The 264,337-nt window shown below is 49.9% G+C and overlaps 1 protein-coding gene across 2 annotated transcripts; it reads left to right on the top strand.

Moving 5' to 3' along the window:
• Positions 1-20,856: 20,856 nt before the first annotated feature.
• On the top strand, positions 20,857-172,405 carry PJVK (pejvakin). Of its 2 annotated transcripts, none has more exons than XM_085645213.1 (6): positions 20,857-21,067; positions 71,077-71,272; positions 131,364-131,505; positions 135,507-135,624; positions 161,781-161,846; positions 172,025-172,405. In XM_085645213.1, the coding sequence occupies exons 1-6, from the start codon at positions 20,857-20,859 to the stop codon at positions 172,363-172,365; spliced, it is 1,074 nt and encodes a 357-aa protein (XP_085501339.1). In that variant the 3' UTR covers positions 172,366-172,405. The 2 variants fall into 2 exon arrangements, with proteins under 2 accessions (XP_085501339.1, XP_085501338.1); XM_085645212.1 differs by having other exon boundaries at positions 161,781-161,891; positions 172,064-172,405.
• Positions 172,406-264,337: the final 91,932 nt, after the last annotated feature.

The following is a 264,337-nucleotide window of genomic DNA, read 5'->3' as shown; positions in this document are numbered from 1 at the left end:
TTCTCACGGACCCCAGCGTCCCAGAAACATGGGTGACGGGAGGTGAACAGTGAGGGCTGGGTACAGTTTGCCGATGCTCTGTCTCCTCCTCCCTCTGTTCTTTTGACTCTCCCTCCCCTTCTCCCTTCCACCCGCTCACTCTCTGTCCCACTCTCACTTTCTTCCTTTCATTCTGACTACCTTTCTTTTTCTCTTAGACATGACACACATACTTATGTTTCTTTTTTGTCTTGCAGGTTTTGTACGCTGCTTCCGGAGGAGTCCCACCCACTTATTTCATGTTATACTGTTTGCTCGAATAAAGTTGCGCTTCCATTTATTTGTGTTGTTTTAATAAAGGTTATTTTTTTACCAATAAATAAGTGAGTGTATGGGTCTTCTTTTTCTGACTGCTTCAAAAAGGAAGGAACCAAGAGCTTTTGTACTGAGGTCCTGCACAGTGCTCCAAGGTATAGTGAACAAAACAGGAGTGCAGTTCCTCTGGGAGAGGGGGGGATAAAGGAAGGAGGAGAGCGATTAGTCTCTATAGAATGCCCTCACACACCTAGCAAGGTGTCATGCTTCATCATAGGGCTGTGCTCCTCGTCGGGCCGGCGCTGCAATGCCCGACGGGCTCCCGCAGAGGGGCTCTTTATCGGAGGTCTTTTTAGAGACAGCCGTATGGGTGCGTGGGGGTAGGTGCAACAAGTGTAGTAAGTGGTAGTGAGGTGAGTTAAAATAGGTATGGTATTGCCAATCAATGAACAATTTTATTCTGGTGGTATACTAGCCTAATTAAAATCGGTGACCCCCGAGGGATTATAATGCTCCCCAGGGATGTAGAAAGGTCGACATGTTTCTTGCCCTATGCCCAGTACGGGTCGGTGGCAATTCTTCAGGACCAAGTGAGAAAGTGCTCCAAAAATATATACTCTACTACATAATGGGTGATTGAAAAATTAGTACATCACCACGCGAGTCCATTGGGTCCCTAAGGGAAGTGGACCCACTGTTGCGGTACCTAAAAGAAAGAAAGAGAGAGGACAACAATACACAACAATTTCAGCATTTGAATTGGGTGCTGTCTGGCTCCCATGGGTAACCGTGCACCTAGTGTGATACATATTAGCATGTTTAAATAAGTGCTCACACAACTGTCCATTTAAAAGACTAATCAGGTGGAGTTCGTGCTGAATCGCATAAGTGTTACCAACTACATAATACTGTGAAACCACCATATGTGCCAAATTCTATGAATTGCTTCACGAAGTGCTATATGGCATGGGATCAGGCAAGATTTAGCTACAGTGCACTGTCGTCCCCAGGTCTATAAGCTCATTTGTAAGCGTGGTAAACGAGGGGGGAAGGCCGAAATACGTGTAACATCGCTGCCCTCAAATGTCGAGTAGCGGGTGATTTTGAAAGGGATAAACGAAGGTGTTTAAAATAAAGTATAAGTGCCGATGGCTACGGGACCAAAGCGGGGAGACTCACCCCCTGGGGAACAGAAATTGCTGTACGGGTTCGCCTGCAGGCCGTAGAGGGCTCGTCCTGAAAAAATTAAGGAAAGCGGTGAGTAACCTGCAGACTGCCGTACACAATTACCGACATAGAAACGCACTGTACGTACAAGCTTGCTAGGTGTGTGAGGGCATTCTATAGAGACTAATCGCTCTCCTCCTTCCTTTATCCCCCCCTCTCCCAGAGGAACTGCACTCCTGTTTTGTTGTCTTCTTTTTCTGACAACACTTGTGTGTAGTTTATTGTGAAAATCGGCGGTTGATAGAAGGTTATGAGGGAAACATTTGTAATTTTGTGGTGCACCTAACAAATATAAACCAACAGACTATTACATAAATGAAGCCTGGGTAATTCTACAGCTGCAAGGGTTCTATGAGTGTATCACTTTATAACACCATGAGTACTGCCCGTGTGATTACAGAACCAAAACGGCACTGCCTAGGGCCACCGAGGCTTCAGGGACTGGCTAGGCCCACCCTGCATATTTAAGTAAAGCCCCGGAGGGTGGCGATCCCCGGACTTCAGTTGGCCTCAAAGCCCCCCGAACAATTAGTAAACAATACCCGGGGAGGTGGCGATCCCCAAGGCTGCGAAAAGTCTCTCTGCCCTCCCGCGCCTAATTTACATGTGAGATTAAGGTCCCCAGTGCTGCAGAGACCCCACAATATAATAATAGGATTGACCCGGGAACATTACCCACCAGGGGGCTCATTTAAATGAACGGGTGAGACCCCGCTTCATTTTTTTTTTCATTTTTACCATCTGGATCCACTTTATTGAAGCGATACGAGGTTTTCCTCCTCTCGCTCCAACGAGGCAAACAAGGATTTGCTATCACAGGGTGGAAGCCAGGCTCCCGCCCTGTAATAGCAAACATAAATGTCCCGCGGATGCACACCCCGGGACATTGTATGAGCTGCGCCTGGGAGGTGGCGCGCCATAGGGCCATGATGCATTGGTTACTGCATAACTACAGAATTAGTATAAACGCATACTAACACTACTTGCACACGTGTAGTACAGCGACCAGAGTGTAGTGAAGAGGCAGAGGAAGCCCAAAATCAAAAAATATAAATCCTACCAGAGGTCAGATGACATAGTTCGATGAGCCGACGACCCTGGGATGAGTAGAAACAGCATCACGAAGAAAACGGGTCTTCAGCAGAACGCAAGGAAGCTCGAAATATTGGTGAGTGCTGCCTTCTTTTTACCTTCTCCCGCTCGTCTCCAAATTCATGTAGTGAAGAGGCAGACAGCAGTGGATCCGATAAGTAGAATTATTGCAGGAAAAGAAGACAGCTTAAAATACCACCAACAGGAGCAGACTGCAAGGCAACCGTCTTCTCCAGCACCGTGTGCAAACTCCCCAAGATTCCCCTCATGACAGCCCTACATTTTAACATTACATACTTACATTCTAGTAGCATTACATACTAATATTCTACTATGACTTACATTGGAATACTACACAGAGCACATGACTTTACAGCAATGAGCTCATGGTTTTATCCACGAGTCTTGAGACCGGTAGGGGTGAGTAGTTCGCTTCCCACTCCCTGTATTGTATAAACGCAAACTAACACTACTTCCACAGGTATGCCACAGCGCCCAGAGCACATCACTTTACAGCAATGAGCTCACGGTTTAGGCTCACGGTTTAATCCCAGAGTCTTCAGACCAGTAGGGGTGAGTAGTTTGCTTCCCGCTCCCTGTATAGTATAAATGCATACTAACACTACTTACACAGTTATACTACAGCGGCCAGTATGCTACAGCACCCAGAGCCCATCACTTTACAGCAATCAGCTTGGTTTGATCCCCGAGTCTTCACACCGGTAGGCGTGAGTACTTTGCTTCTTACTTCTGGATTAGTATAAATGCACGGTAGGGGTCAGTAGTTCGCTTCCCACTCCCTGTATGGTATAAACGTCTACTAACACTACTTGCACACGTATGCTACAAAGACCAGAGCACATCACTTTACAGCAATGAGCTCATGGTTTAGGCTCTCGGTTTCATACCCGAGTGTAGCAGCATCTCATCTCAGCACCAACTCACTCTGAGCAACACCGCACTTTCAGACCAGACCAGACAGGAGTGACTACTTCACTTCGCACTCCCCCCCAGAGGTTACAGTGCTCCTATCCTTCTGTTTCCTACTCTTTTTGCCCTTTTTTCCCCTTACTCGTTTCAACGGAATCACAAAATGGCTGCCAACACTTCCTAGTTGCAACAGCTCGCAGCCAATAAGCAGCAAGCTCGAACTCATAACGCCTCAGCCAATCAGATGGCAGAATTCCCAAATATCGATATCTGTAAAATTCGATACTCCTCCAAAACTACTGAACGAATTTACACCAAATAAACAAAAGCGTGCTTTCTAGACCAAGACCCTTCTCCCTGTCAAATTTGGGGTAATTCTGTTTACCCGTTCGACCTGTTGCCTTGTCTAAAGTTTCCTATGGAAATTAACATGGAGAAAACATGTTTTGGGACCCCCCCTTTTGTCTCAGCCACCCCTTGACGAATCACCCCCAAACTTTCAACATAGGGGCTGATATGAACAAAGCATTAGTTTGGAAAATTTCATGAAGATTCATCAAACGACGCCAAAGTTACAAGCAACACAAAAAATGCTCTTCCTTTTTATTTATTTTTTTATATCCTCATCTCACCAATAAGCATTAACAGAAAAGGCCGTCATCTTGATCTATACGCCCTGCGGCCACTGTTTGCGCTTAGGTCTAACCAGACCAGCCCCATTGATGTAGGCTTGGTGTAATCATAGGACAGAGAGGGGGTTGCATGGAGGGTGGGGGGCGGAGGCAACAAGCACCATTTATGTCAATCTCAATTTCAAGCCCCAGGACCATAGGGGTTGCCATATGTTCAACTCACTTTCTCTACCCCTTCCCTGATCTAGTCGAGCCATAGCAAATGCCGCCTTATACCAGTCCTCACCCCTAGGAGGACCCTGATCTTTCCACTTCATACATATCTCACGTCGAGCTAATAACACTAGGTTTAGCAGGAGACCCCGCTGTGACTGTGATAGATTATTCTCGGATATTCCAACGTCTCCAAAAATTATCAGAGAGATATTTATCCTGATACTAGAATTAAAAATGTCACAGAGGGCGTCCCCCACTTCTTTCCACTATCTACTCAAAACAGGGCACTCAAAGATGATATGTATGTCATTGGCACTCAGGGCATTGCATCTTGGGCACTTGGGGGATGATGAGGGAGCAAACCTGGCAATTTTAGCAGGGGTATAATAGAGTCTATTTACCACAAAAAAGTGATTCTTTTTTAAACTAGCCGGTTTAACATATTTATACAGAAGTTTCACAGAAGGTTCAAAGAGGTCTTCCGCTAACACCTCGAGGGGGGACTGGTTCCAAACTGCATGTTGCGAAGGCAGTTCTTTATCATCAGAATCCGTAAGTTTTCCATACCATAAGGAGATTTCTTTTTTTTTACGGTTAGGATTCTGCAGGAGATGTTCTGTTTCCCAGTCACCACTTATATCCCCTTTTTCCGAGTTGAACCAAGAACTCAGTTGCATATATTTAAACCTGGAGAAATCACTTCCAACCCGTGACCTTAATACCTCCCAGGGATAGACCCCTTCCTCTGAAATCAGGTCTGACCAGATTATAATACCTGCACTTCTGATAGGAACTGCAAGGCTATCCTTCAAGCAGATTGGAGCAAAAAATGCTCTTCCTATGGAAACTTGGTCCTAACTATAACTACCAACTGGCGACCACCAGTAGGTAAGTAGGTAATATATATTTTTTTATATATATATATATTATATATATATATATATATACCCGTTTTGTCAAGATTCAAAGAGGAAGCTAAAACTTTTCCTAATGGGTTAATTTCTCCCATAAAACTCCCTCAGTGCACACACAGTTCAGCGGCCTAGTGATATGTTTTTGCTCCATACTTGAACTCCACCTGTGTTAACTGGTCTTGATATCTGTGCCTTAAATCCTGCACCTCTGGTATCATGGTTGTCTGCTCATCATTGTGTATCTTTTTGTTTTTCACCATCACTTCTCCTTTCTCCCTCTGGGGTACTCTTTTCGCCCATTCCTACTTCTGTAAATAGCTGGCTATCTCTGCAAAGTATTCTCATGATCACCTGTTACAAATATTTTTAAATGGCCTGTTATTCCCCCATGTGTAAAAGCTGGGTATCTCTACAAAGTGCTCTCATGATCGCCATCCTGAATATTGTAAATTATCTGTTATTCCCCAAGTGTATGCATGTTCACCTATCCCCACCTACATAATTGTCTATTCCGAACTTGTATACAACTTGTTATCCCTGTGAAGCGCTCTGATTCCCTAACGGGTCATGTTCGCGCTCTATAAAACACTAAAGGAATAAATAAATGTGTTTTTCTTACTTACACTTACTTTGTTCTTTACTTCTCCAAAGACCTTGGAAGCAGAGATGGGCACCCACATGGGAGACCAAACAGTCATCAAAAGAAGTCCTATAAGTGAAAAGAAAAACATTATTATATCTATCTCCAGCCGGAATCTAGGGGACCAAAGAGAAACACTAGAATTATTTGTGTTGCTATTATTTGGAATAAGCAGCTGGAATCTAAAAATAAAGTACATTTTGATTAAGAACCCTGGCTATTTAATAGAGTTACTAGCCATCACAAACGTCTTGTTCTAGTCCAGGACTGTCATTTAACAACCCAGTGAATTCAGCTAATTTAATATTTGTTCACTATATTAAATTCAGTTGGACTAAAAAATTACAATTCTATGTGAAAGGAACTGTTGTACAGGAATATGATGTCACCGACCTGGACTCATCTGGTAGCCACACTACTTACACGGCCACCTTGTATGACAAGTATTGTTGAACCTGCTTCCATAACCTGTTACTCCATGACATTTGCAATATTCATATCTACAGAAAGCACTCTGCAAAACACCCACAGATTGGGGTCCTTGTGATGGTGAAAGGCTCACAGACAGATGCTGGAGACCAGGATGCTGCACATGTTTCACACAGCAGGGTTGGAGGAATAATGATAATTTTTGCACCAGGAGTGTCCATGAATTAGGCAATCAACCTCAGGCCACGATGGGAGTACTTTGCCCAATGAGTCAAACCACTTGGGGCCTGACTCACTTCTGTCAAATCTCACACATATGGAGTTGCACGAGCGCATAACACAAGATGGCTGCCTCGTGCTTATGTTCTGAATAGGCCGTGTGATGGCGAGTAATTTTGACAACAGAGGCTGGTTGTTTACCCAATTTATTTTTGTGCGGCAGCTTGAAACCCCAGCTCTTCATTTTGGTGCGCAATGAAATGCCTTCCAGCAGATTTTGAGGCTGTTTCTTCTTCAGCTGCTCTTCCTAGTCTTTCAGTTCTAGCTCAGCTGCAGTCCCTGTCAGGAAGGCGAGGTTAGCGTCAGATAATGGTGCAATTGAGGCCTAAAACCACTCCCACAACTGGTTTTACCTGCTATCCATTCTTCTTAAGTGTTGAATATAATCTACTTTACTTTTAGATTTCTAATTCAAACTCGGCTTTGATATAAACATAATTAATTAAGCCAGAATGGAAGGAAAAAAATGGTCATGGTGGAAATATTAAGCATAAACAGACTATATTTCCTGCTCCAGTAAAGTTAAAAAATGTTGATTCAAATGAGCCTTCATTTTCTACATTGTTGGAAGAATTATAGGCTGTGTGTTTAAATACAGAGTCTATTGTGTAATAAATTAAAAATATTCCCAAAGACTTGGCTAGTCTTTCTATGAAATTTTCTGATAACGCAATTAAAATTCAAGATAGTGAATCAATAAATGACTGTCAAACAACTATGGCAGCAAAAAGTTTGCAGATGAGCAAGTTACTATTGGATTTAGTACATCGCAATTGACAATATAACCTTTGTAAATTTAATTTACCATATGAGGTAAAAGGAAATGACTGCAGACAGTATTTAGAGATGTTAATGCCTGGTCTTTTACATTTTAAGGTTTTCAGAAAAATTCAAAATTGACAAGGCTCATAGAATTCCTTCTCGTTATAATCCTTGTGATTTTTAAAGTTTTAGAATTTAAAGTTTTGCGCCATCATCATTTATTAATGATCAGGAAAACAGCAAGGCTAATTCCATCTTTAATGATGAATGGTAATAAAATCTTTATTCACCAAGACTTTCCTAAAGAAACTGCTAAAATACGCAAAGAATTTACTGAGCTCAGACCATGACTAAGATGTTCCGTTTTAAATATGGTCATTTTGACCTGTCTATGATGCAAATCTGGAAAGATGGCTTCTCTAAGTCATTTCCAAGCCCATAAGATCTTCCTGCTTCCTTAGAACAACAATCTCAATTTTCCATGGAAACCAATGAACCTGTTACTTGAACCCCTACCATAATTTTTCCTTATAACTTGCCTTTCTTCTAATGCTTACCTATGAGGGCATTTTCTAGACAGGTTGTTCTTGCTTATCTGCATGTAATTCAGCAATATTATTTATGTTTTTATGTTGTCTTATTTATGTTTGTCCTTCTCTTCCTTTTTCTTCTGTCATTCATGTGTAGAGCTACTTTTTATTCTTCTACAACTTCAACTTTATTCTTTCCTCAATACTTTCATCTTTAAATATAGCTAAAAGTAAATAATATTAACATTGTTTCTTTGAATTCTAAAGGTTTAACCCCTTCGCCGCGGCACGAATTCCGCCGTGGCGCTGGGGGGTTGGGGGTCAGCGCGGCGCCGCCATGCTCGTGACGGAACCACTCCGTCATGAGCCACGGGCGCGCTGTGCTCATGACAGAGTGGTTCCGTCATGAGTCCGCCCGCTCGCATTATTCGCCCGCACAGGCGGGGAATCAGCGCCGCGTGGGCGGAGCGGCCGCAACGGCCGCAGCATGACGGAACCACTCCGTCATGAGCACACAGCGCCCGTGGCTCATGACGGAGTGGTTCCGTCATGAGCACGCAAGGGGTTAAGGCATCCTGTCAAGCGTATTTTAGATTACTTAGCTAGATGAAAAGCAGAAATGTATTTACTCTAGGAGACTCATATTTATGACATAGTCTTGGCTTACAGCAACAAAAGTGTGTTGGTAATGTTATTTCTTCCCCTACAGCTTATACAAAAAAATTGTCGCTATTCTTCTTGCGAAAAGATTACATTTTCAAATACTAAACAAATGTTCTGATGCAGAAGGTCGTTATATTATAGTGAAGATTAAAATTGATAACACAGTTCTTCATTTACTTAATGTATATGGTCTGACAATTGATGATCCAAGTTTTTGGTCCTTTTATACTTCCGAAGTGCTCAATCAGGTAATGTTCCACTTATCATGGAACATATGTGATCCATTATTGGATAGAACATCACAAACTAAATATCATTCACATAAAGCCTTTTTAACTTTAAAGTATTTTTTTAAAACAACGAAATTGGTGGATATTTGACGGTTATATTACCGAACAAAGAAATATATTACTTTTCTTTCAAATCCTCATAATTCTTATTCAGATTAAAAAATATAAGAGACTCTTTATAACATCTAATGATCTCAAACCTAAAATACAATTACAAAAATGTTGTTATGAATTAAATTCAGTATTAAGCAGAAGGGCTAGTATACAACTCACTAATAACAAAACCAAATTCTGTTCGAACGCTAATAGATGTGGAAGATTTTTGGCAAATTAATGCAATTTATGGTTTGAATGGAAAGATTGAATTAACCCCTAAAAATATAGTTAATAAACCTTTACATTATTATTCAACCTTATACAATAATCCCCTCCTCGAGATTTGTCACTGATTGATGGATTCTTGCACAGTTGTGGTCTACCAAACATATCAAAAACAGCTAAAGATGTTTTAGATTCACCTATCACAGTAGATGAGATTGAATTGGCAATAAAGTTCCTTAAATAGTATAAGTCTCCAGGCCCAGATGGCATTTCAACTGAATTTTACAAGGAATTTTCTTTACAACTCATACCTCATTTATTTAAGCTTTGTTCCTATTTTAGTTCCTAAGTAACAACTTTGGATTTTATACTGAAGCATTGATTATAGTTCTTCCAAAACCTAATAAAGATCCTACTATTGTTTCAAGTTATCATCCTATCTCCTTAATAAATCAAGATTGTAAACTCTATGCTAACATTCTTGCAACCAGTTTGACCTCTGTGTTGGACTCCCTTGTACATACTGATCAATCTGGTTTCATGAAACATAGATGCATTGTAAACAATACTAGAGTGTTATTACATGATATTGAAAGGGTCTTCGTTATCCTCACCTTCTGGAGTATTGGCATTAGATGTTGCCAATATTTATTTTGAACCTTGTTTGCGTTTAACTTTGGGGATTCATTTATACGAATGATATCAGCACTTTATTCAAGCCCATCTGCTCGACTTTTCATTAATGGTTAAATCTCTAATAAATGTTTCCTTTTAGGGGTATTAGACAGGGTTGTCCCATGTCTCCTTTACTTTTTCTTTTTGTTATTGAACCTTTACTTACTGCTATCAGAAACTGTACAAACATTAAGGGTATTAGTATTAACAATGTTGTTATACAATCTTTAGCCTATGCTGATGACGTGCTTTTATTTATAAGTAATCCTGAATCTTCCCTTCCTCCTTTATTTGCTCTAATTTCTTTATTTATAAAGATTTCAGGTTATACGTTAAATACAAACAAAACAGAATTTTTCCCTTTAAATGTTTATTTCACCCGATATGTTACCCTTAAAGAAAATACTTTGGCAAAAGGAAAAACTTAAGTATCTTGGTATATTATTTTCACATTCCATAAGAAATCTATATGATTAAATTGTGATAGTATTATGAATTATATTAAAGGTAAAGTTTGCAAATGGTCTGCACCGCATCTCTCATGGTGGGGGAAATTGGATTAAATGAAAATGGTATTAGACCCAAAAATATTCTACCTCCTTACTATGATTCCTATTCAATTCCCTATTCAGTTTTATAAGAATGCTGATAAACTCTTTTCTAAGTTTATTTAGATTAACAAAACTCCTCGTATAAATTATAAAAAAATTAAAATTGCTAAATACTCTGGAGGATTGGGTTTACCAGATGTTTGAACTTATCATAAGGCATTTATATTAAAACAAAGTTCCATTTTGTTTAATCATACTCACCTTAATAATCCTCCTACATGGCTTCCCATATCCTTTACTTGCTTTATTAACTATGTCTACTGATACTCAACGTTACTTAACAAATCTATTATTTTGAAATCTACAAAGTTAATATTACATGATTTAGATTTTTTTGTGTGTTTTATTTCAAATTCTTTAAATATATCGTTATGACATAATCCTCTGTTAAAACGTTCCCAAATTGCAACATTCTGGCAATATTGGATTAAAGCTGATATTTTTTACTTTAAAGATATATATCATAATAACACTTTTTTACCATTTGATGTTCTACAACTACAAAATAGTTTACCTCCTTCTGATTGTACCAAATGTGAACTTTTATGTAATTCTATCCTAGATTCTTTTCCTAATAATGTCCCTTCAAATATTACTTCTGATTTAGAAATTGATATTCAAATGGTAGATACTTCATCTCATGCTGTATCATTAGTTAATAAACAAAATGAATCGTTTTCAAGGGAGCAATATTATTATTATATCTACATTTTGGAATAATGAATTATCCCTATAATTATCCTATCAAATGTGGAAGAAAGTATGGCTAAATATTATTTCAGGATGATTACCTGTATCCTTGAATAAAACAGATGTGTTCATTCTATTTGATGAACTATGGACTCCCTTGAAGTTATTTTGTGCTAAACTTGTATCTTCTTCTAATTGTTAGCATTGTAAACTAAATACAGGTTCGTAAAATGATATGCCTTACGATTGTAATTTCTTCTCTAAGTTTTGGAGGGAGATTTGAGATGGCATTTAAAAAATATTCAATATCTCTGATACTCTTTCGTATAGCATGTTGATTTGTAAATCGGTTGCTCTTTCCACAAATATGTCAGATTTGAAATGTAAACTTTTTGTATTTTTTAATATCAGCAGACATATATTCTATTACTGCAAGTTGGAAAGATACTTCTCTATTATAATTTCTTACAATTCTTAGGTTTGGTTCATAACGATTCTAATTATCATTTATTTTGAAATCCAATGGATCATTATATAGCTCTATATTTATAAATGAGTCATTTTTATGAGTTATGTATGCTTGTAAGAATAAAGTAATTAATATTTCTGTAAGTAGCTCTGACTTTTCATATTTATATTGATGATAATTGGTATTTTTTACTCTCCTTTTTATTTATTTTCCTGTTACATATCATATAATTTTATAATTATGGCACAGTTCCCAATTTAATGCTTAGGCTAAAGATTCTTCTTGAGTACCTCGTTCAATGCTATTTTTGTATTGTCTTTGTTTTATTATAAAATTCAATCAAATTTTTTGTACACAAATGTCACACATATGCCATTCCACAAACACACATGTAGCATCAGCATACATGTTGTCATTAAATCTGTTTACATGTGAATGTCTACAAACACAACAACATCCTGTTCTCTGTCTGGTTCTCTCCCTGTACTGGACATTCGTGCTCATCTCAAAAGCACTGTAACCATTGGCCCAAGGTTAGACACTGCACGCGCTGTTGATTATTCACTGTGACAGATAAGTAGCAGTGGACCAAAGAGTGGTGGGAAGGCTTTCATGAAGAAACAGCAATGGCAGAAAAAAATAATTGTATGCTTCATGTTGAAAATTATATTAAACAATGACAAAAGCAATAACTGTTGTGATCCACAGTGCAACCAGAATGTCATAGCTACAAATATGACTTAAATCACATGAAGCCGCAAGTTGAAAGTACAATCTAGTAGTTTCCATTCTTTTATGAACTACCTGTTAAAAGCAAATAAAAATCTCTTGCTTATTTCATTTAATGTGAGGATGTGGCTAAATTGGTGTTTTGCTATAATGTTGAAAAAAATGCATTGCAGAATTTGATTTGGACCACAAAGAAGATTTGTTCACAGTTCAAAGTGATGGAGCTGTTAACAGTGAATGTGAAACTCAGTTAAAAGCAAGCATTCTCGCCAGAATTATTTTACCAAAAAGAGGTGTGAAATTAAGTAGATGAAGCCAAATGAGGTAGCCAATAAAAGCTTTATCCCATCAGTAACTGCAAACCGTAGAATACACAGCAAGAATAGCAGTTCCCAAACTATTACCATCATGAGAAAGATTCCATCAATCAGTACAACAAGAGGCAAGACTGCACAGATATAAACGTCACACATTTTCCCCACAAAAAAAAGAAAGCCAACACAGAACATCCCAGACACAAACCCCAAAACAAATAATTACAACTTCCCCACAAAACATATGTCCCAAAAAGCAGGCCTCCCCTATCACAACTAACATAGAAACCTGCAATATGAAATCTTTACTATATGTCAGCACTCTGGTTGGACGAACAACATCAAAATGATCCATATTTTCATGCAGTCATCCTTTTTACACCCACCAACACTCACACCTCCTTTACACCTATAATTGTCCTTTACACCTTGATTCTTTGATATTTTGTCCTGGTGCACCATTCTGCTCAAATTCCACATTTTCCTGTCATCTGGCGTCACCACATAGTTGAGCAATTTCACAAGCTTTCTTGGTTCTGTGAACTTAGACCAAGCCTTTGCCCCAACCGCTGCTCCGATTTTAACCATATCGTCCACTCTTACCTCAGCATTTTCATCAGTTGTCCTTATACAAATACTTCTTCCTCTTATTGATCTATCTCTTCTCAACTTTCCTCCATTTATCATCCACCAAAACTTTAACTTAGCCTGTGTCCCACAATCCAACCTACGACCAACTTTGAATTGGGTTTTCAACTGCTAAACAATTCAAATGGCATTTTGCCAGGTGCAGCAAAAGATGGTAGGCAACAAGACGGTTGGTTCTGTACCACCTTTTTTCCAATCTTTCCTGAAGCCCTTCTTTGATAGGTTTGTTGAACCGCTCAATCATTCTGCTCCTCTCTGCATGGTATAATGAGCACTTCTTCTGTTCTATTCCATGCCTTTCCAGAAAATGTTCCACTTGCCTAGAGCAAAACTGAACCCATTGTCGTTCAACACTGCTTTCACTAGATATTTCCTTTTAAACATGCCCTTACAGAGCCTGCAAGAACTCCTAATGTATCCCCTACACCAGATAATTCTGGTCATCAAGAAAACAGATCCAAAGCTCTAAGCAAAAACACTGTAGGCCCTTCCCTTTTGAATGGCACTACTCCATCTACTGTCACTGCTTTCTAAGGGCTGCTCAGCAGCTCCCTACAAGCCGCTGAGCACACCCTTGTATTAAAATCCTTGTCACCTTCTGAGAACCCAAAGCAATTTCTCACACATCTCTCCACTTCTAGATCTAAAACTGGCCACCAAATGACTTCCTCTTACACACTGCTTCATTTTCACTACTCCTACGTGGGCCTCATGAGATAAAGCCATCATCCTGTTCCTTAGTCTACTCAGTGAAACCAACATCATTCCCCTGAATGGAAGACCTTCTCTAATCAACAATTCTCCTTTTTAGACCATTATGGCTTTAGTCCACCCTCCCCAATTATGGATTATGATATATGCGTTCCCCTCTAACAAAATGTCATTCTCTGTACACACCCCATCTTCATCATCATAGGAGACTAACTTAAGATAATCAGCAGTGTTATTCTTGACTTGGGGAATGTATTCCACCTTGAATATATATTGCTGGAATTCCACAGCCCACTTTCTGATCCTAGCTGATGCAGAATCTAAATATTTTTATTTGTTACATTTTCATGTAAAGAGTAGTGCTCAGCCCTAATTGTGAAGGTTCTGTCCCACAAAAAAATGAAATTTCTTCATCGCTCAACTGACAGCTAATATTTTTCTTTCAATGACAGCATAGTTGAAATTGGCGCCCTTCATAGCCCTAGAAGAGCACAATAATAGTTTGTTCTTCACCGCTCTCCACCTCACTCAACACTACACTCAGACCATTGCTACTTGCATCAGTAATGACAATAATCTATGTGCCAGGCATAAAGGCATGTAAATTCTGAGCATTCCTTAACTGCCCTTTAACCAAATCGAATTCTTTGATACACCTATCGTTCCTGAGAAAATCACAACCATTGTTGCATAAGCTTCCCAGTGCTCTTGATTTTTCTGACAACTTGTGAATAAATTGGTTGTAAGATTGTCCCAAGGAAGAAAATAATTCTTTCCTTACTCTTGAGACCTCCCAGATTACAAATGGCATAAGCAAAGTCAGTCTCTGGCTTCACTTAATTATTGCATATAGAACATCCTCTTTTGCTAAAATTACATTTATTAACATTGAGCATTAATCCCTGAGAGTCTGGGCGTAGTCTAATCTGATGTTAAGCAGACACCAAGACAAGGGCCACTAAGTGCCCTTACCAGAAGGGACATCGTTTCTACAGAGTGGAAACTCGTCTACCACAAACCTGCATGTGTGGTATCCATGTGCTGTAATTCTCACAGCCTCTCACGCAAACCAGTGCGGTGCATTCACACATGCACACGATGTCCGTAGGTATGGTAGCACTCAAGCTAACGCACTTACCAGTGCGGTGCACTCACACATGCAGAAGCAAAACATCCATGAGTAGCCCCCACTCCCATTACACAGGTTAGAAGGCCTGGTCATAATACTTGATCACTCTCTATTAAAACAATATGTTGCCACCACCGTGCTCATACAACTCAGCTCCCGATGAGGACGGTAGCCCTCCACCACTATGAGGGTAGCATGTGGTCGTCCCTCCTGGTCTAACTACTGTGAGACAGGCCTAGGTCATGGTGCACACACATGATCCATGTTCGCTCATGACCAGAAATTGTTACCAGGGATCCAGATATCACTGCAGTTCAGGGACTCTGGACTGGGGTTCAGGCCTACTATCATGTGAGGGACTTTTCCATCCCAACATATTGAATATACAAAAAGTGAATAAATGTGATTCCATGTAGCGCACATTTCTACCATATTACTCTGTTCGGCAATTGTGTCATGAAGTGGAGATAATCAAGGTTATGCAAAATGCATACATAACAGTTAAATATCTGTGCAATTGCTTAGGTCAGAAATGTTTAACAAGTAGCTGCAAGAACACTTCGATGCACTATGTTTATTGTTTAGGAGTTATTCTGGGGATGTTGTTAAAACACTATGACTGTTCCCTTTCAGAGTCTACTGTTTCCATCGGTGGTCTCTCCAGACCAGGGGTCTCCAACCTTTTCAACAATGAGAGCTACTTCTGATCAATTAAACCAACGCTGAGCTACTATCTAGTAATTATGTAAGGATACATAAAGGCCTAGTAACTTAAACGCTGCTCCTTGAATCCCCTGTCCTGTAGCAGTGAGCGCAAACATTAAAGGTATACCTTTGCTGTCTGACTCCTCTAGGGTCCTCCATGAGCTCTCTAATCCTTTTAATTTGTATGAATCACATCTGAGAGGCCAGTATCACTTTTTGTCGTGAAATAGATGGGATGATACTATGCTCATTATGTGAGCTAATGCCTGAAATATCTCTATTATCTTGCTTATTACCCTAAAGTCTCTTGGTTGCTGTCCAGAGATCCAGAAACTGGCACTGCCTTAAAGATTCAAGATAAAGAATAATGTTTAATTCTGATTGGAATGTTACAAACATTATTGCAAGCTGGACAATTAGCAAAATGTACATGCAGACTTCATAGGGCTCTACCAGTACACATATTTCTGCTGCCATACCCATGTTCATGGGTACACATTTGAGACAAACGCAAAACACAAATTGATGAAAAAAGAGATTAATTTAAGACTTAAAGCACTCCTAAAGAAAGGAAGGAGAGTAAGAAAGAACAGAGATGAAGAAAGAAAGAATAACGAGAAAGGTGGGAGAACGAAAGAAATGGTAGAAAAAAAGAAAATGAGAATATGAGAAAGGAAAAGGAAAAGGAAAGAAGGAACAAAGGAGAGAAAGGCAGAAAGTTTCCCCTCCCCGAACCTATTTTGGCAGCTGGGACCCCATCCTCCAGGGACACTATTAAAATTAGAGGAGAGACTTGTAAGGCCCTGGGAACCCCATCCATTATGGCTGTTTATAAAAATAAAGGGGGGTGGGGCCCCTCCTCCCCAAGCTTTGCTAGGCCCTGGGGAACCCAAGCCCCAGGGCCACTAATTAAAACTGGAAGGATGAATGTGGCCCCCATCCTGGGTCACTTTTGGCTCCAGGGACCCCATCCCCCGGGCCCGGGGCATTTTTGAAGGGGAGTGCACATGGCCCTCCTCCCCAGGCCGCTTTAGGCCCCGAGGACCCCATCCACCAGGGCCTGGTGCATTCTTTTAGGAGAGGGGAGGACATAGCCCCCCTCCCTGGGCCAATTTCCCCACGGGGACCCCTTCCCCTGGGGCCCAACACTATATTTACGTGGGAGGGGGGCATGCGCCACACTCCTCAGGCCACATTCAACCCAGAGGCCCAATCCCCGGGTCCCGGTGCGTTAATTAGGGGGTGGGTGGCACATGGCCCTACTCCCTGAGCCAAGTTTGGTCCCAGGGACCTCATCCTCCGGAGCCCAGCAGTATATTTATGGGGGAGGGAGGTAAGCGGCCCCCCTTCTGGGACTGATTTCTGTCCCCATCCCCAGGGCCTGTCCAGCAAAGGGTGGGTGCACCAACCGTTTCCTCGCATCCAGCAGGAGCCGGCATTGCTCCCACCCACAAGGAGCAGCTAAAACATGCTGCTCACTGCAGGTGGTAGCAATATTTAGATCTGTTTCCACTCTGGATTCTGAAGTCCGCTCCCAGCGGGCGGGAGCATTTCTCATGCTCCCGCCCGCTGGGAGCGGACTTCGTGTTTGCTCACACTTGGCGGGTGATTTAAATTGCTCCCACCAAGAGAGAGCAGACACATGTTTCCCTGACCTCGCAAGTGTGGGCAGGGATATGGCTATTCCCTAGGAGTGGGCTCCTGGCATATGTGCTGGTCCTGTGAAATGGGGTCCCCAGGGCCATTTATGGCTCTGGAGGGCGGCCACCCTCTCCATTGCACATATGCGGCCAGGCCCTGGGGGATGGAATCCTGGCTCAGCGAGGGGGGGGGATTCATTTCACGGCCGGAGCCTAGGGGATGGGGTCCTCTGGGCTGAAATCGACACTGGGAGGGGTACCACGTGCCCCCTTCACCTATACAATATGACTAGGCCCGGGGGATGGGGTCACCGGGGCCGAAAACAGACCAGGGATGGGGACCATGCGCGCGCTCCTCCCCCAAAATATATACATTTGTGCCCCCCTGAACCTGGCCCACCCGGTAGGCTTTAAAAAAACAAGCACAGGAGAATGCACTTGTTTTTTTCTTTTTTAATTTTGCCACGGATTCACTGATCCTCCACGAATTTTCAGCAAAAGTTTTGAAAGATAGATTTTGAATCCAGGCAAGGTCTCTCTGGGACCCTACCACCAGGCCTAGGGAATCAGGGTATTCCTCTTAAATAAAAAAAATTTACGACTTGGGACCGAGTCCTAATATGGCTGCCACCACTTTCTGGTTGAGGTGGTGGCAGCCAATCAGATCTCAGTTTGAGATCAGAAGGGATCCGCAGAGTCTCCACGTCCCTAGATATACGATATACAATTTCTTTTCATTCATTGCTTAAGAACTACTGAACAAACTTACACCAAAATGCACTTTTGCTGGACCTAGGTCTAGCTTTCTGCCAAGTTTGATGCAAATTGTAACTGTGTTTCCTATTAGGCCTGTGATTCCACTTTAGCTCAAAGAAACTCTGCCAAATGTTGCGCTCTACAAGTATTAGGCTATAGGCCATAAACCATCGACCATGCTGGCCTAGAAACTTGTTAGGCTCTGGCTACTCTAGTGGCCCAAGTACCAGAACAACTCCATCTATCATGTTCTCCGCCTGATCCAGTTTTCCCAGCACCAGCAGTAAACAGCACTTCAGATGAGCCAACTAAAAGAACTACTGGGAAAGAGGACAGGGCACGTGGGCAGTTTCCTTCTGTATTGGTCTCTGGCATGACCCCTTCTAATTAACCTAGTAGTGGCTTGAAGCTGTGCCTTCCATGTACTCCTCTTGTCCCTCACAAAGCTATATGACCTGGGACTCCTACTGCTCACTCAAAGTACCAAGACACAGGAGAGTCACTTCCGTTTAATTTGGGGCTTACATTATTTCTTCGAAAAGACCTAGATTAATTAATGCAATAAAGCACTTAAATATGACCATCAATGTCTATATTGCTCCCTAAGAGACCGATAGTTCCTAGGAGTGGACGTCGCAGTTGTGAGCCTCAATTAATGAATGTGGATTCTCCCAACACCAAGCCTAGCAGGACTGGGTGTGGGCCTCCCCCTATGCACTCCCTACTGTGATTAGAACTGGGTGGAAATATTAACTGGGAACAGACTTACTGGGCTGTGGGGTAAGTTTGGCTCTCTTCTGCACTCCGCGCTGGGTTTAAGGCTGGTAGTATGTTTCCTGGCTCATTGGCTCTAGTTCACAGTTGTGCGCCTTCGCGTCCGTGCGCTGCTTGTTGTGGTGTTCTTATGATGTTTAGCCTTATCTTCACTGGCTCTTTGCAGACTTGTTGTGTTTGCTGTGCCTGAAAATGCAGTGGACCTCTCCAAATGAGAAGGACTCTCCAGGGTTGGGGAGTTAGGTATTCATGTTCCCTTTAGAGTAACTAACTGTCAAGTGAGGGCCCATTTTATCCTCCTCAGCAACCTGGATCAATGCAGAGGGCTATACGAATTATCACCCTACAACCTCATGAAACCCTTGGTGGGTCTTGTCTGAACCTCCCTAATCCTGCCTCACACTACCTGTAACATCCTGGGCCAACCTGCAGTGCTAGTTTAGCATGTCCAACACATGTTAAGGGATGGCCATGCCACAGGCTGGCACCATCACTCAAGGCTTAAGATGGAGCAAGAGGATTAGACTAGATGGTCTGTCGATAGTTTGTAGATAATTCATTGTTCTTTCTGACCTAGTTATGAAGGCTGGTGTGCATAACTCAACCACCTTGTTTTAGCTGCTGTGTTAATTCAATTTACTTTTTATTATCTTAGATTCTCATGGATCAGATTTAAGCACATTAGGAAATCCATTCTTTGCCACTCTGCAATGTTTCATCAATCCTAAATAACAGGGTGGGTGCACATCTATAACACTGCTTATTTTAGAGAGCTGCTACAGGGTCTGAAGTCAATGCATTTAAGGAACTTTTGATGGGGACAAGGGTGAAAGTTCTCCTATTTGTACCTTCATCACAAGGCAGCTCTGTATCATCCTAGCACCTTGTGCTGCATCAGCAAGTCAAAAGGAGGCAACAAAACATGGTTCTTCAATCTTTGGAGACACAAGGTCTGTGGATCAGTTACCACGGCACTAAGGGTGCTGCAGTTCCATAGGACTAGAATGTAACAGTCTTTTTGGAGTATTTTCAATATTTTCCTGCTGCCGTCGATGAGGGTCTTAAGGGTGAGCTTGTTTGTCACAAATAATGATGCAGCATTCTTGCAAGCAAACTGTAGATAATATTCCATTACTGTTTGCAACTTTTTACGAGTTAAATAAAAAAAAAAATATCTATCTGCATCAGCATAAACTACAACATTCTGTCCTAATGATAAAGTTCATCACATCAGGGTGATATTTTAATTTCCATGTATTATTACTTTTCTGCGAATTGTCAGTTTATTTTAAGTAGCTCTAAGAAGCCACATGTGATTAAAACGTCCTCCTGTGCTTTTGACCTGTTTTTCTTGTTCATTTTTATCAGCTTTCCTGCGATGAGTCTTAATTATTTTAGAAAAAATCAATTTTCTTTTAAAACGAAAATATACAGTGTTTTGTCACTTGAAAAGTTTTACTTACGTTAATTGCCTCGTCAAATGATGCATACATAACACAAGGAAACTCTTACAACTAACCGGTTCCTCCCAACAACCTATCACTTTACACTCACTATGTATAATTCATTGCTACGGATCACCCAACTGGCAGAAGGAACGCGGTCAGCATTGTCTAGTACCCTTCAGGACACTAACAATTACTACTGCAGAATTATTATTTTTTTACATTTTATTGTGGATTTTACGCTGTCCGCCATTTACTGGAAATAGTGGAAGGATTTGGTGTTTTCCATCGTGCGAACTACGAAAGAAAATTGCTCGGCTTTGTGGGGTTCCCAAAGGGAAATGTTTGCTGCTGCCACGAAAAATTTTGTTAAACAGGTTGGCGATGGCGGAAAATTAATCCCTGTGCCCTGCCTCAGTGAAGCCGACAAATATCAACCTCTGAGCCTGGTGATCAAAAAAAAGAGACGCTTTCTCTCCAAAAAATCGAAATTTATCTCCACACCTTTTACGCTTAAGGATATCCTACAAGGGGAAAAGGAAATTTCTGCTGGTAAGGTGGACTTTTTATTCTATAAATAATTGGTCACATACGTTTGGGATAAAAGCTAAATCGCGTTGTGTGATGATATTTACTTTATTATGATGTAGATTCAGAATGTATTTTCTAGTTTACATTATTTATTTATTAGTGTGGTTTTGTCAAGCACAAACTAGGCTTCGACTAGCTTTTTAGCTCCGCATTGAGAGGTGGGATATGGGCTGTCAAAAGGCACAATTAAAACGTGATAGGTTACATGCCAGGCCACTGGAATTATGCGATTCTACAGTTGTGGCGTTTTCCACGTAATTATGGATTCTGCCGCATTTGCCACATAGTGCACCTGCTGCATAACTTGCAGATTTTAACAACACAAATTTGATACTAGCTCAAACAGATCAAAGGTTACTAACATCGCGGGAACCTGTGTAACAGAGCAGTGAAAGACCGTATGCAAAGGTTGACTTATCAACTCTGAGTTGCTTATTACTGTATGTGGTTGTTGAACTGGTACTAATAAGGTGAAACCTTTGCCAAGACAGTGTTAACATGTAACAAAATGACAAATATTATGAGGGAATACTATGATAAGATATGCCTCATTAGGTTGCAGAATTTGCCTTTTCGTAAAATTTAGTCACCCTGCCACAAAATTTGATTCACTCCTGCTACATAACTCCATTGGCCCTGGTTACATGCCTATAGATAGGTACATTGTTCATTATTGTTTAATGATCTTAGTATCTTACCATGTTGACTGAGCCTCTTTCTTAACCGGATTTTAACCGTCTCTTATCATCAGAAAAATTAAAACTGTCAACCCTCTGTATTCCTACTGAAGCTATTTTGTTTAAAGCTTCAAAATGCGCATGTGGTAACAAAAATGGTAGACTGGCAGTATGCCTTCGAGGAATAATCCAGGCTGTTCCTCCTCTTACTGAGACCATCAACATGATTAAATGACGCCAAAGAAAAACAAACATTGGCATAGCCAATTGATCTCACCTTTGGGACCTTATAAGTATTTAGCCATGCAGCACATTCTCCTGGGTGCTACTGCATCTACTTTTCTTTAAATTGGAAGCTTTGACACTAATAGGTACAATATAGCACTGCAATGAGAAGTATTTATTTAGAGTGGTTTTTTTTACAACTGGTAGTCTGAACTCACATATCTGGAAGTGTTTTGATAGGCGATAATAATGAAAAAAAGAGTTTTAGTGAAATAAATAATTTGCCTGATAAACAATTTAAGCAAAGAAGCCACAATGCATCCAGGTTTTCTGGTTTCACTCTGTTCAACTCAACCAATAAATGGGTATCAATGTGTCTTTTCTTATACTAAGGTTTGCTTTTATCTTAGTGCACTTTTCAAAATATATTGCAATCTCGACCTGAAGGTTACTGGAGCCCTTTACAGGAGCACCAGTTCCATTACACAAGGTCACATGCAATTCTTTATAGGGATTGGGAGATTAAGTGATTTGCCCAGAATCACAGAATGTTGAGCCAATGCCGGGACTCAGACCTAGTTCCCCAGTTAGCAGCTCTGAATGTAACGCCACATCCTGGGTAGAAAAAAGGCAGGCAGAAGCCAAATGAAAGATCAGCTCATTATGGGCTTGATGTTCCATCAGGACCTCGAGCTGAGCCTCAGCCAGGCTTCAAGCTTTCAGTGGCTCGCCCAACTCTGAGCTTGTGCTGAACAAACATTGGCTATGCAGCGAGGGCGCTGGATGCCGTGTGTGAGCAGTGGTTGCAGGAGCTCCAACCATAGTGTGGTGGAAAGATAAGCCGCCATAAACCTTAAAGTAATGAACACCAACTACCTTGCTTTTCTGCTCTGCAGAAACAAACATTGTCAATGCCAATAGGTCTCGCATTTGTGAGAGATAGAGTTATTGGCGTTGTAAATGACAAAGTCTTTTACCCATGTGTTTTGGAGTGGAGTGAAATTATGTGGATTGGATTGGAATTGTTAGTTGTGGAATTGTGTAGTGTGGAGTGGATGTGTGTGGTGGAATTATATGGCATGGTGTGCAGTGGAATTATGTGGATAGTAATTATGTGGTTGTGAGAAGTTGGCCTGGTATATGATGCTCACTAGTTAAAGTGATCACCTTGTACCATGCCAAGCAACCCTTATGGTGTGGTTGTAAGTCAACCTTTTCGGACTAGCTGCCCTAGTGGTAGCGTAGGCTAAGCAGTCTTTGAGGCTAAACTCGTGAAGCGTGTTAAGCCAGCTGTTTTACCAAATGTAACCCCCTTTTATACCACTGAAAGGACACCACACAGATATATATTCAAAATATATATGTATTTATTTCTCAAAGTAACCCCTAGTCTCTTTATGAGCACAGGAGCACAAATCGTCAAACAAGATTACAGTAGAATACACAGAAGTTGCACTTTATATGGATAGGCCCTGGTGGCCACTCGAACCATATACTAAAATAGTGGTATAAGTACCACGAACAGAAAAGGGAAAAGGCCTAGGGCCTCTAGAATCGCTGGGCCTACAAGGAGCTAACGTCAGTTAGTGACCAGGAGGTCCACGGGTGGCGTGTGCAGAGCAAATAGTCACACGCGTGCTCCCATAGGTTTCAATGGGTGCGTAAAAAGTACAAAGTTACTGCAAAGAGGATCTTCCGGATGGACTAGGAACTCAAGATTTGGAACACAGGCACTAGAGATGTAATACTACACTTGGGCACAGGTGTGCCAGCTTTACCTCACCCACAGGAAGCGGGTGCATAGGCCTCGAAGTGCGTCAGGTTTCTTCTATCTGTTTCGTGGAGCTTGAAGACAAAGATGCTGCAGGCGGTCGGTCCGGGAGAGATGCAGTGGATCCAAGAGTGGATCGGAGATGTTGAAGACCTGTAAGCAGAGGGGACAGTGTTCACAGTCACTAGCCAGTGACCGGCGTGGCACCAGGTGGGTACCAGGCAATGTCGGGTGCAAACAGGAAGGAAGGTGTAGCTTGTCTCTGCAGCCACGTGGTCCCTGGAGGTCGACGATGTCCAGGAGTCGGTTCACGAGCTGTCCCACGCAGGCTCTCGCTGTCGGCGGTGTCGGCGACTTGATCGAAGCAACCAAGCCTTGGCAAAAGCAATTGTTGTAGGAGATGAAATAAGCTGATGTTCTGACCAGCAAGGTCAGAAGGACTGCTCCTTTGGAGGGGAGCAAGGGCCAGTCTGGAGCAATCAGACCAGCGGTGTATTTCGTGAAGTTCGTCGCCAAGATGGCTACTAGCCAGCGGGCCAGCAACCGGTTAGGCGCGTCGAGTGGCAAAATGCAGAAGGGCCCCACGCAGATCGTGGAGATGCTGGAGGGCTCACCTTTGGTGCAGATGCTGCTCGGGTGTTGGGCTTCTCAGATCCCAAAGCACAACTTGGAGGGAGCCTCGGTTGTTGCACTTGTCAGCTTGTCGTAGTCGGTCCAAGATGGCTGGCTCCACGTGTCTCGGTGCCTCCACGGGTCTCCTCTTTTCAGGGACTGTGGATCGGGCGGTGAGAGGTCTGGAGGTCCAGGTCTTGTCAGTCTCTGGGCTCGGGCTCCGGCGGGAGGCGGCGGCAAAGCAGACGTTGACTCGCTGGATGGTGCTTGCGTTAGCAAGGTGGTCACTCCCTGACCACAGGGGAGATTTCCTTCAGTCTTCTGTGCAGCAGAATGTCGAAGTTCCCGTCTTCTTCTTAGTGTTAAGTTGATTCCAGGATGTCTGAAGTCTTAGGACACAGCTCCTACCTTTAAGTGGATTCTAGGGGCCGGACTACCTGCTAGGTCCCTCCCTATGGGTGGGACCAGGAAGGGGGGTGGTTACACCCCCAATCCTTTGTCCAGCTCGCCCCAGGCCCGGGACTGGTGTGCCCCAGGACCGGTTTGAACTGGCATATGCACCGAGGCTCCTTGTGAGCCACAGGCATGTCTGGTTTCTTTCAAGCCCTACCTGACCAATACACAAAATCCTGTCTGGGGTGGTGCACGCACCTCCCCTGGCAGGAAACCCTTTGTCCACACCTCCCAAGCTGGAAGGACTCCCAGCAGCAGGAGGGCAGACTTGTGTCTGTGGTGGCAGCATCCATTTTGTGGAGCTGAGGCTATGTCTGATTTTACCCGGGTTTCAGGTACTGTACATGTCGTGTCCCTCTAGAAGGGTGGAATGCTAACCCCGTCGCCAGAATTGGCGAGGGGTTAGTATTCCAATTCGTATGACACCTTACTCGACATGTTTTGATAAAGCCAAACCAAAGATAGCATTTAACCGCGAGGTTCATAATGCACTTAAGAGTATATGGTATGACGATATCTGGAAACAGTAGAAGGAAGTTGTTCCGACCACTGCAGACAGGCTCAGCTCATGCCAGAGCACCATCTCACATGGAGCCAAGCACTCTGCCTTCAGGATTGTTAAGGCCTGCCATAGGAGTGACTTATAGGTTACCATGTGTCCCATTTAAGGTTAGGTATAGGTATACTACACCTAAGTAAGAGGTGGTTACACCAACTTACCCCAGCCGAGTGATCAGCCAGTTGTGTCAAATTGTTAGGCCAAGCCTGGGGTGACATAATACATGCTTCAGCCCCTGGCAGGCCTTGGGTACACCAATGCCCTGGGTACCTAGTGTACACTGGTACAGGGGCTGACAGGGTGATCCAACCAATTGGGTATGTACCTAGGGTACATGGAGTCCATTTTAAAGAGAGAACAGCCAGGCTGAGATCCTGAATAGCAGGATCTCAGGCCAACTAAGTCGAAAAACCAGCTAGACACTAGGCAAAAATTTGGGGGTAACCATAGTCAGATATCCACCTTCCTACACAACCCCCCCCCCAAACGAAGGGAGATAAGGCTGACCTTGACCAGGTAAGCCTATATTGCCCAAGTGGCCATATAAGGAGGAACCAGCACTGGCATGGTTACCCCCTGTCTCATGGTCCACTAAGCAATCCCTCACCCTAAGGGTATCAGAGGGTCTCCACCATAGGGAATCTCTACCTTTGGTGTGTCTTGGCAAAGTAAAAGGCTGGTGTTGAGATGGAGTACTGAAGTGAGTGTCCTCAAAGTGAGGCCTCACCTTCCTCCAATCCCCCTCCACCATGGATGCCTTTCTTTCCTTAACTGAGTTGCACTGTGCTCTCAGGGTCAGCCTCTGGCTACCTAAAGCTGGAGGCTGGGTCCCTTTTGTGGGCTTACTGGAGGGACAGGTCAGGTCTGGGGCCCTAAGGTCCCATGTTTGCCTGTACCCAACAGAATCCCTCTGGGGGAGGTCCCTAACTACCTGTAAAGGAGATCCCTCAGGAATGTTTTTACCCATCACCTGACTAGGGCTACTAGCCAGGCAATCCTCATTCTTTTGATGGGGGGGTTCTTGTGGACAGGGGCCCTCTTGGGGTCCACTGGCCTCCCTGACCTCTGCAGCCCTGGGCTGACTGAGGCAGGGTAGAGAGAGGCAGGCTACCTGCACCAGACTGGGTCCCACCTTGGAAGGGGCCACTGACATCAGAGGCTCTGCCAGGCCAGGCCTGGCTACCTCTGGGGCAGTTCCTTCACAAGGGGTGAGGTCAGCTCCCTGAGGAGGCTGACTTTTTCCTAATGTCTGGGGAGAGGGAGACTTTTCTCCCTCCCCACTACTCTCTGTTTGTGTGGAGTGATCCATAGTTTCAGGCTTCACTACACCTATGTCAGTCTGAGTATAGGCTGAGACCATTACAGCCTTGCCAACCTTTTCAGGGGGGCACTCAGTTTGTGTTTGAGCTGTGACTGTCACAGCTCTGCCAGTCTCTACAGGGAAGTCTGTCTGTGCCTGGGCTGTGGCTACCACTGCCCTTCCAACCTTTCCAGGGAGGAAATCTATTTGGACAGGGGTTGTGAATGGCACAACCCCACTACCCTTTTGTGAAAGGCCTACCATTTTAGAATGGGTGTCTTGTTCAACTCCAGCCCAAGCTGAGAGTTCTAAGTCATTCCCCAGTAAGCAGTCTACAGGCAAGGTTGGGGACACTGCCACCCTTTTAGGGCCAGTGACACCTCCCCAGCTGAGACATACCTCTGCCATGGGATGACTGTTCTGTTTTCCATCAATGTTGGTCACCTGGTAGGAGAAACCAGGCAAAAGCTGCTCAGAGGGAACTAGCCAATGGGCCACCATTGTGATGCTAGCTCCAGTGTCTCTGTAGGCCTCAGCTTTTGTACCATTGATGTAGGGCTCCTGTCTGTACCTACCCAAAGTGTTGGGACAGGCAGTGAAGTTGGCAAACCCCATGCCACCATCACAGACAAGAGTATCTGCTGCAGGGGAATTGGCTAAGCCAGGGTCCCCCTGTGTTCCCCAAGTAAACCCACCCAAATTTTTGGGGGCACTCCCACCACCTGGGGGATTACTGCTGACAGTAATAGGTGGTGTGACAGGAGTAATTGGAGGAACAGTTTTGTTTGTAGCCCTTGGGCAACTGCTGTCAGTTTTCCAATGCCCAGGAGTTTTACACTCATGGCAGTAAGGCTTTTTACCTGTGGTAGAGGAGGGAGCTTGGGACCCACCACCCTGTGTGGAGTTTTGGGGCCCTGAGGAAGATTTCTCTTTTGCCTTATCCCCTCCCTTCTCTTGAGGTTTGGTGGTATCTTTCTTTTGGTCACCACCCTGATTCTTAGGCCTGATCCTGGTCCTGACCCATTTATCTGCCCTCTTTCCCAATTCTTGGGGAGAGGTCAAATCTGAGTCTACCAGGTGTTGATGGAGGAGCTGGTTTTGACAGTTACTTAAAATCTGTTCTCTCATCATCAAATTGTACAATCCTGTATAATCAGATACCTTACTTCCCAGCAACCAACCCTCCAAAGCCTTAGTGGCACATTCAACATATTCAGACCAGTCCTGAGTCTGTGTCTTTTGGGTGTCTCTGAACATTAACCTGTACTGTTCAGTGGTTAAGCCTAACCCATCAACCAGAACACTCTTCAGGACTCTGTAGTTTCTGACATCCTCTTCTCTAACAGTGAGGAGTCTGTCTCTGCCTCTTCCTTCAAAGGAGAGCCAGAGGATTGCTGCCCACTGGTCTTCAGGAACCTGCTGTACTTTGCAGGCTCTCTCAAGAGCAGTTATCCATTTGTGGATGTCATCCCCACTTTTGTAGGGGGGCACAACCTTAGACAGGTTCCTATTATCAAACACCCTATCTTTGTCCTTAGGGACAATGCTGCCACCAGTGGGTATAGACCCACTCTCTCTAGGTTGCCTAGCCTTCCTCAGTTTTTCTTCCATCAGGGCTACTTCTAGCTCCTGCTTCCTGATCCTCAGCTGGGCTTCCTGCATTCTGGCCTCGTGCTCCCTCCTCTGAGGGGTGGTCATCCTTTTCCTGGAGTGACCTTGAGAGCCTCTAGAGCCATGAGAAGCATTGGAGTCACCTGAGCGATTCCTTTGTCTCCCAAGCCCTGTGTTAAGTCCACTGGGGAGATCCAATGGGGTAAACCCACTGTCAATCCCCAGTAGCCTTAGTTTAGCTGGGCCAAGTATAACACTTGGCACTGGGCTAGTTCTCCCTTCATCATCACTACTTTCTGTATCCTCACCACTTTCCTCCCCTGTAGTATGATTCTCATCTAAGGGATGGCTATTGGAACTGGGTACCTCTGTAGCATCTTCAGAAGGGGGGCCTCCTGTTCCTGACCCTAAGGGGGCTAACTGGGAAGCTTTTCTGAGTTCTCTCTGATTCTCATCATTTTGTAAGAGTTCTCTGAGCTCAGCAGAGGTAGGGTTCTTGGGCTGTTTAAGGCCTCTAAGAGTTGCCAAATGCCTGAGCTCATTCTGGTTAAGGGTAGCAAAGCTGGATGGTGCCCTCTGGGGGTCACTCTCAACAGAGATGGGTACAGTGGACCCCTCTGCCCCGGCCATTGCTCTTAAGTGTGGGTGGATGTGTTGCAATCTACCTACACTTGTGTTTACCTACTAAACCTATCTAGTAGTTGTAGTCAGGGTGTGCTACTCCCTTTGCTCTACAACAACTAAGTTCAGTAGAACTTATGTATATCTAATCTTGTTTTATATGTACCTACAGGTACCTATGTGATCTTTCAATTGGTAACCAAGAGATTACAATGGTAAAACACAGCAAGCTCAAATCCAACCGCTGCTCACCAATGTGAGAAGTTGGCCTGGTATATGATGCTCACTAGTTAAAGTGATCACCTTGTACCATGCCAAGCAACCCTTATGGTGTGGTTGTAAGTCAACCTTTTCGGACTAGCTGCCCTAGTGGTAGCGTAGGCTAAGCAGTCTTTGAGGCTAAACTCGTGAAGCGTGTTAAGCCAGCTGTTTTACCAAATGTAACCCCCTTTTATACCACTGAAAGGACACCACACAGATATATATTCAAAATATATATGTATTTATTTCTCAAAGTAACCCCTAGTCTCTTTATGAGCACAGGAGCACAAATCGTCAAACAAGATTACAGTAGAATACACAGAAGTTGCACTTTATATGGATAGGCCCTGGTGGCCACTCGAACCATATACTAAAATAGTGGTATAAGTACCACGAACAGAAAAGGGAAAAGGCCTAGGGCCTCTAGAATCGCTGGGCCTACAAGGAGCTAACGTCAGTTAGTGACCAGGAGGTCCACGGGTGGCGTGTGCAGAGCAAATAGTCACACGCGTGCTCCCATAGGTTTCAATGGGTGCGTAAAAAGTACAAAGTTACTGCAAAGAGGATCTTCCGGATGGACTAGGAACTCAAGATTTGGAACACAGGCACTAGAGATGTAATACTACACTTGGGCACAGGTGTGCCAGCTTTACCTCACCCACAGGAAGCGGGTGCATAGGCCTCGAAGTGCGTCGGGTTTCTTCTATCTGTTCCGTGGAGCTTGAAGACAAAGATGCTGCAGGCGGTCGGTCCGGGAGAGATGCAGTGGATCCAAGAGTGGATCGGAGATGTTGAAGACCTGTAAGCAGAGAGGACAGTGTTCACAGTCACTAGCCAGTGACCGGCGTGGCACCAGGTGGGTACCAGGCAATGTCGGGTGCAAACAGGAAGGAAGGTGTAGCTTGTCTCTGCAGCCACGTGGTCCCTGGAGGTCGACAACGTCCAGGAGTCGGTTCACGAGCTGTCCCACGCAGGCTCTCGCTGTCGGCGGTGTCGGCGACTTGATCGAAGCAACCAAGCCTTGGCAAAAGCAATTGTTGTAGGAGATGAAATAAGCTGATGGTTCTGACCAGCAAGGTCAAAAGGACTGCTCCTTTGGAGGGGAGCAAGGGCCAGTCTGGAGCAACCAGACCAGTGGTGTATTTCTTGAAGTTCATCGCCAAGATGGCTACTAGCCAGCGGGCCAGCAACCGGTTAGGCGCGTCGAGTGGCAAAATGCAGAAGGGCCCCACGCAGATCGTGGAGATGCTGGAGGGCTCACCTTTGGTGCAGATGCTGCTCGGGTGTTGGGCTTCTCAGATCCCAAAGCACAACTTGGAGGGAGCCTCGGTTGTTGCACTTGTCAGCTTGTCGTAGTCGGTCCAAGATGGCTGGCTCCACGTGTCTCGGTGCCTCCACGGGTCTCCTCTTTTCAGGGACTGTGGATCGGGCGGTGAGAGGTCTGGAGGTCCAGGTCTTGTCAGTCTCTGGGCTCGGGCTCCGGCGGGAGGCGGCGGCAAAGCAGACGTTGACTCACTGGATGGTGCTTGCGTTAGCAAGGTGGTCACTCCCTGACCACAGGGGAGATTTCCTTCAGTCTTCTGTGCAGCAGAATGTCGAAGTTCCCGTCTTCTTCTTAGTGTTAAGTTGATTCCAGGATGTCTGAAGTCTTAGGACACAGCTCCTACCTTTAAGCGGATTCTAGGGGCCGGACTACCTGCTAGGTCCCTCCCTATGGGTGGGACCAGGAAGGGGGGTGGTTACACCCCCAATCCTTTGTCCAGCTCGCCCCAGGCCCGGGACTGGTGTGCCCCAGGACCGGTTTGAACTGGCATATGCACCGAGGCTCCTTGTGAGCCACAGGCATGTCTGGTTTCTTTCAAGCCCTACCTGACCAATACACAAAATCCTGTCTGGGGTGGTGCACGCACCTCCCCTGGCAGGAAACCCTTTGTCCACACCTCCCAAGCTGGAAGGACTCCCAGCAGCAGGAGGGCAGACTTGTGTCTGTGGTGGCAGCATCCATTTTGTGGAGCTGAGGCTATGTCTGATTTTACCCGGGTTTCAGGTACTGTACATGTCGTGTCCCTCTAGAAGGGTGGAATGCTAACCCCGTCGCCAGAATTGGCGAGGGGTTAGTATTCCAATTCGTATGACACCTTACTCGACACGTTTTGATAAAGCCAAACCAAAGATAGCATTTAACCGCGAGGTTCATAATGCACTTAAGAGTATATGGTATGACGATATCTGGAAACAGTAGAAGGAAGTTGTTCCGACCACTGCAGACAGGCTCAGCTCATGCCAGAGCACCATCTCACATGGAGCCAAGCACTCTGCCTTCAGGATTGTTAAGGCCTGCCATAGGAGTGACTTATAGGTTACCATGTGTCCCATTTAAGGTTAGGTATAGGTATACTACACCTAAGTAAGAGGTGGTTACACCAACTTACCCCAGCCGAGTGATCAGCCAGTTGTGTCAAATTGTTAGGCCAAGCCTGGGGTGGCATAATACATGCTTCAGCCCCTGGCAGGCCTTGGGTACACCAATGCCCTGGGAACCTAGTGTACACTGGTACAGGGGCTGACAGGGTGATCCAACCAATTGGGTATGTACCTAGGGTACATGGAGTCCATTTTAAAGAGAGAACAGCCAGGCTGAGATCCTGAATAGCAGGATCTCAGGCCAACTAAGTCGAAAAACCAGCTAGACACTAGGCAAAAATTTGGGGGTAACCATAGTCAGATATCCACCTTCCTACAGTGGTTTTGAGTGTACTGCAATTATGTGAAATGGGATTGTGTGCCCTATATTTATATATAACAGAAAACTATGCATAGCATCCCTTGTATTTAGGTTGTAGGGTACAAATACATTTGAAAGTTAAAAAGATTATATATATGCAATGCATTGGGCATGTTTCTGTACACTTACCTTATAGTTTTTTTTAAAAACTATAAAGCTCATAACGGCTAGGAAGTTCGAACGGAACAATGACCAAGATTACAACCGCTACTGGCAGCAATAACATTATGGTGTGAGCAGTGGTGGCTGCTCCGGGGCAGTAGTGGTGAGGCGGGTAGAGAGGGGAGGGTTAAAAAAAGGAAATAAAATATTATTTACCTGCCGACCGGACGGCCGCCACCTCTTCTCCGTCCTCTTCTGTTCCTTGTAGCATGGAAGCACACAGGCTCCCAGACTCCCCTTGCCAATCACGACGCTGCTGTCACCAGCTTGACAGCAGCGTTGTGATTGTTCTGAATGGCCTGATTCGGTGCTCAGACAAGGAGTAGGAACCTGTGCATGTTCTCCACCCAGACTGTGCAATATAGCCAGGTGGAGAACATGCTAAGTGCGCATGACTGTTTGGCTGGCCCAAGATGGCCGGCCTAACCGTCATGCACACTTAAGTGCACCAAACACTCATCTCCCTGCTGGCTGTGACAACAGCCAAGCCCCGCCGCCCTAAAACTGCTTCAGCACAGAAAAATAAAATAATAACATTGTGTTATTATCACTTTATTTTATTTTTCCTGTTTTGCAGTGCTTAAAAGCAGTGGGGCGACCTTCCTCCTTAGCAGAAGAGCTGCAGCTGGGTGTGAGGTGTGCTTGTGGGTTTTAAAATAATACAAGGAGCGTCCCAAAAAAATACAGGAGCGTAAGTTAGCAATCAGGGACCTGTACGCAGCAGTATATTTATGCATGAATTCTTTCAAATAATTGGTCACAATAGCATAAAACGACGTAAGTGAACCTTGCATATTGTAAACTTCACAAAAGCAGGATGTTTAAAGCACAGGTGAGACACTTGCTTATAGAACTGCAGAGTATATTCTATGTAGCATCATTTTATTAGTATATAATAAGTGTACGAGTGTAACATATTCCTGCAAACGTTGCAATTTTCATCTTTGTTAAAAGTGAAAAATGATCTGTCTACCGGAAGCCAAGGTAGTGGAATGTGTTTTAACAATAAGAAAGAGACAAGGCTGCAATAGGACAGGTGATTTAAGGGGCAGGAGTGATAGGGCTTCAAACCACGATGAAGGTAAAGATACCGACATATTGTGTCACCCCCAGAGAGCTCGATATGAGCAAGTCATGGTTTCTGCACGTGCCTTACTAAAACCTTCCAACGCAGAGTTGGATTAAGTCAAACACAGGCTAGCCCTTGGAGCCTTGCTCTATACTGCTGTGGTACATTCTTCTGTAACCTTCGAGTGACATTCCATCGAAAATTCCAGTGACAAATGGGCAGTGCTTTATCCAGCATCTACTTATGGGTTGTTGCATCCATAGGAATACGTAGGACAAGCAGAAAAAACATGGGAATTTGTAATGGCTATCCAAAGAAAAGAATTATGGAACCAGTAAACACGAATAGGCAATATAATGAGCTCTAAGAGACACCTCACAAGTTATATGTCCAAACCCTTTTGTGCTAATATATCAGTCCAGCAGATGCCATGTGTAACAGGTGAGATAGACTTTCCACAAGGCGCAGTTGCATTCAATAAGGTATTAATAACAGCCACTGGCTGTATACTGGAAGCCCCTAAAATGTAAATTTACCCTACCTGCTTACCATAGAGATCTGGAGCGCATTCGGCCCTCGTGAATCTATTTTCTACAAAACTTCTGTAGACAGCAGTGGTCCTTGCAGGTAACCATGGTGGGGCTGTGTAAGGGGGGATTTCGAGGGACGATGCCGAGGGAAAATTAATTATTTATTTAGTTTTTTCTCTGCATCGTGCCTCGAAATCCCCCCTTACACGGCCCCACCGCCTCACCGCGGTTACCTGCACGGTCTGCGGCTGTGACTGTAAGCCATACATTGCTGTTTGTACAGAATATTTGTGCCTCTGCAAGAGCACAATTGGGGTGCCAGAGCCAAATCCCAGGAACCTCAGCAGAGAGGCCTGGAATAATTACGTTGGCGCCCCGTTAGTCCTTCGGGCGGTTGGGTGCCTGAACAACCGGGGGCTTGCCTTGCTACGCTCCGCCCTGAAAGGGGCGTGAGTAATAAGGGACCAATGTGTCACATGATCCAGAAAGGGGATCACCCCCAAAAGGGTAGCGCTGATTGGATTCTCCACAGTGCTTGGCTCATCAGGCGGGCAGGGCAGCATAGGTTAGTACAGCTGCCTGCCCTTGGATCGCCCGTAAGATAACCCACCATATTGCATACTTTTGTATGGAATAAACCTGCAGCAATATTTTTCCCAAACAAAAGTTGTGTTGTGTATTTATTTATGCATGCATATTCTGTTGTGGTGTGGGTGGGGTGTGTTGCCAATAATGGGAGTATAGGCCATACATTGCTGTTTGTACAGAATATTTTTGCGTGCTGTGCTGTAGTTTGTGACTTGTCTGCTCAAGTAATCGAAGCATTGAACACTATTGTGGTGCAATTGCCTACATGCTCTTCATTACACAATTACTGGGTGCTTTGGGATATATTTCATTTGTCACTAATTCAAAGTGTGCACTCTTTTGCAATGTGTTGTTTCATATAGCGATTACACCCTGAGTTATCCAAAAGTTGAATGTATTTGGTGAGAAGTAATCTATATATTAAAACCAAAACTCTCAAGTTTCCCAGGTCAATGTGTGAATAGTTGATCTAGTCCATGCTTTGGCTTTGCATTTTGATTCTCGTAGATAGGTGCGGTGCATTATAAAAACGTGACTACAAGTCCCGGAATGCAAAGCAAAAACCACACCTGGGCCAGCTAATCGCACATGCCCTTGGTTGGCCTAAGAATTCTAACTAAAACATTAATGAATGAACTCCAATACACGGTGAAACACAAACTAACAACCATTGGCATAGCCAATAGGTCGCGCCTTTGGGACCTTATTAGGTCTCGCCTTTAGGACCTTATAAGCGTTGAGCTATGCAGTTTGTATATACATGGCATGGCCATTCGCAGACCAAAGAAAGGACAGGCGTTCACGCTGATGGATGGTGAATTGTCCATTTATATTTTAAAGTTATGGAAAAATGTGGGAGTCACAGAGGCGCTCAAGACAACCGATTCTTGTTTAACTGTACAGGTTACAAAGCTAGCAAAAAATAGTCCGACAGCACATACGGATTTCCTGTTTTTTCCTACCTCTGTGACTCAGGTGGAAATCTTCCTGTAGTAATGAGGACTGAACAAAATAACCTTTTAGTTGCTGCAAATAGTCGGGATCCTCCCAACCCCCCTCCCACTAGCTAAACGAGAGGTGGAGCGCAGTCCATCGACCTAAGAAGGGTCAAATGCTCCGTCAGCCCCCACAGCATTGCAAACCCTGAGCTTCACGCAGCATGCTGAGCTCTGTAGTATGTGCATTAACCTAGTGCTCTGTATTACTGGATGCAGAAGGATTGAAGTCAATAGGTCAGACGGTCTTTCACCCTTTATGAGACCGCATCCGTCACGCGCGCTCTCTTTCTCTGATTTCAGCAGTAGGCACTGATAACGGTGATGAAAAAAAGTATTTCCCCGTTTCTTAATTTATCTCCAAACTTCCCCCAATACCCCGCATTCTCCCTGCAAACAATATAGTTAATTTATGGCGTCACTCCCCTTTGACTTGTGAGACAAAGAAAAACGTACTGGCAATGGTCACAATTGTGGAGAGAGACGGCCCAGGCTTAAACCACTTTGCAGCAGTGAAAAACAAGTATTGGCATAGCCAATAGGTCTCGCTTTTGGGACCTTATAAGTGTTTAGCCATGCAACAGTTGAATTTGTTGTATCAAGGATATTGGGCTGCATAACTAAATACTTATAAGGTCCCAAAAGCGAGACCTATTGGCTATGTCAATGCTCGTTGCTTTTTCCATGTGTGCTGCCTTGTGCAGCACACATGGAAAAAGCAAAATGCCATGGTTTGTTTATGTACAGGAAGGTGTCCCTTCCTGTACATAAACAAACCTTTAAAAACAAATGCCATTTTGTAACTTCGATGTGTGCTGCATGAAGCAGCACACATGAAAGTTTCAAAAGGGCACTTTAGGATTGTTTATGTGCAGGAAGGATGCAGCCTGGTAAACAAAGTGCTCCAGGGCTGGGCAGAACTGGTTCTGGCTGGGCTCAGAGACTTGTGACTCCTAAGAACAAAGACTTTGGGGGTATAAATATTTGTGCCCAAACCCCTACAATTTGTATCAATCCTGGACAACAAGAAGAACCTCTGTCTGTGTAACTACAGGAATCTGCAGGAGAAGGACTGCCCTTGTGCTTGTGTACTGTTTCTTGGACTGGCCTGCAGTAGTTACTACTGGACTTGGAAGAAGAGGAAAAGGACTTTGAAGGAACTTTTATTTTTGGCTACAGCAATCACCCAAGGGCTAGAAGAGAGCTAGCCTCCTGCAGGAGTCTCAGGCACATCAGACTCCACCACCAGCCTCCTGTTTCCTCCCAGCGAGGATTTCTATCTGCAGGTGAGGCGCCTGTGAGTTCCAGGGCCTCTAGTTCTACTGTTGAGAAAAGAGTGCTGAAAATCGTCGCTAACCCCCGTTAGCGAGCCGCTGCAGCTAGAAAACATGAGGAAAATCGTCGCTCTGCTACCGCCGAGCGCTCGCTACTGGAGATCGTCGCCTCACCTGTCGGCGGGCCTGAAAACGCTCGCTAATCCCAAAGATTATCGCATTACCTGTCAGCGGGCCCCAAAACGCCCGCTAACCCAAGTGCATCGCATCATCTGTCTGCGGGCCTAAGAGTGCTCGTTATCCCGAAGATTACCGCATTGCCTGTCAACGGACCCCAAAGCGCCCGCTAACCCAAGTACGTCGCATCACCTGTCTGCGGGCCTGAAAACGCCCGCTATCCCGAAGATCATCGCAGAGCCTGTCAGCGGGTTCCAAAACGCTCGCTAACCCAAGTTATTGTATCGCCGGACTGCTGGCCTGAAAACGCTCGCTAACCCGAAGATTGTCGCATTGTTTGTTAGTTGGACAGTGGCCAGCCATTGCCAACTAGAGACCCCCATTTCTAACACTGAGTTAAACAAGGAACCTTCCTGGTTAACAAAATGTCCTTGGTTGCCTTTCCCCAAATACATTACTAGTAGACCTGAATCTTTTTGAATTTTGGAAGACTGCAATATTGCATTTCTTGTTTAATAAGCAAAGTTCCTTTAGTATCAATTAAAAATCAAAAGCGATTAACCAGTGTAGTTTTGAATCTAAATGAACAGTATCTCGGCACTTGAATTTAATTACAAGACCCCAATTGCGGCCTTGGGCAGTTTAGTTCCTTGACATAAAAATGTAGGATAAGTATGCCTTAGGTGTTTTTTGATTCTGGTGACATTCGACCATATTGGAAAAACAGAGTAGCAATCCGTGGATACTGCTCCTGTATTGATCCCAAGGAGACCACTGCCCATATTTTGTGTTGTTGTCCAGTACTAACCCCAGAAAGACATCAATATTTAGTTACCAGCATTTCGAAGTTCGAAATTCACACCTGTTAAGAAATGTTTTAATTGTACAAGAGACTACAGTAAACTATTGCATAAAAGACTGCAGCATCCCACATGCCAAATAGTCTGCTTGTCGCATTGTTTGTTAGTGTGCCCCAAAACGCTCGCTAACCAAAAATCATCGAACCAAGTTCATCGCAGCGCGGACGCCGTGCGTTCGCCATTTTCCCCGCATCGCATCAGGATCGCCGCTCCCTTGCGTAGCGCCATTTTCTTTTATCGCAGCAAGATCGCACACGCAACAGGCTCGGCGCATCATCCTCCCTTAGCGGCAAGGATTTTATCGCATCGCCGGCTTAGCGTGCATAAGTTTGTCGCTTTGTCTTGCCCGCAACCCAGCGCATCATCCTCCCTTGTGGTAAAGATTCAACGCATCGCTGGTTAGCGTGAGGAAGTTTATCGATACAACTCCTTAGCGACTTTTTTGTTGCTTTGCTACAGAATCCAGATACCTTGTGAGTAAAAGGGTCGCAGAGACCACTGCATTGAACTGAACATCATTTTGTGCACCTTGAACTATATTTGCAGCATTTTTAAAGTAACCCTATGGTCTTAGGGCCTCATGTAGGTAGCCAAATACCGGTCGGTAACGGCCGATTTTCGGTAAATATGCCGTTACCGACCGGTATACAGACAAGTGAGATGTAGGAGTCCAAAAACGACTTTTCGGTAAATATGAGGCGGTAAATACCGAATCATATTTACCGAATTCTAAAATACCAAATCAGATTTACCGAATACATACTTAACGAATCGGTAAATATGAAGTGGTAAATATGAAGTGGTAAAAATTAAAATGACATGTAGGAGCACTCGGTAATTAAGAAATCCAAGAAAATCGGTAAATAAGAGTCGGTAATTAACACGGATTGAAAGCAGGTGGTAACCATCAACAGTGCATATAAGCAATCCCAAAATGCAACAGCGTGGACAACATGGCCGCTATGTATGTCATTGCAAGGCGCCTACGTCTACAGGCAGCAGGACTGAGGGTTTGGCGACGGGAGGAACGCATCTACAGACAGCGCATCACACTATTCCACCTGACTGATGCAGAGATACATGAGAGGTACAGGCTACACCCCGAAACCATCATGGACTTAATCAGGGACCTTCACCCACTCCTGGACCAGCCAATAAGAAGGGCGCACGCCATACCCCCACATGTGCAGGTGCTCTGCAGCCTACATCTGCTGGCATCCGGCAGTTATCAGGTGGTGATAGCTGCGGTGGGTGGTGTATCCCAGAGTTGCCTGTCACGTTTCTTCAGGAAGTTCCTGGATGCCATGATGCAGAGAATGCACCACTACATCAGCTTCCCCAACACACAGGCTGCACTGCAGAAAACAAAAACAGACTTTTATCACATGGCACAGTTCCCCCATGTCATCGGCTGTATTGATGGTACACACATCCCAATCTGTCCACCAGCTGACACAGAGCACATCTACAGGAACAGGAAGTCCACCCACTCCATCAATGTGCAGGTGATCTGTGATGCAGGGAACATCATCACAGATATCGTTGCAAAGTTTCCTGGGAGCACCCACGACTCGTACATCTTCCAGAATAGTGGGATCTACACACGACTGAGTGCCGGAGAATTTGGAGAGGGATACCTGCTAGGTGAGTAACAGTGACGCCCCTTGCAACCTGCAAATCATAGTGTAAAGAAGCATGTGACTGATGTTTCCCTTTAACTCATCTAGGCGACAGTGCATATGCATGCTGGTCATTCATCCTCACTCCCTACCTACACCCAGCAACCCAGAGTGAGAGACGATACAACGTGGCACACAAAACAACACGCAATGTGGTGGAGCGCACGTTTGGACTACTGAAGAGCAGGTTCCGCTGCCTCCACAAGAGCGGAGGCGCACGCCAGTACACACCCATCACCTGCTGCAAGATTATTGCCACTTGTGCAATGCTGCACAACCTTGCCACGAAAAAAGGTACAGATGTGGAACTAACATATTTTGAGGACAACGAGGATGAGTCAGGCCAGCCACAGGGCAACGCAGCTAGAGTGCCAACTGCAATCGATGGGAGAGAGAGACGGACAGAGATCACATGCAACTATTTCTGAGTAAGTAAGGGGACACAGCCAGTTGTGATTAGTCATGACGTAGTTTTAATGTGGCACCACGCCATGAACACATGAACAAGCCAATCTGGCAATATACCATCTATACAAGGAGTATGTCCAGGGTTACGTCACCCATTGGGAAGTGGCTAAGCAGGGCCACATCAATGTTTGCGCATACGCGCTGCAGTGGTGGATGGCACGGCCTGTGCATCCTCACTAGAGCCAACCCCAAGCCGCCTGCTGCTCCTGCGTCCTTCTGGGACGGGGGGTGTGATGCTGCTCCTGCTGCTGGTGTCGATGCTCTCCGCAGCATCCCCTGCAGCAGTTGTCGACGCCTGACTAGTAAATAGCACCCCTAGTGCACTTGTCACCTGCACCATCCCCCGAGACAGGTCGCTGCCGCAGTGTGTTAGGCCCTCCTGCATCGTCACAGAGCGCCGGCACAGTAGAGAAGTCGCAGTTGCCAGACGGTTGAGTGCCCTGTTGGTAGTGTCCCTTCTCTGCCGTTCCCGGCGCCGTGCCTCGATGTCAGCATCTAATTTGCTGCACAACTGCTGGATTGACTGGGACATGTCCCGAATGCCCGCAGCCATGCCGCTGATGTTATTGTCCATGTTGACTAATGTAGTTTTCATCACCCGCATGTGCCTCTGGACTGTCATGACTGCCTTTGTTTGCAGGCGCTGTTGTTTCAACATTTGGCCCTCGAGACCCAAGAAGACACCATGGCCGTCAATGGGTGCTGGTGGACTCTGGACACGCGACCTGCGGCGCCCTCTTGCTCCCGTCTGTGCTGCCTGTGAGGTGTGGGGCACAGTGGCATGGCTCCCTTCCTGGGGCCTGGTGAGTTCTTCAGGGCCCATGCTGTCGTCTGACGAGGTGTCTAAGGCTCGTAGCCTGGCTGCTGGACGCCTCCTCATTCCCACACCTGCAAGCGGAGATGTGGCCGGTGATTCAAACATGAGTGGCGATGCTGGCTCTGGGCGAGGTGATGCTGGCTCTGGGTGAGGTGATGCTGGCTCTGGGTGAGGTGATGCTGGCTCTGGCTGCGGCGAGGCTGCCTGTGTTGGTGGTGCGGCTGCCAGTGGGCCTGCTCCCTGGTCTGAACTTGTGCTGGCTGGAGGTGATATTTGTGGCCGGCGTGCCGTCTCTCCTGCAGCATGCCCTGTCCTGCATGATGTCACATCTGTGGACAGAAATACAACATTGGCTCAGTGTCCCCGAAGGGCTGCATTGAAAGCGTCACAATAAATAATTTCACATTCCAAAATGTCCTCTGTCTCCTTGTGCCTCGAGTGCGTGACATGCCTTGTTGCCCTGTAACATTTACGTCATGGTTGGTGTTTCCCTGACTACATCTCCCGGAATGCATTGCCTGTCTGCACTGACACGTGTGGACTGCAGTGTGATTCTCGTTTCACAATGGGGGATGTGGGATAGGGATAGGGGGTGCTACATTGCTGTGCTTTCGTCTTACCTTGTTGTGTGGCGGCTCTGGCAGAGCTGTCGGCGTCCCCAAGACCCACGACGCTCTCTTGCTCGATTGTGGCCCCCACCAGCTCCTCCAGTTCGGTGAGGGCAGGTGCCCTGTTGGTTCCACCTCCAGTCTGGCTGGCCTCCTTCTGGATGTCGCCCATCTTCCTCTTGGTTACAATCCTCAGGTCATACCAGCGCTTCTTTAGGACCTCTATGTCCCTGTGGGTCACTCCCACAGCATTCACATGGGCCTGGATGGCCAGCCATATGTTGCGCTTTTCATCCTCAGGCACTTGCAGGGATTGCCTTCCAAACAGCTTCTGGTGCTGCTTCACCACCTCCTCCACCAGCACCTGGAGTTCCTTGGGGCTAAATTTCAGCTTCCTCCTCCTTTCCCCTCCGTCTCTCTGTGTTCTCTGGCTGGACATGATGTTCGTTTTCCCGCTCGCACAGGCACCGGCTCCCTGCCTCTCCTCTGCACTCCAAGCCTCTCCAGGGTCGGCTAATTATGTACACCTGCCTGGGTGTGGCAACTTCCTGGTTGGGTGGGCTGTGGTTGCACAGGATTAGCTGTTTCGTCAAGTCATGTGATTTTATTTGCCGATTCCGTACATACCGATTCGGTATTTTCCGATTCGGTAAATACCACCTCGGTATTTTCCGATTCGGTAAATACCACCTCGGTATTTTCCGATTCGGTAAATACCACCTCGGTATTTACCGATTCGGTAAATACCACCTCGGTATTTACCGATTCGGTGAATTCCGATTCGTGATTACCGAATGTTACCGAATCGGTAACTGTTACCGAATTTTTACCTACATATAACTTACCGATTCTAATTTACCGATTCGGTACGGCTCGGTATTTAAGAAACGGTAAAATTTATTTACCTACATGAGGCCCTTAGTATTGTCGATTTTTACTGTTATTGGTCTTGTGTTAAGTCTATATAAATATACCTATTTTTTATAATTACTTGAGTGGTGTCCATTTGTAGTGTTCCACATTTTGTTACTGTGTATGGTCATAAATGTTTCACACACTGCCTCTGAGATAAGCCTAGCTGCTCGTGCTACGTTACCACAGGGTTGAGCAGGGGTTATCAAAGGGTGTAGGCTGCTTACTCTGACTTAGGAAGAAGGGTCCCTACTTGGACAGTGGCCAGCCATTGCCAACTAGAGACCCCCATTTCTAACACTGAGTTAAACAAGGAATCTTCCTGGTTAACAAAATGTCCTTGGTTGCCTTTCCCCAAATACATTACTAGTAGACCTGAATCTTTTTGAATTTTGGAAGACTGCAATATTGCATTTCTTGTTTAATAAGCAAAGTTCCTTTTGTATCAATTAAAAATCAAAAGCGATTAACCAGTGTAGTTTTGAATCTAAATGAACAGTATCTCGGCACTTGAATTTAATTACAAGACCCCAATTGCGGCCTTGGGCAGTTTAGTTCCTTGACATAAAAATGTAGGATAAGTATGCCTTAGGTGTTTTTTGATTCTGGTGACATTCGACCATATTGGAAAACCAGAGTAGCAATCCGTGGATACTGCTCCTGTATTGATCCCAAGGAGACCACTGCCCATATTTTGTGTTGTTGTCCAGTACTAACCCCAGAAAGACGTCAATATTTAGTTACCAGCATTTCGAAGTTCGAAATTCACACCTGTTAAGAAATGTTTTAATTGTACAAGAGACTACAGTAAACTATTGCATAAATGACTGCAGCATCCCACATGCCAAATAGTCTGCTTGTCAAGTACAGCATCCCAGTGAGTTCAAAATACAGGTGTCCAGGTGGGTTCAGGTTTAGGGAGAAGGGAACATGACACCCAAGTAAAGCACTCATTACAAATGGATGCCGGTCTGGAATAAAGATTACTCCAAATGTCACTGCTCATGTTTATGGGTAGTGCCAATGAAGACTCTAGCCAATTAGAGAATAAAAATCACTTCATATATTAAGCAAGAAACCTGAGGAATTATCGATATTGGCTCTAGGTCATTACAAGTGTTAAGTGCAAATCGCACCGTTATGGGACTACTAGACTCATAATAAAAGCATCAAACGCTTGTAAGAGAGCTCTTATGATATTCCTACTATAGGTGACTAGATGACCAGTGTCAAGCGATCTACGGATAGAGTGTGATTTATAAGCATCAATATTGATTAGTTGATTGAAAGATCGCCCATGAGTCCTCCGTGGAACCAAGCAGAATGATTGGGACACATCGGATGGAGTTCATCAAGTTTTAATGTAGGATGGTACTGCATTGTCTTCAGTGGAAAACAAGGCCCACAAAACAGCACATCCAGCAGTCATGTGACCCCCTGAACCAATCATGAGGCTGATGGTAAGTTTGCCAGATGCAAACTCACATATAAACAAGCATTGGCCGCGCGGCAGTAAATGTAACGCCGCGCGGCCGTAAAAGTGAAAGTCATCGCGATCGCTCTGAAAGCGAAATTGATCGCGATGACGCACTAAAGCACACGTTTTCTAAGTGCTGCTGAAGGCTAGCGGTTTGTGTGTGCATGCTCGCGTGAACACAAGCGCTAGGCCAGCCAGCAGCACTTTGAAAACTCACCTCCAAATGTATCTCCAAACCAGCGCATGCGCTGGGCTCAGCGAGACCTAACAAGCGTCCATTGTGAAGGCACTTGTGAACAGGAATGAGGGGCTGGCTGTATGCCATGAGTGTGGCGTACTGCAAGGAATGCTGCTGAACCGGTGTTTATGGATTAAACAGAGCTGCAGAATTATTTATACAACGAAAATTAACACAAGTCCAGTCTCTATCTTCTTATGAAAGCATAAAACCCAAACCCAAGAAAAGCGTGATCTGTATTATTTTCTTCACTTCTTTTGAATTTACAGTTCTGAAGAAGCATCAGAGAGTGGGTGGCATGAATGCTCGTTTCACTGATAAGACACTGTCGCCTTCCACTGTTATTAACTAGTCACGACTGCTGCAGGGGACAATGCAAGACCAGTTGCCTAAGTGGTATGATAAACACCATTTCCAGAAAACGCATTATTAAGGATGTACATCGTTTCAAAGTGGGACAACGAAAAGATCCGTAAAATAAAAAATAAAACAATTCAAACATGAAAAATCCGCTGGTAAACGAGCCCATGTTTTCTTCCACATTAAATGTTGGGAGTTAAGCGTAGGAGGTCGGGGTGGGAAAGGAAAAGACACAGGAAAAACTAGTAAATCAGCCAGTGACTGGTGTATGCTTAATCACACAAACATGACGAGGTGGGGGCTTGAGGGGAGACTTCTCATCAATATGTACATTGACATCATGGGATGGGGCCAGTCACAGAAAAAAAAAGCTGATGCAGCGCACGTCGTGCCTGCATGAAGAAAAACTAATTAAAGAAAAGAGTGCTCACACACTTAAGAACATGTTCCCTGTAACAACGGAAGTAAAGGGGCCAATCACCATGGGAGATTACAATTGAAGACAAGGCCGTACAAAAGAGGGACTAACAAGCCTACTAAGTAATCAGAAGCTAGCATTTACGAAGGACAATGACACAAGCCAATGACAAATATGGGCAGGGAGTGGGCGGGGCTTCTCTTTCATACTCCAAAATAACAAGTCTCGCAGAGCAGCGCATGTGCGCTGACTCAGGCTCCACCTAAAAATGTTCCAATGGGTTTAATAAGAGAACATTTCATATGTATAGTATGTAAGTCGCAGGTGCCTTTGTTGGGCCTCCAGAATGTGGCAGCTATGGTAACGCAGGAGCTTTGAAGCTGTACAGCTCCTTTTTTTGTATGATAAAGAGGCTCTTACTTAAGCTCTGCTCCTTCAGTGTCATGAGAGAATTAACAAAACAGCTTGGAGCGTGGAAGTGATTAATGCTTTTGCAAATCACCTCTTTCTGTCAAGAAGCCCCCTTGAAATACATTTGCAGATGATGCAGAAGCTCATATGTACACAAAGGGGTTGCAGCCCTGCCAAGTACCATGCATCATGGGTTATACTAACCAGGGGTACAACTAGACCCGAACTTCTGGGGCGGGCAAACACTCCCAGCCAGGGCTATCACTAGCATTGGTCGCACACTGTGCAACAGTCTTTATTAACCAACAATGCACCTCATCTCTCTATAGCACCTTTCTGACAAAAATTTCACTTTTTTATAGCGCTACTCATAGGTTACTCACACTCAGTTCTGTGATTTGCATGGTGCACGTTCTTTGTAGCAGGCACATTAACCCTCTACACTGTGTGGGTGGCAGGAGTGCCCATGTGAGTGCATGGTGAGCAATGCGACAGTGTGAGAGTAGGGTTAGAGGAGTGACTGCAGGGTGAGTGAGGTGACCATATGAATTTGGGTGCGGATGTAAGTGCAAAGTGGGACGAATTAATGCATGGTTAGTGATGGGCATGTTTGAGTTAAATTGCAGTTTGAGCAGTGAGGGGGACAGGCGAGTGAAGTGTCACATGAATGGGTAGTGAGTAGTGTGCTCATGTGACTGCAGGGTGAGGTACAGGGCGAACAGTGCAAGTGCATTGTGAGTGCAGAGTGATCACTGTTAGTGTAGGGTGAGTGGGTGAATGGTGTGAGTGCATGGTGATCAGTGTGAGTGCATTGTGATCGCTGTGAGTGCAGGGTGAGCGTGAAAGTGAAGGGCGAGAATGAGGAGTGAGCTGTCTGAATGCAGGGTTCATTCCCAGACACTTGAAGTAACTCAGCATGTTATTGACGGCGGCGTAGGGTTTCAGATATAAGTTAAACTATTGCTATTATGGCATTAATCAAGGATAGAGGGTGGAGAAAATAAATAATGTGCTGATCCTGCAACAAACTTCCAGTCTTATGATTAGGGTTGCCAGTTCATTATTTTGATGTACCAGACGGTATAAAAATAAGCAGTTGCCTAAAGTCGTATTTTCAGTACTTATCTGTGTGTACTTTGAATAGCAAATATAAATAGAAAGCACTTTTAATTGTGTTCCAGGGCTGCATTAATGATTCATGACTAATATTTAAAGAAAATAAAGACAGAAAAGTCATGTTACATATGAATACGTACTTTTTTATTTATAACCCTATTTAGTCTCAAGAAGAGGTCTTTGCAGGCTCTTTAAACATCACATGGTTGGTATTTTTCTTTTGGCAAACCTACTTTATATTACTTTTCATGAAATTAATTCTCACACTACAGCAGTACATGTAACTTACAAATGTAAGAAATAGGCAGAGTGGGGGCTCAGGGGGTACTGGAACCAGAAAAAAATGAGCCTCGGTAACCCGCTTACAATGGTGTGTAAATGTGCAAATGGTCTTTAAAGACCTGTGAAAATCTTGGGCGTGCCGGAGATAAGACTCTAAACACTGCCCAGCTGAGCCCACAGCAGCATGAGCTGCAGCAGCTAACAGGGCTGAGACACACGACGGGGGGCTGAAGCCCTTTTAGCCCTATGGGCGTTATGCGCCTGATAGTAACACATTTTAGTGCTGGTGTCTGCATCACTACAATAAAATGCATTAGCCACACTTATTACAGCTCGCATGCTTTAGATCTCATGCCATTACAAGGCGGTCATTACAAAGCCTGCTCTGTTACAACACGAACCATTATATTTACAAGTCGTTACAATGACTTGCTGAAGGGCGCAGAAAGTGTTGGATTTGCAATCCAACACCTTCCCTGCTGTTACACAAACTGGAGTAGGAATAGTAAGTTATATTATTCCTAAATCCAGTGCGCCCCCCACAGCAAGTCGTTGTAATGACTTGCGATGTAATGGTTCGCGTTGTAACAACACAGTCGTTGTAATAGCATGCGATCTAAAGCATGCGTTGTAAAGAGATATATTCGAGGCCCACGTGTGCACTGAGGTGCTGTATTTCTATAAACAGTCAGAGCGCTTTGGGTTGCTTTGTGTTTCTGACTGTATGAGGCAGCTGCAATATTATCATGAGCAGGGCTGGGAGGGTGAGCATTTGGTGGACTACTAAACCTTATCAGCTCAATTTGAGAAACATTAGCCCCGGGCCACATGGATCCGACGTTGCCCTGAGTCGATGAAACAGCATTAAACAGCAAAGTGCTGTTTCATTCCGGATTGGTATTGATTGGTCCAGGCAGGCAGTCTGTGTGTGTGTTTTTTAAGGTAGGGCCATGCAACCCTGTTCTTTGTGTGTCCTCAGCAGCAGGAGGACGTGCTATTTGCGGACTTCACAGTGGGAGCAGGCTATTTTCTCTGATGTAGCTAGATGTGATGATTGACTTTCTCTGCTGCCAGCCCTCCCCCAGCCTGGAAATGAGCGCTCACTTAAAATTGTCGAACAATCACAGGAGTAATACCCGTAGACCCAACTGAGATTGGGTAAATACTGTGTAAATTCGACAATATCTCAGCAGGATATATTGGAATTATTTAAAATGGTATGTACAAGACATTACAAAAAGCAAAAACAGAAGAGAGGAGACTTTAGGGTTGTTTTTTCAAAGCGCCAATAGGCGTCATATATTTAGAAGATCAAAGGAATTTCAAAAAGTAGTAGTAGTAGTAGTAGTAGCTGGCCAAACATCTTTGGCGCATACAAACTTGGTTCATGGAAATAATGAAAAATACCAATTATACCATTGAGAAAATTGTTATATGAACCTTTTTATTGTATATATTGCTTCTTCTGTGCCGCTTGCTGTGGGTTTTTTTCACGTTGTCACTTGCGCCGTTGTTTCACTAGCACAAGCACTTTGTACACCTTCTCCACTAGGGTTGCCTGAGTATTCATACCCTGTTGTGCTCTTACTACTACTTTTTGAAATTCCTTTGATCTTCTAAATATATGACGCCTATTGGCGCTTTGAAAAAACAACCCTAAAGTCTCCTCTCTTCTGTTTTTGCTTTTTGTAATGTCTTGTACATACCATTTTAAATAATTCCAATATATCCTGCTGAGATATTGTCGAATTTACACACTTAAAATTGTCAGCACAAGCCGGCCTGCCTTCAATTGCTATGAATTAACTCCTCCGAACGGTGCAAGTGTGACCGTGACAAAACAGCCACAGTGAATGAGATACTGCCCACTGCAAGGAAAAACGGCGTGCTTCAGTTAGTTTTACAAACCGGCAGAACCCAGCAAGGCCCTAATTTGAAGGTGCTCTCCAGTAATCTCTGGTTGCCATAGGTGAATCTGACAGCAGAGTGCAGTGTGGGCAGTGTTACAAGTATGGAGTGCAAGCTTTCTCAATTTACAGATATGGATTAATAGATCAAAAAATTCTGTCACTATTTTTGTTGGTCTTTTGGTACAGCATATAAAATAACAGCACACACAGCTTAAATTCAGGCCATCTGCCACTCCATCTTCCCACATGCCAGCCCGCGCTCGTGGAACTGCAACAATCGGGCAGTCCCTCTGGTAGCTGAGCCACCCACACAGCAACGTTGCTTCCCCCTAGTTTTCCTGGGCCTGCCCGCCCAACTGGATGTACCTCCCACCACGTGGGCCAGGCAACCAGGCCCCCGTAGTGTTGCCCTGGGGTACACCTTGCCATGGCGGATACGCCTCATGCCCCTTCGGCTCTCGCCCATGCCCCAGTGCTGATGCCTGTAGTTCGCATTGATAGTGGCGGTGCCTCTCTCTCATCATTGTGACCAAACTCAGCCGCGATACCCCATGCTGCCCGACTGGCCACTACCCTGCGCGTCTCCTCGGCCTACCTATCCTGTAGTTACAGCCGCAACTCAGACCCGGGACCAACCTCAGCGGGCTATCACCGTTCCTTTGCTCCCACCGCCCAGCAGCCTGAGCCCCCAGGTGGCGCTTGCGGTGAGCCACATAACCCCAGCCCAGCCTTCGAATAGCTTGTCAGTCGGGGCTCGGGGACCCGACACAGGCCACGAGCCACACCCGACTGTAATGTCGTGACTATGACACGATACGCCTCAAGCGTACGCGTAAGTCACGAGACAATGTTAAATAAAAGCCGGTCGCGCACGTACGTACGCCACTAGGGCTACGACGGCGGACCCATTCAAACTACAGAGAGTCTCCTGTTTTTGCATTAAGGCCATATTCTCTAGTCGGGACTCCCCGGCAGTCCCAGGCCCGCTACTACGACTGCGGGAGCCGGAGAACACCACATAATTGGCAACGAGGGTGGGCGTGCCCTCGCCGACGTGCGGAACGCTGGTGTGGCGGCCGCGAGCGCTGCCTTTGGCTCGCGGCGCTCGTGCCCCAGCATGTGGCGCGAGGTGCTTTCCTTTGTGCACCACGTGGAAGCGCCTGAAGAGCGGTGCGGTAGCACTGCCCAGCGGGAGTGCTGCCGAGCAAAGCACGAGACGCAACGTGCGTTGACCCGCCGGCCACATGGTCCGACCTTCACTGGTGCTGGCTGGGGCGCTCCATGCAACTGAGCCCTGCTGTTGGCTGCTGGTCTAGCCGTAGAGCTGAAACTGCTCCTGAACATCCTGTGAGTACCACTCCTTCCCTGACTGTCAGCAAGAAGGGGGAAGATCGAATTTATAGTGCGGAGGAAGGGCCCTGAGTGACATTACACCAGAGGGAGGCCTAGTGGTCAAGAGCAGGCCCATCGCGCTGTGGGGAGCCCTAAGCGACTGTGCACCGGAGTGGGGGGCGTAGGGTGAGGGGGAGCCCGCCTACACCACCCTGCAACAACCATCCCCAGTGTAAAAGGGGACCATCGTGACGCCGCAAGCAGTGAGAGCCCCAGAGAGGGGGAAGACCCACACAGACTGGGGCACCACAGACGGCCTAAAGACACTGGGAGGTCAGGAAGGACCAGAACATAAGGCTAGGCAATGGAGATGGCCACGATACCGCCAATGGAACCGTTCGTAGTAGAGGGGTCACCTTCTTCGCTGGCGGCCAAATGGAAGGACTGGGAAGACCGCCTGCATATCTTCTTCGAGGCCACCAAGATCCATAGGGACCAGAAAAGGGCAATGATCATACACTTGGGTGGAAAAGACATTCACAACATCGTCAAAACGCTAGTGGAGGCCACTCCCAAGACCCACCACACACTGATAACTGCCCTCAATGAACACTTCGAACCGATGGCCAACCAAGACTACGAGAGGTTCATCTTCCGGCAGCTTCCAGAAGAGTCGCTAGAGACGTATCACGCCCGCCTGAAGAACCCAGCGGCCACGTGCGGGTTCCGTGATGAGACCGAAGAAATCCGGGGACAGATCATCCAGGGCTATGCGTCGGCCAAGTTGCGAGAGCGCATACTAGAAGAGTCCGGGAAGCCACTGGCGGAAATCCTGACCATGGGTCGGACCAAAGAGTTGTCAAAAGCGCGCGCGGCACACATGGAAGCAGCTCTCCAAGCACCGGTGAAAACCGAACTGGTAAATGCGATATCGACCAAACCCCCACAGAGGTGGGGCAAGAAAGGAACGGGAACACCCTCCCAAGGACAAGCCAAATCGTGGGGGTACTGCGGAGGATCGCCACACCCAGCAGCCGAGTGTCCTGCGAAAGGCAAAAGGTGTTCGGGGTGCGGAAGGTTCAATCATTTTGAAAAAGTGTGCCGGTCAAAGAAGTATCGCAAGACCCGACAAGTGGCGAACACTCTCAAGTAAGAGGATCCAGGACCCAGCGACATGGACAACGATGAGGAGGAAGAGAGAGTAGTGCACAATATCCACATGATTGGCACCACCACCCGCAAGGCAAGATGCCTACCACAATGCAGCATTCGAGTAGGATCCCAGGAGGTAACCGCACTTGTAGACACGGGGGCCACCATCAACATCATGGCCTCCGCCCTACAAAGCACCATAAACCCGAGGCCGGCACTGCACCCGTTGACCATAACTGTGTTTGCATATGGCCAAGACGCTCCTTTGAAGATACGAGGACGATTCCGGACGGTCCTATCCCATGGCACACAGTCTGTCACCACCAACGTCTACGTCACTGAAGATGGCCAGGGGATACTTCTAGGGTGCCGAGCGGCTGAGGACTTGGGAGTCGTAATATTTGCCTTTGTTACCAGGAATCCCTTCAGCACCTCCTGGCCGAATTTGCGGAAGTCTTCCAAGGGATCGGGAGGTTCAGAGGAAAAGAGATCTACCTCCACATTGACCCTACGGTCCAGCCAGTCGCGCTACGACACCGGCGGATAGCATTCCACCTGAGACCGTTGGTAGAAGAGGAACTTAAGAAATTGGAGGCCGGCGTATTAATCGAGAAGGTGTCCGGTCCCACCCCGTGGGTGTCCCCGATAGTTTTCACTCGGAAGCCCAAACAGCCAGGCGCAGTGAGGATTTGTGTTGACATGAGGCTGCCCAACGTCGCGATCAAGCGGGAACGTCACATTACCCCCACGATAGACGACCTCATTGGGGAAATGGCAGGAGCCTGCTGGTTCTCCAAATTGGATCTGAGGTCTGGATTCCATCAGCTGGTGTTGGATGAGGCGTCCCGCAACATCACCACATTTTCAACGCACGTAGGGCTCCGGAGGTACACAAGGCTGAGTTTCGGGGTATCCAGTGCTGCGGAGGTATTCCAGAATGTGATACAGGAATTGATTGCGGACATCCCAGGTGTCATCAATGTCAGGGATGACATTATGATACATACCAAAACCTGGGCTTTGGGGTTACTCTAATGTTGGTTGTCTACAGACAGAAGAAAATATCTTCCTTAAAAAACTAATGTGCCTACCTGCTTCTGCCCCAACAGAGTTGATCCATAAAGAGGTTGGGGCCGCATATTTGAGCGACCTTGTCCCATTTAGGCCTCTGTCACTTTATAAAGCAATTTGGCACAAGGAAGAGACAGAGTTTAATCAGCTCATTATTAAGGACTGTCTTAAATTAGATAATTGCATGAAAATCCCATGGCTTAAGTTTGTTGTTGAGAGTTTCCAGATGATTTTTGGGCTGAACCTGGTGTCAGATCCTAGCTCCCCTCGAGTTCTTGTCAAACAAGATATGAAATACATCTTCATGTTATTCAGAACTCATAAACGTTCAGTGGGGTTTGGTCTTCTCACTACTGTTCAAACTTACAATAAATATATTGATAATGAGGGATTTCAGCAATATCTGAATTTGGTAACCCGTCCAGCCCACAGATTCGTCTTGACGAGATTAAGGCTAGGTATGGCACATGTCTTAGTGGCTTTCCCCCAACAAAAAAGGCATCCTGTCGGCCCTTGCCCGTGTGATGGACACTCTAAACAAAATAGTATGCACTTTATGCTTATTTGTACTCTTTTCTTGGACGTAAGGATTGCATTTTTAAAACCCTTGTTTTTAAAATATGGCATTTTTAATACGGAAGATGCAATGAGGTTGCTTTTTAACATGAATTCCCCAGATATATGTTTTTATACTGCTAGTTTTATCTGTAAATCTATTTATTATCGGAAAAGCATGATTTTTTAAATATTGTTGTTTATATTTCTGTATTTTTGTGTTTTGCTGTGTGCTTTTATGGTCATTATATGGTCATTATATGATATGAACCGAATAAAGCTTCATGAACTGAAATGAACTGACATTATGATACTTACCAAAACCGTCCAAGAACACAATGAACGCCTCCTTCAAGTGCTACGCCGCCTGAGGGATGCAGGCCTCACCCTTCACAGAGAGAAATGTGAATTCCTACGCCAAAAATTGCAATTCTTCAGCTATACGTTTTCCACGGAGGGGGTCAACCCAAACCCGTAAAAAGTTCGGGACATCAAGGAGGCTGTTGCCCCAACCAACATAACCGAAGTCAGCAGCTTCCTCGGCATGGTGAACTACTGCGGGAGGTTCATCCGAGACCTGGCCAACCTAACGCTACCGTTGAGGGAACTCACCAAAGAATCCACCAACTGGAAGTGGGGCCCGAGCTAGTCCAGGCTTTTGAAAACATCAAGGAGGCCCTCTCGGAAGCCACCACGCTGGCGTTCTTTGACCCCAGGAAGCTAACCCTAGTTGCCGTGGATGCTGGCCCGGTAGGGTTGGGGGCGGTGCTCCTACAAAGACGGAACCCGAATGAAGACTGGGCTCCCATGGCGTTCGCCAGCAGATCCCTCACCGAAACAGAACAAAGATACTCCCAAATCGAAAAGGAAGCCATCGCCATTCACTGGGGGTGTCGCCACTTTCACCTGTATGTCTACGGGAAACCATTCATAGTGGCAACGGACCATAAGCCCTCTTCTCTGGAACCTCGACCAAACCACCACCAAGGATCGAGAAGTGGATGCTACAGCTCCAGAACTACAATTGCAAAGTAGAGTACCAACCCGGTTCCAGGAATCCGGCTGACTACCTATCCCGCAGATGCCACAGAGCAGGAAAAGGAAGATGCGGCAGACACAGAAGAATATGTCCGGTGCGTCACCGCGCGGTCCTGCCCTATACCAATCTCCATGGAGAGCCTACGGGGAGCAACCAGCCAAGATGAATGTCTGCAACGGGCGAAGGAAGCATTACGGAATGGCAACTGGCACCGGGCCAAGGAGGAATGGAGGAGCCTGACGGTCACTGCACAACGGATCATGGACAGCCTGCACCATGTCCGAGAGGAGCTCATGGAGGATGACACGGGGTGCCTACTGAGGGGACACCGGCTGGTGATCCCAACATCCTTAACACAACGAGTGGTGGACCTTGCCCACGTGGGGCATCAGGGTATGGTCAAAACAAAGTTGCGGCTTCGTACCAAGGTGTGGTTCATACTGATGGACCACCTCGTAGAGGCCGCGGTCCGGGCCTGCCTGGCGTGCCAGGTCACAGGGGAGACACCTCGACCTGCCCCTGTCATTGTGGAAGCTCGGCCGAGAGTTCCATGGTCCCGAGTGAGTTTAGACTTTGGCAGTCTCCCAGATGGACGCCATACCCTGGTAGCCATCGATGACCACTCCAAATATCCCGAAATTGAGATACTATCAGCACTCAGTGCCACCGAGGTCATACCAAAACCTGAGAAAATCATGGCCGCCCATGGACTCATGCAAGAACTAAGAACTGATAATGGACCCCCTTTCCAAAGCCAAGAGTTCGCCTCATATCTGCAGGCTTTAGGTATTCACCATCGCAGAGTCACCCCACAGTGGCCTCAGGCGAACGGGGAGGCTGAAAGATTTATGCGAACACTTAATAAAGTAATCCGAATCGCACATGATAAGGCTCAGTCCTTAGAGCTGGCTATATTCACCTTTATCCGCAGCTATCGTCAAACACCCCACATGACTATGGGTGTGGCTCCTGCTCATTTGCTGATGGGACGGGTAGTCACTGACTCAATCCCTCATCACCCAGAGTGGCAACCGGAAACCCCCAAGGATAGCCTCATTGATGCCCGGCGACGGAAGGCACATGCTCACGTCAGTCTCCGGCGGAGTGCCGCAACGCCACACATCCACCGAGGGGATGTTGTACTGCTCAAAAACTGAGTCAACAGAGGCAAATTTCGTCTGAATTTCGAAAAGGAACCATGGACGGTGGTGTCCGTTAGAAGAACCTGCGTTGTTGCCACTCGAGGGAGAGAGAGGATAACCAGGAATGTATCATACTTCAAGAAATATTACCCTGAGAGAACGGGGCCGCCCCCAACCAAGTGGAGGACAACCTCACCACGAAACGGGTGGAAGACATCAGGCCGGGCGGAGGAGAGATGGAGCTGGTCATGGCGGACACCGGAGAGTCCGAGATCCCGAGGTCACCTCCGCAGAGAGGACCAGCCAGTGCAGCGGTGAGCCCTGGCTCCCAGTCTCGAGAGACTCTGACCCCCGCTGATCTTCTGGATGGCAAGAGCGGAGACTCACAAGGCCGTGGTATGTCGCAGTACAGCCTGAGGGGCAACCCTGAGCCATCCTGTCGATTGAAAGACTACCTCACGTAAGACTGTTTCATTTTACATTGTTTGGAGGTTCGAACTTTCCGCTATTGGCGGATGCTGGGCGGGGAGTCAACCCCGAGAGGTTAGTAGCAATGTTTTGTTTTTCATGTTTGTTGGGGAGGAATGTAATGTCGTGACTATGACGCGATACGCCTCGAGCGTACGCGTAAGTCACGTGACAATGTTAAATAAATGCTGGTCGCTCACGTACGTACGCCACTAGGGCTACGATGGCGGACCCATTCAAACTACAGTGAGTCTCCTGTGTTTGCATTAAGGCCATAGTCTCTAGTCGGGACTCCCCGGCAGTCCCAGGCCCGCTACTACGACTGCGGGAGCCGGAGAACACCACACCCGACCTGTAGCTCGCTGCCCCACCAGGTATTCTCACGATTGACGGGGCAATCCGTTGGGGAGGGGGAGGGTGGATGGCAGTCGGAGACACCCGGAGTACTTAGCAGGGCATACGGTACCCAAAGCAAGAGAAGCTGCGGTGCGAGCATGTACTGTGTCTGAACCTGCAATGAGACAGAGGTGAGAGGGAGCGCATAACCCGGAGAATTTAGCAGTGCATAACCTCTGCCCCCCATCAGATACCTTGTCAGTTGGGGCCTGAGCACCCAAGACCATCGCCGTGCCCCACCCATAGATCGCCCCCGCCATGCATAGTATACCAAGACGACAGAGGCGGAGGAGTGGATGTATGGAAATCGGGTTGCATTGCCACGCCGACCAGTGCACTCATGGCACTCATGACTATGTGGCATATTACGGGGTGTCGTGGGTCCCACTCCCAGGCCGGCACTCACAGCAAATACTGATGCCTGCAGTACCTTTGGACCCAGGGGACGAGACGTGACACACTGACAGCGTGTCCAGCGGGGAACAAAGAGGATGGTCAGTGGGTGGGGCATTTATGGCCCCAGCCCACTGCATGCCAAAGATGATGCCGTGAAGGCCCAGACATTGGGGACTCCTGTGGGAAGAGGTCCCAGTGAATGGTGGGAGGAGATGTGCCTGAATGCAGCACTAAGGTGGCCGCCCTCTTACAGGGGCACACTGCGTGCACCGCGGGCAGCTACAGTGTAGGCAGTGTTACAAGTAGAAAGTGCAAGCATGGTCAATTTACAGATATGGATTAATAGATCAAAAAATTCTGTCACTATTTTTGTTGGTCTTCAAATTTTGGTACAACATATAAAATAGCACACAAAGCTTAAATTCAAGTATAGTTATGAGTGGGAAATGCACTTTTTATGTTATAAAGCCTCATTTGGAAATACTATCACTGCAGATGTCTGGGTGCGGTAACCAGAGACAAACAGAATTGAATCCTGATTGGTGCAGCGGGGACTACGGACTTGTATGTTTATAGTGCTACAAAGCCCCATCCTGCAGCTGTAAACACAGTGCATATGCAAGTTGTAATTTCAAAATTGTATTACAGACAGTATAAGATCAGCTAAATCAAAATGTTTAAAGAAATTAAGCAGTTAATACAATTAAATAATTTCAAAACATATTTATAATATGCAAAGGTGATTGCATATAAAATAAAATTGATGGAAAATGCACTAGTTTTCTTTAAAAAACCTCAATTAGTTAATGCAATCACTGCAGGTGTGTGTGTGTGTGTGTGTGCGTGTGTATAATCAGAGAGAAACAGAACTGAATCCTGTTTGGTACAGGTGTTAGAGTGCTACGAGGTCCTAGCCTGCAACCAAAGCACTGTAAAAATGCAAGTCATTATGGTTAAATAAGTGACCTTCCATTTCAGGGGGATTACAACAGTTTCAAGATCTTTTTAGAGCTTCTCTATTCTTAAAAGGGTGTAATTTCTGTTTTCATGGATTTCGTTGCTTGGTTTTACTCGCAAGAAAGTGTCACTTTGGGTGTCACATATTTGGCAGCTGAATGACGCTCATAAGTACATTGAAACCATATACATGTCACACATAAGCAACCTGAAAATTTCGCAGCTATGTACAGTGCCCTGGCTGGCTGTAACCTATGTGTGTCCCAGCCTCACTCTCCTGAGGCTTGCCTGATGCTGAGTGTCTGTGATCACTGTGTGATCAGGTTACAAGGGCACTAGGTAAGTGCCCTTCCATTTCTGGTGCTTTGCAGCTGTTATAAGATCTTCTTAGAGTTTCTCATTGCTCAAATGGGTGTCATTTATGATAATTATATGTTTCCCTTGTCTCCATTGCTTGATCTGGCTCGTAAAAAAGTGTCCCTCATAGTCGTTTAAATGTCACTCATAATTACACTGAAATTATGAAAATATCTCACATCGCAATCTGAAACCTTGGCAGGTATGGGGCTGGGAAGTGGCAGGAGCGGCATATGCTTGCCGCCCTCTCCACATCCTCTCTCCTCAGGGTCAGAGAGGTGAGCTGGATGACACACGGAGTTGGGAAATCCGCAGGTCTGATAAACAGCCTCTCTTACTCAAGATGTAAATAAACGGCCTGTGCTACACAGAGTGTTAAGAAGGAGTTTGCAAGAGACAGAGGAGAGGTTTAAGTAGACACACAGACAGGACATTTGTGAGACAAGTGACTGCTTTGCTTACTCAATGGGGCAGGGACTGCCTGTGTTACACTGAGTATAAAGAAGGAGAGAGACAGAGGAGAGTGGGGTTAAGCAGACATATAGACAGGATATTTGTGAGAAAATAGACAGCCTCTCTACTCAAGGAGGCAGAGACTGCCTGTGTTACACTGGATATTAACAAGGCTCATATACAGAGGCAGAGGGCAAGCTCAAAGGGGAGGGGCTGTGCGAGACTGAACCAGGCTGTGTTACACAGGAGAGAGGAGGACCTGTGTAAGACACAAAGCCAGTCTAGACTGCACACACCAACGGAGGTGAACTATGAGCCACAGAGCTAAGTCACCCTGTGAAAGCTAAACAAGTTTAGCGACTTGAGATGGTGTAGAAAACCAACAGAGCTGCCGACTTTGGGTCTGGTGAACCGGGTTCAAGTCTCATCGTCAACTCTCCCCATGCCTAGAAAAATATGCCGATCAGAACAAATAAAATTAAATAAACAATGGCATGCCTACAAAAATATGCCAATCGGAATCAATAAAATGAAATAAACAATGGCGAATTGAAACAGAAACAAAATTACAAATGCCGATCCTTAGAAGGAAAAGGCCACATCAAAGAAAAATGTCGATCTGTACTGGCAATGGTTGAACTCTCTTCCGGTAAACGCATACAGGAAGAACAGCCCCCATCAAAAAACAATTCTAAAAAAAAAAGAGTATGCCGTAAAAAAAAATAAAAGGAGTAAGGGGACATGTAACAGAGGCAGCAGTCATGATGTGAAAAACACACCCAAAGGTGGGACAAATAAAGCCAATGCCCCTTTAAAAATGCAAGGATTTCCAAATGGCAGAAAAAGAACCAATGACAATGATTGGCATGTTTGAAGCCTATAGATGAGATACAGCATGTCTTGGAAGAGACAGCACATGTGCCTATGCAACACCTAAAAAAAAAAACTTGTGACGTCTAGATTCTGAAGAAAAGCAGAGGAGACAGCTGATTTGTAGGGGTGGCCTCTCGCCTCTGGAACAACTAGTGCTCAGTTATCCACAACTGGCATTGTAAGTAAGGGAGCAGAGGTTCGGGGAACCTACCAACGCAGCAACGAATTGTAAATAATAACAAAACACGCCAAACAATAACATTTTATAAACCTTACCTTGGGTGAGGTCGCATAGGATACAGTGATTGCATGCTGTAGTAAGAGTTAACTTCATATTGTAATAAATGTAGGAGGATGTTTTTAAAAAAAGGAAATTATAAAGAAGTATACAAACATGACACTGCTGTATTCCCAATTCTATTTTGGCAAATGCGTGTGGGAAAAACGAAAACAGCAACGTATGTGTAAGTGTAAGTGCACGTCTTTTTAAATGTACTTGTTGTTAGAGTTTAGTTCATCTTGATTTTTTTATAAAGTGCAATCCCTTGGCAGATTTGTGGTATAAATCAAATGATCTTTTTTTTAAAAAGCATAACACATATCATACTAAAAAACACAGACTCGACATAAGCACAGACTCACATCAGAAATCTAGTAATTTAGAAAATTCATGTTAACTCTGCGTTTTTTTGGGCACAATACAATCAAATACATTTTTAGAAATAGCCATATGGTTAGTGTTTTCTTTTAAGAATGAAAGAAATGTGTTATTTAAAAAATATATTCCATACAGACGTGAGCATAAACTCACTTCTAATTGAAAACAACAATTGTTATTCGTTCACACCTGTTTGTTTAAAAAATAGAGCTGCTGCAGGATGTAGACAAGCCTGCTGTGCTAAGCTAGAGGATTTGAAACCTGTGTCTGGCTTGCATGCTGCTTTGTAAACAAACCAGTAATTAGGCTTGTATCCAATGTTAAGTTGTAAAAGGTGCCAGCAAGTAAGATAAGCATCACTGCAGTAAACAAGTTGTGTTTGAGATGTAAAACATTTGTCTTCCTTTGAAATGCCTGGGAACTACTGGGATGTATGTGCTTTATAAAAAAAAAAACAACAACCCTGCGCCAACAGTGTTTGTATTAAACCTAGGCGCACATGTTTATTTAAAAGAGATATCAGGTACATTACAATTACTTTTAAATTTAGGGTACCAACATTGCATGCTGTTCAAAAAGGAGCCAGTGATTTGAGGCAAAAAAACAAAATGTTAAAGTATACAAACATGAACGCTAATGTTTTCCGCAAAATGTTTTTTTAAATGCTTGTGAAAAGATGAAAAGAAAGAACCAGTAACATGGTATTATGTGCACGTGTGTTTTCCACGGAGATATTAGTTTCAGTTGTATGTCTATGCATTTTAGAAAATTTAAATCCCAGATTACTACTGTAATAAAGGAAGTGGTAGGGTTGGGTAAAGTGAACCATTTGCTGTTTTCATGTATATTCTGTAGTTTTTTTTTACAAACAATATTAAAAGAAGCTTACGGCGAGTGTTACCAGGAAGCTAGTGAAAAAAAACAACACTAACAAAGTGTAAAAACACATACGTTTGTGTATGTTTACAAGAAAAACCGGCATTGTAACAAAAATAACAGAGGCTCAGGGAACAAACCAATACAGCAACAAAGTGTAAATAGAAAGGAAACACAAAATGAAAACATTTTGTAAAGCTCACATCAAGTGAGGTCCTCTAGGATACAGTGATTACATACTGTTCCACAAGGAGACAGTGGTTTTGGAAAAAGGAAATAGCATCGAAGTATACGAACAGGAGTGCAGCCGTATTTCTCAAAAAGTTTTTTAAAAAGAGTGTGGGAACAAAGCAAACAGCACTGTAGTATTATGCGCATGTGTGTTTTAAAAAAAGATATTTGTTACAGTTTAGATCATTTTAAAGTTTGTAAAATAAAAACTCCCTTTGCAGAGTATGCACTGTGATGAAGGGCGGCGAATGCTTGAGTTGAATAAACCATTTTCTGGTTTCACGCTGAATATGTAGTTTTATTTGCAAACAAGCTCACCCCGACTGTTACCAGGAGGCTGATGGAAAAAGCCAACACCACCATAGTGCAAAATCACAAACGTTTGTGTGGTTTTAAAACATGCTCCATTTTTAAATAAAGAAACAGTTTCAAACCGAAATCAATACATAAATTACAAAACCACGCGGTGAAGTCGGACATTCATTGTGCACACATTCACAAAATAAAACTCATTGCTTCAACAAAAATATGTCATGTTGGATATGCACAAATATCTCTTCCATTTCAGACCCAAGCAAGGAGGAGCTTCAAATAAAACATAGACGTACGTTCAACATGAGCAGGAAAAAAAGAAAATAGTTCTAAAACAAACACTTCAATACACCAGTGGAAACTTACCAGTAGTTAGGAGCTGTGCTGTGGGCGTTAACAAGCAACAAAAAGAAGACAGATTAGCCAATAGAAAGGAATACTTTTTACATGACAACAGCATGTCTCGGAGAGACATCACTTGCGCTGCCTAGGCTCGACCTAAAAAGGTATGCATGACCTAGAAATGATTAATCACACTATTCATAGATAATCTCTTCCTGTTATATTGTGATCTTCAATTGTGTCAACATTCTTCAACGACCAATGGTCTCACTAAAAATATAATGGCCCACTGCACTGATATTAATTCGACACATGCTATGCTCACCCTCCACCATCTACTGGAGTTTCCAATTTTTTATTGACCTTCATTGTGTTTTACAAGTTCCATAGCTAGGCTTTTGTTCTCTGGCTGATCAGACCACAGGTCACCAGGGTGATAAGAAGATACTTTGTATGGCTGATCTCCTACTGCTTACTTCCACAGGATCTCCTAGAGTCTTGAGTCCTCATGTAGTGAACCCTGTCTATTTAGTTAACACTGCCCGCCCAAGACCCAGGCCTATCCTTCTGCCCTACTTCTGCTGCACCTTCTCCACTGTGACATACAATCTTATCACCTCACCGATGAGTGGTCACCATTAGACTGCATACCACACCAATCCAAGAGCCTAACGTGTGACATCTCTAGCACTAATTGTCTTCTCCACTCTTGGAATTCCTGCATACTCCTGCAGGAACCCATTTTGACTGCCACCTGAAGCTGCCACATGTTCACAATCACCCAGTCAAAGCTGTAGTCCCCTGATGGACCAAGCCACTTTCCTTTCTTCACTGCAGCCTTACCTTTACAAGTCTTTGGATCCTCATTGGGTTAGCATGGAAAAACTATTTTCTACCATAAGGGTCTCCCCCCTGCCTACTTTACCAATTAAATAAAAACAGGGCTGAACCAGATAGCATTTTCTCTTATCTGGGCTCTCTGCAACTACCAACTCCCTTACAACTGAAACAAACACTTCAGGTGCCATCTTTAGAAGGTTACAACAAATAACATGAAGCTGTAACCTGTCCTAGGTGTTGGTCATTTTGAAGTTGCACATTGCAGCCTGTCTATAGGCATACATTCATGAATTTGAGAGATTTGGGGTGCACTGCTTAGCCCTTACTATAACTTTATATTCATTGTGTCTACTGTTTTGAGAACATACCTCTCATGAGAACTTAGGGGGTGATTACGGTGAAACAGCCACAGCAGCCTGCCAGTGGCGGTTTCACTGCCATCTCGAAGCACTTCTCTGCCCGCCATATTACGGTGACAGGCGATAGGCTGGTGGATGCAAAGTCCGTCCGCCACGGGTCCGCCTCAGGCAATCGTGACCCACCAAGCATCTCTAAAATGGTGGCGGTGCCTAGTAGGCACCGCCAGCCAGATTAGGATGCTGCATCCCCACCAGCCTGTGTATGGCGGTTCAACCGCCAATCACAGGCTGGCGGGGATGTACTTTGGGGGCACTTAGTGGCCCCCCCTTCAGCAGGGGTACTCAAATTTTGTACTTGGGGGCACCTATGGTGCCCCCCAACATTTCCCTACACCATGTGGCAGGCACCGAGTGGTGCCTGCCACATAATGCACGGAAATGCAAAACTTGCATTATTACCATTGTGGCGGGTGCTGCAGCTAGCAGCACCCTCCGTAATGGTAAAGATGCACAATGGTGGTCGCATTGTAATCCCACGTGTGGGACCACCGCCATATAGGCGGACGGTCCAAAGCCCCGGGACGATGGCGGACTGACTAAAGTCCATCCCCCATTGTAATCAGCCTCTTAATTTTCGCAACTATATGCTATTGTGTTATTGACAGAGACTTCTGCAGGTCAAAGATTAATCTACTTAATTGAAACCTATTAGACGTAGCTTTATGCAGTGGTAAAAAGTGGTGTAGGAATAGTGTAAGAACCCTATTTCAAACATTGAAAATAGTGTTTCATGTCCCCACTTAGGTGGTGCTATATAGCCACAGTTGACGTGCTGAGGACAACTCAAGCCGAAGGGCTCAGGTGCCATTGCAACTGCTGCACTAGTGATGACTACGTCCATGGTGGAAAAGAGAAGCTCCTAGTTAAATGCTTACAGAAACATGACAACTATATATATTGATGCTGAAGAAACTCAACTAATACATAATATATCCCCCTGAAGTCTTTGTCGGGATAGCAGACATTATGGTGACCCCAAGGAATCCTTAGTCTTATGAATCACATTTACATCTTTAGGATTGGCTCCATTTGAATGCCCAAGACCCTAATTACATTTTAAAAACTGAGCACTACCTAATAACACTCTATACCCAAGTCAACTAGTCATTTATGAGGCAAGGAGGTGCAGGAGAGAGTGGAAGTGTTCAGCACTACTCAGGCGGTGCCTTTATTATTGGTGTTTTCAATGTTAATTTACTCCTTATTCAGACGTTTTTGTCCAGGAAATGAACACATCATAAAATGAATATAAGCGAAAAGGACAAGGAATACAGATACTATGCATAATATGTAAGTGACACTATAAAAAGGTGGATTTGCCTACTTGCGAACATAGAAACACTGTAAAAAGTCGGATGTGCCTAGTCTTGTGCATAGAAACACACAGCAACGTCGTCAGTTTGGAAGGCTTATCAATACGGATGTTTCATTCATTTCAGTACCTCTACGCCTCAAGGCAATAATAAATGCAAGGAAAATGTACTGAGTAAGAAATACTCAGTGCTTACTTTACAGGGTGCCAGTTCAGGCTCTCGAACAATGTAATCAGCCACCCTCGTATTGACTGAGATTTGTTTGGCAAAATATTGGGAGAGCATACCACAGTGTCTACCTCTCCTTGGTCACAGATACAGCACCCAAGGTGCATAGATTTCACACAGGAGCACATGCAAGGTCCCAGGTGAGAAATTATATTCTAAACATTAGGAAGAGTGAGCTCATCCTTGCATTATTGCCCTACCTTGATTTGCAGAGATGAGAAATACTGGACTGATTGCTCACAAAGACAAGCCCTGCAGTGTATACTGTCTCGCTCCCCTTCACCCAGATATTCTTGAGGGTATCTCCTGCTGTTCAAGTGAAGCCTCACATCTTGGAATCCTACTTCCTAGTCTCCACAAAAGACACATTTATTCATGAGCGAGACCCTCTTAGTTCTCCTCCTTCACACCTAACCATATGGTTTGGATACAAGTCCTACTTTAGCACAAAAACGTGTCAGTGAGCCCCCACTGGTTGTGTATTTATGAACTGGTTTGTACTTTTACAATGGGAACCTAGCTTGACCTCACAGATAATTCAAAATTGGGTACCTCAAGGCCTCATTTAATTGTGAATTACACAATAAATTTAATTTGACTTATTTTCACATTTTTAAAATTGTATAACATTTCGTAAATATTTTCAGAATTCAGCACGCTGTGATTAAGTCCCTCATTTATGTTCTGACTGATGCGGGAAAGGTCTGTGAGGATTTGACCAAACAAGCATTTAAGACTAAACACTCCAGCTTACATTATTTTGTCCTTGGGAAATTCTAATAGTTTCCCTTCAAGTCAATGGACCTTTGCCACCATTTTCTAAAGGAGCAATAACCAAAATAGAACACACAAGTTATGTATCATCAACTGTAAATTACTTTATGTTGAGTCAATGATGAGATGATATGAGTAATTCTTATTTTATAATTAAAGATAGAGGTTTCTTAAAGTCTTTATTCATTATTCAAATATCAATCAGGTTACAGAATTGATAGTAGAAAAATATAATTAGTGCAGATCATGTTATAATATGCATACAGCGTGGTTCATTAAGGAAAGAATCCCTATTCTATGAATTGGGGCAGAAATTATGTCAGAACCCATAAAGAGTTTAAAAAGAAAGGCAAGAATGATATTAGCATGAAGCTAATAAATCAATAATTATTAATTGCAGAGTTTCCCATAAAGAGAAAATAAAGCATAGAACAAATAAGCCTTGCTGAAGCCAATTATTCAAAGCATAAAGCTTGGGGTTTTAATAAATGTCAAAGGAAACACAGCATGTCTCTCAGCTGAACTGCCTCCCCCCTCTCTTATGTACTAAATCCTTCCTGTCATCTGTTCTACTGCACACAAATCTCTCCAGATCCTTATGTTCTGTCTGCTCCGAATCAACGTCGGCCGTCTCCTCCTCTGCATCTGTTCTTTGCTCTTGCCTCTCTGCTCCCCGTCTAGGTCTGTTCTGATCTGCTCTCATCTAAGGCAGTTTTCTCCCCTCTAGTTCTGGTTCCTGATAATCCTAAACTAGGAACACATTTATAAATGGTAAAATGTTACAAAACATGTGGTCTGTTCTTGTCTTATCCAATTAAAATCCAGCGTGTCCACAAATTAATTCATCAGGCGCTGGCTATGGCTTTGTCCTCACAGCACATTTGAAACCTATTTATTTCCTAACCATGCTATTCTGACTAAACACATTACATTAGTTGCAAGAGAATATTATTATTTAAACAGGAAACATTAGAACAGATTGTGGCAATGCATTTTGAAATGCGTGTGCGTTATATTATTATACGTCAGTTCGTGAACAGAGCTCTTGTTTAAAATAACATTCTACCAGCAACTAACACGATATGTCTGAGGTCATTCTGAGCGTCTCTATTTCACAGCACATTTCTACTGTGATCTGCAAGGTCAAATGAAGTTTCTTTTGAGCCACCTGAAAGGCAATAATTCTGTTTAGCTGTCACTGCTCTTGTGCAATTTTTTAAAGGTGGAGTTAAGTAAATACAAACTATACACTACCACTGCACATATGTTTAATAATTATTGTAAGTTAGGAAAATAATTCTATAATTAAACCAAAATCTAAACTGGTTAACATAACTATGAATTTTACTTGCACATGTTTTAAACAATTTTAAGAGCATGATTTATTACAGGAGAAAGCCACTGATTAAAGACCTTCAAAGTCTCATGTTTTCATTTTGTGCACCAAATGTCTGCGTGTAATTTTTTAAAAGTCCAAACCAGATTGTAATTTTAATTAGTTTTGGTAGTCGAAATCTTATTTTTGAAAGTCTTCCATTCACTGGCCAGCTGCTAAACAGTTGGGAGGCTCTCCTCCATTGGCCTGGTGGTGACCGGCCTCATCAACAAAAGGCTCCAGAGTGTCATCCATAAAGGTATCAGTCATTGCCATGTTTCTCACAAGTTCTTAGTAAATAAAATGACAAGTAGTGCCATGCTGATTGCCGTTGATCTTTTTATTTTTTTAAAGTATTAAAAAAGTGTAAGTGCTGATGTGCAATTTAGAGTGGAAAAAGTTAGTGATGGCAACCACTCACAAGCCAATGTTTCACCCACTGCTGCCAGCTGTCTCAAAGAAAGAATGTAACATCATTATTGGCCTACCTAAGAACGACATGGCCTAATTGTTTGCAAGTGCAATCAATTTAAAAGCATGAATGGGATGCATTAATCACTGAAACAACAGGGTGCATGCTGGGAAATGGAATCCTTCTATAACACCTTAGTGCCAAGATGATTATTCAGCATTGACAATATAAAAAGTGCAATCACATCAATAAATTAACTAAGTATAAGAAACCTAGACTTAGATCATCCCCAAAGTTTAGTGGGAATCTTCACAGAAAGTGCTCCCACAAGAGCATTCTCAGTGAATCTTCTAATGCAGGCAGGGACATCATGTCAACCCACCTGGTCAGCATTTCTTTTTCGTTGAGCAAACCCCAAAAGTGGGTCTGAAAACATGAAAACGACTTGAAATTCTAAAGTGACGCTAACGCCTCAAACTTATCTCCTATCCCAGTTTACTCTCATATCCTTAACTCGTACCCCTACTTTACACACATAATCAACGTAAAATTATTTTTTGCAAACCAAAAAACACAATATCTAATATAAAATATGTAACATACAATAATTACACAGAAATGGAATCAAAATAGAAACTTGATGATACAGTAGCCAATACATTGTTACAGGCTGCAGTGTAAGGAATATGTGAAACGCACCAATATACATTGTAAAAAAACACCATATACAAAATATTTATCACAAAATATAAAATTTACTTTATAATGATTTAATGACTTATGCATGGCAATCAAGTTAAAAACACAAAACTACAAAAACTCAATAACTATCATACACTTACGTGTGTGGAATGTATTATAACTAAAAATAAAACTTCATCACCCTAATAACACAGTATTCATACCACAAGCTCTAAGTGTTTCCACAATAATATACATTTTAACAAAGTACAAAATGGCCACCAAATAGAAAGATTCTACAAGTCCCAAATATCTTCGGGATCTCTCCAGACATTTAATCACACAAAGAAACTTTAGCACACTCATATACTTACTCACTCAGACTTTACCAGACCCTGTTCAGGGGCTACAGGGCAGCCAGGGCAAACTGGACCACTACTATGGTGTTTGGAGTCATTTGCCTCTGGTGTCCTAGAATTTTGTCCCATTTAGGCCCTGCAAACTGTGCCTAGACTTTCAGGCAAGTGAGGGCAAGCAGTCAAAGGCTTCTCATAAAAAAGCACTTTATTAGCACAGCAAAATGAAGAACTACACACAGTAATGGGGGTTCAAAGACAGACGTCCACAACATCTAATGGGCTATAACCAATTCCTATAGTTCCAATCACGTTTTTTTAGTGAAATTGCTTCAGTTCCCTGCCTACTCCAGTGTTGTAGCGTGATGGCTGCAGTTCTAACACTACTATAATGACCTAGCAATAAGGAAAAATTAATGAGCGAGAATGGGAACGGGTGTAAGTTCACTTACTGTTGTAGGTGAACAATTACCGGGGCCCCTATGTCAAGTCTATATATTGCAAAGATGTTCTACAGTCATCCTTTTAACAGGCAGCTTTATCTCTTAGTGCAAGACATAGTCCTTAAATATGACTATGTCTTCACCAGTCCATGAGAACCTGACTCAGTGCTGCAGTTGTTGTAGTGCACCCTTTACAGTCATAAGAGCAGCATCAAGTCAGTGGTTGGTGGGTAAACTTGGTGACTCGCCTCTTGGATCTTGTCGCTGAAGGTATAGCACAACAGTGCTTGGCGATGGTCGCTCGTCTTCAGCGGTTGTGGCCTCTAGCCCATTAGGCGACCCTCCAGTATGGCGGTGCTGACATCTCCATCCACAACATGTTGGAGCAGTAGCAGAATAGGTCCTTAAGTCACAGTCAGAATGCCATATGGAACACTGCCACTGTCACTCAGGGGGTTGTTTCTTCAGCCGGTTTGCCTCAGGAACCTCGTAAGGAGGCCGGCCGGCGGCCAGCCTCTTAGCTCGGGCTGGCACTGGTGACACTCCCAATCATAAGATGGCACTTCTTGGTGCTCCACTCACTGGTAACATAGCTGGGCTTTTCTTCCTGAGCAGTCACTTCTTCTTTCTGGTTAGACACTGTCTTTCCCCCTCAGAGCAGGCAGGCACAATTCTAAGCACTAAGTGGGTCCTCAGCTCTCCAGCAAGTGCACATGTGATGTCTCCCTCACCTATGGGAGACGGGCTGTCAGACTGATACCAGACATGAATCACAGCAGCTCTATGAACACTCTGCAGAGCACTCCCTTTCTTGGTCACAAGGGCTTCGCAACTGAAAAGGAGGTGGTTTGGATCCGACTTGTATACTGGTTTTCCAAATGGGGGTTGTTAATCAACTTTCTACAGTCCAAGAACCATTATGTTGTGGTTTCTTTTCAAATTTAATTTTCTAGGTGCATTGCAGACACAGCCTTCGAGCAATGTGATGGCTATCATAGCAGGTAATGACAATGCTGGCTCCAAGTGGGAGTATCCACAACATGGGCACGATGAAGTATGAAGATCTTGCACCTGGCTGTCTTTAGCCTCTCTGAATTACTAATCAGGAAAGACAAGAAGGCAGGACCACTGTAGGAATCTCCTCTCCCCTAACAACAGGATCTGCTGACTAAACCCAATGTATCTACCATCCACCAAACGGAAGTGGTCAGGAAGGACTAATCAGCAATGGCATGATAGAAGGTCCTCATACAATTTCTAGGGATAGCCCTGTCTCCTTCCTCTCACACTTCAGTGTCTAAATAACCTCTCATGCTCCAGGAATGCAGATAATCCACAAACCTCCCTCCATCTTGAGCCATTTCAAACCAAGGGCAATCCTTAATGGATCTTGCTGTTTCCAGCAGACATACTGTCAGCATAACATGGATTTATTCCAACATCTATACCTCACATACACACTGTATAACAATAGTGTACAAAAAAATCATAATTAGTCTATTAAAGTGTTGCAAAGGATAATGTTGACTTTGTTTCAATAAATAACGTAACCCTCTATTTATTTCCCTTAGTGGTAAACTGAAATTGAAGCAAATGTAACTTAAAAAACAGAATACCAAATCAGAATGGAAAATAAATGTGAATAAAAATGATTGCTTAGTACTGAAAACCTGATAAATTGTTTAAAAAATAGGTTTACTTAAACTGCCAATGAAGCTTAGTTATTATTCTAGATATGTGCTGTGTGATAGTCATTATTTAAATGATTATTCTGCCATGGGAGAGAAGGCATTTAGGGTGTTAGTTTTCATTGTTGGAATTTGCGCTTCTGGTTCCTGGTGCTTGTCTCATGGTTCCTGGGGCACAGGAGAGTAGGTAGTACTTCGGCTTTTTACATGAAGTGAAAGGCCAGGGCATCAGAAAAGGTTCGGGTTGGGGCCATTTCATCAATGTAGGCTTGTGGGTTTTTAATTTCAGCAGTATTTCTGAAAACCTCCTGTACTAGATATAGTGTCAGCTGGCATCATGAGTATATATCTCAGATGTTGATTTTCTAAGGGACAAAGGCTGGGTGAGGGGAAAGGAAGACTTGCAAAGGTTTGAACTGAGGAGAGATTTGTAGTGGAAGTTACTGTTTTGGGGTAGAGCAGAGTGGAGTGGACAATGGTTGGATATTTGGTATTAGGTAAGTTTTATGATTCAATTGTGTTATGTTTGAGCCAAGATCCACTGGTGTTTCTTGGGGCATATGCAAGGAGGTTGAGGCATGTTGCCTAGGTTGTTTTGCACCAAAAACAGAAGGTTTAAGTATGAGGCCATGAAGAAAGTTGTTCTGGAAGAAAGTTTGGTCAGATGAAAAATTAGTATGTAGAAGGAGAAAGTATTGGTTTACAGTGTTGGGAGTAGATTTAGGACTGAAGTGGTTAGGACAGTCAAAAAAGGGTAGGAGTCATGTGGATGCAAGTCTACTAATTAGGCTGTACTAGGGTGAGGTGACCTGATACACCTGACTGTGGTGGGGCATATTTAGCACCTTATCACTGCAGAGGCAATATGGCGCCTATTTTTCAGTGAATTGCTGTGTTTTAATATACTCCTTCCAAATGTAGTCAAATTTCAATGCAGACTGTCTGCCTGCCAACTCCTCACAGTTGCCCAACCACCACTGCCCATTATGGCATCCCATGAAACAGAGGCGCAGACCACTTCTCATCCAGATAGCCCAGATGCCCCCACCCGCAGCTATTGTTCGTGCTCAGAACACAAGATAAACTGTGCCTATAATTAGCAATTGATTTCCAGTTTCTGTTAAATAGACATCTTCATGTGTTACCGGAATAAAAATTCTATTTTTTTCAAACGTATGTAAGAATCACAGGTTCTGCCCACTGATTTTTTTAGCAGAAATCTAGTAGCCGAGTTCTAATCTACCAGTCTTATCTATGGTTTAAGAATGCTGTAGTTTTCAGTACATCAATGTTTCTCTGCTTTTTTAACAATGCTGTTTAGACAATGAAACAAGAACGGGAGAGGTGACTTCGTCATATTATCCAGGTATCAAATTTCTTGACTCATCTACTGTAGGAAAATCGTGTTCTGCTTACACTGTGACAAGGTAAAATTACATGTGCATTTCATTACCCGCAATTATGTTTTTCTCGATTGGATTTTTTGAAAATTATGCATTTGGTACCACTTGTGTTTTTAAACAGTAGTCCTTGTTCTAGAATGTGCACAATCATGGAGCTTTTCTTTAAATTAATGGTACTCCATTTTCTTTCATGTGCATGCAGGTGTTTCCTCATACCAGTTGCTAAACTATGAAGATAAATCAGACGTTTCTTTAAATGGTAGGCGTGGCAACCAAATTATGAATGACGTCGGAGTTAATATTTCTGGATCGGATTCGCTTGCAGTTAAAGCTTCATTTGGTATTGTGACTAAACACGAAGTTGAAGTTCCAACATTGCTAAAAGAAGTTATTTCTAGGTAAGAAGTGCGTTTGCTTAGGCTGTTCACAGTATTGAGTATGTTATACATTTCTTCTTTTTATATTTATTTGTTTAGTATGTATAAGCGCCAGTGTAAAATCCATATTTTGTTTCTATTTACTAAAGAATGGAATTTGAGTGTCTTTTTTGCATGAGGTTAGATGTATACTAGATGTTAGTGCTTGGTGAGGACTAAATGAAAGTCAGATATGTCCTAACATGTAAAACCATAAAATTCATATAGATATAAGACATTAGTGCTCGGCACAGTGCAGTTATGGTTCACATTCACTTTATATTGTAAAGGCAGTATTGATTTGCCTATATTTTTGGGCTCCATAAATGAATTTGCACCTGAATTGGCAACTGTTTGGCATATTCAACTAAGGTCAGGCATGCCAATTTTCGAACAGACCTGTTCAGTAGGTCTTGCCTTTGGGACCTTATAAGTGTTTCGCTGTGCAGCAAATTATCCTGGGAGCTGTGCCTTCAGGGATTGAAAAGCTATGCAACTACTACACACTGGATCATGCAGAATGATTCAGGAATACATGCTTTCGTCAGGAAACATTTATGGACACATTCCAAGGCTTTTTAAGGCACAGACAAAAAGACAAGTGCCTCAATGCAAGCCAACAGCACTATAACATTTTGTGTGCAAATGCATCACTAGAGTATTGAACAGCCTATGTAAAAAAGCAGTGTAGTACTTTACAATATCAGAGACGTCACATCCCTCCTTCCCCAGGCCTCAATTCACCAGGTACCCTTCTCCAGAGTTTTCTATTGAAAACACTGCTCTCACCATCTATGTAAGCCCACATAGTAAATACAGCATGTTTCGAAAAGACAGCATATCAGCTGCCTAAGCTCAACCTAAAGAGTTAAGTGGGTGAAAACAATGTGTTTTCACATTTTAGCTCCCATAGAAAATTTGCACATGCCTACAGCTCGTACGGCTGGATGGGTTTACAATAAATTTCTAAATGACTAAATGTGACCCGCTTTTTGCGGGTCTGTGGGTTGCACAGCTTTATACACACGGTAGTTCAAATTAATCCACCTTAACCATAAGTTATTCAAGTTTATCCATATTTATTCCACAGTTTTCCATTTCGTGTCACGTCAAAGGGTACAAAATTCATCATTCTTATGCATGTTGCTTGCTTCATGATTGCCAATCCAGGCCTATCAATGAGCCGTTACAGAATTTAAATGTTCCCGTCAAGTCAATACATCACAACCCAATGCATTTCAGCTGGTTAGCCTTCGTCAGGGGTATCTACGATTTAAAAAGTGCATGTCAGCCACACTGTTTTACAATAAATTTGCCATCAATGTAGAACTTTACTCTACTTTGTTTTGCCATTTCAACATTCAGGGGCCGATTCCGATCCGGGTCCGAAGGGCACCAAACACGATCCGGCTGGAAAAACTACAAGCCGTACGCGTGTTTTCCGCCCGACTCGTACAGCTGTACGAGCGAGCAAGTACGATGCGAGCTACGTGAAATTCACCAACCGAGTCTTTACCGGGTCCGAACTGCTCCGTACGTCTCGGCCGTAAGCTAACCGTGGCGTGCAATGGATGCGATTTACGAACGATCCAGTACGATGCACGCGTTGGACAGCCGGTGCGAGCCAGAGTGTCCGGCTCGCAAAACGTCCAGGAAGTTGCCTTTGGGGGTCCGCGTCGGACCCCCTGTCGCCCGCAGCCCTACGATTTGGACACAGGGGGAGAGCCAAGGGTCTCCCCAACACAGGCATGTACGGTGCGGATGGCACTGACGCGTGCCCACTGTAGGGGGCGCCCTTGTGCGAGACGTACCCCTTCAGTCAATGGGAGCCCATTTACGCGTCGTACGACCGGCTCCCATTGACTTCTATGGGAGTCCGACCGAACCGAGTCCAGCAGCATACGGCCGCATCGTACTCGCTCGGTCGGACTACAGGTCTTCGGCTCGGTCAGAAAACACTCCGAATCCGGCTCGGTCGGAGAGCTTTCCGACCCGGATCGGAATTGACCCCTCAGTAGTTTTTTTTAGATATAAGCGTTTAAAAAGTTGCTGAGTGGGCTTTAAAAGGTTAACATGATTGTATAATCTCTGCTATTTAAAATCAATCTCATTTTGGTTGTTATGCAGGTCAGGCCCAGTGGCCAACCCCTGCTTCCCAGGGCCAAAGACCCTGTGCAGCAAGAGTTAGCTTCCTGTGTCGAGTAAGAACAAGGACTTGCCGCAGGTCAGTCTCTGAGGCCAAATCTTGGTACACACACCTGAAGGCTGAGGGCAGTGAGGGTTAAAAATTAAGTACATCGTGAAAAATGACATTCACTAAGGAAAACTACACTTATGAACTGAGTTATGATTCCAATTAAATTCACAATGATTTCCAACACACACAGCAGACACCTTAACTTGTGTTGCCAGCCAAGCTCAAAACATTGATTTGAAATGATACAGAAAAAAAGGGAAGAGTTACCAAGAGAATAGCATGGTGGAGGTGCGAGTTAGATATATCAGAAATGTTTTTATTTCACTTCCTTTTAAAACTTAATAATATAACATTTTGGAAAATATGGATCGATGCAGGAGTTTGTTTTTTGCTTACTATGAATTTGTACAATTTATTGAATTGTAGGATTAGTTTAATTAATCTTTTTCTGTGATTGATAAAAATAAACTTTTACATAGTTATATTCTAATGCTTTTTCCGGTGTTTGGACAAAATAAAAAATATTGTGCTGCAGAAATATTGCGTCAAGAATATTGGGACTTCACATATATTGTGGAAAGTAATAGTGCAGTTATGTATTTTTATTAAATATGGAAAACATTTTTAGTAGCAGAATATTGGGTTAATAGGGGCTAAGAGTGGGGAGATTTAAAAAAAAAATTATATTACATTTTTTATTTTTTATTTAATAATGTCTCAAATAGGCAAATACATTTTTTGTAAAATGTATTTCATTAAATTTGTATTTATATGTATATTTTATGTGAAATAAGATATATTTCATTGTTTTTAAATATATATACAAAGTATTATATTTGGATGTATTTAAATATTTTAGTTAAAAATAGGCAATTTTTCAATGAAATTGCTATAATTGTATACATTAAAAATTAGGAAAACATTTTGAAATATTTTTATAAAACATTTAAAAAAAATGATTTAATGTAAAATTTTAAGAAAGTCTTTATACAATTTATTTAGCAAATTTGCTCATTTGAAATAATTATGATTTTATTTTTATGAAGTTTATGAATGGTAGATGATATTATTTACAAACTAGAAAAATGTATTATTAAATAAAATATAACTTTTTTTTCTTTAAATTTGTATATGAATGTTAGTAGTTTATGATATTAAAATTGTTTAAATTTAAACATTTACTAAAAAATGGATAATTAGTACTATTAATAGTGTATTGTACATTTTGTAAATATAATATTCTAGGTAAAAAGTTGTATTTAGAATTGGATAAAAAAAATTGCAGCTTTTTTATAGCTTCATTAAGTTGGTTTAGATTGGAGTGGGAATAGTAAATATCACCCCTTTAGTGTCTCACACCTTCCCCAAGTTGGTTTAGATTGGAGTGGAAATAGTAAATTTCACCCCTTTAAGGTCCAACACCTTCCCCAGTATGGTTAGATTGAAGTGGGAATAGTAAATGTCACCCCATTAGTGTCCAACATCTTCTCCAATATAGTTTGACTGGAGTTGGAAGAGTAAATGTTGGTTGTATGACAGACGCACGCATGGCAAAACCAAGCGTGCCTCTACAACGCAGCCCGAACAGTGAATGCATCTGACCAAGGCCTTCCTTTACCAGGCATGCCTTTACTATGCAATTTCGTGGTGAAGGGATGTGTGGTAAAGATCACACCCCAACCCGTCCGCTCTGAGCTATAAAACCCTGGCCCCTGCACTATAAACAACCCAACCCTACAAGCCTTAAAAACGAACCCCACCCCTGAAACCTAAAACTGCCCTGACCCCCCCACACTGAGCCCTAAAACCATGGCCCCTGCCCTATAAACAAACCAACCCCCCAAGCCCTAAAAGCTACCCCCACCCGTAAAACCTAAAACAACCCCAACCCCCCATCTGCCCTGAGCCCTAAAATCCTGGACCCTGCACTATAAACAACCGACCCCCCCTGAGCACTAAAAGCGACCCCTATCCCTACAACCTAAAACTACCCCGACCTCCCCTGTCCTGAGTCCTAAACCCCGGCCACTTGCCCTATACACAACCCTGACCTCCATGCCCTAAAAACTACCCCACCCCTAAAACTACCTCCACCCTCCCAAACCTGGCCCCAGCCCATTGTACCTGCCCACATCGAGCTTTTTGTCCCGACGTTTCCTGTCTCTGTTCTTGCCCATCAGGACATCTAGACCGTGCACTGCCTTAAACCCACATATGCATGGTTAAGGCATATGCGTGGTTAAGGCAAGTGTGGTTGCACATACAGGGAAACGGCACGCGTGGTACACCCGGGTTGTAAAGTCCATTTCCCGTAAATTTCACCCCTTTAGCGTCCAATACTTCACCAAGTTGGTTTAGATTGGAGTAGGAGTAGTAAATGTCCCACCTTTTCTATCTAACACCTTCTGTGAGTTGGTTTAGATTGGAGTAGGAATAGTGCATATCAACCCTTTATTGTCCAACACCTTCACCAATATGGTTAGATTAGAGTGGGAATAGTAATTGTCACCCCTTTAGTGTCCAACACCTTCCCCGATATGATTGGATTGGAGTGGGAATAGTAAATGAGTAAACGTCTCCCCTTTAGTGTCCAACACCTTCCCCAACATGGTTAGACTAGAGCGGTGATAGTAAATGTCACACCTTTAGTGTCTAACACCATCACCAAATTGGTTTAGATTAGAGTGGGAATAGTAAATGTCACCCCTTTGGTGTCCAACACCTTCTATAAGTTGGTTTAGATTGAAGTGGGAATTGTAAATGTCACCCCTTTAGTGTCCAACACCTTACCCAAGTTGGTTTGGATTGGAGTGGAAATAGTAAATGTCACCTCTTTAGTGTCCAGCACCTTCTATGAGTTGGTTTAGATTGGAGTCATGGTTAGGTGCTGCTGTTCGTCAGAACAGGTAAGTCCTTTTAAGGATTTTTTTAGTTTTTTAAGGGTAGAAGGGATCTAGGATGGATGTTTAAAAGTTGGGTATGATATCGTTTGTGAGTTATAAGTTTATTTAGATGTGTTTTTATTAGTGTGTTGCACTATTTTGTTATATGATGTCCTGTTAAAATATGTAATGTTACTTAAGTTTTGATGATTAAGTGTAATGTCTGTGTATATTTGGGAATGTAATTTATTGTACAGGTGGGCATTGAGTGTTTTTGATTTACAGGTTTTGTTATACCTGGTGTACTTGGCATGGTTTCCCCTATTTTTGTGCCTTTACCTCCTGTATTTTTGATGTTATGCTGGACTTCGTTTTTGCTGGTTTATGTACTCTGGGCACTTTACCACTGCTGAACAGTGCTAAAGTGCAATTACTCCCTGTGTAAATTGTTATTCTGACTAGTTCTCCATGAATGGCATATTTGATTTACTGGTAAGTCCCTAGTAAAGTGCCCAGGGCCTGTAATTTTACCAGTGGCCTACTAGTGGGCCTGCAGCACTTCTTGTGCCACCCACGAATAGCCCTGTAAACTTGTCTCAGGCCTGCCATTGCAGTGTCTGTGGTTGTAGTTTTAAACTGCCATATTGATCTGACAAGTGTACCCACTTGCCAGGCCCCAACCTTCCCTTTTACTACATCTAAGCCTCCCCTAAGTTAGGTGTGAGGTACCCCCATGGGCAGGGTGCAGTGTATGTGAAAGGTAGGACTTGTACTGGTGTGTTTTACATGTCCTGATAGTGAAAAAGTGCCAATTTCGTTTTTCACTATTGCAAGGACTAGCTTTTCCATAGGCTATCATTGGAGCTGCCTTGAAACCTTTTACAAGTGTAACTTTCAATTGGGAACAGCTAGAGATTTGTTGTTTAGGTTCTCTGAGCTCATAATTTAAAAGCACATCTTTTAGTGAAGGTGGTTTTTAAATTGTGTGTTTGAAAATGCCTCTTTTAGGAAGTGGACATTTTCTTGTTTTACCATCCTGTGCCTCTGCCTGCCTATGAAATCAACATCTGTTTTAAACTGACAGGGGCCTGTTTGTGCATTCACTCTAGACAGTCGCACAAAGGCAATTGAGTTGTGCCCAGCATATCCTGATAACCCCTCACCAGGCTGATGTGCCTTCCTGAGCTAGAGTGGTGAGAAGAGTTGTCATTGACACCTGAATAGGGCTGTGCCTGGCCTCTCACAATGCCGTCTTCGCCCCCCTGGAAAATGTCTGGAGCCAAGACAGGGCAAGGGAAGAACTTGTGCATTTCAAAGACTATTCTTTGAAGAATGCCTACTTCAAAGGCCAAAAGAGGTATAAGTATTGGACCTAAAATCCCAGACTTTTACAAGACTTATGGCTCAAGACGAGACTCTGCCAAGGAGAAAAGCTGAAGAGCTGCAAGGCGGAGTACTGCCCCTTTGCTGTGTGTTGCTTTGCTGGATTGCCTGTAGTTGCTGCTCCTGCTTTGGGGTGGCAAAGGACTGGATTTTACTGTGTATCCTGTTTGTGAAGCTTCTCCATGTGCTTATGTGTGCTTGCCTCCTGTTAAGAAGTCTCAGGGCCATCAAAGTCTTCGTACCACAAAAAGATGATGGACGGAATATTGAATATTGTAAAACATTCACACACACTCACAGATCTGGGTTTAATCCATCGTTTTTTTGTGTGTCATGGCATTCCAGTTTGGAACCAGCCATATACAAATCAGCCTTGAGCCTGTTCCCCATGGGAACAGTCCAGCCCAAACTGCCAGGCCGGGACCTCCCTAGACCGGAAGACAAGCATCCTGGGACTGGATTCGGGGCATCACCCCTCATCAGCCAGGCTAGCTTTAAACCGGTGGCGTAGCGAGCACCGAACCCACATCCCTAAACTCCAATGCTGGGAGTTCTGATCTTCCAAGTGGTGCCAATTCCAGTTCTGGAGGTTGTTCCTGCTATGAAAAGCTACAAAAGTCTTCAAAATCGACGCTTCACCCTTCCAGTGTCTGTTTTTCCAATGCAAGAGAAGTTTTCATGTACCGCCGCTGTGTGGCCAAAGAAATCGACGCATCGCCTGCCTGCGGCCAAAGAAACCAGCACAACCTGATTCAGTGGTTCTGGTCTCCGAGGTCTGAAACACTGGTTCTGACTCCAACACAGGCCCGGCGGTGCGACTGAAAGAATCAATGCATCGTGGGACCGCAACTGAAGAAATCAATGCAACTCCTGTTTGCTGGCGGCACCTGTGCGCCAAGTTTTCCACCGCATCACCCGCAGACCAGAAATCTCTTGTATTTTAAAGCATTGCTTCCCCTTACAGTCCCGATTCGACGCAACACTTCTTCTTCGTGCAGCAGAACTGATGCATTGCCTCCCACACGACTTAGGAATTGGCTCATCGCTGTGTTTTCCAAAGCTTTCCTCCTCTCAGCAGCTGTTTTTCTTTGTGGATTTTGACACATCCAAGGCACTTTGTGTAAAATCACTGCATCCATAGAGTCCTACGGACAGAATTGCTTGAAATCTTTAAAAAGTCATATTTTGAGATCTGTATATTGTTTTTTTGTTGTTTTGGTCGTGTTTAGTTTAGATATAGAAACTTTTTTTCTGAACTGATATGGTGTCCATTTGTAGTATTTTCACTGTGTTACTGTGTGTGTTTTGTACAAACACTTTACAAATTGCTTCTGAGATAGCCCTGACTGCTTGTGCCAAGCTCCCATTGGAGTGATCAGGGTTTATCTTGGGTGTGTTACTTCCTTGCCCTGACTAGGAGGAATTTATTTATTTTTATTTGAAACGTTTTATAAAGCGCGAACAAGACGCGGCAGGGTATCAGAGCGCTGTACATCAAAGACGGTCTGTTGAGCTGTTACAGGAAGGTTCTCTACTTGGACAGGGTGTATACCACTGCCAACAACTAGAGACCCTAATTTCTAACAATGGTGGTCAGCGGTTTGGATAGGACTTGTGTTTGTACTTTGACATACAGTGATTGGTGTATACTACTACTGAAAGCAGAGCATTACGCGTCCACATACTGCTTATTGATTTTCCCTGGTTTGTGATAATCCTTGAAGTATCCACAAATCATGTCTCAGCATGGTGACCCAGCAAGTGAGATTGTAGATTTGGTGTTTGAGATTGAGACGTTGCAGTCTTAAATAGTGGCTCAGCTTAAACAGTTCTGAAAGGATTTTGAATGCCCAATTAGAAGCTCTGCTAGGAAGGAGGAGTTGGAAAAGGTTCTGAGGGCATGGTGGGCAGCAAAAAAAGACTGGGGAGGCTGAGGATGAGAATGTGGATCTGGAGGTACAGAGCCAGCAAGGGGATTATGGAGCGCAGGATCTGTCTGTGGGAGCATTTTCCAGGGGTAGCAGCAGTGTGTCATCCAGGAGTCTGTCCCCAGAGGAGCTGGCGGTGAGGCGACAGGTCAGAAAGCGTGAGCGGGAGCTTGAAAAGCTCACGGTGGAAAGTAAAAAGTTTAGATTGGAGCATAAGCAACAGGAGAAGGAGACATCCCTTGCTTCAGAGGATACAAAATTGCTTCCAAAACATGATTTAAGTTTGAAGGAGCTGGACTGGACCTCAAGGCCATGCAGGAACAGTCCAGTTCAAATGGTGGCAGCATGCAGCCAGTGTAGTCTGGGTGGAAGGTGCACATTCCAAAGGATCTGGTAAATGATTGAATGAGGGAGGATGACATACATGCTTGGCTTTGGCATATGAGGCAGCATTCCATGTGAAACAGGTCCCTGACACACATTGGGCGACGGGTCTGTGGAAGCACTTTGACATAGAGGGGAGAGACACTTTGACAGCCCTAGGGCCAGCAGAGACTCTCACCTACTCTATCATGAAGGATGTCCTGGTCACCCGTTATGGTCTCACCCCAAAGCAAGATAAGAAAAAGTTTAGATCTGATTCTCATACTTGGTTGGACTGTGTTGATCATTTTTTCAGAACACTGGATGGTTGGATAAAGGACAGCCAGGTAACTGACTATCAGGGGTTGCATAATTTTGATTGCATGGGAACACTTATATAGTCTTTGTTTTCCAGAGCTGCGCCAGCATCTGATTGACAGCAAGCTGACTGACCCCAGGAAGCTTGCTCAGGAGGTGGACCACTGGATGAGTACCAGGGTCCACAAGGAGTATGTGGGCGACTCCGCCAAGGGTGGGCAGGGTCCCCAGTATGGATGTAATTTCGCCAAAATGCCAGAGGTAGCAGAAGTGACTTCACATTCCCTTTGACCTTCACTTTCACTCACACATACATATGCATATACATACACACGAATTCACACATAAACACACACACACATACACAAACACTCTGCAGACACATGCACACACATTCACATATACGCACTCTTTCTTACATAAATACACTCAAGTTTCAAGTTTATTTTATTTGATATAGACCTCGACTGAGGTCAACAAACATACAAACACGATTATAAAACATTTTAAAACATTTAGCAGAAAACTCATATCATCAACTTTAAACATTTATGATGCAGAATCCATTCATCATAGCTTTTTAAACGATTTTAGCTCAAGTCTGTTTAAGAGTTTATGCCACTTTAAAACATTGTATTCGTCTATTGGTTATTTTTCAAAATTTACATAGATCTTGAGAAAACATAAAATTGGGTCTGTAATGAATTGGTCATAAAATCGGCTTTTGATGTTTAGGAGTTTAACAGCTTTAAGAAAATCTTAAGAAATGTATGCAGTTGGCAACAAACAAATTCATCCGGTGCTAATTTACAGAGAGTAATTAAGCCTTGTGCAGAAGGAACATTGTATTGAATTCTAATAGGCCTTATATACCACCACCTTGCTTCTACTAGAGTAGGATTTGGGCAGAGCACTAAAATAATGAGTTAGATCTTGCAATCCTTCCTTACCATAAATCACAAAGCCCTGTTGCGTTTTTACAATTATTCCAATTTGCTGTATGTGCATTCAGGGGGAAGATTTCCAACCTCAGTAAGAGTATACAGCGATGAATCCTATGATCTAATAAAAAGTATTTCTCGGGGGATTTATATGCTATAGTTTTTGCATATTCTGTATAATGTTTTAGTTGGAGACAGTGCTCTACGTCCAGGTCAAAACTTAATTTAGAAGTCATATTCTTTAAGAAGAGCTTCAAGAGTGCTGGAGTCCAAGTTTCTAAAAGTGCTACTGTGCAATGGGATAGGCTAAAAGCTGTATTAAGATTCTTGTTAAAAGTGTAACGCGACGACTCTTCTCTAAAGGTTTACAATTTTAAGATGTGTCTTAAAGTACCAGAGTCGGTGTGTAAAAGCTGGTAAGCCCATTTTATTAGATTAGAGATGGCCCTTGCATAAATGCTAAATAAGGAAAATTCCAAACGTAATGCTTGGGCCGGTACAGCTTAATTGACTCTTATTAGGTGCCGATCACAATCCGGTAAAAAATTCCCCCGTGCGACTCGTATCGGGTCTTTTTACCGTACGAATCGTACAAGTGCCGTACGAACTGGCAATCACGATTCGCATGGTAAAAAGTCCATACGAACCGCACTGGGAATCATTCCCCACACGTCCTCGGGTCGGAAAATGTGTCCGACACGTCCTCGGACGATTTACCTTACAAACGTGAAAAGCCAAGTCCGACCGAGGAATCACGATCCATCCCGTGCGTCCGAGCGTACAACCGTATGGAAAAAACACCGTCCGCACCGAACACCCATAGCAACCATGGAGACATGTGCCCGCATACGCGCCCAACACTCCCCCCAGCCCCCGTACGTCCGACACGTACCCCCCGTGTATGTATACCCCCACCCGTCTAGGTACACCCCAGTACGTTCCAGTCGAACCCCCACCCCAGTACGTGTCATACCCCCGTCAATGTACACCCCCCCACCCCTGTACGTGTCGTACCCCCGTGTACCCCCACCCCAGTACGTTCCAGTCGTACCCCCACCCCTGGACGTGTCGTACCCCCCGTGTACCTACACCCAAGTACGTTCCAGTCGTACCCCCACCCCAGGACGTGTCGTACCACCGTCAATGTACACCCCCCCACCCCTGTACGTGTCGTACCACCGTCTATGTACACCCCAGTACATTCCAGTCGTACCTCCACCCCAGGACGTGTCGTACCACCGTCAATGTACACCCCCCACCCCTGTACGTGTCGTACCCCCCGTGTACCTACACCCCAGTACGTTCCAGTCGTACCCCCACCCCTGGACGTGTCGTACCCCCCGTGTACCTACACCCAAGTACGTTCCAGTCGTACCCCCACCCCAGGACGTGTCGTACCACCGTCAATGTACACCCCCCCACCCCAGTACGTGTCGTACCACCGTCAATGTACACCCCCCCACCCCAGTACGTGTCGTACCACCGTCTAGGTACACCCCAGTACGTTCCAGTCGAACCCCCACCCCAGTACGTGTCATACCCCCGTCAATGTACACCCCCCCACCCCTGTACGTGTCGTACCCCCGTGTACCCCCACCCCAGTACGTTCCAGTCGTACCCCCACCCCTGGACGTGTCGTACCCCCCGTGTACCTACACCCAAGTACGTTCGAGTCGTACCCCCACCCCAGGACGTGTCGTACCCCCCGTGTACCTACACCCCAGTACGTTCCAGTCGTACCCCCACCCCAGTACGTGTCGTACCACCGTCAATGTACACCCCCCACCCCTGTACGTGTCGTACCCCCCGTGTACCTACACCCCAGTACGTTCCAGTCGTACCCCCACCCCTGGACGTGTCGTACCCCCCGTGTACCTACACCCAAGTACGTTCCAGTCGTACCCCCACCCCAGGACGTGTCGTACCACCGTCAATGTACACCCCCCCACCCCAGTACGTGTCGTACCACCGTCAATGTACACCCCCCCACCCCAGTACGTGTCGTACCACCGTCTAGGTACACCCCAGTACGTTCCAGTCGAACCCCCACCCCAGTACGTGTCATACCCCCGTCAATGTACACCCCCCCACCCCTGTACGTGTCGTACCCCCGTGTACCCCCACCCCAGTACATTCCAGTCGTACCCCCACCCCTGGACGTGTCGTACCCCCCGTGTACCTACACCCAAGTACGTTCGAGTCGTACCCCCACCCCAGGACGTGTCGTACCCCCCGTGTACCTACACCCCAGTACGTTCCAGTCGTACCCCCACCCCAGTACGTGTCGTACCACCGTCAATGTACACCCCCCACCCCTGTACGTGTCGTACCCCCCGTGTACCTACACCCCAGTACGTTCCAGTCGTACCCCCACCCCTGGACGTGTCGTACCCCCCGTGTACCTACACCCAAGTACGTTCCAGTCGTACCCCCACCCCAGGACGTGTCGTACCACCGTCAATGTACACCCCCCCACCCCAGTACGTGTCGTACCACCGTCAATGTACACCCCCCCACCCCAGTACGTGTCGTACCCCCCGTGTACCTACACCCAAGTACGTTCGAGTCGTACCCCCACCCCAGGACGTGTCGTACCCCCCCGTGTACCTACACCCAAGTACGTTCCAGTCGTACCCCCACCCCTGTACGTGTCGTACCCCCCGTGTACCTACACCCAAGTACGTTCGAGTCGTACCCCCACCCCAGGACGTGTCGTACCCCCCGTGTACCTACACCCCAGTACGTTCCAGTCGTACCCCCACCCCAGTACGTGTCGTACCACCGTCAATGTACACCCCCCACCCCTGTACGTGTCGTACCCCCCGTGTACCTACACCCAAGTACGTTCCAGTCGTACCCCCACCCCAGTACGTTCCTGGCGCACCCCCAACACAACCTCCTAAGTACGGAGCGCACCCCATGCCCCAACATCACAACCGCATGTACGAGTCTTACAAAGCCACACACAAGGACAAAATCGTACAACCAAATGGCCCATGTACACACCGTACACACGCTCAAAACGCACGTACACAACCAGGACAAAATAAAACAACACAAGAATACACCAGTCGAAAGGCACACAGCCACTAAACATGGCCAACAACCACTTAAATAACACAATCACTGACCTGCAACTGCCAAAAACAAACAGAGGCCCAATACACCACCACTCCTTATAACACACCCACCCAAAATTCAAAAACTGCCACACCCACCCATGGACCAATAAAAAGGGCCCACACACACAAACCATGAGCCTTTCCAACAGACTCACTGCTGCCAGACACCACAGAACCAGACTACAAGCTACACCACACCTTACACTTGCACACCTTCAAACGACCACCCTCACAAACACCCTCTCATCACATTCACACACACACACAACCATCCACACCCCCCCCCCCAACATCCACACCCCCCCCCACACCCACACCATCCCCACCCACACCCCTCACCATGCCCACTACCAAGAATCCAAAGTTCAGTCACCGAGAGTTGGAGGTCCTTGTTGATCAAATCCTCAGAGTCGAGCCACAGATCTTTGGAACATTGGTCAGAAGCACCAGCCAGGCAGCCAAAACAGCCATGTGGCAGACCATCGTCGATGCTGTGAATGCTGTTGCGGACACCAGGAGGACCAAGCAGGATTGCCAGAACAGGTGGTACGATCTGCGGAGGAGGGTCAGAGCCAAGAGGCAGGAGGAACACGACCAGGCCAACGCCACCGGAGGAGGGCCCTCCCGCAGAGCCGTACAGTACCATCCCTGGGAGGAGAGGGTGATGGCCATACTGCCGGTGGAGGCAGTTGAAGGAGTAGAAGGACTCCGAGACCCGGGTGAGTACACAAACAACGCACCTCACATGGGGGGAACTGCAACCACAACCAAAATCAATAACAGGCACGCAACCACCACAAGCCATCGCATTACTCAACCACACTCCATGAGCAGGCACATGCCACTGCTGCCACCATGCCCCATGCACCCAGCTGGACAATGTCAAGTCACAGGCCACAGAAGACAACAACACATGACACGGTAACCCGGATGGCGGGAGGCTGGGCACCAAGAATCACATAGTGCGACTCCAAAGCAGACAACAATGCCCTCTGCCCATATGGCCTAGGTCACAGCCAGACAAACACTGTGTCCCAACACAGGAATGACTTGCCAGCAAATGGCGGACGCCTTGCATCAACACATGGGGGTGAAGGCACTGTTTTGCACATGCCAGCAGCTAATGAACAGCCAACAGTGTGAAAGAGTGGCAGCACACACCACCACAGCAGCAGCGCACAGACACACAGCAGACAAAATGGGTGCCTGGAGATCAGAAACAAACTCACATCAACAGGCCAAGGGCCACTCAAAGATCTGCTAACAGTGTGTGCCCAGGAAGCTGGGCCAAGGTGACAGAGGGTGACACACGGAGGGAGGGAGAGGGGGACACAGAGGGAGGGAGAGGGGGACAGAGAGGGAGGGAGAGACGGACAGAGGGAGGAGGCTGACACACGGAGGGAGGGAGAGGGGGACACAGAGGGTGGGAGAGGGGGACAGGGAGGGAGGGAGAGGGGGACTGAGAGGGAGGGAGACGGATAGAGGGAGGAGGCTGACACACGGAGGGAGGGAGAGGGGGACACAGAGGGAGGGAGAGGGGGACAGAGAGGGAGGGAGAGGGGGACTGAGAGGGAGGGAGACGGACAGAGGGAGGAGGCTGACACACGGAGGGAGGGAGAGGGGGACACAGAGGGTGGGAGAGGGGGACAGGGAGGGAGGGAGAGGGGGACTGAGAGGGAGGGAGACGGACAGAGGGAGGAGGCTGACACACGGAGGGAGGGAGAGGGGGACAGAGAGGGAGGGAGAGGGGGACAGAGAGGGAGGGAGAGGGGGACTGAGAGGGAGGGAGACGGACAGAGGGAGGAGGCTGACACACGGAGGGAGGGAGAGGGGGACACAGAGGGTGGGAGAGGGGGACAGGGAGGGAGGGAGAGGGGGACTGAGAGGGAGGGAGACGGACAGAGGGAGGAGGCTGACACACGGAGGGAGGGAGAGGGGGACACAGAGGGTGGGAGAGGGGGACAGGGAGGGAGGGAGAGGGGGACTGAGAGGGAGGGAGACGGACAGAGGGAGGAGGCTGACACACGGAGGGAGGGAGAGGGGGACACAGAGGGTGGGAGAGGGGGACAGAGAGGGAGGGAGAGGGGGACTGAGAGGGAGGGAGACGGACAGAGGGAGGAGGCTGACACACGGAGGGAGGGAGAGGGGGACACAGAGGGAGGGAGAGGGGGACAGAGAGGGAGGGAGAGGGGGACAGAGAGGGAGGGAGAGGGGGACAGAGAGGGAGGGAGAGGGGGACACAGAGGGAGGGAGAGGGGGACAGAGAGGGAGGGAGAGGGGGACAGAGAGGGAGGGAGAGGGGGACTGAGAGGGAGGGAGACGGACAGAGGGAGGAGGCTGACACACGGAGGGAGGGAGAGGGGGACAGAGAGGGAGGGAGAGGGGGACAGAGAAGGAGGGAGACACAGGGAGAGCAAATCAGTCCTTTGGTGTGTGGGAATGTCTGCTCGTCAGCAGGTGGACTGCGTGCATGTAGACAAGGGTGCCCAGTGCCAGAACCCCCCCTCTTCATCATGGCAAAACGCAGGGCCATGTTACAACCTGTACACGAGCACAAGGACAGCCACCTGCATCATATGAGTGTGTGGATCCACTCCATGTGCACATGTACAGTGCTACAAGGAAGGCGCAAACGCATAGCTCGGCACACATGCACACTCCACTGCTGACTGCAGTCACACTTGACGCAGCAAGGAAGACTGTGCCACACATAGTTAAAGGGGCCAAATTGGTGCCCAAGGGACACACACATGCACAAGTGCACTGTGAGTGGAATGCAAGACAGATCCTAATTCCAAGAGGAAATGTGCCAAATTTGTAACGGATGAAACATGGATGTTGCATGGATCAAAATTAACATTGTCTCTCTCACACACAGGTCAACGTCGTGCTGCACCCCCCAACACTGGGGGGGAACACTCACAGGACCCGGATCTGCAGGAGACCGATCCCACCGGCAGCGACCACTCTCACCACTCTGCGGACGACCCCGACCGACCTGGCCCCTCTGGTGTCCAACCACCTGCAGCACCTGCGTCAGGTACAACCGTGCCAACCACCACCCCCACTCCTGCCACATCCCAGGAGACACCCAGGATCCCTGCCCCAACACCACAATGCAGCCAGGCTCGCCAGGAGGGACACGGTGTCCCGGGCACCCAGGAGGAGGCAGGCGACAACGCCAATGCCACCCCTCAGGGGTCCCGGAGACCCCATGTGCCCACAAGTGCAGGCCAGACGCAAGTGGGCAGGGGTGGTGGGAGTGGAGAGCGGCGGAGGCGCGAGCCTGACCAGTTGGCTGGGGATCCGGTATTTTCCCATGTCCGTAACATCCTGGACTCATACCGGCAGGACACCACGGGCATGGCCCAGGTTGTGTCCGTCCTCGAGGGGATCAAGGTCCAGCAGGCCCAGCAACATGCGGAGCTAATAGCCTGTCTACAGCTACACCAACGGAGGATGGAGGACAGACAGGCTCAGCAAGTGACGGCGTCCCAGGGGATTCACGCTGAACTCCGTCGGATGGCCGACACCATGGCCGACCCTCCCTGTGCCAGAAGGCGGAGAACATCACCACCCACAGGGAGGGATCATGAGGAGGAGGAGGAAACATCCGACGGAGCATCCCAGACGTCGTCACGGCCTGCTGCTGAGGTTCCCCGCAGGAAGCCGGGTCGTCCACGGAAAGGACCGTGAGGGTGGCTGCTACATCACCATCTCCCAGGACACCTGGCCTGGCACCTGGCCCACTGGAGCAACAGCATCACAGCATCAAGAGACATTCTCTGCCACATGGCCCTGCTGGTCACTGGCTGACCAATGTTGACAAAGACTGTGGCATGGACTCTGAGGATTTCCAATGGCAAGGACACCAACTCCCCTACTGAACTTTGGATTCCCTAATCCCGGAAAGGCCCTCACTTGGCCCCCCCCCCCCCCAATAATAAATCACACTATTAAGAGTAGATGCCTGCTGGTAGCATTATTACCTAACATGTGTCTTGTACAGTCTAAACATGCCTGAGTCATCTGTTCACTTCAACCATCCACACCCTGGGGCCTGAGTCTGGCACAGGACACATGGGTCACAGTTTTCTAGGCAAGACAGACATGGAGCACCATACACACCCGTGATGGTCAGAACCAGCTGAGGGGGTGGCCGAACAACCGTGCTGACAGACACATTGAGTACAGCAACAGTCATGCGCAGAGGTCAGGGATCCTGGCCCGTGTCCTGGGGGGCACCCAGGTACGTGTAGACAGGTGGCAGAACCATGTCCTGCAAGCTTGAGTCCGGTGGATGCAGAGAATGGGGTCATGGACAACGTTGGATGCATGGGGATGGCACATGTCACAATACCCACACAGTCATGGACATCATGCCCATTACACAGTCTCAGCACACACACACAGCTTGCATCTTGCCACTCGACACATTGACACATGGCCACAATCAGGGAATACCATGCCAGACATGCAGGATGCACCGTGCCAACACACCAGCATTGACTGAGAAGAGGCACCTTGGAGGCATAGGGACACCTTTAATAGTCATGTGTTTGGGATTGCAGAGGCAACTTGAAGTACACATGAACACATCATGTGGAGTAACATGTGGCTCCAACACTGGCACCCCCCTTCTGCAGCACAAATGCGTGATAGCCATGGAACTGGCACACAAGTGTCGGATAATAGCTAAATACCCACAGCTGCTCACGGAGAGACTGCCATACACCATACATCCGCTGATGTGGAAGTCCCACGCCATGTCAAGACAATGTTAACCGTATGTGTCCGAGGGCAGTGTCACACACATTGATGCCTTCATCACAATCCACCATCCCATCACTGATGACTGACAACCAGGCAGCCCATCTATTCAGGTGTACCCAGCTGCATGTCGTGTCCCATGGGGATGCCACATGTCTGCAGAGGACCCAAACCCCGACCGGGGCAGTGTGCACACATCGTGAACAACTGCCACACCCAATACACCCCAGATGCATCCCTTACCCCATGGAGACTTCCAAACGTGTCCGTGCCTGTAACGCTGAGTCAGCCCACGATGCCATGTCCATGAGGAATAGCAGTGCCACAACAATGCAACCAGCAAACGGCATGCGCAGGTACCTGGGGAAGAGAGACACACAAGAAGTCAGCCACAAGAAGCACAGCCACTTGCATGTGCATTTACTCGACACATGTATGTATGACAACATGCTAGGTCACAATTATGCCTGGGGAAATACTACCATCACTGCCACCATCACTCCAGTGACACACCCACACACACCTCTGACCCACGTGCCATACATGCAGGTGGAGACACACATCACAACGCATGCCACACGGGGACCAATGCGTGCACACTCAGACCCTGGTACTCACCACTAAGCAAAGAAGTCGCGTATGAGCCGAGTCCGGATGTCCTCTTGCGGCTCCACATCCTCCACATCACTAGCCCCATTGCCAAGCCCTTCGTCCTCCACGGGTGGATGGTCCTCGTCATCTTGATCCAGGATGAGGGGCACAGCTCTTTCAACTGCCATGTTGTGCAGCATGCAGCAGACCATGAAGATCTTGCAGACCTTCGCCGGGGCATATGGGAGTGCGCCGCCGGTCTTGTGGAGGCACCGGAATCGGCTCTTCAGCATGCCAAACGTCCTCTCTATCACTCGCCTTGTCCGGCCATGGGCGGTGTTGTAGTGGAGCTGGGCCGGCGTGATGGGGTTGCGGAGAGGTGTCAGCAGCCAAGGCATGTTGGGATAGCCAGCGTCCCCTAAATGGAAAGCACATGGATATCGTTAGAACTGGCGAAGCGGTAGTGCTGCTCGGCCAAACAGAATACAGGACAGACAGACTGTACCCACCAACAACACATGCACGTTCGTTGCGCAGCTGCATCATCATATCAGGCATCCCGCTATGCCTCATGATGTAGGCATCGTGTGCTGATCCTGGAAAACGAGCACAGACATGTGAAATCACCATGTTGGACAGACACACCACAAGGGCATTGATGGAGTGGTAGTGCTTCCGATTGCGGTACGCCACCTCCCGTGCGTGTGGTGGTACCAAACCTACATGTGTCCCATCTATGGACCCAATGACATGGGGCATCCCTCCCAGGGCATAGAAACCACGCTTGACCTCAGTCATCTGTTCAGGGGTTGGGAACTTGATGAAGTCATCCAGGTGAATCAACATGGCCTCCAAGAAATCATGCAGCACACCGCTGAACATGCTCTGGGACATGCCACCAACATGAGCTATGGTATATTGGAAGGTACCCGTGGCAAGGAAATGTAGGGCAGCCATTACCTTCAGCTGGGGTGTCAGTGCCGTAGGATACCTGTGCTGCGGTTGCAGGTGTGGTGCCAGTCTCGCCGTCAGCTCCAGAATCAACGGTTGGGTGAAGCGGTAGAGCCGGATCCTGTCATTCTCCTGCATGGTGGCCAAGTCTGGAATTCTTCGGGCAACAGGAGGCGCTCTGCAGTAATTTGGAAGTGACAAGGAAGAGTGAGTGCACTACGAGAACAACTCATGTCTACTGAGCACATGTAAATCTGCCAATACACACATGCCACATAGGGAGTCAGGCATGTGCTACATGCCCAGGACACGTATGGATGCAAGGTGACACTCCTTCCAAGACCCAGCTACACACGGTGATTGAGAACCTCCCCATGCCACGCCATGGGAATAGCTGTGTCCCAGTGCAAGTGCACTGCCCGACGCAAGACAGGAGTGACATACACCCACACATCAGCAGAAGTGTGATGCTGATTGCAGAGACTGGCAGCGGAACACTTGAGCCACAGGTCACATGACATTACACTAGTCCAGCCCACACACCTTGCCATGAAGGTGCACATGTCATGACTCCCCACACATTCCTTGTGAGTTTGCTGACATGGCCTTGTCACGCTACTCCGTGTCCCTTGCATACATGTGCACCTCACATCCGGTAACACATGTGGCATGGTGTTGGGAACAGTGTGCAATGACAATCTACACACAGCCACATGTTGGTTGCTGCAACGGCTGCAGCTTTTGAGGGTGCAACAACATCAACCCGATGTAAATCCCGGACACATATATGGCATAGTCACATTGTGCACTGTGGGTAGTGATGAGTCATGTGTCATGACCCCTGTACCGGGCATCATGGGACACTTCCGTGTGTTGGTGTCCGTGCCATGCCAGTGACGCTCACCCCAAGTGCGCAGTCCCACATGCACACATGTCAAAGGAGTCAAGGGCATGCCTGGCACACATTGCACCCTCACACAGTACACATGTACACATCTCATCATACATCTGGTGCCTTCTCCACTCAGGAGGCATGTTCCACATCACAGCCTGTGACACCTGTGCCCAACACATGTGGTAATGCACAGACGATGCCTTGGTGTCCATTCCTGGACAAGTATGTCCATCCATGGACAAGTATGTCCGCCCTATTCCGACATGTGTGTCGCCTATCACCACAGTGATGTGTAAAATCCGCCGTACTGCTGCTGAGAGGGCCTGTGCATGTTCCCAAATCACTGTGGGAGTGCTGCCGTATGTGTACCCATCGTGATGGCGAGCGTAGATGCGAGTGTACGGTCCGTACCACTACGGGTACGCATACGCGTGCAGACCCATAGTGATAGTGAGCGTAGATGCGAGTGTACGGTCCGTACCACTACGGGTACGCATACGCGTGCAGACCCATAGTGATAGTGAGCGTAGATGCGAGTGTACGGTCCGTACCACTACGGGTACGCATACGCGTGCAGACCCATAGTGATAGTGAGCGTAGATGCGAGTGTACGGTCCGTACCACTATGGGTCTGCACGCGTATGCGTACCCGTAGTGGTACGGACCGTACACTCGCATCTACGCTCACTATCACTATGGGTCTGCACGCGTATGCGTACCCGTAGTGGTACGGACCGTACACTCGCATCTACGCTCACTATCACTATGGGTCTGCACGCGTATGCGTACCCGTAGTGGTACGGACCGTACACTCGCATCTACGCTCACTATCACTATGGGTCTGCACGCGTATGCGTACCCGTAGTGGTACGGACCGTACACTCGCATCTACGCTCACTATCACTATGGGTCTGCACGCGTATGCGTACCCGTAGTGGTACGGACCGTACACTCGCATCTACGCTCACTATCACTATGGGTCTGCACGCGTATGCGTACCCGTAGTGATAGTGAGCGTAGATGCGAGTGTTCGGTCCGTACCACTACGAGTACGCATACGCGTGCAGACCAAAAGTGATGGAGAGCGTAGGCATGCATGTACGGGCCGTTGCCATGCATTTGGGGTGCCCTAGGGCCCCCACATGCACCGTACCTGTGTGTGATGCTCCAAATTACATGGGGGACAAGTATTAAGGCCTACATGCATGCTGGTTGTCATGGAGACCAAGTTCAAAATTGGAAATTGTTCTGGAAGGTGCACAGCAGAAGTCAGTTGGGATTTGTCTACTTTGTTGCAATGTGTTTGTGGGGCTGACATCATGCAGGAGAATGAAACCGATAGAGAACCCACAGACTGCTAGGTTTGAAGGGATTGGTGGAAACATAGGATGCAAATGTGAGTGACCAATCTCTCTGTACTCCTGTGCATGAGACTGGGCAGAAGGGCACATATAAGGCAGCCAGGTCCCATGAGGGAGCACTTGCCTGCACATCTTTGCATTCGTCGACCCAGCTGCTGCTACTGATTCCCTGGAACCATGTCAAGGGCTGTGGAGAGGACACAGCCATTCACCCTGGAGGAGAACATGGCTCTGCTGGATGTGATCCTCCCACAGTACTCCATGCTGTATGGGCGACCAGGTTATCAGGTGAGTGCATAGGCCACTGCCACAGACTGTCCCTATGTGGTGACTGTGACTTCTGCCATTGCGTCCAGGTGTAACACACATGCCATGTACTGTCGGGGGGGTCCCAGGGGGGGGGGTGCCTGATGTCTCCCAGCAGTGCCCTGAGACAGGAGGGGTGGGGGCCTATCACTCACAGCAGTGCCCTGAGACAGGAGGGGTGTGTGCAGAGTCCTCCCAGCAGTGCCCTGAGACAGGAGGGGTGGGTGCAGAGTCCTCCCAGCAGTGCCCTGAGACAGGAGGGGTGGGTGTGGAGTCCTCACAGCAGTGCCCTGAGACAGGAGGGGTGGGTGTGGAGTCCTCACAGCAGTGCCCTGAGACAGGAGGGGTGGGGGCCTATCACTCACAGCAGTGCCCTGAGACAGGAGGGGTGTGTGCAGAGTCCTCCCAGCAGTGCCCTGAGACAGGAGGGGTGGGTGCAGAGTCCTCCCAGCAGTGCCCTGAGACAGGAGGGGTGAGTGTGGAGTCCTCACAGCAGTGCCCTGAGCCAGGAGGGGTGGGTGTGATGCACAGTGTGAGCCTAGATCATTGATTGTGACATTGCCATCATTCCACCTGTGTACCCACTGTGGCACGTACTGCTTTTTCCCTCACCAGGGGATGATGTCCCTATGACAAAGGTGCAATGCGTTGGCTGCATGACATGCCTTGTTGTTACCAGCTAATTTGTACCCATATGTCTCTCTGTGACATGTGGCTGGTGTATTGATGTGGTGTCACTTGTTCCTCCTCACAGGTAGGCGCCACTGCCAAGGAGCAGATCTGGCTGACCGCCGTCAGTGCCGTGAGGGGTGTGGATGGTCGGAGGCGGCGCCTGGCCCAGGTGAGGAAACGCTGGCAGGATATCCGGTGCTGGACGCGGAGGATTGCACGGCTCCTGCTGGGGGACTCACCTGAGAGCCACAAGAACCGCGGCCGCCGCCGTCTGAGCCACCTCCACAGGCGTGTGCTGCCGGTGGTCTTTCCAGACCTGGAGAGGCGCTTACAGGCGATGCAGCAGCCGGAAGGGGGTAGGTACATGTGTGTTTGTTGTGTGTCACCGGCATTTGTAAGGGCACAGTAGCATGAATCCACTGGCAGGGTTTAAAGGTGCTGTGCAGATCCTGTTTGGCCCAGTATAGCGCTGTGCCCCTGCCACCCTTCCCCTCCTTGCAATGTGTTCCCTGGTCTGTGTGTAGTCACTCCTTCCCAGGGTAATGTAGGCTGGCGCTTTGTCCACGGGAACAATGTCTGTAGCATCATGTGTGGGGGTGGTGTGTAACAGGTTGTGGGACCTTGCCTGTGCACTGTCAAGTTCACTGCATGTGGGTTCCATGTCAGTTGGCACTGATGCTGACTCCAGACATGGGAGTTGGTCTCTCATGTGTCATGCCTTACAGCGCGCATGTCCTATGTAGTGGCCTGTGACATGATGTGCATGACTGTGCGATACACATAGTGCAGGGATGGTGACGTGTGTTGCTGTCATTACCATTCAGTAGCATGTAGTTGCGTGCCCACTACTGTCCCCTGGGGCACCTTTTCCTCAGTGGTGTATGTGTCATCATGAACGTGGCCACTGTCAGTGTCTACAGCGTAAGTTGTGCTCTGTGCCATTGTCCCCTGTCACCATGTATATAGACGTGCTAATTTGTACAGGTGTCCACTGTGCAGCCTGACCTGATTGTCCTTCTTCATACTCACAGTTGCCAGTGCCTGTGTGTCTTGTTATACTCATCTGAGGATGGGCACTGGTACCTCATTATTTGTACAGGCGCACCTTGGCTGTTTGGCGTCCAATCTTGCTTTTTGCCTGCCCCTGTGTGTATCACCCAGACCATGAGATGTTGGTGCCACCTGTGTCTCCACAATTTGCCTCGTGTAGGGTCTTGTTGGGGCGGGCAATGCCTATGTGTTAAATCCTGATTACCACTTGCTGGGTCTGGGCAGTGTGTGATGTGCCTGGACACACACGCAATGTGCAGTGACCGAGTCATGTTGTGCATGTTTTCAGCATTACCTATGCAGCATGTGTCTCAAGTTCATGGATATGGTCCCTGGTCATCGGTATTTTCGCAAACGCTGTGTGGTGCAGATGCAGTGCTGGATTGTCCCCAGGACCTGGGTGCTATGTCAGACTCCTTTTCCTGTGTTTTGCTATTGTCTCATGCTCTCCATGGTATTTCAGTGGCATGGTGGCTCAACCAACTGTGTGTTGCATGCCCTACATCGGTACCCTGTTCAGTAGATGTTAGGGATCTTCCTTTTCAGGCCATGCAATGTTACCTATGTAGATTGGACTCATGTGACAGATGTGTACAGGTGTCTGAATAATTTCTGTCTCTCCACCCTGCCCACAGCATCGTCGGGGGACACAGAGGGAGACATGGACACAGACCAGGCGGAGGGACCGAGCACCAGTGCCAGCCGTGACATCGGGGCTGGCACATCGAGTGGGACAGAGGCGGAGGAGAGTGTGGCCGAGGACCTGTCGACTGGCACATCAGACTACGAAGCTGACAGGTCCGGGGACGATGTCTCCGAGTGGGCGGAGGCTGCACCAGCAGCTGACAGCGGAACAACACCTCGCACCGCCCCCTCAGTTTCCACCAGCCGCCTCCCACTTGCTCGTGTCCCTTCCCAGCGTGCCCGGTCACAGCATGTCTCCTTCCTGCCAGGCACCGCGCCCCCTGCCCCTGTCTCCACTGCTGCCGCCAATGCAGAGTCTGTGGACATCCAGCGGCAACTGCAGGTTGGTCAGGCTGCGATCCTTAATGTCCTCCATGCCCACGGCAAAACCCTCACCAACATCGAGGCTTTCTTGGAGGGCATTCATTCATCGCAGGCTGACCAACGCAACTTGCTGAGGTCCATCGACTCCACACTGACTGCAGCAGTGGGTCTCCTGCAGCGCGACCTCCCCCCACCTACCCCTGCCCCATCCACACTTCCCACTCCCATGCCTGTCCCACGTACACCCAGACGTCGGCATGCACCCACATCAACGGACACGGGCACCACACCAGCAGGGAAGGTCCACCGCACTCCTCCTGACACGCACACACAGGGTGAGGTAGGCACACCCACTGGGTCGGGGGGCAAACGTGTGACACGCAGCCATAGTGGGAGTCCGCATTCCACCCAGTCCACTCCCTCCAAATCCCCTCCCCTCAGCTCTCCTGGCCACATCTCCCCCAAGGACTCCTTCATGGCCGCTCTGTCCCTGAGCCCCACAGTTACACCACCACGCAAGCGGTCACGGAGGTCCCCGGTCAGGGTGGTTGAGTCTCCCCCCCTGTCTCCACCCTCCCCTGGTGGCGCTGCGACCCATCCCTCTGACCCCCCCCCCTCCTTGGGGCCTGAGGTCCCTTCGGGTGCAGGGGACTCCCTGGATGACCTTGCAAAGGTGTGTAGTGCCATCCTGGCCTCCGCCTTTGGCACTGACCCACCCCCTGTGGTGGACTCCTCCATCCCTGCACCCACAACGCCGCCCCTTTGCCCTGATGTCCCTGCGGTGCCTGTTGCTCCCCCCCCCCCTGATGCCCTCACCAGTGTGGAAGACGATGCCATTTGACTGTGCAGGCAAGGTAGGGGACACGCATCCCACTGTGTCCCCCATCCAGCTGAGAATCATTGACTGCCCTATGGGCTTTGTGAAGATTGAACTGCCTGCGATCCACGGACATTGTGCTCCTGCAGAATAAAGCTTAATTTTGTTTTCATTATCACACTACTGCTATGCTGGTATTGGTGTTGGTGGGGCTGCTACATGGTTTTGGGTGGTGTGTAAGGGTTTGGGTGTGTGGGATATGTAGTAGTGTACTGCTCATTGGTGGGACCCTGTGATCTGTGTGCCATCACAAGGTGTTGGCTAACTTTCTTTGTTCATGTAGGCAGTTACTGCATGGTGCACTTGTCCAAGGGTGTATTCCTTCCTCTGTGTACCCAGCTTTCTTCCCTGCAGGGTGTTCCCAATGTTTAGCGCAGAGCTGTGTCTACATGAGCTGTGTGTGTGACGGAGCCCTTCTACTTTGGCCATGCATGCAGGGCCATGTCTCCACCTGCGACAATCGTGGCATCCTTGGTGATCACTGTACTTGTGTGTGGAGTCTGTTGACATGAGTTCATGGGGACATGTTCCCTTGTAGCCAGTATGCATGTGGATAATTCTGGCCTCACACACATGTGTTACACCCCTCCAGTCTCAGGGCACTGCTGGGAGGACTCTGCACCCACCCCTCCTGTGTCAGGGCACTGCTGGGAGGACTCTGCACCCACCCCTCCTGTGTCAGGGCACTGCTGGGAGGACTCCACACCCACCCCTCCTGTCTCAGGGCACTGCTGGGAGGACTCCACACCCACCCCTCCTGTGTCAGGGCACTGCTGGGAGGACTCTGCACCCACCCCTCCTGTGTCAGGGCACTGCTGGGAGGACTCCACACCCACCCCTCCTGTCTCAGGGCACTGCTGGGAGGACTCCACACCCACCCCTCCTGTGTCTGGGCACTGCTGGGAGGACTCTGCACCCACCCCTCCTGTGTCAGGGCACTGCTGGGAGGACTCTGCACCCACCCCTCCTGTGTCAGGGCACTGCTGGGAGGACTCTGCACCCACCCCTCCTGTGTCAGGGCACTGCTGGGAGGACTCTGCACCCACCCCTCCTGTGTCAGGGCACTGCTGGGAGGACTCTGCACCCACCCCTCCTGTGTCAGGGCACTGCTGGGAGGACTCTGCACCCACCCCTCCTGTGTCAGGGCACTGCTGGGAGGACTCCACACCCACCCCTCCTGTCTCAGGGCACTGCTGGGAGGACTCCACACCCACCCCTCCTGTGTCAGGGCACTGCTGGGAGGACTCTGCACACACCCCTCCTGTCTCTGGGCACTGCTGGGAGGACTCTGCACACACCCCTCCTGTCTCTGGGCACTGCTGGGAGTGATGGGCACCCACCCCTCCTGTCTCAGGGCACTGCTGGGAGGACTCTGCACCCACCCCTCCTGTCTCAGGGCACTGCTGGGAGGACTCTGCACACACCCCTCCTGTCTCTGGGCACTGCTGGGAGTGATGGGCACCCACCCCTCCTGTCTCAGGGCACTGCTGGGAGGACTCCACACCCACCACTCCTGTCTCAGGGCACTGCTGGGTGGACTCTGCACACACACCTCCGATTTCTGGATATGTGCGCTTGGCACATACACGGTGGGGTTACGCACACTGCATTAGAGGTGAGGGTACGAGTCTACTGACACTGGTGTGGTGGGGGTACGCTCCGTACGTCCGCGGGTGTGGGTACGGGTCGTACTTACACTGTTGGGCAGGGGGGTACGCTCCTTGCATTCGCCGGTGGGGGTACGGGTCGTACTTACACTGTTGGGCAGGGGGGTACGCTCCTTGCATTCGCGGGTGGGGGTACGGGTCGTACTTACACTGTTGGCCTGGGGGTACGCTCCGTACGTCCGCGGGTGGGGGTACGGGTCGTACTTACACTGTTGGGCTGGGGGTACGCTCCGTACGTCCGCGGGTGGGGGTACGGGTCGTACTTACACTGTTGGGCTGGGGGTACGCTCCGTACGTCCGCGGGTGTGGGTACGGGTCGTACTTACACTGTTGGGCAGGGGGGTACGCTCCTTGCATTCGCGGGTGGGGGTACGGGTCGTACTTACACTGTTGGGGTGGGGGGTACGCTCCTTGCATTCGCGGGTGGGGGTACGGGTCGTACTTACACTGTTGGGGTGGGGGGTACGCTCCTTGCATTCGTCGGTGGGGGTACGGGTCGTACTTACACTGTTGGGCAGGGGGGTACGCTCCTTGCATTCGCGGGTGGGGGTACGGGTCGTACTTACACTGTTGGGCTGGGGGTACGCTCCGTACGTCCGCGGGTGGGGGTACGGGTCGTACTTACACTGTTGGGCTGGGGGTACGCTCCGTACGTCCGCGGGTGGGGGTACGGGTCGTACTTACACTGTTGGGCTGGGGGTACGCTCCGTACGTCCGCGGGTGTGGGTACGGGTCGTACTTACACTGTTGGGCAGGGGGGTACGCTCCTTGCATTCGCGGGTGGGGGTACGGGTCGTACTTACACTGTTGGGGTGGGGGGTACGCTCCTTGCATTCGTGGGTGGGGGTACGGGTCGTACTTACACTGTTGGGCTGGGGGGTACGCTCCTTGCATTCGTGGGTGGGGGTTCGAGTCGTACTTACACTGTTGGCATGGGGGGTACGCTCCATGCATTCGTGGGTGGGGGTACGGGTCGTACTTACACTGTTGGGCAGGGGGGTACGCTCCTTGCATACGCGGGTGGGGGTACGGGTCGTACTTTCACTGTTGGGGTGGGGGGTACGCTCCTTGCATACGGGGTGGGGGTAGGGTCCGTACATATCCGTCCCCACGCTATGTGATGTTTGTGCGGCCCGTACCCAGGCCTTTGCCACGTGGGTGCGATCCGTCCCGCCATTGTTGGGGTGACGTGTGTGGGCGTGGTCCGACTCGTACCCACGCTCTTCAGGCGTGGGTACGGGACGTACCTGTCTGGTTGTGTTGCCGGTTCGCGTGGTGACGGACTTCCGTTGTGGCGGTCGCTGGCTTATCAGGACACGCCCCCACCCCCTCGTGGTGACCAGGGCATGGGAGTCAGGTATGTCCAGGCCATGTGTAGTGTGTCACTCATGTGGTTGTTTTGTGGCCTGCCCTGGTAGTGCCACCCCCACCCCACCCCACTTTCCCCCCTCCCTTAGTTATTCTGACCTTCTGCGGCGTCTGCGTCGTAACCTGTAGAGGAGGTGAACTGCTATGAGGGCAGGGATGACTCGTAGGTTCGGGTCCATGTCTGTCCGTCACGTACTGGTCCTCCTTGTTCGCGTCGTCGTCTGTCCGTCGCGTACTGGTGGTCCTTGTTCGCGTCGTCCTGATTTCCCGGCAGTTTTTGGCTGCCGCAAAATATTCACCGTGCGGGGTGACGTCGGTGCGAATCGTGATTCCTGGGTCGTGAATGGCTGGCTGCGTGCGTCCCGACGTCAGGTCGGCGCTTTCCCGGATCGCATTGGTAGGTGTTTTTTGTTCGGTCGGTCTTTTTTACGATTCGTACGGTAATGGTGTACCCTTGCGAATCGTAATTCCATGTTTGTATATTTTGACGACCGGGTACGCGTCGGACGGAGAATATGCTCCGTCCGACGGTTCGTACCCGGTTTTTACCGGATTGTGATCGGCACCTTAGTCTCCATAGTGAGTTCCCTTCTCTCGTTTTTCCAGGTTTTTATGTGCATGTATTCTAAGCCATCGGTTAAAATGGGTGGGATTTTCATCCCATATACCGCTAGCATAGGTTGGAAATATCTATTTCCAGAGAAGGAGTAGAGCCTCAACAATGCTTCTACATGTGCATCCGCCTTTTGACCTATGTGTTGTAGATGAGAGAAGTTCTGTAGGGTTTGGGTAAAGATTCGACCTAAATACATGTATTCTTTAACTGAATCAAGTGATTTTCCCCCCAATGTCCAATTAAAATGTTGCAATCGCTTTTTCCCCTAAAAGGCATAGCTACTTAATGCGTTTAAATTTCTTTGGAGTCCTATTGGCGTAAGATTTAAAATCACAATGTCATCCGCGTACATTAGAATGTGCATATCACTAAATGCTAATTTCTGTTGTTTTTTTTTATACATATGTGAAGTGTTCTGGTAAATCGCTTAGATACAGGGAAAATGGCAACGGGGCAAGGAGGCACCCCTGTTTTAGGCCATTTGACGTGGCAATTGGTCTAGTTAGACCCTTCGAGCCCCCCATTTGAACTCGGCACCAGGCTTCTGTTTGGAGAGATATAATTACTGTAAGTATATTTTGGGGGATTCCCAGCCTCACCAGTTTCTTCCAGAGGGTTGGCTTATCTACCCTATCAAAGGCCGCAGTAAAATCAATAAAAGCACTGTATACAATTTGAGATTTTGAGACGACATATTTATCAAGAATCATTTGTAAGATTGCGATATTATCTATCACTGAATGTTATGGACGAAATCCTGCCTGAGACATAGGGATTGCGCCGCTGGAGAAGGCCCAGTCTTTGAGATGATCTAAGATACAGGCTGCAAAGATTTTTCCAGTTTCATCAAGTAGGGCTATTCGTCGATAGTTTTTTGGGTCAGTTCTGGAGCCTTTTTTTAAAATGGGGACCACAATGCTCCCCTGCCAGGATTTTGGGATATCTCCCGTTCCAAAACAGTGGAAAAATAGGGGGGATAGAAATGTTCTCCACTCCCCTTTGTTTGATTGTATGACCTTAATTGGAATCCTATCCGGACCCATAGCTTCTGTAGATCTTGCGGCCTTTATGAAATAAGCTATTTGCTTTGTTGTTAGGGCTATCATGTCATCCCTTGACTGATCCTTTTCTGGAGACTGCTGCTTCCCTTTCTTTACCTTCTGTGCATTAAGTTCATATAGGTTTTGAATATAAATTTCCCAGGCCAATGCTGGCACTGGGCGCGCTTGTGTTGTTTTCCTAATGCCCTTTTGTTTGGCGACTAAGCTCCAGAATGCTTTGCTATTTATACTTTTAACTGCCAATTTAATATCTATCCAGTTCTTGTCTTTTTCCTCCCGTAGTTTTTTTGGTTTTTTCCGTTGTTGTAGTTTTTTCAACTTTTTTATTTCTTCCTGTCTTGGCCCAGAAAAATTTAAAAACTGCAGTCTGATCAGGCTTAATAGTTTTACTGATTCGTAATCTTTGGTTTTGGCTTTTTGGTGGCCCATTCTCCTCTCATGTCTGTTTGAAAGTTCCTGAAGAGATGCAATAACTGTAGACACTGTCTCTTCGTAATGCGTTATCGGGTTAGATTCTTTTTAGACGGGTTTAGACAGGAGGCTGAGATCACGATGTTCATTCCCTCCGTTGCTTTTGAGTTCCAGACAATCCTACAGTTTTTATGGTCTACATTTGCTTGGCCATTCCACGAGCCAAGTGACCACGGGGAAGTAGATTGCAATGAGAGATCTATTTCCAAAGAGAGAGGGGCATGATTACTTTCATATGCATCCTGTATTATCAATGATTGCACTTTTTGAAAGAGGTCCATACTACAAATTTCATAATCTAGAATGGATAAGCTACTAAACAGCTGGGATATCCCCATCTACTCTACCATTTAGGATTACTCCATTCATTGTGTTAACATGGGAGAGTAGAAGTTTCCTTCGCTTATTGGCTTTTATCTCTATTGGAAACAGTGGCTTTGGGATGAAGTAGGCTTCTTCTTTTTCATAAATACACTCAAAATTGCAAGCACGCACACAACATACATACATTTATAAGCATTCTTTAATTTACCTCAACTGCCAGGAAAAGCCATATTCCCGCTACTTGGTACTCCATTTTTTATACTAATGGTGAATAATGTAATATTATTCACTATTAGTATAAAAAGAAATTTGACAAATACGAGGTGAGTGAATCCCCTACCGACATTCATATGGACAAGCTGCTTCTGTTCCTGCCACTGATTTTGCCACTGCTGACACTAGGGGTTGCAAAGGCAGTGCCAGGGGTCACATGGGGCATGCCAGGGGTCACAGAAGCGACTCCTAAATGATGTCAAAGGTCCCAAGCAGAATAGTGTGGGGTGTCAAGGATAAACAGAGGGAGTTCTCTAAATAGGCCCAATCTAGTTCCCAGGGTAAGGATCCCCGTACCCCAGGTGAGAAGAAACCTTGGATCGCTACATGGAAGCCTGCAGAGAGGGTTCCCCGCAAGTGTTATGCATTTGGTCAGGAGGGTCACATGAGGGGGAACCCCAAGTGTCCCAAGTGGACACTGGCACCCACTGATGACCAGTCACTTGGGTTGGCCAGTGTAGCACTTGGGGAGGAGTTGGTTCCAGGTGAAGGGTGGGAGCCAGCTGAGATGACCCTTGCCTCACTAGAGGACAGTGAGATAGCCCAGAGGACCCTTGTGCCTGAAAACTCTAGGAAGTACAGGCAGTGGGTGACCATCAATGGACAGAAGGTGAAGGCTCTGAGAGCCAGTGTGACTACAGTAAGGTGTCACCTAGTGTCTGAAGAGCAGGTAGTCCACAATGTGTTCCACCAAGTAGTTGCAGTGGACAACTCTGAGCACCAGTACAAAGTGACACAGGTTCCCTTTGAGTGTGGGGGTCTCGCAGGTTCCTTGAGAGTAGCTGTGAGCTCATCCATGCCTGTTGATTGTCTGCTGGGAAATGAACTGGAGGATTCCCCTTAGGGTGAGGTGGACCGCCGATCACACTTGGGATTGGTGGAGTTGCCGAATGGGTATGCATGACCACTTGGTCCATGGCAGCCGGTAGGGGTGATCCGAAGGACCTGGAGCCTTAAAGAGTGGCCCAGGTCCCTGCCAGAAAGAGTAGAGCAGGGGTGCTGGAAACCCACCCTAGATGTTCCCAAGATCTGGGAGGTGGCTGGCCCTGAGGTGGATGCCACGGAACCTACAGGGGAGCAAGTGGCCGAACTGGGAGACTTGCCTGAGTTGACCCATTGACAGCAAGAAGAGGGTACCATCAAGGAGGAATTGTGTAGGGAGCAGAAAGAATGTCCTACTCTTTTGGGTCTGCGGCAACAGGCTGCAGACTAGGCAGCTGGAAAGGAGTATGGATCACACTGGATTTACTGAGTGAATGTATAGTGAGCCTAAAGTTGCTGAGCCTGGGGCAGCCCATGTGCTGGTGGCACTCCATTGCTTCAGAGCCTTCCTACTGGGTCTGGGTCATGATGTGCCTTTGGCAGAACATTTGGGGAAGGACAAGATCTTTGAAAGGCTTGTCACCCACTTCTTTTGGCCCCAAATACGACGTCACTCTGATGCACATTGCAGGTCCTGCCAAACTTGCCAGACAAGTGGCACAATGTAAGGCTCTGCTCCAGCCTTTCCCTGTCACGAGCACCCCTTTTGAGCAGGTGGGCTTCAACATTGTGGGGACTCTGAACCCCAAGACAGCCATAGGCAACAAGTTTATCCTGGTCTTGGTGGATCATGCCACCCAGTACCAGGAGGCCATGCCTCTGAGAACAATGACGGCACCCATGGTGGGACGGACATTGATTTGGATCTTTTCCCGTGTGGGTTTCCCCAAAGAGGTGGTATCCGATCAGGGTGCCAACTTCATATCCACATATATGAAGTCTCTGTGTAAGGAGTGTGCTGTAACCTACAAGTTCACCACTCCTTACCACTCAAAGGTAATGGGTTGGTTGAGAGATTCAACCAGACCGTGAAGGGCATAATTATGGGTCTGTCAGACTCCATGAGGCGTAAGTGGGACATCCTCTTGTCATGCTTTCTCTTTGCATACAGGGATGTACCACAGAAGGGACTGGGATTCAACCCCTTTGAGCTGGGCACACTGTAAGAGGACCTTTGACTCTGGTAAAAGAAGGATGGAGAAGGCTCCCAGTAAGCCACCCCAGGATGTATTTATATACATGCTGGCCTTCAGAAACCAGACTGCATGCTTCAGGAGCTTGCTCAGGTGAGCCTAGAAGCCAGCCAGGAATATTTGAAACAGTGCCATGACCAGAATACCACTCTGATTGAGTGTCAGACTGGCCTGAATGTGTTGGTCAAGGCCCCAGTAGAGCTGTGCACTCTCCAGGACAAGTGGCCTCAGCCATTTGAGGTGGCGGAGCGCAAGAGTGAAGTCACCTATCAGGTGAACTTACTGACTACTAGGAATCCTTTGAAGGTCCTACATGTGTGCCGCCTCAAACCTCACTTTGAGAGTTCTGAAATGACTATTCTCCTGGAGACAGATTATGGGAAGGAGGAGGAAAGTGAGCCTCTTCCTGACCTCCTGTCTGCCAAGGAGCAGGATGGGTCTGTGTAGTGTGTGATCCTCTCTCCAACACTGACACTGGAACAACAGAGGGACTGTCGCCCGTTGCTGGGGCAGTTTGCCTCTGTTTTCTTTGACCTCAGGAGTCACCCACTGGTGGACTCATGATGTGGATACTGGGGATAGTCCACCTGTAAAACACAGAATTTATAGGTTGACTGACAGGATCAAGGCCAGCATCAAGGAAGAGGTTTTCAAGATGCTGACGTTAGGGGGTGATAGAGCCCTCCAACAGTCTTTGGGCCTGCCAAGTGGTCTTGGTCCCAAAGGCTGCTGCATCCGGTGCCACCCCTGAACTACAGTTGTGTGTGGAATACCGTGGACTCAATGCCGTCACTAAGACTGATGCTCGCCCCATCTCCAGAGCTGATGAGTTCATAGATCGGCTAGGAGTGTTGAAGACCCTGCAGAAAGCAGGCCTTACTATCAAGGCCAGTAAGTACCAGATAAGGCAGGGGTCTGTGGTGTACTTAGGGCAACAAGTAGGAAAAGGCTAGATGGTGCCCCTGCAACCCAAGATTGACACCATTCTGGCTTGGGAGTCCCTAAGACGCAGAATGAGGTAAGAGCCATCTTGGGTCTCACCGGCTACCGCAGGAGATTTGTCAAGAGGCATGGTACCATTGTTGCTCCCTTGACAGTGCTGACTTCTAGGAAGCAGCCCAGGAAAGTGATCTGGACTGAGGCTTGTCAAACCACTTTTGATGCCCTGAAGGCATCCATGTGCACAGCGCCCATGCTTAAGGCACCCAAATTCTCCAAGGAATTTGTTATGCATACAGAAACTTCAGAGCATGGTGTGGGGGCAGTTCTAGCACAGCTAAAAGAAAAGGGTCTAGACCAACCTGTAGCCTTCATTAGCAGGAGGTTACTTCCCCAAGAAGAGAGGTGAAGCGCAATTGAGAAAGAAGCTTTTGGTGTGGTCTGGGCACTGAAGAAGCTAAGACCCTGCTTGTTTGGAACTCACTTACAGGTTTAGACATACTACAGGCCCCTCAGATGGTTGATACTGATGAGGGGTGAGAACACAAAACTGTTGAGGTGGTCAATTTCCCTACAGGGGATGGGCTTTACGGTGGAACACGGCCCTGGAACAGAAAATGCCAATGCTGATGGTCTGTCCAGGTTCTTCTTATCTTGTTAGATCTGAGCACCGCCTTTGACACTGTGTCTCACGCCGTGCTAATCAAAACTCTTAAGTCATTGGGCATTGGTGGTTCAGCTCTGGACTGGCTCATTGCATTCCTTTCCAATCGCACCTTTCAAGTTTTCTCACGCACAGCTTGTTCAGGAGTCCATTCCTTTGATCATGGAGTGCCGCAAGGCTCTATCCTCAGCCCCCTACTTTTTAATTTGTATGTAAGACCTCTAGCTGACGTAGCCGAGAAATTAGGGCTATCCCTATTCTCATATGCCGACGATTGCCAAATCATTTTTTCTCTCTCCTCACATAATACAAACTCTTAAAACTGGCCTTAATAAAATAGCATCATGGATGCAACACAATTTCCTCAAGTTGAACGGAGAAAAAACGGAGGTACTGTTATTGGGCAAAAACAAAGATCTCTGAAACCCCCAACACTGGCCTTGCAAAATGGGCAATCTTCCCTCTCCTTCCCCACAAGTCCGTAACCTGGGCATCACGATTGACGATTCACTCAATATGCATTCCCTAACAGTTAAAGTTGCAGCAACTTGCTTCGCTATTCTCAAATGGTTAAAAAAAATCTGTTGGATGTTACCAGAGTCCACATTGAAAGCCGTGGTCAATGCCTTAATAACAACATAAAGGCTTGACTGCGGAAATGTACTGTTGATAAATAATCTGCCTCTCTTGTTGTTTATCTAAGTCCTGGATTTGCTCCCTGCGCCGGGAAACCCTTTTTGGGTAGCTGTTGCGCATTACAAATTATAAAAATAATTAAATAAATAAACCCCCAGGAGGTTGAGTAGTTCTCCCTACTTTCAGCTGGGGGGTACACATATTAGACCTGGCACCCTTGGTGAGGTTTCCCCTGTCTCTTTGCCTCTACCGCCTGTATTTTTGATGTTACGCTAGACTTCGTTTTTGCTCGCATGTGTACTCTGGGCACTTTACCACTGCTAACCAGTGCTAAAGTGCAAGTTTTTCCTGTGTAAATTATAATTCTGATTGGTTCTCCATGATTGACATATTTGATTTAGTGCCTAATAAAGTGCACTATGTGTGTCCAGGGCCTTTAAATCAAATACTACTAGTGGGCCTGCAGCAGTGGTTGTGCCAACCAGTGGGCTATGCGTGGGTTGTATAGTCTTTTTCCCATAAATGTCACCCCTCCAGTGTCCAACACCTTCACCGAGTTGGTTTAGATTGGAGTGGGAATAGTAAATGTACCCACTTTTCTGTCCGACACCTTCTATGAGTTGATCTAGATTGGAGTGGGAATAGCAAATGTCACCCCTTTAGTCTCCAACACCTTCCACAATATGGTTAGGTTAGAGTGGGAATTGTAAATGTCACCCCTTTAGTGTCCAACACATTCTCCAATATGGTTAGATTGGGGTGGGAATAGTAAGTGAGTAAATGTCTCCCCTTTAGTGTCCAACACCTTCTATGAGTTGGTTTAGATTGGAGTGCGGATAGTAAATGTCTCCCCTTTGGTGTCCCACACCTTACCCAAGTTGGTTTAGAGTGGAGTGGAAATAGTAAATGTCACCCCTTCAATGTCCAACACCTTCTATGAGTTGCATTGCAGTGCCATTGCAGTGTCTGTGGTTGCAGTTTTAAAATGCCATGTCAACCTGGCAATTTATTATGCATTTTATTACATGTAAGGCACCCCTAAGGTAGGTCCAAGGTTCCCCTGTGGGCAGGGTGCAGTGTATGTGAAAGGTAGGACTTGTACTGGTGTGTTCTAAATGTCCTGATAGTGAAATACTACCAATTTTGTTTTTCACTGTTGCAAGGAATAGCTCTCCCATAGGCTATCATTGGAGCTACCTTGAAACATTTTACAAGTGTAACTTTCAATTGGGAACAGCTAGATATTTTAAGTTTGGGCTCTCTGAGCTCCGAATTTAAAAAACATCTTTTAGTGACGGTAGTTTTTAAATTGTGTGTTTAAAAACTGCCACTTTTAGATAGTGGACATTTTCTTGTTTAACCATCCTGTGCCTCTACTTGCCTGTGGAAACAACATCTGGTTTAGACTTACAGGGGCCTGTTTGTGCATTCACTCTAGACAGTCACACAAAGGAAGTTGAGGTGTGCCCTGCATATCCTGATAACTCATCACCAGGCTGATGGCCCTTCCTAAGCTAGAGTGGTTGGTGGAGTTGTCACTGACACCTGAATAGGGTTGTGTCTGGCCTCTCAGAATGCTGTCGACACCCCCTGGGGTGTGTCTGTAGCCACGACAGGGCATGGCAAGAACTTGTGCATTACAAAAACTATTCTTTGAAGAATGCCTACTTCAAAGGCCAAAAGGGGTTTAAGTATTGGACCTAAGACCCCATACTTTTAGAACACTTATGGCTCAAGAGGAGACTCTGCCAAGGAGAAGAGCTGAAGAGCTGTAAAGTGGAGTACTGCCCCTGTGCTGTGTGCTGCTTTGATGGGTTGCCTGAAGTTGCTGCTTCTGCTTTGGAGAGGCAAAGGACTGGACTTTGCTGTGTAGCCTGCTTGTGAAGTTTCTCCAAGACCTTATATGTGCTTACCTCCTGTTAAGAAGTCTCAGGGCCATCATAGACTTCACCTGCAGCATCTACTGCTGGGAGTTCTGACCTTCCAAGTGGTGCTAATTCCAGTTCTGTTCCTGTGGAGGTTGTTCCTGCTGAAAAAAGCCACAAAAGTCTTCAAAATCCACGCTTCACCCTTCCAGTGACGGTTTTTCAAACGCAACACCGCAGTACGGGAAAGGTTTCCACGCACTGCTGCCAGGCGGCTGAAGAAATCAGCCCAGCGCCTGCCCGTGACCCAAGAAACTGCCACTGCCAGAGTTCAGCGCCCCGGGTCTCTGAAGTCCCAGACACACACATTGACTCCGACGCAGGCCCTGTGGTGCGGCTGAAAGAATCGACGCATCATGGGAGAGCAGCTGAAGAAAACGACGCAGCGCCTGTTTGCCACCGCTGCATCGACCTCCAGTGCATCCAGATTTCCACCCATCGCACCTGTGTGCCAAATTTTTTACTGCATCATCCGCAGAACAGAACCATCTTGGAGTTTGACGCATCGCTCCCCTTACAGTCCATATTCACCACAACACTTCTCCTACGTGCAGAAGAACTGACACATTGCCTCCCTAGGGACTCAGGAAATGACGCATCGCTGTGTTTTCCAACACTTCCCTCCTCTGCGTTTGTTTTTCTTTGTGGATTTTGAAGCATCTAAGATCCTTTGCGTAAAATCACCGCATCCATAGAGTCCTATGGACAGAATTGCCTGAAACATTTAAAAAGTCATATTTTGAGTTCTGTATGTCAGATTTTGTAGTTTTGGTCTTGTTTGGTTGAGATAAGGATACTTTATTTTTTTTCTAAACTGATGTGTTGTTCATTTGTATTGTGTTCACTGTGTTACAGTGTGTTATGTACAAATACTTTACACATTGCCTCTGAGATAGGCCTGACTGCTCGTGCCAAGCTACCAAGGGGGTGAGCAGGGGTTATCTTGGGTGTGTAACCCTTATTGCCCTCACCCGGACTAGAATGAAGGACAGGGTGTATATCAGTGCCACTTAGAGACCCCCATTTCTAACAGGTTTGTATCTACAAATAATTTCGATGGGAAGTTGGAGTTTACTATTTTTTTTAAGGAAATCAATTTTGGTTAATTATAAGCTAATTGTTTTTAATTAAATTTTTCTTTTTTTTCTGGTTTCCTGGAGAGGTTTCTTTTTTAAAACACTTTTTGGGGTTTTGTTATGGAACCTACACACTTTTATGGGGGGCTTTTTGGAATCGTTTTCTTCTCTTTTGATAGGATTATTATTATGTGTTGCGTAGCGGTGGAGAAAGACTTACAGCTACAAAATGGTAAGTTTTAAATTGATTTTTTGTTGTGGGTGGAAAATGTTATATATTGTTTATGTTGTGTTTATTTTATTATTATGTGGAGTTGGTTTGATTATTTGTTGTATTTATTTAATATGATGGTTTGAATTTGTTTTTAAGTTGGTTTGATGGGCATGATTACGAGTTTGGCAGCCTCCTGTAGCACCGCCACCGTTGCAGTGCCCGGAGGACTGCCAAGCCTGTGGTGCACCTGCCCGCCTGATTCTGAGTTGAATCCAGGGCTAGCGGGTGGGCAGTGCTGCAGCGGTCTCATTGCGGCAGCAATGTTAGGCTCATATGAGTGCCTTAACAGCAGATCGCCTCCGAGAGCGCCTGCAGCACTTTCCAGCACATTGTGGCATGTACCATGTTCTGCATGCCACACTGTGCTGGAATGAGGTTGCAATTCCAGGGGGGCACAGCATGAGCCCCCCCCCGCATGCTCCTCCAGATCCAGAATCAGCAGGGGGCTCTTCCCTGCATCTCTGCCACCCTTTTCATGGTGGGCTCCCTGCCGTGAAATGGGCGGTGGATCAGCAAGTCAGAGTATGCTTGGTGGTCAACCAGTCCTAGGAAGCTTGTTTCTAGTCCAGGGAGGACCTTGCCGGAGGACCTTGCCTGGCAGTTCGGGTTGGACTGTTCCTATTGGGCGCAGGGTTAAGACTGATTTGCATAAGCTGAGTTCACACTGGAATGGCATGGTAAGCAAAAAAAAGATGGATTTAGGCCCAGATCTCTGTACTGGGGTGAATGTATGACATTGTTCTGCACTCTATCCATCAATTGTTATTTTTGCATCTGCACTGCCAGCATATACCTGCCCCATTCCTCAGCGCCACCGTTGCTTGATCCTGGATCCCGGTGGAGGCGGTGGTCCTGTGGGGGTCTGACCGCCACACGCAGAATATGGCAGGCAGACCCGTAGGGGTGGTTGTGGTCAGACTGCCACTGCGAATACAGCAGTCCCAGGACCATTAGTAAAACATGGCTTCATTGCCAGCTTGTTGCGAAAGATCCCTACATGCCATACCTCCATACAACATGACCCTGCCAAGAACTTTGTCAACTGTGCACTACATGATGGCACTGACTTAGTTTTCCCATTTATTTTCTACAGACGCATTTATTGTGTAGTTCCTACTAATCTGAAGGATCTGCACTTTGTTTAGACAGCCTAAACTAGAGGCTTAGAGCCAAGACTGATTCCGGATACCCCTGCAAGATATGTTGGCCTATAGACCAGATAGCTCACAGTGCCACTGTAAGCCCACCCAAATTACCAGGAAGCAAATTGTTTCTGGCAACCAGTGGTGGCAGGCTGGGAGGGGGGGTGGTGGGTGGGGGGACAAAAAAACCACTTACCATTTGCCAGCCGCCGTCTCTCCTCTGCGTCTGTTCCTTCCCACGCTGCCTTTTCCTCAGCTTCTGTGGAAGCAGGAAGCACACAGGCTTCCTCCCTTAAGCCAATCACTACTCTGCTGGTCTGAGCGCCGTGGTTCGGCGCTCTGATGGGGAATGGGAGCCTGGGCATGTTCCTCACCCGGCATTGTAATGCAGCCTGGTGGGGAACTTGCAAAGTGCACATGACTGTTTGGCCGGCCAGGAGGACTAGCCAAACAGTCATGCACACATAGGGAGTACAAGCCACTCTTTCCCGTGACCCCAGCCCCACCCCACCCTTACCTAGCCCTGTAGTGAAAAATAAAATGATAATACTGGGGTTATTATCATTTTATTTTTCCTTTTTCCTGCTCTAAGAGCAGTGGGGTGACCTCCTCTGCCTTAGCAGAAGAGCCGCCTCTGCTGGCAATGACTGAACATGACAACCCTGACCCCTCAGGGATCGTGGAAACAGTACAGAACCTTTCACTCAGTCACTCGTGCTCACTTTTTCTCAGAGAAGTATACAGAGAATACACAGTGGTAAGTTTTCAATATATTTTTGAACCAACGTTATTCTTGTATAGAATCCATGTGCTGCAATGATTAATAGACAGAAGCAGATAAAAGTGATTACAAGCACCAAAAGCGTGAATAATAGGTATAGTTCTACCATGGTGCGAAAACAATGTATATATACTGGCATATAAAACAAGGCAGTAATCGAAAGTAGTTCTATTATGCGAACCCTACTCTAAGCCAAGAATCTCCCCAAGGGACGATCCAACCTCATTACCTCGTGGGAGAGAATGAAGGACTACGTCTTGGTCACAAACTGGACACCCCTCACAAGAGCTCAGACCTCTGTGTGGTGAATTCTCAGCATGCAAGGACCTCTGTCAACTGGAGTGCACCCTCTGCTAATCTATCGGGATGCTCATCTTTTATAATAGAAAGCTGCCTTGTGGTGTGCGTATATATTAGTGATGTTATGGATATGTAGATAGCCCTGTCGCCCCGTGTATGAAGAAATAGATTATATTTGTACATAGTGCGATAAAATACCTATTACATGATGTTCATGGCATTGTGATAATGTTGTGCGAAGTTAGATGTGTAGACAAGTTTAGTTTCAGGGAAACTAATTCAAAATTGTCACAAAATGCAAAAGATTACTGCTGAAAAATAGGACAATGTAAGAAATAAGCTGCTTCGCTACATGGGCCTATCTCAGGAATATAACACATTTTACTATTTTGTTAAGAATTCATACCTCCTTATCCTCGTGGTGGCTTTTAAACATTAAATCCTATTCCTTTTGCCTACGTTTTTTTGTACTTTCTTAACTTTAATATTGTTTTTTGAATGAATGAATGAAGAGACGTAGTGTAGCTCGGCACTGACATCAACGGGGTATGCCGGTGCTAATCTTGCTGTACACAGCTTCAAAATATCACAGTTATGTGAAAAAAGAGGTAGGAAACAACCAAGTTTTATGGCTTTGTGAAGTGAAAAGTGCGAAAAAAATCTTTATAAAGGGGGAGAGAAAGAGTTCCAAAGCTTAGGGTCAAGTAGCTGAAAGAGCTGCCCCCACAGCAAGCACATTGAACACATGGGATGATCATGAGATTGGCCGCCGAGGAACAGAGGGGAATATGTACAAGGAAGTGGTAGAGCGTGTCGTTAGCCTCCTTGGATTAACGACATGATCCGCCACTTCTGAAACGCCAGGCTGCACCATATTTACAAGATTGCAGCCTTGCGTTTCCCCTTGCGATGGTGCAAAGTTTAGCAACTTAGTGCCAACGCAGGCTCCCTTGCACCAAAGTGCAAGGGTGTCTGCGTGCAGGGGAGGATTGTTTATGTGTAGAAAGGTGGCCTTCCTGCACATAAACAATCCTAAAATGCCATTCTGTCACTTTCATGTGTGCTGCTTCATCAGGACTGGCCAGAGCGCCGGCAACTTGTGCTCCCAGGCAGACTGGGAGCCTGTGCCTGCTCTCTCCAGTCCCAGCAATGGAGCTGAGGCTGGAGAGAGCTTCACTGCACAAGAGGGATTTGGCCGGCCTGGGCCGGCCGGCCAAACACCTCCCACCACTCCCCCACAAGCAGTGTCATCCCCTGGACCTGCTCCCAAGACTCATCAGAGTCCTGGGGGCGGGTCCAGCGGATTAAAATAAAACGATAATAAAACGGGTTTAAAAGCCGGTTTATCATGTATTTCATCTTTAAAAGCAAGGAAGCAGGATTTAGAAATTGTGAGTAGAAGTTTGAATTGACATCAATTCACTTCTGACTTTCTTGGCATGAGTGAACAAAGTGCATTACACTATGCAAATGAAAAGCAGTTTTGAGATAAATGTATAAATATATATTTTTTAATATGATCTGTGCTAATGAGATTTAAAGGAGATACTGGGTAAATAAAAAGTGATAAATGTGTTGATCCATACTTTGTACAATCTAATGACTCCACGAATAAAACATTTCAAAGTTTGTTCAAAGCAGTACAGCATACGTTGAAAAACGATTCAGTGAATTTCTGTGTTTGTGTTTTTTCTCCATTCAAAAGCAAAAGGCTCAGTGGGGTTATATCAATCCACACACACCTAAACCTTTAAGTCCCGATAGGAATTACGCCATCCTTCCTGAATGCGAAACTGAACACTCATTTCACAAAGATGTATACATTAAATTACAAACATATTAAATAACTTGTTTTGAATGATATAATATATCATAAAATATGTCAATTTATAAAATTCACACATAGTTCCTAATGATGTGTTTGTTAAACTATGATACGAGCAGTAACTCCTATTGTCGTGTCATTATCTGAGTTGGATGTAACTCGAGCAATATATATCTCATCATATACCACCCAACTGATAATGAGGGCCTTCCTGTGCTTCTTAGCCACAGGATCCACTTGTTTGTTTAGAACATTTGCCTACAGGGACAGACTGGCCTTTTATCTCATTAGAAATTTCCCCCCGAGGGTTAGAGCCAACGGGAGGCAGGTTTTCAAGGGTCAGACAGATTGAAAGAAAGAAAGAAAGAGATAGATAGATAGGAAGAGAAGAGTGAAAGTGAATGAATGGATAGATGGAAAGAGGGAGAGAGTGGAGGAAGGAGAGGGCAGTAAGGCTGTTTTGAACATTGTATCTAGTGTTGCTTTTGGTTCCCAGTCTAGCCTTGCTTACCTCTTTTCTAAAGTTAAGAAAAATCGTCTGATATGTCCAATGTTACATGGATATAAAATTGCTTTTGCTCTTGATTAGTATTCTCTGCTCATGGACCCAACTGTTGATTTTATTACACTGAAATATTCCCATTTAAAATGAGCTGTTTTCATTTTTAAATGAAGTAGAGACCTTATAGCCGAACTTTGATGGCTAGGATGCCAGCTTGAGAGTTGTTTTAAGAGAGGAAATATTCACCATACTGAACGATGGGAGCATATCTTAAATTCACAATCTTGTGAAAGCTCGTTATAGATAAAATGTCTTTGAGAGTTCCCATCTGACTGCCCGAGGTTAAACCAAGTCTGTAGTATTTGACTAAACAATGTTTACACTTTTCATATTAGACATAATTTCAGAATATGGACTCTGTGGCAAGGCCTTTTCTCAATGTGGCAACCTTTCCCACAACAAACTTTGCAAAATGTTAATTCTCTAAAAAAAATCCTGTGTATGCATTTCCACATAATGAAGAAGAATGGGATAAAGTTTGCCTCGTACATTTTCCTTATTATTTCAGTTCTTGAAGCACCCTTATTGATTGACATCACTTTGCCATACTGATTTTTAACAGGGGTTTTCCTTAATAATGTTGATTAAAATGTAATCGCAGATACAAATAAAATATGATGTTTTTTTGTACCAGTTGTACTATGATAGCATTTGCAAAAAGTGGTTGCAATTTGCCCACTAACTTTTTCGTGAATCCTTCTGAGTCCTATGGACCACTGCCTACTCCCAACAATGTTTTTTGACCATTCACAAAGGGGAAAGCTTCCCTTGGGGACCCCTTCTCGTTTGCAAACTCGTTACCACAACCTCTTAGTAGTTGGTAAAATATTAATGTTTTGCAACCGGATTTCGATCGTAAAACACTATCACATACCATAAGGAATCACTATTTGGAAGGGACAAGCTATTATTATTATTGTTATTAGTAACTTATAGCGCGCACAGCTACCCCAAGAGGTTTCCCTGGGTGAGGAAAGCCCAGATAGAATGTCCCAGGACAGTGATTTAGAATACTCATGTTTTACGATTTTTGCGGAAGATGAAAAATGCCTTACAGTTTCTGTGAGCGCCCGTTCCAATGAGAGTTTCATAATGCTTTTCTAAGCCCATTTAGTTATTTGGTAGCCTGTTATTGTATCTCAAAACGGGAATAGCGCATTCGGAAAACATAGTTTTTTGCCCCAAACAGTGCGATTTACCAAATCACAGGGTTTGCAATGAGAAATTGAGTTTGTACATCTGGTCTCTTGTGCCTTATTTTATATGATTTTTGGTCAAAACGTCATTCTTAGATGAACTCCATAGAATAAACACCAAAAACTGCCATGAGGAACGTGAAGCCATTCATCAGTCAAGACTTTTGTGACCTTTGGGAAGACCTGTTATTGATGCATCCCCTAATTACGGTGAAGTCTAGAGAATGCTCGGTAATTTTCCTCACTTCAATACATTTTCTTCATCCCAGTCATTACTCAAATTGACTCATATCCAAATCATGCGGCGGGCATTGGAGCTAAGTTCACCATATTATTGGTGCGGCCAAGCCAAGGTCAGAGGGGCACCCCTTCAAGATGAAATGCTTAGCATGACCGGTGGGATGCCCTGAATTCTCTGCACAGTGGTCCGAGTAAAACACCCAGAAATGACTACCCAGCGTAGACTCAAGACCCAAGGGAACACATCCTAAACAAGCATTTGCAAGGCAATAGGTCTCGCATTTATGAGTTTGAGCTATTGGCATTGTAAAATTGCAATGCCTTTTATTTATGTTTTGGTTTTAAAACAAATAAAAGGCATTGTCATTTACAAGGTCAGTAGCAAAAACTCGCATAAAAGCAGCAGTGTTTCGTGTAGCAGTGTGAGGCATGCAGCACTGTGTGGCGTGCAGCGGCGTGCAGCAGTGTGCGGCGTGCAGCAGTGTGCTGCGTGCAGCAGTGTTGTGCAGCATGCAGCAGTGAGTAATGCAGCAGTGTGCAGCAGTGTGTGGCGTGCAGCAGTGTGCGGCGTGCAGCAGTGTGTGGCGTGCAGCAGTGTGTGGCGTGCAGCAGTGTTTCGTGTAGCATTGTGCGGCGTGCAGCAGTGTGTGGCATGCAGCAGTGTTGTGCAGCATGCAGCAGTGAGTAATGCAGCAGTGTGTGGTGTGCAGCAGTGTGCGGCGTGCAGCAGTGTGTGGCGTGCAGCAGTGTGTGGCGTGCAGCAGTGTTTCGTGTAGCATTGTGCGGCATGCAGCAGTGTGTGGCGTGCAGCAGTGTGTGGCATGCAGCAGTGTGTGGCGTGCAGCAGTGTTTCGTGTAGCAGTGTGCGGCGTGCAGCAGTGTGCAGCGTGCAGCAGTGTGCGGCGTGCAGCAGTGTGCGGCGTGCAGCTGTGTGTGGCGTGCAGCGGCATGCAGCAGTGTGTGGCATCCAGCAGTGTGTGGCATGCAGCAGTGTGTGGCGTGCAGCAGTGTTTCGTGTAGCAGTGTGCGGCGTGCAGCAGTGTGCGGCATGCAGCAGTGTGCGGCGTGCAGCAGTGTGTGGTGTGCAGCAGTGTGTGGCATGCAGCGGCATGCAGCAGTGTGTGGCGTGCAGCAGTGTGTGGTGTGCAGCAGTGTGCGGCGTGCAGCAGTGTGTGGCGTGCAGCAGTGTGTGGCGTGCAGCAGCATGCAGCAGTGTGCGGCATGCAGCAGTGTGCCGCGTGCAGCAGTGTGCCGCGTGCAGCAGTGTGAGGCGTGCAGCAGTGTGAGTCGTGCAGCAGTGTGTGGCGTGCAGCAGTGTGTGGCATGCAGCAGTGTGAGGCGTGCAGCAGTGTGAGGCGTGCAGCAGTGTGAGGCGTGCAGCCGTGTGTAATGCAGCAGTGTGTAATGCAGCAGTATGCGCAGCAGTGTGTGGCGTGCGGTAGTGTGCGGCGTGCAGCAGTGTGCGGCATGCAGCAGTGTGTGGCGTGCAGCAGTGTGTGGCGTGGTTTGTAAACAACAAGAAAAGCAGACATCAAAGGAAGGGTGGGAGGGAACGAGCATATGGGGTGTGAGTTATAACGAAAGTTAATTGTTGTAAGAGGGGATGCAGGAAGTGAGGTCGAGCGCGCGCTGGCGAAAGCAGTCTGCTGCTTTCAAGTCTGATGCCAAATGCCAGCTTTGCGCTTGAATGACTCACATGCACTGGCCATGAACCGCATTCATAAGGTCTTGTGCCCCTTACTAAATCTCTCTGAATGCGTGAGGCGGCGCACGCGCAGGAAGTAGCTGGTGGCAAATGGAATGCGCGTGGTTGTGCGCGTAACCGCCACCCGATCCGCCTGGGAAGCCTTTGGGAGCATTTTCTGAAGCCCCTACATAAGTCTCGCTGAGCGATCGCTTACGCGATAGGCAGGCGAAACCTAAAAATAGGCAGGGACTAATTACTACAGACAACAATGTCACTTCAGAATAGAGACAGCTTTCAGCTTAGCATTCTGCTCCTAGCAGTCATAGCTGAGTTTCAACCTTTGCAGAGTAAGTACATTATACATGCATGTAGGTATATGATTTACAATATATTCTGCGGCGGCTCCTCAGTTTAAAATAAAACTATAATAAAAGTTTTTATTATCATTTTATTTTTCTTACAATAGCTGAGGCTTGGAGGCGGGGCCTTCATGGAGGGGGAGTGTTGGGCAGGGCACTGTTAACAGTGCGCATAATGGTTTGGCCGGCCATCTCAGGCCTGCTAAACCGTCATGCACACTGAAGCTGTCTCCAACCCGAGCTGCGTTGCCGGGTTGGAGAGAGCAAGCACAGGATCTCAGTCTCACTTGGAGCGCAAATCATCGGCGCTCGTGCCAATTTTGATGCTGCTTTCAGCAGCATGAAAGTAGCATCAGGGTTAGCCTCAGAGGATTCTGGGAGCCTGTGCTGGTGAGGACAGAGCAGAAGAGCGGAGATGTGGCAGGTAAGTTATTTTTTTTGTGTGTGCGTCTTCTTTGTTTGTCGTCCTTCCCCCCACCCACACCCCCGGGACACGAGCCACTACTAAATGTGTCATTTTCATATACAAACCACACTTTCATGTTCATTCACCTATCACTGGAATGCAATAAATTTGTTAATTCATGAACCCCACTTAATGACTACTGCATGCAGGGGCAGTTGGTGCATGTGGGCAAAAGGGGCAGTGCCCTGCCACACAGAAGCGGAGGAGAGAAAGAGGAGAAGGATAAAACTCACAAGCAGCCCAGTGAAAGGACTGGCTACTTCATCAGGCGCGAGATGTGTGCTTTTTTTTGTTACAGGGAATGCAACTGCGCCTGTGCCAAGCGAGATTTTCACTCGCCCCTGAGGTACAAGTGAGAGTGATGGCGTCATTGAATAGGTGTGGCCTCTTGTTAGTGCCAGTGGCTCGATCGGCACATGGGTGATATGTTTGTGGCCGTGGGCATGGCCAACTCGGTGCCATTGGTTTTAATAGTTGGGGGCAGGACAGACCAGCACATTCAAGGCAGTAGAGGGTGAAGCAAGCTTGGAGAAAAGTCATGAGCTCCACCCTCTTTTTTAGGTCTCGGCCTGCGTAGGCTGCGCTTGCGCAGTCTCGCCGGCGAGATCTTATGTTTCTTAGTGTGGGGCTTGAACCCGCCCCTCTTCTCCATTGGCTGGCTTCCTAAGCGGAGGCCAGCCATTGGAGGAGAGGGGCGTCTGTCCATTAAAGCCCCGTCTTTTTTGGATTCGGGGGTGTGTTTTTTAGTTTCTTTCTCTCCTCTGGAATGTAAACATTCAAGCCAATGGGAAGAGGAGAGAAAGAAAAATACGCCCCGAATCTGAAAATGACGCTACGTTTCTCCGAGGCATTTCTGCTTGACCTCGGAGAAAGATAGTGGTGTTCATGGCGTCATCCCCGTCCACCATGGTACCCCGTACATGGCCCGGCTGGTGCTCGTCCCCTCTGAAGTTCTGCAGTACCGCTGGATTAGTGGGGGTTGAGGAAACAAATGCAACTATAGAAATGTACGCTCTAAACTGGTGCTCATGTGAAGCGCTGCAATACCTTCGTGTTGAGTATGCGCTATATAAATCTGAAAAGAAAAAAAACAGAGGCTGCCGTACTAGAGGAGTGCAGAGCTGCACCCCCTGAACAGAGGGCAAGGCAGGGTGACAGGGGAAGGATGGCCTTGGTCCCCGTTTCCCTCCCCATGCCCCCGCTGTACCTTGTCAAATAACGAGGAGCATACGTGAGCCCCCCCGCGTCACCTTTTTTTTCGAGTTCAGCAGTCTTTGGACACACCCACTTCCTGAGCCGGTCCCGCCCACTGCAGTCACAGCCAATGGGTGATGAGGAGGGCCCCAAGCACCACCCCCGCCCCAGACCTCCCGGGGACTGAGAGGCTTGGGGGAGGCGAGTGGGACATTGTGAAGTTATTTGTATTGTTGTGGGGTTGGGGGAGTGTGGGGAGAGGGAGGGCGCCGAGATAAAGAGGCAATCTCCTCCTGCTGGGCCCAGCTACGACCCTCGGTCCATATGTATGGACAGCCTGGGGTTTGGAGAGGTGGCAGATGAGTGGGGGTCATGGTGCGTAGGTGTGGGCTTAGGGTTGTCCATGTAAGGGGGCACTGATCTCCCACTCGGGCTGCTCTGGAGTAGACCACACCATACGTGGAATAAAAGAGGCAAGGTAGGGGGTGCTTGCATAATAGCACAAAGCCGCCCCCACCCCTTTGGCATTTGTTAGGAAAACATTAATGTGATGTTCTACTTGCATAAAGATAATTTAACTGCTTTCGCTGTCAGAGCTCTCTAATTGACCCATGTGGGAGGAGATGTGGGCTAACGGCTAGAGCTATCGACTTTGGAATCAGCTTCAGAGTCCCGGCGTCGGCTCAGCATCCTGTGATTCTTGACAAATCACCTAATTTCGCCTTAAACACGTTAATAGTGAATCTGACCTTGTGTAAAGTCATCTGGTGCGTATGTAAAGTGCTCCAATGCCATTGGGCCTAGTTCACCTGTTTAAAACTGCAAATAAAAATAAAGCGTTTCGCCGTGTTCTGTGAAAATTAATGAATGAGCGAGTTCAAAGCTGGTCGATGAACCAGAGAGTGCAAAAACTGATGCATTGGTGAGGGGGGGCTGTTAAGACTCCCCCATGCTTCTGCTGCCCACAATGTGAAATCCACAGGATGCCAACTCGTAGGAGGAGTCCTTGTCTATCCATGACTGCCAACCATCACCTACTCTTAGCTGATGCCTTCTCGTCACCATGGACGCAATGCTCCAGTCTAGTACTTTTCTATTCCGATTGATTGTTTTTTAGGTCTTTTAGTTCAAATGGAGGAAATTAAGTGAACTAAAATTACAAATCCTTGTCTGCGTTAATATGGGCGTAGCTAGAGCTTGTGGCGCCCGGGGCTATCCCTCAGATTGCCGCCCCTGGAGAGGGGGATGATGGGTGCTGGGGAAAAAGGACCGAGAGACACATAGTATCGCCGCTAATAGTTACCTCGATCATGCAAGTTACATGCACATACATGACACCGTCCAAGGCTACACAGTTAAATACACCGGTGACCGGCAGTTCAAAGGAGAACACACAGACTGCCACCCTGCAGGATTTCAGGAAGGGCCTAAAAACATGGTTATTCGAATAACGTCCCTAATCAGCAGCACTGCCCCCACCCTTTAGCGCCTAGATACCCTCACAGGTGATAAGTAGCGCTATGCAAATCCTGTTTGTTTGATTGATTGACACCCGATTTCCACACATCGTTTGTGCACTACATTAGTTTTATCTGTAAAATTGTATGTCTTTGCAAGTTAAGTGACCACTTCAATGGAGATTGTGCTGTCTATAAATGACACTGCGCGAACACACCATGCTTTAATGATATATGTTCAACATTGTGAGTTCAGTGATGAAGCCCTGATGGCAGCGACGCCACTCTGAAAATTGTTCGAGCACCACTGGGTGTTCCCAATCCTGTTTCTCTTGGTTATTACCTTCTCTGACTCAACGAAATTCTAGTCCCCCTCCCATAGGAATGTGTCACAAGCCCTCTGGACATTATTAAGGCAGGTATTGGCCTGATAATGTGGTAACCAGATATTTTACTAATTTGCATTTTTAAAGAAGGGCGCATGTTGTGTGTGTTTTTAGTGTCTCACCAGAGTGACCAAAAAAAGAAGCCTGCTGTGGTAGGCCCTTTATAGTTTTCAGAGCTTGATACAGTCTCTGACAATTCTATGTTTATTTGTAAATTGCTGGCCTCTGTGCTGAGGCTGGGTGTTAAGCAGTCAGGATTCCTCCTTGCACAATTGTTGGCTCAATTACTTTAACTGTAACTCTAAACCTAGAACACAAACCCTAACCACAAACCTGTGGTAAGACCCAATCGAAACACTTGTGTTCATCCAAACCTTAAAACTAACCCGCAATCTAAGCATAATCATACATGTATGTCTAAACCTATTGTTAATCCAAGCGATGCTAATAATTCCAGTCCTCGTTCCACCCCATCCTATTCATCTAACCATCACCCTCATCCTAGTTGTAACCTAATTCTTTCTAACACTAATATTGACTGTCACTCCAACTCAAACACTAATACCAGCTTTAAGGCAACCCCTATCTCGTGCCCTAACTCGAGAATAGCAGATCTTGTTTCAGTGCAAGATTTGTGCATGCTGTGGTGCCTTATGTTAAAAACAAGATCTGCAAACTTTAGTCCATTCTCTAGATGTCACCAGATAGGTATGTGAAATTGCCCTACTCACTGGCCTATCGAGCCTGGCTTCCCCAACATTATTATTAATCTCAGCAGCAAGGCTTACTGCAAACATGGAAAAGGGCAGACCACAGCTCATCAGTTAGAGAATGTCTGAGCTCGCTCCCAGTAGAGAAACACTGCATACTCAGGACAGTGTGCATAACCTTCAAAGCCCTTCACCAACCTACCTAGCATCAGCAATTACACGTCACTGAGCAAAACAGAAACCCCAGAAACAAAGAAGCACTGATGCTTGTAGCTCTGAAATTCAACATAAAAAAATCGTATGGCCTTATTTAGAGATTGGTGAATGGAATATCCTGCCACACAGTGGCACATATCCTGTGCTCTGTATACAAAGGCTATAGGCAACAATGAACCTGTAATACATTTGTGTCTGAGCATACCATCGGCCAAACTCCAAAGTAGGCCCTTACTCCATCTCAATAACAGCACCCAGAATATGGATTTTTTATTTATCCAATAAAACTCCATATTCATGCCACATAACACCTAACACTTACGTTTGTGACATTTAATTGCAGCTCTCTCCAGCACCTACACCGCCACATATGCAGTGTCATTCTTAAATCAAATATTGTAGCGTGAAGAACAAACTGACTACTTAACGTTCACTATAAGACAACACGTCTTTGCTAACATGGATTTATATGACTTGGATGCATTTCTCAAAATATGTATCTACAAATTGCAAAATGCTCTGACATCATCCTGAACATTTCTTTGTAAATATGTATGTTTATTATTTGGAATCATTTCTCACATTTTTTTGTAAAAATAAAAAACTGTAGAGTACTTTAACATCGTCTGCGTGTGGTATAAAATTTCAAATAAAGAAATAAAAACGTAGAAATTACCAGCATTCGCAGGGTTCTATACTTTATGGAATGCTCTCCGACACCCCACAGTACAACCGGCGGCCAAGTCTACGTTTCTACAGGGCAATGCCTGCAATGTTCAGCTCATGGTTTGTGCACGTGGAGGGGCGCAGCTGGCACCGGAAGTACAGCTAACAGCAGCAGGCCGGACATAAAGGAAGCATAGCTGCCAAGGTTTCAGATTGCTAAGTGTGACATTTTTATAATGTCAGCGTAATTATGAGTGACATTTCAACAACTATGAGTGACACTTTTTTCACAAGGAAAATCAAGCAATAAAAACAAAGGCAACATAAATATCAGAAATTACACCCATTTGAGCAACGAGAAACGGTAAGAAGATTTTAAAACGGCTGCAAAGCACTGGAAATGGAAGGGTACACACATAGCTTAGAGGTCACAACCCCTCTGCAGACTGTAATTTATCTCAGATGGACACACTGAGCAATTTGATAAAAATCAATTCGTTGATAACAGCAGGGTGTGCGTCACCGCCCGTTATTTATTATCAATCTGAAGCTACGTTGCATTGCTAGTCTAAGCAATTAACATTGAGACACAATTAAGCATGGGGGTGCATGCACGCCTCAGGAGAAAAGTTTGATCAAAGTACACATAGCCTAGGGGTCACAATTCGGCTGTAGGCAGTTTTATTTCAAATATATACTTTTTGAGAGAGTGTGCATTAAAAAGCCCGCACTATCTAAGAGTACTTGCACCAGTGCGTGTTATGCAGGAGGCTGTAAAAGTAGTCTAAAAAATACATATGGCACTGCACAGAAGTGTTTGCTTTAAAACATACCTGCACTCGTACTGACTCCTGAAGATGAATGACTTCTTCTGCCAGCTGTGCATCGGATCCCACGCGCAGGTGCCGACATGAGAAGCTTAGACAGCTCCTATACTTCTGCACAGGTTCGCCGGCGACTCAGATGGCCTGCCTCACTCGAGTAAGCCATAGGAAGGCCTGAGGTCATGGGTCGAGTCGCCAGGCGGGATCTCATCTCAGCAGCCTTGCCCAGCACTTAGCAGGCTGTTGACCAACTTAATTTAGCCGCGGCCGGCGTTGCCTGGGCCCGCCTGTCCTGGAAGGCGTGCGTCGGTGGTGGGAATCAATCCATTTAGGGGAGGGGATGAGGTCCGTCGGCTGCGCTGCCGACTTTGGTGCAGGAAACCAGGGTCCACATCCTGTGATTCTGGGCAATCACTTAATCTCCCCGTGCCTGAATACAGTCATGCCAACCCTCCCGATTCTGGCGGGAGACTACTGATTTCAAGGCTAGTCTCCCGCCTCCCGATTCCTGCAAGCAAAAAACCCGATTCCTCGGGGTTTCACCTGACAGGGCTTGGTATTGTGTAAAGGTGCTAATTCTTCCAGCAATAGATAGAGTGGCAGGGGCTCTAGAAGGGGATGAAAAACCAACAAAGCCTCATTCACATGCAAACGGTCTTTTAAACACCTGTGAAGTACTTGGTGGCGGCTGTGTGCGTGCCCGGGAAGCTGTTTCAGCCCGGGCTGCTGGGGGAGGGGGGGTTGTATGCACTGCCAGGCCAGGGCACAAAGTTTGCATCACCCTCTCTTGTCCTGCCATTGCGCTCCATGCTTCTGCAAGGTAAGAAAAAAACGTGCATTTGCGTTTCAAATGTTCGATCCTGCAGCAGCAGGCTTCCAAAGCCCATACATAACAGTAACCCGATTCAAGGCCCCATTCTCCCGATTCTTTTTATAAAATCTCCCACTTTGCGCTTCTGAAAGGTTGGCATGTATGTGAATATGTAATGTAAATACGGTGCTCATGTACAGCGCTCCAATACTTTCGGGTCGAGTTCACAATATATAAAAGATGCAACAACAACAAAAAAAAACAATCCCCAGCAGGACAGGGTCTAGTAGGTCGAAGCTGGCTCCCACGCTATCGCGTTGTGCAGAATTATGGCGCCGCCTAAACGTGCAGCACAAATAAATGCCGCCTGCTCGATGTGCACCGCGGGCGGCAGCTGAGCTCAGCATGACTGCGGGACCTCATCACCTGTGACTCGTCCCCGCCTTAGTCCGTGTCTGTGCGCGGGAGTTTGGCATTGCCAGGCCCCAGGAGAGACTGGTGACCCGGTCTCAACTCGCGCGCGCGCGCACGCACCACACCACCACCACTATGCGGTGCGTGCAGCGTGCGTGCGCTTGTGCAGGCAGTAGTTGCAAGCCGCTCACGTGAGCTTGCTTGCACATCAAACGGGCCGCGTGGCACTGGCGGCCCGTTGCGGCAGCCTTTATTATTTATTTGGGGACACTGACTGACAAAGTGTTAGACAGTGAGTGTCCCCAAATAAATTACAAAGGCCGTCGCAACGGGCCACCAGTGCCATGTGCCCGCCGCCTCCAAAACAGTGCCGCCTGGGGCGGTCCGCCCCCCTCGCCCCCCCCTAGCTACGCCACTGCGTTAATTTTTTTAAAGATCTGGGACTGCCATTTAATTATGCGTTTTACACAGCGCTGACATTACCAAAAGGTGTCCCAACGCTTTACAATAGAGCAAAGAGCGTTACATTTGAAATTCTGAGTAATAGGTGACAATACGTATAGCTATTACGGTACTCATGACAAGAGTTACATATTTTTAAATTACATATTCATTACAGATTACATATTTAGAAAAGTTAAAGAGATTAAGATTACACAAATACATATTAAATATTTACAGAGTCAATGTGTGTGGCTGTGTGTGTGTGCATGTTGCTCTGTGTATGCATGTGTGGCTCTGTGTGTGTGGCTGTGGGTGGCTCTGTGTGTGTGTGGGTGGCTCTGTGTGTGTGGGAGGCTCTATGTGTGTGGGAGGCTTTATGTGTGTGTGGTTGGCTCTGTGTGTGTGGCACTGTGTGGGTGGCTTTTTTTGTAGGTGGCTCTATGCATGGTGGCTCTGTCTGTGTGTGGGTAACTGTGTGTGTATGTAGGTGGCTCTGTGGGTGGCTCTGTGTGTGTGGGTGGCTTTGTGTGTGTGGCTCTGTGTGTGGGTGCAAATGCATTAGGTCTCGCATTTGAGAGTGATTAAGCTATTGACATTGTAAATAACAATGCCGTTTGTTTAACCCCTTCGGTGCTCATGACGGAATGGTTCCGTCATGACCCACGGTTGAGCTGTGCTCATGACGGAACCATTCCGTCATGACCACGCCCGCGCAAGATTCCGCCAGCACAGCGGCGGAATCTGCGCAGCATCGAAGGGGTTAAATGTTTTAAAAACAAAAACATAAACAAAAATGTCATGAGCAATGCCAATAGCTCTAACTTTAACAATGCTGAGACCATTGCATTGTAAATGCTTGTTTCTTTTTGCTCACTGTTGGTTGGACTTTGTGAGGGGCTCGGGAGGAGTCCTGGAAGGAGACCGACTCACCGGCTCCTCCCAGCCCTCTCTCTAACATCTAATCAGCAGTAAGTAGACGCTCGCAAGAAAGAGTTAGTAATCGCTTCTTCCGTGAGTGTCTTGCTGCCGCATGTGAAGTGCACCTAGAGAGTCCCTCTCTCATGTAGTGAGTGCTACGGTCTTGGCTGCAAGGCCTACCGCTGTATGCGAGCTCTTTGCACGAAGCTAGTAATGCCAGCAGTATGTAGCGCGAGCAAGAGTGAAAGCAGTTTCAATCGAGCCACAGTAAAGAGAGCACAGTTTGAAGGCCCGCATGAGGTGGTGAGCCCAGTAATGACAGAAGGTACAGTTTTATTACTTCTCTTTTTGTTTTTCGGCATTGAAGCTGGCTAAAAGGGGCACAGAAATTTCTTACATCAGAAGTCGATAAGATTAATACTTCTGGGTCTCTAAATGGAGCGGCATCTCGGCACTTTTCTTGACCCAGAATGGAAGTTAAGGTGCAACAGTGTGCTGTCTGTGGAATGCACAAGCCAATCCCACATAAAACCTCTAATTTTAACAAAGATCGTACTCATTCAATTACCAAGGTCCCTTCCTTATTCTTTCTGTACCCTTTATGGCCATAAGGGAGGTGCTGTGTTCAATGAACCAAACCTCAAGTAGGGCTCTCATTGTTCTGGACAATAAAGGTGTATTTAATACCTGAATTTGTTTTCAGAGCAGTGTCAACATAATGCAAGCACCTCAGCTCCACCCTCCTCTTGCCTGATAAACCATGTCATATTGCCAGAAATGTTACAGCAATTGTATATTCTCTTTGAGGGGCGGTGATGAATTGGTTCTGGTCTTTCATTTCACAACATTTTTTTAAACTTTTATTTACCACCCAGTAATGTAAGAATTATGGATGGAAAAAAAAGAAAAAGAAGAAGAAAAGAAAAAAAAACATTTTATTTATACCACTGACACCTGGATCGAAGTCACTTTCAATTTTATCCGCGAGTCATAACATGTTAGTCAACAGGTTATTGCGCTCTGGGGCTTATGGTTATGCTTTTAACCCAACCCTGCATTTTGGGTCTACACTATCACAACATGCAGACTGTTAAATAAAAAGCTGGGACAGACTGAAGGCTCACAGGCGACATGGTGCCAGCCACTTGGCAAATAACTTTATTTGGATCAGCCCAGGCAGACAGGAGGGCTTGTTTATCTATGTTTACATGTTAGCAACTGCCCCCCCCCCTAAAAGCAGGTTTAGAACGTTAAGTGCACACATTCAAAATCAATTAGGTAATTACGCCCTACCACTTTAAAATCTTACCAGCCGCCACTGACTGCATGGATCTATACATTTTTATTCATACCTGGCAGACATTAAAATAAAAACTATAGAATGCAAATGCAGCTTTATAAATCAATGCGCTGCTATCGTCCTTTATATTTGCAATTTATCAGCATCAATGATGACCTATATGCCCAATGCGCATCTTTGTAATGCCTCCTGGAAAGCGAGCCATGGGGAGCCAGTGCAGTTGTAGATGCAGTTTGCATGAACGCATCTTAGAGGTTTATGGTTTTATTAATGCTCCAGCCTCGTGGCTGTGTTGGCATTATAGAAAAACAACAGTAAAGTAGATGTTATTACAAATGGAAAGTATGTTATCTATTCACTCCAAATGCATCTTTTCCCCTATTAACGGATGGCTGACCTAAAAACTGTTGTTTTTGCATTTGACCTAAAAACTTACCACAATCACAACATTTTAAAACTAAATGGAGGACACTTGGTTTGAATATTTAACAAGGGTCGTTCCCAAAGAGTAAAACGATGTGTTTTTTAGTCCTGACACGCTGATAAGTGTTGCGATTGCAGCCTTTGGTGTGTCTTCATCTCCCCGAGCAGCCTTTGCCAATATTATTCACTCTCTTTGACGTCGTTAGATGTTCCTACAGAACCAAGTACCTGCCAATACATGGAGCTGCAGATGAACGGCTTCTCTCGTGTCTTCTTCCGGTGCCCGCTGCCCTCCTCCGTTGCTCACAGTAAAATAAGACATCTCTGCCCCTTCCATCAACTTTCCAGGTCCGGCCAGTATAAACCATGTAAAAGGTCCTGACCTGATCCTGGGGCTCATTACTTAAGTTACTGGTGGGTACCAGGCCCCATAACTTGGTACCTGTGGAAACATGTACCGTGCTCACTACCAAGAAGAAAATGTTTCACTTAGTGGCTCCTTTCTTGGGAGTGACTATAGAACCACTCAGCTCCGGCAGCCAGTCCTGGGCAACTACCAAAGCTCGCCAAGATGGAGGTCACGGCAACCACTGAGAAAGAGCAAAGAATAAGGGAACCGGTGCAAAATGGGGAGAATCAGAGATCGTGCCTGTAGCATAAAAACAAGCACTAGAAAAGCCCATAGGTTTTGCCTACGTGAAACATTTTGGGTTTGTCAATGTTTTTTTAAATGTTGCACAGCAGCACAAGCCTCTGTGCAACATGGCTTAAAAAAAGCATTATGACACAGCCAGCATTGACTGTGTCATTGCACATTCCTTTATTTTCAACCATGTTGCACAGCAACCCTTGCGGCTGTACAACATGTAAAACAAGCATTGGCATAGCCAATAGGTCTCGCCTTTGGGACCTTTTAAGTGTTTAGCCATGCAACAGTTGCATAACTAAATACTTATAAGGTCCCAAAAGCGAGACCTATTGGCTATGCCAAGCGGCCGTGCGGCCGTGAAAGTGATTGCGATCACGATCAAACATCAAAGCGGCTGCGAAAGTGAAAGCAATCACGGTAAAGTGCGGCGGCCGCGCACATACACTGTAGCTCTAGGCTGGCCTGGTAGCACTTTTTGGAGCCCTCTCAATAAGTCTCCCCAGACCAGCGCATGCGCTGGGTCAGGCGAGACCTAAAAACTGTGTGTGGGGTGAGGGTTGACAGAGTTACATAACACGAGGGAGTAAAACAAAAACAGTACCTGTTGGCCAGTGGAAGGTCAATTGCCACAGGAAGCCGTACTTGGTGCATGCTCCACGGCATGGACAAGACTCTAAAGTCCAGGAGGAAGACGGAGTCCAGGAGGAGCTGCTGACCAATAGGAAGCAAGGAAAGGAGAATGACATGGGAGCCATACAATGTTAATTAAAGGTAAGTAATGGGCGGGGTCTAAGCTCCTTTTAATATTTTATTTTGTTGATTATAACTGAGGCTCCCTGTTTTCCGTTTTTATAGATTATTACACATAAACACAGACAGAAAAACATTCATTTCTGTATTTATTTTTAAATGTGGACAAAAACTACAATTGGGTTGCTTTTAAAGAAAATAATTTTAGTAAAGAGGCTTAAACAGCAGTACATATGCACATGGTTGATATTGAAATTTGCAAATATTTATATAAGAGCATTAATTTATCTTCTGAGGGTGTTCATAGCATTGAAACCTGGCAGGCATTCAAGCATGAGTGCATATTTCTCAGTTAAATACATGTGGAAATATACAAATTTTTCACAAAACCCAAAATAAATATTGCTCAATACAGATAAAAGTAGCAAAAAATAAATATGGATAAATACAGACGGAAATGTCAAAAGAAGTACCATAAAACCGGGAGCCCTATTTATGCCCTATTTATAAGAGATTTCACAAGCCCAGTGCGAGCCCTGTGCAGGCGAAACCTAAAAACAGGCATGGATTCAATTTCAATGATTCCTGGTTTCCTATAACCCACTGCCAATGGGTTACAGAGCCAGGGAAAAGATACACCCGGCCATCACACATACTCCATAGTCCACGAAACTTGCCAACAGTCACATTCAGTTATATTCCTCTTTTATCTGGCCTTTGCACCCCAAAGAATTCAGTATAGACATCTAATGAGTAGCGGCACTAAAATCAACAGTTGGTCAATCCAGGCCCAAAGGTGGTTGGGCTCTGGTCATAGGAGCCTAAGGACATACCACTGGGATTGCTGCACAGCTAAGCACAAGTAAGAAAATATAAATTTGCCTGCACCACTGAGTAGCACCTAAAGGCGACCTTTAGTGGATATGCCCTTAGGCAGATACTAACAATTGCTGTGAAAAGTGCCAGTGTTCTGCACAGTGTATGCATTGATGTTGCCATGCGCTTGCTCAATGCTGTTAAAAAATGGTTGTCTTTCAGAAAAATATTGCTAAGTAACATTACTTTTTAGGCAAATGCACCACTTCTTAGTTTTAGAAAGTGCAAGGTTTTAGCACAGGTTAAATTATAGTTATTACTGTGAAATAAATAAAATTTACAAATGATTATGGCAAATATCTTCTAATCCATTTATCCATTTATGTTTTTGGCTCTAGTATTTACCACCTTAATACAAACGGTGGTTCTCCATTAGTTTTTTAAAGGCGCAGGCGCAAGTTAATGATAAAGACTTATATGTGCAATTATTGGTAATACCTTTCTATTTTCATGAGTCCTAAATGAAGTATACATTTAAAGTTACTTTTTTCTTGACTATGCTTTTATCTACTCCTGCACGTGCACAGATGTTGATGTTGGTCTTTTATTCTAGAAAAGTTGACCTGGATCATTGTTTAATTCGTCAATCAAGAGAAAGTGAAAAGGAAGTTTTGTGTGTGGTCATGGAAAGTATAAGGACCACAAGGCAATGCTCATTAACCGTGCATGCTGGGATGCGTGGAGAAACAATGAGGGTAAGTGATAAATCAGGAAGACGCTTTATCTGGAGAGGGAATGTGGACTACTGTGCTTGTGTAATTGTCCAGAAAGCTGTGCAGTCTCAGGGGTATGACGCGGCAAGCTATGTTATAGCATGCGGTCTTTATACAACAAATCATTCACCAATTCCTTACCTCAATATTCAAATTGTCCTCTGCAGATTGTGGGTTTTCACCCAGCAGAGGCCCCTACGTGAGTGTCAGTTGCTGGTCGAAGACTAAAAGTAATTATCCAAATGGAAGGCACTAATAGGGGTTTTGCGAGCTCCCATCGAAATTGTGTGGGTGGGTCATCCTATTTTAGGTACTGCGATGCCCACGTAAAATTGTAATTTTGGCGCATTGATACATCTAGTCTGCCCTGGTGAGTTTGCGGCACAACATTATTATTGGGGTACATGGTCAGTGTTCTGTTATGTTCTAAGCTCGGTATTGTATAGTGATTGAATATATAAAGTGTTTACTAACACTGACAAGGAGTTAAAGTAATTTATAGCAGGTAGCATTCTCCTCCAGAACCCAAGGCTAATGGTTAGTCCAGTGTTTATTAGTTATTATTGTTGGTTATTGGATTAGTCATATGCTCTTATGAAACTGTTCGATCCATTTCCTCCATTACTGTATGGCAGAGTAGGTTAATAGGAGCTAGGTGTTGTCTATTAAAACTATGTTCTTCTTCTTTCTTTAAGTACCCACAAGTCAATATTGATTGCTGGCAACTGTATAGATAGACTAAACCCTATCTTCTATTTGGGTCTTCGTACTTCTCATTGGTGTGTTGATTGTTGTCATGATTGCTGCTTGTCGCCCTCTTCTTCCTTTTCCTTTGACTTTTTCAAGCATCGCCGACTTTTCCAGGTGACTGGAGCCTTCACATTATGTGTCTAAAGTATAAGAGTATAAGAGTTCCGATCTGGTGACCTGAGCATTGATTGACAGTTCTGGCTTGATTTGATCAATGATGCATCTGTATGTTTTCATGACTGTCCATGGTATTGTTAGAAATCTCTGCAAAAATATGTTGTGCCTTTCAAGAGCCTCCACGAGTCAGGATATAAAAATGGAAATGGGCTTAACAGCCTAGACCTACTTACATTGCTACAACTTGGTACGATTGTGGCCAAGGATGGAAAACTGTGTAAAGCATAACATTGTTACTCTTCACGAAGTAGATTGTAAGTAGTGGTTTAAGCATAAGAAGTCAGGAAAATAGTACAAGATATATTTAGTAGGTTGTCCATAAAATTGATAAATACAACTTATCAGTGATGCTACCAAAGACTGAGCTACAATTATTAATCAAATTGTGTTCCAGGGAAAAATAAATGCTGTATCTGAGTACTAAAACATCCACCCAGTTCTTAAGGGAAACATGGCAGAGCACTTTCATTACTTTTATAAGGTGTAGCCAACAGAGCAATGGGACAGGCAGTATTGAAGTTCAGTATAAGTTTAAATCCCTTTTTTCGTTCCCAAAAGTAATGAGAGCAATCTTAAGTAACAATGGACAACGAATATGTGGTTTTGATGTCCGGTGTAACACATGCATATTTGGTTAGACTGTATTTTCTTATTGCCACAGCAAAATATAATTTTTATGCTTTTTTAAGAATTATGGAATACAAAATTGTAGACAGGTTGGTCAATTTTTAACTTGATATGAATTACCTTTCTGTAATTGTACTATATGAGGTTTCTTATTAGCAGTAAACAACTTTTTAAGTAGATTTGAACAGTCTTTTATTGGGCGTGTAACCTTAATTTTATTGGTTTTTAGATACCATTTTTTGTTTAAATAGTCTGTAGTTTGAAGCACTACGGTCCAAATAAAGATACGTTTTGACTGACTGATTGACTTGGTGTTCTGTGAAAGTTGGAGTTCAAAGCGATCAAGGTTTGTGTCACTGAGCGACTAAAAACTTTTGCTAATTCGTAGTTGGTGTTCTCGACAAATAACACGGATTCCGTGTTGGGGTTGAGCTTCACTTAGATGCTGGGCATGAAGGTGTGAATGAGAAGCAGGCAATGTTTGGGGCATTGGATGTCTAGAGCAATGGAGACTTTCATGTAGAGCCATGGATCACTGGCATACTGGAGAATTTTGATGCCGCGTTCTATGAGTAGAGCCCCAAGTGGCTTCATGTAGAGGTTGAAGATGACAGGAGACTAGACAGAACTCTGTTGGATTCCGCAGGTGATAAGGATATTTTGGGACTTGGAGGTGCCCAGCTGAATGAACTGGAGTTTGTTAGAAGGTAAGAGGGGAACGAGTGAAGGGCATTACCAGTAAATTCCATTCAAAATTCCAGGATGTAGCTAAGGGTGGGGTGAACTGAAGGCAGCAAAGTCACCCAACAGAATTAAGAGCCAGGGATCATCTTCATTTGTAGTCAGAAGTGCATTGTCTATGATGTGTGATCTAATTGACTCTGTGCAGCAGCCTGAGGTGAACTTAGACTGGTAATCTTGCTGGAGAGGGCTAGCATTTATGTGATCTCGGAGTATCGGTCTGCTTTTTCGATGATCTTACTGATAAATGGAGTGTGAGTGATGGGCAAGCAGTTGTGAGATCATCAGGGTCTAATGTAGGCTTTCTTATGAGTGTGAGGGTCAAACCTGTATTTGAAACTTCTGGGAAGATGCTGTTTTTCTTTGACAATGGCGAATCAGAGGTCAGAGAGATTTGATGAAGACACCATATTGATAGAAAGCAGCTTTGAAGGAGTTGCACATTTTAGGGAGACCTGCAAGAGAAAGAGCTTAAAAGGATGACTATTACAGGATTCCACTAGAAGGAGTGGGAGTAAGAGAAGAGTCTGGCTTTGTGCTGTCGATATGTAGTTGGATCTACTGTATTTCCGTACTGAGGAAGTTGATGGCATTGCACTTGTCTGTGGAGTGTGGGATACTGGGTCAGGTAGTTATTTGATGATGCAGCGTTCTGGTTCGGTCCATGGCTTCACGGATGGCATTGTTAACGTATTTTGCTTTGGCTGATGGGTTGAGCTGTTAGTATGTAACACAGAGGGACTTCAGTATCATAGGGGCATCTGGAATTCCGTTTTTCTGCCATTTTTGTACCATTTTCTTTCTGTTTTTCAGGGAAGTCTTTATAGTAATAGGGTACTCAAGGTTTTGGCTTGCACCTGTGTGTTTTAGTTTAAGCATAGAGGTTCACATAGCTATCCAAAAACGAGTTGAAGTCGTTTCGAAGGGAGTTTGGATCAGACATGGAGTTGGCAGGAAAGAAAGGTAAGTTCAAGCATTAGGCTGTAGATGGAGAATGAGTCCTGTTCCACACATACAACAGCTTAGGTCTGTGGCCCTGTTTAAAACAATGCATACTTCACAATGTGTGGGTGGTTACATTTCAACATTGCAGGTATTAATATGTCAACATAATGGCTCAGTGAGATAAATCACGGACACTGACATCTACTTTGATTTGTAGGTCATGATATGAATCCCGGCCAGCTCAGCATTGCACCCTGCTCTGGTTTGTAAATTGAGTTCCATGCAATTGAGTAATATTAATATCTCTAATATGCAGGTTTAATTGGGAATGTCAGTTGTTCTGTTTGGAGCGCTATCATTTTAAACAAAAACTATTATTATCACATAATATTTTCAAAAAGAGATGCACAAACATCTGCAGTTCGTTGTGTATTACCTAAGTGCCTAGGAGCTTCATAAAATGTGGTGCTAATGCCTGTTACACTCTGGGGACACTTAGGTGACATCTTCCAATTTTGAGAATGTAAGATTCACTCACCAGCTATTACCACACAATTACATACGTTTTTCATACGTAGTTTCATGTTGCTCTCTTTCTGTAATCAAATTATACCTATGACTTATCCAGGAAAGAAAAGATGTACATTCTGAGAAAGTGTTACATTTCCTTATCTTAGTATGTACTACTGCAGAGGTATCTAACATTGATTCCTAACCCATTTTCTTCTTTGTTTAAATCTCAGTTTCACATTATTGATGACAAAAATCATAAGGGACGAGACAAAGCTATTGTTTTTCCTGCACATACAACAATAGCATTTAGCATTTTTGCACTGTTTATTCATCTGGATGGTCACTTTGGTAAGTACCTTGTTCATTTAGCTGTAGTTTCTGATGTAAGCATACTTGTTTGTAGAGCACAGTTATAATGGGTATTTAAACGTATGCAGTATAATATGCTACTTATTCTCATTGATGTGTGGGGAAAGTGCCATAAACCATGAGAGGAGAAACCATGAATGACTAATGATGCCTGACTGCTCTCAGCAGAACTGCTTATGTGGTCTATGTCATGCTGTATTCACATGGTATGACGTCATAAACAAAAGTATCAAACCAGAAAGCGAGCACAGGGGTTTAACTTCATGAAGCAAGATAAAAACGTCCTTAAATGGGCTTTGTGATCCTGGGCCCATATGTCATTCTTTCTAAAATGACAGAAGCTGGAGGGTGTGGCTTGAGGATGGATGAGTCTGGCATTGGCCTTATAAGCTGTGTGTTCAGGCCTCCCCAAAGGAGCTCATAGAAGCATTGGCAACCAATATTTATACACCAAGGAGGAGCGCCTGACACCCTGGAGGAGCAGTGAGCCACGTGAGAAGGTGGCAGCACTGGCATAACGAACCTTGAGGGGGCCTCCCTGCAAGGCTCCTGGGGGGGCCCCCTCTGGGCTCAATCAGGAGCTCTGCAGCCAGAGTGCTGTGCTGAGGGGGGGCCCTGGAGCTTGAGGCCCCCCCCCCGCACTGCGGAGGCTGCGGCGGCCTGTGTTACGCCCCTGGGTGGCAGGTGATTGAGGAGGCAGTGGAAGCGGCGGTGACCAGGAGTTCATTGGAGCTGAAAGGGCGCGTAGGCCACCATCTTGGGTTGCATGCTCCTCCGAAACATGAAAGTGAGGCTGCCCCTCAAATAGCGTTCTCCCCGTGCAGAGAGAGGGGCTGTCAGCGGGGAGCAGAGGAAAGGAGTAGGGGGCTTGGATGGGCAGCTTTTCAGCAAATACCCTCTCCCTGAAGCAAACAGATTTTTCCAACACTCAGAGAAATATATGGGGGAACTAGAGAGAAGATATTGCTTGGTCCGTGGACTGGGACACTAGAAGAGATAGCTGTGCACTCTTCGACCCACTTGGAGTCTAGTCCTACACATCACTACCTACATATGAATAGAGGTGGCCCTCTTAGTTTACAAGGTTGTTGATGTGCACACTGGACTCGCCCAACACCTCAGTGTTTTACAGTGGCGTCATCCCTAAGCTGTATCCGGAGATCGTATAAGACGGAAGCTGAAACATCAAAAGAGACTTGGTGAGTGTTGGGAGACAACAGCATCAATGACCCCAGGGTGGTCACCATCCTTGATCCCCATTGCGTCCTTGTCCATACCGAGTGAGGGTGTAGCTAGAGCCTCATAGAGAGAAGAAGGGGGACCCCAATTACAGATGAAGTCCAACAGGTATGCCTCAGTGATCTGCACACAAAAATCTTGAATATGGTGTTTACCCAGCTGCAGGCCCTAAAATCCGACATAGCGGCCGGCCTCTCCGACATAACAAAAGAACTTTAAGCCCTGGGGGAACGTTTGCCACTAACAAAGATAATATATTGACTATGAGTCAGGAGATGGAGAAGCTACAGGACTCTGGCACTAAATTAAAGGATGAGGTTCGACAGCTGTGGGAGAAATGCACTGATCTAGAAATTGATGAGAAGGAGGACATGGTCCAATTTTTCAGAATCCGTTTCAGATATGTCCTCAAAGAAAGCTAGTGTTTGACTTACCGATTGTCCATGCACACAGAGTTGGAGCCCCTAGACCAGTGCCAGGCACAAGACCAAGAGATATTACTACAAAATTGGGCTTCTCTCAGGTGAAAGATAGAATAATGCGGGAAGCCAGGAAACTAGATCGACCTACTTATCAGGATCAAAGCATAGCCTTGTACTAGGATGTCTCCGCACCAGTGCGACTAAGGACACTAAAGAGGGTCGTGACATTTACTTTGCAGCTAACCACTAGTGACTCCCCTTCATTATTCTTAATATCTACGCCCCAAATGGGGGACAGGAGCAATTCTGGTACCTTCTGTTGCCCCTCATAGGAGACTAGGAACCCTCCAGCTTGCTTTGGGTGGGAAATTTCAGCCTAGCCCCTGATGCCCTACTAGATAGGCATCCACAAGATCGATACTTGGACAATGCATCCAACCCTATTGTGGGAGATAAAGGAGTTAGACTTAATAGCCTGTGGCGTAGCAAGAACTCTGACGACAAAGAATTCAAATTTTTCTTTCACGTTCACAGGTCATACTCATGTATTGACCTGATGTTGGGTACCTCTGATATCTTAGAGGACACCCACTTTATCACCAACAGTGCGATAGCAATATATGATGGTTGGACCTGATATCCTTGGAGGGGTTTTCCGCCAACTTTTTGTCTTCAATTCTCCATTTTGCTGACTTCAGGACTATACACAGTTTACCATTGTTAACTAGTGCTAGAGTGCTAGTGATCTCTTGTTTAAGCATGGTAAAATTGGCTTACATCCAATTGGCCTAATTAATTTACTGATAAGTCCTTAGTAAAGTAGTACTGCCTATACCCAGGGTCTGTAAATTAAATGCTACTAGTGGTCCGGCAGCACTGGTTGTGCCACCCACTGAAGCAGCTTTTGACATATGTCTCAGGCATGCCATTACAGCCTGTGTGTACAGTTTAAACTGCCATTTCGATCTGGCAAAACAAACCTTTTCCTAGGCCTAAACATTCCTTTTTATACACACAAGTCACTCCTGGGGTGTGCCTTAACATCCCAGTGGGCAGGGTGCAGTGTATCTATAAAGTTGGACATGTCTATTGTAGGGCCTACTTCTCCCATAGGTTAACATTGAATTACCTTATATAATTTTATAAGTGCTAACGTTCAGTTGGGAGCAAGTAGGAATGTCGGGTTTGATGTCTAGAGAATTGTACTTTAAAACCCTCTTTAATGGTAAAATTGGATTTTAAGTCATAATTCTCAAAATGACACTTTTAGAAAGTTAGCATTTTGTGTCCTAACCATTTGATGCCTGCAGCCTGTATCCTGGGTCACATGACTAGGTGTCGCTCACAGTTGGTCTTTGTGTATTGCTCCCAGATAGTGAGACATAGGGGGAATAGGTGTTGGCAGGATGGTCCCTCTCTGACTTGATGAGGGGGAAGAACTGACCCCTATAACACTTGCACATCAAAAAGGCTTTGCCTGAGCACACCCACAAAGGGTTTGACACTAGTCTTTTGTGACCCCAGACAAACTGGGGCAGGGCAGAGAGGAAGGGACTTTCAAGAACCTGTGTGGGTGGAAGCCTCTAGAAACTTTTTCTACTTCAACGTGGTAACAAGGTATACATAATGGACCCGTAGACCCAACTCTTCAGTACACCTCTGAATCTGTGCAAGAATCAGAAGGACTGAACCTGGTCTGCAAGACAAACTGCTACTCTGTTGCCCTGCTGCCTGTGTGAGAAGGACTGGACCTATATGTTGAACCCAGGACTACCAGAGTGACTGCAACGGCTAGTTGGCTGGCCTCCTGATTGGAGCCTCAGGGACAGAAAAGACTCCAACTACCTTGAACCCAACACCTGGGCTCTGTTGGCTGTGAGTCCTAACCCACCAACCAAGTGGTGCCTCTGCAGTTCTGGACCCTTGGTGGTGATTTGGATAAAAACTACTCTTAGAACTGAGGGAAGACCAGGACCAACCTACTTGTCTATTCACCCAAGGAGCATCACCAGTTAGCCTCACTTCGAAGTAGCTCCCAATTCGTTCTTCTCCCCAGCATCAAATCCGGTTCAGCGGTTCTTCGCCAAAGGGGTATGCGGCCTCGTAGAACTCCCATCAGCTACAGCCTCCAGCCTTGTCACAATGGAGATTTTTCAACTTCTAAAAACAGACTAAGTCCTAACAAAAATATCTTCACCGTGTCCAGCGGTTGGCCGACAACAACTCCTCCTCCTCGGTCACCGCCTGCAGCCTAGCCCCGTTGAACGTCTACCTTTTTAGAAACTTTTTTTACCAATATTTTAAGTTTCTTTATTAGTTCACTAACCTAACCCTATTATCATATATAATATATATGTGTGTGTGTGTATACATTTCTAAGTATTTTTACATAATTTCATACATTTTGTTTTAATATTTGTTCATGTATAGTTTATATACACACAAACACACAACATAATATCGCTATTATTATGAGGACTGGCCATTGACTTTAACGAAGTGTGCATTTACTATTCTAACTCCACGTGCACTTTGATAGTAGGGTAGGTTATAAAGTGGACCGAGGCAAATATAACCATGCTCTAAGGGGCTTATTTACAAGGCCATTGCGCCACAGGTGCGTCACTTTTATTGTCGCACCGGCATCCCAAACGAGCTTCCCCATATTTACAAGGCCATGTAAAGTCACCCAGCGTGACTTTTCATGGCCGTGTAAATTTGTTTCCCTTTTATGTATAACTCTGTGTGAAGGGGCTTTCCATGGGTGTTGCTGTGGGTGTTCTTACGCATCATCCCTGGAACTTGACACATTTTCACATTTACAACATTTTGTAAACCTAGGAATGCGTCAGAATCCTATGCCTTCAGGGGAGTCGTAAGGAAGCTCAACGAGGAGAAAGACTTTTATTTATCCTTGTTATTTCCTCTTTCTATGTGTGCTGCATTCTGCCCTTCCTGCACAAAAACAGTCATCCCTTCAGCACAGAGGCACCCTTGCAAAATGATGCAAGGGTGTCTGCTCTGGTGCACGGCTGCTGTTTGTGTGCTGGCGCAGGGGAGAAGTGCAGGAATGCACTGTATCTTGTAGATATGGTGCATTTTGCCCTATTTATTTTGACACATGGCAGCCAGCAGGAAGCCTTACTGTGCTGCCATGTGTCAAAATATTGCAAATGAGGCCCTAAGTTTTTTGATGCACTTGCTTGAAAGAATCTAACTGATCTGGTCCTCACAGCTTGACACACACACTCTCTCTCTCTTCCCCACACACAGTGGCACTTGCCACAGGGTAGTTTTAGTTAGGTTAGCTGTTCCATAGCAAATATGTTTTTGTGTTGTTAAAACATTTGGCACAGTTTCATGAATTTCAACGAAACATTCCAAAAAAGTGCTCTTTTTTCCCCTAGTTTGTGCATGCATTTTCCATCGACTTCTTGAGGTAGGGCTACAGCAAAAACTGCTGAACAGAATTACACCAAATTTGGCAGAAAGGTAGTTCTTGGTAAACAGATTGTGCATTTGGTTTAAATCCGTTCAGTAGTTTTTGAGAAATTAAGGTTAAAAAATAATTCTCTATCTGGAAGGTCGGGTCCATGAAAGGCTCAGAGAGTCTTGCTGTGGTGGCAATTTGAAATTAGAGTGCTCTAATTGGCCTAGGGAGCTTTTTTTTGCCTTGGGTCATCTCGATCCCATGTGTGTCAAACTCCTGTGCTTTGATTGGCTGCCAGCAAAATTGATGGTAGATCAAGATATTAAATCATGAAGCAATGCTCCCTCCTGCAACATGCAAGGAGCAGGCTGGGGCTGTGCAGGCCCTAGGGCTCCCCCTGCGGCCCCCATCATCTGCATGCTTTTTAAAAAAGAGGCCTGGAGATGAGGTTCCTGGGGCAGAAATAGGCTGAGGGAGGGAGGGGCCACGTGGCCCTGTCCCCTTTTAAAAAAACAGTCCACGGTGCTCCCTATTAATTGCATTTGACCCCGCTCCTTCCACATTAGTAGTATGCAACGCTGTTCCTACCAATTTCCAGGCTGATGGACAGTGTGCTTCCTTTACAATTGCTTTTGGTTGTGAGTGGTGGGAGGTTAGCCACAGGGTCTGGACTGTTTCATGGCCCTGCGGCAAACCCCCCAAAGGCAGACAACCCCACGTTGTACACAGTCTTTTGTTGCACGCAGCGTGGGGTTGGCTGCAGGGGCTGGCATGCAGCCAGGCCCTGCATCCAACTTCACACAGGCAGCCACCCGGAAGCAACCAATCCCATGCCGTGCATGGTCTTTGGGCATGTGTGGTGTAGGGTTAGCAGCAGGGTCTGTCTTACAGCTGTGCTCAGTTTCTTACTCCCCCAGGCAGCCAATCTCATGCTTCACACAGTGTTTGGCTGTGCACAGTGGCATGTTGGCCATAGGGCTTGGCCTGCAGCCAGGCCTGTGTCCAAACCCCTGGCTGGTAACTGACCCTACACAGTCTTTGGAGTGCACAGCATAGGATTGGCCATCGGGCCCTGGGGACCCCATCCCCTGGGGCAAAACTTATATATTAAGGAGACGGGGCATGCAGCCCATTCCCCTCAAATAGCCCCAGGGATCCCATCCCTGGGGCCAGTTTGAATGAAAAGTGGAGGGGGCCACGAGGCCCCCTTCGGCAAGCCTTCTAGACCCCATCCCCTGGGCCCAATATCTAAGGGGAGGTGATCATGCAGCCCCCTCCCTGAGTCCTATTAAGCCCTGGGGATCCCATCCCCTGGGGCCATACCAATAAAAAAGGGGATGGGGGCCATGTGCCCCCCCATCCCTGAGCCCTATTAGGCCCTGGGGACTCCATTCCCCAAGGTCTTATGTATTTTAAAGGGGGTCCACGTGGCCCCCCCTTCCCAAACCTCATTAGGCCCTGTGGACCCCATCCCACAGGGCCTCAAGTATTTTAAAGGGGAGGAGGGCCACCAAGCCCCATCCCCAAGTTTCATTAGGCTTTGGGGACCTCATCTCCCAGGGTCCTTTTTTTTTTACAAAGAGGAGGGGGAAGCGTATCCTACTCCCCAAGCATTATTAGATCATGGGGACCCTGACCCCCCCCCCGGGAATTTTTTTTAAATGGGAGGGGGACTGCGTGGCCCCCCTGCCTGAGCCTTATTAGACCCATGGGACCCCATCCCCCAGGGCCACTAATTAAGTTAAAGCCCCCACTCCCCAAGCCTTACAAAAGGCTCTGGGGACCCCATTTAAAGAGGAAGGGGAACACCTGCTTCCCCTCCCCAAGCCTTTTTTAGCACCAGGGCCAGCCTTTAATGTGGGTGGATGCCGACCCAGGGCACCTACCATACACTCGTTGTGGGCCGCTAGGGGAGCCACCGGGCACCTGTGGCCTCCAGCATAGCTCCCACTCAGAGGGAGTAGCTATTTATGCTTCTCCCTCCGGGCGGGAGCAATCTCTTGATCTGTTTCTCTGCCCGCATCAGTGCGGGCAGGAAAACAAATCAAAAGTGTGCTCCCAGCTGGCGGGAGCCTTTTCAAAGCTCCCACCTGCTGGGAGCAGACTTTGTATTTGCTCCCATTTGGCGGGATTTTTCAAAATGCTCCCACCAGGTGGGGAAAACACAGGTTTCCCCCCCGCTCCGGTGCGGGCAAGGAAACTTATGTGTCCCGACGGTGGACTTGGATCTGAGCTGAGCAGAGCAAGTAAGCAGGCCCAGGGAATAGGTCCCTGTGGCTATTAACGGGCCCCCTCCCTTTGTCTAAGGTAAGTGGACCTGGGGGCTGGGGTCCTCAGGGCCTTTTAAAGGCTCAGGGATGAGGGGCCACGCTGCCCCTTCTCCTATTTCAGCTCCGCGGTGGGCTCCCTGGGACCTTTAATGGGGAGGGGAGGGCCCCCTGTTCTAAATTATTAGATTGGGCCATGGGGGATGGGGTCCCCGAGATGAAAAATGGCCTAGGGAGGGGAGCCGCATTCCCGCTCCCCTTATGGAATATAGCCCTAGGGGTGGGTTTCCCAGGGCCAATAATGCCATGGGGAGAGGGGCTGCATGCCCCCTCCAATTAAATAACAATTGAGCCCCAGGAGGGGGCTTTCCAGGGCCTATAAATAAAGAATGCGGCCCCAGCTGCTATTTCTTTTCCTACCCCATGGGAGTTCTGCAAGATTGCGTCCAAAATTGATATTTTTGTATTTTGTTCCGAAGGGGGGGGTTCCCCTGGGTCCCCCCCATGGGGCCTAGAATGGGCAGGGTACCCCTATATACATTTTTTTTTTACTTCTGTACAGTAGACTAAGGCCCCGAGTCCTGTAATGGCTGCCAGCATCATTTTTCTGATGTTGCTGGCAGCCAATCAGAGCATTCGCTCCCACGAGAATCTGACTTTCACTGGAGCGAATTGGCGCAAGGGAAAAACCCTCCTTGGCCCACTTAGAATGAATAAATTGACACTTCCGCGAGAGTCTCTCGATATATATATATATATATATATATATTCACCAAAAGTGCCTCTCCAGACAAGGACGCTACTCCGTAGTCAGTTACGTTCAAACAGAACCTTTAATTTCGGAAAATTGCAAATTACGACTGTTTTCCCAAATCCCCGACGCGGGAGATTGCGTGCACTGTGGGTATAAAGAGTTGTGGCAGTACCGTGTTTTGCCATTTGTTGCCCCATGAGGAAGAGGCTCGTTAGCTTCGAAACGCGTCGGGGATTTGGGAAAACAGTCGTAATTTGCAATTTTCCGAAATTAAAGGTTCTGTTTGAACGTAACTGACTACGGAGTAGCGTCCTTGTCTGGAGAGGCACTTTTGGTGAATATATATATATATATATATATATATATATATATATATATATATATATATATATATATATATATTACCTACTGGCAGGCGCCAGTAGGTAGTTATAGTTAGGACCTATTTTCCATAGGAAATCTGCAACATTCTATTTGGAATAACGTTGGCACCGATTAACGAATCTTCGCGAAATTTTCCAAACTTTTGGCCAGCTCTGGTCCGCTCCTATCCTGAAAATTTCACAATGATTCGTCAAGCGGGGGCCGAGAAAAAAGGGGGGTCCCAAAACGCGTTTTCCCCATGCATTTTCCCATAGGACCTGTTGACGTAGCTACAGCCCGAACTGCTGAACGGAATTACACCAAATTTGGCAAAGAGGTAGTCCTCAGTTCAGACTCGTGCCTTTTGCTTAAATGGTGTAAATCCGTTCAGTAGTTCCTGAGAAAATTAGAGTTAAAAAGATAGATATATCTGGGCGGAGCCTAACCACACATCTCATCGTGAGATCTGATTGGCTGTCAGTACTTCATCCAAGAAGTGTTGGCAGCCATCTTGGGACCAATATACATGATAGCACCTCATTAAAAAGCATTGCAGTTAATAGAAGGTTTTAAGACTTTAGTTACATTATAAATCTGTTGTATACCTAGTTGGATGATGTATACTGTTTTAAGCTCAATCTAATTGGTGGACACATCCTACGTCATTTGGAACTCTGAATCCGTATTTAACACACGTCACAGTTACAGCGTGTCATTCTTCTTCCCACTGGCTGTTCATTGACTTCCACTTACTACCAGCTGTTTGTGGGCTTTCGTAATCACAATAAATACTTGGTGATATTCCGTGTGTATGGTGTATTATTTCTGGCGACGAGGATGGGATACGAACCCACGCTTGATGGTACCATACTCATTTTAGGAATTGTGGTGTGTTCTAAGGTGATTTTACCATGTGAAAAAGCCTTCTGCTGTGATCTCATGAATCATGTTTGAGAGAAAACTATTTTCTCATGCTTTTCCCACAGAGGTTTGGAAGGTGATCTATAAGCTAAACTGAGAGCATATTTTCTGTAAATTCACATTATCTTTCTCAGTCATGTGAGAATGAAGTCTGATATTCTCAGTAAAACATGTACATCCAACAAGGGCAGAGGCTGTCAGTTGATTCCTTTGTGTTCTACTGCAGCTTCCCAGAGTGTTCTAAAGAACAACTAGAGCGCTAACAGTCCTACTTATGACAAACGTATTGCACACCTGAAGCCATCTTGATTGGAATAAAGTGGTAACTCTTAAAACATCTAATTTAAAAAGGAACAAAATGAGGGGGTTCATTTTGCCATAGAAAGTATGATTAGTGCTGCAGAAAGAAAAATTAGGGCACATTTTGAGTGACTTCTCAAATCCTCTTCTATTTCATTAAAAAATTCTGACATGCAGACTGAAACATGCACTTTCAATACCAGCAGCAGACTTCCCTGGTGAGCAGTAGCTTTACTACAGTGATCTAATGAGCAACTAGAGTGCTAACATTCTGAATTTATGGCAAATGTGTGACACATCTGAATGCCTTCTTGATGGAATCAAAGTAAAAAACTGAAAGTATTTCCTACTGAGGAGACTGTAGTAAAAGAGGAAATTAGGAAACTTCATAACAAATAAGTCTCCCAAAATGGCCGCCAGAGATAAAAGAGCCCAAATGTAGCCCAAATATCACCCAGATGTAGCCCAAGTATAGCCCAATGACAGAATGTCCCAGAGTGTTCTAACGAACAACTAGAGCGCTAACAGTCTTACTTATGACAAAAGTATGGCACACCTGAAGCCATCTTGATTGGAATAAACTGGTAACACTTAAAACATTTAATTTAAAAAGGAACACAATGAGGGGGTTCATTTTGCCATAGAAATTATGATGAGTGCTGAAGAAAGAAAAATTAGGGCACATTTTGAGTTACTTCTCAAATCCTCTTCTATTTCATTAAAAAATTCTGACATGCAGACTGAAACATGCACTTTTAACAAATAAATCTCCCACGATGGCCACCAGAGACAAAAGAGCCCAAATGCAGCACAAATATCACCCAGATGTAGCCCACATGTAGCCCAATGACAGAAGTGTGCAAAACACTTGTTTTTTGTGTATTTGCAGTTTTATATAGTGCAGACTTGTCAGGTATTGGAGTGCTTTACATGAGCATTGGTTACATCACGCAAGATCAAATTCATTTTGGTTGTAGACATGGGGAGATTAAGTGATTTGACCAGAATCACAAAATGTTGAGCTGAAGCAGAAACTCCAACCTGGTTCCCCAGTTGCAAAGTCTGCAGCTCTGGAAGTAACATCACATCCTCTCCCCTAAGTGCAACATTTAATCAAGTGGTCAACTGGATAAAAAAACATAAAGATTACAAATAATTTAAAAGTTCTTTGTCGCTATTTGAAAACTCAGAAAATATGTCCTCATTTTAGTTTTTTAGAGCACTAACCATAATTTTAATGCAAATAAGACCCTCTCATATATGTAATTTCTAAAGGAAATGCTCTAGGTATTACAGTTTTGATTACATCAAGATGACGCCAGGCGTTCCACACTTTTGTAATAAATATAGAATGTTAGCAATCTAGTTGTTCATTGGGATACTGTTGAGAGGCAGAGGCCAGGGACACGGACTCTGAAAATGGAAGGCAGGTAGGAGAGTGCAGAGGAAACAATTTGACCACACTGGGCAGGCAGGAAGGGCAGTGGCAGCACAACAGACTATGGAGGGCAGTGGAAAGGGGGGCAGGGGCAACAAACCAACAATACAGGACTGGCAAGAGAGGCTGTGGCAATATAATAGACCATTGTGGGCAGAAGTTAGAGGCTGTGGTAGTACAACCATACATGCCAACAGACCCGTTTCAGCCAGGAAACGTCCAATGTTTTTAAGCTCAAATGGGCTTTATTTGATCTGTCTCCTGTCTAGAATCTCCTCTTTTTCAATGTAACTCAAAGGGGAAAATCAATACCCCAGTTTTTTTTCAAAATCTCCCTCTTACCAAGTACAAAATGTTCGCAAGTATGGTACATTGGATCATGGTAGGCAGGAGGAATTGGGGTAGGGACATGGACTCGGATAACAGAGGACAGGAGGGACATGGAGAGGTGCACCAAACTGACCCTACAAGGCAGGCATCAGGGTTTGCAGCAGTTCAATACACCACACAGGGCATGCGGGACGGGAGTGCAGCACAACAATCCATAGAAAGCAATAGGGAGGGGACAGGACCATGCACATGGACAACAGAGAACAGAGGGGAAAGAGGCAATGGTACCTAGCTGACCATAATGGACAGACAGGAGAGAAAGCTGCAGCATAACTGTTGGAAGGCGGACCCCGAGGAGTCGGCGAGACCACCAAGGGGGGCCCTCACACTGTACGAAGTAGCCGAGCGCTGCCGAGAAGTCTCCTGAGAGATCCTTCTCCTATCACGTACTAGCACAGTAACACCACCACACAGGACTCAAGGAGGTTGTCTCAAGACAAGCAATTCTTTATCAGCAATAAGAAGGTTACGAGGTCAATATTTACACGAAGGGATCGAGGGATCCACCAAAAGTCTCAGTGTCTCTTTGGAAGGGTAGGGGTAGCGGGACAGTCTTTGGCATGAGTGCGGTACGAGGGTACCTGGGGCCCAGTTCTTATCCTCAAGCTGGAGGACCTCCGGATCTCGGAGGGGTCGAGCCGCGACGGCATCAGCAGGGCTCCGGCGTACAGTTCGTGGAGAGCCGCGATCCAATCAGCAGGGCTCTCCAGATGGTTTCTGCTCAGCTCGAGCCGCGACGTCGTCAGCAGGGCTCCGAGGGAGGTTTCAGCGAGGTTGGGCCGCGACAGCGTCAGCAGGGCTCCGATGTTCCAGGTGGCTTCAAAGTGTTCACAAGAAGGAGCCGCGACGCAGTCAGCAGGGCTCGTGATGGTTCCGACAAGAGTTCTTCAGCAGGGCTCTCGACTCCGGGATACAACTGCCGATCTGCGGCGGGGTCGCCCCAGATATAGGTCTGGAGCCCTTTGATGTCCGGACCCAGGCGCCCGGGGGGGCGGAGAGGCCGGGTGGAGGTGGCCAGACGCCCAGCAGGAGAGGCGCCAGGCCCAAGGGAGTTGCAGGGCGATCACACCTCGGGAGGGGAGGACAGTTGGGGGTCCCATCGATACTGTCCTCCGCCGGGGGCGATGAATGGTTCCTGCGGCACCCCCTGGCCAGTTCGTGGTGCCTCGATGTTGGGGCTTCGCTGGGGTCGAGGCCGGGTTGAGCGGGGTCGCGCTGGCTGGTGCACAAAGTCACGTGGATGCCAGCAAGGTGGCGGAGCCACGAGGGGTATGCGACCTCGTGCAGCTCAGGATGAAGGGCCTCGGTGCAGTTCAGAAGGGTGGCCCGTGAAGGCCGAGGCGGGGAGCGGGCACAATCCACGGGGTTAAGGACCACGCCACGAGGCCGGGTCCAACAGGCGTCCCCCCCAGCCGAAGGCATGGAGAGTCACCCATCTCCTTGGGGATTCTCCTCGTCAAGGCGGAAGAAGCGGGACAGGCCGTCGGCGTTGGCGTGGTCATTGCCGGGCCGGTGTTCAACGTCAAAGTCCATCCCTTGTAGCGAGATGGACCACCGCAGCAGCTTGGGGTTCACGCCCCGCATTTGCATTAACCACCGCAGGGGCCGGTGGTCGGTCTGGACCCGGAAGTGGGTACCGAAGAGGTAGGGCCGGAGCTTCTTGAGGGCCCACACTACAGCGAAGGCCTCACGCTCGATGGTGCTCCATCGTTGCTCCCGGGGCAGTAGCCGTCGGCTGATGAAGGCCACTGGTCGGTCGAGCCCCTTTTCATCGGCTTGGGACAGGACGGCCCCGATCCCATACTCGGAGGCGTCCGTCTGCACCACGAACTCCTTATTGTAATCAGGGGCCTGCAGCACCGGGGCAGTACACATTGCTGTCTTTAGGGTGTCGAAGGCTGCTTGGCAGCGGGGTGTCCAGTGCACCTTCTTGGGCTGTTTTTTGGACGTTAGCTCTGTGAGGGGGCCAACAATGCTCCCACAGTCCCGGATAAACCGCCGGTAGTATCCGGTGAGGCCCAGGAAGGCCCGGACAGCGGTCTGGGTAGTGGGGGGTTCCCAGGCCTGGATGGCATCTACTTTCGGTTGGAGAGGGGCCACCTGCCCGCTCCCCACTTGATGGCCCAGGTAGGTCACGGATCCGTGGCCGATCTGGCATTTGCTGGCCTTGATTGTGAGCCCGGCCCGCTGGAGGGCAGCCAGGACGGCTTTAATGTGAAGGAGGTGCTCTGCCCAGTGGTTGCTGTACACGGCAATGTCATCTAGGTAGGCCGCGCTGAAGGCCTCAAGCCCGGCCAAAACCTTGTTCACCAGTCTTTGGAAAGTGCCCGGGGCGTTCTTCATTCCGAAGGGCATCACCTGAAAGTGGTAATGCCCATCCGGGGTCGAAAAGGCGGATCTTTTTGGGCGCCGGGGGTGAGCTGGATGTGCCAGTACCCGGCGGTGAGGTCCAGCGTGCTCAAGTAGCGAGCGGCCCCTAAGCGGTCGATGAGTTCGTCGGCCCGGGGTATAGGGTGGGCGTCCGGCTTGGTCACTGCATTCAGGGCTCGGTAGTCCACGCAGAATCGTAACTCTGGGGGATGGCCGGGAGTTGCGGCCTTTAGCACTAGGACGACAGGGCTGGCCCACGGGCTGTCGGAGGGTTCGATGACCCCCAGGGCCAGCATCTTCGTTACTTCGGCCTGGATGCATGCCCGCACTCGGTCGGGTACCCGGCAGGCTCTGTGTCGCACGGGGGGGGCTCTCCCCGTTGTCGACGTCGTGGACGCACCAGTGGGTCACCCCCGGGGTGAGGGAGAAGAGGGCTGCGTAGTCCCGCAGCAGTTGCTGGCAGTCGTTGCGCTGTTCCGGAGTCAGGGAAGAGGCGAGTTGGACACCTTCGATTGATCCATCATGGACGTTGGACTGCAAGAGGTCGGGCAGGGGCTCGGAGTCGTCCTCGCCCCCCTCGTCGGTCGCCAGTAGCAGGCTCAGTTCGGTCCGGGCAAAGTGGGGTTTTAGCCTGTTAGCATGTAGGACCCGGAGGGGGTTCCGGGGGGACTCCAGGTCGACCAGGTAGGTGACGGGACTTTTCTTCTCCACTACCTTGAAGGGCCCGGTCCACTTGTCCTGGAGGGCGCCGGGTTCAACCTGGGCCGTGACCCATACTTTTTGACCTGGCTCGAATTCTATGGTAGAGGAGTTCCGATCGTACCACCGCTTCATGTCCTCCTGGCTGGCCTCGAGGTTGGCTTCGGCCATGGCTCGGAACTTGCGGGTCTGGTTTCGGAGGGTCAGGAGGTATCGGTAGACGTCAGGAGGGGCGCCTTGGGGCTTCATCTCCCAGCCCTCCTTGACCAGGCTGAGCGGTCCGCGGACCGGGTGTCCGTACAATAGTTCAAACGGGCTGAACCCCAGGGACTTCTGCGGGACCTCCCGATAGGCAAACAGGAGGCACGGCAGCAGGACATCCCATCTCCGCCTGAGCGGCTCTTCCAGGCCCTGGATCATTCCCTTTAATGTTCTGTTGAACCGCTCAACCAGTCCGTTCCCCTGAGGGTGATAGGGGGTCGTGAACTTGTATGTGACCCCGCACTGCTGCCACAGGGACCGCATGTATCTGGAAATAAAGTTCGTGCCTCTGTCGCTCACCACTTCGCGGGGAAATCCCACTCGGGAGAAGATCCCCATTAAGGCCCGGCCTACCACGGGGGCCGTTATGGTTCTTAGCGGGACCGCCTCCGGGTACCTGGTGGCGTGGTCCACGAGGACCAGGATGAAGCGGTGGCCCAGGGCGGTCTGGGGGTCCAGGGGCCCCACGATATCGATTCTGACCCGTTCGAACGGGGTGCTGACGGCTGGAAAGGGTTGGAGGGGGGCCTTGACCCGACCCCCCGTCTTCCCGCTGGCTTGGCAGGTCTGGCAGGACCGGCAGTGGTTGTCCACGTCTCTCCGCATCCGGGGCCAGTAGAAGTGGGTCACCAGACGGCTGTACGTTTTGTCTTGCCCCAAGTGTCCGGCGAGGGGCACATCATGTGCCAGGTTGAGCAGGAACTCCCGGAAGCGGAGGGGGACCACCAACACTCGGCTGGCCCCGAGTTCTGCCACTTTTTGCTCACTGTATAGCAGGCCCTCGGCCCAGTAGACCCAGTGGGTGCCGGTCTGGTCCCCGTTGGTTTGGGCGGACGCTTGTTGGCGGACCCCTTCGAGAGTGGGGCAGGACTGCTGCTCTTGTTGGAACTGCTCCCGGGTGGGGCCCCCTTCGTGTCGCCATTGTGTCAGCTCTGGTAGGGCGCACGGGGAAGCCATCTCTTCGGGGGAGGATTCACTAGGTCCAGGGTCGGTGTCCGCCTCCCCCTCGCTGCTGGCGGGAGGGGGTGCGAGCCCCTCGGGCTGGGCGGCCCTGGAGGCCGAGGATGAGCGGGGGGCCCGGGCGGTCATGGACCGGGTGATGGCGCAGGCCCAGTCGGATAGTCCCAGCATTCGGAGGTGCTCTCGTCGCTCTACTTGAGCCCAGGGGGAACTCTCCAAGTCGTTCCCCAGGAGGCAGTCGACAGGGGCGTCGTCGCGTACCGTCACCTTCAGCAGGCCCGTCACCCCTCCCCACTCGACGGGGACCAGGGCCATCTGGCACAGGCTTTCGCTGTTGTCGGCTGTCCGGACGGGGCACAGCACATTCGGTAGAATCTGTTCAGGGGTCACCAGGTGGCAGCGGACAGCGGTGACACTGGCGCCGGTGTCACGAAGGGCTTCGGCCCGTTGTCCATTGACCGTGACCTGCTGCCGGTACTTCTGGGTGTTGCTTGGGATGGGGGTGCAGGGTACCATTTCTCGGCTACCCAGGCAGACCAGGGACATGGCTGCCGGCTCCCATTCAGTGGTCCCTCGGTCGAGGGTCTCCTCTTCCTCTTCTCCTTCTCCCAGGGCGGCGGCCGCCAGCTGTCGGGGCGGGGGCCCGCCGGCCCCGTTTCTTCGGTTCAGGGGGCAGACCGGATCGCTGGCATAGTGTCCGGTTTGTTGGCAGCCGTAGCACGTTACAGGCGGCCGTGGTCCGGGTCTGGCCGGGGGCGCCCCCTTCGGGCTAGGCTCGGGGAGAGTTGTTGCTGCGGTGGCCCTCGAGGGGGGCTCCTGGGGGCCCCTGCGGGAGGGTCTCGGTTTCTGTTCGGCCCTCCCCCTCCACCGCGTTGGCGGGGAGGTCCGGTGGGGTTCCTCTGGTACTCCCCCATTGAGTTCCGGGGGACCCGGGAGTTGACCCATCGATCGGCCTCGACGGCGAGATTTCGCGGGTCAGTCATTTTGCTGTCGAGGAGGTGCTGTCTCAGTTCCACGAAGCAATTGTTGGAGAGATGTTCCCACACGATGAGGTCGACTAGCTGCCCGTAGGTGGTTACTTTGCTACCTTTGATCCACCCTTCTAGGGCCCGACTGAAAAAGTCCACATATTCCACCCAGGTGGTACCCGGGATTTTCTTGCAGTCTCTGAACCGCTGGCGGTACATTTCCGCGGTTAGCCCGTAGCGGGTGAGCAGGGCCTCCTTCATGTGATCGTAGGAGGTCATCACCTCCTCCGGCAGCTGGAGCAGTGTGTCTCGACCCTCACTCAGGAACCGCCCCCACAGGCCCGCGCCCCAGTCTTTTCGGGGCACCCGATGAGAGGTCATTACCACCTCGTAGGCCTTGAACCATTGTTGGATGTCGTCATTCTTGTAGTACTCCTTGACGACCTCTTTCGGGATATGTACCTTGGTCTCGGAAGGCGGTAGAGTGTCTCTAGTACTGGGGGCGTCAGTCCCTCCGTTCTTGGCCTTGATTTCGAGCTCCTTGAGACTGCGCTCGTGTTCAAGGGTCAGTTTCTTTTCCTCCAACTCCCGGTGTCGTCTCTTTTCCTCTATCTCCTCTTGAAGCCGTAGCTGTTCTAGGGCCAGTTTCTTTTCCGCCAGCTGGAGTTCGCCGTCCAGCCGCACTCGTGCGAGTTCTAGCTCGTGGTTCCGGACCTTCTCCCGCTCTCGTATTTCTTCTTCGGAGAGGCCGGTTTCTAGGCTCTTTCTTCCTCCGGTTGCCGGAGTCAGTGCGGTTGATGTGGTCTCAGTCAGGGGCAAGGGACCTTCTTCCTGGGAGGGGCCTGCCCCGGCCTCCAGCCATGACCTCAGAGCTTTCTGCATCTCCTCTTTGGTACCTAGGCCGGTGGTCGCAATGCCTTTGTCTTTGCAGAACTGTTTTAACTCTTTGTGCGTATATTCTTCCAGCCGTTCGGGCTGGAACTCCATCGTCGCGTTGTTTTCCTGGCTGCTCATGATTACTGTTCGTTTGGATGGGTAGCTAGTGGGTACTGGCTGGTACGTACTGCGTTCGGCTCGGATCCCGTCGCTGGCCACCAAATGTTGGAAGGCGGACCCCGAGGAGTCGGCGAGACCACCAAGGGGGGCCCTCACACTGTACGAAGTAGCCGAGCGCTGCCGAGAAGTCTCCTGAGAGATCCTTCTCCTATCACGTACTAGCACAGTAACACCACCACACAGGACTCAAGGAGGTTGTCTCAAGACAATTAATTCTTTATCAGCAATAAGAAGGTTACGAGGTCAATATTTACACGAAGGGATCGAGGGATCCACCAAAAGTCTCAGTGTCTCTTTGGAAGGGTAGGGGTAGCGGGACAGTCTTTGGCAGGAGTGCGGTACGAGGGTACCTGGGGCCCAGTTCTTATCCTCAAGCTGGAGGACCTCCGGATCTCGGAGGGGTCGAGCCGCTCCGGCGTCAGCAGGGCTCCGGCGTACAGTTCGTGGAGAGCCGCGATCCAATCAGCAGGGCTCTCCAGATGGTTTCTGCTCAGCTCGAGCCGCGACGTCGTCAGCAGGGCTCCGAGGGAGGTTTCAGCGAGGTTGGGCCGCGACAGCGTCAGCAGGGCTCCGATGTTCCAGGTGGCTTCAAAGTGTTCACAAGAAGGAGCCGCGACGCAGTCAGCAGGGCTCGTGATGGTTCCGACAAGAGTTCTTCTCCGTGGGGTCAGCCGCGATTCAATCAGCAGGGCTCTCGACTCCGGGATACAACTGCCGATCTGCGGCGGGGTCGCCCCAGATATAGGTCTGGAGCCCTTTGATGTCCGGACCCAGGCGCCCGGGGGGGCGGAGAGGCCGGGTGGAGGTGGCCAGACGCCCAGCAGGAGAGGCGCCAGGCCCAAGGGAGTTGCAGGGCGATCACACCTCGAGAGGGGAGGACAGTTGGGGGTCCCATCGATACTGTCCTCCGCCGGGGGCGATGAATGGTTCCTGCGGCACCCCCTGGCCAGTTCGTGGTGCCTCGATGTCGGGGCTTCGCTGGGGTCGAGGCCGGGTTGAGCGGGGTCGCGCTGGTTGGTGCACAAAGTCACGTGGATGCCAGCAAGATGGCGGAGCCACGAGGGGTATGCGACCTCGTGCAGCTCAGGATGAAGGGCCTCGGTGCAGTTCAGAAGGGTGGCCCGTGAAGGCCGGGGCGGGGAACGGGCACAATCCACGGGGTTAAGGACCACGCCACAAGGCCGGGTCCAACAATAACAGATCTTAAAGGGCAGGAGGGACGGATCAGGGGCATTACAATGGAACAGACAAGCCAGGAGGGAGGGAATAGGGGTCTGCACAGGGAAACAGAGGGCTGGGGGCAAGGGGGCAGGGCAGGAGCAGCAAGATGACCATGGAGGTCAGGCAGGATGGGCACTAGAAACAAGACACACCATGGAGAGCAACAGTGAGACTGATGGCATACACACAGACCATGGAGGGAAGGTGGGAGGGGGTCAGGGGCAGCTAGCCGACCACACAGGGAAGGTGGGAGGGGCCATGGCAGCACAGAAGACCATGCATGGCAAGCGGGAGGGTTAGTGGCAGCACAATGGCTATGATGGGCAAGAAGGAGGGTGCAGGGGCATGCACAAAGGACCATGGAGGATAGAAGGGAGGGTCAGGACCTGGGCACAGACAAGAGAGTTCAGGTTAAGGGGCCTCACAACAGACCGCGCGGGGCAGGCAGGAGGAGCAGTTGCAGCACAACAGACCAGGGAGGGCAGAAGGGTGTGGCAGTAAAATGGACCATGGAGGACAGGAGGAAGGGGATAGGGGCATGGCATGTGGACAGGCAGGGTGGAGGTGGCAGGGACAGGTTACAGTCATCTGACAATGCTAGGCAGGTGGGAGGGGAGTGGCAGCTCAACAGAACACTCAGAGTAGATAGGAGTGGCAGGTCCATGAAACATGGTGGGCAAAAAGGATGGAGCAGGGGCATGCACAAAGACATCGGAGGGCAGGGGGAAGGAGAATAGGGGCAGCAAGCTAAGCACAGAAGCTAAGCAGGAGGTCAATGATGGGCCATATAATTGGGAAATGGAGGGCAGGAGGAGTGGACTGGTACATCATGCTAAATGGAGGGCAGTGGCAGCACATCAGACCATGCATGGCAGGAGGCTAGTCCATGGATTCAGACAACAGAGGATAGGGAGGAGGTGGATGGGGCAGCAAGCTAACTGTTCAGAGAAGGTGGGTATTAGGAACTTTATTGTTTTTAAAATGTGTGTCTGTGCGAACTACTTGAAATATGAACAAGTATGCAGCATAATCTCATTTTTATTCAGTAAGAAGAGGACGTTTGTGACTGTGACTCCGGGCTCACTTGGCAGAAACACCCTCTGACCCTCCACCCCGCATCGCAAAATGTAATGCCCGTGAAAAGTGTAGGTGGACGCGGTGTTATATAGAACATAGTCCTGAGAGCACGATTGGAAATGAAAACTAGATATAGTATATGGTATAAACTATGCACCAAAAAGTGTGATATAAGATGAACCGGGCGTGAAATATAATATGCAATACATTGTGCGCAATGACAGATTAATTGGAGAGCGCGAGATAGCACAGGCACTAGCGCGTGCTATGCGATATGCGCCTTGGAGTGTGATATGCACAGGGCAGTGTTGTGTAACCTAACTAGTCTCTAAAGTTGTAATATAAAATATGTGCTGGGGAGTGTAACGTTGCATATGCACTGTGACAAAGATATGGATCCCAGATTGTAATATGTATGGCATAGCGCTGTACGTTATAACATAGGCATCGAGGAAGGCACGTTGGATGGGGCAATATAACCCGTGCGAAGGCAAGTGTGGCATGCCCTATTCATGGGGTGTGTTACAGTGCACATGGGCTAGAGAGTGTCATAGCATACGCACTAGCCGGTGGAATACAATACAGAGGTGTGTGGCACTCGGCGGGCACTGGTGGGTGTAACACAGCATTGGGCTCAGCCAGGAGCACGCTGTGACTCTCAAGTGAGGTTCGTCTCCTTTCCAGAGAGTAAAATAAAAAGTATTACACATCCGGCGGTGGATGTGTGTTTTATTAACCGTGAGGGGGGTTTCTTGCATAGTTTGGTCGAATTTTTGTCGAATCCCCTTTGAATGGCTTGGTGTGCGTGTGTATTAAATGTGCCCGTCAATAGCTACCCATGTTTGTATAAATAAACGACAAGGGTGTCTACTTGGAGAGTACCCACCGGCGGGGGTGCCGGGATTAGGCACGGTAGGGCGTCAGACACGTCAGAGCTTCACTAGCGGTGTAAATTCATTCCACGTGGATCCATTGTATGCATAGTCGCCTTTTAATGAATATCACGCAAATCGTCATGGTGATAGGTACATACGGTTTGTCCAGCATGTCCTAGGTGTTTCTATAAATATATTTTTTTTTAAATAATAAAAAACAAAGGCCGGCCCCGGCTGATGGGGTCCCCGGGGCCATAAGTGGCCTGAGGAGGGGGGCAACGCAGCCCCCCTCCTAAAGAATTAAAAACAAAAAAGGCCATGACCCGGGGGTTGGGGTCACCGGGGCCGATTAAGGTCTTGTGAGGGGGGCCACGCAGCCCCCTTCCAAATTTATTTTTTTCAACAAAACAAATTAGGGTGCAGGCCCTGGGGGATGGGGGCCCCAGGGCCAATAAATTAGAAAAAGAAGGGGGCCACACAGAGCTCCTTCTTAAAAAAATAAAATAAATAAAAGACCGGTATCGCACCGGAGGCCACGCCCCCTCCTTGCAGCACTCTGCAAACGCGCCCCCTGGCCAGTTGTAAGTTGGGGAATTAATTCCCCTTCAATACTGAGGGTCCCTGACGGCCAACTAGCCCAACAGGTATCTCCAGTATGTGCCAGGGAGCTGCGTTGCAGACAGGTGTTCTGAGGCCACCCCCCTTTTTACACCTCTATGCAACGCAGCTCTGTGGCGCTTACTGGAGGTACCTAGTGGGCTAGTTTGACCCTAGGGACCCTTAGGATTCAAGGGGACTTAATCTCTCAACTTAGAATTGCCACAGGGCGCGTTTACACATTGGTGAAGGGAGGGGACGGGGCCTGAGGTAACGTGTGCAAGCAAGCCCTGTGGCGCATTTTAAGTTGGGGAAATAATTCCCTTTCAACCCTGAGGGACCCTAGGGGCCAACTAGCCCACCAGGTAATTCCAGTAAGCGCCACTGCTCTGCGTTGCAGAGAGGTGGTGCAGGCCGTGCCCCTTTTTACACCTCTCTGCAATGGCGCTTACTGGACGTACCTAGTGGGCTATTTTGCCCCTAGGGACCCTCAGGATTCAAGGGGACTTAATCTCCCAACTTAAAACGGCCACAGGGCGTGTTTACACAGTGGGAAAGGGAGGGGACGGGGCCTGAGGTGACGTGTGCAAACACGCCCTATGGCGCGTCTTAAGTTAGGGAAATAATTCCCCTTCAATCCTGAGGGCCCCTGGGGGCTAACTAGCCCACCAGGTGCTTCCAGTAAGCGCCACTGAGCTGCGTTGCAGAGAGGTGGTCCAGGCCGTGCCACTTTTTACACCTCTCTGCAACGCAGCTCTGTGGCGCTTACTGGAGGTACCTATTGGTCTAGTTGGAACCTAGGGACCCTCAGGATTCAAGGGGACTTAATCTCCCAACGGCCACAGGGCGTGTTTATACAGTGAGGAAGGGAGGGGACGGAGCCTGAGGTGACGTGTGCAATCACTCTCTGTGGCGCGTTTTAAGAGGTTGTTTTAATCCCCTGCCCTATCATATACTAGGGGCTTACAGAGTAGGTCATGCTAATCACAGGGGGACCCCAACGCATGGTGTTCCTTAGTGTATGTAGGTGTTTTCCCTGTATTCTGAGTGTCTTTTAACATAGCACTGGCTCTAGGACTGGTTAGCCAGACTCAGTTACCACCAGTATCCGTCTGAAAAAGTTGAGGGTACAGGATGATTTTGCAACAAGGCTTCTTTCTGCCCTTCTGTTTGTTTTTTCTGCACGTTATCCTTCTTCCTGCACTTTTCTTCGTCTTTGAGGACTTCTGTTGCTCCTTTCTGCATTTCTTTTTTTCTTTCTGTGTGTTTTTTCTTCTTTCTTCACATGTCCTATCTCTGTAGGCATAGTTAGAAATTAGCATTTAAAAAACCTTTGAAATTCACTCAAAAAACCATAGGTTTCAGGCATGTTATAGTTAGGAATTAGCATTTAAAAAACCTTAGAAATTCACTGAAAAAACCATAGGTTTCAGGGGCGTTATAGTTAGCTGGACTTTTCACTCGTACAAAACCATTGAAATTCCTCCGTTATAGTTAGTTCAGCTAACTATAACTCGCGCGCCCGCAATGCACTGCTGATGACGTCACATATTACATCACTCATGACATGATCAGTGACATCACTCATGACATCACTGATGACACCTCAAATGACATCACTGATGACATCACTGATGACATCATCCTTGTGATAGAGTGGCAGACCTCCTCTCCCCCTAATATAACCTTTGATACACACATTCAAAAATAGAAACTAAAATTTTCAAAACAATGGACATACCAATACCAGTTACAACAACCTAATTAGTAATTCTAAGATCCACATACACATCCACTCATTCACCAACAGTCCTATACAGTCATTCATACATGTACTCACTCATCATATGTACTCATACACCTATACATCCTGTTACACAACGCCACTCATCCATAGAGTTACTCACACACATAGTCACTCATGCTAATAAAGAATCAAACATCCATTTACTTGCATATACAGTTATACACACACCACCACACTTACTTCTACAGAAACTTACACATACTTAGTCTTTTAAACAATCACTTATAGAAACACATACTTATTCATACAGGAACTCTTCCAATGTCTCAATCTCACATATACTCACTTATATACACCAATAGTCACATATACTAGTTTAAAACATATGTAGTTACTCATAAAGACACTATTGAGACAATCATTCACTCACTAACACACCCATGCACACACTCATCCACCCATACAGTCCTGCACACATGTTGTCTTCAACACATACAAAGAGTGAGTCACTCATTCATGCACCTATGCACTACGTAATACCCCCCACCGAACCATACCGACACTCAGACACTCATACTGCTACTCAAAAAACCAACTAATAACCTATATAGACACTCATGTAGCTACTCACCAACCCATGCAGCCACTTATACACAAAGTGAGAGACTGATACAGATATTTACATATTTAAACATTACTCACTAAGCCATGTATTCACTAAGATACACTTAATCAGTCAGTTATACAATCAATTTTTCAAAAACAAATCATCCATTTAGACACTTATATACCCATTTTTTCTTCCATCGACCTTGAGATATACATATATAAAACATATGTAATTTTCAGAAAAACACACATTCACTGGATGATGTCATCAGTGATGTCATCAGTGATGTCATTTGAGATGTCATCAGTGATGTCATGAGTGATGTCACTGACCATGTCATGAGTGATGTAATATGTGACGTCATCAGCAGTGCATTGCGGGCGCGCGAGTTATAGTTAGCTGAACTAACTATAACAGGGGAATTTCAATGGTTTTGTACGAGTGAAAAGTCCAGCTAACTATAACGCCCCTGAAACCTATGGTTTTTTCAGTGAATATATATATATATATATATATATATATATATATATATATATATATATATATATATATATATATATATACATATATATATATATATATATATATATATATATATATTACAGCTCCACACTGCCACTCGGTAGTCATACCGGAACACAGACGACAGCACTCACGGGGGGAGAGTTCCAGAGGTAATTTATTCGGAACCCTTGGCGCTCATAACAGACGCGTTTCGGCAACTCGCCTTTCTCGATGTTAAGCTCGGAACGCCAGCATTGCCACTGTTTTAAATTCATGTTTTCGCGCTCACATTAACAATCAACATGGTAGAAGGACTAACGAACTCCTGTGATCAGGATGTCAATAATCCGCCACGTTGTGCATGCAAATGCGCACATGCCTTTTTTGTATTGCAGCGGGTGCTGCTGAGAGCACTGCCCACCGCAATACATAAAATGCGGGATGAGCCCGCCAGTGTGGTGGGCACATCCTAATTGCCCATGCGGGACCGCCGCATCCTTAGCGGGCGTTCCCATTTCCCGGGGCGCCGCCATCGTAATAGACCCGTTTTTGTTTTGAGACCCCCTTTTGAAGGATCACCCCCAAAACGTTCCATGCACAAACTAGTTAAAAGGTAGCACCTTTCTGGAAAGTGTAGTGGAGATTTGTCAAACGGGGCCAAAGTTAATAGCAACACAAAAAAGGCTTTTCCTTTGGAACACTTGGCCTAACTATAACTACTCAGTGGCGACTGCCACTGGATTATTTTTATTATATATTTTTATATCTCTCTAAAACTCTCCAAAAAAATTGTAATTTCTGATATAAACCTCCTCATACCTGAATCTTTTTCCCTTTCTTCAACATTATGTCACTATTTGCAGTGCTGTGTGGGTCGGCATAAGAGTTAAATCTGACTCTGCGGCTTGCTGTCTTATTTCCTTTCCTTACTCTTTGCTCTCAAAGATAAACACAATAATTGTATAACCACGTCATCACTCTCACACAGCCCTACTATCCTTGTTTCTCTCTAAATTATAGCGCATCTCATCTGCCTCCTAATCCAGTTTCTTTTCTTCCAGGAATATTGCTATATTAAAATGTATCCCTCATATCAGACCACCCTTTTGCACCATTCCATATTCTCTGCCTTAAAGTTTTTAGTTCTTGTCTTTAGTTCTAGATACTGGGGCTGCAAATTGCAATTGCATTCATAAATACTGATTTATTTTCACATTTATATTTAATTTATTGTTTGGATAAAAGCATCATACACTAAACAACATTACATACCTATTTATGAAACATGTTAATTCTACAAAGAACTTTTGTAAAAGACAACATTTCGATATTCTTGAAAATAGGTGATTTAAATATTTCAAATGTTAACTGGAAGAAGTTCTTGTTTTGGAGACTGCCCAATGCACGAAGACACAGATACATTTTTAATATTAAAAAAAGTTTTTTTGTACTCTTATATTTGGTACCCAAGAAATGCAAGTGTTAAAGTAGGCTAGTTTGGTATGCCTTTACATTCGCATTTCTCTGGTGAAAAGGGTTTCAAAGTTTGATTTATATATATTTAAAAAATACACTATTTGATTTAACAAAATTGCCTTGTAAATCTTGAAATAGTTCTGATTGAGATGTGAAATGAATTCATATTAATGTTTGCACCTTTTGGCAGAGCTTTGTGTTTCAACAGCATCAAAAGGAGGATTTGAAAAAGAGCCAACATCATCATTTTCATTCAGCACACTCCGGCATCACCTTTTCCACTCACGGATATTATTTCATGGTAAGAATTGGTGAAAATTAGGTTGGTTTGAAATAAAAATTGTCTTATATTAGCAGTCTTCTAGATTAAATGTAAAGTCAAATTTAGAAAATGATGTTCCTTAAGACACTTCTATTAAACATTGGAGCAACAAATTACAATGTTGCATTAAATTAAAAGCAATTCATTACAATGAAAAAAAACAATAGTTTGGCCACTGTAACTTCCTTTCACTTTAAAAAATGGTCCAGAGTTGTCAGTGGTCCATGGGATCAATGCCAACCCGTCAACAAATTTATAAAACAATTGTACTCTTTTTTTGGGTAACCAGTTTTGTTTACGGAAAATAAGTATCATTAAGAAAAGGTTTACTTGATTTAAAGTCGACCAAAGACTTGGTGGTCTGTTTACCCAGCAGGCCACCTTCCCTGTGTTGGCCAGCAAACAGAGTGAGTTGTGATTTGTGACCTACCTCATTAATATTCATAAGGTAGGCTGAATTACAACCCACTACGAATTAGAATGTTATTAACTAACCTATTAATACACAAGTCAGTTCATAAAATTCTTTACTGGTTGTAAAAATACTGCTCCCAAATTGAGACCAATTTTTTGTGACCAGTATTTCTTACGTCTGGACGTTAGCCTTTCTTGGTATTTTTGCCAAAAATTGGTATTTCCCATCATTTCAGTTATAACAGTTAAAATATTATTAATGCAATATTTGCTCAGAGCTTTGATTATCTTAGGAATCAAACCTTGGTTTGAGCCATAATTACAAGGCTGTTTGAACATTAAAGGCACAAATAAAGCCTACTTCCACTTTTATTTGAAAATGACTTACTTTCCGCAAGGGTAAAGGGTAGGTGTGAGTTCTGGTGGGAGAAATGTCTAAAATAGAGACCTCTGTGGTTGGCAGGGTGGCCTTGTAGTGGCATCGACAAGAGAGAACACTAAGTTGTAGCATGTTAAAACAAAACAGGGAAGAAGATCACACAGGTTTTGAGGAGCGTGAATAATCTCTAAAGCAGGAAAACATCAGAAAACAGAGAAAGCCATGCACTATTGGTGAGGAGAAGGGGGTAGGATCTGTAGTCTTGTAGGAAATACAGCTACATGATAGATGGAACAATAGTGGAGGTGGAAGGAGAGACAAGAATTTGCTGGAACGTTCCAACACCAATGACAATGGAAGGTAAGAGACAGAGAACAGAAGGGTGGGGCCTGTGGCTATAAATGTCAGGTTTCTAGAGATGGATACTGGCAATGAGATAAAAACCCTTCCTTACCATAGGTCGTTTTTCTTTCCAGGCAAGTACTAGGGACAAGGTGGAGGGAACCTTGCCACAAGGCAACATCCTTCATTACCCTAGGTCCTTCTTTCCAGGTAGAAGATGTTAGAGCCCACATGAGTTAAATAAATACCTGGAGTGAGAAGCCAGAAGTAAGAGCCTAATTCCTGTGGTTCAAGAGGAGTGGGACACCATTCCAGTGCAGGGTAAAAGCTAACCACAATGAAGCCCAAGCACAATATAGGAGAGGCAAGACCTGGGATTCATAAGCAAGGCAATAGTGATAGCCCCAGCTGTGAAGAATTATAGTGCGAGGAAAAGGCTCACGAACAGGGGATAATCCATAAAGGGGGATAAGTCTGGCGATGAACATTAATAAACATATTGGCCATATCACACAGCCTGTCTCCAGATATGCTATTGTCTAGTCAATAAGAAGGTCAACAAGATATAATCCAAATAGCATTAGGGAGTAGAACATACCGCTAACACCATCGAGTAATAATAAGGATACATTTGGTTAGACGGCGCTTGATGTGCTCCCAAACCTTAGCCAAATTATCACTGTGCAATCGCTCTAATGTTTACAGAATACTGCAAATGCATATTTTGTAGCACTAGATGTCTCTGTCTGCTAAATAAAATGCAACCTACAAATCTACGAAACAGCAGTACAGAGCACCTGCTAGCTCTAAAGACCTCAGGGCAACACTCCAGTGGTCGAGAGTCTAATGGCCACCATGCACAATTGGGAAAGAGTTTTTAATGATAGATTAATGGCATCAATAATGACAAACATTGCAATTCCTTGCTTCGGTCTGGATATCAGGACAAAGTGTGCCACAAATCAGAAGTGGATCCGTGCTACCCCTTTACCGAAGGGTAAATTCAGTGTGTTTTATCTATTACTGCATTCTAAAGAAACACAGAGCATAATGTTATAGAGACCAGTGAGCATCCCAGGATCAGAATAAACATGTTTTGTGGCTGGAAAGAACTGTTACAAAGTTGATTTTTAGAAACAGTGTTTATGTGTGCCTAAAACTTGGTAGGCCATAAATAAGTTTTGCCTTGCTTCCACCTCCCACAGTAGCTGTAATTAAATTCCAGGTCTCACAGCTCTGCCAAGCAAAATATGTGAATGACTACCTTTCATTCCCATGCCTACTGGACAGTAAGCCGCTGGAACAGCTTCTATACTGCAAGAAAACTGATGAAATAATTACATGACATCAAACTCTCAGGAAACTTCAGCCTACATTTATCAGAGGAATGTGTGTGTGGAGGGCTGGGAGGGGAGTAGTTAGCAACTGTCCCACTGCCCCACAAAATAAACAGGAAATACATTCTAGAAGATTTATTCTTTGATGGTCTTCTGAAGATGGCTTATTATCTGGTGACTATTGCTCCAGAAACATATCTCTTATATGCATGTTGGATATCTCTGTTTATCTTTGATATAGGGTGGTCATTCCTGATATATCTAGTTTGTTTTCAGCATAATTGTGGTGAAAATTAGTGCCCTGTAATGGACATCCGTGATGTTTGATTGTGATCTATACATTTTGAAGGGGTTGACAGAAGTTAGTTTTAAATAAGCCTCTGCACAAAGATGCAATGTTGCTCAGCTTTTCTGTAGGCTTGGAATCATTTCCTTTTTCTGCTACATGAAGTGTCATGAGTGCCTATGATCATTTAGACCTCCGTGTCATTCGGAGGCCTGCTTTCTTTTGCATACTCTTAAGCCTGGAAATTTCATGCATACAGACTGAGCCTAACTGCTGGTTTAATCTGTACTGCATCCTCATCATGCTACATCCTGCTGGATTCAGTTCTGTAAAAATATTTCAATTCATTTTTATTGAGCTTTATCACATTTCTAACATCATACCAAACAGCATGTCAAAATGTACCCTACCCTGTCCCTGAACCATGAGAAGTGTTGTCTAAAGTTTTAGGCCAAGTAGCCCTGAACCTAAAAGGTGACAACATCAGGCATCCCAGCTTCAGTCCTGTAGGATCTGCAACTGATGTGCCACGGGGCAGATCACTTTCCAATAGCCTCCTGGCATATAGTCCAGGAGAGGATGCAATATGAAGGAGAAAAACACTGTAGGTCCTGAATGGCACACGAATTTTTCTTCATTTCCAGAACGGATCAGATTCTAGTATGCCAATCCTAAATGTTTGGTCTCCCAATTGGCTTGGAGAACCTGTTTTGGCAGATAGTAACAGAAGATTAAATAGTTAATGTATCTCTTTTGTGTTTCCCCCATGTGAGACCGGCCTCGTGGCGTGGGCCCTCCCGACCAGCAAGTCACACTACAAACACGCCGAACCTCGTGGGCACGGCCTTCCGGCTTCCGTGGACCAACATCCCGAGGGCCGACCAGATCCCCAACACGCATGCCCGGCCGAGGGAGAACGAAACCCCCCCCCCAAACCAGACCGAGAGGCGCCGACTCTGTCACACCTCTGGTCTCTTCCCCGAGGGAGGTTTCGATCGGCCACCAGGCCCCCGGTGAGCGGGCGCCTCTCCTGCTGGGCGTCTGGAGTCCCTCCCGGACACATCTGAACAGATCAAGGGGCTGAGCGACAGGAAACCACGACACACCGCCCCCCAGGCACCAGACCCCTCTCCGCGAGGACTCCGGACTTCAAAGAGGAGGGGGAGTATAACAAGGGGTGCTGAAGGGACGAGAGGCAGAGAAGACCTGGACTGACGAGAGCCTGCTGACCTGGTCGCGGCTCGATCGCTCACCGAACAGAAGAACGCTACCGGAACTCTGAACCACCCGAGCCCTGCTGACGCTGTCGCGGCTCCCCGAACTCTGAACCATCTGAGCCCTGCTGACGCCGTCGCGGCTCCCCGAACTCTGAACCATCTGAGCCCTGCTGACGCCGTCGCGGCTCCCCGAACTCTGAACCATCTGAGCCCTGCTGACGCCGTCGCGGCTCCCCGAATTCTGAACCATCTGAGCCCTGCTGACGCCGTCGCGGCTCCCCGAACTACGAACCTCCGGTGCCTGCTGAGTGACTCGCGGCCCGCTCCTCCAAGAGAAACGGCAGAGATTGCCAAGAGAAGCAACATCCCCTCAGCTCGAGGATTGTGAGCTGTGCGCCGGATACCTCGCAGAGACACTGATTGAAAGACTGTCCCGCTACCCCTTTTCCCTCATCACGAGATCGCTGCCGCTTGTGGCATTAATTTTGCACCTGCCTGCCGGATCATAAAGATCCCTGACAACTACCGATAAAAGCTTATTGCCTTATAACGACCTACTGTGTGGTGTCCCTCTATCCGAAGAGAGAGTAAGCGCAGCGCGTGCGATCCTAGGTGCGAGACCCTTCCAGGAAGGGCCTCCCTGCTCTTGCTCGGCCTAATTCTGGGAAAGGTGGGCCTCAGGGTGGTCGGGAACTCATTCCGCAGCCTCCCCGGGGAACGCCTTCCAACACCCCAGGTAAAGTTAGGCATCAAACATAGTAAAATATTTCCGGTTCTGGGAAATCAAGACCCAAGATATTTTCCAAAGTTCTTAGTAAATACTGCCAGAATCTTTCCGCTTGAGTAGGACCCCAGAATATATGCATCAACGTTACCTCTTGTCCACACAATACAAAGCAGTTCCCATCTGTTGTGAGTTGACACTCCAGAGTGCGAAGCAAACAAAGCAACACCATGCTTGCTTATTCAGGATCTAGGAGAGAGATCTTCAAACTTTTTTAGGCTGATCCCCCATCTAAACTTTTCTAGATGTCGAGTCCCCCCCCCCCCCCCCCCCCCACCTCCCACTACCACTTGACAAAAAATTCTGGAAGGTGGTACTCGTGACAGATGCTTATTACAAAGTTCTATTGAAAAGTCTCCAAGAAAAATGTTGCCAAAAAAATTCAAATGGTGCTTTCTTTTTTACATGAAACACAACATTTTGAATAGATTAATAAAAACTAATGTGACAGGTGTGCCTGCTTTTCTCCAAAGAGACAGACGGTCAAGGTGTGGATGGATTCTTGCTACTGCAATCCTGAGGTTGTGCTCCACTTCCAGTTCTGAGTGGTACTTAGAAACCAGAGTGCTCACAAACTTTTGTAATATATTTATTGCAATTTTATATTGCAAAAACATGACCCAACGGTATTGGCATGCTTTACAGGAGCATCTTTCACATTACACAAGGACACATTTATTTTTGGTAAGCACAGGGAGATTAAGTGATTTACCCAGAATCACAGGACGTTGAGCAGATGTCGACAACTGAACCTGATTCCCCAGCTCCAAAGTCAGCAGCTCTGGCTGTTGCGCCACATCAGTGCCCCTAGATAAGATATCGGGAAAAGGGGCCCCGCAAAACTTGCTTTCTGACACAATTGAAAAATCTGTGATTATGTTTAGTATGGCCAGGTGTTGCCAGTGGGAGGCCATCCACAGTTTTTCAAGAAGGCCTAGCAGACATCTACTTCAGACACATATGAGTGATTCAAGAGGATATATACCTTTCTTCTCTAGCAGCATCAAGAGCCATTCAGTTGTTAACATGATTGGCTTATAAAGAAGACAGCTTTCCAAAGATTCAGAAACAGCTGCACAAGAAAGCATTCATATTTTCCCTATGGAAGAAGTGAGAACAGGTGGCATATTTCATAATATTTACTATATAAGGCTTGTGTACTCAGCTCTAAAGTATTGGAACACTTTAAATGAGCACCAGTGACTTTAATCAAGGTCAAATTTATTTTCTATATGTCAAGTGAATTGGTGAGTATCACATGATGTAGATTTAATGGCAGGAGTCAAACCCGGGTCCCCAAAATCTAAGTCAGCAGCTCTGGCATTAATGCCGCATCCTCTTCTCTTCGAAACACCCAACGTTCCCACTACTGTTGGGAAGAAAGGCAAAGGAGGGAGACTTTAAAAAAACAACAACTCTTCACACCTACCTGCTAGTGAATGGAATTCTCCGGAACAAAACACCACTTGTCAAATCCTTGAAACAAATGACTAGGCGCCCCCCTCGCCTAGAGGAGGGGCGCCCTTAGTCGCGCCAGGAAACCGAGCTGCAGTTTGAGGGGATGGCTTTGGTGGTCAGATTTCGTTATGACGTGTGGTAAACGTTTTGGAAACCAAAACTAATCTCATTTGAGATATATAAGGCAGCGTCCCTGGGGTCTCCTCCTCTTTGTCTCTTTGGACCCAGGTAAGCCGCAAGAACATCGGAAACCACCCACCCACCCGGCAGAAGAGAAAGGCGGAGCGCTGGCAGTTAACACCAAAGGGGGCATCCCCAGCAATGGTGGTTCAGCGACTGGATGAACCCCAAGAGGGGGTACGATGGAACTGTGCAGTGGATAGGCGGGGAGGGGACTGACCTGCTGGTGGTCCGGAACTCTACTGCCAAGGGTAGGCGTGGTGTGGGAACTGACCTGCCGGTGGTCCTGTCTCTACTGCCTTATCCCGCAACGTGCGGATTGTGTGGACTCTTTGGGAGGCTGCCTGTGTTCAGGTACCTCGGTGGGCCAGTGCGCTATGCGGTGCCCAGTATTTCAAGCAATTCAATGTTTGCTGTAGCGCGTTGGGGCCTGCCGGCACAATGGGCGCAGCTGAGTGGGTCGGCCGAGCCGGCCAGCAAAATTTAAGTACATGTGTATGGCAAAGCTGAAATCAATTATAATGTTATGCCTAATTTCCTTTCTGCTTTTGACATGTGGCAATGTTTGCTGTAGCGCATTGGGGCCTACCGGCACAATGTGCGCAGCTGAGTGAGTCGGCCGAGTCGGCCAACAAATTTAAGTACAAGTGTATTGCGAAGCTGAAATCAATTATAATGTTATGCCTACTGTCTTACTGCCTGTGACATGTGGATGTCGCAAAACGTCTGTTGCTGTGGTTCAGAATTTATATCCAAGTAGTACTTTACTCCCGTAGTGGTTGTGTAGATTTATATGATTTGATGTGAATAAAAATCTATGCCTTGGACAACATAACCGATGTTTGGATATTCTTGGGCCCAGTGGGCGATGAGGGGTGTCAGAAGTGAGAGGGGGTGAGTGTTTCTTTGTACGCGTACTAAGGCAGTAGCTACGAGGTTACAAACCATGATAACCTCGAGGGGGAAGGCTCCAAAAGCGAGGCAAAGGTCAGCAACAGAATATGAAATTCAGCAACCAGGAGGCAAAAGGCAGCAGTGAAGAAGCGCTGCTTTACCAGCAAAGTAGAAGTGTTTTGCAGCTTTATGTATGCAGAATTTGCGGCTATTCCTGGAATCTGTACTGCTGTCCCTTTCTATGGAGTAATGTAAGTGCCAACGTCAGCGTTGCAGGACCTACATGCTGATTGGCTGTTCTGAATGCTCCAATCAAAGAGAGCCCTAACTCGAGATGTGGGTCTGCAACACAGGCATCAAATGTACTTCCAACGTGGGAAGCAACAATGGGAGGTGAAATGGTGGAGTTGAATGCGCACACCCCGGAGGTGATGCCGCCCCACACTTTAAAAACCTTTGATATAGGGCCTGATGAATATCTCTATGGCATTGCGAAGCACTGTGTACCCCTGAGTCTCCAATATGGACAATCCTGATTCTTCTTCCCTTCTGGACTGCACCTTCCACAGAAGGAAGCTGTCTCGCTGAAGGAGTAGCTTCTATATTGTAGATGGTAAATAATTTTCATCCAACGCTAACTATGCTGTGTCTGTAACTGGGTTAAAGGTCAAATTTCTGCTGCTCAAGTTGATGGATCATAACCAAACGTATTACTTGTGCATACCTCTACATTTTAGATTCCCCCAACTCATGGTATGTTTTCAGTTGTTCAAAAAGGTTTTGGCGATTAATTGACAAATGGGTCCCTTAATTTACATATGATATCTACGGTCTTGCAAGCTCTTGAAGTACCCCGATCCAACCCTGGCCTAAACTCTTAATTGTCCAGCAGAAATGTGTCCAAGGAGGGGAATCTCATCAGCCCAAACCTCACCCCTACCTTATCCAAAACCCTCAAGGATGCCATAGTGACCCGAAACTTCATCATAAAAGAAATACTATCCCTTGCTGGAACCCAGAGGATCTCCCACAGGGGCCTTCCTGACAACAAGTGCTCTTTGAGGCACCAATGGGTCTGTCTCTGCCTTCAACTATTTTAAGAAATATCGGAGCTGTGCCCCTTGCTAGTATAACATAATATTCAGTAAGCCCAGCATTCCCTTCTTAACAGACCTGCATATCAACTGTGGACTTCAGATTTGAGTTTCAGGCATAAATCAAACAGAGATGCTGAAGTTTCTCGAGAAGGGACTGTAGTGGGTGAGTTGGATCTGACATGGATGCCAGCAAGTTGTCTGTGTAAATGGCTAACATAAAATACTTCTAGCCCTGGTTTAACCCCTTTGATATTCCCATTATTCCTCAACTGCAACAGCTTCTCTCCTCTCAGGAAAGTGCAAACATTAAGAGAAGAAGTGCCCCTTTTCTGGTTACACTTACCGTCACAACCGTTGAGGAGTCTCTATCATTGACACTAATCTTCACATACGATGACGCATAGCCTGCCAGGACCATATTCAAGAATCAGGGTCCAAAGTCTCTGGATCTCAGGACCTCTGTTTTTTCCTGCATTCAGTGAAAGCAACAATACATGCTTGTAATAACAATATCCCTTAGGTTTATCACTGTCATATCAAATTGTTAATGTGAAGGGTCAATATTTGATGATCTACGCGTCTACATTCAACTGAAATTGGGCGGGACTTTCTGCAGTCCTCAGGGTCTTTGTTTGCCCAATGCCAGTACTACTGACACCCTTTCTTCTACTATTGAAGCTGTCACCCTATCCATCAACGCAATCCTGTTGTGTAGTTTAGACATAATTCCTAACACATCTGGCTAGAGTGTTTGTTTTGTTATGCGTGGTGGAGAAAACAACCAGATCTAGAGTTTTGTTGGGTTTTACATTTGTTATTGCCTAGATAATTTCCTCTGGGGTTATTAGACTATCTTGTTCTTCCGTTTTCTCTACTATTGAAGGGACTAGCCTTGACTCTCTGGCATATTCCTTCACTACGCAGCTGTCCACTGGGTTACTGGTATACAGCCACAAGTAGTAGTTATGGAAAGTATCTAGTTTATCTTGTTCTTCTGCATGCCTAGAGTTATTGGTCCAAGATGCCACATGTCCCAGGCCACAAGAAGGGTCTCTTGGATGAATCATATGCCTTCTTTCAAGAGTCTAAAGACCTGAAGGGCTATTTGCTCCACTGGGGCATTCCATTCTCGAACATTGATGGCAAGGCACATCAGCTTTCTATCCAATAGCCTGCATCTTCCCCCCAGAAAAATATATGTGTTGTTTCCCCTCCTGACCCTGAGGCTGTGGAGGGTTCACGAGATACCATAACGATTAGAATAGTCACCTTGTCACTTTAAGGACTCTGCTCTCTCTGTCACCCCTTCAAAAACTGTTCCTAGGCCACAATTGCATCCCTCCACACCCCCTGCCTCTTCCTTCCCCGAAACACACCTCAACTGACATTCACCACCCCCTCACCACTTGCCACAACCTCCATCAGAGACTGATGAAGAGTGGGCTCTAGGGAAAAGCGAACAATCCCATATTCACGGCCCTTGGACAGTCACTATTGTCCTCAGAAAAACCCAAGTCACCTGTGACCCCACCTCGGTGGACCGGGTTCCAAACTTATAAGTTGGTTGGGGACATCTTTGGATTCACCTGTCGTGATTCCGCGTTTTTCAGAATGTGGCTCATGTACTCTTTTCCTCAAGTATACAATATATGTAACTCTTGGAATACATTATATTTGTACATTATGTGCTTGAATGTATCTATCGCACTGGAAAGTATCTCTAGTTACGTATATACATGATGTTTGCCTGTGCTTTGTTTCAGGTAAAAGAACAATGGATGCCACCTCAAACTCGGATCTATACATGGACGACCTCTTCACAGACTATTATGAGAAAGCTGCGAGCATGACTGACATTTCCACAAACTATCTCCAAGACGGGTCTCATACACGAGTGAACCTACTTAATAACAATATTCCAAAGGGCCCTTGTGCCCTGTGTGGAATGGGCCATTCGAAGAGGGAAACGGTTTACGGATGCTTTGAGTGCTCCTTCAACGGACACAAGTACGTCAGATTGCACGCAGTGCCCTGCTTTGACCTCTGGCACAAAAGACTGAAATGAAAAGTACATAAGTAAGAGCGCTTCGAGGTGAACTTCAGGTATGATCGTGCCACTACAATTCCCAAAGCTTGCAGGATGGACCATTGCAGCTCCCGGAAGTCACCAATTAATGGAACATATACGTTTCTATTTTCTGTTCAAATATTTTATTGATTTTTGATAAGTAAGAGAAAGGGCCATACAAAAAAGAGCATTGGAAAAAGATACAAGAAATTCATAACTTGATAACAAACAAATTATCTAACAGTTAGATAACAGCTTAATACTAGGTAAGAAACCTTTAAGTACCAATAAATACAATTGGATAATACAGTAAAAGAAAAGATAGATAAAGAACCACTTAAAAGAAAGAACTAGAACAAATTGTCAGAAACATAATAAATCTTAGATAGAGCTACATGTCTGTAAGTAAAATAGCTTTATAAGCACTAAATAAACAACAGACTAAGATTCGTTATAACTTTAAAGTTATATAATCATCAATTGGTGTCCAAAATAAATGATAATTAGAAGCGGTATGGGTAACACCTGTAAGAGATAGATTGACTCCTCTTCTGGAAAAAAATTATCCATGCCCACCACATATGTACTGACCATATTGAAGCATATTTCCACTTTCCTGCTTGTTGTTCCGCCCTCCTGCCAGAGAAAATCGGCAGCACCTGAATGGAAGTACAGCTGAAAAGTGCTCCTGCAAAAGATCTGTCCCACCTCGCTGGAAAGATGAAAAAAACACCTCACCGTGGAAGGCTCCGCTCTCAGTGGAAACCATTTGAAGATAAGTGCAGCCTAATTAGCAAGATAAATGTCGTTGATAACGGGCCGATGTTGCGGAGCTTACTCCAAGGCGGCCGTCTTGGCTCACGCAACTCCTTCATATGTTTCAACATCATGAATTCAGTTGCACAGGTTGGGTGTGTAGTTGGGTCTTTTTCTGCAAATGTCTTACACTTGAATTTGGAATTTGTTCTATTACTTCTGTGTACTGAGAAGGGATATCTGGAAGCACCCAGTCACCTGTCTTGACCAAATTTATTAGCAAACTTGCTTTTGTATGAAACGCTGGTGTATTCTTATTACTGTCTTTTTATTTATCTATGCACCTACTAAAGCCGTGTTTTCTTCTTCTGACCAAGATTTGTGACAGGATCAAACATGCCCTAGTACTCATTAATCTACCCTCAGGGCTGGGTGAGGAATTTAATTTGTGCTAGAATGGAATTTTAAATTCCATTTCCTTTGGAATTGTCCTGGTGTGATGCCTGGACCACCCAATCCCTGTTATATTGATACCAATGAGTATGTCAATCCATGATTGATACATTTTACAATGACACATGAGGCACAGACTCAGGCTTCCTGAAAATCTTGCAAGTAGCCATGTACTTTGAAACAGAAAAAACAATTACACGACCCAACGTCCTACGGTCAGTAGGGAAAGTGAATGTTTTGGTCCTGGTCCTATTCTGCTGGATATGTTTGTGGTGGTCATTATCAGGCACACTTCCAAAACAGTGTTCTGGCTAGCCTGTACAGGGCTACCACAGGTCGTCTTATTTGGAAAGTGTATTTCCTTCAAGTTACTCCTTAAAGTTTTCCATTTCTGTCGCTGTTTTTTCAGCTTCGAAGGTCAACCTGCCACACACTTTCTTACTAGTGTCTGGAAACTTTTAGATAGCGCCCAGTTGGTTATATTTCTGTGTATTTTAGCCCCTCAAGCTTACAGCACTGCAGCAGCTGGTATTTATAGTGACATAAATAGCAATACTGTGATTGCAAGTAACGTATATAGAAAGATGTCAATTACTGATTAATATTAAATATTGATAATATAAAACTGTTGTCTCTTTTGTTATAGTTTTAATTTGAAGACAGATAAGGTGACTCATCACTCAACAAACAGATTAAAGATAACTCTTGTTTACTGGCTGTAGATTGCAAGTTCAGAACTTCTGAGGAGTTATGTGACTTCCAAAGAATGATTTTTGTCAGTTAGGAGAGCTCAGTTGTCCTTCTTTAATTTCAGTGTAATTTGTCCTTCAAACCTCACAGCTCTTATTTCTTCTGAAACCTTGTGGAACATTCTGATTTCTTGGAATAGCAACCGGCCATCATAAGGTTATGAGGTGGTACAGAGGGAGTATTATGTAGGCATTGGCGGAATTTGATTCCTCAGAATTCCGTGAGATTCAACGGAATTCCACAATGGGGCAGAATGGGTATTTGTCCATATTTTAGTGCAGAAGCACCCTTTCATCTAAAAATAGATACAAAGATGCATTTTGCGCTACAAAAATAGCGCAGCCAAGTACCCCTCAGTGCCCTTACATACTCTGCAGTTATTACTGCATAATATGCAAGAGCGCCTTAACTTTAAAAACCCATACATATCAGTCTGCAGTGCATACCCTGAGGCACCCTTACAAACTTTGCAAAAATCACTAGAGAGTATGTAAGGGCATTGAAAAGGTATGCACTGCTGTTCTGTGCAGTCATTTTAAGCAGCGCCAGAAGTGGGAGCAGTCTCTCTTTGTTTAAAAACCCAAGCAGATTAAAGTTTCATGTCTTCTTAGCTTATGTTTCTGAAGGTTATAGCCCAATTGTATTCTCGTTTGCTTAGAAAATAACAATTAGCTGTTTGCATAGAGATTTAGATTGGAATATGTTCAGAACAGTCCATCTTGATGGGGGTCAGAGATTTCAATAACGTTTTGCATGGTGGGTTTAAGACAATGCGTGTTTGGATGTTGGTTATGAGGGAAGATGCACATTCTGAAATGGCAGGGTCTGAAATATTGTTCCTCCTAATTTAGATGTCTCTTAGAAAGGTAGTGTTGAAGCTGAGAAGGGGGTTTGATGATATGAGTTCAATAATGTCAGTAGCAAATACTGTGTTATTGCTTATGGTATGCTAGATATTTGCAAGTCTCATTATTGTCATAGTGGAGAAGATTACCTTGGACTGAAAACGTTAAAATTATAAAAAAGGTAAAGAAGGAATGATGGAGAATAATAGGCTGTTCTGTGGATGATGGTAATCTCCCTCCTGATTTACAAAGGGTTTTATTTTACAAAATTCAAGGACTCTCTCTTTTAGAATAAGGCTTGGGGTTTTCTTTTACACAGTGCTCTCTAACAAAAAGGCTTTCTGTTAGACGGACCGGGAGGGTCGGCCGAGGACGAGGGGAGAGGTCTCCGGGGAGAGCCGTCTCCAGCGATCGTACAGACGAGTAACTTCCCCCCCACAGATGTACACCACACGAAGATAAGGTTTAACGTTCTTTATAAGCAATCTTTAGGTACGATAAAATGGTACAAGGAGGTCAGGACTCAGGGGTCCCCTCGATTCTAGTCTCTTGGTTTGGAAAGGGGGTAGCGGGACAGTCTTGTTACCAATCTGGTAGGTACGATGATATGATGGGTAGCTCACAATCCTCGAGCTCGGTGTTCTAGATGGACGGGCCGCGGCAGCGCCAGCAGGTCCCGGTGAAGGTGGTAGTTACAACGGTCCGCGGCAGCGCCAGCAGGTCCCGACGAGGATGAAGGATGCAGAAGGTTGCGGCAGCGCCAGCAGGCAGGACAGTAGTTCGCAAGGCAGGGCTATGGCAGCGCCAGTAGTCCGTCAAGGATGAGTTCTTCACGGTGTCTCTCGACTCCAGGATACAACTGCCTTCCTGCTCTGGAGCTGCCCCAGTTATAGGTCTGACGCCCTTTGATGTCCGGACCCTCGCACTTGGAAGTCGCGAGGTCCGGGATGAGGGAATCCAGACACCCAGCAGGGGGGTGGAGCCAGCGCCCGGGGGAGCTGGGGGGCAATCGGCACCTGGCGGGGGAGAGCCATCGACCCTTCTTTCTCCCATTGACCTGCCAAGTGGTCCGTTCACCTCCTGGGTGGATGGTGGTGCCGGGATGTCGGGGCCTGGCCAGGCCCAGGGTTAGGGTCGAGCTGAGGCCACGCGGCCTCGTGGTGCAGTGTCCAAGATGGCGGCCGGGCCGGGCGAGGGAGCCGGTAGTGGTTCGGCCCCATGATACCGAGATGTCCGGGGGCAGGAGTCCCGTATGAGACGGGGTGCGGGTTGCTTCTGTGGGTAACACCGGGAGAGCCGGGGCTCGGGCCCTGTCATGCGGGGAGGGAGCAAGCCCTTTAGGTGGCCTGTCCAACATGCGTCCCCCCCAGCTGAAGGCGGGGAGAGTCACCCATCCTCTTGGGGACTCTCCTCGTCAAGGCGGAAAAAGCGTGACAGGCCATCCGCGTTGGCGTGGTCTTGGCCCGGTCGATGTTCCACAGTGAAGTCCATCCCCTGCAGGGAGATGGACCAACGCAATAGTTTGGGGTTTTCCCCCCGCATCTGCATTAGCCACTGCAGGGGCCGATGATCTGTTTGCACCCTGAAGTGGGTACCGAAGAGATAGGGCCGGAGCTTTTTGAGGGCCCACACCACTGCGAAGGCCTCCCTCTCGATAGTGCTCCACCGCCGTTCTCGGGCCAGGAGGCGTCTGCTGATGAAGGCCACGGGTTGGTCAAGTCCCTCGGAGTTCAACTGGGAGAGGACCGCCCCGATGCCATGGTCGGAGGCATCTGTTTGTACGATGAATTCCCGACTGTAGTCGGGGGCCTGGAGCACAGGAGCAGTGCACATGGCGGCCTTCAGCTTCTCGAAGGCCGCTTGACAGTCTGGGGTCCAGTTGACCTTCTTCGGATGGTTTTTGGATGTGAGTTCCGTGAGGGGCCCCACAATGCTGCCATAGTCCCTCACGAACCGCCGGTAGTAGCCGGTGAGCCCCAAGAAGGCTCGGACCTCGGTCTGCGTGACTGGAGGCTGCCAGGACTGGATGGCAGCGATCTTGAGTTGTAGAGGGGCCACCAGACCGCTTCCCACCTGGTGTCCGAGATAAGTCACGGACCCCTGACCAATTTGGCACTTGCTGGCCTTGATTGTGAGGCAGGCCCGTTGGAGGGCCTGCAGGACCTCTCTGAGGTGGTGGAGGTGGTCGGACCAGTGGCGGCTGTACACAGCGATATCGTCCAGGTAGGCGGCGCTGAACCCCTCGAGTCCCGCCAAGACCTGGTTCACCAGTCGCTGAAAAGTAGCTGGGGCATTCTTCATGCCGAATGGCATGACTTTTAAGTGGTAGTGGCCATCGGGGGTGGAAAAGGCGGATCGTTCTTGAGCCCGGGGTGTGAGGCCGATCTGCCAGTAGCCCGCTGTCAGGTCGAAGATGCTGAGGTAGCGGGCAGCCCCCATGCGGTCGATCAGCTCATCCGCTCGGGGGATGGGATGAGCGTCGGGTCTGGTGACAGCATTCAAGACCCGATAGTCGACGCAGAATCGGAGCTCAGGAGTGGTGCCGGGGGTAGCAGCTTTGGGGACCAGCACGTCCGGGCTGGCCCAGGGGTTGTCCGAGGGCTCGATGACCCCGAGCGTGAGCATCTTTGACACCTCCTCTTGGATGCAGGCCCATACCCGATCTGGTACGCGGTACGCCCGATGTCTGATAGGGGGACTGTCCCCAGTGTCCACGTCGTGCAAGCACCAGGGGGTGACCCCTGGGGTGAGGGAAAACAGGGTCGCAAACTGCAGCAGGAGGTCCCGGCAGCCTTGGCACTGTTCCGGGGTGAGGGCATCTGAGAGTCGGACCCCGTCCACGGAACCATCTTTCTCACGAGTCTTTAGGAGATCAGGGAGAGGCTCGGAGTCTTCTTCCGCTCCACTGTCTGTAGCCACCAGGAGGCTGAGCTCCGAGCGCACAAAGTGGGGTTTGAGTCTGTTGGCGTGGAGGACCCGGAGGGGGTTCCGTGGAGATTCCATATCGATGAGATAGGTGACGGGGCTCTTGCGCTCGACCACTTTGAAGGGCCCCGTCCACTTGTCCTGCAAGGCACATGGTTCGGTGGGGGACATCACCCACACTTGTTGGCCAGGTTCGAATTCGATGGAGGAGGCATTTTGATCGTACCATCTTTTCATGTCCTCCTGACTGGCCTCGAGGTTCGCTTTCGCCATTTCTCTGAATCGCCTGGTCTGATTGCGTAGGGTCAGGAGGTACTTGAAGACGTCTGGAGGGGTCTTTAGCGGGGCCATCTCCCAACCTTCTTTGACTAGGCTGAGGGGCCCTCGCACCGGGTGCCCGTACAAGAGTTCGAAAGGGCTGAAGCCGAGGGACTTCTGGGGTACTTCTCGATATGCGAAGAGGAGGCACGGAAGTAGTACATCCCACTGGCGACGGAGGGGCTCTTCCAACCCCCCAATCATTCCCTTGAGGGTGCGGTTGAACCGCTCGACTAGCCCGTTTCCTTGAGGGTGATAGGGGGTCGTGAATCGGTAGGTGACCCCGCACTGTTGCCAGAGGGACTTCATATATTTTGAAATAAAGTTTGTGCCTCTGTCGCTGACGACTTCTCGGGGGAAGCCCACCCGGGAGAAGATCCCCATTAAGGCCCGGCCGACCACCGGGGCTGTCACAGTTCGCAGGGGAACAGCCTCGGGGTAGCGGGTGGCGTGGTCCACCAGTACCAGGATGAACCGATGTCCTTGTGCTGTACGGGGGTCCAGGGGCCCCACAATGTCTATTCCCACCCTCTCGAACGGGGTGGTGACAACTGGGAAGGGTTGCAGAGGTGCTTTAAGTTTGCGGCCGCTCTTCCCGCTGGCCTGGCACGTGGGGCAGGACCGGCAGTGGTTGAGGACGTCGTTCCTCTCTGATGCTGCAATGTTTTGGTCCAGGGGTCTGGCGGCCCCGGTTTCTGCCCACGACTCAATGGCGTGCTTGAAATCGTCTTTGGTACTCAGACCGGTGGTAGCAATGCCTAGTTCAATGCAGAATTGTTTCAACTCACGATGGCTGTACTCTTCCAATTTCTCCATCTGGAATTTTTCGGTGGATCCGCTCTCTTTGGTTGTCATTGTGGTTTTGTCGTGGGGTGAGCTACTCTCTGTACGATTACGCGTTGATTCGGATCGCGCCGCTGGTCACCAATGTTAGACGGACCGGGAGGGTCGGCCGAGGACGAGGGGAGAGGTCTCCGGGGAGAGCCGTCTCCAGCGATCGTACAGATGAGTAACTTCCCCCCCACAGATGTACACCACACGAAGATAAGGTTTAACGTTCTTTATAAGCAATCTTTAGGTACGATAAAATGGTACAAGGAGGTCAGGACTCAGGGGTCCCCTCGATTCTAGTCTCTTGGTTGGGAAAGGGGGTAGCGGGACAGTCTTGTTACCAATCTGGTAGGTACGATGATATGATGGGTAGCTCACAATCCTCGAGCTCAGTGTTCTAGATGGACGGGCCGCGGCAGCGCCAGCAGGTCCCGGTGAAGGCGGTAGTTACAACGGTCCGCGGCAGCGCCAGCAGGTCCCGGTGAAGGTGGTAGTTACAACGGTCCGCGGCAGCGCCAGCAGGTCCCGACGAGGATGAAGGATGCAGAAGGTTGCGGCAGCGCCAGCAGGCAGGACAGTAGTTCGCAAGGCAGGGCTATGGCAGTGCCAGTAGTCCGTCAAGGATGAGTTCTTCACGGTGTCTCTCGACTCCAGGATACAACTGCCTTCCTGCTCTGGAGCTGCCCCAGTTATAGGTCTGGCGCCCTTTGATGTCCGGACCCTCGCACTTGGAAGTCGCGAGGTCCGGGATGAGGGAGTCCAGACACCCAGCAGGGGGGTGGAGCCAGCGCCCGGGGGAGCTGGGGGGCAATCGGCACCTGGCGGGGGAGAGCCATCGACCCTTCTTTCTCCCATTGACTTGCCAAGTGGTCCGTTCACCTCCTGGGTGGATGGTGGTGCCGGGATGTCGGGGCCTGGCCAGGCCCAGGGTTAGGGTCGAGCTGAGGCCACGCGGCCTCGTGGTGCAGTGTCCAAGATGGCGGCCGGGCCGGGCGAGGGAGCCGGTAGTGGTTCGGCCCCATGATACCGAGATGTCCGGGGGCAGGAGTCCCGTATGAGACGGGGTGCGGGTTGCTTCTGTGGGTAACACCGGGAGAGCCGGGGCTCGGGCCCTGTCATGCGGGGAGGGAGCAAGCCCTTTAGGTGGCCTGTCCAACACTTTCCCAGATGCCAAATGCACAACATTCAAATACACAAAGATATATATATATGTTTGTATGCAAGCAATAATAACACACTTGGTAAAAATAACAGCTAAATGCATGAATAATACTGATGAATAAACAAGCAGCAAATAATATGGGGTAAGACTCAAGCAAATATACTGGGTCGTCCTGCAAGTGATCAGAAAGCTATATATACATCAAATGATTACTTTGGATGGGCACCTCAACTCACTCACACATCACAAAGAAAACACTTCCAATGATCAAAGCCACGGGCCAAACATCACAATGGCAATAACCAAAACTCAAAACTTCAAATGACCACAGCCACTGGAACCACGCATCACAAAGGCACGAGTCAAAACTCAATACTTCACCTGGTGCAAACACTGCATCTTAGCCCACTCCTGACTGGGGAAGTCAAACAGCCGTGGTTGAGAGCCTCAGCAACCAGGGTTCCACGCTCCGAAGTAGATGCGTCCGTCCCTGTTCCGATTACAATCTCCCGGTTTCTATGTCAACAACCCTCAGCTTTATAATCTCAAAACACACTAGAAGGTTCGAGAGAGAAGCCTCCCCCGTGCCAGAGGAATCTTGCCAGAACTGGCCAGCTTCTAAGCAAGCATTCCCATGGCAGGAAGGAGTTCCCACGTCCCCTTCTCCAATCTCGCATGTTCCATCCTTTATCTTGACGAAGCTCACAAAGCCTTCCGGGTACATTAAACAATCCCTCACAAAACAATCCTTGAACGTGATTAACCCAAACAACTTGCAAGCGCTGCTGTGCACGCAGATAAAGCTCAAGCAAGGCAGAGTTAGAATACAGGATAACATGAGGCCATGTCAAAGCCAATAGTGAGAACTTCATAATACTCATCAATGTACAACACAATGCACATTTGTCAACACACTGCTTATAGATTCACATACTTCATCTCGCAATGTCCTATAGCCTCACATACTTAATCTCTCAATGTACAACACTGCACTTTGAGACCAAAAAGTACATTCCACACCTCTCTCTCCCTCTGATGCTTTCAAATGCACATCCCACACGTTCTGTTCTTGGCAAAGCTTTCCTACTCCGTGACAGCTCCCACTGAAAGACAACAAGATTAAAAGAAAGACACTTTTAAGAGAAATAAGCATATACAGGACATCGTACATTCAGGGTAGGGTAAAATAACACACCAAAGTCAGTTAAAATAATGGTAGTCAAAGGTCATCACAGGGTGTCGGACCACAAGAGTGCCTCTAGCACTAAAGAAGGGAATATCGAACTGTCGAACCAGTGAGATTCAGAGCCAGGAGTCAGAAAGCTGCCTCTTCACGATCCAGCTATCCCCGACTAGCTCCCTGTCAGGCCTCCTGGTGTATCGGCCCCCGGGCATTTCGGCCCCTTTTCTGCCGCCCTTCTGGAAGCCGTCTCATCCTCGGCCCATCTGACACCCAACTTCTTAATAACAGGAGACCTAAACATACACTTCGATGACCCACTAGACACAGGGGCATCCGACCTAATCTGCGACCTGGCGGCCCACGGCCTCCTCCTTGCCAATACCGGAGCCACGCATACGAAAGGGCACCTGCTTGATCCGGTGTTTTCCAACATTCCTTCTCTCCAATTCATAAATGCCCTACCACTCCCGTGGACGGACCATTTCCTGGTCACGACACACCTACCAGGGGCATTTAGGAAACCCCAAAAGCCTACTACTTACACTAGGGACAGATCGTGGGCCAGACTCTCGGCGGAGGACTGGTCCAAAGCCCTGGACTCCACGACCCCCACTCTCACGAATGATCCTTCCACCGCTGATATTCAGTTTAGAGATTGGATCTCTTCTTCCCTCGATAGTATTATTCCCATAAAACAACGTGAGTACAAAAATAGGATAAGGGGCCATGCCCCATGGTACAATACTGAACTCAGAGCTCTCCGCAAAGAGTGTAAAAAGGCTGAGAGACTGTGGAGAAAAGACTGGCTCCATAGTAAGAAGGACATGTACCACAGCTCGGTAAGACGCTACAAATCTGCCCTAAAGCTAGCTAAAGCCGTATTCTATGACAATAGAATAAAAAATGCCACTAATTCGTCAAAAGAATCATACCTTATAGTTAAAGAACTACTCAATATCCCAATGGCACCCTCTTCTCACTCCCCCCCTCCGGATAGAAGTAAGGACCTGGCCACCTATTTCGACTCCAAAATTTCACGGATACTGGACTCCCTTCCAACTACCAGCCCACATAATCACACGGATATAGAGGCATGCACTAACAGCCCACTGCTGTCCACTTTTAGAGCAGTTTCCCTTACCGATGTAATTTCCACTTTGGCCAAAATGAAAAGCGGATCCCCCCTTGACTCGGCCCCGGTTAGAGTCTTAAAAACCGTGTCTCCCAGCATAGCCCCCACCATCAGGGATCTCATCAATACCTCTCTCTCCCAAGGCACGGTGCCTCCCAACTGGAAGAATGCTGTTGTCAAGGCTCTGCTGAAAAAGCCCCAACTGAACCCGGACGACATGGCCAACTACAGACCCATCTCGCTTCTTCCATGTATCAGCAAGATGGCTGAGAAATTAGTGAATGCGCAATTATCCCAATTCCTTGAGGCGAACAAACTTCTACGTCCATCCCAAACAGGATTCCGTCCCGGCCATGGCACGGACACTGCCCTCCTCTCCGTCATCGAGGAGGCAAGGTGTATCCTGGATTCAGGAGGATCGGTGGCAGTGATCCTCCTGGATCTCAGTGCCGCCTTCGATACGGTGAACCACCGTGTCCTACTACATCGCCTGGCCAGGGCAGGAATTGTGGGAACTGCACGCGCATGGCTCGACTCCTTCTTATCCGGCCGTTCATTTCAGGTGTGGGACGGCAACTCACGTTCGGACCCACTACCACTCACGAGTGGTGTTCCCCAGGGGTCATCGCTTAGTCCCACCCTGTTTAATGTTTACATGGCCCCCCTTGAAGATGTTGTGACCCCGTACGGTATAAAAATAGTAAATTATGCAGACGACACTCAACTCGTTGTCTCTCTTTCCCACCTGGATAACCACCCTGACAGCCTATTGAACTGTCTCCAGGATATTCACACCTGGATGTGCGAATCCTCCCTGAAGCTGAATGGTGCAAAAACCGAAATCAAGCTCTTGGGCAATAAATGGACTTCGATCCCATCATCAGTCTGGCCGGACGCTTTTGGTGAAATCCCTACACCAAAAAAAGAAATTAAAACACTAGGAGTATGGCTGGAACCTGACCTCACTATGAAGACTCAGGCAGCCAAAACAGCTGGAACATGCTTTGGTCTCCTGCGATCTATTCGCAAGATCCTCCCACTCCTCCCCCCCCACCCAGGAAACTACTGGTTCAGGGGCTTATCTTAGCCCGGCTCGACTATAGCAACGCCGTCTACCTCGGCGCACCTGAATTCACCTTGGCAAAACTCCAACGCACCCAAAATGCGGCGGCGAGGCTCATTATGAACCTTCCACCCAGAGCCTCAGCCAGGCCTGCTCTTAAGGCTCTGCACTGGCTTCCTGTTCGCCAGAGAGTAGAGTTTAAGGCCCTGTGCACCACCCATAAACTCGTCAACGGTGTTGGCCCAGCCGCCCTGAAAGACATGGTCATCCCCTATAAAGCCCCCAGACCCCTTCGCTCTGACAGCGAACATCTGGCCACGGTCCCTAAGTTCAGGAAGGCTCGCACCGGTGGTCGACGCTTCTCGGTCACAGCTTCCGCAGGATGGAACTCACTTCCACGCAGCTTGCGTATGGAACCCTGTCACGCCCTCTTTCGAAAAAAACTAAAAACCTTCCTTTTCCCCAAATAGTTTTCCCCTCTCCCCCTCTCCCGGTCTCCACAGATTTACAGCGCGGGGATGCCTACGGGTCACCAAGCGCTTTACAAATCGCAAAATAAATAAATAAATAAATAAATATCTAGATCCCTCTCTAGGATTGTAGCCTAGATGTTGATACGAATAGAGACTGCAGAGTAGCAGTGTGGATGCGCACATCTTAAAGTGGTAAAGGTATTTAGGAATGGGGAGCGGGCGGGGGCTGAGGAAAGGTCCACCTCAAAAAGATTGTAATGGCATTGTCCTCATTTTGGAGCAGTGCTATTTTCATGGATAAATAGAGAAGGCCTGAATGGCAGTAAAGATAGGAATTTTAAATTAAGGAATGGTGAAGGTAGGAATGGAGTCCAAAGAGGTGAACAAAGGGCTGTTGAGTGTGACATCTAGGTCAAAGAGTGCAGGTGATGAGCTGTGCTATTTTAAATAGTTATGAACATGAGCATAGATGATAGATGGAGGAAAATTGCTCCAGTGTTTAGCGACCTTGCCTTTTTCACCAAGTGGTTTGACCTAGGCTCATCGAGTTTTGATGTATCTAGAAATATGCAGCTGTTAATTTTCAATACATTTAATTATATGTACCATAGAGTCCATAAATCACCATCAAATACCCATGTTCTCTTGAGGTTGGAGACTTCATGTAGCACCAAAAACTAATTGCAGCTCTTCCACTTGAAGATGGATTAGTGTGTCGTGGCATGTAACGGTTTGGATATATTGTGCTTGAAAATAAAAAGGACCAGCAAGTCCACTGAAACCCAGGTTTAGACAGTTAATTTGTGTGTATCTATTTTTAATATTCTAAAAGGTAATTTTCATCTGTTTAAGCTTAGCAATATACTTCACTTATAGTCATAGATATAACTGATGTAAAATCAGTTCTGACATCACTAACATGTCACAGAGGGATGCATGCTATTGCCGGACATAATAGGCATCAAAAAGGGTCCATTAGGCACCCACGTGTTATTACAGTCACTCTTGTCACGTCTTCTCCCTAATTTACCCTGATCAAGCACATATGTGCATTGTCACCTTGACAATGAATCTTTGTTGATCTAATAGGATCTATATACTCTGGCCAGAATTGCCTCTTAGCTTAATCACTCCAAGATGTTAAAGGACACTTTCAGCAGAGTTTTATACCATGAAGAGGTGGATGCCAACTAGAATAAATAAAAAATATTATTCAAGTGTAAGAATATTCAGAGCTAATTTCATGGTTTTGGCCAGGTCTGAAGAGCTGAATAAGGGGCAGGAGATAAGTGGTTCTTTTGCATGAATCACTGACAAAATATCGATTACAAAAATATCGAGGTACAAAAATATCGTGACAAGAATATCGAAGTCAAGAATATCGACATCCTATCTACATCATGGTAAGTACAAAAATATAGAGAAAAAAATGTCGATGTCATAAATATCGTTGTAAACATTATCGTTTCTTTTAAATGTAAAAAAATAATGTAAAATAAAGTAAATATTACATCTAATTAAAAGAAACATAGTTCAAAATATTTAAAAATGTTTAAAAATAATAACTAATACATATAGGGGTCGATTCCGATCCTGTAAAAAGGACCTAAGAATCGTCGTACGGAGCGTTTTCCCCGTACGACTCGCACCCGGTAAACTGTCCCTACAACCTAGGAAGTACGATTCGTACAGAAAGCCTATTTCTGTACGAATCGTACAAAAGACCGTATGTGAAAAAAATACCTACGATTCCGATCCGGAACAGCTTGTACGCGACGTCCAGACGTATTCAGGCAACGGTTTCCGGCCCAGCAAGTACGAATCGTCCCTACGTCACTCCGTACGGCCCTTTTTTTACGGGAGTCAAACACAGCCGGAAAAGCAGAGTTCAACGCGAACCGCTACGCAACGGAGCCCCGGTACATGACGTACACGCCATGAACCCCATCGTACGTGTCATCCCGGTCCTCTTGGCCTACGACCTGGTGCACCGCACCCGACGCACACGCCGCAGAAGGTAAGAACAACACCCAAGGGCCAGGGGGGGTGAGGGGCAGGAAACATACCCCATACACAAACCAAAACTTATAATATGTAGGCCATACATTACCACCAGGCTCTGGTCCCTTGGGGGGGCTTGTCCAGCAACCCCTGCATACCGCAACAACGGAAGTGGACGTGTACGGTGCGTACCACACGTACCCCTACGGCACCATTACAACAGTGGTACAGACCGTACCCACGCATGAATGCGTGGGTACCGTGCATACCACACGTACTCCTATGGCACCATTACAACTCAGGTACGGACCGTACCCACGCATTAATGCGTGAGTATGGTGCGTACCACACGTACCCCTACGGCACCATGACAACAGTGGTACGGACCGTACCCACGCATTCATGCGTGGGTACGGTGCGTACCACACATACCCCTACGGCACCATGACAACAGTGGTACAGACCATACCCACGCATTCATGCGTGGGTACGGTGCGTACCACACGTACCCCTGCGGCATCAGTACATTTTGGATACAAGGCGTACACACGCCATGAATGTGGGCTTAGAAGACTGGCCCAGCATGTTAACATCATATTGGTGTGTGTGTAGGTCCAGGCCAGCAGTGTACAGCTCCAAGGGGGTGTGTGGGTGGGTGCATATGACTCCCAGCAGTGTCCAGACATATGGAGGTGGGTGCATATCACTACCAGCAGTGTCCAGACATATGGGGGTGGGTGCATATCACTACCAGCAGTGTCCAGACATATGGGGTTGGGTGCATATCACTACCAGCAGTGTCCAGACATATGGGGGTGGGTGCATATGACTCCCAGCAGTGGACAGAAATATGAGGGGTGGGTGCATATCACTACCAGCAGTGTCCAGACATATGGGGGTGGGTGCATATCACTGCCAGCAGTGGACAGAGATATGAGGGGTGGGTGCATAACACTACCAGCAGTGGACAGAGATATGAGGGGTGGGTGCATATCACTACCAGCAGTATCCAGACATATGGGGGTGGGTGCATATGACTCCCAGCAGTGTCCAGACATATGAGGGGTGGGTGCATATCACTACCAGCAGTGTCCAGACATATGGGGGTGGGTGCATATCACTACCAGCAGTGGACAGAGATATGAGGGGTGGGTGCATATCACTACCAGCAGTGGACAGAGATATGAGGGGTGGGTGCATATCACTACCAGCAGTATCCAGACATATGGGGGAGGGTGCATATGACTCCCAGCAGTGTCCAGACATATGAGGGGTGGGTGCATATCACTACCAGCAGTGTCCAGACATATGGGGGTGGGTGCATATCACTACCAGCAGTGTCCAGACATATGGGGGTGGGCGCATATGGCTCCCAGCAGTGTCCAGACATATGAGGGGCGGGTGCATATGACTACCAGCAGTGTCCAGAAATATGGGGGTGGGTGCATATCACTACCAGCAGTGGACAGAGATATGAGGGGTGGGTGCATATCACTATCAGCAGTGTCCAGACATATGGGGGTGGGTGCATATGACTCCCAGCAGTGGACAGAGATATGAGGGGTGGGTGCATATGACTACCAGCAGTGTCCAGACATATGGGGGTGGGTGCATATCACTACCAGCAGTGTCCAGACATATGGGGGTGGGTGCATATGACTCCCAGCAGTGTCCAGACATATGGGGGTGGGTGCATATCACTACCAGCAGTGTCCAGACATATGGGGGTGGGTGCATATCACTACCAGCAGTGGACAGACATATGAGGGGGTGGGTGCATATCACTACCAGCAGTGTCCAGGGTGGGTGCATATGACTCCCAGCAGTGGACAGAGATATGAGGGGTGGGCGCATATGACTACCAGCAGTGTCCAGACATATGGGGGTGGGTGCATATCACTACCAGCAGTGTCCAGACATATTGGGGTGGGTGCATATGACTCCCAGCAGTGTCCAGACATATGGGGGTGGGTGCATATCACTACCAGCAGTGTCCAGACATATGGAGGTGGGTGCATATCACTACCAGCAGTGTCCAGACATATGGGGGTGGGTGCATATCACTACCAGCAGTGTCCAGATATATGGGGTTGGGTGCATATCTGTTGGAAGGCGTTCCCCGGGGAGGCTGCGGAATGGGTTCCTGACCACCCTGAGGCCCACCTTTCCCAGAATTAGGCCGAGCAAGAGCAGGGAGGCCCTTCCTGGAAGGGTCTCGCACGTAGGATCGCACGCGCTGCGCTTACTCTCTCTTCGGATAGAGGGACACCACACAGTAGGTCGTTATAAGGCAATAAGCTTTTATCGGTAGTTGTCAGGGATCTTTATGATCCGGCAGGCAGGTGCAGAATTAATGCCACAAGCGGCAGTGTGAGACCGGCCTCACGGCGTTGCCCTCTCCATCATCCCGCCAACCTGCAACCACCCTCAAGACACGACATCCCCGACTCCGGCCGCCCCAGCCACCCCCGATCCACGGGCCGGCCAGAGACCTGACAGACTCAACACCCTACCACGCATGCCCAACCGAGGGAGCGGGAACCCTCGAGCCAGACCCAGAGGCGCCAGCCCAGTCACACCTCGGGTCGCCTTCCCCGGGAGGACTCAATCGGCCACCAGGCCCCTGGGGAGCAGGCGCCTCCCCTACCGAGCGTCTGGGGTCCCTCCCAGACCCACCTGAAAAGACCAAAGAAGTGAGCGGCAGGAAATCCCGCCGAACCCCCTCCGTCATCCCAGTCCCCCCTCTGCGAGCACTCCGGACTTCAAAGAACCAGCGGAGTATAACAAGGGGTGCCGGAGGAACAAGGACAGAGAAGACCTGGAACCATCTGAGCCTGCTGACGCTGTCGCGGCTCCTGAACGCTGAAGTCACCTGGGCCTGCTGAGTGACTCGCGGCCTCTTGCTATTGAACCATCTGAGCCCTGCGGACGAGGTCGCGGCTCCCGAACACTGAACCACCTAGGCCTGCTGAGCGACTCGCGGCCCCCAGCATTGAACCATCTGAGCCTGCTGACGGAATCGCGGCTCCTGAACTCCGACCACCTGTGCCTGCTGAGAGACTCGCGGCGCTCCCCTTGAGGACGACTCGATAAGAGATCGCCCAGAGACACGACACCCTCCAGCTCGAGGATTGTGAGCTTCCGCAGGGTATTTCGCAGAGACACTATCTTGGAAGACTGTCCCGCTACCCCCATTCCCCACGACTGATTTGTGGTACGTTGTGCCACTGCTGTACTATTTGCCTTTTGGGTCATAAAGATCCCTGAAATCATCGATAAAAGAACTTATCGTCCTACAAAGAATACGTGTGGTGTCCCTCTGTTCACAGTGCAGCTCAGGGTGTGTGCGCCTGGTTCGGCTTACTTGGGAGAGGTGGGTCAAAGGGGTGGGCAAGACGTGTTCGAACCCCCTTCCGGCGGACGCCTTTCCAACATTTGGTGGCAGACGAAGGGATCCGAGCCGACACCGAAGGAGAGCGTGCAGTAAACGACTGACGCACTACCAAACAGAAATGGAAGGAGAAACCTCCCTGGGTGCCACAGGTACCGAAATAAGCTCACCGTTCCGAGAAGATCAATTGGACTATTACACGCATAGAGAACTAAAACAGTTTTGCAAAGACCTTGGCATCGCTACCACCGGACTGAGCACAAAGGAAGACTACCAGAAAGTACTGAAAGCCTGGGTCGAGACGGGGGCGCCCCCGACCCAAACGGAAAGAGACTCTACCCATGAACAAACAAGCACCCCGGCGAGAAACAACGGGCCAGAGGGGAACCTGTCCTCCGAGGAACTAGCGGACCGAGAGCGAAGCCGCAACCACGAATTGGAACTGGCAAAACTAAAAATCGAGGGAGAGATAAAACTGGCAGAGAAGAAGTTAGCCGTCGAGCAGTTACGGCTACAAGGGGAACTCGAAGAGAAGAGACTCCAAAGGGAGCACAACGAAAAGAAACTCCAGCTAGAACATGAACGCGGCCTGAAGGAAATTGAGTGGCGGGCTAGACACGAAAAGTCACAGCCGCCCGGGAATCCCCAGCCCGCTCCCGCCGGGGAAACCAAAGTTCACATCCCCAAGGATGTGGTCAAGGAGTATTATAAGAACGATGATATCCAGCAGTGGTTTAAAGCCTACGAAGTCGCCATGACCTCTCACCGAGTCCCGCAGAAGGATTGGGGGCTGGCCTATGGGGCCGGTTCTTAAGCGAAGGAAGGGACACTCTGCTCGATCTGCCCTCCGCGGTCATGAACTCCTACAGCCACATGAAGGAAGCCCTCGTGGGCCGGTACGGACTCACCCCCGAAATGTACCGACAACGGTTCCGAGATTGCAAAAAGATACCGGGCACCACGTGGGTCGAATACGTGAACTTTTACAGCCGAGCTCTGGACGGGTGGATCAAGGGCAGCAAGGTCTCCACCTTCGAAGAACTGTTCGATCTGATCGCTTGGGAACATTTAGCGGCCAATTGCTTTATAGAACTGCGCCAGCATCTCCTAGACAGTAAACTCACCGACCCTCGGAATCTGGCCGCTGAGGCTGATCGTTGGGTGAACACCCGGGCCACCCGGGGCCCCGTGGGGGACTACGGCCGCAACAGTCAGGGTCCCCCCCGCCAGAGGGGCGGAGGGAACCGCGGCCGACCAAGAGACTTTGCCGGGGGGTCCTCCACCAGCCCCCCCAGCAGCCCACCAGCGGCGGGTTCGGCCCAGTCTCCAGCCAGCACCGGAGCCCCAGGACGACCAGGTCCACGAGCTAGGATCACCTGCTTCCGCTGCCAGCAGCCCGGACACTACGCCAATGACCCCCAGTGTCCCCAGTATCAGCGAACCACAACGACCAACCCCACGACCCGGCAGATGGCCTCCGTGGCTCTGGGGGAAGAAATGGAAGACTCCGAGGAATGGGAACCGGCGGCCATGGCCCTGGTCTCCCTTGGGGATCGAGAAATGGTCCCCGGGACACCCTTGCCCGCCAACACAGAGAAATACCGACAGCAGGTGACTATCAACGGCCACCGAGTCGAGGGCCTTCGCAACACCGGGGCGAGTGTCACCGCGGTCCACCGCAGCCTAATTTCCGAAGACCAGATCCTAGCCGGGGCCCTCTGTCCGGTCGTATCCTCCGATAATTCTGAGAGCCTCTGCCAGATGGCCCTGGTGCCCTTCGAGTGGGGGGGGGTCTCCGGAGAACTGAAGGTAGCGGTCCGGACCTCGCAGCCCGTAGACTGCCTCCTGGGCAACGACCCGTGGGGGCAGGTAGAACGAAGAGCCCACCTAGAGAGGATGGGCCTACCGGAATGGGTCTGCGCCACCACGCGCTCCATGACCGCACGAGTGGCCCCCTCCAAGGGCGGTGAAGCCCTCTTACCGAACACTTTCCCCGAGAACAGGGACCCCCTACCAGAAGCAGACAACCCTCCTTCCGAGGAAGTAGGAGACACTAACCCAGGGGAAGGACCGGAACCTTCCGCCCCATTGGCCCCGATGGAACCCGAAGAACTGCCCGAGTTGGCCCAGTGCCACTGCGAAGGGGGGCCCTCCCGCGAAGAGTTCTGCCAGGAACAGACCACTTGCCCCTCCCTCGAGGGACTTAGACAACAAGCCGAAGCCCAGGTCGCCGGTGATCAAACCGGAACCCATTGGGTTTATTGGGACAATGGCCTCCTCTACAGCGAGCAAAAGTCCGCCGAGCTAGGCGCAGCACGAGTACTGGTGGTACCCCTGCGGTTCCGGAGCCTCCTCCTGGGCCTGGCGCACGATGTACCCTTGGCAGGACACTTAGGCCAAGACAAGACATACCAGCGGTTGGTGAACAAGGTCCTGGCCGGACTCGAGGAGTTCAGCGCAGCGTACCTTGACGACATCGCCGTATTCAGCTCTCAATGGCACGAGCATCTCCAGCACCTCCGACAAGTACTAATGGCCCTGCGCCAAGCGGGCCTGACAGTGAAAGCCAGCAAATGCCAGCTCGGACAAGGCTCCGTGGTCTACCTGGGGCATCAGGTGGGCAGCGGCCAGGTCGCCCCTCTCCAGCCGAAGATCGATGCCATCAAGTCCTGGGAGCCCCCCACCACGCAGACAGAGGTTCGGGCCTTCCTGGGCCTTACGGGGTACTACCGGAGGTTCATTAAAAATTATGGTAGTATCGCAGGGCCCCTCACAGAGTTGACCTCCAAAAAGCTTCCGCAGAAGGTGCAGTGGACCCCCCAGTGCCAGCAGGCGTTCGACGCCTTGAAAACCGCCATGTGCACCGCTCCCGTACTCAAGGCCCCCGACTACTCCCGAGAGTTCGTGGTCCAGACCGATGCATCCGAACATGGCATCGGGGCCGTGCTCTCGCAGTTCGACGACAAGGGCATTGATCAGCCCATAGCCTTCATCAGCCGAAGGCTGCTGCCGAGAGAGCAGCGTTGGAGCACTATAGAGCGAGAGGCCTTTGCCGTAGTCTGGGCCCTCAAGAAACTGCGGCCCTACTTGTTCGGAACCCATTTTCGAGTACAGACGGACCACCGGCCCTTGCAGTGGCTAATGCGGATGAGGGGGGAGAACCCCAAGCTACTACGATGGTCCATCTCTCTCCAAGGGATGGATTTCACTGTCGAACATCGCCCCGGGACGGATCATGCCAACGCCGACGGCCTGTCCCGGTTCTTCCGCTTCGGCGAGGAGAACCCCCCAGTGGATGGGTAGTTCTCCACGCCTTTCAGCTGGGGGGGACGCGTGTGAGACCGGCCTCACGGCGTTGCCCTCTCCATCATCCCGCCAACCTGCAACCACCCTCAAGACACGACATCCCCGACTCCGGCCGCCCCAGCCACCCCCGATCCACGGGCCGGCCAGAGACCTGACAGACTCAACACCCTACCACGCATGCCCAACCGAGGGAGCGGGAACCCTCGAGCCAGACCCAGAGGCGCCAGCCCAGTCACACCTCGGGTCGCCTTCCCCGGGAGGACTCAATCGGCCACCAGGCCCCTGGGGAGCAGGCGCCTCCCCTACCGAGCGTCTGGGGTCCCTCCCAGACCCACCTGAAAAGACCAAAGAAGTGAGCGGCAGGAAATCCCGCCGAACCCCCTCCGTCATCCCAGTCCCCCCTCTGCGAGCACTCCGGACTTCAAAGAACCAGCGGAGTATAACAAGGGGTGCCGGAGTGTTAGACGGACCGGGAGGGTCGGCCGAGGACAAGGGGAGAGGTCTCCGAGGAGAGCCGTCTCCAGCGATCGTACAGATAAATAACTTCCCCCCCACAGACAGATACCACACAAGGAGATGAGTTAGCGTTCTTTATAAGCACTTCTTACGGTACGATGGAAAGGTACAAGGAGGTCTGGACTCAGGGGTCCCCTCGATTCAAGTCTCTCAAGGTGGGAAAAGGGGGTAGCGGGATAGTCTGGTTACCAGTCTGGTAGTTGAGGTGGTATGGTGGGTAGCTCACAATCCTCGAGCTTGGTGGTCTAGCTGGTACGGGCCGCGGCAGCGCCAGCAGGTCCCAGTGAAGATGGTCGATACACGGTCCGCGGCAGCGCCAGCAGGTCCCAGTGAAGATGGTTGATGTACGGTCCGCGGCAGCGCCAGCAGGTCCCGGTGAAGATGGTCGTTACAACGGGCCGCGGCAGCGCCAGCAGGTCCCGACGAGGATGGATGTTGCAGAAGGCCGCGGCAGCGCCAGCAGGCAGGACGATAGTTCACAAGATAGGGCTACGGCAACGCCAGTAGTCCGTCAAGGCTGAGTTCTCTCGGTGTCTCTCGACTCCAGGATACAACTACTTCCTGCTCCGGAGCTGCTCCAGTTATAGGGCAGGTGCCCTTTGATGTCCGGACCCTCGCACTTGGAGGTCGGAGGGTCCGGGATGAAGGTGTCCAGACACCCAGCGGGGGGGTGGAGCCGGTGCCTGGGGGAGCTGGAGGCGATCGTCACCTGGCGGGGGAGAGTCCTTGGCGCTTCGTTCTCCCATTGACCTGCCAAGTGGTCCGCTCACCTCCTGGGTGGATGGTGGTGCCGGGATGTCGGGACCGGCCAGGCCCAGGGTTAGGGTCGGGGGGAGGCCACGCGGCCTCGTGGCGCAGGGCCCAAGATGGCGGCTTGACCCGGCCGAGGGAGCCGGTGGTGGCTTGGGCCCGTGATACATGGAGGTCCGAGGGCAGGAGTCCCGTCGGGAGACGGGGTGCGGGTGATTCTCGTGGGTCACGCCTGGTGGGCCGGGGCTTGGGCCCTGTTAGGCGGGGAGGGAGCAAGCCCTTCGTGTGGCTTGTCCAACATGCGTCCCCCCCAGCTGAAGGCGGGGAGAGTCACCCATCTTCTTGGGGACTCTCCTCGTCGAGGCGGAAGAAGCGTGACAGGCCATCTGCGTTGGCGTGGTCTTGGCCCGGCCGGTGCTCCACGGTGAAGTCCATTCCCTGCAGGGAGATGGACCAGCGCAATAGTTTTGGGTTTTCCCCCCGCATCTGCATCAGCCACTGCAGGGGTCTATGGTCGGTTTGTACCCGGAAGTGGGTACCGAAGAGATAGGGCCGGAGCTTTTTGAGGGCCCACACCACTGCGAAGGCCTCCCTCTCGATTGTGCTCCAGCGCTGTTCTCGGGCCAGGAGACGTCGGCTGATGAAGGCCACCGGCTGGTCATGACCCTCGGGGTTCACTTGGGAAAGAACCGCTCCGATGCCGTGGTCGGAGGCGTCTGTCTGTACTACGAATTCCCGACTGTAATCGGGGGCCTGGAGCACAGGGGCGGTGCACAGGGCGGCCTTCAGCTTTTCGAAGGCCGCTTGACAATCGGGGGTCCAGTTAATCCGCTTCGGTTGGTTCTTGGACGTGAGACCCGTGAGGGGCCCCACAATGCTGCCGTAGTCCCTCACGAACCGCCGGTAGTAGCCGGTGAGCCCCAAGAAGGCTCGGACTTCGGTCTGGGTGACGGGGGGCTGCCAGGACTGGATGGCAGCAATCTTAAGTTGCAGTGGGGCCACCAGCCCGCTCCCCACCTGGTGCCCCAGGTAGGTCACGGACCCTTGACCAATTTGGCATTTGCCGGCCTTAATCGTGAGGCCGGCCCGCTGGAGGGTCTGTAGGACCTCCTGGAGGTGGAGGAGGTGGTCGGACCAGTGGCGGCTGTATACAGCGATATCGTCCAGGTAGGCAGCGCTGAACTCTTCGAGCCCCGCCAAGACCTGGTTCACAAGACGTTGAAATGTAGCGGGGGCGTTCTTCATGCCGAAGGGCATGACCTTGAAGTGGTAGTGGCCATCGGGGGTAGAGAAGGCGGATCGTTCTTGAGCCCGGGGTGTGAGACCGATCTGCCAGTAGCCCGCTGTTAGGTCGAAGATACTGAGGTAGCGGGCGGCCCCCAGCCGGTCGATCAATTCATCCGCTCTGGGGATAGGATGAGCGTCGGTTCGGGTGACAGCGTTCAAGCCCCGGTAGTCGACGCAGAATCTCAGTTCAGGTGTGGTGCCGGGGGCAGCGGCTTTGGGGACCAATACAACCGGGCTGGCCCAGGGACTGTCCGAGGGCTCGATGACCCCGATCGTGAGCATTTTGGCCACTTCCTCTTGTATGCAGGCCCGTACCCGATCTGGTACGCGGTAGGCCCGGTGTCGGATAGGGGGACTGTCCCCGGTGTCCACGTCGTGCAAGCACCAAGGGGTGACCCCGGGAGTGAGGGAGAACAGTGAAGCGAACCGCAGCAGGAGGTCCCGGCAGCCCTGGCGTTGCTCTGGGGTGAGGGCATCGGAGAGCCGGACCCCGTCCACGGAACCGTCGTTCTCCTGAGTCTTCAGGAGATCCGGGAGGGGTTCGGAGTCCTCCTCTGCTCCACTGTCTGTAGCCATCATGAGGCTGAGTTCTGAGCGCACAAAGTGTGGTTTGAGTCTGTTGGTGTGGAGGACCCGAAGGGGGTTCCGGGGGGTCCCCATGTCGATGAGGTAAGTGACGGGGCTTTTGCGCTCGACCACCTTGAAGGGCCCCGTCCACTTATCTTGCAAGGCACATGGTTCGGTGGGGGACATCACCCACACTTGTTGACCAGGTTCGAACTCGATGGAGGAGGCATTGTGGTCATACCATCTCTTCATGTCTTCCTGGCTGGCCTCGAGGTTCGCCTTGGCCATTTCCCTGAAGCGCCGGGTCTGATTACGCAGGGCCAGGAGGTACTTGAAGACGTCTGGAGGGGTCTTTGGGGGGGCCATCTACCAACCTTCTTTGACTAGGCTGAGGGGCCCTCGCACAGGGTGCCCGTACAGGAGTTCGAAAGGGCTAAAACCGAGGGACTTCTGGGGAACTTCTCGGTAGGCGAAGAGGAGGCACGGGAGTAGTACATCCCACTGGCGACGGAGGGGCTCTTCCAATCCCCCAATCATCCCCTTGAGAGTGCGGTTGAATCGCTCCACTAGTCCGTTCCCTTGGGGGTGATAGGGGGTCGTGAAGCGGTAGGTGACCCCGCACTGTCGCCAGAGGGACTTCATGTATTTGGAGATGAAGTTCGTGCCTCGGTCGCTGACGACTTCTCGGGGGAAGCCCACCCGGGAGAAGATCCCCATTAGGGCCCGGCCAACCACCGGAGCTGTTACAGTTCGTAGAGGCACCGCCTCGGGGTAGCGGGTGGCGTGATCCACCAGTACCAGGATGAACCTATGTCCTTGTGCCGTGCAGGGGTCCAGGGGCCCCACAATGTCTATTCCTACCCTCTCGAACGGGGTGGTGACCACTGGGAAGGGTTGTAGAGGGGCCTTCAGCTTACGGCCACTCTTCCCGCTGGCCTGGCACGTGGGGCAGGACCGGCAGTGGTTCAGGACGTCGTTCCGCATCTTCGGCCAGAAAAAGTGGGTCACTAGGCGACTGTAAGTTTTGTCTTGGCCCAGGTGTCCAGCCAGGGGGACATCGTGGGCCAGGTTGAGCAGGAAGTCTCTGAAGCGGAGAGGTACCACCAGTACTCGACCGGCCCCTAGCTCTGCGATTCTCTGTTCGCTGTATAGCAGGTCGTTCTCCCAGTAGACCCAGTGAGTTCCGGTGGAGTCCCCTGCGCTCTGGGCGCTGGCTTGTTGGCGGAGTCCCTCGAGGGAGGGGCAGGTCTTTTGCTCCTGGCGGAACTGTTCTTGGGTGGGCCCCCCTTCTTGACGCCACTGAGCCAGGCCGGGGACGTCCGGGGGTTGCGCGTCCCCTTCGGTCGTTGGTTCCGGGGGGTTGGCCTCGTCGTTGTCTTCTACTGGGGCGACCGGGGGCGGAGGTGCTGGCCATTCCGGTTCTTCTGGTCGGGGAACGGCACGGGTGGCCATGGACCGGGTGGTTACGCAGGCCCAGTCCGGGAGGCCCAGCATCCCCAGGTGCTCTCTCCTCTCGACGGTGGCCCACGGGGAACTCTCAAGGTCATTCCCCAGGAGGCAGTCCACGGGGGCATCATCCCGGACCGTCACTTTCAACAGGCCGGAGACCCCTCCCCATTCGAAGGGGACGCAGGCCATTTGACACAGACTTTCGGAATTGTCGGCTGAGCGGACGGGGCAGAGAATGTTCGGCAGGATCTGCTCGGGTTTCACCAGGTGACAGCGGACGGCCGTCACACTGGCGCCTGTGTCACGTAAGGCCTCGGCCCGATGCCCATTAATGGTCACCCACTGACCGTATTTCCTGGTGTTGGCGGGTAGGGGAGCCCGCGGGACTATGTCTTTTCCCCCTAGGCACGCTAGAACCATGGCGGCCGGTTCCCACTCTTGCTGGGCCGGCTCATACTCTTCCTGTTCCTCTGATAGTCGTTCTTCCCCCAGGGCGGCGGCAGCGACCTGGCGGGGCTTGGGCGTTTGGTTCTGCGGGCAGCTCGGGTCATTGGCGTAATGGCCGACTCGCTGGCATCGGTGGCACGTGACATTGGCTCGGAACCCTGGACGCATCGGGGGGTTTCCCCGTCTGGCCGGGGGCGGGGTGCTGGCCACGGGGGTTGCCGGGAGGGGGTCTCTCCCTCGCCCCTGGCCTCCTCCTCCTCCCTGAGGACGGTGCTGGCCTTGGTTGCTTCGGTTCTGCTCGTGTGGTCCTCTCCGGCCCACTCGGGTGCTCTCCCATCGGTCAGCTTCAGCGGCGAGCTGCCGGGGGTCAGTCAATTTACTGTCGAGGAGGTGCTGCCTGAGCTCGACGAAGCAGTTGTTCGACAGGTGTTCCCATACCATAAGGTTAAAGAGTTGTTCGTAGGTCGTTACATGGCTCCCCTTGATCCAACCCTCGAAGGCTCGGCTGAAATAGTTTACGTACTCCACCCAAGTTGTACCCGGGATCCGGGTGCAGTCTCTGAACCTCTGGCGGTACATCTCGGGTGTGAGGCCGTAGCGGGTGAGGAGGGCAGCCTTCATGTGGTCGTAGGACGACATTTGGTGATCTGGGAGCTGCAACAGGGCATCGCGACCTTCGTTGACGAACCTCCCCCATAGTCCAGCTCCCCAATCACTCCGGTCGATCCGGTGGAAGGTCATGGCAATCTCGTAGGCTTTGAACCACTGCTGTATGTCGTCTTCTCGGACATACTCTCGGACAACATCCTTGGGGATGTGGACTTTTTTCTCGGTTGCCCCTGGGGTGTGCGGTCGCTCAGGCACCCCCGGTTCTTTATTCTGTTTCCGAAGTTCTATTTCCGCCAGTTTGCGCTCGTGTTCGAGTGTTATTCTTTTTTCCTCAAGCTCTCTCTGTCTCTGTTTTTCTTCTCGTTCCTCTCGGAGCCGCAGATGCTCTAGATTTAGTTTCTGCTCGGCTAACTTTAGTTCACCGTCCATCTTGAGTCGTGCCATTTCCAACTCGTGTAATCTGTTCCTTTCTCTTTCCTGGATCTCCTCCTGCGAGAGGCCCGTTCCCCGCTCCTCTGGAGCCGTGGCGTTCCCCTCTGGTGCGACACTGTTTTGGTCGGAGGATCCGGTGATCCCAGTTTCTGCCCATGACTCAAGGGCGCGCTTCAAATCATCTTTGGTACTCAGGCCGGTGGTAGCAATGCCTAGTTCCATGCAGAATTGTTTAAGTTCGCGGTGGCTATATTCTTCCAACTTATCCATTTGGAACTTTTCAGTGGAACCGCTATCTTTGGCTGACATCGTGGTTTTGTCGTGGGGTGAGCTACTCTCTGTACGATTACGCGTTGATTCGGATCGCGCCGCTGGCCACCAATGTTAGACGGACCGGGAGGGTCGGCCGAGGACAAGGGGAGAGGTCTCCGAGGAGAGCCGTCTCCAGCGATCGTACAGATAAATAACTTCCCCCCCACAGACAGATACCACACAAGGAGATGAGTTAGCGTTCTTTATAAGCACTTCTTACGGTACGATGGAAAGGTACAAGGAGGTCTGGACTCAGGGGTCCCCTCGATTCAAGTCTCTCAAGGTGGGAAAAGGGGGTAGCGGGATAGTCTGGTTACCAGTCTGGTAGTTGAGGTGGTATGGTGGGTAGCTCACAATCCTCGAGCTTGGTGGTCTAGCTGGTACGGGCCGCGGCAGCGCCAGCAGGTCCCAGTGAAGATGGTCGATACACGGTCCGCGGCAGCGCCAGCAGGTCCCAGTGAAGATGGTTGATGTACGGTCCGCGGCAGCGCCAGCAGGTCCCGGTGAAGATGGTCGTTACAACGGGCCGCGGCAGCGCCAGCAGGTCCCGACGAGGATGGATGTTGCAGAAGGCCGCGGCAGCGCCAGCAGGCAGGACGATAGTTCACAAGATAGGGCTACGGCAGCGCCAGTAGTCCGTCAAGGCTGAGTTCTCTCGGTGTCTCTCGACTCCAGGATACAACTACTTCCTGCTCCGGAGCTGCTCCAGTTATAGGGCAGGTGCCCTTTGATGTCCGGACCCTCGCACTTGGAGGTCGGAGGGTCCGGGATGAAGGTGTCCAGACACCCAGCGGGGGGGTGGAGCCGGTGCCTGGGGGAGCTGGAGGCGATCGTCACCTGGCGGGGGAGAGTCCTTGGCGCTTCGTTCTCCCATTGACCTGCCAAGTGGTCCGCTCACCTCCTGGGTGGATGGTGGTGCCGGGATGTCGGGACCGGCCAGGCCCAGGGTTAGGGTCGGGGGGAGGCCACGCGGCCTCGTGGCGCAGGGCCCAAGATGGCGGCTTGACCCGGCCGAGGGAGCCGGTGGTGGCTTGGGCCCGTGATACATGGAGGTCCGAGGGCAGGAGTCCCGTCGGGAGACGGGGTGCGGGTGATTCTCGTGGGTCACGCCTGGTGGGCCGGGGCTTGGGCCCTGTCAGGCGGGGAGGGAGCAAGCCCTTCGTGTGGCCTGTCCAACACGGAGGAACAAGGACAGAGAAGACCTGGAACCATCTGAGCCTGCTGACGCTGTCGCGGCTCCTGAACGCTGAAGTCACCTGGGCCTGCTGAGTGACTCGCGGCCTCTTGCTATTGAACCATCTGAGCCCTGCGGACGAGGTCGCAGCTCCCGAACACTGAACCACCTAGGCCTGCTGAGCGACTCGCGGCCCCCAGCATTGAACCATCTGAGCCTGCTGACGGAATCGCGGCTCCTGAACTCCGACCACCTGTGCCTGCTGAGAGACTCGCGGCGCTCCCCTTGAGGACGACTCGATAAGAGATCGCCCAGAGACACGACACCCTCCAGCTCGAGGATTGTGAGCTTCCGCAGGGTATTTCGCAGAGACACTATCTTGAAAGACTGTCCCGCTACCCCCATTCCCCACGACTGATTTGTGGTACGTTGTGCCACTGCTGTACTATTTGCCTTTTGGGTCATAAAGATCCCTGAAATCATCGATAAAAGAACTTATCGTCCTACAAAGAATACGTGTGGTGTCCCTCTGTTCACAGTGCAGCTCAGGGTGTGTGCGCCTGGTTCGGCTTACTTGGGAGAGGTGGGTCAAAGGGGTGGGCAAGACGTGTTCGAACGCCCTTCCGGCGGACGCCTTTCCAACAGGCAGCGATCTTGTGATGATGGGAAAAGGGGTAGCGGGACAGTCTTTCAATCAGTGTCTCTGCGAGGTATCCGGCGCACAGCTCTCAATCCTCGAGCTGAGGGGATGTTGCTTCTCTCGGCAATCTCTGCCGATTCTCTTGGAGGAGCGGGCCGCGAGTCACTCAGCAGACACCGGAGAGTCGTAGTTCAGGGAGCCGCGACGGCGTCAGCAGGGCTCAGATGGTTCAGAATTCAAGGAGCCGCGACGGCGTCAGCAGGGCTCAGATGGTTCAGAGTTCGGGGAGCCGCGACGGCGTCAGCAGGGCTCAGATGGTTCAGAGTTCGGGGAGCCGCGACGGCGTCAGCAGGGCTCAGATGGTTTCAGAGTTCGGATAACGTTCTTCTGTTCGGTGAGCGATCGAGCCGCGACCAGGTCAGCAGGCTCTCGTCAGTCCAGGTCTTCTCTGCCTCTCGTCCCTTCAGCACCCCTTGTTATACTCCCCCTCCTCTTTGAAGTCCGGAGTCCTCGCTGAGAGGGGTCTCGTGCCTGGGGGGCGGTGTGTCGGGGTTTCCTGTCGCTCATCCCCTTGATCTGTTCAGATGTGTCCGGGAGGGACCCCAGACGCCCAGCAGGAGAGGCGCCCGCTCACCGGGGGCCTGGTGGCCGATCGAAACCTCCCTCAGGGAAGAGACCAGAGGTGTGACAGAGTCGGCGCCTCTCGGTCTGGTTTGGGGGGGGGTTTCGTTCTCCCTCGGCCGGGCATGCGTGTTGGGGATCTGGTCGGCCCTCGGGATGTTGGTCCACGGAGGCCGGAAGGCCGTGCCCACGAGGTTCGGCGTGTTTGTAGTGTGACTTGCTGGTCGGGAGGGCCCACGCCACGAGGCCGGTCTCACATGTGCCCCCCCCAGCTGAAAGGCGGGGAGAACTACCCATCCACTTGGGAGTTCTCCTCGCTGAAGCGGAAGAATCGGGACAGGCCGTCCGCGTTGGCGTGGTCAGTCCCGGGGCGGTGTTCCACAGTGAAATCCATCCCCTGGAGAGAGATGGACCAGCGTAGCAGCTTGGGGTTTTCCCCTCGCATCTGCATCAACCACCGCAGGGGTCGATGATCTGTTTGCACTCGGAAGTGTGTTCCGAACAGGTAGGGCCGTAGCTTTTTGAGAGCCCAGACTACGGCGAACGTCTCTCGTTCAATCGTGCTCCACCGCTGTTCCCGGGGCAGTAACCTTCGGCTGATGAAGGCTATGGGCTGATCTATGCCTTTGTCGTCGTATTGTGAGAGGACTGCCCCGATGCCGTGTTCCGAGGCGTCCGTCTGGACCACAAACTCCTGGGCGTAGTCGGGTGCTTTGAGTACTGGAGCCGCGCACATCGCGGCCTTTAGGGTGTCGAACGCCTTCTGGCAGGCGGGAGTCCAGTGTATTTTCTTGGGGTGTTTCTTGGAGGTTAGTTCTGTGAGAGGGCCTGCGATGCTGCCATAGTTTTTAATGAACCTTCGGTAGTAGCCGGTGAGGCCCAGGAAGGCTCGGACTTCCGTTTGGGTTGTAGGGGGTTCCCAGGACAAGATGGCGTCGATCTTCGGCTGGAGGGGGGCGACCTGCCCACTCCCCACCTGGTGCCCCAGATAAGTTACGGAGCCGTGCCCAATTTGACATTTGCTAGCTTTGATGGTGAGGCCGGCCCGGTGTAGAGCCAGCAGGACTTGATGGAGGTGCTGGAGGTGCTCGGTCCATTGGGAGCTGAAGACGGCTATGTCGTCAAGGTATGCTGCGCTGAACCCCTCTAGTCCGGCCAGGACCCTGTTCACCAGCCGCTGGAAGGTGGCCGGGGCATTTTTCATTCCGAACGCCATCACCCTAAAGCGGTAATGCCCATCCGGGGTGGAGAAGGCAGAGCGCTCCTTGGCTCCCTCGGTGAGGGCAATCTGCCAGTACCCACTGGTCAGGTCGAAGGTGCTGAGGTAGCAGGCGGCCCCAAGGCGGTCAATGAGTTCGTCGGCACGGGGGATAGGGTGAGCGTCTGCTCGGGTGACCGCATTGAGGCCTCGGTAGTCCACGCAGAATCTCAGCTCGGGGGCAACACCCGGGGTAGTCGCTTTCGGAACCAGGACTACCGGGCTGGCCCAGGGGCTGTCGGAGGGTTCAATCACCCCAAGGTCTAACATCTTTGCCACCTCGGTCTGGATGCAGGTCCGGACCCGATCAGGGACCCGGTAGGCCCGATGTCTCACTGGCGGGCTGTCTCCGGTGTCCACGTCGTGGACACACCAGCTGGTGACCCCGGGGGTCAGGGAGAAGAGATCCACGAACTGCCCTAGTAGCTGGCGGCAGTCGTCGGTCTGTTGGGCTGTGAGGGCGGTCGACAGTCTCACTCCCTCCACGGATCCATCGGTTTCCTTCGCCCCCAGGGGGTCTGGGAGGGGCTCGGTGTCTTCTTCGGCCCCATCGTCGGTGGCCAGGAGTAGACTTAATTCGGTCCGCACAAAGTGGGGCTTGAGGCGGTTCACGTGGAGAACCCGGAGGGGGTTCCGCGGGGACTGCACATCGATGAGATAGGTGACTTGGCTCTTCCGCTCGATCACCTTGAAGGGCCCAGTCCATTTATCCTGGAGAGCGCAGGGTCTCACCGGGGCCATGACCCAGACTTGTTGGCCTGGCTGAAACTCGACCAGCGTAGCATTCTGGTCATACCAGCGCTTCATCTCGTCTTGACTGGCCTCGAGGTTTGCTTCTGCGAGTTCCCTGAATTTTCGGGTCTGGTTGCGGAGCGCCAAGATGTATCGGAACACGTCTGGAGGGGTCCCCCGGGGGGTTGCTTCCCACCCCTCCTTGACCAGGCTCAGGGGTCCTCGGACAGGGTGTCCATATAACAGTTCGAATGGGCTGAATCCCAGGGATTTTTGGGGAACCTCCCGGTAGGCGAACAGGAGACATGGGAGGAGGACGTCCCACCTCCGGCGTAGGGATTCCTCGAAGCCCATGATCATCCCTTTCAGTGTCTTGTTAAAGCGCTCGACTAGGCCGTTTCCTTGGGGGTGGTACGGGGTGGTGAATTTGTACGATACTCCGCACTGCTGCCAGAGGGACTTCATATATCGGGAGATAAAGTTCGTACCCCGGTCACTCACGACTTCGCGGGGGAACCCCATGCGGGAGAAGATCCCCATCAAGGCCCGGCCCACCACGGGGGCCGTTACGGTGCGGAGAGGGATGGCTTCGGGGTAACGGGTGGCATGGTCCACCAGGACGAGGATGAACCGGTGGCCCTGGGCGGTCTTAGGGTCCAGTGGTCCGACAATGTCGATTCCTACCCGCTCAAAAGGGGTACTGACGACGGGGAAGGGTTGGAGCGGAGCCTTGCGCTTGCCCCCACTCTTTCCGCTGGCCTGGCACGTGGGGCAGGACTTGCAGTGGGCCTCCACATTTGCTCGCATCTTGGGCCAATAGAAGTGGGTGACGAGTCGCTGGTAGGTCTTATCTTGGCCTAAGTGTCCGGCCAGGGGTACATCATGGGCCAGGCCCAGGAGAAGACTTCGGAAGCGTAGGGGTACTACTAGTACTCAGGCTGATCCCAACTCGGCTGACTTCTGTTCACTGTACAGCAGTCCGTTCTCCCAGTATACCCAGTGGGTGCCAGTCCGGTCGCCTGCTGCTTGGGCCTCGGCCTGTTGTCGGGGTCCAATGAGGGACGGGCAGGTGGATTGTTCTTGGCAGAACTCTTCACGGGAGGGGCCCCCTTCGCAGGGCCACGGGGCCGGTTCTGGCAAGTCCCCGAGTTGGGTCAGGGTTTCGGGGTTGGTAGGCCCGGATTCTTCGCCGGGAGCGGTTGGTTCGTCCAGGAGGGGGTCGTCGGCCTCTGGTGGTGTATCCTGGCTCTCGGGGATGGTGGCAGTGTTCAGGGGCATGGCCTCTCCCCCCTCGGAGGAAGGCGCCCGGAGAGTCATCGAGCGCGTGGTGGCGCATACCCACTCGGGTAGACCCATCATCTCGAGGTGGGCCATTCGTTCCACTTGTCCCCACGGGGAGTTCTCCAGGTCGTTGCCCAGGAGGCAGTCCACGGGCTGGGAGGTTCGGACCGCTACTTTTAACTTGCTGGTGACTCCCCCCCATTCGAAGGGGACTAGGGCCATCCGGCAGAGGCTCTCGGAATTGTCTGATGAGATGACGGGGCAAAAGGCGTCAGGCAGGATCTGATCCTCGGAAATCAGGTGACAATGGATCGCCGTGACACTCGCCCCCGTGTCCCGGAGCCCCTCGATGCGGTGACCTTCTTCGTGTTGGCGGGCAGGGGCGTTCCGGGGACCATCTCCCGGTCCCCTAGGGAGACCAAGGCCATGGCGGCTGGTTCCCATTCTTCGGAGTCTTCCATCTCTTCCCCCAGGGCTACAGAGGTCATCTGTCGAGCCGGCGGGGTGGGTACAGGGGACACTGGGGGTCGCTGGCATAGTGTCCGGTCTGTTGGCAGCGGAAGCAGGTGATCCTCCCTCGGGGCCCCGGCCTCCCTGGTGGCCCGGTGCTGGCTGGAGGCGGAGCTGGAAAGGGCGGAGATTGTCCTCTGGGAGGGCTGAGCGGGGATCCCCCCGGGAGCTCCCTCGGCCGGCCTTGGTTCCCTCCGCCCCTCTGGCGGGGGGGTCACTGACTGTGGCGACCGTAGTCCCCCACGGGGCCCCGGGAGGTCCGGGTGTTCACCCACCGGTCAGCCTCGACGGCCAGTTTCCGAGGGTCTGTGAGGGTCTGTGAGTTTGCTGTCCAGGAGGTGCTGGCGCAGCTCTACGAAGCAATTAGCGGCCAAGTGTTCCCATGCGATTAGGTCGAACAGCTCCTCGAAGGTGGAGACCTTGCTGCCCTTGATCCACCCGTCCAAGGCCCGGCTGTAAAAGTTCACGTACTCCACCCATGTAGTACCGGGTATCTTTTTGCAGTCTCTAAACCGTTGCCGGTACATTTCAGGGGTGAGCCCATATCTGGCTACCAGGGCCTCTTTCATGTGACTGTAGGAGTTCATCACGGTGGAGGGCAGGTCCAGCAGGGTATCTCTCCCCTCGCTCAGGAACCGGCCCCACAGCCCAGCCCCCCAGTCTTTCTGCGGGACTCGGTGGGAGGTCATGGCGACTTCGTAGGCCTTGAACCATTGCTGAATATCGTCGTTCTTATAGTATTCTTTCACCACATCTTTGGGGATGTGGACCTTCGGTTCCACGGTGGAGGAGATGGGTTGGGTTTCCGAGGGTCGGGCCTCCGCCCTCTTAGCCTTGAGCTCGATTTCTTTTAGGCTACGTTCGTGCTCTAGTTGGAGTTTCTTTTCTTCGTGTTCTCTCTGTCGTTTCTTTTCCTCTAGTTCTCCGTGTAGGCGTAACTGTTCTACTGCCAGTTTTTTCTCAGCCAGTTTTATCTCTCCTTCGATTTTTAGTTTTGCTAGTTCCAGTTCGTGGTTGCGACTTCTTTCTCGGTCCGCTAGTTCCTCTGGGGATAGGCCCCCCTCGGGGGCGCCGTTCCTCCCCGGGCTGCTTCGTGGTTCGTTGGGGTGCTCTCCTTCTGTTTGTGACCTGGGAGTTTCTGCCTCGACCCAGGTTTTTAATGCCCCCTGGAAGTCCTCTTTCGTGCTTAGTCCGGTGGTAGCGATTCCAAAGTCTTTGCAAAATTGTTTCAGTTCTCGGTGCGTATACGATTCTAACTGGTCCTTTTGAAATGCCGTGCTTGGTTTGGTGCCTGCGGCACCTAGGGAAGTTTCTCCTTCCATTCTTCTTGATGGTGCGTAAGCCGTCTACTGCACGATCTCTAGGTGTTGGCTCGGATCCCGTCGCCTGCCACCAAATGTTGGAAGGCGTTCCCCGGGGAGGCTGCGGAATGGGTTCCTGACCACCCTGAGGCCCACCTTTCCCAGAATTAGGCCGAGCAAGAGCAGGGAGGCCCTTCCTGGAAGGGTCTCGCACCTGGGATCGCACGTGCTGCGCTTACTCTCTCTTCGGATAGAGGGACACCACACAGTAGGTCGTTATAAGGCAATAAGCTTTTATCGGTAGTTGTCAGGGATCTTTATGATCCGGCAGGCAGGTGCAGAATTATTGCCACAAGCGGCAGCGATCTTGTGATGATGGGAAAAGGGGTAGCGGGACAGTCTTTCAATCAGTGTCTCTGCGAGGTATCCGGCGCACAGCTCTCAATCCTCGAGCTGAGGGGATGTTGCTTCTCTCGGCAATCTCTGCCGATTCTCTTGGAGGAGCGGGCCGCGAGTCACTCAGCAGGCACCGGAGAGTCGTAGTTCAGGGAGCCGCGATGGCGTCAGCAGGGCTCAGATGGTTCAGAATTCGAGGAGCCGCGACGGCGTCAGCACGGCTCAGATGGTTCAGAGTTCGGGGAGCCGCGACGGCGTCAGCAGGGCTCAGATGGTTTCAGAGTTCGGATAGCGTTCTTCTGTTCGGTGAGCGATCGAGCCGCGACCAGGTCAGCAGGCTCTCGTCAGTCCAGGTCTTCTCTGCCTCTCGTCCCTTCAGCACCCCTTGTTATACTCCCCCTCCTCTTTGAAGTCCGGAGTCCTCGCGGAGAGGGGTCTCGTGCCTGGGGGGCGGTGTGTCGGGGTTTCCTGTCGCTCAGCCCCTTGATCAGTTCAGATGTGTCCGGGAGGGACCCCAGACGCCCAGCAGGAGAGGCGCCCGCTCACCGGGGGCCTGGTGGCCGATCGAAACCTCCCTCGGGGAAGAGACCAGAGGTGTGACAGAGTCGGCGCCTCTCGGTCTGGTTTGGGGGGGGGGTTCGTTCTCCCTCGGCCGGGCATGCGTGTTGGGGATCTGGTCGGCCCTCGGGATGTTGGTCCACGGAGGCCGGAAGGCCGTGCCCACGAGGTTCGGCGTGTTTGTAGTGTGACTTGCTGGTCGGGAGGGCCCACGCCACGAGGCCGGTCTCACAATATCACTACCAGCAGTGTCCAGACATATGGGGGTGGGTGCATATGACTCCCAGCAGTGGACAGAGATATGAGGGGTGGGTGCATATCACTACCAGCAGTGTCCAGACATATTGGGGTGGGTGCATATGACTCCCAGCAGTGTCCAGACATATGGGGGTGGGTGCATATCACTACCAGCAGTGTCCAGACATATGGAGGTGGGTGCATATCACTACCAGCAGTGTCCAGACATATGGGGGTGGGTGCATATCACTACCAGCAGTGTCCAGATATATGGGGTTGGGTGCATATCACTACCAGCAGTGTCCAGACATATGGGGGTGGGTGCATATCACTACCAGCAGTGGACAGAGATATGAGGGGTGGGTGCATAACACTACCAGCAGTGGACAGAGATATGAGGGGTGGGTGCATATCACTACCAGCAGTATCCAGACATATGGGGGTGGGTGCATATGACTCCCAGCAGTGTCCAGACATATGAGGGGTGGGTGCATATCACTACCAGCAGTGTCCAGACATATGGGGGTGGGTGCATATCACTACCAGCAGTGGACAGAGATATGAGGGGTGGGTGCATATCACTACCAGCAGTGGACAGAGATATGAGGGGTGGGTGCATATCACTACCAGCAGTATCCAGACATATGGGGGTGGGTGCATATGACTCCCAGCAGTGTCCAGACATATGAGGGGTGGGTGCATATCACTACCAGCAGTGTCCAGACATATGGGGGTGGGTGCATATCACTACCAACAGTGTCCAGACATATGGGGGTGGGTGCATATGGCTCCCAGCAGTGTCCAGACATATGAGGGGTGGGTGCATATCACTACCAGCAGTGTCCAGATGTTGGACAGGCCACATGAAGGGCTTGCTCCCTCCCCGCATGACAAGGCCCAAGCCCCGGACTCCCAGGTGTTACCCACAAGGGCAACCCGCACCCCGTCTCCCGACGGAACTCCTGCCCCCGGACATCCATGTATCATGGGGCCGAACCACTACCGGCTCCCCCGGCCGGATCTGCCGCCATCTTGGACACTGCGCCACGAGGCCGCGTGGCCTCAGCTCGACCCTAACCCTGGGCCTGGCCCGGCCCCGACATCCCGGCACCACCATCCACCCAGGAGGTGAACGGACCACTTGGCAGGTCAATGGGAGAAAGAAGTGTCGATGGCTCTCCCCCGCCAGGTGCTGATCGCCCTCCAGCTCCCCCGGGCGCTGGCTCCACCCCCTGCTGGGTGTCTGGACTCCCTCATCCCGGACCCCCCGACCTCCAAGTGCGAGGGTCCGGACATCAAAGGGCGCCAGACCTATAACTAGGGCAGCTCCAGAGCAGGAAGGCAGTTGTATCCTGGAGTCGAGAGACACCGAGAAGAACTCAGCCTTGACGGACTACTGGCGCTGCCGTAGCCCTGCCTTGTGAATCATCGTCCTGCCTGCTGGCGCTGCCGCGGCCTTCTGCTTCATCCATCCTCGTCGGGACCTGCTGGCGCTGCCGCGGACCGTTGTAACGACCACCTTCGTCGGGACCTGCTGGCGCTGCCGCGGACCGTGTAACGACCACCTTCGTCGGGACCTGCTGGCGCTGCCGCGGACCGTGTAACGACCACCTTCATCGGGACCTGCTGGCGCTGCCGCGGACCGTGTAACGACCACCTTCACCGGGACCTGCTGGCGTTGCCGCGGCCCGTCCAAGCTAGAACACCGAGCTCGAGGATTGTGAGCTATCCACCATACCATCTCAGCTACCAGATTGGTAACCAGACTGTCCCGCTATCCCCTTTCCCAAACCAAGAGACTAGAATCGAGGGGACCCCTGAGTCCAGACCTCCTTGTACCATTTCATCGTACCTTAAGAAATCGCCTATAAAGAACGTTAAATCCTATCCTTGTGTGGTGTGTATCTGTGGGGGGGAAGTTACTCATCTGTACGATCACTGGAGACGGCTCTCCCCGGAGACCTCTCCCCTTGTCCTCGGCCGACCCTCCTGGTCCATCTAACATTGGTGGCCAGCGGCGCGATCCGAATCAACGCGTAATCGTACAGAGAGTAGCTCACCCCACGACAAAACCACGATGTCAACCAAAGAGAGCGGATCCACCGAGAAATTCCAGATGGATAAATTGGAAGAGTATAGCCATCGTGAACTGAAACAATTCTGCATGGAACTAGGCATTGCTACCACCGGCCTGAGTACCAAAGACGATTTTAAGCACGCCATTGAGTCGTGGGCAGAAACCGGGGTCGCCGGATCCCCAGACCAAAACGGTGCAGCATCGGAGAGGAACGCCATGGCTCCCGAGGAGCGAGGAACGGGCCTCTCGCAGGAAGAGATCCAAGAAAGAGAAAAAAACAGATTACATGAGTTGGAAATGGCACGACTCAAAATGGACGGTGAACTAAAATTAGCCGAGCAAAAACTGAACCTAGAACATCTGTGGCTCCGAGAAGAACGGGAAGAAAAACAGAGGCAGAGAGAGCTCGAAGAAAAAAGACTAACATTCGAACACGAGCGCAAACTGGCAGAAATAGAACTACGGAAGCAGAACAAAGAACCGGAGGTGCCCGAGCGACCGCGCACCCCGGGAGCGACAGAAAAGAAAGTCCACATCCCCAAGGATGTTGTCCGAGAGTATGTCCGAGAGGACGACATACAACAGTGGTTCAAGGCCTACGAGATCGCCATGACCTCCCACCGGATCGATCGGAGTGACTGGGGAGCCGGCCTATGGGGGAGGTTCGTCAACGAAGGCCGCGATGCCCTACTGCAGCTCCCAGACCATCAGATGTCATCCTATGACCACATGAAGGCTGCCCTCCTCACCCGATATGGGCTCACACCCGAAATGTACCGCCAGAGGTTTCGGGACTGCACCCGGATCCCGGGTACAACGTGGGTGGAATATGTCAACTATTTCAGCCGAGCCTTCGAGGGTTGGATCAAGGGAAGCCACGTAACGACCTACGAGCAACTTTTTAATCTCATGGTGTGGGAGCACCTGTCTAACAACTGCTTCGTCGAGCTCAGGCAGCACCTCCTCGACAGTAAATTGACTGACCCACGGCAACTCGCCGCCGAAGCTGACCGGTGGGAAAGCACCCGAGTGGGCCGGAGAGGGCCAGACGAGCAAAACCGGAACAACCAAGGTCAGCACCGTCCCCGAGGAGGAGGAGGAGGCCAGGGGCGAGGGAGAGACACCGTCCCGGCCACTCCCGCTGCCAGCACCCCGCCCCCAGCCGGCCGGGGCAACCCCCCGATGCGCCCGGGGTTCCGAGCCAACGTCACGTGTCACCGATGCCAGCGAGTCGGCCACTACGCCAATGACCCGAACTGCCCGCAGAACCAAACGCCAAAACCCCGCCAGGTAGCTGCCACCGCCCTGGGGGGAGAACAAATCTCCGAGGAACAAGAAGAATATGAGCAGGCACAACAAGAGTGGGAACCGGCCGCCATGGTTCTAGCGTGCCTAGGGGGAAAAGACATGGTCCCGCGGGCTCCCCTACCCGCCAACACCAGAAAATATAGCCAGTGGGTGAACATTAATGGGCGCCGGGCCGAAGCCCTACGTGACACAGGGGCCAGTGTGACGGCCGTCCGCTGTCACCTGGTAAAACCAGAGCAGATCCTGCCGAACATTCTCTGCCCCGTCCGCTCAGCCGACAATTCCGAGAGTCTATGTCGGATGGCCTGCGTCCCCTTCGAATGGGGAGGGGTCTCCGGCATGTTGAAGGTGACGGTCCGGGATGATGCCCCCGTGGACTGTCTCCTGGGGAATGATCTTGAGAGTTCCCCGTGGGCCGCCGTCGAAAGAAGAGAGCACCTGGGGATGCTGGGCCTCCCGGACTGGGCGTGCGTAACCACCCGGTCCATGGCCGCCCGTGCCATCCCCCGACCAGAAGAACCAGAATGGCCGGCACCTCCTCCCCCGATCGCTCCAGTAGAGGACACCGACTATACCGACCCCCCAGAGCCAACCCCCGAAGGGGTCGCCCAGCCCCAGGACCTTCCCGGCCTGGCTCAGTGGCGTCAAGAAGGGGGGCCCACCCAGGAACAGTTCCGCCAGGAGCAGAAGACCTGTCCCTCCCTCGAGGGACTCCGCCAGCAAGCCATCGCCCAGAGCGCAGGGGACTCCACCGGAGCCCATTGGGTCTATTGGGATAACGACCTGTTATACAGTGAACAGAGAATCGCGGAGTTAGGGGCCAGTCGAGTGCTGGTGGTGCCCCTCCGTTTCAGAGACTTCCTGCTAAATTTGGCCCACGATGTCCCCCTGGCTGGACACCTGGGCCAGGACAAAACCTACAGTCGCCTGGTGACCCACTTTTTCTGGCCGAGGATGCGAAACGACGTCCTCAACCACTGCCGGTCCTGCCCCACGTGCCAGGCCAGCGGGAAGAGCGGCCGTAAGCTCAAAGCACCTCTGCAACCCTTCCCAGTTGTCACCACCCCGTTCGAGAGGGTAGGAATAGACATTGTGGGGCCCCTGGACCCCCGCACAGCACAAGGACATCGGTTTATCCTGGTACTGGTGGACCACGCCACCCGCTACCCCGAGGCTGTGCCCCTGCGAACTGTAACAGCTCCGGTGGTCGGCCGGGCCTTAATGGGGATCTTCTCCAGGGTGGGCTTCCCCCGAGAAGTCGTCAGCGACCGAGGCACAAACTTTATCTCGAAATATATGAAGTCCCTCTGGCAACAGTGCGGGGTCACCTACCGATTCACGACCCCCTATCATCCTCAAGGGAACGGACTAGTTGAGCGATTCAACCGCACACTCAAGGGAATGATTGGGGGATTGGAAGAGCCCCTCCGTCGCCAGTGGGATGTACTACTTCCGTGCCTCCTCTTCGCCTATCGAGAAGTTCCCCAGAAGTCCCTCGGTTTTAGCCCTTTCGAACTCCTGTACGGGCACCCTGTGCAAGGGCCCCTCAGCCTAGTCAAAGAAGGTTGGGAGATGGCCCCCCTAAAGACCCCTCCAGACGTCTTCAAGTACCTCCTGGCACTACGCAATCAGACCCGGCAATTTAGGGAAATGGCAAAAGCGAATCTTGAGGCCAGTCAGGAGGACATGAAAAAATGGTACGATCAAAATGCCTCCTCTGTCGAATTCGAACCTGGTCAACAAGTGTGGGTGATGTCCCCCACCGAACCATGTGCCTTGCAGGACAAGTGGACGGGGCCCTTCAAAGTGGTCGAACGCAAGAGCCCCGTCACCTATCTCATCGATATGGAGTCTCCCCGGAACCCCCTCCGGGTCCTCCACACCAACAGACTCAAACCCCACTTTGTGCGCTCGGAACTCAGCCTCCTGATGGCTACAGACAGTGGGGCGGAAGAAGACTCCGAGCCTCTCCCTGATCTCCTGAAGACTCAGGAGAAAGACGGTTCCGTGGACGGGGTCCGGCTCTCCGATGCCCTCACCCCAGAGCAACGCCAAGGCTGCCGGGACCTCCTGCTGCAGTTTGCTACTCTGTTTTCCCTCACCCCAGGGGTCACCCCCTGGTGCTTGCACGACGTGGACACTGGGGACAGTCCCCCTATCCGACACCGGGCCTACCGCGTACCAGATCGGGTGCGGGCCTGCATCCAAGAGGAAGTGTCCAAGATGCTCACGCTCGGGGTCATCGAGCCCTCGGACAGCCCCTGGGCCAGCCCGGTCGTGCTGGTCCCCAAAGCCGCTGCCCCCGGCACCACTCCTGAACTCCGATTCTGCGTCGACTATCGGGGCTTGAATGCTGTCACCAGGACCGACGCTCATCCCATCCCCCGAGCGGATGAATTGATCGACCGCATGGGGGTTGCCCGCTACCTCAGCATCTTCGACCTGACAGCGGGCTACTGGCAGATCGGTCTCACACCCCGGGCCCAAGAACGGTCCGCCTTTTCTACCCCCGATGGCCACTACCACTTCAAGGTCGTGCCCTTCGGCATGAAGAATGCCCCAGCTACTTTTCAGCGACTAGTGAACAAGGTCTTGGCGGGGCTCGAAGAGTTCAGCGCCGCCTACCTGGACGACATCGCTGTATACAGCCACCACTGGTCCGACCACCTCCACCACCTCCGAGAGGTCCTGCAAGCCCTCCAGCGGGCCGGCCTCACAATCAAGGCCGGCAAGTGCCAAATTGGTCAGGGGTCCGTGACCTACCTCGGACACCAGGTGGGAAGCGGTCTGGTGGCCCCTCTGCAACTCAAAATCGCTGCCATCCAGTCCTGGCAACCCCCAGTCACGCAGACCGAGGTCCGAGCCTTCTTGGGACTCACCGGCTACTACCGGCGGTTCGTGAGGGACTATGGCAGCATTGTGGGGCCCCTCACGGGTCTCACGTCCAAAAACCACCCGAAGAAGATTAACTGGACCCCCGACTGTCAAGCGGCCTTCGAGAAGCTGAAAGCCGCCCTGTGCACCGCCCCTGTGCTCCAGGCCCCCGATTACAGTCGGGAATTCATTGTGCAAACGGACGCCTCCGACCACGGCATCGGGGCGGTTCTCTCCCAGCTGAACCCCGAGGGTCTTGACCAGCCGGTGGCCTTCATCAGCAGACGCCTCCTGGCCCGAGAACAGCGCTGGAGCACAATCGAGAGGGAGGCCTTCGCAGTAGTGTGGGCCCTCAAAAAGCTCCGGCCCTATCTCTTCGGTACCCACTTCCGGGTGCAAACCGATCATCGACCCCTGCAGTGGCTAATGCAGATGCGGGGGGAAAACCCAAAACTATTGCGCTGCTCCATCTCCCTGCAGGGGATGGACTTCACTGTGGAACATCGACCGGGCCAAGACCACGCCAACGCAGATGGCCTGTCACGCTTTTTCCGCCTCGACGAGGAGAGTCCCCAAGAGGATGGGTGACTCTCCCCGCCTTCAGCTGGGGGGGACGCATGTTGGACAGGCCACATGAAGGGCTTGCTCCCTCCCCGCATGACAAGGCCCAAGCCCCGGACTCCCAGGTGTTACCCACAAGGGCAACCCGCACCCCGTCTCCCGACGGAACTCCTGCCCCCGGACATCCATGTATCATGGGGCCGAACCACTACCGGCTCCCCCGGCCGGATCTGCCGCCATCTTGGACACTGCGCCACGAGGCCGCGTGGCCTCAGCTCGACCCTAACCCTGGGCCTGGCCCGGCCCCGACATCCCGGCACCACCATCCACCCAGGAGGTGAACGGACCACTTGGCAGGTCAATGGGAGAAAGAAGTGTCGATGGCTCTCCCCCGCCAGGTGCCGATCGCCCTCCAGCTCCCCCGGGCGCTGGCTCCACCCCCTGCTGGGTGTCTGGACTCCCTCATCCCGGACCCCCCGACCTCCAAGTGCGAGGGTCCGGACATCAAAGGGCGCCAGACCTATAACTAGGGCAGCTCCAGAGCAGGAAGGCAGTTGTATCCTGGAGTCGAGAGACACCGAGAAGAACTCAGCCTTGACGGACTACTGGCGCTGCCGTAGCCCTGCCTTGTGAATCATCGTCCTGCCTGCTGGCGCTGCCGCGGCCTTCTGCATCATCCATCCTCGTCGGGACCTGCTGGCGCTGCCGCGGACCGTTGTAACGACCACCTTCGTCGGGACCTGCTGGCACTGCCGCGGACCGTGTAACGACCACCTTCGTCGGGACCTGCTGGCGCTGCCGCGGACCGTGTAACGACCACCTTCATCGGGACCTGCTGGCGCTGCCGCGGACCGTGTAACGACCACCTTCACCGGGACCTGCTGGCGCTGCCGCGGCCCATCCAAGCTAGAACACCGAGCTCGAGGATTGTGAGCTATCCACCATACCATCTCAGCTACCAGATTGGTAACCAGACTGTCCCGCTATCCCCTTTCCCAAACCAAGAGACTAGAATCGAGGGGACCCCTGAGTCCAGACCTCCTTGTACCATTTCATCGTACCTTAAGAAATCGCCTATAAAGAACGTTAAATCCTATCCTTGTGTGGTGTGTATCTGTGGGGGGGAAGTTACTCATCTGTACGATCACTGGAGACGGCTCTCCCCGGAGACCTCTCCCCTTGTCCTCGGCCGACCCTCCTGGTCCATCTAACATTGGTGGCCAGCGGCGCGATCCGAATCAACGCGTAATCGTACAGAGAGTAGCTCACCCCACGACAAAACCACGATGTCAACCAAAGAGAGCGGATCCACCGAGAAATTCCAGATGGATAAATTGGAAGAGTATAGCCATCGTGAACTGAAACAATTCTGCATGGAACTAGGCATTGCTACCACCGGCCTGAGTACCAAAGACGATTTTAAGCACGCCATTGAGTCGTGGGCAGAAACCGGGGTCGCCGGGGTGGGTGCATATCACTGCCAGCAGTGTCCAGACATATGGGGGTGGGTGCATATCACTACCAGCAGTGGACAGAGATATGAGGGGTGGGTGCATATCACTACCAGCAGTGGACAGAGATATGAGGGGTGGGTGCATATCACTTCCAGCAGTATCCAGACATATGGAGGTGGGTGCATATGACTCCCAGCAGTGTCCAGACATATGAGGGGTGGGTGCATATCACTACCAGCAGTGTCCAGACATATGGGGGAGGGTGCATATCACTACCAGCCGCCTTCGGGACCAGGACCACCGGGCTGGCCCAGGGGCTGTCGGAGGGTTCGATTACTCCAAGGGTGAGCATCTTCTGTACCTCGGTCTTGATGCAGGTGCGGACCCGGTCAGGCACCCGGTAGGCTCGGTGTCTCACAGGCGGGCTGTCGCCGGTGTCCACGTCGTGGACACACCAGTCGGTGACCCTTGGAATGAGGGAGAAGAGGTCTGCGAATTGTCTGAGCAGCTGGCGGCAGTCGTCGGACTGTTGGGGAGTGAGGGTGGTTGACAGTCTCACTCCCTCCACGGAACCATCCAGGTCTTTAGCGCACAGGGGGTCGGGAGGGGTTCGGTGTCTTCTTCCGCTCCATCATCGGTGGCCAGTAGCAAACTTAATTCCGTTCTCACAAAGTGGGGCTTGAGACGGTTCACGTGGAGGACCCGGAGGGGGTTCCGCGGGGACTGTACATCGACCAGGTATGTGACCTGGCTCTTCCGCTCGATCACCTTGAAGGGACCAGTCCATTTGTCTTGTAGGGCGCAGGGCTTCACCGGGGCCATGACCCAAACCTGATGGCCCAGCTGGAACTCGACCAGGGTTGCGTTCTGGTCATACCAGCGCTTCATTTCTTCTTGGCTGGCCTCGAGGTTAGCCTCTGCGAGTGCTCTGAACTTACTCGTCTGGTTGCGGAGCGCCAGGATGTAGCGGAACACATCAGGGGGTGTCCCCCGGGGGCTTGTCTCCCAGCCCTCTTTGACCAGGCTCAGGGGCCCTCGGACGGGATGTCCGTATAGCAGTTCGAAGGGGCTGAACCCCAGAGACTTTTGGGGAACTTCTCGGTATGCGAACAGGAGGCAAGGGAGGAGGACGTCCCATTTCCGGCGCAGGGGCTCTTCGAGGCCCAGGATCATTCCCTTCAGGGTTCGGTTGAAGCGTTCCACTAGGCCGTTGCCCTGGGGGTGGTAGGGGGTCGTGAACTTATACGTGACTCCGCACTGCTGCCACAGGGACTTCATGTAGCGGGATATAAAGTTAGTGCCGCGATCACTCCGAACCTCGCGGGGAAATCCGACACGGGAGAAGATCCCCATGAGAGCCCGGCCCACCACGGGAGCCGTCACGGTGCGGAGGGGGATGGCCTCGGGGTAGCGGGTGGCATGGTCCACCAGGACAAGGATGAATCTGTGGCCCTGGGCGGTCTTCGGATCTAGGGGTCCCACGATGTCGATGCCGACCCGCTCGAACGGGGTACTCACAACGGGGAACGGTTGTAAGGGAGCTTTGCGTTTTCCGCCACTCTTCCCACTGCCCTGGCACGTGAGGCAGGATTTGCAGTGTACTTCCACATTCGCTCGCATCTTGGGCCAATAGAAGTGGGTAACCAAACGCTGATATGTCTTGTCTTGGCCTAAGTGTCCTGCCAAGGGTACATCGTGGGCCAGGCCCAGGAGGAGGCTCCGGAAACGCAGGGGTACCACCAGTACCCGGGCTGCGCCTAGCTCGGCGGACTTTTGCTCGCTGTATAGGAGGCCATTGTCCCAATAGATCCAATGGGTTCCGGTTCGGTCACCGGCGGCCTGGGCTTCGGCTTGTTGTCTGAGTCCCACGAGGGAGGGGCAGGTGGCCTGTTCCTGGCAGAACTCTTCACGGGAGGGCCCCCCCTCACAGCGCCACTGGGCCATCTCGGGCAGCTCTCCGAGCTCAGTCAGGGCCTCCGGGGCGGAAGGTTCCGGCCCTTCTCCCGGGTTAGTGTCTTCTTCTCCCTCTGAAGGAGGGTTGTCCGCTTCTGGTAGGGTGTCCCGGCTCTCGGGGATAGTGTTCGGTAGGAGGGCCTCACCGCCCTCGGAGAGAGGCAATCGCGCGGTCATGGAGCGCGTGGTGGCGCAGACCCATTCTGGTAGGCCCATCATCTCCAGATGGGCTCTTCGTTCTACTTGCCCCCACGGGGAACTCTCCAGGTCGTTGCCCAGGAGGCAGTCTACGGGCTGTGATGTCCGGACCGCTACCTTCAGTTCTCCGGAGACCCCCCCCCACTCGAAGGGCACCAGCGCCATCTGGCAGAGGCTCTCAGAATTGTCGGAGGATACGACCGGACAGAGGGCACCGGTTAGGATCTGGTCTTCTGAAATTAGGCTGCGGTGGACCGCGGTGACACTCGCCCCAGTGTCGCGGAGGCCCTCGACTCGGTGGCCGTTGATGGTCACCTGCTGTCGGTATTTCTTTGTGTTGGCGGGCAAGGGTGTCCCGGGGACCATTTCTCGAACACCAAGGGAGACCAGGGCCATGGCCGCCGGTTCCCCTTCTTCGGAGTCCTCCATCTCTTCCCCCAGAGCCACGGAGGCCATCTGCCGGGCCGGGGGGTTGGTCGTTGTGGTTCGCTGATACTGGGGACACTGGGGGTCATTGGCGTAGTGTCCGGGCTGTTGGCAGCGGAAGCAGGTGATCCTAGCTCGTGGACCTAGCCGTCCTGGGGCTCCGGTGCTTGCTGGGGACGGGGCTGAACCCGCCGCTGGTGGGCTGCTGGGGGGGCTGGTTGAGGACCCCCCGGGGAAGTCTCTTGGTCGGCCGTGGTTCCCTCCGCCCCTCTGGCGGGGGGGCCTTGACTGTGGCGGCCGTAGTCCCCCACGGGGCCCCGGGTGGCTCGGGTATTCACCCAACGATCAGCCTCAGCAGCCAGCTTCCGAGGGTCGGTGAGCTTACTGTCCAGGAGATGCTGGCGCAGTTCTACAAAGCAATTGGCCGCTAAATGTTCCCAGGCAATCAGATCAAACAGTTCTTCGAAGGTGGAGACCTTGCTGCCCTTGATCCACCCGTCCAAGGCTCGGCTGTAAAAGTTCACGTATTCTACCCACGTGGTGCCCGGTATCTTCTTGCAATCTCGGAACCGTTGTCGGTACATTTCGGGGGTGAGTCCATACCGGCCCACGAGGGCTTCCTTCATGTGGCTGTAGGAGTTCATGACCGTGGAGGGCAGATCTAGCAGGGTGTCTCTTCCTTCGCTTAAGAACCGGCCCCATAGGCCGGCCCCCCAATCCTTCTGCGGGACTCGGTGAGAGGTCATGGCGACTTCGTAGGCCTTAAACCACTGCTGGATATCGTCGTTCTTGTAATACTCCTTTACCACATCCTTGGGGATGTGGACTTTGGTTTCCCCGGTGGGAGCGGACGGTGGATTCCCGGGCGGCTGTGACTTTTCGTTTTTAGCCCGCCACTCGATCTCCTTCAGGCTGCGTTCATGTTCTAGCTGGAGTTTCTTTTCGTCGTGCTCTCTTTGGCGTCTCTTCTCTTCGAGTTCCCCTTGTAGCCGCAACTGCTCGACGGCCAACTTTTTCTCTGCCAGTTTTATTTCTCCCTCGATTTTTAGTTTTGCCAGTTCAAGTTCGTGGTTGCGGCTTCTCGGGGGACAGGTTCCCCTCTGGCCCGTTGTTTCTCGCCGGGATGCTTGGTGGTTCATGGGCAGAGTCTCCTTCCGTTTGGGTCGGGGGCGCCCCCGTCTCGACCCAGGTTTTCAGTACTTTCTGGAAGTCTTCCTTTGTGCTTAATCCGGTGGTAGCGATGCCTTTGCAAAACTGTTTTAATTCTCTATGTGTGTAATAGTCCAATTGATCCTCTCGGAACGGTGAGCTTATTTCGGTACCTGCGGCACCCAGGGAGGTTTCTCCTTCCATCTCTGTTTGGCAGTGCGTCAGTCGTTCACTGCACGCTCTCTTTCGGTGTCGGCTCGGATCCCACCGCTGCCACCAAATGTTGGAAAGGCGTTCGCCGGAGGGGGGTTCGAACACGTCTTGCCCACCCCTTTGACCCACCTCTCCCAAGTAGGCCGAACCAGGCGCGCACACCCTGAGATACACTACGAACAGAGTGACACCACATGTATTCTTTGTAGGACGATAGGTTCTTTTATCGATGATTTCAAGGGATCTTTATGATCCAAGATGCAAGCAGTACAGCAGTGGCACAAAGTACCACAAATCGGTCGTGGGGAATGGGGGTAGCGGGACAGTCTTTCAAGACAGTGTCTCTGCGAAATACCCTGCGGATAGCTCACAATCCTCGAGCTGGAGGGTGTCGTGTCTCTGGGCGATCTCTTACCGAGTCGTCCTCAAGGGGAGCGCCGCGAGTCTCTCAGCAGGCACAGGTGGTCGGAGTTCGGGAGCCGCGATTCCGTCAGCAAGGCTCAGATGGTTCAATAGCTGGGGGCCGCGAGTCACTCAGCAGGCCTAGGTGGTTCAGTGTTCGGGAGCCGCGACCTCGTCAGCAGGGCTCAGATGGTTCAATAGCGAGAGGCCGCGAGTCACTCAGCAGGCCCAGGTGACTTCAGCGTTCAGGAGCCGCGACAGCGTCAGCAGGCTTGGATGGTTCCAGGTCTTCTCTGCATTCGTTTCTCCGGCACCCCTTGTTATACTCCGCTGGCTCTTTGAAGTCCGGAGTCCTCGCAGTGGGGGGACTGGGGTGACGGAGGCTGTTCGGCGGGATTTCCTGTCGCTCACTTCTTTGGTCTTTTCAGGTGGGTCTGGGAGGGACCCCAGACGCTCGGCAGGGGAGGCGCCTGCTCCCCAGGGGCCTGGTGGCCGATCGGGTCCTCCCGGGGAAGGCGACCCGAGGTGTGACTGGGCTGGCGCCTCTGGGTCTGGCTCGAGGGTTCCCGCTCCCTTGGTCGGACATGCGTGGTAGGGTGTCGAGTCTGTCAGGGCTCTGGCCGGCCCTCGGATCTGGGTGGCTGGGGCGGCCGGAGTCGGAGATGTCGTGTCTTGAGGGTGGTTGCAGGTTGGCTGGATGATTGGGAGGGCAACGCCGTGAGGCCGGTCTCACAACTACCAGCAGTGGACAGAGATATGAGGGGTGGGTGCATATCACTACCAGCAGTATCCAGACATATGAGGGGTGGGTGCATATGACTACCAGCAGTGTCCAGACATATGGGGGTGGGTGCATATCACTACCAGCAGTGTCCAGACATATGGGGGTGGGTGCATATGACTCCCAGCAGTGTCCAGACATATGGGGGTGGGTGCATATCACTGCCAGCAGTGTCCAGACATATGGGGGTGGGTGCATATCACTACCAGCAGTGGACAGACATATGAGGGGGTGGGTGCATATCACTACCAGCAGTGTCCAGGGTGGGTGCATATGACTCCCAGCAGTGGACAGAGATATGAGGGGTGGGCGCATATGACTACCAGCAGTGTCCAGACATATGGGGGTGGGTGCATATCACTACCAGCAGTGTCCAGACATATTGGGGTGGGTGCATATGACTCCCAACAGTGTCCAGACATATGGGGGTGGGTGCATATCACTACCAGCAGTGTCCAGACATATGGAGGTGGGTGCATATCACTACCAGCAGTGTCCAGACATATGGGGGTGGGTGCATATCACTACCAGCAGTGTCCAGATATATGGGGTTGGGTGCATATCACTACCAGCAGTGTCCAGACATATGGGGGTGGGTGCATATGACTCCCAGCAGTGGACAGAGATATGAGGGGTGGGTGCATATCACTACCAGCAGTGTCCAGACATAAGGGGGTGGGTGCATATCAATACCAGCAGTGGACAGAGATATGAGGGGTGGGTGCATATCACTACCAGCAGTGGACAGAGATATGAGGGGTGGGTGCATATCACTACCAGCAGTATCCAGACATATGGGGGTGGGTGCATATGACTCCCAGCAGTGTCCAGACATATGAGGGGTGGGTGCATATCACTACCAGCAGTGTCCAGACATATGGGGGTGGGTGCATATCACTACCAGCGGTGGACAGAGATATGAGGTGTGGGTGCATAACACTACCAGCAGTGGACAGAGATGTGAGGGGTGGGTACATATCACTACCAGCAGTATCCAGACATATGGGGGTGGGTGCATATGACTCCCAGCAGTGTCCAGACATATGAGGGGTGGGTGCATATCACTACCAGCAGTGTCCAGACATATGGGGGTGAGTGCATATCACTACCAGCAGTGTCCAGACATATAGGGTTGGGTGCATATCACTACCAGCAGTGTCCAGACATATGGGGGTGGGTGCATATGACTCCCAACAGTGGACAGAGATATGAGGGGTGGGTGCATATCACTACCAACAGTGTCCAGACATATGGGGGTGGGTGCATATCACTACCAGCAGTGGACAGAGACATGAGGGGTGGGTGCATAACACTACCAGCAGTGGACAGAGATATGAGGGGTGGGTGCATATCACTACAAGCAGTATCCAGACATATGGGGGTGGGAGCATATGACTCCCAGCAGTGTCCAGACATATGAGGGGTGGGTGCATATCACTACCAGCAGTGTCCAGACATATGGGGGTGGGTGCATAGCACTACCAGCAGTGGACAGAGATATGAGGGGTGGGTGCATATCACTACCAGCAGTGTCCAGACATATGGGGGTGGGTGCATATCACTACCAGCAGTGTCCAGACATATGGGGGTGGGTGCATATGGCTCCCAGCAGTGTCCAGACATATGAGGGGTGGGTGCATATCACTACCAGCAGTGTCCAGACATATGGGGGTGGGTGCATATCACTACCAGCAGTGTCCAGACATATGGGGGTGGGTGCATATCACTACCAGCAGTGGACAGAGATATGAGGGGTGGGTGCATATCACTATCAGCAGTGTCTAGACATATGGGGGTGGGTGCATATGACTCCCAGCAGTGGACAGAGATATGAGGGGTGGGTGCATATGACTACCAGCAGTGTCCAGACATATGGGTGTGGTTGCATATCACTACCAGCAGTGTCCAGACATATGGGGGTGGGTGCATATCACTACCAGCAGTATCCAGACATATGGGGGTGGGTGCATATGACTCCCAGCAGTGTCCAGACATATGAGGGGTGGGTGCATATCACTACCAGCAGTGTCCAGACATATGGGGGTGGGTGCATATCACTACCAGCAGTGTCCAGACATATGGGTGTGGGTGCATATGGCTCCCAGCAGTGTCCAGACATATGGGGGTGGGTGCATATCACTACCAGCAGTGTCCAGACATATGGGGGTGGGTGCATATGACTCCCAGCAGTGTCCAGACATATGGGGGTGGGTGCATATCACTACCAGCAGTGTCCAGACATTTGGGGGTGGGTGCATATCACTACCAGCAGTGGACAGACATATGAGGGAGTGGGTGCATATCACTACCAGCAGTGTCCAGAGTGGGTGCATATGACTCCCAGCAGTGGACAGAGATATGAGGGGTGGGCGCATATGACTACCAGCAGTGTCCAGACATATGGGGGTGGGTGCATACCACTACCAGCAGTGTCCAGACATATTGGGGTGGGTGCATATGACTCCCAGCAGTGTCCAGACATATGGGGGTGGGTGCATATCACTACCAGCAGTGTCCAGACATATGGAGGTGGATGCATATCACTACCAGCATTGTCCAGACATATGGGGGTGGGTGCATATCACTACCAGCAGTGTCCAGACATATGGGGTTGGGTGCATATCACTACCAGCAGTGTCCAGACATATGGGGGTGGGTGCATATGACTCCCAGCAGTGGACAGAGATATGAGGGGTGGGTGCATATCACTGCCAGCAGTGTCCAGACATATGGGGGTGGGTGCATATCACTACCAGCAGTGGACAGAGATATGAGGGGTGGGTGCATATCACTACCAGCAGTATCCAGACATATGGGGGTGGGTGCATATGACTCCCAGCAGTGTCCAGACATAAGAGGGGTGGGTGCATATCACTACCAGCAGTGTCCAGACATAAGAGGGGTGGGTGCATATCACTACCAGCAGTGTCCAGACATATTGGGGAGGGTGCATATCACTACCAGCAGTGGACAGAGATATGAGGGGTGGGTGCATATCACTACCAGCAGTGTCCAGACATATGGGGTTGGGTGCATATCACTACCAGAAGTGTCCAGACATATGGGGGTGGGTGCATATGACTCCCAGCAGTGGACAGAGATATGAGGGGTGGGTGCATATCACTACCAGCAGTGGACAGAGATATGAGGGGTGGGTGCATATCACTACCAGCAGTATCCAGACATATGGGGGTGGGTGCATATGACTCCCAGCAGTGTCCAGACATATGAGGGGTGGGTGCATATCACTACCAGCAGTGTCCAGACATATGGGGGAGGGTGCATATCACTACCAGCAGTGGACATAGATATGAGGGGTGGGTGCATATCACTACCAGCAGTGGACAGAGATATGAGGGGTGGGTGCATATCACTACCAGCAGTATCCAGACATATGGAGGTGGGTGCATATGACTCCCAGCAGTGTCCAGACATATGAGGGGTGGGTGCATATCACTACCAGCAGTGTCCAGACATATGGGGGTGGGTGCATATCACTACCAGCAGTGTCCAGACATATGGGGGTGGGCGCATATGGCTCCCAGCAGTGTCCAGACATATGAGGGGTGGGTGCATATCACTACCAGCAGTGTCCAGACATATGGGGGTGGGTGCAGATCACTACCAGCAGTGTCCAGACATATGGGGTGGGTGCATATCACTACCAGCAGTGGACAGAGATATGAGGGGTGGGTGCATATCACTATCAGCAGTGTCCAGACATATGGGGGTGGGTGCATATGACTCCCAGCAGTGGACAGAGATATGAGGGGTGGGTGCATATGACTACCAGCATTGTCCAGACATATGGGGGTGGGTGCATATCACTACCAGCAGTGTCCAGACATATGGGGGTGGGTGCATACGACTCCCAGCAGTGTCCAGACATATGGGGGTGGGTGCATATCACTTCCAGCAGTGTCCAGACATATTGGGGTGGGTGCATATCACTACCAGCAGTGGACAGATATATGAGGGGGTGGGTGCATATCACTACCAGCAGTGTCCAGACATATGGGGGTGGGTGCATATGACTACCAGCAGTGGACAGAGATATGAGGGGTGGGTGCATATCACTTCCAGCAGTGTCCAGACATATGGGGGTGGGTGCATATGACTCCCAGCAGTGGACAAAGATATGGGGGTGGGTGCATATCACTACCAGCAGTGGACAGACATATGAGGGGTGGGTGCATATCACTACCAGCAGTGGACAGAGATATGAGGGGTGGGTGCATATCACTACCAGCAGTGTCCAGACATGTGGGGGTGGGTGCATATAACTCCCGGCAGTGGACAGAGATATGAGGGGTGGGTGCATATCACTACCAGCAGTGTCCAGATGTTGGAAAGGCGTTCGCCGGAGAGGGGTTCGATACACGTCTCGTCCACCCCTTTGACCCACCTCTCCCAAGTAGGCCAAACCAGGCGCGCACACCCTGAGTTTACACTACGAACAGAGGGACACCACACGTATTCTTTGTAGGACGATGTTAGACGGACCGGGAGGGTCGGCCGAGGACAAGGGCAGAGGTCTCCGGGGAGAGCCGTCTCCAGCGATCGTACAGATGAGTAACTTCCCCCCCACAGATACACACCACACAAGGATAGGATTTAACGTTCTTTATAGGCGATTTCTTGAGGTACGACGAAATGGTACAAGGAGGTCTGGACTCAGGGGTCCCCTCGATTCTAGTCTCTTGGTTTGGGAAAAGGGGGTAGCGGGACAGTCTGGTTACCAATCTGGTAGCTGAGATGGTATGGTGGGTAGCTCACAATCCTCGAGCTCGGTGTTCTAGCTTGGACGGGCCGCGGCAGCGCCAGCAGGTCCCGGTGAAGGTGGTCGTTACACGGTCCGCGGCAGCGCCAGCAGGTCCCAGTGAAGGTGGTCGTTACACGGTCCGCGGCAGCGCCAGCAGGTCCCGATGAAGGTGGTCATTACAACGGTCCGCGGCAGCGCCAGCAGGTCCCGACGAGGATGGATGATGCAGAAGGCCGCGGCAGCGCCAGCAGGCAGGACGATAATTCACAAGGCAGGGCTACGGCAGCGCCAGTAGTCCGTCAAGGCTGAGTTCTTCTCGGTGTCTCTCGACTCCAGGATACAACTGCCTTCCTGCTCTGGAGCTGCCCTAGTTATAGGTCTGGCGCCCTTTGATGTCCGGACCCTCGCACTGGGAGGTCGGGGGGGTCTGGGATGAGGGAGTCCAGACACCCAGCAGGGGGTGGAGCCAGCGCCCGGGGGAGCTGGAGGGCGATCGGCACCTGGCGGGGGAGAGCCATCGACACTTCTTTCTCCCATTGACCTGCCAGGTGGTCCGTTCACCTCCTGGGTGGATGGTGGTGCCGGGATGTCGGGGCCGGGCCAGGCCCAGGGTTAGGGTCAAGCTGAGGCCACGCGGCCTCGTGGCGCAGTGTCCAAGATGGCGGCTGATCCGGCCAGGGGAGCCGGTAGTGGTTCGGCCCCATGATACATGGATGTCCGGGGGCAGGAGTTCCGTCGGGAGACGGGGTGCGGGTTGCCCTTGTGGGTAACACCTGGGAGTCCGGGGCTTGGGCCTTGTCATGCGGGGAGGGAGCAAGCCCTTCATGTGGCCTGTCCAACATGCGTCCCCCCCAGCTGAAGGCGGGGAGAGTCACCCACCCTCTTGGGGACTCTCCTCGTCGAGGCGGAAAAAGCGTGACAGGCCATCTGCGTTGGCGTGGTCTTGGCCCGGTCGATGTTCCACAGTGAAGTCCATCCCCTGCAGGGAGATGGACCAGCGCAATAGTTTTGGGTTTTCCCCCCGCATCTGCATTAGCCACTGCAGGGGTCGATGATCGGTTTGCACCCGGAAGTGGGTACCGAAGAGATAGGGCCGGAGCTTTTTGAGGGCCCACACTACTGCGAAGGCCTCCCTCTCGATTGTGCTCCAGCGCTGTTCTCGGGCCAGGAGGCGTCTGCTGATGAAGGCCACCGGCTGGTCAAGACCCTCGGGGTTCAGCTGGGAGAGAACCGCCCCGATGCCGTGGTCGGAGGCGTCCGTTTGCACAATGAATTCCCGACTGTAATCGGGGGCCTGGAGCACAGGGGCGGTGCACAGGGCGGCTTTCAGCTTCTCGAAGGCCGCTTGACAGTCGGGGGTCCAGATAATCTTCTTCGGGTGGTTTTTGGACGTGAGACCCGTGAGGGGCCCCACAATGCTGCCATAGTCCCTCACGAACCGCCGGTAGTAGCCGGTGAGTCCCAAGAAGGCTCGGACCTCGGTCTGCGTGACTGGGGGTTGCCAGGACTGGATGGCAGCGATTTTGGGTTGCAGAGGGGCCACCAGACCGCTTCCCACCTGGTGTCCGAGGTAGGTCACGGACCCCTGACCAATTTGGCACTTGCCGGCCTTGATTGTGAGGCCGGCCCGCTGGAGGGCTTGCAGGACCTCTCGGAGGTGGTGGAGGTGGTCGGACCAGTGGTGGCTGTATACAGCGATGTCGTCCAGGTAGGCGGCGCTGAACTCTTCGAGCCCCGCCAAGACCTGGTTCACTAGTCGCTGAAAAGTAGCTGGGGCATTCTTCATGCCGAAGGGCATGACCTTGAAGTGGTAGTGGCCATCGGGGGTAGAAAAGGCGGACCGTTCTTGGGCCCGGGGTGTGAGACCGATCTGCCAGTAGCCCGCTGTCAGGTCGAAGATGCTGAGGTAGCGGGCAGCCCCCATGCGGTCGATCAATTCATCCGCTCGGGGGAGGGGATGAGCGTCGGTCCTGGTGACAGCATTCAAGCCCCGATAGTCGACGCAGAATCGGAGTTCAGGAGTGGTGCCGGGGGCAGCGACTTTGGGGACCAGCACGACCGGGCTGGCCCAGGGGCTGTCCGAGGGCTCGATGACCCCGAGCGTGAGCATCTTGGACACTTCCTCTTGGATGCAGGCCCGCACCCGATCTGGTACGCGGTAGGCCCGGTGTCGGATAGGGGGACTGTCCCCAGTGTCCACGTCGTGCAAGCACCAGGGGGTGACCCCTGGGGTGAGGGAAAACAGAGTAGCAAACTGCAGCAGGAGGTCCCGGCAGCCTTGGCGTTGCTCTGGGGTGAGGGCATCGGAGAGCCGGACCCCGTCCACGGAACCGTCTTTCTCCTGAGTCTTCAGGAGATCAGGGAGAGGCTCGGAGTCTTCTTCCGCCCCACTGTCTGTAGCCATCAGGAGGCTGAGTTCCGAGCGCACAAAGTGGGGTTTGAGTCTGTTGGTGTGGAGGACCCGGAGGGGGTTCCGGGGAGACTCCATATCGATGAGATAGGTGACGGGGCTCTTGCGTTCGACCACTTTGAAGGGCCCCGTCCACTTGTCCTGCAAGGCACATGGTTCGGTGGGGGACATCACCCACACTTGTTGACCAGGTTCGAATTCGACGGAGGAGGCATTTTGATCGTACCATTTTTTCATGTCCTCCTGACTGGCCTCAAGATTCGCTTTTGCCATTTCCCTGAATCGCCGGGTCTGATTGCGTAGTGCCAGGAGGTACTTGAAGACGTCTGGAGGGGTCTTTAGGGGGGCCATCTCCCAACCTTCTTTGACTAGGCTGAGGGGCCCTCGCACAGGGTGCCCGTACAGGAGTTCGAAAGGGCTAAAACCGAGGGACTTCTGGGGAACTTCTCGATAGGCGAAGAGGAGGCACGGAAGTAGTACATCCCACTAGCGACGGAGGGGCTCTTCCAATCCCCCAATCATTCCCTTGAGTGTGCGGTTGAATCGCTCAACTAGTCCGTTCCCTTGAGGATGATAGGGGGTCGTGAATCGGTAGATGACCCCGCACTGTTGCCAGAGGGACTTCATATATTTCGAGATAAAGTTTGTGCCTCGGTCGCTGACGACTTCTCGGGGGAAGCCCACCCGGGAGAAGATCCCCATTAAGGCCCGGCCGACCACCGGAGCTGTTACAGTTCGCAGGGGCACAGCCTCGGGGTAGCGGGTGGCGTGGTCCACCAGTACCAGGATGAACCGATGTCCTTGTGCTGTGCGGGGGTCCAGGGGCCCCACAATGTCTATTCCTACCCTCTCGAACGGGGTGGTGACAACTGGGAAGGGTTGCAGAGGTGCTTTGAGCTTGCGGCCGCTCTTCCCGCTGGCCTGGCACGTGGGGCAGGACCGGCAGTGGTTGAGGACGTCGTTTCGCATCCTCGGCCAGAAAAAGTGGGTCACCAGGCGACTGTAGGTTTTGTCCTGGCCCAGGTGTCCAGCCAGGGGGACATCGTGGGCCAAATTTAGCAGGAAGTCTCTGAAACGGAGGGGCACCACCAGCACTCGACTGGCCCCTAACTCCGCGATTCTCTGTTCACTGTATAACAGGTCGTTATCCCAATAGACCCAATGGGCTCCGGTGGAGTCCCCTGCGCTCTGGGCGATGGCTTGCTGGCGGAGTCCCTCGAGGGAGGGACAGGTCTTCTGCTCCTGGCGGAACTGTTCCTGGGTGGGCCCCCCTTCTTGACGCCACTGAGCCAGGCCGGGAAGGTCCTGGGGCTGGGCGACCCCTTCGGGGGTTTGCTCTGGGGGGTCGGTATAGTCGGTGTCCTCTACTGGAGCGATCGGGGGAGGAGGTGCAGGCCATTCTGGTTCTTCTGGTCGGGGGATGGCACGGGCGGCCATGGACCGGGTGGTTACGCACGCCCAGTCCGGGAGGCCCAGCATCCCCAGGTGCTCTCTTCTTTCGACGGCGGCCCACGGGGAACTCTCAAGATCATTCCCCAGGAGACAGTCCACGGGGGCATCATCCCGGACCGTCACCTTCAATATGCCGGAGACCCCTCCCCATTCGAAGGGGACGCAGGCCATCCGACATAGACTCTCGGAATTGTCGGCTGAGCGGACGGGGCAGAGAATGTTCGGCAGGATCTGCTCTGGTTTTACCAGGTGACAGCGGACGGCCGTCACACTGGCCCCTGTGTCACGTAGGGCTTCGGCCCGGCGCCCATTAATGTTCACCCACTGGCTATATTTTCTGGTGTTGGCGGGTAGGGGAGCCCGCGGGACCATGTCTCTTCCCCCTAGGCACGCTAGAACCATGGCGGCCGGTTCCCACTCTTGTTGTGCCTGCTCATATTCTTCTTGTTCCTCGGAGATTTGTTCTCCCCCCAGTGCGGCGGCAGCTACCTGGCGGGGTTTTGACGTTTGGTTCTGCGGGCAGTTCGGGTCATTGGCGTAGTGGCCGACTCGCTGGCATCGGTGACACGTGACGTTGGCTCGGAACCCCGGGCGCATCGGGGGGTTGCCCCGGCCGGCCGGGGGCGGGGTGCTGGCAGCGAGAGTGGCCGGGACGGTGTCTCTCCCTCGCCCCTGGCCTCCTCCTCCTCCTCGGGGACGGTGCTGACCTTGGTTGTTCCGGTTTTGCTCGTGTGGCCCTCTCCGGCCCACTCGGGTGCTTTCCCACCGGTCAGCTTCGGCGGCGAGTTGCCGTGGGTCAGTCAATTTACTGTCGAGGAGGTGCTGCCTGAGCTCGACGAAGCAGTTGTTAGACAGGTGCTCCCACACCATGAGATTAAAAAGTTGCTCGTAGGTCGTTACGTGGCTTCCCTTGATCCAACCCTCGAAGGCTCGGCTGAAATAGTTGACATATTCCACCCACGTTGTACCCGGGATCCGGGTGCAGTCCCGAAACCTCTGGCGGTACATTTCAGGTGTGAGCCCATATCGGGTGAGGAGGGCAGCCTTCATGTGGTCATAGGATGACATCTGATGGTCTGGGAGCTGCAGTAGGGCATCGCGGCCTTCGTTGACGAACCTCCCCCATAGGCCGGCTCCCCAGTCACTTCGATCGATCCGGTGGGAGGTCATGGCGATCTCGTAGGCCTTGAACCACTGTTGTATGTCGTCCTCTCGGACATACTCTCGGACAACATCCTTGGGGATGTGGACTTTCTTTTCTGTCGCTCCCGGGGTGCGCGGTCGCTCGGGCACCTCCGGTTCTTTGTTCTGCTTCCGTAGTTCTATTTCCGCCAGTTTGCGCTCGTGTTCGAATGTTAGTCTTTTTTCTTCGAGCTCTCTCTGCCTCTGTTTTTCTTCCCGTTCTTCTCGGAGCCGCAGATGTTCTAGGTTCAGTTTTTGCTCGGCTAATTTTAGTTCACCGTCCATTTTGAGTCGTGCCATTTCCAACTCATGTAATCTGTTTTTTTCTCTTTCTTGGATCTCTTCCTGCGAGAGGCCCGTTCCTCGCTCCTCGGGAGCCGTGGCGTTCCTCTCCGATGCTGCACCGTTTTGGTCTGGGGATCCGGCGACCCCGGTTTCTGCCCACGACTCAATGGCGTGCTTAAAATCGTCTTTGGTACTCAGGCCGGTGGTAGCAATGCCTAGTTCCATGCAGAATTGTTTCAGTTCACGATGGCTATACTCTTCCAATTTATCCATCTGGAATTTCTCGGTGGATCCGCTCTCTTTGGTTGACATCGTGGTTTTGTCGTGGGGTGAGCTACTCTCTGTACGATTACGCGTTGATTCGGATCGCGCCGCTGGCCACCAATGTTAGACGGACCAGGAGGGTCGGCCGAGGACAAGGGGAGTGGTCTCCAGGGAGAGCCGTCTCCAGCGATCGTACAGATGAGTAACTTCCCCCCCACAGATACACACCACACAAGGATAGGATTTAACGTTCTTTATAGGCGATTTCTTGAGGTACGACGAAATGGTACACGGAGGTCTGGACTCAGGGGTCCCCTCGATTCTAGTCTCTTGGTTTGGGAAAAGGGGGTAGCGGGACAGTCTGGTTACCAATCTGGTAGCTGAGATGGTATGGTGGGTAGCTCACAATCCTCGAGCTCGGTGTTCTAGCTTGGACGGGCCGCGGCAGCGCCAGCAGGTCCCGGTGAAGGTGGTCGTTACACGGTCCGCGGCAGCGCCAGCAGGTCCCGGTGAAGGTGGTCGTTACACGGTCCGCGGCAGCGCCAGCAGGTCCTGATGAAGGTGGTCGTTACAACGGTCCGCGGCAGCGCCAGCAGGTCCCGACGAGGATGGATGATGCAGAAGGCCGCGGCAGCGCCAGCAGGCAGGACGATAATTCACAAGGCAGGGCTACGGCAGCGCCAGTAGTCCGTCAAGGCTGAGTTCTTCTCGGTGTCTCTCGACTCCAGGATACAACTGCCTTCCTGCTCTGGAGCTGCCCTAGTTATAGGTCTGGCGCCCTTTGATGTCCGGACCCTCGCACTGGGAGGTCGGGGGGGTCCGGGATGAGGGAGTCCAGACACCCAGCAGGGGGTGGAGCCAGCGCCTGGGGGAGCTGGAGGGCGATCGGCACCTGGCGGGGGAGAGCCATCGACACTTCTTTCTCCCATTGACCTGCCAGGTGGTCCGTTCACCTCCTGGGTGGATGGTGGTGCCGGGATGTCGGGGCCGGGCCAGGCCCAGGGTTAGGGTCGAGCTGAGGCCACGCGGCCTCGTGGCGCAGTGTCCAAGATGGCGGCTGATCCGGCCGGGGGAGCCGGTAGTGGTTCGGCCCCATGATACATGGATGTCCGGGGGCAGGAGTTCCGTCGGGAGACGGGGTGCGGGTTGCCCTTGTGGGTAACACCTGGGAGTCCGGGGCTTGGGCCTTGTCATGCGGGGAGGGAGCAAGCCCTTCATGTGGCCTGTCCAACAGACGATAGGTTCTTTTATCGAAGGTTTCAAGGGATCTTTATGATCCAAGGTGTAAGTAGTACATCAGCGGCACAAGATACTACAAATCGGTGGTAGGGGAATGGGGGTAGCGGGACAGTCTTTGAATGTAGTGTCTCTGCAAAGTACCCTGCGGATAGCTCACAATCCTCGAGCTGGAGGGTGTTGTTTCTCTTGGCGATCTCTTGCCAATTCGTCCTCGAGGGGAGAGCCGCAAGTCACTCAGCAGGCACAGGTAGTCGGAGTTCGGGAGCCGCGATCTCGTCAGCAGGGCTCAGATGGTTCAATGGCTGGGGGCCGCGAGTCACTCAGCAGGCCCAGGTGGTTCGGAGTTCGGGAGCCGCGATCTCGTCAGCAGGGCTCAGATGGTTCAATGGCTGGGGGCCGCGAGTCACTCAGCAGGCCCAGGTGGTTCGGTATTCGGGAGCCGCGACAGCGTCAGCAGGCTTCGATGGTTCCAGGTCTTCTCTGCCATTCGTTCCTCCGGCACCCCCTATTATACTCCCCCTGCCCTTTGAAGTCCGGAGTCCTCGCAGAGAGGGGCCTTTGGTGACTGAGGGGGTTCGGCGGGATTTCCTGCCGCTCGTTTCTTGGGTCTTTTCAGGTGGGTCTGGGAGGGACCCCAGACGCTCGGCAGGCGAGGTGGCCGATCGAGTCCTCCCGGGGGAAGGCGATCCGAGGTGTGACTGGGCTGGCACCTCTTGGTCTGGCTCGGGGGTTCCCGCTCCCTCGGTCGGACATGCGTGGTAGGGTGTCGAGTCTGTCGGGGGCTCTGGCCGGCCCTCGGGTCTGTGTGGCTGGGGCGGCTGGAGTCGGAGATGCCGTGTCTTGGGGGTGGTTGCAGGTTGGCTGGATGATCGGGAGGGCATACGCCGTGAGGCCGGTCTCACACCAGACATATGGGGTGGGTGCATATCACTACCGGCAGTGTCCAGACATATGGGGGTGGGTGCATATGACTCCCAGCAGTGGACAAAGATATGAGGGGTGGGTGCATATCACTACCAGCAGTGTCCAGACATATGGGGGTGGGTGCATATCACTACCATCAGTGGACAGACATATGAGGGGTGGGTGCAGAGGACTCCCAGCAATGTCACACTCCCAGGAAGATGGATGTCTTTCACACACTGCATGACACACCACATGTGGGTGTGAGGACATATAACACATGCATACCCACCCATGGCGGATGCAGCCCAATACACACCCTGATTTCATGCCAACAGACTGTATAGTCATGTAACTGCATAAAAAACTAAGATAGCCAAAGGGAGCACACACTGTCAAGCACATCCCAGGACTGATAGGAATGTCCAGGTGCTGGTCCAGCCACCAAGATGTTGTCTCTCATGGAAGGAATAGGGTTCAATGCCACTAGATACAATGCCCACAATTGTGAGTCAGGTGCCCAAATACCCTGCATAACACGTACCATTTGTGTGTTAGGCCGTGATTACACACATGCATAGTGCTGAAAAGGGACAATTTGTCCCTGATGCCATTCCTACATACCCAAAACACAAGTACAGTGACTAGCAAGGATGGCACAGACAATTCAGCAGGAGACATCGGTGAGCAGGCATGGCCATTGTTGAAGGGATCCGTCACCAACAAAGGAAATGTGGACACAGGTCAGCACAACAATTGTGCAACTGTTTGCAGGGACAATGTCAGGTGCCACAGAGGAAGGAGCACTCCTTGGGACAATGTCTCTGTTAGACGGACCGGGAGGGTCGGCCGAGGACAAGGGGAGAGGTCTCCGGGGAGAGCCGTCTCCAGTGACCGTACAGATGAGTAACTTCCCCCCCACAGATACACACCACACAAGGATAGGATTTAACGTTCTTTATAGGCGATTTCTTAAGGTACGATGAAATGGTACAAGGAGGTCTGGACTCAGGGGTCCCCTCGATTCTAGTCTCTTGGTTTGGGAAAGGGGATAGCGGGACAGTCTGGTTACCAATCTGGTAGCTGAGATGGTATGGTGGATAGCTCACAATCCTCGAGCTCGGTGTTCTAGCTTGGACGGGCCGCGGCAGCGCCAGTAGGTCCCGGTGAAGGTGGTCGTTACACGGTCCGCGGCAGCGCCAGCAGGTCCCGATGAAGGTGGTCGTTACACGGTCCGCGGCAGCGCCAGCAGGTCCCGATGAAGGTGGTCGTTACAACGGTCCGCGGCAGCGCCAGCAGGTCCCGACGAGGATGGATGATGCAGAAGGCCGCGGCAGCGCCAGCAGGCAGGACGATGATTCACAAGGCAGGGCTACGGCAGCGCCAGTAGTCCGTCAAGGCTGAGTTCTTCTCGGTGTCTCTCGACTCCAGGATACAACTGCCTTCCTGCTCTGGAGCTGCCCTAGTTATAGGTCTGGCGCCCTTTGATGTCCGGACCCTCGCACTTGGAGGTCGGGGGGTCCGGGATGAGGGAGTCCAGACACCCAGCAGGGGGGTGGAGCCAGCGCCCGGGGGAGCTGGAGGGCGATCGGCACCTGGCGGGGGAGAGCCAGCGACACTTCTTTCTCCCATTGACCTGCCAAGTGGTCCGTTCACCTCCTGGGTGGATGGTGGTGCCGGGCTGTCGGGGCCGGGCCAGGCCCAGGGTTAGGGTCGAGCTGAGGCCACGCGGCCTCGTGGCGCAGTGTCCAAGATGGCGGCTGATCCGGCCGGGGGAGCCGGTAGTGGTTCGGCCCCATGATACATGGATGTCCGGGGGCAGGAGTTCCGTCGGGAGACGGGGTGCGGGTTGCTCTTGTGGGTAACACCTAGGAGTCCGGGGCTTGGGCCGTGTCATGCGGGGAGGGAGCGAGCCCTTCATGTGGCCTGTCCAACATGCGTCCCCCCCAGCTGAAGGCGGGGAGAGTCACCCATCCTCTTGGGGACTCTCCTCGTCGAGGTGGAAAAAGCGTGACAGGCCATCTGCGTTGGCGTGGTCTTGGCCCGGTCGATGTTCCACAGTGAAGTCCATCCCCTGCAGGGAGATGGACCAGCGCAATAGTTTTGGGTTTTCCCCCCGCATCTGCATTAGCCACTGCAGGGGTCGATGATCGGTTTTCACCCGGAAGTGGGTACCGAAGAGATAGGGCCGGAGCTTTTTGAGGGCCCACACCACTGCGAAGGCCTCCCTCTCGATTGTGCTCCAGCGCTGTTCTCGGGCCAGGAGGCGTCTGCTGATGAAGGCCACCGGCTGGTCAAGACCCTCGGGGTTCAGCTGAGAGAGAACCGCCCCGATGCCGTGGTCGGAGGCGTCCGTTTGCACAATGAATTCCCGACTGTAATCGGGGGCCTGGAGCACAGGGGCGGTGCACAGGGCGGCTTTCAGCTTCTCGAAGGCCGCTTGACAGTCGGGGGTCCAGTTAATCTTCTTCGGTTGGTTTTTGGACGTGAGACCCGTGAGGGGCCCCACAATGCTGCCATAGTCCCTCACGAACCGCCGGTAGTAGCCGGTGAGTCCCAAGAAGGCTCGGACCTCGGTCTGCGTGACTGGGGGTTGCCAGGACTGGATGGCAGCGTTTTTGAGTTGCAGAGGGGCCACCAGACCGCTTCCCACCTGGTGTCCGAGGTAGGTCACGGACCCCTGACCAATTTGGCACTTGCCGGCCTTGATTGTGAGGCCGGCCCGCTGGAGGGCTTGCAGGACCTCTCGGAGGTGGTGGAGGTGGTCGGACCAGTGGTGGCTGTACACAGCGATATCGTCCAGGTAGGCGGCGCTGAACTCTTCGAGCCCCGCCAAGACCTGGTTCACTAGTCGCTGAAAAGTAGCTGGGGCATTCTTCATGCTGAAGGGCATGACCTTGAAGTGGTAGTGGCCATCGGGGGTAGAGAAGGCGGACCGTTCTTGGGCTCGGGGTGTGAGACCGATCTGCCAGTAGCCCGCTGTCAGGTCGAAGATGCTGAGGTAGCGGGCAGCCCCCATGCGGTCGATCAATTCATCCGCTCGGGGGATGGGATGAGCGTCGGTCCTGGTGACAGCATTCAAGCCCCGATAGTCGACGCAGAATCGGAGTTCAGGAGTGGTGCCGGGGGCAGCGGCTTTGGGGACCAGCACGACCGGGCTGGCCCAGGGGCTGTCCGAGGGCTCGATGACCCCGAGCGTGAGCATCTTGGACACTTCCTCTTGGATGCAGGCCCGCACCCGATCTGGTACGCGGTATGCCCGGTGTCTGATAGGGGGACTGTCCCCAGTGTCCACGTCGTGCAAGCACCAGGGGGTGACCCCTGGGGTGAGGGAAAACAGAGTAGCAAACTGCAGCAGGAGGTCCCGGCAGCCTTGGCGTTGCTCTGGGGTGAGGGCATCGGAGAGCCGGACCCCGTCCACGGAACCGTCTTTCTCCTGAGTCTTCAGGAGATCAGGGAGAGGCTCGGAGTCTTCTTCCGCCCCACTGTCTGTAGCCATCAGGAGGCTGAGTTCCGAGCGCACAAAGTGGGGTTTGAGTCTGTTGGTGTGGAGGACCCGGAGGGGGTTCCGGGGAGACTCCATATCGATGAGATAGGTGACGGGGCTCTTGCGTTCGACCACTTTGAAGGGCCCCGTCCACTTGTCCTGCAAGGCACATGGTTCGGTGGGGGACATCACCCACACTTGTTGACCAGGTTCGAATTCGACGGAGGAGGCATTTTGATCGTACCATTTTTTCATGTCCTCCTGACTGGCCTCAAGATTCGCTTTTGCCATTTCCCTGAATCGCCGGGTCTGATTGCGTAGTGCCAGGAGGTACTTGAAGACGTCTGGGGGGGTCTTTAGGGGGGCCATCTCCCAACCTTCTTTGACTAGGCTGAGGGGCCCTCGCACAGGGTGCCCGTACAACAGTTCGAAGGGGCTAAAACCGAGGGACTTCTGGGGAACTTCTCGATAGGCGAAGAGGAGGCACGGAAGTAGTACATCCCACTGGCGACGGAGGGGCTCTTCCAATCCCCCAATCATTCCCTTGAGCGTGCGGTTGAATCGCTCAACTAGTCCGTTTCCTTGAGGATGATAGGGGGTCGTGAATCGGTAGGTGACCCCGCACTGTTGCCAGAGGGACTTCATATATTTCGAGATAAAGTTTGTGCCTCGGTCGCTGACGACTTCTCGGGGGAAGCCCACCCGGGAGAAGATCCCCATTAAGGCCCGGCCGACCACCGGAGCTGTTACAGTTCGCAGGGGCACAGCCTCGGGGTAGCGGGTGGCGTGGTCCACCAGTACCAGGATGAACCGATGTCCTTGTGCTGTGCGGGGGTCCAGGGGCCCCACAATGTCTATTCCCACCCTCTCGAACGGGGTGGTGACAACTGGGAAGGGTTGCAGAGGTGCTTTGAGCTTGCGGCCGCTCTTCCCGCTGGCCTGGCACGTGGGGCAGGACCGGCAGTGGTTGAGGACGTCGTTTCGCATCCTCGGCCAGAAAAAGTGGGTCACCAGGCGACTGTAGGTTTTGTCCTGGCCCAGGTGTCCCGCCAGAGGGACATCGTGGGCCAAATTTAGCAGGAAGTCTCTGAAACGGAGGGGCACCACCAGCACTCGACTGGCCCCTAACTCCGCGATTCTCTGTTCACTGTATAACAGGTCGTTATCCCAATAGACCCAATGGGCTCCGGTGGAGTCCCCCTCGCTCTGGGCGATGGCTTGCTGGCGGAGTCCCTCGAGGGAGGGACAGGTCTTCTGCTCCTGGCGGAACTGTTCCTGGGTGGGCCCCCCTTCTTGACGCCACTGAGCCAGGCTGGGAAGGTCCTGGGGCTGGGCGACCCCTTCGGGGGTTTGCTCTGGGGGGTCGGTATGGTCGGTGTCCTCTACGGGAGCGATCGGGGGAGGAGGTGCAGGCCATTCTGGTTCTTTTGGTCGGGGGATGGCACGGGCGGCCATGGACCGGGTGGTTACGCACGCCCAGTCCGGGAGGCCCAGCATCCCCAGGTGCTCTCTTCTTTCGACGGCGGCCCACGGGGAACTCTCAAGATCATTCCCCAGGAGACAGTCCACGGGGGCATCATCCCGGACCGTCACCTTCAACATGCCGGAGACCCCTCCCCATTCGAAGGGGACGCAGGCCATCCGACATAGACTCTCGGAATTGTCGGCTGAGCGGACGGGGCAGAGAATGTTCGGCAGGATCTGCTCTGGTTTTACCAGGTGACAGCGGACGGCCGTCACACTGGCCCCTGTGTCACGTAGGGCTTCGGCCCGGCGCCCATTAATGTTTACCCACTGGCTATATTTTCTGGTGTTGGCGGGTAGGGGGGCCCGCGGGACCATGTCTTTTCCCCCTAGGCACGCTAGAACCATGGCGGCCGGTTCCCACTCTTGTTGTGCCTGTTCGTATTCTTCCTGTTCTTCGGAGATTTGTTCTCCCCCCAGGGCGGCGGCAGCTACCTGGCGGGGTTTTGGAGTTTGGTTCTGTGGACAGTTCGGGTCATTGGCGTAGTGGCCGACTCGCTGGCATCGGTGACACGTGACGTTGGCTCGGAACCCCGGGCGCATCGGGGGGTTGCCCCGGCTGGCCGGGGGCGGGGTGCTGGCAGCGGGAGCGGCCGGGACGGTGTCTCTCCCTCGCCCCTGGCCTCCTCCTCCTCCTCGGGGACGGTGTTGACCTTGGTTGTTCCGGTTCTGCTCGTGTGGCCCTCTCCGGCCCACTCGGGTGCTTTCCCACCGGTCAGCTTCGGCGGCGAGTTGCCGTGGGTCCGTCAATTTACTGTCGAGGAGGTGCTGCCTGAGCTCGACGAAGCAGTTGTTAGACAGGTGCTCCCACACCATGAGATTAAAAAGTTGCTCGTAGGTCGTTACGTGGCTTCCCTTGATCCAACCCTCGAAGGCTCGGCTGAAATAGTTGACATATTCCACCCACGTTGTACCCGGGATCCGGGTGCAGTCCCGAAACCTCTGGCGGTACATTTCGGGTGTGAGCCCATATCGGGTGAGGAGGGCAGCCTTCATGTGGTCATAGGATGACATCTGATGGTCTGGGAGCTGCAGTAGGGCATCGCGGCCTTCGTTGACGAACCTCCCCCATAGGCCGGCTCCCCAGTCACTTCGATCGATCCGGTGGGAGGTCATGGCGATCTCGTAGGCCTTGAACCACTGTTGTATGTCGTCCTCTCGGACATACTCTCGGACAACATCCTTGGGGATGTGGACTTTCTTTTCTGTCGCTCCCGGGGTGCGCGGTCGCTCGGGCACCTCCGGTTCTTTGTTCTGCTTCCGTAGTTCTATTTCTGCCAGTTTGCGCTCGTGTTCGAATGTTAGTCTTTTTTCTTCGAGCTCTCTCTGCCTCTGTTTTTCCTCCCGTTCTTCTCGGAGCCGCAGATGTTCTAGGTTCAGTTTTTGCTCGGCTAATTTTAGTTCACCGTCCATTTTGAGTCGTGCCATTTCTAACTCATGTAATCTGTTTTTTTCTCTTTCTTGGATCTCTTCCTGCGAGAGGCCCGTTCCTCGCTCCTCGGGGGCCGTGGCGTTCCTCTCCGATGCTGCACTGTTTTGGTCTAGGGATCCGGCGACCCCGGTTTCTGCCCATGACTCAATGGCGTGCTTAAAATCGTCTTTGGTACTCAGGCCGGTGGTAGCAATGCCTAGTTCCATGCAGAATTGTTTCAGTTCACGATGGCTATACTCTTCCAATTTATCCATCTGGAATTTCTCGGTGGATCCGCTCTCTTTGGTTGACATCGTGGTTTTGTCGTGGGGTGAGCTACTCTCTGTACGATTACGCGTTGATTCGGATCGCGCCGCTGGCCACCAATGTTAGACGGACCGGGAGGGTCGGCCGAGGACAAGGGGAGAGGTCTCCGGGGAGAGCCGTCTCCAGTGACCGTACAGATGAGTAACTTCCCCCCCACAGATACACACCACACAAGGATAGGATTTAACGTTCTTTATAGGCGATTTCTTAAGGTACGATGAAATGGTACAAGGAGGTCTGGACTCAGGGGTCCCCTCGATTCTAGTCTCTTGGTTTGGGAAAGGGGATAGCGGGACAGTCTGGTTACCAATCTGGTAGCTGAGATGGTATGGTGGATAGCTCACAATCCTCGAGCTCGGTGTTCTAGCTTGGACGGGCCGCGGCAGCGCCAGCAGGTCCCGGTGAAGGTGGTCGTTACACGGTCCGCGGCAGCGCCAGCAGGTCCCGATGAAGGTGGTCGTTACACGGTCCGCGGCAGCGCCAGCAGGTCCCGATGAAGGTGGTCGTTACAACGGTCCGCGGCAGCGCCAGCAGGTCCCGACGAGGATGGATGATGCAGAAGGCCGCGGCAGCGCCAGCAGGCAGGACGATGATTCACAAGGCAGGGCTACGGCAGCGCCAGTAGTCCGTCAAGGCTGAGTTCTTCTCGGTGTCTCTCGACTCCAGGATACAACTGCCTTCCTGCTCTGGAGCTGCCCTAGTTATAGGTCTGGCGCCCTTTGATGTCCGGACCCTCACACTTGGAGGTCGGGGGGTCCGGGATGAGGGAGTCCAGACACCCAGCAGGGGGGTGGAGCCAGCGCCCGGGGGAGCTGGAGGGCGATCGGCACCTGGCGGGGGAGAGCCAGCGACACTTCTTTCTCCCATTGACCTGCCAAGTGGTCCGTTCACCTCCTGGGTGGATGGTGGTGCCGGGCTGTCGGGGCCGGGCCAGGCCCAGGGTTAGGGTCGAGCTGAGGCCACGCGGCCTCGTGGCACAGTGTCCAAGATGGCGGCTGATCCGGCCGGGGAGCCGGTAGTGGTTCGGCCCCATGATACATGGATGTCCGGGGGCAGGAGTTCCGTCGGGAGACGGGGTGCGGGTTGCTCTTGTGGGTAACACCTAGGAGTCCGGGGCTTGGGCCGTGTCATGCGGGGAGGGAGCGAGCCCTTCATGTGGCCTGTCCAACAGTCTCCAAAGGAAATGAACACACACTACCAATGATTATGTGCACAGACATTGTGATGGCACACAGATACCATGGTCCACCTCATGACCATCATACAAAAACATATCTCAGAACCCTAACACATTACCAGAACACCAACTTCATGAGCCTCATCACCAACATCAAGTACCTGAAATGCAATAGTGTTGAAAGTAAAAGAAAAGGCTTGATTCAACACAGAAAAATAATAAATTAAAAAGACTATGTACAAAGGCCAATGGCCAGTCCATTTCTCGAGTCCAAGGGTGGACGTAGGGGACCGCGTCCACCCCTACCTTGCCTGCACAAATGAACCTCAAGGTTTGTCGACCGGGGGGGGGGGGGGGGGCATCATCTGTGACAGGACCAGGCACCGCAGGGACAGGAGGGGGTTGAGTAGGTGTGGTGGGTGCAGGGGTGGACATCTCCACCACAGGGGGTGGGGCAGCGCCAAAGGTGGAGGTGAACACGGCGCTGCACACTTCTGCTAGGGCCTCCATCCTAACCCCTGCACCTGAAGATACCCCCGGGCCAACGGAGGGTGTGGTGGCCGAGGGATGGGGTGCAGCGCTCTTTGGGGAGGGGGTGGACATGAGGGGACTCAACTCCCCTGCCCGGGGACTTCCTCGCACGCTTGTGGGGTGGTGTCACAGTGGGGCTGAGGGCCAGACCAGCCATGTAGCTGTCCTTGGCTGACAGTTTGGCAGGGGAGCTAAGGGGAGTGGCTTTGGAGGAACTGGGTTGTGAGGACTGCGGACTATGACTGTGGCTGCGTGTCTGTCGTCTTCCCCCAGACCCTGTGGGTGTGCCTACATCCCCCTAAGTGTGCGTGCCAGGATATTTGCGCTGTGCCTTACTTGTGGGTGTGCTGGATGTGTCTGTTGGGGTGCGTGCCCATGACTGTCTGGTTGTGCGTTGGGCAGGCATGGGAGAGGGCAGTGTGGATGAGTCCGGGGTGGGGGGGGATGGAGCGCTGCAGGGCAGTAACTGCTGCCGTCAGTGAAGAGTCCATGGACCACAGAATCCTGCATTAGTCAGACATCGTTGCTGACATGCCCTCCATGAATGACACCACCTGTGTGAGCAGTCTAGTGTGGTAATGGAGGACATTCAGCATCGATGCCTGCCCAACCTGCAACTCCCGCAGTATGTCCACAGACTCTTCACTGAGGGCAGCAGGGGTGACAGGGTTAGGGGGTGCGGTGCCTGGCACGAAGGAGACACGGTGGGACGCTGCACGGACAGGAGGGACGGGAGCAACTGGGAGGGCGGAGATGGGAATGGAGGAGGCTGGGACAGATGTGGGCATGCTGCCAGTTGGTGTTGCAGCCTCTGTCTCCTCAGGGAGTTCAGCCTCGGACCCGTCGGCGTCGTAGCTGCTCTCGCCTCCAGACAGGTCCTCCAACTGACTCGCCTCGCCCTCCGTGCCACTGGCTCCTGCTGACTCCACAGCACTGGCGGCACTGTCGCTGGGTCCCTCCTCCAGGTCCATGCAGGTGTCTCCCTCGTTTTCGGTTGATGATGCTGTGGGCAAGGATAAGAAACCAAAATGCATCAGTCACCGGTATACATCTGACACATGAGCACAAAACAATTGGTCACAGTGCATATCCGGCAATGCATCATGAGTAACAGCTACATTACTCCGCACATATGTATGCCCTGTACTGCCCAGTTGGTAGACCCACTATGCCACTTGGACACCATGAAAAAAAGAATACACCAGGCCACATCTTGAATGAGAAATACACTGAGAAGCGCGTGTCTGTGAACCGGTGAGCACAGCAATACAATTAAGTCATGCCACCTCTTGTTTACCCTGAAAGAAAAAGTAGTGGTGCACCCAAGGTAAAATAACACACCTCAATACTCAAGGTGTCACCACACTCAGAGACCTGTAAGTACTTTGGAACACAAAACAAAAAAATGTGGTTACCTTGGGACTCACAATACTTTACACAATCGACATGTTTTGAATGTGGAAATTCGCCATCTCGTGAAAAGAACACTCATGTGCCTGGATGAAGTATGTCGCACAAGGCAGTGCACACAAAAGTACATTTACCCTGTCATTGAAGAAGCTGACACCTTTTCTAAGAAGCCACAGTTAGAAATAAATGGTGTTGCAGAAAGTATATATACATGTGCCCACGGAGGTCTTGATGTCTTGACACTCGTTAGTTCGTATCACCAACAACAAAGGAGTCTCAGAAAATCCAGACCACAGTGGGAACATGTATATGGAGAATCTGCAACACCAATTAATTCTAACAGTGGCTTCTTTGAAAAGGTGCCAGTTCAGACATGGCCATATGCAAATCAGTTTGACCCTGTGCCTCATGGGAACAGTTCAGCCCGAACTGCCAAGCAATGCCTTCCCTGGACCGGAAACAAGCTTCCTAGGACCGGTTTCTGGCATTTCAGCCGTCTTCAGCCAGGCTTGCTTGAATCCAGTGGCAAAGTGAGCAAGGGACTCACGTCTGAGCATACCCTGCCAACTTATGGCGAACAAAGCGGTACAAAAGGGGGTGGTGATGGACGGAGCATCAGAACCAATCAAACACTCACACCCAGTCAACAGATCTGGGTTTGATCCATCACCGTTCTTTAGCCCACTCTGTCACCCCAGTTCAGACATGGCCATATGCAAATCAGTCTGACCCTGTGCCTCATGGGAACAGTTCAGCCCGAACTGCCAAGCAATGCCTTCCCTGGACCGGAAACAAGCTTCCTAGGACCGGTTTCTGGCATTGCAGCCGTCTTCAGCCAGGCTTGCTTGAATCCAGTGGCAAAGTGAGCAAGGGACTCACGTCTGAGCATACCCTGCCAACTTATGGCGAACAAAGCGGTACAAAAGGGGGTGGTGATGGACGGAGCATCAGAACCAATCAAACACTCACACCCGGCTTGGCAGTTCGGTCTGGACTGTTCCCATGAGGCACAGGGTCAGACTGATTTGCATAAGGCCATGTCTGAACTGGGGTGGCAGAGTGGGCTAAAGAACAGTGATGGATCAAACCCAGATCTGTTGACTGGGTGTGAGTGTTTGATTGGTTCTGATGCTCCGTCCATCAACATTCCATGTGACCTGTGCGTGTGCCTTTCAGTCAGCTGTCTGGATGAGATGACATCCTTCCAATGCAGCTATGTGGTTGTGTGTCTCTCTGGTGATATCTGTGGCTCTTCACTCAGACTGGCCCCCAAATCATTTCAGGGCATGTCATGTTGACTTGACAATCAACAGGTGTATCTGGCTTTTTGTAGGAGTGCCAGCAAGCTGGCATATGTGTCCTGTATGTATTGCACACACCCGACTCCATAGTTACCTGATGTGTATTAGCAGTGTAGCATGTGCTATGTTCATTGACATTGATATTGGCAGACTCTCAATCTTCATTCTTACAAACAATGTCTTGCAGGGCACCGCCTGTCCCAAGACCAATGCCAGACTTGGGTGCCATGAGGGAATGTGCCTGCATCCGACGTTACAGATTCACTCAACAGTTGATTGAGAACTTGACCGACAGGCTGGCACCACACCTCCAACCGCGACACAGGTATCCTACTGCGCTGACCCCAATGATGAAGGTGATGGCAGCCCAAAATTTTGTTGCCACAGGTACGTTTCAATTCACCATAGCTGATGTTGGTGGCATGTCACAGACAATGTTCAGCCGTGTCCTGCGTGATGTTTTAGCAGCCATGTTGGAGCACCTTGATGAATTCATCACATTTCCTACTCCTGAGGAGTTGACAGATGTCAAGGGTGATTTCTATGCCCTGGGAGGGATGCCCCATGTCATTGGGCCCATTGATGGTACACATGTGGCTTTGGTACCACCCCAGGCACAGGAACAAGTCTATCGCAATAGGAAACATTACCATTCAATAAATGCCCTTGTGGTGTGTCTTGCTAACATGCTGATTTCCCATATCTGTGCACGTTTTCCAGGATCAGCACACAATGCCTATATCATGAGGCGTAGCAGGGTGCCACAAATGATGCTGCGGCTGCACAACGAACGAGCATGTCTTGTTGGTGGGTATACTCTGTTTGTCCTGTGTGTTGCGGTATCTTTGGCTCTTACGACATCTCCTGACCCACTTTTTTACATGATGTTTCCATGTAGGGGACTCTGGATATCTCAACATGCCATGGCTAATGACACCTCTCCGCAACCCAAGAACAGCTGCAGATCACAGGTACAACAATGCACACGGGCAGACCAGGCGAGTGATTGAGAGGACGTTTGGCCTCCTGAAGAGCCGATTCAGGTGCCTGGACAAGACAGGCGGGTCCATCCCTTATGCCCCGGAGAAGGTCTGCCGAATCTTCCTCGTGTGCTGCATGCTGCACAACATGGCAGTTGAGAAGGAAGTGCCACTTATCCTGGATCCGGATGAGCAGGAAGATCCACCCGTGGAGGATCAAGGGCTTGCTCACAAGGCTAGTGAGGAGGAGGAGGATGATATCCGGAGTCAGCTCATACGCAACTTCTTCTCATAATGGTGAGTCACTGGGTATGAGTGTGCAAGCTTGTAGCATTGAGTGGCATGTGTTGCAATGTGTGTGTCCAGCTGACTGAATGCAAAGTGACTTGGATGTGTGTTCTGATGTGTCACTCGAGTGATGATGTCATGCCACACAGTTTTGCGGAGAGACTTTATTTGCAATTTACATGTGTCAAACAAAGTTCATGTTTGGTAAATGTCCATGTGTGCGGTGATAATTGTTTTAGGTGACTTCTTGTGTGTCTGTCATTCCCAGGTATTTTGCGCCTGTTGTCTGCTCGTGTCATCATTGTCCTCCTGCTATTCCTCATGAGGATTGCAACGTGTGCTGAATCAGCGTTCCATGCACGGACATGTGGAAAGGTCAGTCTTGGTAAGGTTTGCAGCAAGGATTTTTTGTGGTGGTATGGGTTTGGAATGTGTGGGGACTGCTTCTGTGCATGTTGTGGTACCATGCATACATGTCTTCTCACCATGGAGCATATAACATGTAGCATCACTCCCATGACATGATAGTCACCCTTCCTGACAGTCATCTGTAGTGGAGTGTGGCGTCTGATGAAGGCATCAATGTGTATAAACCTTGCCTCTGAAACATTGCAGATGCTACGGGTGGACATCACAACAACAGGTTCCATGGGGAATTGCAGCCTCTCCATGTGCAGCAGGATGTGTTTGGCTCATCCCCTTGTGTGCCAGTTCATTGGGATTTACATCATCTGTGTTGTGAAGGGGGTGTCCAACGTATATGTCCCACATGTTCTGTCAACTGACCTGTGAGTCTGTTAATATGGATGCGTATCCCTTTGTGTCTGTATGTGGAATAAAGGTGTTCAGCACAATCCAAAGTGCCTCATCTCTGTCACTGCAGCTCTCTTGACAGTTTGCATACGTCATCTATTGCATAATTGTCAAAGATTGAGCATCTGTGTGTATGTGTACTTTGGCAACATGCATGCAGTGCTTCATGGCTAATGATCTCTATTGTGCATGAAGTACCTGGTTGGGTATGTATTTGTGCAGGTTTCTCCCCACAACGGGACGTGAACGCCTGCTGATGGTGTGTCTCCTGTGCGCATCTCTGCATTCTGTTGCCTGATCCAGTGGCTGTAATTTATGGTGATTGTTCATACATTTTCTCGTAGTGACCCATGAGTAACCTGACACTCCTTCCTTTACATACACCTGTTGCACTGTGCCTTTCAGACCTTGTCTTTGTGTGCTACTTTTTGCCTAATTTCTAACCCCTTCCGCCTGCTGCTGCCTCACCTGCGGCACTGCCCCACCGAGTGCCCTGATTCTGCAACCCCCACGCCTCAAAAATGCTCTGCCCTTCCCGCTCCACCCATTCAAAATGCAGGCAGCAGCTTTTCTGTGCCACTGTAGCCCCAGCGCCGTGCCAAAGGCAGGAACGTCTCCGCCTGCAACATGCACAGTGCACGACCCTCTAGTCTCTGCATGACCCACGTCACACAACAGGCTCATGCTGCAGCTACTCTCCAAGCAATGTCATTGTGACAATCATCCTGCTGCTATCAGGCAACCCCTAAGCACACACACGACACCTTCGCATGCTGAGTGTGCTACTCCAACTCCCTACACAGCACTACCCAGCCTACATGACCCTGTCAGAACAACCAGGTAATGTGCCTCCTACTCCACACCCGCTCCGTCCACCAGCATGCCACTGGACTCTGTTACCTCCTCAACACAACAGCCCCACACATCACCTTCATGACAGTAACCTGGACAAAAGCATCCTCAGCACATGACGTCTTCATTGCCATCTCAGACGGATACAAGATCACCCGCAGGGACGGCAACACCAATCCCGGGGGATGAATTGCTATTTATTCACAAGTACACCCTCAGAGTCACAAATTTGGGTATGCAGCAACTCCATGGCAACCCTCAGTGTAACACTCCTCTGCAGATCTGCAGGCCTACATCCACTATTCTGCGAAGCCATCAACACGTACATCTGACGCACGCCCTCACCTCCACGGGATACATGTGGCTGGGGGCCAGTAACTTCTTGCTGGAGGGGACCACACCACCATCCATCATTGGTCCATCAACGTTTGAATCCACGTTTCCGACAAGCAACACACTGCCCCACACCCCGCTACCGATCCCCCAAAGATGCTTGATGTAAGTCACCACAGACAAGCTGTATGGGACACTCAAAACAATACCCCCGTCACACCCTGCAACCTCACGCACAGGATCAGCAACTGATCCAACAATCTTGCCACATTGACGGACTTTCCTGTGAAGCACAACAACAGTTAAGGCACCTGGGACAAGGCAGACCTACTGGACTCCTACAGACTTAGCCGGACTCTTGTGCAAACCTTGCAACACAAAGAGCCATCATTTGCCTTACAGCCCAGGTAAACACCAAACACAGCCATCACCATATCATCAGCAAGGACAAGTGGAGATCCTTCAGATAGTGCCGAGACACCCAAACACACAACATCAAGGAGCTCCACAGCATTGTAAGTGAACTGACAGCAGATCTCCATCCAAGACACTCCACCCTTGCAAGGCAGATCACATCCCTTGCAACTTTGTACTACTGCAAGCTCATGGGCATACACAACAGCCTTGGCACCCAGAGGCAGACAGCACTATTATCCGCAGGACAAACCCCCATCAGGTTATGGACTCCCATCAGCAGCAATGACACAACCTGGCTCATGTGCAACATACACTCTGGCTCTCCATCAGGCCCCTTCCCACACAACATCTAAACCACATCATTCCACATCCTTGAAGCCAACGTCCAGCGCGTCCTGAATGTCTCCTTTGAGTTTGCCACATTCCATGGGTGCAGGAGGCATGCAGAGACCCAGGCCCTTCTTAAACAACGGACGGCAGTACCGCAGGATCTCCTGGTACATCACCCTGCTTCCCTACCCAACAAGCAAATGACAGTTTTCTTCCATGCAACCATCTCCAGGCAACCGGCACCAGACCATCTTCCACAGTAATCACACCACTGCAACCGTCAGCATTGCCACCACCAACTACAACTTTGCCATGCTCGACAATGGTGAGGCCACCACCCTAGACCTCTCAATGGCATTCTACACCATATGCTACCACACTGTCAGCTCACACATCTCCAACACTGGTATCCAGAGGAGGGCCCAGGGTTACATCAGAAAGTCGCTCACCAGCAAGGCCCAGGGAGTCTGCCTCCACCCTGCAACATGTAGTACACTGGGGTCATCTGGCCCATGCCACAGGGCTCTTCTCTCAGCGTGATGATCTTCAATGTTTACATGACCCCCCTCTCCACCATCACATGCGCACACGGCCTCATCATCATCTTGTATGCCATTGACACCCAGCTGCTCCTCAAACTCACCAAAGACCCAGCCATTGCCAGATCCAAACTTCAAGAAGGCATGAGATCCGTTGAGGAATGGCTGAACATCAGCCACCTGAGGCTGGACTTGGACAGGACAGAGGTCATCATCTGAGGATTGTCCCCTTACAGCTGGGTCAACTCCTTGTGTCCCACTGGTCTGTGCACCGCACCAGTACCCAGTGGCCACGCACGCAAGCTGGTGTTCATCATGGACCCATCGCTCACAATTACCATGCAACTCACCACCATCTGTACCTCATGCTGCAACACCCTCCACATGCTGCAAATGACCCACAGATGGCTCCACCCCAAGGCAAGACAGACCGCCCCCCTGGTCCACGACACCAGCCGGCTCAACTACAGCACCGGCCTCTACGGAGAACAACAGCAAAACTGCAGGAGAAGTTGTCCACATCCAGGGTGCATCCACACACCTCATCTGCAACATCCCCCGCCCCAGCCACATCGCCGTCCACCTGAGATAGGTACAATGGCTCACTGTGTGCTGCAGGATCACCTTCAGACTCATCAACCACACTCAGGAGGCAGTCCACAACCCCAGACCCAACACCGACCTTGGATGTCTGTCATCCAACACCCCGTTGGCCCAACTCCATGCAGCCCACCTTGCCCTGGCCACCATTCATCACATCCACATAAAAACTGCATGCAGGAGATAGTTCTCCCACCTCGCCAAACAGACCTGGGACTCCCTCCCCGGGCACATCAACATGACCCATGACCTCTACACCTTCATGATACTCTTCCAAATTGGTCTGTCTGAGCAGTTTTGCAAGCAACCCCTCAGCAGCTTGAGGCCATCACGGGTGAGTATTGGGCTCCATGTCTGTATTTTGTGAAACATTGTGACCCATGTGTGTCCTCGACCGGACTCAGATCCAAGTGTATGGATGGCTGCAGTTTGTTCCACACTCAGGCATACTTCAACACATCCCCACACGTATGTTGTGGACTCATGCTAAATGACTGCAACATAAAATTTCATGTCTTAACTTTTTATTTATAGCTCTGGGCGTGATTTGTGCACAGAAAAAGGTGCTATGCAGGGACCATAGACTCCAAAGTTCACAGGGGGAGATGGGATCTTTGGCATTTGAAGTCATCAGAATCCAGACCACAGTGTTTGGCATCATTGGTCAGACTGTGACCAGCAAGTCCATGTGGCAGATGATGTCAGTCAATGAGGTGATGCTGTCGCACATGAAGGCCAGGTGCCAGGCCAGGTGACCTGGGAGATGTAAATGGGCTGCTGCCTCTCATGGTCTTTTCCGTGGACGACCCACGATGCTTGAGCCGCTCCGTCAGACGGATCCTCCTCCTCCTCCCTCCCTGTGGCTGGTGGTGGTCTGCGCCTGGTGGCACAGGGAGGGTTGGCCATGTTGTTGGCGATCCAACGGAGTGAATGGCTTATGTCCCTTTGCACTGCCAGGAGCTCAGCCAGTCTTGCCTCCATCCGTCCTTGGTGTTCTTGTTGACTGGCGTGTTGCTCGGCCTGCTGGTTCTTGATCTCTGTGAGGGTCACCACTACCTGGCTGAACTCCCTGGTGTCACGCCGGTATGCCTCCATGATGTTGTGGATGTGTGACATACCGGTCCCTTCAGCTGGCTGGTCAGGTTCTCACCTCTGCCGTCCTCCACTCCCACCACCCCTGCCCACACGAGCCTGGCCTGAAGTTGTGGGCACATCGGGTCTACGGGACCCCTGAGGGATGGCAGTGGCTGTGTTGTCTGCCTCCTCCTGGGTGCCCGCCACACCTTGTCCCTCCTGATCAGACTGGCTCAGTTGTTCACTGCGGGCAGGGCTCCTCGGTGTCTCCTGGGATGTGGCAGGAATGGGGGTGGTGGTTGGCACAGATGTTCCTGAACCAGGTTCTGCAGGGGCTTGGACACCAGAGGGTCCAGGTCGGTCGGGGTCATCCGCGGAGTGTTGAGAGGCGTCGCTGCCGGTGGGATCAGGTTCCTTCCGAGCCTGTGACTGTGATTCTTCCCCCCCATTGTTGGGGGATATTCCCTGTGTGTGAGAGACAGACAATGTTAATGCTGTTTTATGCAACATGCATGTTTCATACACATTCAAGTTGGCACTGTTCCTCCAGGTAGTTGTATGTGCCTAGCATTCTCCTCAATGTTCACTTGTGGATGGGTATGTTGCGGGGGAGAGTTTGATATGTTCTCCTGAGTCTTTGACATGTCGATTTGTGACTTGGATGCTTCTTCGGCTATGTATTGGTCTTGTTGTGTTGCATGTCCATTGTGACAGTGGGTAAATCCATTGCCTGTCCTGGTGGTGTCTGCTTGTGTAAGGGGTGTGTGTGACAGGGCCTGCTGGTGGGTGTAGTGTGATTTGGCCATGGGGCTCCCAGGTGATGTAGCTGTCCCCCAATGGAGCATGCTGCCATGTCAGTGAGTGTGAGTTCCTGTCCTAGCTATCTGAGCTGGTTGTCTTGTTGTTTGTGTTTGCACTGGTCACAGGAGGGCCTTGTGCTGCCTACACCAGGGCCAAGTGTGAGCTATCTTGTCAGTACTTTCCCAATCCCTGTGCATTGCGCATGGTGCATGGGTATGTAGCTGGGCCATATGGGATGAGGGCAATTGTGTCTGATTTATGATTCAAACATGCGTTTTGTGCCACCCACCCTCCCACCATACCGGACATCCATTCTTGGGTTGGTGCTACATGTAGCATGGCACATAGCATGGCTTTGCTTTCTCAATGGGGCATACACATGTTATTGGCATTAGCGTAGTTTTTGACTGTGGTTCTGGCCAGTGATGGCTTGGGGGTAGTTGCGTGCATTTGGTGTAGTGGGGTGTGGATGCCATTACCCGCATGTTACGTAAGTTGTTTGTGTACTCACCAGGCTCTGCAACTCCTTGGAGTCCATGTACTCCTACTGGCGGAAGCATGGCCATCACCTTCTCCTCCCAGGGATGGTAATGTACTGGTCTGCGGGGCGCACCACCTCCAGTGATGTTGCTCTGGGCGTAGTCCTCATTCATTTTGCGCTTGACCGCCCTCCGCAGATCGTACCACCTGGCTTGGCATTCATTCCTGGTCCTTCTTATGGGTGCAACAGCATTCACCCTATCGACAATCCTCTGCCACAGGTGTGATTTTTCAGCTATGCTGGTCTGTCTGACCAATGTTCCAAACAGCTGTGGCTCGACTCTGATGACTTCATTGACAAGGATCTCCAGCTCCTCCCTTGTGAACTTTGGATTCTTGTCTGTGGGCATGGTGTAGGGTGAGGGTGTGGATGGTTGTGGGTGTGTGGGTCTGAATGTGACGGTGTGGGTGTGAATGTGTAGAGGGGGTATGTGTGAAGGAGGTTGTGTGAAGGTGTATATGTTAAGGTGGATGGGTGCTCTGTAGCTGCAGTGAGTCTGTTGCAAAGGCTCATGGTTTGTGTGTGTGGGCCCTTTTTATTGGTCCATTTGTGGGTGTGGCTCAGTTTGAATTTTTGGTGGGTGTGTTATAAGGGGTGGTTGTGAGTTTGCCCCTCTGTTTTTTGTGCAGTGTAGACGTGTTTTGTGGTGTTGTGCGAGTCGAATAGACCCTCCTTGTGCTGTTTAACAGTGTCCGTGGTTCAGTACGGTACAGGGGACGAGTCGTACAGACACACACCCCCATGCATTGTGTATGTACGGTGCGTACACCGCCATTGCTATGTACGCTGCGTACACCGCCATTGCTATGTACGGTGCGAACATCCCCATTGCCATGTACGGTGCATACACCGCCATCGCTTATGTACGGTGTGAACACCCTCATCGCTATGTATGGTGCGTACACCCCCATTGCTATGTACGGTGCGTACACCGCCATCGCTTATGTACGGTGCGTATACCCCCATTGCTATGTACGGTGCGCACCCCGCCATCACTTATGTACGGTGCAAACACCCCCATCGCTATGCACGGTGCGTACACACCTATTGCTATGTACGGTGCGTACACGGCCATCGCTTATGTACGGTGCGTACACCCCCATTGCTATGTACGGTGCGTACACCCCCATTGCTATGCACGGTGCATACAACCCCATTGCTGTGTACGGTGCGTACACCGCCATCGCTTATGTACGGTGCGAACACCCCCATCGCTATGTACGGTGCGTACAACCCCATTGCTATGTACGGTGCATACACCGCCATCGCTTATGTACGGTGCGTACACCGACATTGCTACTGTACGGTGCATACACAGACATTGCATATGTACATGTCATTCCCCGTGTACGGGACGGACGTTTTCCGTACAAATCGTAAATCGGAAAGCCGGTCCGGATCGTACTAGTACGGTCTGTAATGGTTGCCAGGTTCGTTCCACAGGAGCGTCAGGAACTTGGAGAATAGTCCTCAGTCCTCCCCTACGGCCCTCCGACTCTATCAGACTCTAGAGTATCAGATGGCACGCCAGGGGAAAACAGGGAAACAAAACAAGGAAAGGCGGGGGGAAAAAACAGGTCGTGTCGATGGAACCACGTCAGGGACAGTTGAGGGAGTCACCAGCTGCAAGAAAGGAATGTGTTATACTCTGTATTCACCATACAACACCAGTGTATGAACAACACTCTTCTATAGAACCTACAATGGCTATTAGTCACAGCTAGTAGTATAAGAGGGTGGCGGGTGTGGATCAATCCCTGTATTCCTGTACAATAGAAGAACAAAGGTTATGTAGCTAACTCAACTCACTAGTAATGAATACGCTATGGATGTATAAGACTCACCCCTCAGTTCTCCAGGAGAACTATGAGTAACACATGATCGTAGTCCTCTTTTTGTTCTCCGAGAGATGTGCGTGCTTGTTCTTCTATTGGGTATGGTAATATTCTGCCAAGGAATTCAACCAGACTAATATATCCAAACTTAACATAAACAGTAATATGTATAATAAGGCAGCGCTATGCGCTGTTACCGTGATTCTGGTGAAATGAGCCGTCACATGTACACTGCACTGTGGTCCACGCAAGTACCCCAAATAAATAATAGAACAGGGTCTTCACTGGGAAGGCGAGAGAACAACTCCAGTCAGTAAGCAAGGATCGTAAGCAGTGCCCGGCCAAGCAACGGGAATAAGTCCGGCTGCGGGGCGGAGCACCCGGAGAGGTAATACAGGGAAAAACAGCAGTGGAGCACGAATTAGAATCAAACGTGATCAAACTACTGTAACTGTGGAACAGAGCTACTAGGAAGGAAGCAGCCGCTTTCAACAATAGCTGCAATAGCGGCGAAGATATGCCAGGAGGAAAACCGCAGCTATCAGCAACAGACGTCTACAGAACGGACGCCAACGGAAACAGGAAATACTAAAGCGGAAGTCAGGCAAAACAAACAAGGACGGAAACGGGGCTAGGAGCAAGAACGCTAAGCGGCGTGCGAGTGAAACCATGCTCCTTAAATACTGGAAACGTCTTGGGGCATGACCGCGGGGCATGACACGGTAGGACTGCATTTTTACTATTCGTACGGAAAGTGTCCGGGTACGTCTCGTACAACTTTTCCCGATCTGATTCGTACGGATAGGGCTGATCCGTATGTACTTTTTCCCGTACGAATCGCATTTCACGGGTCAGACGTGACTTGTACGATTCGTACGGAAAAAAATACGGATACGAGTCGTACGGGAAAAAAAATACAGGATCGGAATCGGCCCCATAATGTTAAAATAAATTAAAAACATATACATATAAAATATAATATATACATAATAATATTCATAAATAAATATTTTAATAACGTATAAATTGTTAAAAACATTTTATAAATTATAAATACTTATATACACATACAAAAATATTATAAAAAAATATATAACAAATTAAAAAACTTCAATATTTGTAATGTTTTTAAAATAAATTATACACAACATTAACTAAAACAATACAGAAAAATTACTATTCCCACTCCAGTGAGTGCAACAGTAGGGAAAGTGTTGGATAGCGTAGGGTAAAACTTACTATTCCAACTACAGAAAGTGCAACAGTAGGGAAAATGTTGGATAGCGTAGGGGTAAAAATTACTATTCCCACTCCAGTAAGTGCAACAGTAGGGAAAGTGTTGGCTAGCGTAGGGGTAAAAATTACTATTCCCACTCCAGTGAGTGCAACAGTAGGGAAAGTGTTGGATGGCGTAGAGGTAAAAATTACTATTCCCACTACAGAGAGGGCAACAGTAGGGAAAGTGTTGGATAGCATAGGGGTTATAATTGCTATTCCAACTCCAGAAAGTGCAACAGTAGGGAAAGTGTTGGATAGCGTAGGGGTAAAAATTACTATTCCCACTCCAGAGAGTGCAACAATAGGGAGAGTGTTGGATAGCGTAGGGGTAAAAATTACTATTCCCACTCCAGAGAGTGCAACAGTAGGGACAGTGTTGGATAGGTAGGGGTTATAATTGCTATTCCAACTCCAGGTAGTGCAACAGTAGGGAAAGTGTTGGATAGTGTAGGGGTAAAAATTGCTAGTCCAACTCCAGAGAGTGCAACATTGGGTAAAGTGTTGGATAGCATTGGGGTAAAAATTACTATTCCAACTCCAGAGAATTTACTTATCAATTAAATATTTTTTTTAATTAAATAATGGTTTATTAATAAATGATCAATAAATTAATTATAAATACCAATAAATTAAAATGTATAATTACTTTAGTAACATTAAATTACTTCCCACCCAATATGCCAATAAACACACAACCCACTCCGCATAAAATTTAGCACAGTTAATATAATTATCAATTAATCAATTAATACAAATTAATTACCAATTAATAATTAATTAACAATAAATTAATTATCAATACCAATAAGAAATAATTAATAAAAATGAATTACCAATTAATAATGAATTAACAATAAATTATCAATACCAATAAATATTAATAAATAATTACTTAATTATAATAAATTACTTCACACCCTATTCCCCTATAAACACACAACCCACTCCTAAACTAAATTAACACAATTAATATATTTATCAATTAATTAATTAATAAAAATTAATTACCAATTAATAATTATTAATAAATTAACTATCAATACCAACAAATTAAAAATATTAATTCATTATTATTAATTTACTTCCCGCACTATTCCCCTAGAACCCCATAACCCGCTCCTAAACAAATTAACACAATTAATATATTTATCAATTAATTAATTAATAAAAATGAATTACCAATTAATAATTAATGAACAATAAATTAATTATCAATACCAAAAAATAAAGATTATTAATTAATTTATTATAATGAATTTGCTTCCCACCCTATTCTCCTATAAACCCACAACCCGCTACGGTACTAAAATGCAAAATATACTTTAAAAAAAATTACTAACTTCTAAACAATTAATACATATATTAAAAAAAAAATACAAAACATAAAACATGTGAATCACATACACATAAAATACATACTAAAATACATAACACTAACATAAACATCGATATTATTAACATCAATATTTTTGCTATTAATATTACTAACTTCAATATTTAAAAAAACAATCTTTTTTACCTTCAGGTCGATATTGTGGTCACTGATATTCTTGATGTCCATATTCTGTCCCTTCGATATTTAAAACTCGATATTAATGTAGGTCAAAATAAAAAACTCAATATTTTGTCTGTGCACTCTTTTGCATACAGAAAGGATTTCTTTAACATAGACCTTATTCTGGCACATTTTAATAGTTCTGGAGTGTGCCGTTCTTTAGGGAAGGTATTAATTTGCTTCATGGAAAGTAAGGCCTCTACCTTACCCCATGACTGATTTTATGCTGTGGTAAGCTAAATCCCCACGATGACATACATGCCACAACAATGAGTTTAAATGGAGATTTCTGTAGCATATAAGATAAATTGGAGTCTAAGAGGTCCATTAGGATGGCGGGCGGAAAAGCACCCCGACCGCCATGGAAGCGGAAAACAACCGCCCGCCGGCACCGTGGGAAAACCGGCGGCCAAATTAGGATTAACCGTCCCAAAAATCTGACCACGGCGGAACGAGGCCAAGAAAAAATGCCCGTTACGGGCGGAGATGGGCAAAATCCGTCAGCGGCGGTCGGAATCGCGGCGGAAAAACACCAACCCGCTGCAAGTATAGCGGAGACACCGCACCTGAGATTAGGATATCCCCGACGGTCCTGCAGTATGTACCGCCGTCTCCGACCACCGCGGTCGCACAATGGGATGAATGGGAGAGCCAGCGGAAGAGCTGAAGTCCAGCCACCGTGGCGGACGAACCGTGAAAAATATGGCGGACGAAGGCAAAACCGAACAAGAAGGCCAAAAAGTGCACACAGAAAACTAGCCATGCCCCCAAATATGCAAAACACACCCCAATGACACAACCACATGGCAAAACGAAAAATACAAATCCCAGGACAACACACCTGTCAGCAACACCCCAATTGGACACACCCACATAGCTGAGTAGAAAACCAGCCCCTTCCCTGACCACAATCCCTTGCAAAACTCCAGGAGAGACGGTACACATACCACAGCTGACAGGAGAGGCAAAGGACACATCACTAGCCACACCACACACAGCACCACCAACACCTCCACACCAGCACAACTAACCCCCTGCACAACACACACCATACACAGAACAACCACAACCACCACTCACACTCCAGCACCCACAATCACTTTGCACACCACACACCATGGCCACACAGAAAATGCCCAAATTCACTGAGAGTGAGTTGAAGGTCATAGTAGATGAGATAGAGTGGAACCACAGCTTTTTGGTAGCGTGGTCCAACAGACACCATTAGCCACAAGGACACAAATGTGGGCAAGGATAGTCCAAAGGGTCAATGAAGTAGGGACCACCCCAAGATCACCACTACTCCCACCATACCCCCTGTCCCACAGCCTACCATGATGGATCCCTCCCCCCGAAGCATGGGTCAGCCATTACACAACCCACATCAAACTCACAGGTAGGTAGCCATCTTCACAATGAGGGTGTCTGGGGTTGGGGGCCTGCACCACTACTCCCAACATCCCCTCTGTCCCACACCTGAGCAGGATGGAGCCCTCCCCCACCCAGGAGCAGTTGGAAGCCATTGTAATACACCAAACAAACGTACAGGTAGGTAGCCATCTTCACAATGAGGGTGTCTGGGGGTGGGGGGCCTGCACCACTACTCCCAACACCGCCTCTGTCCCACACCTGAGCAGGATGGAGCCCTCCCCCACCCCACCCAGAAGCAGTTGGAATCCATTGCAGTACACCAAACAAACTTACAGGTAAGTGGCCAGTACGTGCACCCACCCATTTTAAAAAAATTAAATGGTGCCATATGACAACACCAGCCCTCTCATTGCACAAAGACGCATACCTACCCCATTGCCAAGCACAGTGTGCACACAGGTAAGCTAAGGAAACTGTCACAGCTACCAAAGTGAGACACACAAATGCACAAGGATCATTTGAAAAATAAGACTGCATGTGTGGTGGTAGAAATCAAGATATGCACATGATAGACAAAGGGATGCAGGAGATGACAACGGCCAGTCCATGGCCAGATGTGACGTCTGCCAGGTCAGAAAATAAACAATGAGTTCTCAATTAAACACATGTTGTGCTAGGCCCTAGATGGCAACAAGTCCCTGTAAACTTAAATCGTGCACGGGTCGCATGGTATGCCTTGACACCTCACACCATGGACAAGTAATGCCTGTACCACTGCATCATGTCAGGAAGTACAGTACTGCACATAGTCAACAATTTGATGATATGTCAATTGTGCAGTGTACAAAAAGGGAATGCCACACAGCTAACACAAAACTTGCCGGGTGCACTGCAATGACCATTTCACATCTGACCCACAGGTGACCAAGAACTCACTGCAGAGGACAACACCAGCAACCTGCAGAGCCAGTCTCCACCCCCGGTACAAGGACTCTCAGATGTTAACTCCCAGGATTCCATGGACGATGAGCTTGAGGCTGGCCCATCTGGTGTGCCAGGGAGCAACAGGTCCCAGGACCCCATCGTCCCCCCCACCACATCTGCGCCAACAACAACTCCACAGCAGACCCCTGCTGTCACAGCCTGTGCGGCCACCGCCACTGCCACCACCACCACCACCAGTGCTGCCTGCAACACCCTCCCTGTCCCAGAGGAGGACCAGCACACACCACCAACAGAGGAGGGCAGGGAGAGGATGCGGGTGCCCACAGTGGTGAGGCAACAGGTCTGTGGCAGCAGGGCAGGTAGGAGGGGCAGGGTCACCCAGGGACACCAGGAGGCTGGGACCCACTCCCTGGAACACATCACCAGAGTCCTGGGTGCATAAGAACAGGCCCAGGGACAAACAGGCCGGTCGGACCAACTGTTGCACAAGCTCATCCTGCTGATGAGGTCCATCGACACCCGCATGGGACAAATCGTGGACATCTTGGGCCAGCAAGTGGCGGTACTGAGGGACAGGCATGCGCCACAGACAACACCTCCACCTCCCTCTGGTGGGCCGCACAATGACATTTCACCATCCTCCCCTGCACCCACAGAGAGGGGTGAGTCCTCAGACCCCACTGGCCCTGCAGCAGGCCCCCCCCTGCCAAACGACGAAGGGGCTGTCTTAAGAAGACCCTGGGAGTATCTGGAGGCCAAGCACCTGCCAGACGCCAGTCACGGAGCCAGCCATGATGGCAACCCTCTCCACCACTGTATTGACTTTTTGGACTTTACTTCCCCACACTGCCTTGTGAATGGCATCTGTCTGTTGGACTGGGTCACCACAGCAATGTGGTGACTACTCGACTATCTCATCTACCACAACTGTCAACTCACTGCTCCACCCCACCCCCAATGGAAATGTACACCCCCCCTCGCATCTCACCATTGTAAATAAAATATCCTCACACACATGTTGGCATGTCCGCTCCGTCTTTATTGCAGGATGTACAGTCTTCAACATGATCAAAATGTACCAGGAGCATGGGCTGTATGTAGGCATGGATAAGTCGAAGGCACCTAGGGAAACACAACAGAACAACTGTCACTGGTCTGGGTGTGGCATCACAGAAATCACACATCACCTACCATCAGGATAACCCAACATGCACATGTCACAATGGCCAACAAGTGTCAACATACACGTCCTGTAGATGTTCCCGAATGACATGTCCCAGAAACATTTCCAACCACCACCGAGTCTACAACTGGCTGATGCTACAATTCTCACATGCCCCTTCATGACAACAGCAATGGGTATGTTGCACATTGACACCCACCGTGTAGTGAAGTAGCAGGTGATGAGCTGTTCATGCAGGTCAACACCTTCCTCCTCTCCACTGTCCTCATCACTGGACAAGGCTTGGTTTGCAGGCTGGGGCCTTGGGTCCTCACCATCATCCAGGAGCAGGGGAATCTCCTTGCGAATGGCTAGGTTGTGGAGCATGCAGCATGCCACAACAATCTGACACACCTTCCCGGGCGAGTATGCCAGTGCACCTCCGGTCTTGTCCAGGCAGCGGAAACGTGACTTGAGCAGACCAAAAGTATGGTCCACCACACGACGTGTCCTCAGCCGGGAACCTGGGATTCCTCAGTGGGCTCAGCAACCAGGGACGGTTGAGATACACAGAGTCACCTAGGTATGACAAACACAAATAGACATTGCAACCTCACTGAGGCTCAGGGCAATAGGTCACACACACAGCACGCCAAAAGACTAGGCATACTCACCCACAATCCATGCACGCTCGGGAAGAAGATTAGCCATCAGCTGGGGCACTATGCTGTTCCGCAGGACGTAGGAGTCATGGGCCGAGTCTGGGAATTTGGCACACACCTACGAGATGGTCATATCTGCCAGGTACACCACCTGCACATTCATGAAGTGGTAATGCTTGCGATTGCGGTATATGTGCTCACTTGCCTGTGGTGGCACCAGACCCACATAGGTGCAATCAATGGCCCCAACAACATTGGGGATGTGTCCAAGCGGATAGAACTCTCCCTTCACAGCTGGCAATTCAGCACCCCTGGGGAAATGGATGTATCTGCCCTTGTATAGCATCATGGCGGACAGTACATCACGCAGCACCATGCTGAACATCGGTTATGACATCCCACCTGCGCTGGCCACAGTCTCCTGGAACGATCCAGTGGCAAAAAAATGCAGGGCTGCCATCACCTTATAAGTATGGGTGAAAGCTGTTGGATATGCCCTGCGGGGCTGCAGGTGGGGCTCTAACAGATCACAAAGGATTTTCAAGGTGGCTCTGTCCAGGCGGCATTTACGTATGATTGCAACATCCTCCGTGTCCTTCAGCAGCATCAAGTGACACGTCAAATTTGGCCTCCTCCTATTTGAGATGATAGTGGACACATGCCAATGCAATACTTCGTGAGATGTGCACAGCATATCACGTTCTGGATGACACAACCACAACAATGACTGACATCTATAGTGACTAACAGACCAGCTGACATGGAGTGACACCTTCAGCTAAACAAAGGGCACACGTATCAACTTACACAAGACAAGTACCTCAAACACCACCTTGGTCAATGTGAATGCACATAGGGATATGGCCACAGTTCACATGGGCACGCCTGGAAGTATAGCATCCAGCATATGTGTAACTAATCAAAACCACTGTCTCATACCTAGCTGCTGTACCTGTCACACCTTAATGCGTCATTGCAACCTGGCACACATCCACCACACAATGACCACATTCGGCGCTGGAATGACGAATGTCTTCATGAGCAGACATGAGAGGCAATGCTAAATAGATCATCATTCATTGAGACGAGCATCGCTGTGATTGCCACTGGCCCTCAACACATTGACATGTGTACATATTGTACAGTCCAGAACAACACTGTCCTGCCTACAACAACATCAAATACATAAGTGACATGTGAGTGGGTACAGGCAAATCTACGTTACACACATACAAACATGGCATGTGTAGCCATCAGTGGAGTGAATTGAGCATTGGCATCGTATGCACAATGATGTGCCATTGAACATGTTGGCACTGTGCACTGTTGTATGGCTCCCAAATCGCGGTAGCTACCGCCTGGCCCCGGCGGTGTGTCACCAGCACCCCCATTCACACAAGTGCGGTAGTGATAGGCATGGAGAAGTGGAAATGGCGGTTGGCATGCTCCGCCGCCTGAATGGCGGAGCCTCGTGTCAATGTATTGCACCCAAATCGCGGTAGTTACCGCCTGGCCCCGGAGGTGTGTCACCAGCACCCCCATTCACACAAGTGCGGTAGTGATAGGCATGGAGACATGGGGAAATGGCGGTGGCATGCTCGCCACCAAAATTGCGGTAGCGCACCCCGGGCCCCTGCGTTGTGTCACCGCCATGGAGCATGCCCAAACAGCCAATGGGAGCCATGATTGCGGTGGCATGATGCAATTTTGAAGATCACGGTAGGCGTGCTCCGCCAGCGCGGAGGCGGTCATTGGATGTATTTGAAAGATGCACCATCGCGGTAGCGCACCCCGGGCCCCTGCGTTGCGTCACCGCCATGGAGCATGCCCATACAGCCAATGGGAGCCATGATTGCGGTGGGATGATGCAATTTTGAAGATCACGGTAGGCGTGCTCCACCACCGCGGAGGCGGTCATGGGATGCATTTGAAAGATGCAGACCTGGACCACCAATTGCTGCAGCTTTGCACCTTTGAAACGACCTCAGGGGGCTTTACATGTGTGGGATTGAGCCTCACATTTTCACTGCTCCCAGAGCCTGCTGCCTGAGACCCCTCACCTGCTGCTGCCTCCAGGGACTGCTGCCTGAGACCACTCACCTGCTGCTGCCTCCAGGGACTGCTGCCTGAGAACCCTCACCTGCTGCTGCCTCCAGGGACTGCTGCCTGAGACCCTCACCTGCTGCTGCCTCCAGGGACTGCTGCCTGAGAACCCTCACCACCCAATTCCGCCGCTGTTGTCTCACGTCCACAGTGATGGCAAGGACATAGAAGATCCGTGCCAGTCCCTTCACGAGCGCGGAGCTGGAGATCCTGGTGGACGAGGTGCTCACACAGTACCCAAGGCAATATGGTGCCCCAAATGTCGTGGTAAGTCTACCAACAGTGGTAGTCTAGGGCAGGGGGGCCACACCTGTAGTTGGACTGATGCAGTATGTTCCTGGGAGTGTGGGATAGTGTCATGCACTGCCTGACATGCTGTCTCCAGTGAGAGGGTGTATGTACCCAATGCCCCAGCTTTCCCTCCCTGCACATGTATGTATGAGTGACCTGTGTTGTGTTGTCAGCCATACAGTGACACAGAAGGTTGTTCATGCTGTAGTCAGGACAGTGATTGCTTGGCTGTATGGCTGTGTGTACCCCTGTAGTCCTTCTCAGTGTGAGCCCAGCTGGCCTGCACAGTCCCTGCCTACAAAGACAAGGACACCTCACTCAACTTACAGAGTATGACATCAGTCTTTTCACATTGCACTCCAGCTATGGGCCATCTCAGCACTGTATTTTGCACACAACTGCCCTTGTGAATGGCATTTTGTATTTGTGTGATCATGTCCCTCAATGTGACCACCAGCGGCTGGCAGAGGGT

Source organism: Triturus cristatus, chromosome 3_1 (genome assembly GCF_964204655.1).
Source record: "Triturus cristatus chromosome 3_1, aTriCri1.1, whole genome shotgun sequence".
NCBI lineage: Eukaryota > Metazoa > Chordata > Amphibia > Caudata > Salamandridae > Triturus > Triturus cristatus.
Note: the sequence above shows the minus strand (reverse complement) of the source record. Positions and strands in the feature narration are given on the sequence as shown.

What these genes read in the sequence shown, in the direction of transcription:
- PJVK (XM_085645212.1), top strand. Translation starts at nt 20,857, where the DNA reads ATGTTTGCTGCTGCCACGAAAAATTTTGTTAAACAGGTTGGCGATGGC. An exon ending in GGAAAAGGAAATTTCTGCTG is followed by an intron (nt 21,068 to 71,076) that starts GTAAGGTGGACT and finishes ATGTGCATGCAG; the next exon opens with GTGTTTCCTCATACCAGTTG. An exon ending in CTAAAAGAAGTTATTTCTAG is followed by an intron (nt 71,273 to 131,363) that starts GTAAGAAGTGCG and finishes CTTTTATTCTAG; the next exon opens with AAAAGTTGACCTGGATCATT.